General features: G+C 32.9%; 7 protein-coding genes and 2 long non-coding RNA genes across 9 annotated transcripts; 7 read left to right on the top strand and 2 right to left on the bottom strand.

Annotated features, from left to right (window-relative positions):
- The first annotated feature begins 39928 nt into the window (after nucleotides 1–39928).
- On the top strand, nucleotides 39929–42473 carry LOC134698994 (uncharacterized). Its single transcript, XR_010103516.1, has 2 exons — nucleotides 39929–40089; nucleotides 42171–42473. It is a non-coding gene; the product is annotated as an uncharacterized LOC134698994 (long non-coding RNA).
- Nucleotides 42474–43260: 787 nt separating this feature from the next.
- On the top strand, nucleotides 43261–45072 carry LOC134699079 (uncharacterized). Its single transcript, XM_063560766.1, has 2 exons — nucleotides 43261–43387; nucleotides 44420–45072. The coding sequence occupies exons 1-2, from the start codon at nucleotides 43261–43263 to the stop codon at nucleotides 45070–45072; spliced, it is 780 nt and encodes a 259-aa protein (XP_063416836.1).
- A 15108-nt stretch (nucleotides 45073–60180) lies between these two features.
- On the top strand, nucleotides 60181–88877 carry LOC134699078 (cell adhesion molecule DSCAM-like). Its single transcript, XM_063560765.1, has 11 exons — nucleotides 60181–60238; nucleotides 62426–62716; nucleotides 68096–68416; nucleotides 70957–71003; nucleotides 72891–73284; nucleotides 74044–74355; nucleotides 76387–76680; nucleotides 79553–79678; nucleotides 83840–83879; nucleotides 84794–84852; nucleotides 88825–88877. Exons 1-11 carry the CDS (start codon nucleotides 60181–60183, stop codon nucleotides 88875–88877), a joined length of 1995 nt encoding a protein of 664 aa, XP_063416835.1.
- Nucleotides 88878–108447: 19570 nt separating this feature from the next.
- Nucleotides 108448–110178, bottom strand: LOC134698959 (toll-like receptor 4). Its single transcript, XM_063560641.1, has one exon. It carries the CDS (start codon nucleotides 110120–110122, stop codon nucleotides 108452–108454), a length of 1671 nt encoding a protein of 556 aa, XP_063416711.1. The 5' UTR covers nucleotides 110123–110178; the 3' UTR covers nucleotides 108448–108451.
- An 11446-nt stretch (nucleotides 110179–121624) lies between these two features.
- LOC134698999 (uncharacterized) lies at nucleotides 121625–130115 on the top strand. Its single transcript, XR_010103518.1, has 3 exons — nucleotides 121625–121828; nucleotides 128797–128858; nucleotides 129994–130115. It is a non-coding gene; the product is annotated as an uncharacterized LOC134698999 (long non-coding RNA).
- Nucleotides 130116–139588: 9473 nt separating this feature from the next.
- Nucleotides 139589–157118, top strand: LOC134699077 (folylpolyglutamate synthase, mitochondrial-like). The gene is made up of 13 exons (XM_063560764.1): nucleotides 139589–139666; nucleotides 140616–140747; nucleotides 141642–141760; nucleotides 142544–142658; nucleotides 145521–145763; nucleotides 146263–146340; nucleotides 148331–148481; nucleotides 149102–149191; nucleotides 150216–150313; nucleotides 152276–152328; nucleotides 153717–153792; nucleotides 155147–155210; nucleotides 156604–157118. The coding sequence occupies exons 1-13, from the start codon at nucleotides 139589–139591 to the stop codon at nucleotides 157116–157118; spliced, it is 1812 nt and encodes a 603-aa protein (XP_063416834.1).
- Nucleotides 157119–162594: 5476 nt separating this feature from the next.
- LOC134699076 (uncharacterized) lies at nucleotides 162595–177322 on the top strand. The gene is made up of 5 exons (XM_063560763.1): nucleotides 162595–162654; nucleotides 163787–163877; nucleotides 166131–166328; nucleotides 170154–170229; nucleotides 177203–177322. The coding sequence occupies exons 1-5, from the start codon at nucleotides 162595–162597 to the stop codon at nucleotides 177228–177230; spliced, it is 453 nt and encodes a 150-aa protein (XP_063416833.1). The 3' UTR covers nucleotides 177231–177322.
- A 5139-nt stretch (nucleotides 177323–182461) lies between these two features.
- On the bottom strand, nucleotides 182462–242886 carry LOC134699075 (uncharacterized). The gene is made up of 15 exons (XM_063560762.1): nucleotides 242722–242886; nucleotides 241077–241135; nucleotides 240197–240307; nucleotides 237349–237468; nucleotides 233772–233894; nucleotides 232901–233023; nucleotides 231337–231450; nucleotides 226872–226973; nucleotides 225651–225782; nucleotides 224593–224697; nucleotides 188511–188582; nucleotides 186610–186738; nucleotides 185360–185491; nucleotides 184018–184194; nucleotides 182462–182508 (listed from the first exon to the last, which is right to left on the bottom strand). Exons 2-15 carry the CDS (start codon nucleotides 241123–241125, stop codon nucleotides 182462–182464), a joined length of 1536 nt encoding a protein of 511 aa, XP_063416832.1. The 5' UTR covers nucleotides 241126–241135; nucleotides 242722–242886.
- Nucleotides 242887–245789: 2903 nt separating this feature from the next.
- On the top strand, nucleotides 245790–251781 carry LOC134698928 (GTP-binding protein Rit2-like). The gene is made up of 4 exons (XM_063560609.1): nucleotides 245790–246362; nucleotides 247524–247606; nucleotides 249578–249755; nucleotides 250099–251781. The coding sequence occupies exons 1-4, from the start codon at nucleotides 245849–245851 to the stop codon at nucleotides 250347–250349; spliced, it is 1026 nt and encodes a 341-aa protein (XP_063416679.1). The 5' UTR covers nucleotides 245790–245848; the 3' UTR covers nucleotides 250350–251781.
- Nucleotides 251782–288358: the final 36577 nt, after the last annotated feature.

Below are 288358 nucleotides of genomic sequence, written 5' to 3'. Positions count from 1 at the left end.
ATGTTACCTCATTGCAAATCTTCTACGAAAATAGGTCTTTAGTGTTTAAGGTTAAAACTATTTAATGTCAATGAAGATCATGTGCTGCAATTGTTAATATTGCCATGGATATGTCTAATAAAAATAAAATTAAAAGAGAAAACTAATGCAGTTACAAATTGCAAAATAACGACCAACTTGATTACGCAGAGATGACTGATATAAAACTGAACTATAAATGTACGAGGAGACAAAAAAAGCACCGTACCAACCCGTCGTAGTCATGATCCTAAGATTGAAGCAAACAAAAATGAATAAAAATATGGTGAAAACCTATAAGCAATACAATTCTACGAAATTTATCAGAGTATTGCTCTCTTTCTATATATATACTTATATCTTATCGAAGATACGTGTTACTCCGTCCTCAACAACAAATAAAAACTGGCCACTAACTGTTATCCGATAGTCATCGATCGATAAAGCGAAATAAAATCTCGGTTACATCTAAAAACCGAGGAAAAGACATCAACCATAAATAAAGGCAACAGAAAAAAAACCAAATCCGGGTTTAAATTAAATCTGAGGAAAACACATCAAATATAAGGGGAGAACTACGACAAAACAGAAACACAACATTAAAATGTAACACACACAGAATTGAATTATAATATAACAATGACCATTTTTCCTGATTTGGTACAGGATATTGTAAGAAAAAGATGGTGGGTTAAACCTGTTTTTGTGGCATGTCGAACCACCTGCTTTTATGATAATGTTAAATATTACATTAAAGTGGCAACATTACATGACTACTATAAATATAAATGGGAGGACATATATGACAGATAAACACACGAATGATAGCTAACAAAAGGTACCAGGTTTAAAATTTATTACGCAAGACGCACGTTTCAATCACACAATACTAACCAGTGACGCTCTGGTGAAAAAAATTCGAAAGTACAAAGTTGTAGAGCATTGAGGACCAAAAAAGTTGTGCCTAATACGGCTAGGTTTTTTTTGCCATGGATAAGAACATCCGTATTATTTAGAACAATTCATACTTTTTCAAATAGTAATTTTTGATGAAATGACTATATACTAGTGAAAAATGACAAAAACGAAATGGTGACTAACAGGTGCCCCATTTCTATTTTATGGGTAGCCAAACCTCAAACTTTTATGCTTATACATAAATCTTAAAAAATATCGATGAAATGACAAAACGATAAGACTACGATACAAATAAAACAAGGAGATATAGAACAGAGAAATATATAAAAAAAAAATAATAGAAAATTATAACATGTAAACCACAGAATATCAACGGACACCTCCAATGTATTTGCCACAGTACAAAAAAACACTGCAAACGAATTGCAAACTGCCCTTTAAACGCTTTTAGTTATGTTAAACACCAACTAACAATTAATTATGCAATAAATATACAATTGTCAATATAATGTCAATTGGATATGCTTTGATACTATATATGCCCTTGAATTTTTACTAGATAACATTTTTGTTCGCTTTGGGGATTCCGTATATCGTCAGATTATCGGAATTCCAATGGGGACTTACTGTGCACCACTTATTGTGGACCTCTTTTTGTATTGTTATAAGTTACAATTTATGACAAAGATAAGCAAAGACCCATCAAAACAACATCTGATAATCAAATTTAATAATATTTTTAGATATTTGGATGATATTTAGGCTCTCAATAATGACGACTTCAGTATGTATATTAATTAAATTTATCCTGCTGAACTTACTTTAAATAAGCTAAAATTAACAACGACCACTGCCCTTTCCTCGATCTTGATATCTATATCACTAACGGAAAGCTGAATACTAAAATTTATGATAAAAGGGATGATTTTTCATTTCCAATCGTTAATTATCCGTTTTTAGATGGTGACGTTCCCGTGTCACCATCTTACGGTGTTTATATATCTCAACTTGTACGATTCGCTCGTGTAAGTAACAATGTTTTAGATTTTAACAAGAGAAATTTATGTATTACTGAAAAATTATTACACCAGGGTTTTCGATATCACAAACTAGTTAAAACATTTTCTAAATTTTATCATCGGTATAAAGACATCATTCGTAAATATAGCTCAACATGCAGACTTCTTATACGTTCAGGTATTGCACATCCAATTTTTTATGGAAATATTCTTTATAAAGCACAAAGGTGTCAGTATTCACCTCAGAAACTTACAAAACCTTTGAATAGAATTATTAAGAAGGGATATAATTACGATACTGTTGTCAAGTCATTAAAGATTGCATATTTGGGTGTTAATATTGAGTCACTGATAAGGTCTTTGCGTCGGAACTAAACACATTTATTCTTAAAACAGTTGTTGGCATGATACGGGTTATGTTCTTCTCATATATGGTATGATGGTATGATACTAAACCCCTAACGGAAAGGATTGTGCCTGATGTTCATATGATGAAATCATAATCTTTCAGTCAGTTTAATTGAAGTCTGGAGCTGGCATGTCAGTTAACTGCTTTTAGTCTGTGGTTATTTATGTATTATTGTCATTTTGTTTATTTTCTTTGGTTACATCTTCTGACATCAGACTCGGACTTCTCTTGAACTGAATTTTAATGAGCGTATTGTTATGCGTTTACTTTTTTACATTGGTTAGAGGTATAGGAGGAGGGTTGATATCTCACAAACATGTTTAACCCCGCCGCATTTTTGCGCCTATCCCAAGTCAGGAGCATCTGGCCTTTGTTAGTCTTGTGTTATTTTAATTTTAGTTTCTTGTGTACAATTTGGAATTAGTATGGCGTTCATTATCACTGAACTAGTATATATTTGTTTAGGGGCCAGCTGAAGGACGCCTCCGGGTGCGGGAATTTCTCGCTACATTGAAGACCTGTTGGTGACCTTCTGCTGTTGTTTTTTTATTTGGTCGGGTTGTTGTCTCTTTGACACATTTCCCATTTCCATTCTCAATTTTAATAATATGAAATATTAATTGGTTGAGCTTATTATTGACTCTGTTAAAGTCTGAGTGATCTAGAAGCGAAAGTTCAGACGGCGGAAACATTTTAAATCGTACTAAGAAATAAAAAATATTACCGCTTTATTTATGCCTTTCTTAGACTGAGTCTGATACCGATTTACAATTACTCAACTGTAGAATACACGATTCAAATAATAAAAAAAAACAAGACATCAATTGCCATTTTCTAAATTTTGAATTGCTAGTATATATATCACAAATGTACAAATTACCAAAGTAAGTATCAACAAGTAAAAAAATAGAACAAATGTACCATGTCGCAATTACAGCAAATGAAAATTAGAATTTTGAGTTACATAGTTTGCAAATCTCAATCGTTTAATTGTCGAATGTCTCTGTTACAAATGAGGTTTTTGCAAAGTAAAAAATTTAATATTACAGTAGTACATATACACAAGTAATGAATTACAAAGTTTGAACGGTGACATTGTTGTTTTTCTCAGAAGAAATACTATTGGGATCAGTTATAATATCTTTTTGAAACCCGTGAAAAAGATGATCGTACATAGTTCTACCTTTAAACAGTTATTTTCAACTTTTTTGGCCGAATTCAAGAAAAATGTTGGTCACAACTTTTCTACACTCTTCCAACCTAACTTCCACGCTGGTGCAATTGCACGGAACTTATTAATTGAAAGTGTTATCTATATTTTCATGACAATGAAACTGTCAGTTAATTTCCTAAAATAAAATTAACAAAGGAGTTTACCTCAAGATGTCGATTAGATTAGCACATAAAAAAATCTAAGTTTACATTAACTTTGATTTACTGCAAATTAGTAAAATTTAGGTTTTACTAATAATGTCATTTAATTTGGTTAATGCTGGTAATTGGCTGACACTTTAATGCCGTACAATCATCTGAAAAAAAATAATGCAATTTATACTTTTTCTTTTCAGCAGTGGTAGACAAAAGAGTAAAGCAAACGATACCAAAGGGATATCATAACTTATCACTCAATACAAACAGACAATGACATAGTAACAATACAACTTATTCGAGCGTCACTCATGCGTCTTTTGTTGTTTAATCTTTAGTTTTCTATGTTGTGTCATGTGTACTATTGTTTGTCTGTTTGTCTTTTTCATTTTAGCCATTGCGTTGTCAGTTTGTTATCGATTTATGAGTTTGACTGTCCCTCTGGTATCTTTCTTCCCTCTTTTGTAGACATCATTTACCAGTAAAAGACTGAAATTGCCTATATCTGTACTCGACTGTACTACTTTTTACTCAACCAGTCGGAATGGTCTGAATTTTACTCTACATTACTCGACCTCAGTCCGTACCATACTCGACTGAACTGATTTGTACTTGATCCGCATCTTTGTCATTGAAAATCGTCTGCACTATTACTCATTCAGTCTGAAACAGAACGTACAAAGTTAGGGATATTACAGTTTTTATATTTGTCTTCTGGCTGATTTAAGTGGAGCGTTTTATTTTTACAATGTTAATGGATTCATTAACGTTAATATCAATTTTCGTGGATTAAGGAAATTTTGCATTTTCATGGCTATGTGATGTCGAAGATTTGCCAAATTCTGCATACAATCTGAAACAAACGAAAACCACAACAATTGGTATCTAAACGAACTATAACGATTCCACAGTAAACAAAGAATTATACAATCTTCGAACAATATTTGTTATAATATTCAAAAATCTTCATTCGGAATATTTCATTAAAGAACTTGTTATGCGCAGCAATACTTAGATTTTGTAACTGCTATACACATAATTTGTTAAAATGGCATGCAACAACTGGTTACTGGCTAATGAATATGGCACCGGCACTTTCAGTTGAATATTACGGACGTCGTTTTTTAATTTTATATGTAATCAATATTCTAAATCTCCAGTACATACAGGTCATACAAAACAGATTGGGCATTGTGTCTATCAATTCCCTCTATCACATTATCCTACTTAATGAAACAGTTAAGATAAACAAAACTGCTACCAGCGGAGTAGCTATAAACTACTGTTTTCTATATAATAAGAGAATCGGTACTTGAAAATGATTAAATGACAGTGAAATACAAATCTTTGCTACTTTAAGAGCTTTATTCTATTTCTTGTTTTATTGACAAACATATCCTTCGCGAATCCAAAGAACTGTTTAATTAGTACAATAAAATTCCTTCAATTAACAGATTTCATACAATATCAGATATCAAGTATATATTTACGCCTACGCTGATGTATTACTTAACTAGCATTATAATGAATTAATGAAAAGTGACTTTGCTTTGTAGGTCATGTTTATTAGAAGAAGACTTACAGTTGAGTCAAGGTAATAAAAACACGTGCAAGTTGACATTATTAGATTCATAATGCAATCTAAACATGTTCAATAAAATATAACACACTGAAATACATAAACAGAGAGACAGAATTTTCCCTAGTCAGTTGAGGCTGTTAAAATACAGGGACCCCTAAGTATGCGACCTTGTGCTACTTTTGTTATTTATATCAGGAAATGATATTTGTTATCGTTAAAAAAAAAGTAAAAACTATATCACTGTTAATTTATTTTATAAAAAAAAAATTCTTTCAGTTTTTAAGTTGAGTTTACTTTTCACGTATTTTATGTGTTTTGAGATAAAATAAATGAATCATTAAAAACAATATTGTAATCAGTTACACGATGCAAATGGAAACGTTTTTTTAATTCATTATTCAAATCGGATTACTTTACATTATTTGTGAAATGACGCCTTTAATGAAATTGAAGAGTAATTGCAAATTTTATGGAGAGAGAATAAATCACTTTCAGTCCATCCTTGTCTTTTGTTTAAGTTTACGTAATGAAATATAATTAGGGTTGATAGTCGTTGTAATATATGTCATTAATTCCACATTTAGATAATCGATGATACGGTAATCAAATATATTAACCTCCAATCAAATGTAATCTAATAAAGTTCAATGATCTAACCTCCAATCAAATCTAATCTTATAAAGTTCAATGATCTAACAATCACTTCCATCCTCATTCAGTGATTACATGACAACTTAGCTTTTGCCAAATAATTTACTCATTTAGATGCTGATATCTTTAATTTCATTTAAGCCATTGTAGGCTATCATACATGAAGCTATTACCATACTGTGTAAGAATTCCTTCCTATATTGGAACAGTTTATTGAATCATTCTAAAAATCAGTTTATAAATTGAATTATTCAATTATTAAAGAGGGGATATGTATGTCAATATAACTGGACAACAGTATCCAAGATAAATACATCATTATATCGTAATTTTTATTTTTCCAACTGTTGGAGATGATATTCTCTAAGCTATAACTATTTGCTAACCATATCGGAGTTACTGTAATAGCATCTCAGTTGATGTATTCTTAATACTTACAACGTGTTTGGGTTACTTTTCCTTATGTTTATATCTAGATTTATTTCTTAAGAATTGAACAATAACGCTACTTGAGCTCTTGTTTTCCAGTGCCAAGAAGGTTCATTGCAGACAGGTATAATTTATTATAGGTAACACCTAAAAAGAAAAAGATTTATTCATTACTTATTTTTATCGGATGTGTTTTAACAAACAATTGGTGTTCCCTTGAGAACAAATATGCACCTCATATTACTAATTATATAAAAGTCTTACTTTATTCATATGGAGCTGACTTCATAAAGGAGCTAGATTATCCTTTGTTCTTGAGAAAAAAGGAAAATCACAAAAATACTGCACTCCGAGGAAAATTCAAAACGGAAGGTCCCTAATCAAATGGGAAAATTAAATGTCAAAGCACATCAAACGAATGAACAGAGAATTTAACTATAAAGCAATTATAATTCAATATCCATCAAAACGAACATTATGCGTTTATTTAGTTATAAAATTGTGTGGGATCTTCTATTACTCTTTAGAGAGAACTGCTAATACGTGGATTTTTTTATATTTGTAATAACAAAACAGGCATGCAACCATGCATCCGATATAGGCTGATAGGATCTGGCATTATTTTCAAAAAGTTGTAGAAACAAGTTTTAATTTTTTCTATTGATAATCAACCTGGACGTTAGAGGTTTCATGGCAACTTACTTGAATGACTAGATATTCAACAATATATTGTACAAATCGTATACCACCTAAGTTTTATTTCGTCTTGTTATTCATTAAGAATATGTGATCGGATTGCATTCATAGAAACAAAAACAATCTTACGCTAAATTAGTTGTAAACCTATTAGAAGCTTTGATAGAGACTAGCATTAGAACTACCTAAATATGAAATAGATGTGTGATGGAATTCAATAGAGCTTATATATGAGGAAATGTAGAGCATGTCGCTTATAGTTCCTTCTGGGAACTTTTGAGAATCAGGTGTACAATGTAGCTCGTTGTCAGGTTGGCAATCATACCACAATTCCCTTTTCTCACTTTCTATATTTTCTATGTGAAAACTATTCATGTTTACAATGTATACGTTTTAAATCTAATTCAATTAACGCTCGATGTAAATAAAGCAGAGTTCACTTTGTAATTTGGTTATAGTGCAGCTTGTTTATATTTACAAGTTCAGCAATGATTTAGTTGGTTAGGCTTTTTGTGAAGCATTTGTAGGTTTTTTAATGTTACGTTTATATGTTGTTTTCTTTTTATTGTTATGTACACGTTATTGTATATTCTTATTTGATGGACGGTTTCGATTGCCTTTGGTTTTTTATTGAACTTTTAGTAATACTGATAAGACGATAACTGTTTTAAAGGAGGTGTGGAGGTTTAAAGCAGATTACTTAATACGTATTATAGAAAAAGCTTTTAGCTATAAACATGTTTTTCTCACAAATTTCAAGGAATTACAAGATGAAATATTTATAGCCATATGTCAAATTATATTACAAACTACGATAAAATATCTCAAATACGGTTAATCTATTTCGTCAGTACATTTTGACATGAATTCATTGGGGACTTTCGAAAATATTTTCTATTAACCTTGAAATATATTTTTTTATAAAACAATAAAGTAATTCGTATTTCACCCTCTCTTTGTTTAATGACTTGTCAAAACGTTTACTTACAAGTAGAATTCAGAACTAGGTGTTTTTATTTGTTTTATATAAAGATATATACTTAAGTTATTATGTTTAAATAAATGTGTGTAGGTTGCTTTTCGAATATACTGCTCATTGGTCGAATTGGTGTCTCATTGGCACATTCACCATTTCCACTTCGAATTTTAATTTTACGAGTCCAAAATGAGTGCAGAAAGCTTGTATGAATAACTGCATTTTGCGTCTGACGACAAATGCTAGTGTGAACAACTACATAGTCTATATGGTCAATCTTGGCATTTTGCTAAATATTTTGTTTACAATGGAGAAACGTTCCAGGGAAAATTTCTCACTAAAGCTGAGTCAGACATTTGACTTTACAGAACGAGTAATGGATTGCCAGACTTATTATAGAACTGAAATAGCATCAATGCTTGTTAAAATATTTGGTATTGGATTTAAAAAGTTACATTAGCAACACATTGCACTAAGAACAAAGAACCTTATATCTCCTTATAGCATATTCGTTTAGAAGAAGTGCTATTTAATCTCGGTTTATCATAGGACAATGTATCCAAAGTTTAAGGTTGACAATTACAAAACAAGTCTGGTATAATAAAGTGCTAAGTAGGGTTACCAGTATTATAACGCAACTCATTAACTGAAATTAACAAAAACAGAATTCAAAAAGATGGACACCAGTAGTTGTCAAAAGTTCATTAGCGTACATTTGCATTTTGAAAGTGTATCTTTATACATACTTACTTTCACAATTTTTCGGTTGAACCCTTGGTGTTAATGTGGTCAACACAAGTTTATTTCATTGACTAATGCTATTAGGTTATCATTAGTTTTAGTATGGTAAAAGAACAAATCAACTCCGACAGCTGATCTTCACTTCCGTTAACTAAGGCAAGACTATAAGACATTCTTAATGAAACAGGGAAATTGATAATCAAATATCTCCGTTTTATAATGATTCGTCTTTTATGGTTGTGACCTGTTATCTATTTCCTGCATGAAGAGATAAATTTCGTATTTCACTGAACATTGTTAAATATTGAATACGTGATGCGAAAAATCTGTGTAGCCTATCCTGTAATATGTCTAAAAATTGCAACAGTTCATTCGGTACTTCTTTGTGTCAAGACAGAGTTTGGATAACTTGCGATATGTAATTCTCATTCTATATGAAGCTTATAATACTATGTATGCATTTAAACTGTTCTTAAGCAGTTTAATATTTATACAACGCGCGTTGCTTACATCTTATATTTATATAATATATACACCAGTTACGAACTCTTGAACCTGATGGAGTCAATGAGAGAGACGAAAAAAGATTTAAATGAAAATCAAACTTTTATTCCAACTTAATGTAGTTGAAGCCACAAACATATTATATGCAACATTAATAAATATGTCACACTTTTCCTCAAATCTTGTATAGATTAAGCTACAAAAATTTTTTTTTGTCATGCATCCGATTTCATCTATATATATAATTAAGTGTTTGAATTTCTCTGTCAAAGACAATTCCGATGATGTCTTTGTTCTGAAAAAGAAAAAGAAATTGAACGTTGAGTACAAGACATTAAATCTCGAATGATCAAAAGAGTGGGAAAATATAAAAACATATAAACTGAGAACATCGTGAATTCTTTGTTGATTACTTTTTTTTTACTACTTCGTTGATGCTCTGAGACTCTTTCAATCAACAGAAGGTCTGCATTCAATTTAGATTTAAAATGACTTGCATACTTACATGTAGATCCTTATTGGAAAAGTTTGCAAGAAGGTTTTTCAACCGTTCCAAAAATTTTGTTAATTTATCAATTCACTCAAGCTATGTTAAAACACGTAAAAAATGTACAGATATCAAATAACTTAAGTCCCATTAAAACAGAATTTAAAAAACAACAAAAAAACTAAACAGAGTTTCTGTAAATTTTGTCAGTACAATCGTGTTTTTTTAAAAATCAATCTAAGAAACTGGAGTAACTACGTATTGATCCATGTTTCACTTTTCCTCTAGTATCTTTCGTCTTTTATGAATGTCAAGCAAACAATCATCATCATTTATAACACAATGTTAAAGTACATCTTAAATTCTACATTTTGTACTCAATTGTGATGTCTGTATTATTTGAAATGTAACATATTCAGTGTGAATCTTGAAGGAATGCTGGTGTTTGAATTTATTTGCACTGCTATTATACGTGTTATACCCCAACTTTTTGTTATGATAGTTCTCGAAGTACCAGGAGTATAATTTAGAACGCCAGACACGCGTTTCGTCTACATGAGACTCATCAGTGACGCTCGTAGCAAAATATTTTTAAAGTATGAGTCAGTGTATACACATCTAAGTAACCAGTATAAATTTTAACATCAAACATAGCCTTTTAACTACAAATTATTGCTGAACGTTCGATATTAACTTCTGGTCTACATAATTGACTTTTAACGAAAGACGAAACGACATTTCCTTATCGCTACAAGCTTTGGCTTAACATTTAATATGCCATATGATCCTCAAGCCCTTATGACATGTTTTTTTTTATGCAGAAATTGCTTTCTGTAAATATCTTAATGAATACTGAAGTTTAATAAGTTCATACGAAAGGCGGACAGGAAAGTTAAAAGTCAGGAAAATTAATATATTCTTAGATATATTGACAATATGGTGAAATAACTAGCTATTTAAGTGCCAGTCTGCCTACGAATCAGGCAGTGGTAAAAACATGATAAAAAACCCCACCCAATTTGACATTGATTTCAGTTCATAATATGAAGTTATGCACAAAAATAACATTCATTTCTGTTTTCTGTTCTGGTAATAGAAGAGAGAATTTGGTTGAAATGCACTAGAAATTAACGAATAAGGGGAGATAACTCTGTGATTTGCTATCATTCTAACCAATTTTCTAACCGAGTTATTTGATATTACCAGACACACACAAACGAAAGACTAATAATTTTTAACTCAGGATGATGGTTAGTATCAAATAGAATGATTAGCTCGTTGGGTGTTTTTCTGATCATGTTTTGATTTTTACCTAAATTGCCAAATTCTTACAAAGACCATAATTAAAGAAACAATGTGTATACGTAACTATAACCAATCATGACATTTATTCAAATATAAACCACTTCATTGATCAACTTATTATTAGTTGGAAAACCTTCCATTATTCATACAAAAAAAAATATCACCTAAAATACTATACAGAACAAAATATCGCACCAATCATCAACTGATGAACAAATCAAAATACAGTCAAGATAGCCTGAAATGGTAATGACACACAGTATTGTTAGTTTCAACGGATTGAATTGGCGAATAATTACCTCCTTATAAAACCGAGTATATCGTGATAGTATCCTTTGATGTTAAAACAGATAAGAAGTATTCAAAGGTTACATACATATTTAAAGTTGCAATAGTTCATCCACAACACCCCCAACACGCTATTGCAAACGAAATTTAACGTTAAAAGAGAATGGCACGCATCCTACAGGAGGTATCTGGAACGTTTCAAATTTATTTTTGACAATGAAGACTACATTTCTTTTGAAATATTACTGCATATTGTTTTCATGAACGTTTTCGTCTTTTGAGCTTTCGCTACGATTTGCTTCAGTTTATTGTATTTGATCAAAACATCTTTTGATGCAAACTTTTGTCAACAAAGACAGAGTGTGAAGACCGATGTGATGGTTTCTATAAGTGTAGATACAATGTAAACGATCATCGAATTAAAAAGATGATTATTGATACAGAACAGTTCATCGACAAAAACATCTATACAAACAAGGGTACTACATAATTGTTAAATATCGATTTATTTTACAAATTATATGTCGACAATAACCTAGTAATCGAATACGATTGTTATAGGAGGTTGAATACCATAGAAAGGCCAATCAGGTCAATCATTAAAAGATATATACCAACTACCTCTGGGAGATATGTCTTATGGTCGCCGATGAGGTGGAAGGAAATCTATAAGATTAAAAGAACATCATCTGATGATGTCTGGCCGTTTTCTTAATAAACATCAATAAAAAGCCCCAAAACTAAAAGTAAGGAACCAAATTTTCTGCAAGAAATGTTGAAAATTATCATGAAATTAACAGACATGTAAATATTATGAATAAAAATGTTTCAGTCTTCATTTTTTCAAAATCTTTCAAATGACATTTATTTACTTGTGGATGACACATGTTTCCGTTTGAACATTTGTCAATAAAAAAATACTTAAATCGGAAAGTTTGAAACATTTTGAATGCCAAATATATACGACGTTGGAGAGAAAATTAAAATCTCACAAAAAAGATAAAACGTTACATCCTGAGCCATTGACGTTCTGACATTCACTGGGGGAAAAGCGGCTGTTCGTAACTGATATCTCGAGAGTAGTGTACATAAGTTTTGACATTTGTGTTGTTCCACATATTACACAGACAATTACCAATTTTCTCTACCAACAATGCTTTTGATAAAAAAGTATTTAGAAGACATAAAATCTTATCGGTACTGTCATTTGCCATATTGGACCGGAAGTAACGGAAGTAATGCACATGCGCTTCCCCCCAGTGACATTCTACTGATCCGGATGAAGGTTATGTAACTAGAAGTAAATATACTGAACTAATACAGCAGCAATAAAAACACTGTTCCTTTCACGTAAAATTATTTTCCAATTTTAAATGACACATTGGACTCATTAACATCTACATCGTATTCCGTCCTATCTAATTTATAAAGTCATTTTAACACATGAGAAGTCTGTGACATTTATAATGACAACTAGTGATAAATCATGTTGTGCAATAAACACTTCAATTCTATCACACTAAACTGGATAGTCTTGTTATCTCTGACAGTCAGGATGTCTAGTACGTAAATATATACTTTCTGGTACGTAAATATGTACTTACGTTTCCACAAATATGACAGATGCTAGAATGGAATACAATATTTTTATCAATTAAGTCTAATGAATTATCTGAAGTGAACAATTTAAGACTGGACACTAAAATAATCGACACAATGATTTGTTAATTAAGCTGTCATTGCAAAGACGTATTTATACATTTTAGATATATCAATTAAAAAGATTTGTAATCTTTAACATACATCTGGATTGTGCTAGCATTATTTCAGTTTATTATTAAAATAAAAAAATGATCTACTCTTTTTTGAATTATGTATTTCAATTTATTTCCACTCTATCGAACCATATATCTATCTTTGTTATGTGTGTGGAGAGTTTTAAACATTGCATCAAAAGTGCAATAGTATAGAGAATAAAACGCAGAGATATCATATACATAATAAACCATACATATTGTCGGTAATAAGGATTATAAGGTATAGGGAAAAAGGTTGTATTCATTCTTCCATTGGCAACTAAACTGAAATTATCTCAACGGAAAACGTTTTACAATATAAACTCGGAAGAACTCCAATTTTTGATATCAGTATACTTTATTATACTGATTAAGTAAATGTAGTCAAATGGTAGCATGGCTATCTTCGGGTTTCTTAATATAAGCATTGGGTATACCAAAGTAGAGATGCATTATTGAATAGAGATATTGGTAACCTATACCAAATCATCCTATATCTACTTTGTTTATTCTAATTTGTTTCAATATTTTTTAATAAAATATCGCATTTATAATCATCTGTCGATGAAAACATGGACATGTAAGCATAGCTATGCATATTTGATTTGAAAGAAACGTTAGTGGTCCTTTTAAAACAATGGCAATTAAACATTTGTATATCTGTCAAATGGTAAGAAACAAATGACAACGTTATTTGTTTCTCCTTTTTTTCAGCATAATTCACTATGGTCGGGTTCCTTCCTATTTGAATACAGAGAGAATCATATGGGTTTTTTAAATAAATGTATTTCAGGTCAATTTGATTTTCTTGTCGTACATCTAGACAAGTTAAGTATACGGTAAGTGTCACATTATTAAAAGCTTATACAGTTTTGATAGCAATACCAGTTGTCTACACAGGACGTTTGTGCTCATCCTAATTTTACGCCATTGATTACATTGAGTGATGTTTTTAATCTTTGCAATGAAATGTGTACTTCAGTGAGCAAACATCAGTCTATATCAAATGGAATAATCTGTCAAAAGTCTGAAGTTTTCTCAGACAGTAATTGAAACGAATGTTCTAATAGATGTATAAAGATGCAAGATGGCTGTGTCTATAATAGCACTTTTAGTTTTAAATGTGTAGTGATAACTTGAAAATTAGCAATGTATTGTACTTTAAAACATTAAAATATTATGTGATAACTTATCTATGTCCAACTTTTTGTGGTCTACGTCGTTGGTGAGAAAGAAAAAACCAGATAACACCCCACACAATAAATCTTAAAAATACAATGATGTTCAGCAGATTTATTCCAAACCAAACAAAAGGTAGATTGAAAAGGGAAGGGGATTCTTTGTAAACATCTGTAGAATTAATAAATTATCTGTAAAAATGCAGTTTTTATTATGCTTTTTTCCAAAATATGATAAAACAAAAAGTATGGGTTAATACAGCCAACAATGATTTATAGGTAAACACGAGATATATTACATATACTGTGAAAGTACTTTTATTCGTGGGGTATCAATTTTCGTGGTTTTCGTGGATGACTTTATCCACGAATTTAAGTGTCCAACGAAATAAAACAACAATTATCAAATTCCAGACATGGAAAGATCCCATCGATAGGTTTGACTACTGATATAATCTAGAGAAAATATTGAATAACGCAAAATCTGAGAATACTTTAATAGCAGTCACAGAGCTACAACCGGATGCAGGATAATATACATTTAATCCTTCATGCTTTAAACTAAACTGTACAACTTTTGATCTTTTAATTCTCATAAAAAATATTTTTGATCGATGAAAGTCAGATTTCTGGTACTGATATACTTGTATGATAAAGTGTTCATTTTATATCCTCATAGTTCTCGTACATATGGGAAATAATAATTTCATGCTGGGGTTAATTTTTACAAAAAATATTTGACAATTCAAGATATGTTTATAGCATTTGTTTATGTTACTGTTTTCTTCAGGTGACATGTTTATGGCCTAATTAACACCTTTGATGGTCTTTAATCTGTTGATCACTTTATCATGGGTAAATTAGTGTTATCACTACGATTTACACGGGTCAATGTTTATTTTGCAATTTCCTTCAATTCAGGCTATTTGTAACCTTCGTTTCTAAAGGGTTTACCATTTTTTTATTTATTTTTATAGAAAACTAAAATCCACGAATTTAAAAATCCACGAACATGTAAATATTGCTCAAACCACGAAAATTAATACCCACGAATTAAAGTACTTTCACAGTAACTAAATACTAATCTCAAAATTTCACAAAAAGTCATTTAAATAAAATACACAATTGTAATCTGCTACTTCACAATTCAAGATGGAGAAAGACTTCTCAGCCACCTTTAAACAAAAAGGAGTCATTTAGGCTGAATGTTTTATTAAAATGATGTTTTTTTTTAAAAGGGTCCAAAAGAAACCAGAGGAACAAAATTCTCATATCTAAAATATGACACCTATATATATATACATATCTTGATTCTCTTTCAGCCAATGCATACCATCGGCACAGTGATAAAGCGAACTGTAGGTTCATTGATAAAATACTTACTATTGAAGATCCTGAAGACCTTGAAGACCTGTTGGTGACCTTCTGTTGTTGTGTTTTTTTCTATGGTCGGGTTGTTGTCTCTTTGACACATTCACCATTGCCATTCTGAATTTTATTACTACAGAAATGAAACAAAAACTATTGACAGGATACACCTACAACTACTAAGGTACTGCTGTCACCATGCTGCACATCAACTATGTATAAAGTAGTTTGACTGACTAACTACCAAGTCCACATTACAATGCTGCAAAACATTAGTCAATTTTCATATGTTGAAAATGGTAAATTAAACCTGGTTTTATAGCTAACAAAACATCTCAGTTGTAAACCGAAGCAACAATAATTAGACTAAATCAATGAATTTGAAATTAAAGATAAAGTTAATAAATATACATATGCTTCTGGTTAAAGACATATAACGTAACATTATTCAATGACAGTAGTTCATTTGTAGAGTAATAATAATCTCGAGAAATTTGCAACTAATATTTCTTTATGTTAGTGCAATAAAATATAACTAATATGTACTGTAGATTCAAAAATGTCTGCATTGCTAATTGCTGAGATGACAGAAACAATTATTTCCGGATTTGTAACAGGACTGAAATTAAAGCTCACTGAAGAAAAGTGCAGTTTGGCGATATCAGTATACCTGACATCAGTTTTTTGCATATTTGAAATATTTTTAAATCTTGGTTTTTATTATAATTAAGTGACGTTGTTTTCTTTGAAGACAATCATGCATTGCCATTTCTAAGCTTTTATTCACATTAACCTTTTATACGTTGTAAATCATTAGTTGCTATATGATAAATCAGTATTTGGTTATTATAAACTAGAAAACATATGCATTTCCATTTCCACTTCATTAATTGAGGTTAATTTTTTCCCGGTTTTTTTTTGTGTTTTTTTTCTAGAACAGACATTTTTTGCACAAGCAAACTTGTTTTTTTATTACTGTTCGTGTAAAATGTTTATTGACTACAAAATAAACAATTTTATCAAATTATTGGAAAGCTGAGGGAGAGAATATCAAGTTGCTTGAGAGGACAAAGTTTCATGGACTGTACTAACTCCTAAAATGTGTTTTTGTTCTAAAGAAGATTGATAATTAAAAAAACCGATGGACCAATAATCTGTGGTAAAACTGGTACAATTTAGCTGATGCCAATTGATCCATGTACTCTTTAAGTGTTTATAAATTGAAATGTAAAGGTTTCTTTTACATCAATCTTTATTTATAACTTGGAACAATCCTTTTAACTCGTATCCCAATTGACGTGAAGCAACCAACACTCTGTCAATCAATATTCTCCCATATTCGTGCAGACTATTGTTGTACATGTACTTGTAACCAAACGCTCAATCAATTCAACTGGAAAACAACTGTCTTATTGCAGAGATCAAATATCTCATTATGACAAAGTGTTAATCACCTCTTTAATATGGTTGATAGCTCTCTAATTAAAATTCTTATTTCCATACTTCGTCCGAGTAAATTAGTTTTGGAAACGTTAGTGTATACAAATATAATTATAGGACATAGCCTATGCAGAAGTCAATTACAAGACTACAACATGAAGTTCAAATGATTAAAGATTAACCAGCGATATTAACGGATTACGTCTGACCGAAACCCCCTTTGACTTGTCAAAGTATTGACAATGCATAAAACAACAGTTTCGAACTTTTAGGGTTTGGGTTACCATACTTCAAAACACTAGTGAATCCGCAAATGAAAATGAAGCTTAATATAAATGAACGTTTCAAACCAAACGTATTTGTTCTACATGTATCTTACTAATAAAAATATTGTATTTAGAAGAAATTATAACTAAAAAACGGCTGAAATTTAAAAACAAAGTTAGAGCTACATAAATATGCATATTCTACTTGTTAAAGATAAAGAACGTAAAAGCATGCACCTAAATTTCTAGATCAAGTGTAAGTTTATAACCTTCGATAACCTGTGTTTAATTAGTTATCAAAAGTACCAGGATTATAATTTAATACGCCAGACGCGCATTTGGCCTACATAAGACTCATCAGTGACGCTCAGATCAAAACAGTTAAATAGACAAACAAATACAAAATTGAAAAGCATTGATGACCCTTAATTCCAAAAAAGTTGTGCTAAATTCGGCTTAAGTTATTTCTCCTGGGGTAAGAAAATCCTTTGTTTTTCAAAAAAAACAAAGTTTTGGAAACATGAAATTTATAAAAATGACCATATAATAGATATTCATGTCAACACATTCATTTGCTGACTACTGGGCTGGTGATACCTTCGGGGACGAAAGGTCCACTAGCAGTGGCATCGACCCAGTGGTTTAATTAGTTATCAAAGGTACCAGGATTATAATCTAATACGCCTGACGCGAGTTTCGTCTACTTAAGACACAGCAGTGACGCTCAGATCAAAACAGTTTAAAAGCCAAACAAAGACAAAAATAACAAATCAAAAATTAATGTCTCGTGCTGTCAGTGTAAAATGAATATGATGTATATACAATGCAAATTTCAAATTGTCAGCATTGCAAATTAATGAGATGTCAGAAACAATTATTTCCGAATAAACAGCAGGACTGAAAAATAAGACTGACTTGGGATTTTCGTTTATAAGTGCAGTTCGATGAAAGCAGTATAATATACATGTACTTATATACAACCACTCATCAATACAGATGCTGACAGCTTAATAGTCAGTTAGTCTAAATTTTCGTGTTTTTGTTTTGCACCGTTGGCAACAAATGCTAGGTATTAAGTTATGAAGATTAAACAAAGCGGTAGCAATCTATTATAAAGTAGCCTTATTTTGTTTTGCATATTTTGAATGCTTCTGATTAAAGAAAATTAACATAAAGTTCTAAATTCAATATTTTTAAAAAAGCTTTGAGGTTTTTGGGGACAAAATATATTGTCATCCCTAAATTTTTACAGATCAAAAGATGATTTTATTATACGACAGGTTTATTTTCGTTATTTGATATTTGTCAAACAATATGGATCATATCAAAATGAAATACTAATGTGCGTTTAACACCATTAAAATTAATTTAGGTTCTCTTTCTTGTATTAAAATAAATACTGGTTTATTCCCTGAAGATAGAACATGTTATGACCTGTAATTTGAAAGATGATAGGCTATTACCCTCATGTATAGTTTCGTAATCATCATTATTCTATAGCTTTTAGAGTTATATTATAAAAGAGAAGACAAAACTAGAATAGAAGGATGCAAATATAAGCATTTTGCTTCTATCGGTTACCAACCATTTTAGGTCTGCGGGGAGGCGTAAATTAAACTATCTTAGAATACATGATTTTAAAATTCCGCATGCACATAAAATCATAGGAACTCAATTGATAGTGAAAATTCGTATATCATTTAAACTAAACTAGACAATAGAAATTCAAAAATCCAATACCACTTAAACATGTAATATTTGTTGGCTTAAAGTAAAGGCAGTGATAAAACTACTGGTGTGATAAATTAAACCCTGACCACATATGTCCAAATCATCAAGAGAAACTTCTATGAATGAATGTTCTAAATTAAATTAAAAAAAAAGAGGTTTTATTAGTTGAACTGGCAGTTTATTAGGGTATATTCCAAAATTGACCCAATCGTATTCATCAATATTCTTGCAGCCTATTTTTGTAATTCTTCTACATTTGTTTACATCTGAATAGTGTTAGGTGTTCTTAATTAAATAAAAATTCAAATCCTCTCTTTTGAGGGATTTCTCTTATTCAATGCATATTGTGCTACAGTTATGGCAAATACGGGTTAAATTTTGTAACATATATAAATAGTGTTTGTAATAATTAACCAGAATCTGGATGAATAAACTCATCATAGATACCAGGATTCAATTTTGTATTTACGCCAGACGCGCGTTTCTTCTACAAAAGACTTATCAGTGACGATCAAATGAAACATAGTTACATAAGTATCTGTCGTTTATACAAACATAAGTATTGAAAACAACTGCAGAATGATAGTAGAAAGTTTAAACAAACAAAACAAAAAGGTCAAATATTTTTAATGTGTATCGCATTGCTCAGTCTTAAAAGAAATGCAAAAGATATCAAAGGAAAAAAGTCTTACCCCATCAAAATCGGAGTGACTGCAGGTCATATGTTATATGTGAAGTATTTTTAATGCATGTCGTTTCTAGTTTTCTTTTACCAGGGAGTTGTCAATTTCTCTTTGATTTATGGTATCTGCATTTATATTTAAAACTATTTCTGCAATATATGGGGCTATACAATATCTGATACATTTTACAAATATAAAAACATATCAAACAGAAATAATCATGCATTGTGTAACTGCTTACATGTGTCTTCGTTTTCTAAAATTACTTTAGAGACACTTTTCATATCTATAGTATGCATTCGATAAATGTTATAAAAATCAAGAAATGTGCAAAATTATGAAAAAACAATCTGTTTACAAATTGTTAGAATATTAGAGACACTTATGCTTTTCTTCCCAAAAAATTAGACCGCATCAGCATTTATTATCACAATTTTTTTTATATGTAATGCTTTTCAACTATAATTTTCTGTTTAGCCTTCAAACTGTTTGAATTCGAGCACTTATAATGTATAAAATTGAGAATGGAAATGGGGAATGTATCAAAGAGACAACAACCCGACCATAGAAAAAACAACAGCGGAAGGTCACCAACAGGTCTTCAAAGTAACGAGAAATTCCCGCACCCGGAGGTGCCCTTCAGCTGGCCCCTAAACAAATATATACTACTTCAGTGATAATGAACGCTTTACTTATTTTAAAATTAAAATAATACAAGACTAACACAGACCAGAGGCTCCTAACTTGGGACAAGCGCAAAAAGGCGGCGGGGTTTAACATGTTAATGAGATCTCAACCCTCCCCCTATACCTCTAGACAATGACGAAAAGTAAACCCATAACAATACGTACATTCAAAAATCAATTCAAGAGAAGTCCGAGTCTGATGTCAGATGATGTAACCAAAGAAAATAAACAAAATGACAATTATACATAAATAACAACAGACTACTAGCAGTTAACTGACATGCCAGCTCCAGACTTCAATTAAACTGATTGAAAGATTATGATTTCATCATATGAATATCAGGCACAATCCTTCCAGTTAGGCGTTTAGTATCATACCATCATAACATATATGAGAAGAACATAACCCGTGTCATGCCAACAACTGTTTTTTGAATACATGTGTTAAGTTCCGACGCAAAGACCCTATAAGTGAATCAATATTAACGCCAAAATATGCAATCGTTAATGACCTGACAACAGTATCGTAACTATTTCCCTTCTTAATAAGTCTATTTAAAGGTTTTGTTAGTTTCTGTGGTAAATACTGACATTTTTGTGCTTTATAAAGAATATTTCCATAAAACATTGGATGTGAAATACCTAAACGTGTAAGACGTCTGCATGTTGCGCTGTATTTACGAATGATGTCCTTATACCGATGAACAAATTTAGTAAATGTTTTGACTAGTTTGTGATATCGAAAACCCTGGTGTAATAATTTTTCAGTAATACATAAATTCCTCTCGTTAAAAGCTAATACATTGTTACACACACGAGCGAATCGTACAAGTTGAGATATATAAACACCGTAAGATGGTGACAAGTGAACGTCACCATCTAAAAATGGATAATTGACGATAAATTTTAGTATTAAGCTTTTCGTTAGAGATATAGATATCAAGATCGAGGAAAGGGCGGTGGTCATTGTTAATATTAGCTTTATTTAAAGTAAGTTCAACAGGATAAATTTCTTTAGTATACATACTGAAGTCGTCATTATGGAGAGCCAAAATGTCATCCAAATATCTAAAAGTATTGTTAAATTGTTTATCAGATTTTGTTTCGATGCATGGGTCTTTTCTGATTTTTGTCATAAATTGTAACTCATAGCAATACAAAAACAGGTCCGCAATAAGTGGTACACAGTTAGTCCCCATTGGAATTCCGATAACCTGACGATATACGGAATCTCCAAAGCGAACAAAAATGTTATCTAGTAAAAATTCAAGCGCATATATAGTATCAAAGCATGTCAAATTGACATAGTTTTTTTGTTTATTGCTAAATTTAAAAAATGACCTAAAAGAGTTTGAACATATATATTCCCATTCTGACTTTTTAAATGCCCATTTCATTAGGTGGGTGATTTTTTTCTTACTTATGATACGTAGACAAATAAATAAATAGCTTGGTGTCTTTGATAGTTTTTGTACAAACACTGGAACAATGCCATTTCGAGTGGACTTGTTGTGCCCGATTGTTCCACGAGCTAACTGATTAACCTGTGGATTATTGTACAAACCACATATGATATGGTAATATTCTGGGTTTTTTTTTGGTTTTTTGTAAGTGTTGAATACTGATTTTACCATCCAGAGAATTCACTCCCCGAATCGTATTAGGCACGACTTTTATCAGTTTCCTGTATTCAAAACGCTTAAGCTTCGTATTCAATTTGTCTTTCTGACTGTTTTCGTTTAGATGGGACTGATAAGTTGAATGATGACGAAATGTGTGTCTGGTGGTGACCCATATAAGAAATCGAGTATTTTAAATGAGTTTTTATATAATAACATAATATAGTAATTGAAGTGCTCCAGTATACGTATATGTATTTATTACATATTTTAAAATCTAGTGATCCCTACTCAATAAAATGTTGGGATAAAACCTTTTGAATTAATAAAACATCTACCTTTCAGACTAAATTGATCAAATTACAAAATGTATAACGAAGTGACATAATAATAGATTATAGGAGGAAAAATAAGTATGGGTAATAAGACAGACAGAAATAATGAAGAGTCATTCATGCTTAATTAATTGTATATGGAGTGCTATAAATATAGATGCTATTTTCTAAGTTTTATGTTTTTGGTATTATTAATCGGTAATTTAGTCATAGGATGCATGTTGTGGATTGAAATGTCATTCAACATTGCAGAAAAATCTTAATAACTTGTCTGTCTTCTAATGAGACATCGATCCCTAACGACGATACTTTGATTTTTTTCTTGACTATCCAATGTCATCTGAATTTTAAGTAATTGTTACATAATTTATACCTGAATATACAAAATAGTTTCATCATTGTGAACATTTAATTTAAACAGAAACTAGAGTGTTCCTTTGGAATTTATACCTTTAATAGATATAAGAAGATGTGGTATGAGAACAAATGAGACAAATATCTTTTCACGTATAAAAGTAAATAAAGGCAACAGTAGTATACCGCTGTTCAAAACTCATAAATCCATGGACAAAAAACAAAATCGGGGTAACAAACTAAAACCGAGAGAAACGCATTAAATATAAGAGGAGAACAACGACATAATACCGAAACGTAACACACACAGAAACGGACCAAGCATCAGACAAAACACCAAGAGAATAACAAATATAACATGAAAACCAAATACATGAATTTGGGATAGACAAGTACCGTGCCACGTCTTATCTCAATATCTCAAAAATAAGAGAAAACACAAACGACTCAACGTTAAAATATAACACACACATAAACGAACAATAATATAACAATGGCCATCTTCCTGACTTGGTAAAGGACACTTTTAAGGTAGCACAATACAAAGATTTTTTGACTTCCAATCACTAACCTTTGAAATGCTGTAACTTTTTTATGAATGCAAAGAAAATAATAAAAGAGGTATATATAGATAGATAAAAGATTAATCTTTTAAATGAATGCAATATTTTTATTAAGCAACCATTATGTAATCAATTATTATGTAATAAGTGGCAAAATTTTAATCAACACATCATGGGCTTCAAAAGGGTGTCTCAGATTGTCTCTATGGTATTCCATTCTCTCATAAATCTCTAATTAGTGTAAACATCCTAACCACATAATGAAGATAATGTTTAATTAGGTGTAACATTTGTTCTATACATTCTATCTGAAATCTGAGACACCCTTTTGTAGATAATGGCCATAGGAACAACAAGTAATAAAATCAACCCTCTAGGTATACCTATGTAGAAGCTAATTTCATTTTAAATTCGAAATTTGGTGAAAAATATTTAAAACACAGTTAACATTATAATTGGTTACATAATTGTTGCATAATACTAACATTGCATTAATTTGAAAGATTAATCTGTTAGCTATCCAAAACTACCACTTTTATAAATTTTCAAGCATTATTAAGAAAGTTACAGCGTTTTAAAACTTAGGAGTTGGAGTCATAAAATCTTTGTATTGTGCTACCTTAAAAAGGAATAAAAGTGGTGGGTTGAACCTGGTTTTGAGGCATGCCAAACCTCGCACTTTAATGGCAAAGTTAAATATAACATTGAGAAGACAACATAATATTACAGGACTACAATACAAATAAATTGGAGAACATATTAGACAAAGAAAAATATGATTAATAGATAACAAAAAGCATCAGGTTTAAAATTCAATACGCCAAAAACGCGCCTTGTCCACACAAAAATCAACAGTGACGCCCAGATATAAAAGATCGAAAGTGAAAAAAGTACAAAGCTGTACGGCACTGAAGATCAAAAATTGAAAAGGTTTCGCCAAATACGGCATTGTTTTCATGCCCGGGATAAGACAATTCTTATTATATAGAACAATTCATGCTATTGCAAACAGTAAATTTTAACAAATGAATATGAAAGAGATATACATAATGAAACTGAAGTATTAACTAATTACAGAAAACTGAACCCGAATACATAATGCTATTCAAGTTTAACACAGAATAGACACATTCGAATCAGTCCAGGCGTCAACGTAATGAAACAAATGTGACGTCACATACGATGGCGAAACGGCACAAACGTTATGCCACATTTGAATTTATGAAATTTAGAAACATCATGACGTCACATTTGAAAAACTATCAAAGTGAGATAGAATTAGGATTGATTTAAGATTATATTAGAACTATGCTTAACCATTATAGGCCAAAATATGGTCTTCAACACAGAACCTTGGCTCACACCAAACAGCAGGCTTTAAAGGGCCCCATAGATAACTATTCAAACAGGGAAAACAACGGTCTAATCTATATAACTATACAAAACGACAAACGAGAAAAACTTATGTACCAAATAAAAAACGACAACTGTTGAACATCAAATTCCTGACTTCGAACAAGTGAAGTTGCTGCTGGTTTAAATATTAAAAGTTTAAATGGTACCAACCTTCACCCTTATCTGAAACAAAATTATGTCTGTTTAATTTGATGACATTTTTTTTCCATATAATGGAATTTTATGCGACTGTCATACAAGTGGAAGGTATGGCTAGCTTTAAAACCAGGTTTATTTAACCATTTTATACATAGGAAAATGTCTGTATCAATTCAGGAGCATGGCAGCTGGTATCCATTCGTAAGGTGTGTTTGAGCTTTTGAGTTTGCCATTTGATTAGGGACTTTCCTTTTTGGATTTTCAACATTTTTGTAATTTTACCTTTTGAAAGATTATAAACAATTAATTTCCATTGAATTTATTTTGACAGTTGTCTCATTTGCAGTCATCTACTTATTTTTCGTGAATTTGTTATCGCCATTTCATTTATATTAAAGTAAAGATGAGGCAATGACACAGTCACATGTTCATATCAATGTTCGTAGAAACAGATATTAGATTATTTTTTATTAAATTTGACATGTTTTGAAGATGAAACAATTCCTCTGAGCTTTTAAAAAATATGTTTACAAGATACACCATGTTCGTATAAACAAAAACTAAATTAGGAACTTTGTCTCGAGAGGAACAGATTTCTGTGATTATCATAGACCATAGCTCAATTGTAAATGAAATGTCGGTAGTAAATAAATCATTTTCTCATTCTCATTTTTGTTTTCATCATATGAAAAGGTAGTATTAATATTGTTTCCAATTCTTTGTATTCTGACATTTGATGTAGAAAAAACATACACAATTATACTGAATGTGAATTTGCATTGATATGCGGTGTCTCTCGGTGTTTTGTATATCCCACATTCATGAATTTTTTGATATTTCTGTGATGGTTTCGATTGGATGGATAATTTGTTATATCTTATCATATGTAGTCCAAATAATTATCAAATTGCATTTCCATACCATTAAAGTCATGCACATTGCTTGGATACAAATTGTAAACTAGTTGTAATAAGTTCGGGATTGCATGTTAGTTACGTAAGCGCGTCACTATTTTTAATACCTGGTGACGTTTATCATTGAAGGAATATGTTCGTTGTTGTTCTGTTATTTGCTTGTTGTGTCGCCTATTATATATTTACGATATAATTGTTCTTGCAGTTTCGCCGATATTATTGTGTATGTGTGTGTTTGTGTTGCGTTTTCGGTCACGTAGTGTTTTAACAACTTTTGTTAACATTGTCATAATGCGGGAGGTTTCGCCTTCCTGTAAACTAGGTTCAACCGACCATGTTTTCTTAACATGTCCTGTACCAATCCGGGAATATAACAGTTGTTCTCAAATACATGTAGTTCGTTTATGTGTGCCTTGATGATTGTTTTGTTGCACTTTGGTATTAATTGTGTTCCTTTGTTTTCCTCTTATACATGTTATAGTTGATGTGTTTCGATTTTGTTTTGTGACCCATATTTGTTTTTTCTCAAGCGATTAATGTTTTTGAACATCGGTATACTACTGTTTCTTTTATTTGTTTACCAACTAACATGTATTCATATCAAAATGAAACACTTATTTTCAGTCAACACCATTAAACTAATTGAGTTTCACTTTCTTTAACTGGTATTTAGATTATCAATGGGTTATTTCTTGGAGACAACCTATGTTGTGACCTGCATCTTGTATGATGAGAAGCTATAACTCGCACGTATAGTTTCGTTCTAGTGATTTTTTATAACGTTTAAAGTTTGAGAATAAAAGACAAGACATAATTAGAAGAGATGGCTGAAAATATAAGCTCACGGCTTCTATCAGTTACCAACCCATGAAGGGCTAAGGGTAGGCGAAAATTGAATTTAATTTGAAATCTATCTTGGAATATATGATTTTAATGTAAAACGCAGATCAAATCGTTAGAATGTATCATATAATATAAAATTCATAATTCAAATGAATCCAAAACAGGCAATGAAAATTTAAAATTCAAATACACCTGAATAGATCATAATTTATTGTTTAAAGGAAATGAAGTTATAAAATTGTTGATGTAGTTCATTGAACCCTGAAAACATATGTTCAAATCAAGAGACAGTTTTATGACGTCATGTTCTACATTAAATTAAAAAAAAACAAAAGCTTAATTAGATAAAACAAAACTGATTGTTTCATAAAGTTTATTCAGAAACTAAAACAATCGTATTCACCGACGTGCATGCAGCCTATTTTTGTACATTTTCTTACATCTGAATAGTGTTTAGAGTTTAAAACTATGGTAAATCTTCCAATTCTCTCGTGTATAGTATCCCTTATACAATGAATGATGTTCTTTATTCATTGTATACTAAAGTCAAAAATGCAGATATCACAGTAGAAAATCTTTTAAAAACAATTGAAGTTTTTTATGTGTTTTGCGTTGCCCAGTCTTACAAGAGATGCAAAAGACACTGAAACTCATAAGTCGTTACACTTCCAAATCCTGGGTTACTTCAGATGATAGAGGGGCAAAAGAAACCAGAGGGACAGTCAAATTCATAAACTGAAAATAAACTGACAAAGCCATGGTTAAAAAATATAAAGGCAAACAGACAAATTGATAAATATGATAAGTTTTGTCTGGTTTTTTTTTCACTAATCGTCGGTTCTCGTTTTAATCACTTGGAGTTGTCAGTTTTTCTTTGACTTATGAAATCTTAATGTCCCATTAATATCTGACACCTCATATTTTTACTGTTTTTGAACAATATGCGACCATAAAATGTCTTAGGTTATACATTTTACACCATAGCACGGTTCTTTAAATATTAAAAAGATCCAAAAACCAATAATGAATATGGTCAGAAAAAATTATAGCTGCTTACATGTTTTATTTTTTTTCTGAAACCACTTTAGATACACTCGTCATATCTAAAATATACAGTCTTGAAATGTTATAAAAATCAGGATATGGCAAATATATGAAGAAAATCTGTTTATAAATTGTTAAAATATTCGAGACACTAAATCTATGCTATCTAAAAAAAATTAGACCGCCTTAGCATTTATTATCTCAAATTTTCGGAACTTTGTTTATTTTTATAGTTTTTGAACATCATATTTTTTTTAATTTTTAAACTGTTTTGTTTGATCACCACTAATGGATCTTACGTAGACTTAACACACTATTTGCGTGGTTTATTTGAAATTGGTAAGTTGGTACGGGACCGATTTCATTGCTGGTGGGCTTGTTGTTCCCAACTGTTTCACGAGCCAAGTGATTATCCTGTCGTATTCGATTTGGGTTTCCGACTGTTCTCATCCAAATTGGACTGATATGAAACTTTCGTCTTGCGAACCAAATTGGGAATCTAATATATTTGATGAGTTTTTAAATAATAACATTATAATTATAACTATTTAGATCTGAGCGTAATTGATGAGTCTTTTGTAGACGAAACGCGCGTCTGTCGTATCAAATTATAATGCTGGTACCTTAGGTAACTATATGCAGTCATATACAACGGTGATACAACCCGAAAGTGATACTTGATGTGCTCTAGTATACGCATGTGTGTATGAAAATTTCTAAGATTTGTTTCTTAATTTTGTTTTAAAGTTTTGAACAAACGAATTTAACATAATTAAACATCTACCTTTAATACTTAATTCAATAAATTACAAAATATATTATGAAATGACATAAGTATTGATAATAGGAGAAAAAACAAGGAAGGGAAATAAAACAGACAGAATTAATGAAGAGTCATTCATACTTAATTAATTACGTATGAACTAAAAACGCCTTTTAAAAATGTAAAATATTTTGTATTCTAAATTAGTAACCCAGACATAGTAGGCATATGGTGTGGTTTGAAATGTCATTAGCCTTTGCAGAACACTCTTGGTAGTTGATTTGTCTCCTAATGATGCATTGCTCCTTAACGTTGACATATTGCTTGTGTTTCCTAACAATCCAATGTCATCCGAGTTATAACTAAATGATTCCTGAAAGTAATATTTTTGTCATTCTGAACATTGTTTAACAGAAACTATAGTGTCCATTTGGCTTTACATTTATACCTATAATGTCTGTTTGTTTTGTTCTTATATATCTTATACATGTTATAAATCCTGGTATCTGTGATACCTTTTTGTCAATGTAATGAAATATTTAGCGAATGTCATACAAGTGAGATGTTAAACCAGTGATAAAACCAGGTTTCATCCACCATTGTCTATACAAAGAAATGCCTTTACCAAGTCGGGAATATGAGAGTTTTCATCCATTCGTTTGGTATGTTTGAGAATTTGATGGTCAATGGGCAACATTTTTAAAGGCATTCAAATGGATAAAACCAAAGGATTCCGAAAATCTGACGAAAATTCCATACACGACAAGCAAACATCCTTAAACCAAAGCTGTGAAATATTCAACATGTATCTATAAACAGAAGTTTGATGTTTAATATAACAGCTGTTTACATATACATTATGTTAAATCATACTTTTTCACTTTTTTGGTCCTTTGGAAAATGTTGTTTGTGCTTTATTTAGATCCCTCTACAATGAAATTTGTTCTACATGCAAACGTATAAATATTACGGTTTTTATCCCACGCAATCATAAGTTTTAACGATGTTTTTAATTTAGATTGTATAAATAAATAAATATATATCATATTCTGAAAGGTCAGGTGCAGCTCATGATGTAACTTAAATTTGGCTTCATCGCATAAAGATCTGATATCGGTTTCATCGAGCTTGTGGGTTTAATCTACCGTTTTTACGTAAGAAAATTCCGGTACAAAGTTACGAATATTACAGTTATTATTCATTTGATTATTATGCTTGAGTTTTTTATTTTCCCATTTGCTTAGGGACTTTCCGTTTAGAAGTTCAGTAGGTTTAATAGTTTACTTTGTAATAGGGTTATGCCTTTCTCAATTTTATTATCAACATTAAGATAACTATAATGGAACGAATTATTATACATTTCAAATTGTCCCAATTCTGTATTTTTTCCTACATGATCACATAATAGCAGACAATATTCTTAACTACATTTCGTTGTATAGGATATGACCATCATGTAAAGTGCCTGCTATAAAAAGAAAGGGGTATGTAAATCATGCGCATGTGTTTGCAACTGTAAAATGCGTTATTGATGTGTAAATAGTCATACGAAATGATTATAAAGCTGTATATGTATGGTAATGAAAATGGGTTAATTTAAAGGAAATCAAATCCTACTTTGAAGGTTTCAATTTAAGTATACATGTTCGAATATTGTCTGAGATCTACGAACCTTAAAAAATGATAATGATTATATGCCCTCTAGCAGAATTGTACAGAGTAAAAATCGTACTATTAGTTCCAACAAACCTAGCACGTCATTAATATATTATTAGTTATAGATACTCTACGTCGTTTGAGTTAGCCGTAGGAATTGTTGTTCTAGGTGACCTTTTTCATCAATGATTTAAGGTTTGTACAGTGCATTTTTCAAGTCAATTTTTACAAAAAACATTCCTACGGTACCACTGGGCACAAAAAGTTTTGGACATCTTCTTCATTAATGATTAATTATTGTCCTATGCGACTTTTCTTACGTACATTTAATACCATAAGTTATTCTTGAGTATAGTTGTAGAAAATTGAAGAGTTCACAGTAGACTTATCGGTGAATGTTTATTACGTACTGTAGACTTGACGAAAATGATTTTTGATAATTTCAGTATTTGGCATATGACATAAAATTATTGAAAAGTTTCCATATTTTAAGACAAGCAACGAAATTCAAAAACGAAAACATGTTTTAATTTTTTTATTCATACATTTAATAGTGAACATCACATTAAAATATTATACAAATACAGTCTTTTTTTAGGTAAATATGTCGTTTTATTGACCTTTGAAAAACTGATATTCGTTGAGGCCAACAGCCAAAGTGAATATCAGTTTTCCAAAAGTCAATTTAAAAGTAAAATCACAAAAATACTGAACTAAGAGGAAAGTCATAATCACATGGCAAAATCAAATATCAAAACACATAAAAAAACGAATGGACAAGAACTGTCATATTCCTGACTTGGAGCAGGCATTTTCAAATGTAGAAAATGGTGAATTAAATATTTACCGAAACAAAAGACAGTAATTGTTTTATTCCATATTTCGAGAGAAATGTGTGTAATGGCAAATATTCACCAAAACCAATTGTACATCTGACGTTTTTACCAAAATTATGCACGTAAAAGCAAGCGACGTTTTGCACGGTGAATATTGTTTTTCCGCAGGTCAATATGCTTATTTATTCAAAATCCCGTTCATATAGAAAACCCTACTGATATTTTATCAACATTGAATAACTCTATTTATAACAGCATGTAACAACAAAGTGTTATAAGTATCTTCATTTCTGTATCGCTGCTACAGCTGGTGGAGTTTTGTGTTGACATAAATTATCATTACTATTTACAAAACGTTGAATGTTTGAAATACTGTGGCTTTTCTACCTAAGGAATAGATCACCTTAGCTGCATTTGGCAAAACATATTTGTGGGCCTCGATGCTCTTCAAATTTTTTTAGACTTTAACCTTGTACTTTATTTTGCATCTTTTTTTTCGATCGTCCCTGATGAATATTTTGGAGACGAGACGCCTGCCTGAAGCAAATACTACATTTCAACCCTGCTATTTATGATAAGTTTATATAATACTTTTATCCAGAACATATAACATTTAAATTGGAAGCTCCAGTAATAACATCCTTGTTCTGAAATGATTCAGGTTGAAAACTATCTTCGATTGTCTGAGACTGTAATAACCCATGCTGACTTAAGTCTTCTGTCTGCTTTGATATCATTATATAAAATAATGTACTTCAGTATTTCATGACATTGCTACGGTATATCATCAGAACTCTACATGCTACTTAAACCCACAAGAAATTATTCAAATGCCCGTGAACTATTTTTCCATAAACTGCGCATTATAAAAATGATTCTTTAAATAGCCATGTTAGACTTGTAGCGGAATTCTAAATTGACAAGGTTTTGTGAATTGAATTTCGATTATTACTTCCTGTTAAACTTCTATCTAAAAAAAATATTATACAAACAACATAATTTAAATTTTTTTTAACTTTAAACACAAATCACCGGTCGCAAGAAACAATTTGAAATAAAAAAAAAACAAAAAAACAAAATTTTATACGTTCAGGCAAAATGAAGTTATTTGAGTAAGCCGTTTAAATCAAATAGATCAAAATTACATTAATATTTAACGGTTAAGCATCAAAAAAACTAATTTATTCCTGCAAAAGTTAAGGTCTGTCCCATGTCCGGAATCCTATCAGTAATTGTCTGCTATTATCTTGTAATTATTTGTATAGCTGAAGAATTTTTGTGTTAATGATAATTATTGATAGTTTTCGTTAAATCTATTTGCGACTGTTTACACTCATAGTTATTTAAATCATGTTATGCATTATAGACAATCCTTTTTTGAAGACTGTATTTTGCCCTTTATAATCTATAATTATGTCTAATTGGTATATCTTAAGTTAATTGTCAACGGATTTGAAGAAGAAAAAATCTCTTGCAAAATAGTATCTTATTTATTTGATTTAGCTTATTCGGTTAAAGGAAGTACATTAATATTATGGTAAAGTAAATGTAAAATCCGTTTTTGTAAAAAGGGTTCGTAAGCAACATTGTTATATGAAAATATGACTGAACAGAGTGAAGTTTGGCTATAAATAAATAGATGTATAAACGTGTTTCAAAATTTCAAAACACCGTCTCATTCCGTATAGGTCTATTCCAAGTCAGAAACCTGTTTATCAGTAGTGGGCGTTTGTTGCTGCCTGTTGGATTTATTTAACGTTTACTGCTTTTTTAAATTAATCGGGTCGTTGGCTCCAATGTTGTTTGTTTTATCTTATAGCTTTATACACATTATAACGTATGCCGTATGCTGTCCTATAGTTGCTAACAACTAAATTTTCCGAAGGTACCAAGACCTTGTTGATATATATCAACTTCACAAAAAAATACATAATGGTCTAGTATTTTAAATATCGGTCTATTTCTGAACCAAGTCATGAATATGACAGTTGTTATCAATTCGTTTGATGTGTTTGAACTTTAGATTTTGCCATTTGATTGAGGACTTTTCTTTTTGAATTTTCCTCGGAGTTCAGTATTTTTGTGATTTTTCTTTTTGATGTATAGATTATGCGTACTGATGTTGTTTATCATCTAAATAGCGTGTTCTATTGTTCTTTCATTTTTCTTTGTTCTATTATTAATATTACTTTTACTGTTGGATTGTTTTATTTAATATTCGTTTGGTGTGGCTCAGTATTTTTTTAATTTATCTTTCATTTTTAGCTGGTGTGTGTTGTATTTGCGACTTTTTGTATTTCTTTTATTCTTATAACGTGACTCTATACTTTGAAAGATCCCGTCAGTATGAAATTGGTCTATTATACGTCATTATGATATATTTCTTTTATGAATTAGACAAAAACGTTGAACTACAAACGTCAAAATTATTCAATCGCGTAGTGGGATGAACAATTTATTATTTTTTATAAATTCTATATAATTTTTTTGACTATTTTAAATCTTGGTCTATTTCTGAAATTAATTCTTACATACTTATTTGTAACGATATAAGTTATTGCATAGCGTGTATCTGTCTAGCACTGATATAAACGCACTAAAATATAGCTTCTTAGTCTTATCCGCAATAACTTTCAAATGTCAAGACAAACAGTAATTCTAAATCATCCACATAGGCGACAAAACTAGGCGACAAAACTAAAGTTCAAACAGGCAAGTTACAATTTCTCCTGATAAGGAATTCCGAGATACAATATGTTACCTAGTAACCTATTCTAGCATTATCGCCATATAACAGGGTATATGTGAAGAAAATGTGTGACAACTTTTAAAGATCCAAGTATCAGTAAAAAAAATGTTTTCGATTTGTTTCAGCTTTTGATTTTGCCCTTCTACAATATTTTTGAGATTTAACTTTTTATCGAGACCACACATCTTGTACGTGTTTAGTGGCATGTTTTTATATATTGTCTGATCTACATATAACCCAGTCTTGTGAGCATAATGTGACTCATAAAATGATAGAAACAATCATTATATAAAGTAAATGTCTTATATAATATTTTAATGTTGAATGTCTGGTTATCCTCGTCGTCGGTACTTTACATAAATGTAGAATTACATAAAATCATAACTATTGGTTAATATCATAAGGTGAAACTTCATGCATCAGTACAAAACGCTAACGTTTTTATATCATTTCTTTTCCGATATTCCTTAATTTTTCTTAATTTTTACCCTCGGGGAAAAATAAGTTACATAATAAAGTGCTTGAGAGTTCATTGTCTTCTGGTCATTGTTTGTGATCGATGATTTAATTCTGTTCAAGCCTCTGCATTTAAGGAAATCAAACATGCACTTGTGTAAGGTTCAATAATTGAAATTATCGTGTTGTTTTGTTTTTCCTGTACAATAATATGAATACATTTTTGAAGGCTTCGTCTATATAATCATAAATGAAAACACATATCCCCTGGATAATATTTCTATCAATGCAATCGTAGGAGTTCATGTCTTTAAATCGTGAAGAATTTATGTAAAATATATTCTTATTAAGATAGTATCCTTTTGTTTACATTCAAGAATATGACAGTTCTATTCATCCGTTTGGTGTGTTTGAGTGTCTGATTTTGCCATTTGATAAGGCACTTTCCTTTTTTAATTTTCCTTAGAGTTCAGGTTTATTTTGTGATTTTACTTTTTACATGTATTTATAAACAACGAATATCTATGCATTATATAACTCAAGTCGATACCGCTTCTGTGAGACTGTTAGTTCTGGCGGGTATTATCAAATCATTACCAATGTTTTTCGCACTAACATGATTCATAATGTAAAGTACAGCTCTTTACATACTGACTTAACAGCTACTACCTCTATGTATCAAACGGCCTTATCTCGGACTTCTCTGGAACTGAATTTTAATGTGCGTATTGTTATGCGTTTACTTTTCTACATGGTCTAGAGGTTTAGGGGGAGGGTTGAGATCTCATAAACATGTTTAACCCCGCCGAAATTTTGCGCCTGTCCAAAGTCAGGAGCCTCTGGCCTTTGTTAGTCTTTTATGATTTTTAATTTTAGTTTCTTGTTACAAATCGGAGTTTAGTATGACGTTCATTATCACTACTAGTATACATATTTTTTAGGGGCCAGTTGAAGGACACCTACGGGTGCGAGAATTCTCGCTACATTGAAGACCCATTGGTGGCCTCCAGCTGTTGTCTGTTCTATGGTCGGGTTGTTGTCGCTTTGACAGATTCAGCATTCCCTTTCTCAATTTTATTCAGTAATGAATAAAACACACATCGGATGACAAAAAATGGAAAACAACACGTTAATTAATTCATTGCGTCCGAAGCGCTTTCCTGGATTTACCTTCATCAGGAACGCTCAAAGCCAAACATTTGAAATCCGAAAATGGATAAGTACCGAAATCTTTAAAGAGCTATATGTCAAAAATACCTAAAATAAATAGCCAAATTCATCTAAAGCCAACTTTGTCTGTGGGAGTTGAAACCTTAGTTTTATGATAATTTTAAAATTTATAAACGGACAATTTAGTAGAGCTAGTTAAAGCATGTCAGGACTGAAGCACTTACTACTGAGCTGATGATACCATCGGGGAATGATAGTTCACCAGCAGAGGTGTCGACCCAGTGATGTAAAAAAGGGAAAACAACACGTTAAATAGTTTATTGCGTCCTAAACGCTTTTTCTGGATTTACCTTCACCAGGAACACTCTAAGCCAAACATTTAAAATCCAAAGATGGATAAATACCGAAAATCGTTGAAGAGCAATATGTCAAACATACCTTAAATAAATAGCCAAAACAGCCAAATGTTATACTTAATACTTGTGTGAACGCCGCAGAGTCTAAGGATTTTCTTACCCCAGGAGTAGATTACCTTAGCCGTATTCGGCACAACTTTTTGGAATTTTGGGTCCTCAATGCTCTTCAACTTTGTATTTGTTTGGCTTTTTAACTATTTTGATCTGAGCGTCACTGATGAGTCTTATGTAGACGAAACGCGCGTCTGGCGTATAAAATTATAATCCTGGTACTTTTGATAACTATTTACACCACTGGGTCGATGCCACTGCTGGTGGACGTTTCGTCCCCGAGGGTATCACCAGCCCAGTAGTCAGCACTTCGGTGTTGACATGAATATCAATTATATGGTCATTTTTATAAATTTTCTGTTTACAAAACTTTGAATTATTCGAAAAACTAAGGATTTTCTTACCCCAGGAGTAGATTACCTTAGCCGTATTCGGCACAACTTTTTGGAATTTTGAGTCCTCAATGCTCTTCAACTTTGTATTTGTTTGGCTTTTTAACTATTTTGATCTGAGCGTCACTGATGAGTCTTATGTAGACGAAACGCGCGTCTGGCGTATAAAATTATAATCCTGGTACTTTTGATAACTATTTACACCACTGGGTCGATGCCACTGCTGGTGGACGTTTCGTCCCCGAGGGTATCACCAGCCCAGTAGTCAGCACTTCGGTGTTGACATGAATATCAATTATATGGTCATTTTTATAAATTTTCTGTTTACAAAACTTTGAATTATTCGAAAAACTAAGGATTTTCTTACCCCAGGAGTAGATTACCTTAGCCGTATTCGGCACAACTTTTTGGAATTTTGGGTCCTCAATGCTCTTCAACTTTGTATTTGTTTGGCTTTTTAACTATTTTGATCTGAGCGTCACTGATGAGTCTTATGTAGACGAAACGCGCGTCTGGCGTATAAAATTATAATCCTGGTACTTTTGATAACTAACTAAACCTCGATGTGACTTTCAATTTTTTTTGTGAGATATAGAAATGTAAGATGTTTAGCAGAATCTATCAAGTTCGCCTCCCTTAAACAATATAAAGACATATGAAGACAATTTTCATTGCTTTGGACAGTAAGTTACATGATCACTTGTTGGGCTTTAAGATAACGAGGTATATGTTGTTAAGCAACCAATAGATATAAGAAATTGTGATATGGTTTAAGGCTTCATTTAATTCGTATTGTTATAATTTTATCTATAATAAAATAAAACGAACAATTTAAATTGTCTAGAAAGAAAACCAATATACCTATCTTAGAAGGACTTAGAAAAATGAAGAATTCTATATTCGAAATCTATATCATAGTAACAGTTTTAATAACGATTTCGTGATCGACAAAAACAGGTTTGTAAGGGAGTGTTGAGCTGTGATAAATATAGTTTATTACCGCAGAGTTTAGCAACCGTTACAAGTTGGGTCTCGTAACAGTGTTAATCCATTTACATGCCGTCATATCTTAATGATTTCTTACATATGTAGAATTATGTTTTTTATCATTGTTTGTGATTGTTTCTGTAAAATGTATTCGCGCCTTTTTTACTCTCGCGGGAATATTCTTCAGACACCTGTCAAAATATGAAGAGTGTCTGCTGCCTTTTGTAGGATTTTTTTGTTTTTGATTTGCTATCAAATTAGTATACACCACACATTATACATTTATTTACCATGACTGAGGGGGGTATGAAGATTTTTTCATCCAACAAAGTTTATTACGAGAGCATCGCCCGAGGAAAATATGTCTTTTCGAAGGTGGGAAAATCTTTTTATCTCCCTAACCTAAGGAAAATGAATGTTTTATTCCATGTGTGTACTTCCGGAACATAGAATGTTTAGAAACATAGTTTTTATTTCTTATTTAGATGTTTGTATAACTAATCAAGAAATTAACAACGATAGTCTTAAACATTATCCGTTCAATACGTTAAAAACATTATACACATTAACCGCGTATAATGTCATACATTGAAGTTCCGATGTTCAGAGAGAAATAGAATACTCAGAAGGGAATATGATACTCAGAGGGGAATATGATACTCAGAGGGAAATATGAACCTTTGTTCGACATCACGAGGGATAGTCCCAGACAGTCATATGTCGATTTCGCTATCAACATAAACATGTGCAGTGGAATAAAGAAAAAAATATCCAACTCGTTGTGCGACAACACAATAATTTACAAACGCACGAGTTGAATATTTTTCGGTATTTGATTTTTTTTGTTTAGTTATCATCCTTTTTATTACATTGGCAAATGGCTTTTTTTCTAAAATCAAGGTAGAAAATGTAAGAAACTCTTTCTTTTTCCTAAGCTTTCACAAATTTTTTTAGTTTAAACAAACAATATTTATTCAAAAAAGGTGCATGAAATATAATAATGCAATATAAATACAGGGATTCGGAAATAAGAAAAACTTATATAAATCCGTCTCCCTTTAAAAAGAAATGACAAAATTACATGTACATGTAAGTACCAGGATTATAATTTAATCCTAAATTCCGTTTTAAATCAGCGTAAATCATGAAATTACGTTGATGTGGTCATGGTCAAATGACAAAATAATGTCTATGATATGACATCCAAAATTATTTAACTATAACTCTATTTAGTTATTGTGGAGTTTAGTCCACTTTTAAACTAGTAATTTACAAAATTCATGAAATTAATTTGAAATTATCAAACGCAATTTAAGAACCTTGTGTTTCTTATTTATAACTGTATGAATAGTGTAAATCAGTAGCGGATTCAGAGTTTTTTTTCTGACAATCATTACAAATCTATGAATGGGAGATACAGTTTAAACCGACCTTTTTTACGAACAACCCGTTAGCCTGGGTGAGGAACCCCTTTTACAAAATTACCGAATCCGCCATTGAGTAAAAAATATTAAGATCAGATTAAGTATTGTCTGATAATCAATTTTGATTGTAGCGTGTAGCGAGCGAAGTAAATATCAGTTTTCAAAAATCAATAAAACCACATATTTACCGAAACAAAAGACAGTTATTGTTTATTCAATATTCCGAGAGAATTGAATGTAATGCAATTTATTTACTTAAACCAATTTTTCAAAAAAACGTGTTTTACCAAAGTTAAACACGCAAGAGATCGCTATGTTTTGCGCGGTGAATATACTTTTTTCCGCAGGTGAATATGCTTATTTATTAGAGAAAAAACATTTTTATAGAAAATCCTACTAAAGTTTTACCAATATGGAATAATAATTTTTATTCATTTTCTGAAAATTCCTCAGAGCTCAGTGAAGATCAACTGAGTTTAATGAATACTAGTATACAATTTTTTACAAACAAACAAATCTGAGCCACAAATAATAATAAGTTCAATGAAATCAATTGCGAATGTATGGTTTTACTACCAATTTCATCGTCAAACAGTGAACTAGACCGTTTGACATGAATTGCGTTAAAATGTTCAACTATTGCTCTATTTTCGATTATTCTAAGCTGGTTATCTCAGTACCAGGATATATGATAAACGAGACGACGTTTATGATTAATGACACTCATCTAAGTTACAATATACAAAACTCACCAGCCTGTGGGATCTTCATTTCCCAAATCATTCAGAGGTTCATTCAAATATACCAAGACCATGTTGATGAATATTCTATATCAACTTCCAAAACAGTGCATGAAGGTCTTCAAGTAAAGATTCTTGTTACTGATAATCATCTTTATTTGGGACTTTCCGTTTTGAATTTCCATTGGCGTTTAGTTTTTTTGTGATTTTACTTTGAACACGAGAAAATACCATGAAATATGATTTTATTTTATTTCGTTTGATATGTTTGGTTTTGATTTTGTCATTCAAAAGGGACTTTCTGTTTTAAATTTTCATTGAAGTTTTGTATGTTGTTTATTATACTTTTTTAACATAACCAAATGTATGACCACCAATATGTGTACAAGTACATTCATTTACCTTAATACAGGACTAGATATAAAATGTTTAAATGATATACAAGAATGTTACCAAGTTGATGATTATTATTTATTTGTCGAATTATGACATTTGGTACATGAGTCACCTTTGAATTCTGTGGTCAAGTCAATAACTGGTGTACTAAACCGGTTCTTATCATTTCATTTAAACTTAAATTCCGTGTTCCTATTCCATATCTATTCCATACCACCTGCTTCAACCTTGTACAATCACACGTAAACCTTACATTTGGAGTCTTAATTTATCTAACAAATTGAGAAGGTAAGTGATTGAATAGATTATTCGTTTAAAATGACTAATATGCATCCCAGGCTCTTAAATACTTCGGGCCTTCTGATCTTGATTCATCCGTGTTCCAATTCAAACTTTAACCATATTCCAACTGTAGAACAAAACTCAATAAACCAAAGTGCATGTGTTTCCTTCTTAAGCCTTTTCCTCGTGATGCTTCAATAGCATACAAGCTGTAAATTTGCAACAAAATCTATTTAGATGAATTTCGGGTTGGAAGGGCACAACAAACTGAAGGACAAAGCCTCCCCAACGGTTATATCATTTGCACGAACCTTCTTCCTTATAATGCTGACCGCAATACTGGTTTACGTATGGTACCTTCATTTGGCGTGAAATTGGCATTAATTGTTGTGTTCTTTGTTTCGTTAACAGCTCTAACAGTCGATGTTGAATTGCGCAATAGGGTTAGGCATAACATGTAATTGGTGTACATTGATAAATAAAGGTAACAGTAGTATAATTGGTAAATTATGTTACTAGCTAAAACTGTCTAGTGATTCTTTTGTTTTTGGACGGAAAATCTAATAAATGTGTATTCTATCTTTTTATCGATATTATGATGTAATTATTTAACTCTACGTGAATTTTGTATTACTCTGCATAAGCAAATGTATTCATTCAATTATTCATGAACACTCAATTATAAAAAAAAATAAAAAAAATTACAGAACACATTCCACATTTTCACTTCCATTTTCAAATTTATCTAATGCATTATAGTGTGAAATGCACTACAATGAGTATATCTGCTTTTGTGTCGTTGAGTAGCCGTCTGATTAGTATATACTCATCATTTCTGTCGCATCATACTACATTTTTGTAACAGTTACTAAAGTGTTCTTGTGTAATTCGTATATACGAGTTTAGCAAAATAATACCTATAATATGACAATAGTCATCAAAGGTACCAGGCTTATAATTTAATACGCAAATCGCGCGTTTCGTGTACATAAGACTCATCAGTTACGCTCAGGTCATAAAAGTTAGAAAGCCAAACAAGTACAAAGTTGGAGACCATTTATGAACCAAAGTTCAAAAAAATTGTTCTAAATACGGCTAATGTTATCTATGCCTGCTTTTGTAAACAACAAATTTATGAAAATGACCTTATAATTGAAATTCATGTATATGTTTGCGGCAATAAGTGAAATTAGGCATTAAGCTTAAATCCTAGGCAAAAAGCTAACGCCTAGGCATTAAGTTATTGCCTGAAATTTTCAGGCCATTAAGCTTAATAACTGAAATCTGATCATGATTATTCAGCCTATTGCCGAACTTAATTTTAGGCAATAAGTTAACTCTAGAAAATATTTTTATCTAGTGATTTATTTTTCATATAAAGTAATTTCTTAATAATACTCCTAATGTTATATGTATTACTATACATTCATTTGACAGATCTTTTAATTTTATTAAGAAATTTTAGTAGTTAACAAAAACAAATTAAGGATGTATTTTTCTGACGTTTCACTCTCGATGAATTTTCGATGAATGTGTATTTATTATAAAATATTTGAATACATGTAATAATTTTTCAAATATTTTATCAATCAAGTCAGTATTTTTAGCCAAATTGTTAGGAAACGGTTGTGTGGTACAAATGTATGAAACTATATTTTACCAGAAACATGAACAAATGTACATCACCTTTCGCTTTTCCTTTTCAAAATTCTTAGATATGAAATTTTTCAATAATTTAAAACAAAAATGCTGAAACTATATGCAATTTGTACTAAAACAGAGAACAATCACTAATTTACAAAATTTATTGACAGCATGGGAAATTTGACACGACAAAGCATCAAATTATGATAACACTTTTTTATATTAACACCTCCCTATAGTTTTTTTAAGTTAAATTTATTCAGATTGGTCCACTTCATGTCCTTTGAAAATATGAAAAAAAAAAACATGTTGGATAGTGATGTTGTACGATAATAGCCAAAAAATATGTAAAAATTGATGAAAATTTGAAAATATCCAGAATAGTTGATGCATAATAGTTTGTGATGATACTTAATTTTACTTCTATATTTTTTTTTTTTCAGATGACAAATTTAAAAGTTTTTCTACTTGTTCTATCAGCTGTTTGTGTTTCGTATGTATGGACATGCCGTGACAACTACGCACAAAGTCACCATAGTAAATGTTACTGCCCATGTGACGATACCTTTAATGCCTGTGAGACCAACTGTACAACAATGTACCATGACAAGCAACATCTGAGCCACTGCCAAATAAGGTGTACTGATGGTCTGGCCTGGTGCATTAATGCATGTAATCATGGATAAATATGTTGAATGTTTTATATAACGAGTTTTTAATGACTGAATAAAAAACTTACTATTGTGTGTTCCCCTTTTTATACGAATGTTTGATGTCAGATTATTTGATATGAAAGTGTTGTATGAAAACACACATGTAGTTTTGTGTAGTGTGTTTACAATCACACTTATCCGGCTTTAGAATGCAATGCTAAATGAGCTAATTTCAACATTCAAATAAACAGGATCTTTTATTATGATCCTATTTAAAACAAAACCCCAAAAAAACTTGACTTACATATAGAAATTGACAATAATGATCAATTAACAATTGCCATTACGACAAATGAGATAATTTTAACTTACTCATGGTAAACGCACAATTTCTCTGTAACATATTTTGTAATAAAGCAAAGGTGAGGTTACAATCAAGCTATTGAAAATAGCAATCCACTATAAATAAATATGTTCAAACAAATAGTTCTATATGGTTTATACAAAAGTTTAACGGAGGCTATCATGTTATGTTTGATCGCAATGGAAAAAATCTTTAAAGATATTTTTTTGTTTGTTATGTATTGTTTATTGGTTTGCACAATAAATCATGCCGTTGGCTCGTTTTAATTGATTTACATTTTTCATGTCGGGAATCCTATTTAAAAGTTATTGTAAAAACTGCCTTTTCTAGAGGTGGCGTAAATCAGATGCGGATACTTAAAAATTCCAAAGATCTTTTAGAATACATAAAATCTAACTCTCTTTCATCTTGTAATAGTATTAAAACATTTGACTTTTCTACACGTTACACAAGTATTCCACACCAAACTAAAAGACAAGTTGAACGAGTTGGTATTGCTTTGTTTCATAAAAAAGAATGAACAACGTAGATACAATAAAATTCAGAAAGGAAAGGGGGAATGTGACAAAGAGACAACAACCCGACCATAGTGCAGACAATAGCCGAAGGCCATCAATGGGTCTTCAATGTAGCGAGAAACTCCGTAGGGTTTTTTAGCTAGCATCTTAAAAATAAGTCTAGTAATACAGTGATAATGGATGTCATACTAAACTCCGAATTGTATAAAACAAGAAACTAAAATTAAAGAAGAGGGACGAAAGATACCAAAGGGACAATCAAACTTATAAATCTAAAACAAACTGACAACGCCATGGCTAAAAATGAAAAAGGCAAACTGACAAACAATAGTACACATAAAACAACATAGAAATCTAAAGAACAACACGAGCCTACCAATCTCAGGTGCTCCGGAAGGGTAAGCAGATCCTGCTCCACATGTGGCACCTGTCGTGTTGCTTACGTAATAAAAAAATCTGGTAAATAGTCTAGTTCGGTAGGTCACATTCATGAAAGGGAAGGGGATTGTTGAAATCATCAATTCGTAAATTTTACGGACGCAATCTTGAGTTGGTTGACTATTATGGAATAACCGTTTCACAAATGATATCGGATATGTTCTTTACGTCGTTACTACACACCCTTTCCCTTTCATGAATTTAACCACGAAATAAGACTATATACCGGATTTGTAATCACATAAGAAACGACGGGTGTCACATGTGGAGCAGGATCCGCTTACCCTTCTGGAGCACATGAGATCGTCCCTAGTTTTTGCTGGGGTTCGTGTTGTTTATTCTTAAGTTTTCAATGTTGTGTCATGTGTACTATGGTTTGTCTGTTTGCCTTTTTCATTTTTTTGCCATGGCGTTGTCAGTTTATTTTCGATTTATGAGTATGACTGTCCTTCTGGTATCTTTCGTCCCTCTTTTATACAGTTTTCTGTTCGGAATTGGTTTTTAGCCACTGTTGAATGCATCATTTATTGTAAATTACTTTATCATATGATCTCTGATGGAAAGTTGTCCTTTTGGATTACACATCTTATTATTTATTTTACATTTTAAAACATGGTAGTACGACGATTAAATGAACATGTTAGATATAATACTCATGCTCAAAAGTTCCTTTTGCAAATCAAAAACTAGCATATATAGTGTATAGTGTGTCTTTATAGGTACAAAGAACAGTAAAGCAATAACAGTGAATGGAAAAGAACTAGAACAAGTAAACTCATTTAATTATCTTGGTAGTAGAGTAAATGCAGAAGGAAATATTGAAGAAGAAGTTAACATCCGTATTGGCAAAGCAGCTTCTGCATTCAAAAACCTGAATAACATATGGAAAAACAACAAAATATCCAGAAAGACAAAGATCAGATTGTATGTGAGCAATGTAAGATCAGTTCTGTTGTACGGTTCAGAAACATGGAAAACAACCAAAAAAGTAGAAAGTCGAATTAGAGGATTCGAAGGACGCTGTTTGAGACGAATAATTAACATCAGATGGCCAAGTGTAATTTCAAACAGTGAACTATCAGAAAGAACAGGTGTGAAGAATATAGTGAATGAGATCATGAGAAGGCGGTGGAAATATATTGGACATATACTGCGAATGGATAACAACCGGCATGTGAAAAAGGTATTGACATGGACACCGCAAGGGAAAAGAAAGCCTGGAAGACCGAAAGGCACATGGAGGAGAGATATAGCAGCAGAGATAAAAAGACATGGATACACCTGGAAACAAATAGAAAGAATCGCGAAAGATAGAACAAGTTTGAGGTCCCTTGTTGATGCCTTATGTGTTCAAGAACATGAAGAGGATTAAGTAAGTAAGTAAGTGTGTCTTTGTTATAAAGAAAACTTTACGAAAGCATGTCCAACTTAACTAAAAAATGACAAAATCACTGTACATTAACGATCCTCGATATGAGGATGTTACTACCCCTGTTAGTATAGGACCGAACTGTTCGTCTTTAAAACGAAAGATTATTTAGTATGCCTTTGTATATATACCATATGTATATATTTAGACTTTTATTATCTACCTGAAATACATTCTCCTATAAATGTAAATTTAAGTATAGTTGACACCAATAGCAACTACATGTACGCCATAAATAACTAATCTATTCACCTTTTAAAGGAGTTAAATACACCTAAATCTTTATATCATAATAAATATACCCGGAAGATTTTAAAAAACAAACAAGTCAAGAGAAATGATGAGATTATTTGTTTACAATTCTTTTTTCACAGGTCAGTAATAAATAATAATAATTACAATGAAATGATACAATTATTTTTCTTTAATTGTTAATTATATAAAACTATAACTTTTGGGACTAAAGATGTACCGCTATTAAATAATTATGTTATTGTATATCTTGTTCTGATTTGCACACAAAAGTACATAAAATCACAAAGGCAAAAGAAAAGTGGATAAAAAGATTTATAATAACGGCATCTAGAATCAATAATAACTCAAAAACATATTGTATTTGATGTAAAGTTGACGTTGCATATTTATCGCTGATGTCTTTGTACTTTCCAATGGTTTTTTATGAGAAAAATATTTGTACTCCGACGCATAATAAATGCATTATTCTTTATTAAACTCATTTGAAATATCGATTAACATACACAAAAACAAAAAAAAGTAGTCTTCCCCTGAGAAATAAGCCAATATTATATTTTATGTCACTTTAATCAATTAGTTACTGTGTTCCGCGTGCACACGATATTAAATTATATGTCCGAAGTCTGCTCCGCGCATTTTAAAGCAGTTTCACTGTGTATCATCGCCACCGGAAATTGGGTACTAACGAAGCGGAGAGAAATAGAAAAAAAAGTAAACAAGTTAAGAATTCATTCAATTTAAAGCATTTCCACTCATTTGATGAGGGTGCCGCTTAAGAAATGATTTTCTGATATATAATTCTTTAAATTATTAGGCCGATAAGTACAAAATTTATACAAGATTTTGTGTAATACTCCAAAACTTGCCACTTAGTATCGGAAAATTTCGAGGTCGATCGTCCTCTGTCGCCCCATTCTCAAGATATTGAACTGTTTTTCATTATTTTTCCAGACACGTTTTGAGATTATTATAGTGTGGCATCATATTTACTGAAATTTGTTGTCAAAAACATGTATTTTAAAGAATATAGACCATAAAAAATAAAGTATAGGGTACGGCAACTTGCTCGTGTTGACAAATTTACTGTATGGCATTTTGTTTTCAACTGTATGGCAACTTGCTAATTTTAGAATAGTTATTTACCGTACTTTCAAAGAAAATAAAGTATTAAGTTCAAATATTTAAGGTGGGGGGAAGGGGGGGGGGGTACCCTTTTATGTTAAACTGTTTTTGTCCTTTTCAAGGTTTTAATTTGTTTAAAACTTTTATTTGACTGATAAATTTTAAAAACTGTTAACTGTTTTCGACCCATTGTCTGTAATCTGTTTCGTTAAAATTTGCAATGTTGTTAACTGTTTATTTGAAATTGAGATTCCTGTTATCTGTTACTTAATACTTAAAGTGTTCACTGTTTTTGACATTTGTTTCTCTGTTAACTGATCTTAACTGTTATTTACAAGAATCACATTAAAATTTTCTGTCCATCTCTTTCTTTACGTTGCTTCCGCAAAGAAGTGACATATTCAGCATATATGTAACTGTACATGTCTTTAAAAAATCTTTGAGTATAGAAAATCCTTGATAAAATTGAGAATGGAAATGAGGAAAATGTCAAAGAAACAGAAGCCCGACCAAATAGAAGAAACAACCCAACGCAACGAGAAAATTAAGCACTAGGGTGGGTGTCAATTCACAGATAGGAAAAAAACTTAGAATTGACACTCATAATTTTTTAACACCCTCTTCCTTCCTTCCTAACAAATAAGGCATACTATTTGAGTTATGCATGTGTATATTTATGGAAAGAGAATCGTCCATAGATTTGATTTCCAATAGTAATAATGGTGAAATAATCCTTTTTTTTGTGTAACCATGGCAACAATCAGCATTTATTTGATACCAAATATTGCAAAATAGGGGGTTGAACACGTCACAAAGATCTAAAAAATTTGGTCCAAAGGAAAATTTCAATTTTCCATCTATAAGAGTGATACCTTTCCTGAAACCATAGACATATATCTATCAAAAGGTAAAAAAAATCATATGCATTTCTGCTGTTTTTTCCATAAAATTGAATTGAAAAGATCGAGCGTCAAATCTTTGTTGAAAAACAATACAAAATTTCTAAATCTATGGCGGTACGGATAGGAATGTATGGACGTTCAAACTGAACAATGGCTTATAAAACATGCTAAAACAATCTAAATGTTCATATAAACCCACTAGGAAGGCTATATTATTATTCAACTATCTAAAAATCAATTCAATTGTACAAAAACTTTCATATTTAGAAAATTCACCACGGCTATAATGCGAAACTAAACTTGTAACTGTGTATTGATATACCTGAAGCTGTCTCCTAAGTGAGCAATCATTTAACTACAAAAAGGGGGTAGAAGTTCAATGTTTGTTTCTTGAAACATATAAATGAACCAAAATTTAAAAAATGAAATAAATATATACAAATGTAGCAAAGGTTACGGACTCAAGTTGGGTCATGCAGGTGCAACAAATGCGGCAGTGTTAAACATGTTTAGGGATGTCTCATGCCCCTCTATACGTCAAACCAATGTAGTTATATATGCCTTCTATTTGTAATGTATCCAAAACGTTAAAAGGAAAGGCCACTTCTTATCCAGCTAAAACCCTGGTCAGTCCTATGATGAAAATAATTCAGATGTATATGGAAGTAATATTGACCCAGAGTACCAGGACGGAATTGTGAAAAATACTTTTCAATTTGCAATTCGTAAAATAACTGAACAGTGTGGCCTGGTAGAAGAGGCCAAAAATGAGGACTTGGTTCTCAAATTGATGTCAAATTTGCTAGTCTACAGAAATGTAAAAATGGACCAAGGCTTTTTTTATATCAGCTCAGAGTTCTTAATTGTGACTTGAAGATGAAAGAGCGCTTCAATTTGTGACGCCTTACATGTTGCTTTCTGATTTATACACTGGTTTTGATGATTTAAAATAAAAATCAGTAAACCTTGTAATTCCTTTTAATAAAATCATGTAAGCAATGAGTCGTATGAATACCCTGACTGAGATATAACCATAATTTATAGGAGCCCCCGCCATAAAAAAAAAAATAATGTTCGTGCCCTATAGTAGTCACTCATTCTGGTTGTTACACTTTCCTACGTCATGACGATAACCCAAGTTTGCTACGACTGATTGACATAAAACATTTACTCAACAATATACATAACCAGAAGAACCCTCCCTTTTGCTGTTTGAAGCATTTTCGATTATTCATGACATAGTCCTTTTTCTTGGTGTCAATCACTCCGTCTGCTTTTCCATCTGTTCAATTGTCTGTCCATGTGTCAATAAAAAAATATGGTACTTGCGTGTGTCTTCTGAAAATTAGTCAGCTTTATAAAAGATTCCTTATGGAGCTTGGCATTTCTGCGACTTTGTACAGTGGTTTTCAAACTTTTGAATACATTGAAGATATGCACTTCCCCTTTTCATTGCTTTTGGGTTCGTTTGGAAAAAAGGGTAAATTAAAGTTGCTGTTAACTCTTATCAGCATTTAAAATTTGTTGTTAACTATTTTTGCCAAAATCGAGGTGTTGTTAACATGTTGTGGTAACCGTTGTCGTTTCTTCATCTCTATCTTATTTGTTGTTTTCATAAATTGTTTTGTTACACTGTATATATGAGTTAGGCCGTTAGTTTTCTTGTTGAGTCCTTCCACATTTTTCTGTCGGTGCTTTTTATAGCCGACTATAAGGTACGAGTTTTCGTTGTTGAAGGCCGTACGATACCATATAATTGCTTGCATACACTTTATTTTATCCTGATGGATAGTTATCTTATTTGCTATCATACCACATCTCCACTGTTTCTACCTAAAAAACAAAAAGCTAGCACCAAGAAAAGATGAATGGACGGTTTATTTTATTGAACTTACACAATTTCAATCTAACAACAAATAAGACCACAGTCGTTAGTAGTATAACGATATATAAATGTATTTAGGATAATATGGTTGAAAAAAAACTTTTTGTACAAAATCGAATAGCGGTACGCAACGAGGCCTTCTGAACTGAATTAACGGCATATATTTAATAATATTTGATAAGTAAGACATTTTGTATATTTGTAAGCCTGTAATGCTTTGATATCAACAAAATATCGTCACTTGATATTATCTAAACAGTGATTAATTTCCTCTTAAAATTATAATATATTGCAAGACGCCGTACAGACAAAAGTTGTTATTTTGCAATTCGCCGTACAACAAATAAACAATGTTTTTGTCCATATTCTTTAAAAAAACATGTTTTTGACAACAAATTTCAGTAAATATGATGCCACACTATAATAATCTCAAAACGTGTCTGGAAAAATAATGAAAAACAGTTCAATATCTTGAGAATGGGGCGACAGAGGACGATCGACATCGAAATTTTCCGGTACTAAGTGGCAAGTTTTGGAGTATTACACAAAATCGTGTATTAATTTTGTACTTATCGGCCTAACAATTTAAAGAATTATATATCAGAAAATCATTTCTTAAGCGGCACCCTCATCAAATGAGTGGAAATGCTTTAAATTGGATGAATTCTTAACTTGTTTACTTTTTTTTCTATTTCTCTCCGCTTCGTTAGTACCCAATTTCCGGTGGCGATGATACACAGTGAGTTTGAGTGTGCGTGACCTTCATAGGTTGAATGACTGGACATCGCTGTATTACAACCGTTAGTCTTAGGGAGCTATCATTTGATTTTTATGTGGGGGGAGGGGGGACTAGGATGAAATTTGAAAAAAAGACAGGACAGGAGTTGTGTGTCTAACAACTCCAAGAAGCTATAGCCTGTGTCACTCGCCTGATATTAGTATTTACAATTAATTCATGAAATAATGTAACCGTTATACTTTTGCTTTAGTTTCAGAGATATAAGTGAAAAACTGTATTTTCCCCTTATGTTCTATTTTTAGCCATGTCTGCAATGTTGGTTGGCAGACACATGTTTTGAACTACATACCCGTTTGCTTGAATTTGTCTCAGTTGTTTCAGTAGAAGACTATTGTAAAAGATTCCAAAACAAATGAAAAATTGTTAGATTTGACTTGTAAGGGCAACAACTCCTTATGGGGTCTATTGACCATTTTGGTCATGCTGACATATATGTAGATCTTACTTTGCTGAACATTATTGTTTACAGTTTAAATTACCTCTAACTGTAATAATATTCAAGATAAAAACAAAAAACTGCAAATTTCCCTTATATTATAATTACTAATTCAGGGGTAGCAACCATCAAAGCTTGTCAGATTCATTCAGGATAGCTTCAAAGGAGAAGATTTTGTAAGATTACAAAAATTACAAAATTTGTTAATTATTTACTTTGAAGGACAATTACTCCTCAAAAGGTCAATTGACCATTTTGGTCACGTTGACTTATGTGTAGATCTTACTTTGCTAAACATAATATTCACGATAATAACCAAGAACTGCTAAATCTCTTTAAAATTACCTCTTCAGGTGCAGCAACCCAATAACGGATTGTGCGAATTGTCTAAAAATTTCAGGACGAATAGATCTTGACCTGGTTTACAATGTATGCCCTTTTTGTCTCTAAATGCTTTGGGATATAAGCAAATATCTAAGTGTTACCCTATGTTCTATTTTTAGACATGGCGGCCATCTTGGTTGGTTGGTCGGGTCATCGGGCACATTTTTTAAACTAGATACCTCAATGATGATTGGTGTTCATGTTTGATAAAATTTTGCCCAGTGGGTTTAGAGGAGATGATTTTTGTAAAATTTCACGACAGACGACAGACGCCAAATGATGAGAAAAACACACTTGACCTTTCAGTTCAGTTGAGCTAAACATGCAGGATGAGCAACTTTGCAAAAAAAAAATGCTGGATGTTACTTTATGTAAATAAAAGTCCGGATAAACTACAATGTAATAAAAAAAAAGGCATGACCAAATAGAGTGAAAAATAGAACGGCTGAAAAAAACATTTCAGCTTGAATAAATAAAAGACCAATCTTCTATTCTAGACTTCTCCCTACCCCCCCCCCCTTTTCCCCCCTAACCAAACAACCCCTAAATTCAAATGATAGCTCCCTTATTCTGCCAATGGTTGTCAGCGATGCCCAAAGATTTGTTTTTTTAAAGAATAGAGTTTACAATCTTTCTGACCATGCCATATTCATGCATTTTTACAGGAGTTTTCGGTGTAATATTACAACCAAGTCCTGCATCTAATATCCAAAGATTCAATATACTGGTTTTGAACTGTTCTGTTGAAAAATCCTCGACAACCGTGGCATTTCATTAAGAAACTCTTAATATTGCTTTTTTCTTTAATAAGAGAAGCGAAGCGTGCAGGAATTATGCAGAACCTACACCTGGATTATATGAGACGAGTTGTGACTACAACTCCAGCACATTTTATTTGACTATCAACAATGTAACAGATACTTATGATGGAAAGCGTATTGAATGCATGAATAAAGAAGGACGTGCTAGAACGACAATCAATGTACAATGTAAGTATTTATTATAAAGTAGTTGTTTGAGTCAATCCCGATTCCTTCATATATTTAACTTTATGGGTTATATCAATACACGATATCGCGCTTAGAAAAAAATGCTTTACGAGGAGACGTGCTAAAAGATCCCATACACATTTGACGAATTGCTTGCCTCCGATGAACTTAATGTATTAGTATCATCCAACTTTGATTTTTCATTACCTTTCTACGCTCTAAACTTCATGTAAACCTGCACACAATCGTATTAACACTCTTTTTTGATAGAATGTTTTTTTTACATTTTCTGCAATCTTTTCTGGAGCCTTCTGTGGAAATTCCAATACTTAATATGCAAGATGTGTATTAACATGGATAACTTGAAATAAATTAAATTGATAGGTAAAGGACAATAGCAGATTTGTATTAGTATTGTTCTTAAAATAAACGAATGTTAATAGATCTTAACTAATGTAGATAGGAGTGACTTGTTCAAACGCACATAAAAATCCTGCCTTACCTACAATGAAGCGACTTTTTAGTGTTAGTTAGGTGTCACATATCACACCTCATACATTTTTAAAACAGAGACTAAAAATTACAATTCCCAATTTCTTGTCTGATAATTCATAAACATCTAACATGCAAGTCTTCTCTATTCTAATTCGTATATTTACTACATTTGAATTTAAAAGTTATGTATTGTTTATTCAAATGTACATTGACTTTTAAATGATAGTCTACTAATCAAAACAAATACTCAATATATAGACTGTATTCTCTGGATTTCGACATTACATAACATTCATACTTCTGGAGACTTCTTTAATTATAGCATATTCACTTTACATTGGTTTGGCTGTTTGACAGCATTTGTAGAAAACATATTGCAAACGGGATAGCACGTCGAATGCTTTATTTTACAGTGATGCTGTGTATAGAGCTGGTAAATTAAGATACAATCGTGGAAACTTATTGATTCTTCAAATAACTTATTCTAAACAACTATCCATTAATTAATAGAAAATTAGTCTTTCAAAATTGGTATAGATACTAATAGACACTAATTTACTTATTTAGTTATTTTATTTCTGCTTTTCCGTTAACATCTACAATTCGATTATACAGTTGAAAGCAGGTCACGGTTTGACCCCAAGTTTATCAGCAACAATAGAGTCACGTGACCGTGAAAATTCAGTAAAAAAACGGACGAGACAAACCTGATTTTAACTCGTTAAATATTATTGTCGTAATAAAAACTTATTGACCTAACTAATCTTGAGTATCCATACTTTATTCTCGTCAAAGCTCACACATCAAATCAAAGTCCTTTATTCTTTATTGTATCTGCAAACTTGGAGTTTGGGTGAAAATTGTCAAGTCTCCTGATCGAAAAATCTAAATATTTAGCAGGAAACTAAAAATGATGAGCTGAATTAAAATTTAATAAATCATCTAAATAAGACAAACACTCGATATGAATATCTCGGCAATAGAATGTTGGATACGCAAACGTCAAATTAATTTCAAAACGAAGCGGTGGTTTTATGCCGATTTGTGCAAGTGGTTATCTCTCCTTAATATCACCAGTCAAAAAAAAAACTCAGCAAAATGCATAAAAATTAAAAAAAGGAGTTTACTTTACAAAATTTAGAAAGAAATAAAAGTAACTCGATTTATAACTATGTTATGATAATATAAAGAAGAGATACTTCCCTATTTTTCAGAAAAGGACTAAATGTAAAAAAATTAAAAGACAAAATATTACTGTAGTCTAAAAAACAACAATTTAGAAATGTGGATAATGACACCTATATGTTAAATTCAAAACCTAGCTATTTTGAAAAAAATAAGATCTGACGGATGAAATATACTACATGTAATTTTTATATGTGGGATCATGCCTAGCAGATTTTCTGATTATATTTAATGCAATAAAACATAGTTTATACAATATTAATAATCATTCTGAAAATTGATATAATTATTAAATAAATAGTACTGATCATATATATTTTATTTCTATAAAGTGTGACCAAGAGTCACAACAAATTTCTTCAAATTAAGAGATCCTTTAAACTCAAGCCTGTTTCTTAGTTGAACAGTAAAATACAAAAAAGGGATTTGTAAGTTTTATACCAAAAATATTTACAGGAATTCTGTAAAAAAAATATGCTTTAAATTATTAGTGAAACAGAAAGTGACACAATTTTGAATTTCAGAATCATTATTATTGTAAAATTAAACTATTAGATAAGCTTGCACAGTAGCCCTTTGTCTTATTTCTCAGGGTATTTTAATAGATTATGAAAGTAAACTTTTTGGAAAAAATGGGGCTTCTTCTCTTGAACAGGTTGTTGTATCAGCTGCTTTAGTTAAATATTTCTGAACAAAGTATTGTATATATACTTTACCTGAATACTAGTAATAGGAAATTAAATGAAACTGGTGGGACAAATGTTGTGCATTTTACTTCAATAATGATCAATGATGCTTAAATTTGACAAGAATTTGCCATTTGAATAAATTCAATTTTGTAAGAACACATCTCTATGAATTAACTTCGTGTTTGTCTGACTTGGCTCTTATTACTATAAAATTGAGAATGGAAATATAGCTTACTAAGTAAAGAGATAATAATATAAGCAAGGTTTTATTAACTGACCTTCATTTCCCTTTTTCAAATGTTTTTTACCTACAGAATTTTCTTTGCAATGCATTTTCTATTGCTATTTTTGTGCTTTTGTCCATCCATACAGTGGGCTATCAATAATTTGTCAGATCTGTCAGAAGTTACCAAGACGTTTAGCTTTAAACGCAATTAAGAAGATCTTTGTTTGTTGTTTCACTTTTCCATGTGTAAATTCTTACTATGCACATGACCCTGACACATATTTTGTTATAAACGTTACATGACGTATGTTGGAAAAAGAAAACAATGTCACCGTCAATTTGTGTAGGGGATCAAAAGGTGTAGCTACTTTAAAATACAAGTATCGAATGGAATTGTGAAAATCCACAACTTTTAATCAAAATTTCTTTTATGTCTTTAATAAAATCAGTATTTTATAGCACTTTGAAACAGGTACAATGAAAAGAAGCTTAACTTCACTGTTTTGAAGTAGAAACGGAGCTAAACCAGATACAAATTGACATGGCTGGTGGTCACTAAAATTGATGTATAAAAGTAAAAAATGATGGCTTCAAAACAGTGTATAAATTAAAAATAGGGTTCCCGGTTTCATTTAAGATTATAACCGTTCTTTTCTGTATTTGGATACGCAAACGTCAAATTAGGAAAAATCGATTTTTTTTATAGAACGGACAGGACAAAGGAATAGATTAACAAGCTATTTTTGTGATGTTTGTATGTCGTAAAGAAATTATATTGGTCACAAAACCTACAAATTTTTAAATTTAATTATAATAAAGGCATGACAAGTTGCAAAAAATACTTTAAACGTCAATCTTTTAGCCGATTGATTTGGCGGACTTTTTGACGTTACGGACGACTGTAGCGCCACCTAACTAATCCCCCCTGCTATTGTTGCTGATAGAGCTTGACGACAACGGCCGTATCGAAGGACTTGCTTTCCAACTGTATTATATTCTGTTAATGCCTATTCACTGTGCTTAAACGGCCGTGGGTAACTTAAGTTACCCACAGCCCAAGATGGCGGACTCTAAACTCGTTGAGATGACAGTTGATACGAAATATACTTTTTGCAACGTTTTTCATGATCTATGTAAATATTGATAGGCTTTTTGAATAAAGAAATCACCTACCATCACTTCAAATTCGTAAATTTTGACTTCACTTTAGCGCAAGGCCAACTTTTAAAAAATGCATAAGATGTCCGTAACTTACAAGTTAAAAATAATCAGACTGTCCGTAACTTTATTTTCGGATGTGGGTAACTTTTTTTCAAAATTGTAAGATTAACATTTTCAACAGTTAAAGGACAATAAACACTATCAAACCCCTTAATCATTACATAGATTTATACAATAGCGATATGCTTCAAACTAAACAAGAGAAAAAGTAAACCAGAGTGTCACGGATATTCCGTTAAAGAAAAAAATATTCCCGGAATTAAACGGGATCTGACGGTACGGCGAAATTTATCTAACAGTCTTCTAGCTTTATAGATTGTTCACTGATGAGTCCTTGGATGAAAAAAAATGACATTCTTTCCTTTAAATTATTCTGAATTGTTAGCCAAAAAGGTATGGTCTTTACTATATCTAGTGTGATTTGTTGTTGATTGTGAGAAAAAAATGCCAATATCTTGGAGTACATTGAAGGCTATATTATTGAACATATGTCAGTTTATTATAGTAATAAAGGTAGATTTAAAATCTTCTTACAGTTTCATTGACCTCAGGGGTTCAATAAGATCGGGTATCAAATCATACATATCTTCTTTAGAGGTTTGGACTGATTCATCTGTATTTCTGCTAAGGATTGACCTCTTTGAAAGTTACTGACATCATGCTAAAGTTACGGACATCCCTATTGGTATAAGGAAAAAAGTTACGGACAAGTTGTTTTGAAGTTACGGACATCATAAGTGTTTTGGCAAATCGTGCTGTAATCGTTTATTTTGTAGTAACTAACCACGTTTTACATTGTAGAGTTTCCCTAAAAGATTTATATAACTTTTTAATTACTGAACATTTATTTTGTATTCATGGTATTGTAATTATATAGGAGCAAACTTCCTAACCGAAGCCAGGCGGCTCCATCTTGGGCTGTGGGTAACTTAAGTTACCCACGGCCGTTTAAGCACAGTGCTATTGTCGTTGGACAAGGTCATGTTTTTTCTTACTGTTTATGACGTCTATATTTATTGGTTGTCTACTGATTGATATTTTAGTCATAGAAAATTGAATTGTTCAGTATTTTTAATAGGCTTTCTACTAGCGTTCAGTAACTGCAAGAACTCTAACATATTAACTCGGTTTTAGTCCTTTTTGAGATTTGTGGTTCATTTGTTTTGAGTCGATCTGATGAGTGAAGTGTTTTTAAGTGATTGTTCATGTCATGTTTTGCCGTGCAACTTTTTGTCAGATCAGGTAAAGGCAAGTCATATTTAGCTCTGGTACTTCTTTTTGTGTCTGTCCTTAACTAGGAGCCTGTTATTTAGTTGTTTTCTAATTTGTTTACCTATTATTATTTTTTTTCGCTTAGTTCATGATTTTTTTTTGCATTTGTTATGTATAAAACTCTAACGTTACAAAATGTGTGTGTTTTAAATCAGTTAAACGAAGAGTGCGATCTATGGCGGAATAGGTTGTAATCAATAGACTGATCGATGTATGCAATGTCATTAAATAATAAAAACCATTGCACTCCCATTTTAATTTAGATTATATGAATTATTTAAGGAATGACTGTAATATTATTTTTCTGTCTATGAAGAAATAACATACAAAATTTGGTGCACACTGAATAACGCGGGTAGCGGGTTATTTAACAGTGTGCACCACATTTGTTATGTTATTTCTTATTTTGGAAAATTTAATTATTCTGCAATACATTTTTTCTAAATTTTGAAAAATAGATAATAAAAAAAAAAAAAAAAGCATCATGTCTTTAATTATAAAATTGTAACCATTATATATAAATCAAATTACATTCCTATATAATATAAACAGTAAGTGTAGTCAGCTGGGATCACCTTGGTGTGTTGGTACTTTTTTTTTTTTTTTATCTTAAAGATAACATATCTAATTTCAATAGTATTAATCGGAGGTTACATGTTCAATGTATATAATTTTCACTAATTATAAGAAAATAGTACCCGCTATCTTCACGTTATTGATCGCTAACACGAAGCGTCAATATATTTGTACAAATAACTGAATGATAATTTTTGTTTGTTTTAGATCCTCCAACATCATTTCCGTCACTCACACTGATACCTTCTGGTCCTGTTATACAAGGCAACAAGATAACTTTCATGTGTAACATTACCAGAGGAAATCTTCTTGCTACTATTGTCTGGCAGTGTATAGGATTTACATATGTCACACAAATTAGCAACAACTATACAGAAGTATCTGTAGTAGAACGAATCGTAACTAAAGAAGATAATGGAAAAGAATGCATATGTATAATACAACATCCCCTCTTGGAAACCGATAAGGAAGTTAGATCTACACTGAATGTTTACTGTAAGTTATAAGTAGAATACATATTTTAATATGGTAAACTTTATATCCTGTGTTAAATTGAATCTTTGAAAGACCTGGAAATAATTATCATTTAAATAATTGATGGAATTTCTTTCGCGTTGCCTGACTTTGATCTTTATACTCATAAAAAATGCAGATATACTTAAAAGGAGTAAGTTCAGTAAGACCCCTTTTTGGGCCCAAAATATAGTAGATTTACAAAATTGGTACAATGTGAATTGTTAGTTATTCATTTGAAAGTCGAATTCTTCTGCTACATGAAATGGGCAATACAATGCACATACATGTATATCGAGTACTAGCATCATTAACTCATGCTAAATTACTGAAATCTTCGCAATTTTAGCATTTTAGTTAAGTTTTTGACGATTTCCGTCCAAATTGAAATTGGTCGCATTTGTGTTCGTTCTTAATATTGAAATGTTAGTTGTATTTGATGATAATACGTATACATAACATGAATAAAGGTTGAGGATGAACACGGATGCGACCACTTTCATTTTTGACAAAAAAAAACATTTGAAAAGTGACATATTTAAGAACCTTGAATCGAAGCGTTTTTAATGACTAAATCAGTAAAAATCTTTCACATACACTAATTGAATCAACTGAATAAGACATTAGTGTTTAAAAAGTGTCCAACATCTGTAGTCAGATGAACTTTAAATTTGATGCCAAAATCAGTTCTTACCGGAATTACTCCTTTCTTTACATTACTGAAGAACTCACAGCCTCTAAAACAACGCCACACAATATTTCATAATTATATTTGAGTACTATCAACATGAAACATGAAACATGAAACCTTAATTAAACGCCTATTTCTACATATACAATATGTATTCAATGACGTTGTACATAAATGACATATAAAATACAAAAATACTTTACAAAAAACAATATGTATGTACTATACCAAAAATTGAAAATATATACTGTGATATACAAGAAAAAAGTCAAAAAAGTTCAAAATAATTTTCGAAATACAATGTTTTCAACCGACATTTAAAAGTATCCAAAGATTCAGAGTTTCTTACATTTGTACCTAGTTCATTCCACAATTTTGGCCCAATAGTACTAAAGCTTCTATCTGAAAAAGTTTTCTTTTTGTTATATGGGACTACATAACAACCAATAGATGACTATGACGACCTTAATGAACGTTTCGACACTTGAGGATTTAACACATTGATCAAATATGACGGTGCATTACCTACATGACAGTTGTACATATATGTTAAGATTTTGAATGTAATTCTGGCTTTGATCAGAGCCAGTGTAAGTCAATTAATGCCTGCTTGGCACTATCATAATTAGAACGGGTTAACACAAGTTTGGCACACATATTCTGTATACGTTGCAATTTATATAAATCAGTTTGTGAAATTCCAAAAAGTATAACATTGCAATAATCTAAATGTGATATAACCAAAGATAAGACCAAAGTTTCAGTTGCTTCTTTCGATAGATAGGATCTTATGCACTTTATTTTTAGGTAGTTCATCATTGCTTTCTTACATTTTTTAGTAATATGGTCTTTGAAGTTTAGAGTCTCATTCAGAAAAGCTCCTAAGTACCGTATACATGTTTTTGATTTTATAACATCTCCACAAATGATTATTTCTTTTGTCTGCCAAAGATAATAAACTCTGTTTTCGCATTGTTCATTTTTAGTTTGTTACTGTTCATCCAGGTGTTTATATGAACAGCGTAGTCCTGTAAGTCACGAATTGCATCCATCTCATTCGTTAATGTTGGCACGTAACGTTTATTAGAAGTCGGCAAATCCGTACACAGTAATAGATGGTGGAATAATGTCGAATAGAGTTCCGGCGTAAATTAAATCGATCAAGGGACCTAAGCAACTTCCCTGTGGTAAGCTACACTCAAGTTGTCGCTCTGATGATGTTGTAGAGCTGACATTTACACGACAGGTTCGAGGTCTCAAATAGGAATCGATCCATTTAAGTGCGGTTCCATTTACACCGTACTGATATTCGAGTACTTTTATCAAAATACTATGATCTATAGTATCGAATGCTGCACTTAAATTAACGTCGATCATAGCGGTGACTTTTTGATGCTCCATCCCATCGAGTATGTCATTAACGAGTCGTAGAAGGGCCGATTCGCATGGAATTGACTATACGCAGATTGGTTTGTAGGAAGGAGATCATGATCTTTCACGTGTTCATTCAGTCTATATAGCGCACATTTTTCAATTAATTTAGACAGGAAAGACAAGTTGCTTACTTGGTCTATAATTTAAGTAAATTAGTTAAGACCAGCCTTTTTCAGCAGAGGCCTGATTACCGCTTGCTTCCATCTTAATGGGAAGACGCCTTGACTAAGAGACAAGTTAACTAACTTTGTGATAACAGGCAACATTTCACTAAGGAACGATTTAAGTACTTTCGTAGGCAAAATGTCAAGTTCGCATGATTTACATTGCAATTTATTTATGATGGTCTTAACTTCGTCTTCTGAAAAAATTTTAAATGATGTAAATAACGGAACGTCTTTGAACAATGGTTTGTAATCGTCAAAGTCTCTCAGAGAATCACGAATTGTTTTTATTTTGTTCATGAAGAAGTCCACAAATTTATCGGGAAGTTCATTTTCGTTTTCAACGGCTGGCATCGGATTTTCCGCCTTACTGCCTGTTAAGTCTTTTACGAATTTATATAGCTTTTTAGAATCACCTTTAAAAGAAAGTACTTTTTGACTAAGAATAGACTGTTTCTCATTTCTAAGTTCATGGTGGTATTTGTTCATGGATGATTTATAAATTTCGTAATCACACGGTTTTCGGTGTTTACGCCAGAGTCTTTCCGATTTCCGCATGATCTTTTCGTTGAACCAGGGCTTGGGTGCTCTACATATTTGTGTCTTTTCCGGCATTGGTGCATGAGTATTAAGTAAAGATTCGATAGTGTTCTCAAATTCGCCAACAAAGATTTCAACGTTATCGGAATCTAATGACAATTTTTGGAGATCTTCTGTGAACTTTTGTTTGTTTATATTTTTGAAGTTTCGAAATGAAATGGATTTACTGACAATGTTCTCTTTTTGTACCTTCGTTGTCACTTTTACGACGCAGTGGTCAGACAAAAACGGACCTGCTTCACATGAAACGAGATCGACTCCATTCGTGAATTCCGTGATAACAAAGTCTAGACTACGGCCGTGAATATGCGGTGGAAAGTCTGCATGTTGTATTGATCCGAGTGCATCGAGAGAGTTATTGAATTCCGAAATCGCATTACTGTTTTCCTCGATGTGCAAGTTAAAATCACCCATGATTATGAGATTTGAAAACGTAATGACTATATCTTATAGAAACTGACAGAATTCGTTCACAAATTGAGTTGGTGTCGCTAAGGATGGTGGTTTGTAAATACCAATGCAGTTTATTGTTATAGATTTAAATACTAGTTGCCATATTCCATACTCAAAACACGATTTTGTGCCGGAAAACAGTGTACGCATTTAAATACTGCTTCGACATGATAGGGCAACGATTCTATTTTGCCTGTTTGAAACGCTTATTTGGCACCCATTTTGATTAAGATCTGATGTTTCGAATTGATATTGCTTTTCATCGGAATACCAGGTTTCTCAGAATCGTGAATGATCTGTTGGAAAAATAGTAAAACATCATATAGCTTCCAACACTGAGTGGTATACTGACGGTCTATGCCTGTAAAAGATACCATTGGATATGAAAGCGTAATATGAAAGATGGAATCGAAATTTTATTTCCAAATTTTTCCAAAAATGTTTGCCAACAAACGAGCATCTACTTTAAAGTAGGACGAACTAATTTTCAACTAAAATGTACAAAATAGAACGTTATTTAAGTAGCTGCATCGTTTGACAATCGACTGAATGGCGAGACGTCACATGAAAGTTTCCTTTACACAATGATGAAAAAGTTAATTTTGTTTTTGTTAAAACAAATGAGTGTCCTATGTAAAAATCTAACGTGTAGGAATAAATCATCCAGTTAAAACGATGATATAATGAGAGCTGATACAAAAATTCGACGGTAAACCACTCAGAGCGTTATCATAGATGATTATTCTTTGGCAGATCGTGTTTGTCCATCGTTGGGTGCACCTAGCATTTACAACGCTGTTCGTTTAAAATACTAATAAATGCGATACAAAAAAAAACCAATTGACGATTTGGTGCCACGATATGTCAGTAGCTTCAGTTCGAATCCCATTCAGGAAAGAAACAAATGCATGACACCACATTATCTGCTAGAAAATGATTTTTGTACCAATAATTTACCATTATGATACAAGGACCAGATAAAAAAAAATATAATATCACTTTCAGATTCACCATCGAAACCTTCAATTATACAGACACCATCAGGTCCTGTAAATCCAGGTAACTTTATAACCATCACATGTGAAATACAAGGAGGTAATCCTCTAGCAGTTATATCATGGCAGTGTAAAGATTCCACACCAATTGCTCCTACAGAAAACCCGATTACCAATATTTCTGTTTCCAGTGTACGTCTAAAAGTCAAGATAGATGATAGTGGCGACGTGTGCATGTGCGTTGGGTCCCATCCCGCTTGGACTAAACAAAAGATTTATAATATAACTTTGTCAGTCAGGAGTAAGTAGATTAGAAAAGTAACATAACTGGAATGTAAAACTAAACCAGATCAAGTTAGATATTACAAGTTGGTAAAAGAATGGCTGTTAATTTTTTGTTACAATACTTCTTAATAAGAATATTTTTAAAATATGGATATTTGTGGCAGATTATATATTTTTTTTACCATGAACTTTCTTTGCTATTGTTACTGCTCACTTATAACAAATGAACAATAGCGATACATATTTCAAACAGAATTGTTCCATCGCTGATGTCACGTGACTTCATCGGAAATTATTTCACATTTACGAAGTTTTTGTCATATCTACTAGTATTTTTTCAAGTTTAATAAAATGTCATTTTTATGAAACTTTATACATTTTGTCATTTTGAATCCCGTTAGTATAGAAAGTCTATGCTTTGACTTTTTGCATACTTTCATATCATCTCAACAAATTGGATCTACCTGCAGTGTCGATCGATTTCATTTAAAACATATAAACTATGACGAAGGAAATCTAATCCACCGAAATATTTGTCTTGCTCCTTGAATATTGTTATCCTTTTTATATACTCATTGCACCAACATTTTTTTTCAAATCATCTAGCAGAATAATACCAGCTAAATTCCGATTTAAATAGGAAAACATATTCTAGATTAAAACGATGGTCAAATGTTTCCAGATTTGTTTATTTTTTTTATCAATTTAATGTAGTGAGTTGACTCACTCACAAAATGACTTGTTCAGAAATGATCCAGTGATACAATAGTTTTGACCGAACTGAAAACTACGATGGCCGAAGTAAGCCGACAAAAATACTATCCAAACTTTATACTGTACAGAAAGTTTGTACATAGTACTTTCTTGTTGTTTTACTTCCTGGTTAAAAGATAGTACTCTGTACAGAAAGTTGGTACATAGTACTATCTTGTAGTTTTACTTCCTTATTAAAAGATAGTACTCTGTACAGAAAGTTGGTACATCGTACTATCTTGTTGTTTTACTTCCTGGTAAAAAGATAGTACTCTGTACAGAAAGTTGGTACATAGTACTATCTCGTGTTTTACTTCCGGGTAAAAAGATAGTACTCTGTACAGAAAGTTGGTACATAGTACTATCTCGTGTTTTACTTCCGGGTAAAAAGATAGTACTCTGTACAGACAAGTTTGTACAGTGTACTATCAAATAATACATAACCACCATTTTTACATTAGTTGAACTTCCTTTTAAAAATGTCTTGAACTGTACAGAAAGTTTGTGTTCCTAGATATTATTGCTTTTTTATGAATGAAACACAAATCATTTGATTTATTTAAAAAAAAAAAAAGAATTGATATGTGTAATTGGACAAAATATGTATAAATTGAAAAAAGTCAATGTTTTTTCTTCGAAAAGTGACAAATAACATTTATACATATGCTATTTGTTTCTGGATAAGCTGCATAAAACAGAAGAACCTCTGATAAAAAGTGTTATACATTTTGTAAACACCAAAAATACATAAAATCAATCTAGAAATAATTAATGAGGCATTTCGAGATGGTCAAATAGTTGGAAACATAAACATTCCTTACCGACCAATCATCAATATTAAAGTGTAATTCTCCCACGAGAGACATTGAAAGGTTACTGGATCTAATTTTAAAACCATTATTGAAGAGGCATAACTTTTACATACAAGATACAAAAGACTTCATTAATAGAATAGAGTCACATGAGGTCAAGAAAGATTGCGTTCTTATTGCCTATGATGTAACGTCCATGTCACACAAATATGAACATTGATAACTTAGAAGAAACGGTTATCAATGCATAAGAATCAATTGACACACAAGAATATACTTTAAAAATTCCCAACAAAAAAGATTTAACGGCATTTGTTAAATTAATACTAAGAAACAATGATTTTGAATTCAATGGACAATTATACAAACAAATTATAGGGGCGCCTATGGGTGGTATATTTTCTCCGACATGCACAGATTTACATCTGTCTGTGCTATTAATAAATATTTTAGATAAGTTCAAATGGAGAGAAAACATCAAATTACACTGTCAAATCAGAGATGACGGTTTTATGGTCTTCACAGGCACATTAAAACAGGTTATAGATTTCTTTAATATAGCGAACAAAATTGACCCTCTACTTTAATTCACATTTGAGATGTCTAGTTCTAGTATGACCTATTTAGATACCAAAGTGTACAAAGGTGAAAGATTCCATCATAATGACATCTTTGATGTTAAATCACATATTAAAACAAGAGGCTGTCACAACGACAGCAAACCGGTTTTATTAACATTTATTTGTGTCCTTGCAATATCACAAGAACCATTACTGATGAATGGTGAAAGTGAAAATCGTCAATATCAAATTTGACCTCCATTTTGCATCAGTATCAACATATTAAAATCTTAAAAGCTTTGGTTGAACGGTTCATGAGTTAATGCACGGACAACATTTGATTGACGCCCGCCCGCCCGACCGCCCGCAAGGACCACCCGCCGTACATCCTTTAATTATAGGCAACAAACTTTCATTAAATGAAATTTAAAAAAAAAAACGTTGTAAAGTCTTGAGATTTATTACGTATGTTTGATTGATTGATTGATTGATTATCTTTATTTCCTTATAAATAAAACAGAGACATTAAATCAAATTAACGGTACTAATTTTCTTGCACCAGATGCGCATTTCGACAATACATGTCTCTTCAGTGATGCTCGTGACCAAAATATTTGAAATCCAAAGCTTATATAAAAGATGAAGAGCTATAATCCAAAAGGTCAAAAAAGTATAGCCAAATCCGTGAAAGAAATCAGAGCTTTGCACGAGGGAAATACCACAAGCAGAAAAAAACAACCTTATTGAAGGCCGATAGGACAAAGAATGTCCCACTCACTCGCATTACTAAATATAATCCAATGGTAAAAAACCTTGGTAAGGTTAAAGAAAAACATTGGAGCAATCTGCAAAAAGACAAACAATGTAGTGAAATCTTCACCCAAGTGCCTATCATAGCGTATAAACGTAACAAAAATATCAAAGAATACCTAGCTAAATCAAGTAAATAGTTGGAAGACTTTTGAAAAGGGACCCATAATATAAGAAAAAAATCCCGAAACACTGTTAGTTATAATTTTAATTATAGGCAACAAACTTTCATTAAATGAAATTTAAAAAAAAACCGTTGTAAAGTCTTGAGATTTATTACGTATGTTTGATTGATTGATTGATTGATTATCTTTATTTCCTCCATAATATGAAGATTTTACAATTTATATTATAAGAACAGAATCAAGAACATAGCACTAACATATTTACATATTCTAAACAACATCAAAGTATACAAACAGCAATAAAAAAGTCTATAGGTAGTTACATAATTACATATGAAATATAGTCAAAAACAAAACGTCTATAATTCACCAACGTCATACAAGAACAACATTAGTTAAGATCAAATATGTGACTATAAAGATCATTATTGAAGACCTGATATAGTTTATACATATAATCTGCTATGTGGCACATCAAGAGGCTCCATACATCAGCATTTATAGTTTGCATGGTATGATTCATACTTCCAAGTAACGACTCGATAATTTCGTCATCATCTTGATGATTAAAGAAACGAACGGAACCCTCTACGTCAAGAATATCAACAATTTTGTAGAACATGTCTGTCCGAATTTGTAAAAGAGATGAACAGCAGGGTATATAATGCATAAGTATATCCGTATTATATAAGTTACACAAGGAGCATTTGCCTGTTTGAATAGCTATGGCTCATAATTTCACAAGCGTCATAAATTTTGAATTTAGTGATGGATAAGTTACCGCTAGTCGTAACAAACGATGCTCCGTCAAACAAGTATGTATTTTATGGTACCGCTTAAGTTCTGGTCGCCGTTCAACTGAGTGTTTCCATTTGTTTTCTTCGTATATGTCTAAAGTCTGTTTTACAATTTTGCTCCACAGTAGCTTGTCTAGAAAAAAAAATTCAGCCACAAAGTTTTCAACAAAAACATCAAATTCATATTTCATCAAAATTTTGATATAATCGTAAGTCAATGAAATTTGACTGGCCTCACCGGTTAATATTTGTCCCATACGAAAATTAAACATCCGTTTATGTATTGTTGTCGATTTTGCACGACACAGTCTCCCAAAAAACAAAAGCTTCATTTTATCAGTATATCCTTCGACAGACCACAAACCAACATTACTAATACAAGATTCAGTCGGACTGTCATAGCGTATACACGTAACAAAAATATCAAAGAATACCTAGCTAAATCAAGTAAATAGTTGGAAGACTTTTGATAAGAAAAAAATCCCGAAACACTGCTAGTTATAATTTTAATTATAGCCAACAAACTTTCATTAAAGGAAATTTAAAAAAAAAAACGTTGTAAAGTCTTGAGATTTATTACGTATGTTTGATTGATTGATTGATTGATTATCTTTATTTCCTTCATTTTTGTCCTAAAAATCCGGTTAAAAACTGAAACGTATCAATATTTACCAATCACTAGTGCACATCCGAAACACACATTCACAAGTATTGCAGTGTGTGAATCTATACGTCATATTAGAAATAATAGTGACATCAATGAGTTAGATAACAAGATAAGTTAATTGAAAGACGATACTGTAAAAATAAAACAGAGACGTTAAATAAAATTAACGGTACTAATTTTCTTGCACCAGATGCGCATTTCGACAATACATGTCTCTTCAGTGATGCTCGTGGCCAAAATATTTGAAATCCAAAGCTTATATAAAAGATGAAGAGCTATAATCCAAAAGGTAAAAAAAGTATAGACAAATCCGTGAAAGAAATCAGAGTTTTGCACGAGGGAAATACCACAAGCAGAAACAACAACCTTATTGAAGGCCGATAGGACAAAGAATGTCCCACTCACTCGCATTACTAAATATAATCCAATGGTAAAAAACCTTGGTAAGGTTAAAGAAAAACATTGGAGCAATCTGCAAAAAGACAAACAATGTAGTGAAATCTTCACCCAAGTGCCTATCATAGCGTATAAACGTAACAAAAATATCAAAGAATACCTAGCTAAATCAAGTAAATAGTTTGAAGACTTTTGAAAAGGGACCCATAATATAAGAAAAAAATCCCGAAACACTGTTAGTTATAATTTTAATTATAGGCAACAAACTTTCATTAAATGAAATTTAAAAAAAAAACCACTTCAATCTTTTCGATTTTGAATGGAATATCGTTTTTACTTGAGATTATTAACGGGACTATGAAACGGTGAGAGAAGCACATTAACGGTTGTCGCTTTCATTGTCATCCTGTCGTCTTGATAGAGTTATTTAAACAATATGTAATATACCTCTATTTACATTAATTTTATATCACAGAACCAGTAACAAAGGTCATACTTACGCCAGCTAGTTTTAATAACGTCATCAGTGTTGAAGACGGAGAGAACAAAACATTCACATGTACTACAGATCTGAGTGATCTCACTGCCTTTATACAGTGGTACTTTGATGGACAGAATATAACTAATCAAGCTATACCACAACCGCCACTTATGAGAAGTGGTAAGTTTATATCATCTAGTAAACTTATTTATACGGGAAAAGAGGAAGATATCAACAAAACGATTTACTGTGAAGCTGTTAGTATTGAAGGAGAATATTCAGTCACATCCATAGTGCAGTCTATCTGTATACTCTGTAAGTATTTAATCTGTGATTATTGTAACATTCGTGTATATGCCTCTATGTGACAAGTCAGGAGCCTGTAATTCAGTGATTTGTTTATGTGGTACATATTTTATATAAATATGGCCGTTAGTTTTCTCGTTTGAATTGTTTTACATTATCATTTAGGGCCATTTATAGCTGACTATGCAGTATGGACTTTGTTTATTGTTGAAGGCCGTACAATTACCTATAATTATTATTTTCTGTGTCTGTTTGATCTCTTGTGGAAAGTTGTCTCATTGGCAATAATACAACATCTTCTTTTTTTATATTGTAATCTTTGACTAAACTAACTTAACCAGATGAAATAAATGATAATGTATGCAATACAATGCTAAAAAGTTTTAAAACGCTTTACATAAAAGAGGGACGAAAGTTACCAAATGGACAGGCAAACTAATAAATCTAAAATAAACGGACAACGCCATGGCTAAAAATGAAAAAGACAAACAGACAACAGTTCACATGACACAACATAGAAAACTTAAGAATAAACAACACGAACTTCACCAAAAACTAGGGATGATCCCAGGTGCTCCGGAAGGGTAAGCAGATTCTGCTCCACATTTAGCACCCGCATAACAATATGTATGAAGAACTTCACCAACGGTGTGTATATGATGTATGGCAGCTTCCAAATCCTATGGTTAATATGACCCTATTTCTTTCCTGACTTCTGGAGTGAGATGATTTGCCCAAGAGAAGTGCATAGAAAACAATCCCTAGCAATGTTATAACTATAATTGATAAAGGCAACAGTAGTATACTGCTGTTTGAAATTCATAAATCGATTGAGAAAAAAACTAATCCGGGTTACAAACTAAAACTGTTGGAAATACATCAAATGTAAGAGAACAACTACAACACAACCGAAACACAACATTAAAATGTGACGCACACACAAACGAACTATTATGTAAGAATGTCCATTTCCTGACTTGGCACACGACATTTTACGAAAAAAAAATGTTGGTTGAACCTGGTTTTGTGGCCAGACAAACCTCCCTATTGTATGTTAAATATAACATTTAAATGGCAACATTACATGCCAGGACTACAATACAAATAAACGAGAGAACATATAGGACAGTGAAACACACGAATAATAGCTAACAAAAGGCAATGTGCAAACCAGCTTTATTGGATTTGGAGCATGTTAGAATATGGTTTCGTGTCTTCATATTCAGAAGTGTTTCTTTTTGGCATTATATCACCTTATGAAAAACATGCTAATATGTGATATTTATATGCTCCTTCTGTTTTCGCTACAATTTACTTGTTTGCTTGTATTTTAATTCACCAATATATTTTTCATATATTCATATAGTCAGCAACCTTTCAATGTAATCTTGTACCTCCTTGTGTACAAAGTACAACCAACTACCCGTTGAGAAATGGTCATGATATTATTGTTCCATTTTGTAGACTTTCCCTTACAACTGAATCGTTTATTCCCTCTACTATACGTGAATGGAATAAACTTGATCCAAAAATTCGCAACCAACTACCCGTTGAGAAATGGTCATGATATTATTGTTCCATTTTGTAGACTTTCCCTTACAACTGAATCGTTTATTCCCTCTACTATACGTGAATGGAATAAACTTGATCCAAAAATTCGCAGTGTCGACTCTATTTCCAAATTTTAGAAAGAATTAAAAAACGATAGTATATTATGTTAATTGAAACGCTTTATTTGTACGGTCCAAGGAAATTAAATATTATCTTAACGCAATTGCGATGTTCCGCTTCATTCTTAAACAATGACCTATTTAGAGCTAACATTATAAATGATCCTTCTTGCCATTGTGGTCCGATATTGAGGATGTCTACCATTACTTCTTCGTTTGACCAAATTACACACTATGTAGAAAAACCTTATTCAATAACCTTAACTGGCTAACTCTGAAAACTTTGTCTTAGATACAAAACTATTAATTTGCGGACACTTGGAACTTTTGAACGAACAAAATATTCAAATTTTCAAACATGTTCAAAATTTCATTAAAAGGTCAAACAGATTTCTTATGCCTTGATAGAGCGTTATTATTACTGACACAAAACGTCATTGTTGTCATCAACTCACAAATCATCGTCACAGAATTATACGATTTTTCAAACATTCTTTTTCTCTTTTTACTTTCTCTCCTCCTTGTTTACCTATGAAAGCTAGTATTATATTGGATAAACTGTTTGTTTTATATGCATGTCCATATATATTATACTATTATTGTTACTTTATATTGTATTATGGAGAAGATTTCATAAGTATGATCTACTTGTGTCTAATCCATTTTGCTTTAATTCAGCAAATAAAATATGTTTAAACTAAACCTTTCAATCACTTATTATAATGCATATTTGAGTTAACGGTTCAAGACTTTACAAACAATAAGCAATTTTTTTTTAACACTATTTGCAAGATAAAATATGAGTAGCCAAATTCAACTAAAGACAACTTCAAATACAAATTGATTGTAGTCAAACATTATTTTTCTTTTTTTTTTCAGTTGGACCAAAAAGTATCAGTTTAAATCCGGCTGGCTATTTATATGTTGTAAGTGAAGACCATGGTATAAAGATGTCAATCATTTGTGCAGCAATATGCAGCCCAGACTGTAATTACACATGGATTGGGCCAAACGGTTTTAGAGAACATCATTTCAGTCTTGAATTAAACTCAGTCTATAGAAATCAAACGGGACAGTATATGTGTCAGGCTGAAAACGACTATGGTAGCCAAACATCGAATTATATCACTATTATTGTTAACTGTGAGTAGTATTATATGGAGTTATTTAAACATGCTGTCACACTTCTGTGACATATCTTAATGGTCCATTTACCATCGTTATATATTATCGTGATATAATATGAAATTAGGATAGGAAAATGTAATATTAATGCAATGCTACTTCTTACCAGAGAGCACATATTATATAAGGTAAAAATATAGATAGATTTCATTTTGGTGCTGTGTTCATTGTTCGTCGTGATATGACCTTCAATTAATGGTAATCTACTGTTTTTATTTTGCTTTAAATTTTGTGCAAGATAAAAAGTAATTACATAAATTAATTTGTATAGATACTGGTTGATAAGGCATATAAGACGAATATTTCACCGGGTATTGCCAAGTAGGAATACACATGGTGGTGCCCCTACCAGTTGTTTTGTTCTATCAATTTGTTTGTCTGTTGATTAGTAGCACGAGCTAAAACTAGAATATGCATTGTTTTTAAAATATGAGATGGGTTTTAATAAATGTGTGAACGTCTGAAAGGAAGTGTTATTATATTGCAATGCGATTGTCAGTTCTTAATTCGGTTTGGCAAAAAAAACCAATAGTATCAGTCAGAAAAATATATTTCGTTTCGAATAACGGGAAATAAACTATACTGAACGTTTTCCTTTAATAAATTGTTATTTGGATGGAGAGTTGTCTCATTTGTACTAATACCACATCTTTCTTTATCTATATACTGTTTATAAATGCAGCAAAAAGAGTTCACTGTTCTTATTGTCCCTATGTTACCCGAAATAAAGATTAGCATTGGGTTTACGATTAAATCTATTTACATAAATTTGATTATAAATATGATACTCTATTTAACATTTTCTCTTACCATACATCGAACTTCGCAATTGATTTATGGTTATCTTTAGTTGAGAAGAATGTACAAAAGAAGCGGAAGATATCAGGGAAACCTACCAAAATAAAAGAAAAGTAACAAAGCTACCCTAAAGGAAAGATTAGGAAATAAGTAACATGTACACAAAGGCAAACGGGATTCGGGAATTGTAATTTGAATATATCAGTGGTCATCCGTGGCACAGAATTTACATAAGTGACAGCAACTGTACTACTTGAAATCCTAGGTGTTATAGATTCTTTGTATTACATACCAACTTCAAGCTCTGCATTATTGTATCAACTGGGAGATATATACTGCATATGATTTTACTTCTACTATGTTGCACAGAAAGTGGAGGTTTATAATTGATAAGCTGAATTAATCCTTCTTGTCGAAAAGTTGTGTTCTCAACCGAACCTCATTGTCAATTTCGGAAGTAATACTTGTACCATCTTAGTAACTGACTTTAGATTGACCAACCCACTACTAACACTTACCCATCCCTTTTTTTCAAGAATATGACCTACTGGATTAGACTTATAGCTGGATTTGTACTAATTTAAACAACACAAAGGGTGCCACATTAGAGCAGGATATGCATACCTTTTCAGGAGCACCCGAGGTGACACCTGTTTTATGGGATTCGTATTGCTTAGTCTTCAGTTTTCTGTGCTGCGTTATGTGTACTTTTTTGTCGTTTAGTATTTTTTCTGGTTTAGCCATGACATTGACAGTGTTTTTCGACTTATGAGTTTGAATGTCATTTTAGTATCTTTAGGTATTTTTTGCTTCTTTTCTACATTTTTTAGGAATTGGGAATTCGTCACCTGGTGCTGTATCTAGTGATCGCTATATCAGTGTTTTCTACATTTATCTGGGAACATGTTTATAGATTTGATATTTCTTTCTTATTTTCAGATGCACCAACGATTCTTAGATTGCAGGCTTTGAACAGCAACACTGTTGATGAACACCAATCCGTTACCTTTCAATGTGAAGTTGACAGTTACCCGGCACCTGATATCACATGGGTACATTCTATAACTGGCACTCTATTGAAAAAAGTCAAAAAGGTATTCAAAAGCAACTTTACAATTCTGAAAACTGAGTGTCTACAAACTGGAACTTACCGTTGTCAGACTAGTAACGTTATTGGTGATATGTTAAAAACTGTATATGCTGAGATTGATTTGTTTGTTCTGTGTAAGTATAATGCATAAGTGTATATTTTCAGCATCGAATTTACAATTCGTTTGTCTGCTCGAAACTACATCCACTAGTATATATTTGTTTTTAAATACACAACTCTGATAATCAAACTTATTCTGTAGATTCTAAAGCCGATCAGCGGTTTATGTGTTACATATATATGATTAATTCAAATAAGATAAGTCAAACCAACAGAAGTACTACAACTGGTTATTGTCTAAGCGGGTATAAAACTGTTTTTAAATATATAACATTTGTATCCTCTACATTGCTTCAAAGAAAATTAAGCAGCATGTATTAAAAAAAAATACCAATTTTATTGAAAACTGACAATTTTATAGTGTAAAACTTGTAATTTTATGATTATATATGAAGTTTACATATAGCACCCTTCGAAGTTGATAGTGAATATACATAAGGAGAATACCGAATTTTTATCATGGACAAAGGACAAAAATCGCGTCAAAAGTGCATTGATTAAATAACACTGAGCAACATCAACCCGAACTCTTATCCTTGATAAGGCGAATAAAGATAGTTTTTTTGTAGATTTTACATTTAGGAAAAGAGGATGGGTAACCAGCTTGGTTTAATTGATATTCCATTATGGTCGAAACAATCAAAAAAGCGTTTTTGAATATTAAATCATCATCATTCTATTAAATAATACGTTAGATGCAGAGTATTTAAAAAAGGGGAGTATCCAAATATGATACAAAGCTTTGTTTCTATATTGAAAATAGAAAATTTCAGGCAGTGCACGCATGGACGAAAGACGTATTGAAGAACCGGGTTTTTTTGCAATTATGGAAAACGATGACTGGAATATTACAGTTTATCTCATAGCCTACCCTGAACCAATGATAAATTGGACAAGGAGAAATTCTGAAACAGGAATAATTTCAATAATGAACCTTTACAATTCGTTTACTAGTAATATTTCTGAACATAGTTCAACTCTAAGAATAAGAAAAATTTCAAAATCAGATTACGGCGTCTATACAATGAACGCCTCTAATAACATAGGTCTTCAGTATATAAAGTCATTCGAAGTGATACCACTAGGTAAGTACGTTTACGGATGTTCGCCTGTCATCTTTTGATTTTTTTGTCAGATTTTCGAAATCCTCTGGTTTCATCCATTTGAATGCCTTAAACAAATTCTTTACATGTATGATTATAAGTCATTTGTAAAAGTCTTATGCAATCTTATGTATTCTTTAATAGTTTTTGATAACTTTAACTTGTTAATGATAAAGCTATGAAAAATCAACAGAAAACATTTTCCCGCCAAATTTACAAAGCTATTATCTCGAAAACAAGTACATTGACCTATACATTTTTTGTTTGTTTGCTTATTTGATACCTTAATTAAACCCCTATCAATATTTACTAGTTTTATGTAAAAAAAAGTATTTTGAAACTGAGTAGCAGATTTTCTTAATGAGCATGTGTATTTAAGCTGAAGGTGTATCACTACTTAACATATGAATATAAGAATATGTAGGGTATACGCCAAATTGTATTTAGAACCAAGATCACACTCGCACAGATATTAATACACAACGTCAAAATCTTCAACAGTTACTGTAGTCAAGGGTCAATTAAATATGCAAGGCTCTTAAACCCTCGATCGAGCATAGAAACTTAATTAAAATGAAAGAGCTTCTAAACAATTATTCATATAAAAGCTATACAACAAATTGAAACTGGATGATACTCCTCAGTTGTAGATAGCCCTTACTTTTTCTGAAAAAAGGCATAGTCAAATTTACATTTTGGCGGAGTAAAAGAAAAGTCTGTCTGAGGAAATACATAGAAAATAAAACATTTCATAAATAAATGAAAAATACAGTTTAGGCATTCACTCAATAATTCCTGTACGGTTATTTATTCTAGTAAAACAATAGACCAAATCTATTTGTGACGCCCAGGAAAACTATAAAGACGTATAATGAAATATTGTGATAGCACAATACGATTGAACGAAGATACGAGATATGTATCAATGAACAAAAAATTACTGAGTAAAAAGGTTCTCGAATTTCAGATGTTCTTTAACGATAGCTTTAAATCTTACTGTGTTCAAGATCTACGTTTAGTAAATGAAAATCATATACATATACATGAGAATGGAAATGGGGAATGTGTCAAAGAGACAAAAACCTGACCATAGAGCAGACAACATCTAAAGGCCACCAATAGGTCTCCAATGTAGCGAAAAACACCTGCACCCGAGGTGTCCTTCAGCTGGTCCCTAAACACACTAACAAGTATATATTTGTATATTCATTATTATATAGATATAGGAAGATGTGGTGTGAGTTCCAATGAGACAACTCTCCATCCAAATAACAATTTCAAAAGTAAACCAGTATAGGTTAAAGTACGGCCTTCAACACGGAGCCTTGACCGTACAACAAGCTATAAAGAACCCAAAAATTACTAGTGTAAAACCATTCAAACGGGAAAACCAACGGTCTAATATATATAAACAAAACGAGAAACGAGAAACGAGAAACACGTATATATTACATAAACAAACGACAACTACTGAACATCAGATTCCTGACTTAGGACAGGTGCAAAGATTTGCAGCGGGATTAAACGTTTTAATGGATCCAAACCTTCTCCCTTTTTCTGAAACAATAGCATAACATCACAACATAGAAAAACACACGATAAAATATCAATTGGCAGACTTAACTCAATCAAAAAACGTATGATTACACAATGAAGGAACAAATTTGATCTGTGATATCTGAATACAAATGCACAGTTAATTAAATATTAGAGACAAACATTAATGACCAAAAAGCTAACAAACAAATTCAAAGAAAGCCATAGCAGGACATCACTGAGAAATATTTAACCAATCAATATTCACTTTAGAAAAAACCCGGTTTTAAAACAATAATTATAATCTTGAAGTTTATACAAATGTAGTAATAATAAGTGAAAATTTGAAGATATTACAAATAATCAAAGCTAGTGTACAGACAATATCCATATAAATAAAAAATAACAAAAAAGCATTATAAACAGTATCAACAGGTCGAATTAACAAGATATGAATGTTATCGATTTATATTTAAGATCCTCCAGATCAACCAACAGATATTTTCGTGGTCTGTGAGGTAACATCAATGATTGTGTCATGGAGGTCAGGATTCAATGGAGGCTCTCAACAAAAATTCAGAGTGGCTTGGCTGAATATAAGGACTCAAAATACAAAACATTCACCTAAGCTTATGGATTACGGCCAGGGACAGACTATACAATATATAAATAAGTCTTTGGAACCAAGCACATCGTACAACATATATGTAGAAGCTACAAATAAACAGGGAGTTGTCAAATCAGGAAACACGTATTGTACTACAGGATCAAGTACGTCAATAACTCTTTTTTTATAAATTTGTTGATATATGGCCATATAAGCTTCTAATTTTAAGCTTTTCTCATCACTTGGCGTCCGTCGTCCGTCGTCGTCCGTCGTCGTCGTCTGTCGTCGTTTACTTTTACTTTTTTAAATTTTGATTAATATCTTGAATGTTATTATAGATAGAGATAAACTGTAAACAGCAATAATGTTCAGCAAAGTAAGATTTACAAATCAGTCAACATGACCGAAATGGTCAGTTGACCCCTTTAGGAGTTATTGCCCTTGATAGTCATTTTTTAATCATTTTTCGTAGATCTTAGTAATCTTTTAGAAAAATCTTCTCCTCTGAAACTACTGGGCCAAATTTAACCAGACTTGGCCACAATCATCATTGGGGTATCTAATTTGAAAACTGTGTCCTATGACCGGGCCAACCATTCAATATGGCCGCCATGGCTAAAAATAGAACATAGAGGAAAAATGCAGTTTTGGCTTATAACTCAAAAACCAAAGCATTTAGAGCAAATCTGACATGGGGGTAAAATTGTTATTCAGGTCAAGATCTATCTGCTCTAAATTTTTCAGACGATTCGGACAACCTGTTGTTATGTTGCTGCCCTTGAATTGGTAATTTTAAGGAAATGTTGCTGTTTTTGGTTAATATCTTGAATATTATTATAGATAGAGATAAACTGTAAACAGCAATAATGTTCAGCTGAGTTAGATTTACAAATAAGTCAATATGACCAAAATGGTCAATTGTCCTAAGGAGTTATTGCCCTTTATAGTCAATTTGTAACAATTTTCATAAAATTTGTAAATTTACACTATCATTTTCCACTGAAACTAACTGGACCACGTTCATTATAGATACAGATAATTGTAAGCAGCAAGAATGTTTAGTAAAGTAAGATCTACATCACTATCACCAAAACACAATTGTGTCATGAATCCATCTGTGTCCTTTGTATAATATTCACATAGACCAAGGTGAGCGACACAGGCTCTTTAGAGCATCTAATTTAAATATTCACTTATGACAAATATATGTGTAACACTCACAAACGTGTCCTTCCCCCCAATCGTGTCCGATTCCCCAAAACGTGTCTTTTCTCCCTAAACGTGTCCGAAATGTACAATATTCCCCAAACGTGTCCAATTTCATAACCCCCAAACGTGTCCGGTAATTGTTATTCGCCAAAACGTGTCCAATATTTAACGCCAAAACGTCACACGTCTTTTAGCGCTAATACTTTACATGTATCTCCTAAATAAAATCGCTGATAACAATAATCAGATTTAGTAAGTACATTGAAGGTTTTAAATTATTATAATAATTGCAAAATTAATCTGTTATTATCAATTAATTTTGACTGAAATTGCTTATTGTCCAGTTGCAAGTATTTCGTATTCATTTAGAGGGCAAATGCACACAATTCTGGAGTTGAATTAATCGTTAACTTTGTTAATTATTTGTACTTTTTAACTCCAATGATACCTTTTATATTTATCCGAATATTGCATGGCGGGTTTTTAACAGCATTCCCCCTACTTTTGACAATAGTTTGTGCGTATTTCAAAAGCTCATCAAATCATAAACTGTTAATCCGATTTTTTTTAATAAATTTTAGGTTTCCAGCATCACAAAAGACACACGATGAAGAGAGATAACGTCCAGTGCCAAATATTTCATGCATTTAAGTTTTAATGTTTTTGCAGTTCTATTTACCTGTTTTTATTTTTTTTTAACATTTGAACATACATGTTTTAATGTTTTTACTGTTCTATTGTTAAGATAAACTTTAGACTATTGGATGCGTATTGTCCAGTTGCAAGTATTTCATGCATATTTAGAGAAAACATACAAGTTTTAATGTTTTTTTCAGTTCTACTGAATAAATTAACTTTAGACTGTTGATTTCGAATTGTCCAGTTGCCAGTATTTCATGCATATTTAGAGAAAACATACAAGTTTTAATGATTTTTCAGTTCTACTGAATAAATTAACTTTAGACTGTTGGTTGCGAATTGTCCAGTTGCATAATTAGATAGAACATTAACGTTTTAATGCACAGAGAAAGGGACACTTTAAACCGTTAATTGTACAGTTTAACTAAACATTCATGTATTTGCCTACAATTTACATGCAATGTAGCCGAAATGACGCCCCCACTTAAACCCAGTTTAATTCTGCCGATTTGAAAAAGTACTAACGTGTCTTATTTATATTTTTAATGAAATAGTAAAATTAGTATACGTTAATGAAATAGCAATAATCAAATAACGCTTGATATGCATGGACACGTTTTAGGGATTAGACACGTTTGGGGGTTAGTTGAGAAAAGGACACGTTTGGGCATTTATACAAATGACACGCTTTGGCGCCGTTTTCAACTAGACATGTTTATGGGAATCGGACACGTTTGGGGGGAAGGACACATTTCTGAGTGTTACATATGCACTATCAAATTAAAACCTGAGATAAAGAACTTATGACTCTTAAATAAATAGATGCGTCCAAAATATCAAAAAAATGTCTCGATTTACTTTTAAAACAATACTGAAATACAATGTTTAAGTGTTATTCTGAAAATGAACGTATTATTATAAAAATCTTGGCCCAACCTAAGACCTTCATCTGTAATAAATAAAAAGGATTTATAAGTACTGCTAAATTTTCCTGAGTTTGAACCATGATTATTTTTAAATACGAAAAAAATACTTCAGTTTTGAATACTTTGTTATTTTCATCTCCTCTGTTGTTAACTGTCAGTTTTGCTTTTCAGAACTAAACTCATCGAAGAATGCTAAAACGCTGCTTGCATTTGTTTGAAGTATACGACGTTAAAAGCAATAACAATAGACTCATTTTTGTAGGTTTAAGTCAATCGAACAATACTATTGCCATAAGTGTTGGCGCGAGTATTGGATCATCGATGCTGATTTTAATTATTGCAGTTCTTGTGGTTTTATTTCTAAGAAGGAGGCCATGCAAAAAAGAGGGTACGTAATACTGATCTCGATTGCATTAATCTTAATCAATGTCTGAATATGCATTAGAATATCTCCTTTTTCAAAGGTGTGTTGCACGATTTATCATTCCTGTAGTATCATTTTGTGATATTTACTTTAGAGACACATTCATAGTAAAAGAAAGCACTCTCATATTACTTCAGAAAAATTAAACGCTGCCTCTTTTATATAAAGTAAAAAGTTATCAAAAGTACCAGGATTATAATTTAATACGCCAAATGCGCGTTTCGTCTACACAAGACTCATCAGTGACCCTATGTTCAAAAAAGTTATGAAGCCAAATTAATACAAAGATGAAGAGCAATGAGGACCCAAAAAGTTGTGCCAAATAATGTTTGGGATAAGAAAAATCTTAGTATTTCGAAAAATTCAAAGTTTTGTAAACAGGAAATTTATACAATTGGTAAAAGTGAAGATAATGACAGATTATCTATATGTTTATTCTGACATGTTCTCAGGCACAAAATCTCAAAAAGTGTAAAATACATAATGCCCAGTCGCCTCAAATAAGATGATATGTTTACTAAAAAAAAGGTTAATATGTTTTGCATTATTTAAAGCGAAACAGTTTATAGCAGGTTCGTTGTCAATGATTGTGTTTAATTTTCTTATTTATATTTTAAAGAGAGTTCCGAGGTTACATGAGCTTGTAACGTTAACCTTGTTAGTTGCTGGTTCCTTATAGTCCGGCCGATTGGTGCAGTTATAGAGCAGAATTGCTCACTTGATGAGGAAAGCATGAAACTTTGCGCAGAAGTTCTTGATAGTATACCCTTTGATTTAAGCTATGAATCCACTCAGAAAAATCCAATATGGCTGCAATTTTTAAGATGGCGGAAAACGATATAAATATCAAGACTGTCCGCAAAGTATTTTAGATAATTTAGGAAATTTAAGTAATGATCCTTAAAAAATGGTCTTCGTGTTCTTGAATTTGTTTTTAAATAATTTTTAAATATGAATAAAATAGTCTGGTTATTTTTAGAACTATTACATTCGCAAATATGGCTGCATATACAAAAACAAATAGTAAAAATGAAAATGTTAATCAATATGTAAATTGCTTTTGTAGTTGTTCTTAAACCGCTTTCAGTTTTAATGGTTGGAATAAAATAGGTTGAAATGGGTCGATTGAACATTGATATTGAGGCGAATGTGACGATTGTCATATTACAAAATGGTGAACAGACAACTATTGCCATTCCCAACTAGTTAGCGGGTATGGTTCTTCAAATTTACATTGTTTGTTTTATGCAAATTTGCTGAGTTAAAATCTCACCCTACTGTTAACATATTCCGCATTTATGACATTGTTGTTGATGGTAAGTGTGGTAGCACTCAGATTTATCACTGCGCCGAATGTGTCCAAAATGTCTAGTCCACGTATAACATGGTCTGTACAGTTTACTCTATCAATGTCGATTCTTCATAATCTTCCAAGAAACCAGCTGTTCATCAAAACCACGTATCGTTACGGTCTCCGAATCTTCAATATCTACTGGAAATAATTACTCATTCATTAATATTACCATTGCTACAGTGTCCACTTAATGCTCGCTTTCTAGTCATATATAATATTTCGTACTGCAAGCATTTTTCTAATGGTAAGTCTTGTTTACAATATCGGACGAAGACGTGGGCATCTGTTCGGTTGTGTCATGAGGTGCTGTTTAATTGATCTTGTGATCTTCGACGATCATATTGATCAGAAGGCCCAAGGTTATATCGATTGGCCAATCCACGGTTACGCTGATCAGCATGACACCAGCTAGGTTTGACAATATGAGGGAGGTTACGCACCTCATTTTCAAAAGGACTGCTCAAATTCCCTTTATCGGTTGTTGATACTGCGCCATCACCAAAGAAAACTTGCCAATGGGCATAATTTGACTTTGTTGGACAAAATGACGCAATCTGGTTGGATATTGAGGTTTTCAATTGGTTAAACGCCTTGTTGATCGTTTCCGGGTTCCTTTATTTTACATAACTTTTACATAACTTACAGAATGTTTATCGTAACATCATCGGAGGAATGCTTCGGTTCCGATCTTGTATGAATGTCTTTCTTCCTGAGGCGCTCCCGTAATGGTTTTGTTATGGCCTTGAAATCATCATCTGTGTTTACCTTGTGAGAGTATTTAAAGGGAACATCAGCCATGCAATCTAAGAGACTGCACACTTCTTTTCTCTTTTCCCATTGTCTACTACCGGCAATCCGTTCAAATTGGTCAATTAGAGCCTCCCAAGTCATGGATCTTCTCCCATTGAATATTTGCATTTTTGGAAGCTATGGGCTTCGACTCTGGTCCCTTGCTCCAGAATTTTCCGGCCAGGGTGTATATTCTCTCTCCACAGAGGAGAAGAGCTGATGCAACTATCTTTTGGTTTCCATTGCCCTTTCCTGGATCGGTAAGTGGAGTAAGCTTACTGGTTTGACAAGTTTGTTAAAGCCCCAGGAGCTGATGATTTTGTCATAATTTGAGTAATAAGTGTGGGAGGAGAAGGATTTGCCATTGACTCGACAGGGATGATACTGTAAGTAGGCACTGCAGTCAGCATTGGAAAAAATTGATAGATCCAGCCAATTATTTCTGTAATTGTGTGCTGCTCTGAACCAAACATGATTGATTTGTAGTAGGTTGTAAGTGTAGGTAAGAAGATATATAAGCCATTTGCTTGTATCCTTGATCAGTACTACAGGTTTCTGTTCTTAAATGGAGATTGTTGTTGAATAATTTTAACTGTCTCATCAGGGCAAAGTTCCCTGACAAAGGACTTCTGACTTAGGGGAAGACACCAAATTTGCATTCAACAGAGTTGGTGCGGTTGATGATTCATGTGGACTAATTGGGGAAAGACATCAGGCAGGGAGTTTGTTATGTAATTTTGTTGTACTTGCGTTGTACTGGCTCAAATTCTGGCTTAGATGATGTGTCCATTGCAGGAATTTTTACTTATTTATTTACCTTCTCCACTTATTTACTAACAACAGCTGCAATTTTGGAAAGTATACGTACCATGCTGTTCAAATGCACTTTTAAATTGAACTGTGTCCCCTTCCTCAATTTCTGTCAGCTCGTCCATCCGTCTCACCACAGCATTGAATTTTTCATGGGTCTAACCGTCAATTCCGCCAAGCAGTAACCACTATCATTGTGGTCTATCCTCTGATCAGACTGATGACGATGCTGATAGATTGCTGTCATCTATTCATTATTAATATCCATTGCCTCTCTCTGTTCAGCTTGCATCGTGAAGAGACCAAAACATATTTTATCAATTCGCTCTTCGTTCTGTGTTATATAGCGGTCAATCTCAGTTGTTCTTTGGGCATTATAATTCATATCTGCTAAAAATTCTTGGTACAATTGTTGAATAGGCACTTCTGAGTTTTCCTCTGTTATAGTGTCTTCAACTTTGGGTTTTCTCCATATTCCCAAGTGATTCAGTTTCTGCCCTTTCTATGTTCTTGTCCTTCTTGTAATCAATTCCTGCCTTTTCACTGGTTTGTGGTTATACAATTCTCAAATCACAGAAATAAGATAGGCAATGAATAATATCTTACGGTAGATAAATCTCAAATCACAGCTTTTATGTGTAACCTACATGTGTATGACAAAACAAATATTTCAGCTTTCTATGAAAGTTACTAATTTGTATATGAAATAACGAGCCAGGGGATATCAAAAGGACAGAATTGGAACAGATCTTAAATGACAATACACTTTAATGAAATGATTAAATTCAGGTCATTTCTCAATAATGAATATTTGCATTTTTTTAAAGCGGTCATTTTGAATATAGCAGCCATTTTAAATTTCAAAAATAGATCAAAACTAAATCTTGCTAAGCACACCAAGTAATTAGCCGCCATATTGAATTTTGAGGGTGGATCCATAGCTAATTTTGCTCAGTACACCAAAATGTACCATCATGCAAAATTTGGTGCTTTCTTCATTCTTTGAGCAATTTTTTCACCGTTCGGCCGGACTATTCAGATTATCAAATCGTTTAGCAATTAATTATCAAATCTTTAAACAAGTAAGTATGACTCTTTTTGAAATGAGGTTGGTTTATCAAAGCTATGAGGCTGATGAATACATTAAATTCCTCTTTATATTATGTTTCCAGAAAACCCTCAATTGTATCAGTCGACATATCCGGATAAGAGGTAAGCCTATAATGTATGACACTAAAAAAAAAGTTAATTAAAACAAAAAAAAATAAATAAAATCGCAAGTAAAGGTGCAATTGAGATTTGGCATATCTTTATGAAAATTAGACCAGGCTATTAAAAGAGAGATAGTGTGTTACTTGATGCATAGTAATAATACAAAGGTATACTCTTTTTATTTGTTAGGAAAACGTTCACATTTACTTAGTCCTTTTTTTCAGCAGAAAGTATATGTTAGTTAATAACTCATATAATGAATGCCCAATACATTCATTTCTTTATATGAACATTTATCGTGCTGTCTGAAAACAATGTTGTTTTTGAGCGTTTGTTTATATGTTTGTTTAATATGATGTTTGTCACAACGATTTACTGTGTGATACGTTTTATAGTAATTCTTCTTTTTCTTGACAAATTGTTTCCAGTTTAAGTTCAGGACTACTGAATTACAATTCATATTATTTTCAATAACATGACGACATTTCATATAACAATAAAATAAGTAATGTAACACTTGTATTGCCCATATTTGATGTGAAGCAATCCATCCTGAGGTTCCGAGAATTGCAAATTGTTAAATTGAATACCAGTATATGCAATAAAAGAATGCATACATGCTTACATTCTAGATTGCAATAAAAATGTAGTACTACAAAAAATGCTTACATTTCATGTAAAACTCTCCATTCTGAAGTTACAAGACTAAATGGAACCAGATGTATTGATTCTAATAACTTTATTTTTTTTCAAATATGTTCACTTACAGGATTTGAACCATGATTACACATGCTTTCATTGATCTTAATACAATTTTTACTCATAAGACAAATTAGAGATTTAATGAAGATTGCTTCACGTTTTTCAATATATTTTTTGGTTCGGCTAACAGTTTCGTAAACATTTTATTTTAGTCGACAAAAGACAAACATCGATCAACACACTTATGATGAACTCCAAACAATAAAAAAAGGTACGTGAAAACTTACTTTCGTGTTCGTATTCGTATGAAACCAAGGAACTAAACAAAAGGTGTTGTTGAAATACACCTTATCGCTAGTTTGAAATTTGAGAACTTGTCCCGCTTAAACCGTTGACGTCATGGTTACACGCCATTATTCCGACAGCCCATTAGTCCAACAGCCCATTGGTCCGACAACCCATTATTCCGACAACCCAATAGTCCGACAACCCATTGCTCCGTCAACCCAATACTCCGACAACCCACAAGTCCGGCACTTCTCAAGTCAAGTATCAGGGTATCAGGGTCAAATAATTTTCTGTCTGTCTGTATTATGATATATTATTACGTTTTTTTAAGAAATAACTCCGTTTATATTACATAAGACTAAGGTAGTTCAAATACTTTCTATATTCTCAGTTCGAATTCTGTATATAGAATAGAACAGAAAAAAATATTTCATTTTTCAAATAACAGGGTCTATAAAGAGCATTTAAATCAAGACCAACCAGTGATGGTGCGAGCTACTGATGATACCCTGCCCAAATATTTCGGTGAAAAGAAAATTGTTGAGATGTTTATCTAAAAAAGCATCACACAGTTTAACTGAATTATATAAACCTTGAAACCAAATTTCAGAAATCATTGTATTGTAGTTTCTGAGAAAAATATGACGAAAATGTTCAACTTAGATCTCATGTAAAACGTGTTCGGTAAAAAGAAAGTTTTTGAGTTAAGAATCTGAAAATGCATCACACTATAAACCCGACTTCAATAAACCCTGAAACCAAATTTAAGAAATAGTTGTTATGTTGTTGATGAAAAAGATGCAACGAAAATTTTCACGGGGCGGACGGACGAATTTATAGACAGAGACAGAGGTAAAACAGTATACTCCCCACTTTTTCGAAGCGACGGTATCATGATTGGGTCAACATTAAGACATTACAATTCTAATATATACTAGTAAGTTATCTTTATTTCACCATAAGCCTCAGTCACAATCGGAGCCAAAACGAAATAGGCAAAAAAAGAACTAACACATTGATATCAAACAACAGTCAGTATCAAGACCTGTACTACATAATTCAAATGAACTAACAATACAATCATCATTTTCCAATAGTAGTTAAGTTTTCTTGTGTTAACATCGAAGATCAATCATGCTCATCTAACTTTTAAAAGTTCTGACAAGTGCTGAAAGAGTTCATCCCCCAAATAATTATGAAGGGAGTGTTCGATTGAAAAATGACGCTCATCCTCAACTTTATCAGCTGTACAATACGATTTTTTGAGTATCTGGCATTTTCAATTCCTAATGTAATGGGTGAGCACCGATTCTTAATTAACATATGCACTACCTTTCTTAAAATCAATGATATCTAAATATGTTTTTCCTTGAAACAATCTTTAAGGTGGTACCCAACACCTTCACAAAAACACAAAAATTAATTTGGCTCGTTTAATTTTCATCAAATTTTGACAAAATATATTTACTTTGACCCTTTGAGAAAAATTTAAAAAAATTTAAAAAAATTTAACCAACCGTTTTTTCAGAAAAAATACACTGGTTATATAGCAGTTTGACAAACACTATTTTTTATCATTGAGAAGCTCAATATTCGCATAACAACACAACGAAATTAAAACGTTTAGCTGATTGTAAAAAGTTATCCCCCTGTAGTGTTAGATACCACCTTAAATGAAAAATAAGTGTCAAGTATGCCACAAAACACATATTGTACTAAGTTTTTACAATTAGATAATTTGACAAAGACACAAGCGTGACAAGAATTTCACACATTGTCCAAGATTTTTTACTTGTTGTTATTGGCTTTTATACTGCACTCGTTATATGTAAGCAGTCAAATTGCGTTGACTGTTTGTTTCTTTGTCATACACAGTCACTGACCCGATATCACTTTTCCTATTGAATAGACAAATAGAAGTTGCCGAAATGTTCATGTCCGTCATATTTGTTTTTCGTAATAAGTTAACTGTTTTGTTGTAAATCATAAGTCCTGCACCTCCCCCAACCATTATAAAAGCGGCATATTTTTTTTTGATTTTAAAATAAGCTCGGGATATAAAATTAGTATCTCTAGTCTACAAATATATTGAGTGTCATCTCTGAGACTATGTCTGATCTATCGCTATTGGAAGTGCCTTGTAGTTGTCTCCGTATTTCGTGAATTCATATTCCCGAACATGATACTGTAACATATTCATAAAAAAAACCAAGCGCACTTTAACAGCACAGATTGACAGTTGACACACAAACGACGAAATATAAACAAATAAAATACCCAGACACGTAAAACGAAAGAGGATCGAAGCTTCAAAGTAAGGACTGAGCAGTTGCAATTAGTATGTGTACCAAGTCCAATATAACGGAAGACAATATCCCGCATGGAAAAAAAATAGGAATCAAAACGGACAACCCCAAATAACAACATGATCAAAGAGAACAGAGTTGGTATGTTTAAAGAAAATTTACCCATACACTACGCACAATACAGATGCATTGTCGGAGTATTGGGCTGTCGGAGTAATGGGTTGTCGGAATAGTGGGCTGTCGGAAAAGCGGGCTGTCGGAGTAATGGGCTGTCGGAATAATGGGCTGTCTGAGTAATGGACTGTCGGAATAATGGTTGTCGGACTAATAGGATGTCATCGGCTTCTCAATGCACATGATCGTTATTATCACACCACACACCCTTTTGACATTCTGTTCATTACAAGCATATACTTCATAACTACAACAATTGTTAAACCGATTTTTTTTTAAATAGCAACATGTCAAATATCCTTGTTCAGAATTTTTGTGTGTTTATGTCCTCGTATTAAGGCGCATTGGAAGTGATTACCATTACACCTTATTGCTATTTATCCGCCAGACATTACAAAAGTTCCGTCAAATTTTGACGTCCAAAATATTTGACACCACAATAGAAAAGTGATTGTTGTATGACGTCGGTTACACGCCATTATTCCGACAGCCCATTAGTCCGACAGCCCAAGACAACGGATTTTTTTTTAATTTCATTGCCGAAACTAATTGTCCGTATATATGTGGAAACAACTATACGTTAAAATATGATGGATATATCATTTTATTCTGGTATCACCTAAGTTGGAAAAAGATACACAAAGGTATACAGAAAAACACATTAGTTTACATTACATTGCATAAAATAAAAATGAATCAACATTCCAACTGGCCCTTAAACGTATGAAAGTAAAATGTATAAATTATCTGTCTGCTTTGATAGTTTTGAAGTTGCTATTCAAACGAATAATTATTGCCCAAGCAGTTAGTGTTTTTTATTAACCAGTTGACACTAGTATTATAAAACAAACAATAATTTAAAGCTTAATTTATCAATGAAGGCATTAACGAGTACATTTTCGTAGGACAAAATGTTGAATATATAATATTAAGATTATCGCATTAACGGTAACGTCCTGTTTTTAAACAGTTTATATTAGTTAGTTAAGGTTGTACCCAACACTTTAACTAAAATTAATTTGGCTCGCTTAATTTTCATAAAATTTTGACAAGGTATATCCTGAGACCCTTTGACAAAAATGTAAAAATCTCAAAAAATTTGAACAAACCAAATTTTCAGATAAATTACACTGGTTATATAGCAGTTTGACAAACACCAATTTTGATCACTGAGAAGCTTAATATTCCACAACGTAATAAAAACATTTAGCTGATTTTACAGAGTTATCTCCCTTTAGTTTTAGGTACCACCTTAAAGACATGTGTTAATATAAAAAGCATTGCATAATAAATAACTGTTCAGAAAAAGATCAGTATCATTTTTTTAAAAATTAAAATGATATCAATCCATATATTGGTATTGGTAGCCTTCGGCTGTTATCTGCTCTTTGGTCTGGTGGTTGTCTCTTTGACATATTCCATACTTCCATTCTCAATTGTATTTATAAAGGTTAATATATGTATATCTTTTACAGGCTCCAATCCAGAATATGAGCAAGTAAACAGGTATATGTATACGTTCTGGTAACTATGTGTTAATTCAAAGCCAGACGCCGTTGAACTTAACATTAGGTTCACTAACTCGTGCGATTATCGTTGAAATACTTTGTTACTTTCAATTTATCGTGCAGATTTCTAACGAAATATTATAGATAATTATCGGAATTGGTGGTTGGATGGCGTCTAGATCTGTCGTCAATTCCATTACAAATGCAAAAATGCAGTCGATGTTTTTTGTTTATTTCAAATGGGTTTTATCACGGCTGGTAATCTACACACGCAGAACATTTGGTCCTTTTCAAACCATTCAACAATGTCCAAAAACAGGTCGAATGCAATGTTGTTTTAATAAAGGAAAACGTCCACTAATGAAAAAAAAACAAAAAAAAACTTTCCCTTTTCCCTACGTCTGAGAGTTTATCTAAAGCACTTTGAAAAACTTTTTATTCTTCCTCAATGTCTTCCATGTGGTCTACTACGTGGTCGTCTTCTATGACTTCTTCTATGTCTAATACATGCTCTTCCTTATGGTCTTCCTCGAGATTATCTTGGCTTACATCGATGTTCGTGAATAATAAATTCTGTATATCTGCCTTTTTTGTTTCGAAAATTTCGTGATTTTGGGTGAACAGATTACGTCTAATATATATAGGTGTTGAAGTTTTGCTCGGCGATATACTTTTCTTAAATATATGTGGTGATCTCTGTGGCGTATATTTGACGACAGGACTACTCCAAGAGGATTTAGTTCGCTTCGAGGGCGGGGATAACTTCTATCTCCAAGGCTTTTTGTAGAGAGTCAACTTCAGTCTTCTTTCCTTTTTCCTTTGAATAATGGCATTTTCTGAATTTGAACAAACAATTTTAAATAGTTTGATTTCATTGAATCAGTGATCAGTTTACATCTATGAAAGCATGAGGACAAATCTGTGATTTTAAATCAGCATTGATCACATTTATTGAGTCAACAAAAGTCACAAAACCAAAGATTAAAAAAAATGTGTGTACTTCCCCTCACGCATTCACGATGTCCTCAATAAGAACCGATCCCCTCACGCATGACTTAATGACAAAATGTAGTTTTTGGAATTATTAAGACGTCTATCAACACCGGACAGCGTACACGCCGCCAAAAATAACATTTATACCCATCGCCCTAAAAAAAATGAATTTGAACTTGTAGGTCTGTAAATAGAACCATTTCAAAATTGAATTGTCACTTTTTAGGCGATATCTCGTGGGGCAACTGATTTTGTAAGAGTTCAACTCTACGTACAACAGTATATGATACATGTATCTCTTCGTTAAAGTATTCACCACAGCATAGATTTCTCTGATTTTCAATATTTTGATCAGTTGCCCAAGAAAATTGAGATTTAGAAATGTACATACCTTTTGAATCGGTGACTATCACTCCACTCAAGCACAACCGGAAAATCCTCCCACGGTTTTCATTGCAGAACCAAATGTTGTGCGTGTTTAGATAACCGGCCGTGTTATTTATTTATTTTACAAAAGGCTTTTCTTAATAATGTACCTTACCAGTTTATTGAAGTATGAGCAAAAGTTGCGACATGTGAAATGTGCCATAAAATAAAATCAACTAAGAAGCTATTAGATGTTGTTTCTAATTCTCTATTGAAAACAAGTGGCTTCATTAAAAACTACAAAAATCAAAATAAAGCTAGACAGACATTATTACATAATAATTCACAAATGGATATTTAAACCAATGTAAACCATGCAAAAATGCTTTATTGTATTTAAACAATGTCCTTATAGATCTTTATACGTTTGTTTTAATTTTTAAGCATATCTACTTATGAAGAAATTGGAATAGCAAACCCGGGATCACATTATCAAAATGCGAACAAAGACAACGAAGGTATTGCCTCATTCACATGTTATTTAGATTTGGGCTGCCTAACGATGAAACGTTGGACTTTTTCAAAATTTTGTCTGTTTAAGGTTTTAACTAGCCACCCCTTTTTTGCAATTACATAGCGTGTTGTATATTATGTTAAAACAAAAATTGAACGTGATGTAAAATTTAACTTCTACTACGATTACAATCATCATCATTCGACACTATATTTTCTTCAAACTTAGTCCCTTTGTTAGAATCCATGATGAACGCAACGCAAAAAAAAATGCTTTTCTTGTGACTGGAATAATTGTGTTAAGACACTGAGGTTCCAATTTGACCTAATCTTTGTCTTTATATTATATCCTCTAACAAAATAGAGGCGGGTTATACCAAAGGGACATTCAAATTCATAACTCGAAATGAACTGACAAAAAATAATATTACCGTACACGGAACACAACATAGAAAACTAAAGAGTTAGCAATACGAGGTTTCATTCACAAATCTCATACTGTTTTGTTTTAAATTTTGTATTTGTTAAAACATTTTTCTTTTTAATACTAGTAAGTATTACATTGTCAAATTGTTATTAAAACAGACAGAATTCTAAAATCAAAAGAAAGAGCGACAACATCCATAGACGGATCCAGGGTTTGGAGCCCTTTTTATGATCATTGCTTTTCAAAAGGGACATCAATTTTTACCCCCCTTTCTCCAGGGTTGGACCTCCTCTCCCTGTTTGTGAAAAATTGTTGGATCGGCCCCGGACACCACGAAAAAGACAAACAGCATACATTGTAAAATACACATAAAACAGCTTTATTTTGAAAATTGTATATTTCCTGGAAGCTTTAAAAAATGTATATCAGTATCAGTGATAAAAAAAGTTAACGTTTTTTAGAACAATTGATTATGTTATGTTAGATGTGTGATGTTTTAAGGATAGCTTCATGTCAATAGCAATATGTTTTTCTTCATCTTTGCAGAGTCAAAACAGCGACACGAAACAGCAACTGTATATGTAAATACACAAACATCAACTGTATATGTAAATACACAAACATAGATTGGACAGTGTGTGCAAATACACAAACATAGATTGGACAGTGTGTGCAAATACACAAACATAGATTGGACAGTGTGTGCAAATACACAAACATAGATTGGACAATGTGTATCTGTTGAATATTTACTACTTATCTGAATTTATTAAAGATTAATTCTTTGTTTTTAAAAGAAGCCTTTTGATATTACTATATACGTAGTAGGGGTAGGGTTATCTTTGATAAGTTTGGCTAAAAATTTGAGTCCCCAATGCTTCTTAACTTCTTTATTTTGTTTTAATTTTAACACTACTAGATAGTCTTTTGTGGAAGACACGTACGTCTAGTGAACAAAATATACGTCTGGTATATTCGATGATTTTATTTGTTACATTCATGATTGAAAACTTAAAGGTGTGAGAGCATAATATTGCTGCTTTCACAAACGATTTAAAACTTTCGAATTATAGGTTTTGATATTAAATCAATTTTTTGAAATTTTAAACTTTGAGTTCCTAATTGTGATGTTAACATCACCCTATCGAACATTTTATGGCCGTCATCACGAGATATCTGTTTCACAACTGACTATGGATAAGTTCTAACTGATGAAGCAACAATCCAATATTTTCGTGGTTTTATTTCCCCTGCTTTCTTTTCTTCAAGTCATCATGGTAGTATTGCAGCTTCGGATTATGGTAGTATTGTGGACAAAAATCATCACCAGAAAACAGGTATCTCAAAAATGATACATACTAACTTGTAATGTTGTTTTAAAAAAAACAAGGAAGTCTTAAGTACTAAGACATAAGTCCGAGTTCATTTTTTTGTAGTTTCTAAATAATTTTCTGATCAAAGGAAGACAACTCATTTTGTTTTCTTTTACTAATATAATGCTGTAAAGAGTTATGTGACCCTTTATAAGAATATTCATTAAACTGACAAAAGTAAGTTTATTTCGATCTTAGTGCACATCTGAAAGATAAATTACACGAACATTTACAATCTTTTAATGCTGCACTGAACGACCTGAAAGTTTATAAATGTGCTTTAAAAAGAAAACATAAATATTTGTTGGAGTCATTCTGTATACCAGATTTAAAGTGATAGTATTTCCTTAAAAAAATGATTATTTGGCTCATACACATATTTTCTAAACTAATTTTATTAATTCTAAATTTGGATTTGCATTTCAAAGAGTGGGTGTAAACTTGAGTTTCAATTGATAAACGTTCAAATAATGCATCTAAAGACGGTTTTGCAAATATAGTATGCACTTGGGTGGGAGGGGGGTGGGGGGACTTCTTTTCGTTTTGTTGTCTTTTATCTGTGTAACTACAGACTATGTTACAGTGTAGTAATTATTAAATTCTAACACTGTATTGGTTACATTTAACTTGATTTCGGCAAAACATGTATGATCTTTTTACAAACAGTAATGCATATCACAATTTAAAAAATTGGATATAAAATTACATTGATATTATTAAAAAAAATATCAAAATACGATACGCACCCATTAGTAAATTTAAATGTTGCATATTTGTATATCCATTAAGGAGGCATTGACCTGAGACTATTTCAAATTTAAAATTCAAACTAAAACATTTTTTTTTACAAACAACTGTAAAACAGAAACATTATTCTAAATTAAAAGTCACTTGTCATTGTTTTGTTTTTTTAATATGATGTTCAGTCGACGTGGTTCATAGTGTTTCTCGTTTTTTATATTGATTATACCGTTGGTTTCCCCGTTTGATTTGTTTTACACTAATAATTTTGACGGACCTTTACAGCTTACTCTACTGTTCAGCACAGGCTCCCCGTTGAAGACCGTACTTTGACCTATAATAGTTTAATTTTATAAATTGTGACTGCGATTGAGATTCGTCTCATTGGCACTCATCCGACATATTCTTATATCTACATACATACTAGTAGTTCTGGAGCCATGTCAACGAAACTGTCTCATGACTAGGACATGTGTTATGATGGCATTAGGACATGTCTTACAAATTTAGTCCGAATTCAAGTTAACGAAAGTCTTGAAAGATATGTCCTAACGTTGCATGGTTCTTACATTCGGATATATGCATATCAGACATTAGGTTGGTCCCTTCCGTAAAACATTCAGTATGTCTTCGGAATATACAAATATTAACGGTCGGTATGAGCTAATGATGGCCTTTAACTTTTCGGTTCCCGGTTTAAAGACGTCCACATACGGTACCAGTTAAAATGGCGTTAAACGTCAGACTGAAGTAATTTCTTGATCAGTTCTTGGAAACATCCCAAACTCATTCATTCTTGATTTTATAACAGGGGGGGGGGGGGTCATAATTATATTAAAGCAAAGGCTTTTTATCGGGCATCGGCAATGGAACTGCCCTTTTATGAGATTTGTCTCATTGGCTGTCATACCACATGTTGTTTTTACAAAGATAAATTACATTGAATTAAAAAGGTCAAAAATTTAACTGACAGTAAAATGTTAACAATTACAAAAAATGTGCATGTTCGATAGGGATACATGTTTTGCCTTGCAAAAGTCTGCCTTGAGTCACTAGCCCAATGTCTGAGTCTTGTACATGTAAATTAAAAATAGATACAAATTTTGTAAAATAATTTTTGAGGGTCTTATGAAGGAAAAATGGGGAAATTTCTGGTTGCCGTGCTGAAGGCATTAATATGTGCCCAACTGTTTTAGGGTCTGTATGACCGAATGATTTATTGTCGGACATTATTAGGGTCACAAAACGTTTGTGATACATTGCTGAAAGGCTTAAAAGCAAAATACAAATATAAAATCCTTTCAATACCTCATACTCATTTGGACTAGCAGCAAGCATCATCGGATACAGACAGCCTGAGAACCTTTACTAAATTTATTAATGTTTTTTATCTTAGGCTTTTACGTTTGTACTTCTTTCAAAAATTTCACTTGATGTAAATGTAGCTGTGTATGCCTCTATATTAATATGACATCCCCCTTTTTTTGGAGGGGGGATTAAAATATCATCACGAATCCGGGTCCACTATAAACCCAGGTCTTTAAGTTGTAGACATGTTTTGAGGATCACTGCTTCTCAAATTGCTTCTGTGTACGCCTTTTTGAGCCCCATTAGAAGCCGATTAATAATTGTTCAAAAAAATTATACCACACGAATCAGTGAGTTTGGCTATCTTACTTTCAATTTGGGCAACTTGAAATTACTCCACTCACCTGTATCGTGGCTTTCTGTAACCGACAACCATCTTGGAAGCGGCGAAGAGGAACAACAATGCGTAACTGCGCATGCTCGAGGTCGTTCATTTCAAATAGTAAAATTAGCCCATATAATACTGGACGGTAATGTCAAGAATTTCAATAACGGCCGGGAAACAGACTAATCAGACATCAGACTAGGACTTATTTTGAACTGAATTTTAATGTGCGTATTGTTATGCGTTTACTTTTCTTCATTGGCTAGAGGTATAGGGGGTGAGGGTGGGGGGATCTCATAAACATAAGCTCGCCGTATTTTTGTGCCTGTCCCAAGTCAGGAGCATCTGGTCTTTGTAAGTCTTGTATTATTTTTAATTTTAGTTTCTTGTGTACAATTTTGAGTTTAGTATGGCGTTCATTACCACTGAACTAGTAGATATATTTGTATAGGGGCAAACTGAAGGACGCCTCCGAGTGCGCGAATTTATCGCTGCATTGAAGACTGCGAGTGACCTTCGGCTGTTGTCTGTTCTCTGGTCGGGTTGTTTTTTCTTCTAGACACATTCCCCATTTCTATTCTCGATTTTATAGGTGTCCTAAGTTGAAATAAAAACAAAAATATTGCCTAGAGACGCAATAAAAACAACAAATATTGCCGGAGATATTCTGATTCTTTTAGCAGAAAACAAATTCCGATTACTGTACCTAAATATTAGGGATGTCATTTTTTTATGCAAGTACAATGACAAAGGCATCTTAGTAATACTCACTCGGAAATGTAAGACGTATTTAATTCTGTTATAATAGTTTTTTGAATTGATATGATTATGTTGCATCTAAAAACGCGGCAGGTGCGATCAAAATCGAGAAGAAAAAGTTTAAACTAAAATATTTTATTTCGTTTCAAAGATCAAAGAACAGGCCTTTTTTCATCACAACAGTTGATTCTGTCAAAATTCTTTCAAAGCTATTAACATTAAAAAAAAAATATATATATCAAATTAATATTTTTTTTATGCTTGAAATTATCAGATGATCTAGGATGATTATCGGTCATGTTTACTATCACTGCGCATGCTCAATCAATCTTGCTAATGAATGTTTCAAAATATCATGAGTTTGCAATTATGGTACTATATTTAAATTAACACCTTTTTTTTTCTGTCGACTAACTGTTGTAAATGAACTAGGCTTTGTTGTTTGTTAACGATGAAAAAAATCCTTGACCTTATTTGCTTTACACAATATATATATATGCATGACTTTACGTACTTTTCATACGTTTTTAATAACAATAAATGTTTCATATTAAGATTTAACGTAAATTTATATACAAATTATTCATCAGATTTTAACGGAAAATACACATTTAATAAGTCATATCGAGAAAGAAAAAGGTTACAAAATGTAGAAGAATACCTACAAAAAAAAAGATTGAGCGAAAGAAGAAATCATATGCAAGAAATACCGAGTTGTCAAAAAAAGATTAACGTAGAATCAACAGAAAACATTTGAAGCTCTATCGACAAAGAAAAAAAGCAAGAAAAGCAAGCTAAAAAAAAAAAAAGGTTTAAAATAAGCGAATGTCGTCTAAAAAAAGAATTAGTAGGGCTATTTCTAGAGCTTATAAAAATCACACTATCATTGGCGGATCCAAGGGGAGGGTTCTGGGGGTTGGAACCCCCCCTTTTTGGACGATCAATGCATTTGAAAAATCAATAAAACAAGGAAAACATAACACCTTTGACTTCCGCGGATGCCGAAATGAAATATGTCGGTCTTGAGCCGTCCAAATATAATACAATAGAACGTAAATTATAATTTCACAATGAGACTTTGCAAAAAAAAAAAACACTTGAAGGCTGTTGATCCCTGATTTAGTATGAATATTCAATTTGTTTCAAAATCAAATGATAGAGCCAGTTTCATTTAACTTTTTATATAAAATCTATTTTTAGTTTAAATAACATGTCAATATAGTCAGAAACCAGTAAAAGTTGTTGGCTGTAATTATTCAGCTTTCAGCGTTCCCTAAGAAGGTCGATCAAGAAAAGCGCTTTGATTGTAACTTTTAACGTTATGTTCTCATTTTCTTATTGATTATATGACGATCATAATTATATTGCCTTGTATCAATGATTTAAGTTAATATTTTTTTTGGTACGGTAGGAATACTGAATGCATGGTGTCCCAATTAAGGTTGTGCTAGTCTACCATGTGGGGTGTTATTGATATATAATGTATCTTATTTACGCCGAAATTAAGAGTACAAAGATCAAATATAAGTAGATTGGAGCCAAAATATACTGTTACAAGGTATACATAAACTCATCATAGATGAATTCCAGGATATAAATTTTGCCGGTTTTTGTGCCAGACGCGCGTTTCATCTACAAAAGACTTATCGGTGACGCTCGAATCAAATAAGTTTTAAAGGTAGATAAAGCCAAATAAAATTAAAAGGCCAAATAAAGTAAACGTTTATATCCAACTTATAGCTCTGGTTTTGTAAAAGTTGAAATCATTTATATCATATATATAAACGAATACCATAAACATTATTTTCAGCAGTTATTGTTATGTAATAGTGGCCGCTGTACTACATAAAACGCTTATCTACCATTTGTAGGTGTCGGCATTTTAAAAATTGAAAATTCTTTTCAAAAGTTTATATCAGCGATAATGTTAATCTTTTGGGGAATCCAATATATAGATAGTCACCTTTTCTTTACTTTGATACTTCCACGAGGGGCTCTGATAATGGTAATGAAAACAAAATATTCTGTGCAAGCAGAGGACAAGAGAAAAAAAATCTGAATCCAAATTTTCTCCATGCCTTATAGTGTTAAATTTTGATTCAGATAAATTGATTAATAGCGATGAAAAAACTTGTTAGCGCTTCGACAAAACTACCACACCCCACTTTTAAAGTTAAATGGTTGCTCCGTTATAGACAACGTTTTAACTGGTTATCAAATATACGTAGCTCAATTGGTCCGAGACCACCATTGTCGTCCCTTAATTTTTCGTTGATCAAAAATATAGCCCCTAGTGATGAGAGTGGATTACTAACCATTAATTTGTATACCCCTTCCAAATTTATTCTTCCATGTTTAATGCCTCTATCGTTATGCAATCGATAAAAAAAGAAAACAAAACGTTTAAAGTTACATGAGACCGAAGCGCTTTTTCTGGATCTACCTTAATCAGGAACGTCAAAAAGGCGAATACTACTATTTGGTTTACTGCGAGTTGGTGAGTGTTCACTGATTCTTCGAAATGTTGAGCACTGGGAACACCAAATAGCTCTGAATTATTTATCTCAAATGCTAACCTTATATAAGAGATTTAAATCAACTTATTTGGTTCCCGTTTAGATAGGTTTAATTATTTTTTTTTTGATAAATGCACAACCTTAAAATTTCAGGATACTGTTATCCCATGTGATGTCTTATATGTTTCATAAAAAAAACACGGCTTCTTCTTTTCATTATTTATTTTGTATAATTGAAATTATTTGATATATTTCGTGCTATTTATTTATAATTAAGACTGATTATTATCAAAGCCGTGTTTATTTTAATGTTTACAGCGGTACTCTCTTGCCGCTCCTTTTCTATTTTTGATATTTTAATCAAAAATTTAAAAAATCAAACTTTCAAAAAGTGAAAAAATCAAAATTGCACGTTAGGTTTAGTATTTTAAAAGTTTGATCAAATTCCTAAACTATCAAATTTATAAACGATATTTAGAATTTTAATATTTTAATAATTTGGTTAAAATTTCAAAATTTCAAAACTTTTACACAATTTGAAATTTTGATATTTTAAGATTTTGATCAAAATTTCAAAAATCTAAAATTTCAAAACTTTTTATAACTTTTAATTGATAAGTGTTACACGGACCTACAAGCGTGCATTCATCTCTGTAGACAAAAAGATAATTGATAACCTTGTCATTTAAAATGCTCTTTATAATTTTGATAAAAGAATAACAGCTGTCTGTATTTTTAATCGGTTATCTCGAGTTACTTCCCTTCTGCACCGTGACATTATTGATGAAGCGATACGTATAATTAGAATTTGTCTTAAATTACCTTAGTATCGTATTATGAAATTGATCAATTTATAGCAAAATGAAAAAGGATACTCATACATTGTGAGTTATTAGTATTTGCTGTTTAAATTTAAAACGAAAAAGGTATATACATTTTAGTTAATATGTAATTTGATCATAAATATGCGTGTTGGTGGTTATGTTCCGGACCATATGAGTATTTGGACCATACGCGTATGGTCATGACCATATGCGTATACTCATATGGTCCGACCATACGCGTATGGTCCGACCGTACGCGTATGGTCGGACCATATGAGTATTACATGTATACTCGTTTGGTTATTAACGGACTGGACCATATGAGTATTTGGACCATATAGGTATTTTTTCAAATATACAATAGAAATAATACAAATAACTTTATCTTAAAAATAAATGTGTTTACAAAAAAATGTATTAATTTTACATGTCAAAAGCTACATAAACATTAAATATTGATGCCACAGTCAGTTGATCTTAGTTTTCATCGCTAATTGTTTTCGTGTATGCTTTTGTATACTTCAAATGAAATTCACACGGTACCATACATGTAGTTTTTTCTGAGATTGCTTGTTTTGGCTGCGTGCAGTGATATCGACTCGGACAATTCCGATGTGTCTACGGTGTTTTTGAGAAACTCTAGATCTCCAATATCGTAAAATGAATTTCACAGATCAAATTACATAAAGACAGTGGCTTTATCATGGCTCTTAAATGCTATTTTACCGTCTTATAATTAAGATTAAATAGAAGTATAGAAACAAAGAATAGAAAAAATAAAGAAACATACACTTTTAATATTTTACTTTTAAAATGTCTTAAAAAATATCATGATCTTTAAAAAATATCATGATCCTTGCCGGTGATGTCACCTACTTAAAACAATAAAATTCCTTGTACAGTATGTTCATTTAATTTTGGCATCTTTTATAATTGTACTTACAAATAGTAAGAAATATTAACTGTGCGAAACTGTTTGTTTTAAATAAATTTTTTTTAATATACATAAAATGACATTTTAGTGACGTAACAATCAGAGGGGTCACACCTAATGAAGAGTTTAAAAGTATACGTGTTGATTACCCCGACCATACGCGTACGGTCCGACCATACGCGTATGGTCGGACCATATGAGTATATACCCATATGGTCATGACCATACGCGTATGGTCCAGATACTCATATGGTCCGGAACAGTTATATAATACTCTTTATAAAAACACTATATGAAAAACAGTCCTTGGTGCGTAGAAGAGGTCAAGAAGACTATTTTTAATGGGTTGACATGAAACGTAATATTAATTATTTCCAACTTTAAGGCTTTTGTATTAATCTTATCGTTAGAGTGTTTTTTTGTGAATTTAATTGTATTGGAAGCGAAAACATTGAATCTATCATAAAACTATTGCAATAATTCATTAGCTGTGTAATAGACCATCAACACAGGTCATGTCAATACGTCATCAAGACTGCGTAGACCAGCTGTTGTGTTTGATTCTGTCTGCCGTGTTTGGTTTTCTCTTAATTTTATTGTTCAAAGTATCGTAAAAGAAGAATGCGTCTGAGGTCACGAATGCCCCTGCTCAAGCTTTTTCGATTTTCCAAGTTTTAAAGGACCACAACTCCAAAACATAAATTGACTTACTGTCATAACTCGAGCTCTGCATTTGGTTATTAGCATTGTCTTCAAGTTTAATATAAATTGTAATAGTCAAAATGAAAAACAACAACTCCATATTATAAAGGGGGATGATTAAGTGACTCACAGCCAACATTCTGTCTGTGAGTTTAGTTATTTGTATTGTGTATGAGTTTCGTGAAATATTGATGATGTAAACTTAAGATAGTCTAGAGTGCAGAAACGAAAAAGGGATAGACGGAAGGACAGTCATGCAAGGTTAACATCAAATCCCCCATTGTCTACAGCGGGATATAAAAAAAGTCAAAGTTAACACTGAATCCGCCAACCCATTTGTCTACGGCGGGATAAAAAACTAGAGGCTCTAAAGAGCCTGTGTCGCTCACCTTGGTCTATGTGAATATTAAACAAAGGAAGCAGATTGAAAATTGACTACAAAGGTCAATAACTCCTAGAGGGTCAATTGACCATTTCGTTCATGTTGACTTATTTGTAGATCTTACTTTGCTGAACATTATTGCTGTTTACAGTTTACCTATATCTATAATAATATTCAATATAATAACCAAAAACAGCAAAATTTCCTTAAAATTACCAATTCAGGGGCCGCAACCCAAAAACAGGTTGTCCAATTCATCTGAAAATTTCAGGGCAGATAGATCTTGAGCTGATTAACAATTTTACTTCATGTCAGATTTTCTCTAAATTATTTGGTTTTTGAGTTATAAGCCAAAAACTGCATTTTACCCCTATGTTCTATTTTTAGCCGTGGCGGCCATCTTGGTTTGATGGCCAGGTCACCGGACACATTTTTTAAACAAGAAACCCCAAAGATGATTGTGGCCAAGTTTGGATCAATTTGGCACAGCAGTTTCAGAGAAGAAGATTTTAGTAAAAGATAAATAAAATTTACGAAAAATGGTTAAAAATTGACTTTAAAGGCCAATAACTCCTAAAGAGGTCAACTGACCATTTTGGTCATGTTGACTTATTTGTAAATCTGACCTTGCTGAACATTATTGCTGTTTACAGTTTACCTATATCTATAATAATATTCAATATAATAACCAAAAACAGCAAAATTTCCTTAAAATTACCAATTCAGGGGCCTCAACCCAAAAACAAGTTGTCCAATTCATCTGAAAATTTCAGGGCAGATAGATCTTTACCTAATTAACAATTTTACCCAATGTCAGATTTGCTCTAAATGCTTTGGTTTTTGAGTTATAAGCCAAAAACTGCATTTTACCCCTATGTTCTATTTATAGCCATGGCGGTCATCTTGGTTATTTGGCGGGGTCATCGGACACAATTTTTAAACTAGATATCCCAATGATGATTGTGGCCAAGTTTCAAATAATTTGGCCCAGCAGTTTCAGAAGAGAAGATTTTTCTAAAAGATTACTAAGATTTACGAAAAATGGTTAAAAATTGACTATAAAGGGCAATAACTCCTAAAGTGGTCAACTGATCATTTTGGTCATGTTGACTTATTTGTAGATCTTACTTTGCTGAACATTATTGCTGTTTACAGTTTATCTCTATCTAAAATAATATTCAAGATAATAACCAAAAACAACAAAATTTCCTTAAAACTACCAATTCAGGGGCAGCAACCTAACAACGGAATGTCAGATTCATCTGAAAATTTCAGGGCAGATAGATCTTAACCTGATTAACAATATTACCCATGTCAGATTTGCCCTAAATGCTTTGGTTTTTGAGTTATAAGCCAAAAACTGCATTTTACCCCTATGTTCTATTTTTAGCCGTGGCGGCCATCTTGGTTAGTTGGCGGGGTCACCGGACACAATTTTTAAACTAGATTCCCCAATGATGATTGTGGCCAAGTTTGGTTAAATTTGGCCCAGTAGTTTCAGAGGAGAAGATTTTTGTAAAAGTTAACGCAGGACGACGACGACGGACGACGACGACGGACGACGGACGACGACGACGGACGACGGACGCCGGACGCCAAGTGATGAGAAAAGCTCACTTTGCCCTTTGGGCCAGGTGAGCTAAAAAGGAAGATGGGTATGATTGCGAATGACACAACCTTACACCAGTAACCAAATGGCATAGAGGTTAACAACTTTATGTCATCGTACGACCTTCAACAATGAGGAAACCCCATATCGCGTAGTAAGCTATAATAATATCCGAAATGACACAGGTAAAATCTTAAAACGGACTGGTTATTTACAGAACAATAAACAAAACAAAAACTATCAATGATAAGCAGCAACAAACGTTAACCATCACTGAATTATAGACTCCTGACTTTGGACAGACATATAACATGTGGTGGGGTTAAACATTGTTCCTGGTTTCGGACAGTGGGATATTAGTACAACATACGAAATAATTATAAAATTCAGTTGACAAAGACTCATCTCATCAGAACGATACAAAGCAGAAGCATATTTAACAAAAACACAGATCGGACGTTGCTGGGAATGTATGGTAACAGATCTAGCTTTAGTTTCGATCCAGTGAAATGATTTTTGTCGCGGTTACGACCCTGGTGAATAGACAAACTATTCTAATGCACAGTTTAAACACTTTTTTATGTTATGCCGAATTCATTTCTTCAGGGATGTTCTCCTCTGTGATTCTTTTTTAGAAGTGTATTAGTTCATACCACCATTTTACTATTATTCGGAAGAAGTATACATGTAACTGTAAAGACTAGACTTTGTCAATCTTGTATGTTTTTTTTATATATAATATGATACGGCAGTTTAGAGTGACGCCAATTTCCAATCACTAGTACACGGCCAGCTGAAGGTGAAGACCCATTGGTGGCCTTGTGCTAAAATGTAGTTTCTGCTCTTTTGTCGGGTTGTTGTTTCTTTCTCACGTTCCCAATTTCCGTTCTCAATTTCATTTGTTGTAAAAAATAAAACTATGTCATTGTGGAAAATTCAACATCATGATAGCGTTATTCGGTGTCAAAATGTACTACTGTAACGATTGCTCTAGTTAAAGGACGACATCAAAAGATCGATGAAGGATAAAAAAAAAAACTTAAAACAAATAGTTAGGGGGTGGTAGGTTAACATTGCTGCAAGTTTTGTTAATTTAAAATCGATTTTACATATATGTAGTATCCATATAGATAAATCAATTTTTCCAAAATTAAGTTATGAAGGGGAGGGGGGGGGGGGGGGGGGATCAGTGAAAAAACTACTAGTATGTGAATTAAGTTTTTTTATCCTTCATTGAAGTTTTGATGTCGTACCTAAATAAGAATACATGTTTGTTCTTTGGTCGTAGGTGTATTACATGTATATCCACTGTGTATCATCGCCACCGGAAATTGGGTACTAACGAAGCGGAGAGAAATAGAAAAAAAAAGTAAACAAGTTAAGAATTCATTCAATTTAAAGCATTTCCTCTCATTTGATGAGGGTGCCGCTTAAGAAATGATTTGCTGATATATAATTCTTCAAATTATTAGGCAGATAAGTACAAAATTAATACAAGATTTTGTGTAATACTCCAAAACTTGCCACTTAGTACCGGAAAATTTCGAGGTCGATCGTCCTCTGTGGCCCTATTCTCAAGATATTGAACTGTTTTTCATTATTTTTCCAGACACGTTTTTAGATTATTATAGTCTGGCATCATATTTGCTGAAATTTGATGTCAAAAACATGTTTTTTAAAGAATATGGACAAAAACATTGTTTGTTTGTTGTACGGCGAATTGCAGGATGTTGTACGGCGAATTGCAAAATAACAATTTTTGTCAGTACGGCGTCTTGCAATATATTATAATTTTAAGAGGAAATTAATCACTGTTTAGATAATATCAAGTGACCATATATTGTTGATATCAAAGCTTTACAGGCTTACACATATACAAAATGACACATTTATACAAATATAAGTCGTTAATTTAGTTCAGAAGTCCTCGTTGCGTACCGCTTTTCGATTTTGTACAAGAAGTTTTTTTTCAACCATATTATCCTAAATACATTTATATATCGTTATACTACTAACGACTGTTGTCTTATTTGTTGTTAGGTTGAAATTGTGTAAGTTCATTAAAATAAATCGTCCATTCATCTTTTCTTGGTGCTAGGTTTTTTTTTTAGATAAAAACAGTGGAGATGTGGTATGATAGCAAATAAGATAACTATCCATCAGGATAAAATAAAGTGTATGCAAGCAATTATATGCTATCGTAAGGCCTTCAACAACGAAAACTCGTACCTTATAGTCGGCTATAAAAAGCACCGACAGAAAAATGTGGAATGACTCAACAAGAAAACTATCGGCCTAAATCATATACAGTGTAACAAAACAATTTATGAAATCAACCAATAAGATAGAGATGAAGAAACAACAACCACAGAACCACAGGATCGAGAATTCGGACAGAAAAAAATAAGAAAATACTTTGTTTTCATCGAAATTAAGGAGAAACAAATCGTGAATTGCCTTTCGAATTAATTTTCTTGTCAGTTTCTTTTTGAAAATATATAATTTGCATACATCTTAAATGCTGTCAAGCAAATGGTATTTCTATCTAATGCATTTTATCTAATGCATAATTAGATGGGGGAGGGGAGGGGGTCAGTTAACATGTTAACAACACCTCGACTTTGGCAAAAACAGTTAACAACAAATTTAAAATGCTGATAAGAGTTAACAGCAACTTTAATTTACCCTTTTTTCCAAACGAACCCAAAAGCAATGAAAAGGGGAAGTGCATATCTTCAATGTATTCAAAAACTTGAGAACCACTGTACAAAGTCGCAGAAATGCCAAGCTCCATAAGGAATCTTTTATAAAGCTGACTTATTTTCAGAAGACACACGCAAGTACCATATTTTTTTATTGACACATGGACAGACAATTGAACGGATGGAAAAGCAGACGGAGTAATTGACTCCAAGAAAAAGGACTATGTCATGAATAATCGAAAATGCTTCTAACAGCAAAAAGGAGGCTTCTTCTGGTTATGTATATTGTTGAGTAAACGTTTTATGTCAGTCAGTCGTAGCAAACTTGAGTTGTCGTCATGACGTAGGAAAGTGTAACAAACAGATAGAATGAGTGAATACTATAGGGCGCGAACATTATTTTTTTTATGGCGGGGGCTCTTATAAATTATGGTTACATCTCAGTCAGGGTATTCATACGACTCATTGCTTTCATGATTTTATTAGGAATTACGAAGGTTTATCTCCAAGTCCCAATTAAGAACTTTGAGCTGATATAAAAAAAGCATTGGTCCATCTTTACATTTCCGAAGTCTTAGACTAGCAAATTTGACATCAATTTGCGAACCAAGTCCTCATTTTCGGCCTCTTCTACCAGGCCACACTGTTCAGTTATTTTACGAATTGCAAATTGAAAAGGTACTTTATTTTTCACAATTCCGTCCAGGTACTCTGGGTCAATATAACTTATCAAACATTCCATATACATCTGAATTATTTTCATCATAGGTTAGCTGGATAAGAAGTGGTCTTTCCTTTTAACGTTTTGGATACATTACAAATAGAAGGCATATATAACTACATTGGTTAGACTTATAAAGAGGGGCATGAGATATCCCTAAACATGTTTAACACTGCTGCATTTGTTGCACCTGCATGACCCAACTTGAGTCCGTAACCTTTGCTACATTTGTATATAGTCTTGTATTTATTTCATTTTTTTAATTTTGGTTCATTTATATGTTTCAAGAAACAAACATTGAACTTTTACCCCCTTTTTGTAGTTAAATGAGTGCTCACGTAGGAGACAGCTTCAGGTATATCAATACACAGTTACAAGTTTAGTTTCGCATTATAGCCATGGTGAATTTTTTAAATATGAAAGTTTTTGTACAATTGAATTGATATTTAGGTAGTTGAATAATAATATAGCCTTCCTAGTTGGTTTATATTAACATTTAGATTTAGAAATTTTGTATTGTTTTTTCAACAAAGATTTGACGCTCGATCTTTTCAATTCAATTTATGGAAAAAAACAGCAGAAATGCATATGATTTTTTTTAACCTTTTGATAGATATTTGTCTATGGTTTCAGGAAAGGTATCACTCTTATTGATTGAAAATTGAAATTTTCCTTTGGACCAAATTTTTTAGATCTTTGTGACATGTTCAACCCCCTATTTTGCAATATTTGGTATCAAATAAATGCTGATTGTTGCCATGGTAACACAAAAAAAAAAGATTATATTTCACCATTATTACTATTGGAAATCGAATCTATGGACGATTCTCTTTCCATAAATATACACATGCATAACTCAAATAGTAAGCCTTATTTATTAGGAAGGAAGGGAAAGAGGGTGTTTAAAAATTATGAGTGTCAGTTCTAAGTTTTTTTCCTATCTGTGAATTCACATCCACCCTAGTGCATAATTTTCTCGTTGCGTTGGGATGTTTCTTCTATTTGGTTCGGCTTCTGTTTCTTTGACATTTTCCTCATTTCCATTCTCAATTTTATCAAGGATTTACTATACTCAATTTTTTTTTAAAAGACATGAACAGTTACATATATGCTGAATATGTCACTCCTTTGCAATATATTTTGAAAAAGAAACTGACAAGAAGCAACGTAAAGAAGGAGAGGGACAGCAAATTTTAAAATGATTCTTGTAAAAAAACAGTTAAGAGCAGTTAACGGAGAAAATAATGTCAAAAACAGTGAACATTTTAAGTATTTTAAAAGTAACAGATAATAGGAATCTCAATTTCAAATAAACAGTTAACAACATTGCAAAGTTTAACAAAACAGAAAATCTGATTACAGACAGTGGGTCGAAAACAGTTAACAGTTTTTAAAATTTATCAGTCAAATAAAAATTTTAAACAAAGTTAAATCTTGAAAATGACAAAAGCAGTTTAACTTAAAAGGGTACCTTTTAAATACTTTATTTTCTTTGAAAGGACGGTAAATAATTATTCTAAAATTAGCAAGTTGCCTTACAGTTGAAAACAAGTTGCCATACAGTAAATTTGTCAACACGAGCAAGTTGCCGTACCCTAGACTTTGTTTTTCATGGTCTATATTCTTTAAAATACATCTTTTTGACAACAAATTTCAGTAAATATGATGCCACACTATAATAATCTAAAAACGTGTCTGGAAAAATAATGAAAAACAGTTCAATATCTTGAGAATGGGGCCACAGAGGACGATCGACCTCGAAATTTTCCGGTACTAAGTGGCAAGTTTTGGAGTATTACACAAAATCTTGTATTAATTTTGTACTTATCTGCCTAATAATTTAAAGAATTATATATCAGAAAATCATTTTTTAAGCGGCACCCTCATCAAATGAGTGGAAATGCTTTAAATTGAATGAATTCTTAACTTGTTTACTTTTTTTTTCTATTTCTCTCCGCTTCGTTAGTACCCAATTTCCGGTGGCGATGATACACAGTGATATCGTGATGGGGAAAAGTAACTAATCATGCAATTTGTTTTTGTTCTCATATTTCTGTTATAACATTTTAATCACATCAGATAATAAACATAATATGCACTGTATATATAATGAAATGACGTAACTAACTAAAAATGTCTTGAATAACGATTAATGAAAAAAATCTGTCTTTATGTGTTGAGAGATGAGAAAAAAGGGGGATAATACAGTCACGAAATACGACTAAATTAATTTCTAAAATTTAAAAATGGTTACAAAATGTTACTTTTAAAGTTGAAATGTGAACAACGAACAACGAACATCAATAAGCACATAACATGTGATAGCACGCTGAAATCAATCACTCTGATAACACATTATACAATTTTGGCCAAAACAATATTTCTGAAACTTTTAAGAAGGTGTAAGTTTTTATACAAAATGTGATGTCTCGGTTTAATGTTGAAGTATCTAAATCTCCAAGAACTATGACGATGAGATGTTTTCTATGTTTTAAAGTTTGATGAAATGCTTTCTGGAACTCCATTTGACACCATTCACTTTTTGTAAAGTTTTCAGTCAAAACTACCAGCGTGTGTGTGCTCTCGTCAATACTTCTAATGATATTCTCAGCAATAGTAGCTCCCGGTACAAAATCTCGTTGATGAAGACACAACCTAATGCCGGGTATGTGTGATTCTAGGTTGTGAACTAAGGTATTGTAGATCCAGTGCTCATCCATGGAACTATAAGATATAAAAGCGTCATATATTGATTCAGCAGAATGAAACGTCGACTGAACCTCAAACGAATCTGTTTTCTTATTCTTACGGAAAATCCTACGTAAACATAATAATGACGAAGTAACTAAAGTTACAAAAGAGAAAAAGAAAATGAGACCTGAATATGCAATAAATTGCTGATTAGTATTTTCCGTATCCAAATCTATGTTACAGTTCTCAACACATGCGCTCTTGAGGTAGGAATAATTCTGTCCCCATGTTGTACGAAAAACTTGTTCGACGCTTAACGTTTTACATAAACATTTCATTTCTCTGTTACAACGTAAATTCACAATTACGTTTTTGTAATACAAATATTTCAACGAATGCAAATCAGCCTTTGTCAATAATCTAATGTTGTTGTTAGATAAATTCAACTCAAAATTGAGATTTTGTAGATACCTCTCTGTTGAGAGAAAATCAAGTTGAGTAATATTATTATTTGAAAAATCAAGCTGTCTCAAGTTTCCGAATTTTGTTGACCATGTCTCTAGACTTAGCACAGTTGGAAACGCTTTCAAACCATTCATGCTTAAATTAAGTGTTTTCAGTTGAGAAAATACAGATTTTGAAAATATATCATGAATGTGAGTATACGTAAAAGAATTTGGACAGGCTGATATTTCAAAATATTTCAGTTGTTTATAAGCGCATTCCCTCTTCTGCAAACTTACATTTTTCATTCTTTCTTTCATTTCATCCATTTGTTGAGAAGATATATCTTGCATGTCCATAATATACTTTGTTGAAATATTACGCAGGATAAATTCATTTAAGAAAACTGAGAACTCACATGTATGAATTAAACTATCACTATTTATCATTACACTTTTCCACATATCTGAGTCTTTGAACTCGAAAACGCTATTTCCTATTTTCAGACTTCTCAAGTAATTTATGTTATTCCTTATCTTTCTCGAACTCACTTCATAAAAGTTTTTAATATAACAGCTTTCAATATTAATAGAATGCATTCCTAGAACTTCGAGTGGACGATGAAGAGCAATGGATACTCCTGCAGAACAACTCACAGTCAAATAAAATTGTGAAATCGCGGGATAACACGACCTCCATTTTCCAAAATCGTTAAATGACCATTCCATATCCCGTTTGATATTGCAAAGCACGTCAGCCTGTTTCCCGCGTATTTTCCATTCACAAAGTCTGGTATACGTTAAGTTGATACTATGCTCACAATTTAACACGACATTTAAATGTAAGATAAGAATAAGATATATAGAAATCGTCATCTTTCAGTCGTGACTTCATAAATGAATCTAAGGTGTTAGATTGGCAGCATGTTGATAGCTCAACATAATATTGAATTGTAGTTTAATTGACAGGTAAAAATAAAAATGGATGGAAATCTGTATAACAAGCATATACCTTTCGATCATTTTTCGTGAATGGCAAGAGGGTACCGGTGTCACACAGGAATATAAATTTCTATATTTATTTAAATTGACTATCCAATCATAAAAAAGAAAAGAAAAACAGGTGGTCCATGTTTGGTAAAATTACATTGTTGTGTGATAACATTTAAATTACAAACTTTAATAATCGTAGAAATTATATTTCTTATTTCTTTTGCAGTGAATTAAAAACCTTATGTCAATACAAAAACATTTCAACAATTACAATCCTTTTCATAACTAAAAAGAGCAGCTGGTTTTCATAAAGTGATCTTAGCTGCGCGTATGGTCTGCAGCTGATGGTCGGTTTAATTTGCATCAATAGCAAACCTGTCCATAATTAATGTCCACATTATCAATGTTTTACAATTAGTTTAATGAAGCAACCAACTAATCAACAAAGAAACTGTATGCATTTTGTTTAGTTTATGTTATTGATATAGTATACTTAAAACACTCCTACATTAAAAGATTAAAAAATAAACATTAATTGAAGCCTTCACGCCTTAAACAGATGTCGCCAAATTTTGTTATGTCTTTTTAATAATATTTTTATCATTATCAAAATGCCCTAAATTTGCGGTCAAAAGTCTGACAAAACTACTGAAAATTGAGCACACGCATTTGTCTTGCAAATATGCATATATAGTGTTAAAATCGGTGTATGTATAAAGATAATATAGAGACCAAAGGTTATGAAATTAAGATTACTAGGTTAAATATATATGGGTTATTTTCAAACAATTTTGAAAGATTAAAATTGAATCAAAGTAACTTATTCAAACAACCCTCGTCCTATTCAAATTAGGGCAAATAGTACTTTATATCGAACAACATATTAAAATATCCTATCTTGACAATGTCATACAAGAATATGTTCAAACAATTTTTGAAAGTTGGTGTTATATTAGTTACATCGTGTGCTAGTGACCTAATACGGTATATATGGAGTCAGTAAATTCCATATGGGGTGAGAGCGAATATCCATATTGAATTTACTGACCCCATATATACCGTATTAGGTCACTAGCACACTATGTAACGAATTTATCTTACAGACTATCTTAACGTGTGAAATTTAGACAAGTGACCAATCAAAATGAGCAAGTCTTCAATACTAGCTGTTAGCATTAATTCAAGGAACAACTTCCATTGATCCTACAAAAACAGATACCAACAATAAGAACTTGTTAGGTTTAATTGTGTTTTATAAATTCATTTCAATCTTAATCATCAATTTATTAGTCTGTTGAAACCTTTACGATTTTTTCTCAGTACCGTTTTGTTTTTATAAAGGGACGTAACACGTACCGTGTACACGATAAGCCCCGCCCCTACTAACCTAATATAAAATATACACTGTCTCCACGAGGGCACTTTTAACAAATCACATTCCTAGAAATGTGTAGGAGGTAAGATAAGATTTTGACTCTCCTATTATCATGTTCATAAGAATTTTCGGGTTATTAAAAAAATGTTTCGATAAAATTTTAAGATTTTTTCGTAGTCAATAAGGTGGTTTTCAAGAGTAAAATCTTTTATATAATTATTCTGTTAAATGATAGATTAATTGCATCAATGTTGTACTGCAAAATGCCTCTAAAAATTGGTTTACAAGGTTCATAAACATACTAGCCACCAGTAATGCAAGTGTAAGATAGCAATTCATAATGTTCAGCATTTCTTTCTCTTTTTCAAATAAGGAATTATTATTCACCCTTTTAACTTTTGAAAATCAAGTCTATGGAAAATACTGATTACATACATATGCACATGTACAACACAAACAGTCAGGTTAATGTATTATAAATCCGGGAATAGGAGATGATAATTGTGGCTCATTTTTAATTTTTGTTTCTAACTGTGGAGTGCTACCTTATGTGATAACAAATCCGGTAAATAGTCTTTAATTCGGTAGGTCACATTCATGAAAGGGAAGGGGAGTGTAGTAACGACGTAATGAACATATCCGATATCATTTGTGAAACGGTTATTCCATAACGGTCAATCAACTCGTGATGGCTTCCGTTGAAAATGATATCGACATAAAACAATTACACTATGACGAGATGCACAAGAACAGAGCCACGCCACATGTGTGAAGGAAACACGAAAAGGCACACATACAAATTAAAGAACACCAGCAAAATTTAAAGACAAGAATACAAAATATCATAAAACAACAACACAATGACGGGATGTTGAAGCACAAAGCCACACTGACCAAACACACGAATATCAACAAAAAACAGACCAAACAGTAAAAGTAATTTTTATAAAGACAGACAAAGGACACCATACGATTCCAATGAAAAAAGATGAGACGTTCTTCGATATACCCAGACACTGGTGATGTTTTGCAGAGTCTGAGCAGAAGCTGCAAGGTGAAGTAGGTAGATTGCTACTAAGGTGGGGGACATTGATAATTTCAAGATAAAGATCGTTTCGTTTGTCATAGATTCTGGTACCGGTATGATTGTGTATGTCAAATTCGAGGTATATGTCAAAATTAGGCGAAGGATTCCGTGTCTGTTTTTTTTTCTTTAATTTCTATATTTGTGGGATATATTATGGAACCCAATCAGAAAAAAATGGATTGTTAATGGAAAGAACATCATCAATACATGTGTATAAATAAAGGCAACAGTAGTATACCGCTGTTCAAAACTCATAAATCCATGGACAAAAAATCAAAATCGGGGTAACAAACTAAAACCGAGGGAAACGCATTAAATATAAGAGGAGAACAACGACACAACACCGAAACGCAACACACACAGAAACGGACCAAGCAACAGACAAAACACCACGCGAATAAGAAATATAACATCAAAACCAAATATGTGAATTTAGGATAGACAAGTACCGTGCCACGTCTTATCTCAATATCTCAAAATAAAGAGAAAACACAAACGACTCAACGTTTTATAACAATGGCCATCTTCTGTATATCTGTGTATATAATTGAATAACCAGCTGGCTTTTTTTATCTTCTTGTTTTTAACAATTTTCTGAAGAAACTCCAATTTACATGAAAATAAGAAGATGTCGACACGGAGAGGCACACAGTTTGTTCACATAGGAATGCCGATTATTTGTTAAAAAAAAGTCTACCGAGCGCTTCAACCATCCCATGACCTTGGACAGTTGGACATTGGTGTAACAGAACTATATAAAAACAAACCACGAAAATCAGTTAAAAACTTCACCCATCAGATCGTCACAAATGAAATTGAGAATGGAAATGGGGAATGTGTCAAAGAGACAGCAACCCGACCATAGAAAAAAAACAACAGCAGAAGGTCATCAACAGGTCTTCAATGTAACGAGCAATTCCCGCACCCGGAGGCGTCCTTCAGCTGGTCCCTAAACAAATATGTACTAGTTCAGCGATAATGAATGCTAAGCACACATGTAAATTAACAAAACAACGTAAGACACAAACTGTAGTGACTATGACATGTATGAGAATACTGGCTCGGAAAGGTCTGAAAAATGTCTCGGTGGATGCTCAATAAGAAAATGATAAAGGAGAAAAACAAAATCACGTTTTACAAATTTAACTTGGTTCACATTATCATATTCATATTTGTGATTTTGTCAGTTTAAATCATTTTCTTTTGTTACATCTCTATAGTTCACTGTATTCTAACATTACATCACTGATATAAGATCTCAGGATACCCTTCTACAATGTATGTAAAAACGTTTATTTTTTAACACTTGCGTAATTTGTTTCCAATTATTTTTCACGTTAGAATTTTAACGAAATTTCATGATAAATGCACACGTTTTCTATAGCTAGCTTCGGAGAAGATCTTATGTTCAAAGTGTGGATATATACCGTACTGAGAACATTACATAAAATGATCAACAATTCATGAGAAAAAAACTTAAGAGACCGAAACGTTTGTAACTTTAATACTGACAATAAAATCAAATGAAAAAAAAACGTAAATGCAAATGACATAATATTTTCGTACAATACTGGAAAGAAGTCTAGACTTCAATCTTCAAAATTGTTAGGAGGCCTTAAAAGAGTAAAATAAAATCATGTTTTACAAAATTATTTAAACTTGGTTCAAATTGTTATATTCAAATTCGTGGTTTCTTCAGTTTAATTCATTCCAACTATATATTTTTATATAAGTTTGTTTCCATCCATGAACAGAACTTGTTGTACACATAAAATATTTATCAGCTCTTCTCGTATTTCATTCCGTAAAATAAGAGATAATAAATGACCAGATATTTTTCAATTGTTAATAAAATAAAGTAAGTTCAATCATAATAAGGGGACATTTTGGTATATATGTCAACTGTGTAAAACAAATGCTTTCTAATCCAGAGTACGCCAATAAAGTTAAGTGACACATCAGCAATTTATAATAGGTTTTAGCTATCCTGTTACAGAATTGGGGCAATCCAGCTAAAGTTGCGACGGCATGTAAGCCTCAAATCTATGTCCGGCCTCAAATCTATGTCCTTTCTGCAAATCTATGTCCTTTTTGATATTGCATCATAGACGTTCCAAATCTATGTCCTTTATGGTCTCAAATCTATGTCCTTTCCGCAAATCTATGTTCTTTTATACATGTATATTGCGTCATAGACGTTCCAAATCTATGTCCTTTATGGTCTCAAATCTATGTCCTTTCCGCAAATCTTTGTTCTTTTATATATTGCGTCATAGACGTTCCAAATCTATGTCCTTTATGGTCTCAAATCTATGTCCTTTCCACAAATCTATGTCCTTTTTGATATTGCATCATAGACGTTCCAAATGTATGTCATGTATTGTCTCAAATCTAGGTCCTGTAAACAAGAAGATGTGGTTCGTTGATGTTGCAAACACATATTCTATACTTGAGCCCTTGCACACACATGGAGAACACATACCAACTTAATATCAAATTATGGGAACTGATTTATTTAAGCTTTCTCGCGAACGAACGAAAATTGCCCCAACTTAACGTTACTTGCCGGAAAGAGAAAAGAGGGAGCATTAATTTGTTTATTAATATTGGACTATCAGCTGTGTTATTCTTCACTTTGAAATGTCTTTTATTTTGAAAAAAATAATATATAAATATAACATGCTGTATTTTTAAGACCATGTTGAGTCGTATACATATCATATTGACTTGATATATATCATATAATATAGAATTTACGGTTCAATCATTGACAGTTCAAATGAACTGAAATATGTTTATAATGCAAACAAAAAAGACAATCCTTTCAACATCAGCCTTTCTCTACACCACCTTGAAGGTCACTCGATAGAGAAACAAACACGTTTGCAGACTGCGAGTCAGCTAAATGAATACGATATCATAGGAATACATCATAACTCGAAAAATAAAATTAATATTATCCATTTATTGTGATTTACAGGAATATAAAATTGTCTTGTTGTTACACATTAAATGAGCACACAACACTTATATAAAAAAACCTTACTAATGTATATTTCTTGTTTAGAACTACGGGTTAGAACTTGATTGGTACAGACATTTCCTTAGGCGGCAGAAAATGATGACTCGGTACAAAGGAAAATAAATACCGGAAATAAACTTCTCATAGATACCAGGATTGAAATTTGATATTTGCGCCTAATATTTACGCCAGACAGGCGTTTCGTCTACGAATAACTCATCAGTGACGCTCGAACAAAATGTTTAAAAGGCCAAAAACAAGTTGAAAAGCATTGATGAAATACAACTAATACCGGCGTCACACATCAGCGTATAGCTCCGGTGTGTTAAAAATCATTTATTATATACTTAGTAGTAAATACAGATAAATTGTATGTGTAATACAGTCAATGGCAAGCGTGCTGTATCAGCCACCCGTGATGATATCGATATCAGCACGGTTGCAAAAGCTTTATCACACCTTTAATCTGTATGACGTAACGTCATCGATTGCAGTCATCAAAATCCCTAATCTGTATGGCGTCATGTCCAACCTATAATCTGTATGACGTCATTTCAGACCTCCTTATCTGTACCTTTAAAAACCATCTACTTGAGGTATATGTATATAATAAAGTGTATATGATATGGCTTTTTCAATATCACACACCATGTCAACCCTCAACCAATATAATCCCTCGAGCAGAGCTTTTGGGATTATATTGGTGTCTCGGGTTGATACGGATGCGATATTAAAAAAGCCATATGATATTCTCTATTTACGCTGCCAATATGCTTTAAGCGTGTATTGGGCGTAGTAGAAGCGTACCTAAGGCTGAGCGTTTATCCGGCGTTCAAGAAACGTATGTTGGCGTATGTTGCGTGCTTTTTATGTTGCATTAAAAAAAATCCTCGGGTTGTAGCGTTCTTCAAGCATATTTACTTTCCTTCAGTGGCTAGAAGTATAGGGGTATGGTTGATATCTCATAAACAGTTTATCCTCTCCGCAATTTTGCGCTTGTCCTAAGTCAGGAGCCTGTGGCCTTTGTCAGTCTTATATGATTTTTAATTTTAGTTTTTTGTGTATATAATTCGGAGTTTATTATGACGTCCATTATCACTGTACTAGTATACATATTTTTTAAGGGGTCAGCTGAAGGACGCCTACGGTTGCGGGAGTTTCTCTCAACATTGAAGACCCACTGGTGGCCTTTGTCTGTTGCCTGTTCTATGGTCGGGTTGTTGTCGCTTTGACACATTCCCATTTCCTTTCTCAATTTTACATTTGTATTTCGACATACTTCAAACTTATGAAACGCGCTTTGAACGATTGCTAAGCGTTCTAATGGCGTGCAACTAACGTATACAGACTTTGTCAGTTTTCTCTGTACGTTTGGTGAACGCCGGTCTATCCGCCAATGTGTGACGCCGGCATAAAGTAATATATTCCTGATGTAGAAAAGCCTTAGTATTCCAAAGAAAACGCATGCATGGAGTTCAACCAGATGCATTGCAACACATGACAGATTCATAGATGTTACAGATTTTGAACAGACAAAAAAATGAGGCTGATTGGTAACTTGGCGTTAATAATAAATTCATGCGAATTCGAGCGGCCAATCAGTCCATACAACGCTTATTTGAAGTGACACACCTGTTTAATGAAATGCAGAGAAAAAAAAGTGCTCACCTGTATTGTAATTTTTTCGTCACAAGTACATCTCTTTTTTTCAATGTGAAAATATAAACTCAAGGTAATAAGACTATTGCCGTGGCTAAATAACTCTTAACTGACACGATTTAAATTGACCAACCCATTAGCAGACTGTATTCCCCTAATTCTATCATGGCTGATTTCCAAATTTTATAGTAGTTTGAAAGAAGGTAATTTTCTTGGGGTATATTGATTGAACCTTTTTATTGTTTAGAATATTCACAAGATGATCATATTGATAAATGTTTAGGAGACTTGATTTCCTTATTTTTTTCATAAAATGACACCCTTTAACATTTAAGGAATATTTAGTCACATGTTAGGATTTTTATGTTGTCACTTGTTCACTTATTATGTGCTATTGTAGACTAGTTATGTTTTATAACATTTTTTTTTGCGCTCAACCCTTCCACCGAAACCTAACTCTATAAAAAAAAAGTTGCGATGCTAAGGTATTATTTGTGATTTCAATTGCAACCAATTTTAACAAGAGTAAAACACCCTCTATGCAAAAACAGTATTTGATTTTATCCATAGCTTAGATAGTAAAAATGTTATCATAAAATGATATATGCCTCAGGGAACAGTTAGTATCTCAGGTACTGCTAATGTGCTTTCATCCTTGCAACCATTCAATAATAGTACAAACGTATGACATTCATGGAACCTATTTTTTTCAAGAAATTTAATGTATTAAATTGAACTAATTTAAAAGATTTACAAATTTAATGTTTTCATCAGATTTTATTAAGTTTTATTTGTTACATCAATAGATATAAACAATTCACCAAAGTTTCATGGACATTGGTGAAAGCCATTTTGAGTTATTGTCCAAAGTGTTAAAAATCCCCCTTTTTTTATGAATAAAGCCCCATAAATCCAAAACTTAAAATCTGAAATTACCAAAAACGAAAGAGAGCTTACATGTACATCAATTATAGATATAAACAATTCACCAAAGTTTCATGGACATTGGTGAAAGCCTTTTTGAGTTATTGTCCGAAGTGTTGAAAATCCCCCCTTTTTTTTATGAATAAATCCCAATAAATCCAAAACCTAAAATATGAAATTAGAAAAAAACGAATAGGAGCTTTCGTCAATAGATATAAACAATTCACCAAAGTTTCATGGACATTGGTGAAAGCCTTTTTGAGTTATTGTCCGAAGTATGGAAAATCCCCCCTTTTTTATGAATAAAGCCCCATAAATCCAAAAATTCAAATCTGAAATTAAAAAAAAACGAAAGGGAGCTTACGTCAATAGAAATAAACAATTCACTTAAGTTTCATGGACATTGGTGAAAGTGTTTTTGAGTTATTGTCCGAAGTGTGGACGACGGACGGACGGACAACGGTATACCATAATACGTCCCGTCCCGGGCGTTTAAAAACCACATACTTGCGCGACGCCTTTTCGTTTTACTTGAAATTGCGCAGGCTATGCATTTTTTTTTATGGTGGAAAATGTTCTATGATAGATATCATTTTGTCAGACACTTTTCTTTTTTTGATGTGATTCTCCTAATACGCCAAAAAATCTGTATATGAGACAATATCTGAAAAAGTCTACTTTCTATGTTCCCCACTTCGCCAGCTATTATTTTTTTATTCAACTATCTTTTTTTTGAAAATTTTAAGTTTCAGTATAAACTAAATTATATAATGCACCAACCCCTGCCAATTAAACACTCATTCTTGTATTTCTTCCAATAAAATATTGTAATTTAAATGTTCACCCCACCTAAAATCATGTTGTCCCCTGTGTTTTTTTGAAAACTAAATCATTCAAATAATATCCAAATTAATTCAACAGGCGTCCGAATCTCACATACAGGATATATTATATAATAAACTTGCCCCTAATTTGTCTTTTTATATTATAACTAGAGCATGTATTAAAATTTGCAAATTTTAAGAGAGAAAAAAATTGTCCCCAGGGGTGATTTCCCTTCTGTTACCACTTGGTTTTTTTACCTGTGGAAACGTTTACAAGACCAAGAGTTATTTTCCCATTATGTATTTTGAAGAGCATCATTTTCTAAATGCCTTATGTAGTACAAAGAAATAGATAGAAAGGCGGCCAGGTTTGAAAATTCAAGCCCATCCAAGGTACGAATTTATAGAAAAATACTTTATGGTTTTCCATCCTGTTATAGCCTTTTCTTACACTTTCTGAGAATAATTTTAAGTGTGCACCACAAAATTAAGTGTGTTTTGATATCATCTTTTTATATGTTATATGTCACAGGAAAATACTTACATTTAATGTGATAAAAAGGACAAAAACTATCGCGTAATTCCTTTCTGTTACGTTCTGTCATGTTACCTGATAAAAAGTAACAGCATAAACATCATTAGTAACAGGAAGGATGCTAAAGACAATTTCACTAAAGAATCGAAAAGTTTATCTACTATATGCCAACCATTTCATTTAATTTAAGTTATCACCACCTTATCAAATAAATTTCAAAATAATATACAGTATATTGAAAAAAAAATTAGGGTTTTCGACTTTGATAACAGCAGAGAACATTGTGCAATTCTAGTATAGTAGATAGTAACAGCAAGGAATTTATTTTAGAATTTTGCATTACCTAGGCAGACTTTTCATCTTGCAAATACAGTTTCAAATGATAAATGACATTGTTTGCTGTTATCTTCCAATTGTGACCAATCTAAAATGATGTATTTTTCTTAAACTTTAAAATAAAGTAGAAAAATCCTTTCTGTTACCAACTCTGTCCTGTTACCGTTGTCCTGTTACTCAAGATTTTTTCATGTTACCGAAATATCTGACTATATTTAAGTATATTTCTAAACCTTTTGTATTGCAAATGCTAAAATCAATAATTGGCATTTGATAAACTATTGCAGGATATACTAGTAAACCACAAATAGTGTCTTAAACTTATTTCTCATTCCCATTAGAAACTTTTTAAAATTGGTTCACTTTGGTAACAGGAAAGAACTGGATTTTTTTGTACCATTTTTAAAATAGCCTTTGCTTCCTTATTAAACAATTATTGTTTGAATTACAGACAACAGTTCCTAGATCCACAATGTATGTTCTTTGATTCGTGCTATTAAAATACCGGGTCTAAAGATTATTTTTTTTGTTTTTTCTTATTGCCAAAAAATCGACTTTTCAGATATTGTCTCATATTTAACAGAGTTTAACATTAAATTGTGAGTTTTACTCTTAACAGACGTATAACCAACCCGATTAACAGACCCACCGCCGATATAGCCGCATACTCAATATAGATTAACCGACCTATCTCTCGGTAAGCCGAGTATCGGCCGTGTAACTGTTGTCATATTTTCAAAGAAAATGTTTTAGCTATAATCCATTTTAAAAATATCTAAAACATGCTTTTTCATTCTGGTTGAATTATTTAACCGCATGATGATTCGTCGAAAAACTTTTAAAAAAAACCTATAAAATTACATCCCTGATCCTTTGTTCTAAGGCAGCAAACATTTAATTTTCGGGGGGGGGGGGGGGGATATGTTTTTTTTCTTCTGTGCAAACCTTTTTTTTCGCCTTCGGCGAAGAACAATCTATTTTTTAAGCGACAAACCGAAAACGTTTTTTCTTTCAATTTTAGCATTACATATAGTGGCAGCTGAGAGTAAAACAAACATATTTTTTTTCTCAGAATCCAAAACAAATTATTTTTTCACCAAAACCTGGAAGCAAACTTTTTTTTCCCCAAAAAAATACCATAGCCCCCTCCCCCCCAGAAAATCAAATGATTGCTGCCTAACAGGGGTGATCTGAGCCGGACCCCCTCTACCAGATCACCCCAATTTGAGTTTCTTTGTTATGCATGCTTTTATTCGGTAGGGTTTAAACCTGTTTTGTTAATAAGTTAGTTGTCATACTGATTGTTCAATTTGATTTTACACTTTTGTCGGTAAACAAGAGTGGGACGATTTTGTTTTAAAGTGTCGATATAGTGTTGGCCGATTGGCAAGTGGGGCGAGTGGACATTGTTTGATATCTACTCATTGTGTTCGGGGGTCACAAAGGGTATACATCATATAGTAATGTATAATAGTTGTGTGGTGTTCTAAACTCGATTTTATGAACTGTAAATGGTTTTTCGTCTAATCTAAAACAGCTGGGATGTAAAATAGTTATCCCACTCGGACTTGGTGTCACTGTAAGATCACCCTCTGGCCTCCGGCCATCGGGGTGATCTTACAATGACACACCGCGTCCTTGTGGGATAACTAGTTAAAGGTTCAGAATTTAAAAAAAATCAGGCCAAATTAGGCTAATACAGACCGTATTTAAATTGCATGAGTTATGCATGAACTCAAAAGCGCGGGAATACTAGGCCGACTATAAATAGATTTGTCATTATTTGAAACAATCCGTACGTGAGGATCGTGTAAATCGCCTGTACAGGTAAATGTGAAATAATTATTTATGAGAACAAAAAATTAAAAACCTTGAACCAATAACCAACCTCAACAAGATTAATGTTTAAGGTTTATGTACCCTTCTGTAGCCATTTATGTACGAATTTTTCAAACCTCAATTGTATCAAAACTACAGATATAATGAATAATAAAGATAGGCCATTTAGTACATATTCCAAGGGGAAACTTGATGCAAAGCATTATTTTTTACTGTTTCATTGCATTTGATAGAAAAGAGGACTTTGTGGCAAATAAATCATGATTTTTGTAGAAAATCCACAGCCTTTAATACAGAGATTTATGTTTTAAAATTTGAAACATAAATTACTCACTTGATTGTCTATGATGTGCTAGTGTTTATTCTTTACAAAAAGTTCTAAGCAACCTGTAAATTCCAAAACACCTCGTGCTGAGTCACTAAAGTCGAGCGCACCATAAAAGGTGTACTTAATTCTGGCCATACTTTTATTTGTTTTAATCAATAACTACATTTATAAACTTGTTTTAAGGAAATCAATGCTAGCACTGCATGAAATAATCCTATATCTATCAGTCATCAAATTGCCAAATAAGAGAGTACAAGGATAAAGGCTGTGGATTTTCTATAAAAATCTTGATTTATTTGCCACAAAGTCCTCTTTTTCTATTAAATGCAATGAAACAGTCAAAAATAATTCTTTGCATCAAGTTTCCCCTTGGAATATGTACAAAATGCTCTATCTCTATCATTCATTATAAAAAATTATCTGTAGTTTTGATACAATTGAAGTTTGAAAAGTTCGTACAAAAATGGCTACAGAAGGGTACATAAACCTTAAAGATAATAAAACACGCCTATTGTTCAATTGCTTCGATTAAAGTGAAAAGATTTTTCCCGTTCAAAATAAAGTTGTTTTTTTCCCTCCATTTTAAACATCTCAATAATTAGTAATTGCAATTGACATGTTGCACGTTGTATATGCCATTTCACTTTTACGGGGAAAAGTTGGTTAATGTTCATGTGGACCCTGTGGCTAATATGGCCGTATTTTCACCTCAAAATTTACTCTTCAGTACAGACAAACCTGCACATCTGTAAAAAAAATAAGGCATAGCATGCCCTAAATATATAAATTTCAAATATGTTTTATGTTTTAGAAAAATAAAAACTTACCATAATTTTGCCGTGCACTTTTTTTCATTCCTTTAGAAGGTGCCAAAATAAATCAAGTTGGGAAACGGGTTTGAGAACTTCCCCGCAGGTAATAATTAGTGAGCATTTTTAATTGACACGGACAATTGATGGACAATGACAAAGACAAGACCAGACAAAATATTTTATTTCCTCAGACACGAACGTGTACAATAGATACCTGACAATAATTGGTTAGTGAAACTGTGTATCTGAGTGGACCATAGCAAGGTAAACTCAACTGTTTGTTAATTTTATCATCTTCTGCAGGGACGAAAAAAGTGTACGGCAAAATCCAGTTAAGTTATGAATTTTCTAAATCATACAATGTATTTGTATTTTATTTATGTAGGGCATGCTATGCTTTTAAACTTTTCCAGATGCACAGGTTTGCCTGTACTCAGAGTAAATTTTGAGGTGAAAAAAACCGGCCATTTTAGCCACAGGGTCCACATGAACCTTAACGTTTCCTTCCGTATTTTACTTTATGTATGATGCCGTTTTAAAAGCAATATTTATATCATGTTGAAAGAGTTTTTAGTCCTTAATGTGCTTTGCGTTGTTTATAAGCTTTAATTTTTTTTCTTAAAAATTGTAAGCTAACGGTTTATGTTTGTATATTGATCGTTTGATTTTAAATAGTGGCAGGGCGCTTTACATTTCTTGTAGACAAAACAATATTTAAATATGGTGAACATTGATCTACACTGCTGTTGGGTTATCTTTTTTTGTCTAAATATAGTTTTTGTTCAAACCGTCTAGACTCTTGTAATTGTGATGTGGTGACTGAACGAGACAGAAAGACTGCAATACGTTTTTCTCAAAACTCACTCAGAAGGAAAACTTTGCACATATGTTACGTTTAAAGCAAATTTTGGTTGTGAAAAATATCTTGATATTGTTAAAAAATTTGAAGATAGACGAAGTCTAACAAGATTTCGCATATCTGCTCACCATTTACTTATAGAGAGAGGTAGATATAGTAATACTCCCCGACACAATAGAATATGTAAGAGATGTTGTAGTAATGAGGTCGAAGATGAAACACATTTTCTTTTTAACTGTGATAGTTTATCAGATCAAAGGAAAGACATGATAACAATGATAAATAATTGCTGCAAGAATTTTCAATATCTTGACCCTAAACAAAAACTGATATGGTTAATGAATAATGAAGATGAGAATTTATTATCAGAATTATGCATGTTCATTAAGAAATATGAAAAGTTTTAATGGGATTTATTTCCCTCTACTACTTGTAATTTGAACTTTATATTTTCTCCATAGTGAGTTCTAGAGCACCGTCCCTTGATGAATATTGTCCAGTAGCAATGTTAACCCTTGCTATTGTGCATTAGTCATGAGGAGAATCACTATTGGAGTAATCTCATGTATCTGTAGCTAGTTCTGAAGGATCCCCCCTTGATGACCTTTGCATTGTTGTGATGAAGTCCCTCACTACTGTGCACTGGTCATGAGGAGAACTACTGCAGATTGAGATACTATATTCCCGGTTCTATTTTTGCTATTTTTTAGTTTTTACGTATTTTAAAATAAACTTAATATCATATCCTTTTAATATTAAATCGGTCTCATTGCACTCAATGTCTCTTACTATAATTATATCCTACATTGCTCATATTATCAATTTATTATTTGTGTATTACTTATTGTGTATTTCACTAATGTTTATATAATCATTGTATTATGTTTTTGTATCTTGCCTGACAAGGGCCCATGATTGGAAAAATAAAATAATGTCTAATGTCTAATGTCTAACGTAGTCGAAGTGCGAGGGCTTAGGCAAAAGTACTTTGAGATAGGATTTGTTTTACGGCTCTGCCATTTTTTTAACTATTTTAGCGTTTTTGTTATGTTATTTGATATAGCTTAAATATACTAGAAATAACACGTTTTTAATATTTCAAGTTATCCGCACCGGTCACGCGTTATATACAAGAGATTTTTGAAAGAAGAAAAAAAGGGGGATCCTTAGAAATATTTCCTATACCTGGTTGTTAATCTTTGCGACACTCTCCCTGTATGATGTATCGTTTTATTGTGTCAAACTACAGCCTAGCAACACATGAATTCGCAATCTTATTACATTATTTGGCCTTTGTATGGTGATATTTCCTTTTTGGGGGATTTGCACGGAAACGTTTTTTTCCTATGGTCTATCTTCATAGGTTTTAAAGCAAATGAAATTGAAGTTGCAAGCAGGTTTAAACTGCAATTAAACTTTCTAATGTTGAATATTTTGGTAAAGTGCAATATAACTTCATGCCGTACATAACTAACAAAAACTGCAAATTACAATGAAGACAGAAATAGATATCAAAATATTTTAAGTAAAAAATCTCGAAACAAACGCAGCAAGAAAATAATGCCTCGATATCATATATATATATATATATGTGATACGAGTACGTATCAAACCGAACACCCCTCTTTATCATTTACATGTAGTTTCCGCAGGTTACCATAGTTCAAAACCTTCATCAACTCTGGGGTTTCATAAAATTGACGAAAGAATAAAAAAAAAGTCATGTTAAACTCTCTTTCATATTAATTTCTTACTATTCTAGTTCTTATGGACGACCATTTGATATATTGGAGAGGCCGGGAGGATGTTAATTTACTTCATTCTCATCGGTTGAGCATGAATTTTTTCCGCTACTTTGTCTTTCTTTTCGATTTATACAAATTGTGCACAATTATTTCTTGTATTAAGTGATGTATATAGTTATTGTTTTTTTTTATTATATGTGGGATAAACTATTAATGTTCATTATATCTGGGCTAAATTATTGATTTTCCTATCTTACCACGCCAACATAGTTTCTAAAATAAATCTCTTCTTCAACCTGGTTGCTGCCTAGGTGTTTGCAATCAAGGAATATTGTACAATGTAATTGATAGATTTGCCTCATTTGAATCTTGATTGACCTGAACCATGCTATTTCTATTCAAGTAAGGGAGCTACCATTTGATTTTAATCGGGGGGGGGGGGGGGGGGGGGGGGGCTAGGATGAAAAGTTTTGTCCTGCATTTTTTTTAGTTGTAATCTCTGTCCTGCCTTTTTATTTTTCACTCTATCCGGTCCTGTTTTTTTTTTTTCTTAGTTTATCCTGACTTTTTTTACATAAATTGACTTTTTTTTTTTGCAAGTGTCTCATCCTGCCTTTTTTCTTACTCAAAACTCCTGTCCTGCCTATTTTTTAAAAATTTCATCCTAGACCCCCCCCCCTAAAAATCAAATGGTAGCTCCCTAATGTCTAGTGGTGATGAAAAAAAACCAGTCACAACTGAAGAAGTTTTTACTCAATCTCTCAATCCAAGCTGGCAACGTGTTTATTTCGTCATTCAGTTGTTAATATATTATACTTTACCTTTATGTTACACATTCCTGTGTCTAAGTGTTATCATTAGGGCCATAAAAAAGAATAGGTGTGTTTATCCAAACGCTATAGCCACCTACCCAGAAAAAAGCTGCCTACTGAAATTCTTTTATTGTCCTGATTTGAAGAAGTTTTTTTTTTAATCAGATAGGCATGAAGACTAATTAACACCTGATATCAATTTCTGTTTTTGAAAAAAAAGAAAATGCCTACCTACCTTCCCACTGTCTAAACCTTTGTGTAGGGTTTGGACAAACCAAAATTGTTTTAATTATGGCCTAAATCTTGCAATTTTGTATGACATTTGTAAATAGTTTAATTTGATAACATATACTACGATTATATTATATGTCTATGGTACAGAAAGTCTTACAACAACACAACAGGATAAACTATTTTCATTCCTCTACATAACGTAATGGTTACTGTACATAAACCACCATTCTGCATCAAATGAACGTTATTCATCTTCCCACTTCAAGTATGGACTAAGTCCTACAATTGACCAACATGTATTTGTAACTTTTTTAATATCTAGTTCAGAATAAAGGTAAAATTGGTCTCTCTATTCTCAGTGCTGGTTCTGTAGGTTTTACAGTCGGATGTAGAACATACTTGGTTTTGCCAATTGCCGATCCAATCGCTCGCGGTGTTGATATATATTTCTTCAAATTACTAGAATGTTCCGTGTGTGTATCCGTCTCTGCGTGAATCTTGCATCCTTTTTTCAGATATGACAGGACAAAATCAAATCTTTGAAATGTATTCTTAAGGATTGATTTAATATGTCTTTCATACGGGAGTCGTTTGGATTCTCTGTTTATTCCATTTTCTAATGGTAAACAATTTATCTGCACAACTGAAATGCAAAAAAAACACAATATTTTACTCGCACTTAATATGTGGCACGTGATAAGATTGAGAATGGAAATTGGGAATATGCTAAATAAAAAACAACCCGACCAAAAAGCAGGGTTGGGTTCAATATCGTCGGCTACGTAGCTGCTATCAATATCTGTGTAACAACTAGTCTATAGCTACACGTTCAATAGTCAAAATCTAGGTAGCACTACGTAGCGGCTACGATATTGAACGCAGCCCAGATAACATCACAGGGTCACCAATGGGTCTTCAACGCAGCGAGCAATGGGTTTTAAACGCAAAAAATAGTGCAAACGGCGCAATATGGAATATGACGCCATACAAACACGGGCACTTGCCTATGAAAAAATCTACATACTTGAATGTAACGCACCACTTTTCTTTAAAAAAAAATATATGAATATATTTTTTTCCAGACTAGTGCATGTTCATATAAAGTGTTAAAAAACGGTCGCTTTATGCTCTTCAACTTTGTATTTATTTGGCTTTTTAACTATTTTGATCTGAGCGTCACTGATGAGTCTTATGTAGACGAAACGCGCGTCTGGCGTATAAAATTATAATCCTGGTACTTTTGATAACTATTTATCGTAATAAATACAAATTGTTACGAGTACTGGTCTCGCAAAATTTGTACTTAAAAAGCTTTCACAATCTGATATTATTTAAAATCAAAAGGATATTCTTGCTCTCAAGTATACACTTGTAAATATGTTTAGCAACCTACCACTTAAAACAAAAATAACAGATCCCGTCAACATGAAGTTCATTGTACAATTGAAATGATAATTGTGTTTATACAACTAATGTTTTTGTTATGTACAAGCCATGAAACAAAAGAAGATACAATTAACTTGTCATAATAAATTAAGCAAAAGATGTATATTTTAAATATATATTACTACATCAGTTTAACTTTGATCAATACAAGAAATGTTTATATAAACTTGTTATAAAGTATGGAAAATTGTCCGGTAGTTTATATAAAAATTGAAGATGTAGTATTTTGATTGCCTATTAGAAAACTCTTCGGAAGGTACCAAATGACATAGAAATTAACAACTATTGGTAAAAGTAAGGTCTTCAATAATGAGCAAAACCCATACTGCATTGTCGGATTTAAGGCCCAGAGCCCCGAAAATTAACGCGTATGCTATATCATAATTTGCCTATTTTGCTGAGATCTGAGACCAAACCGTGCCAACAATTTGATCATACTACTACAAAATGTACAAAGACAATTTTTAAAACAAATAAACTACTGCAAAATATCTTGCCCCCACACGATACCCTTCTCGTTGTATTTAGTATATATTTAGCTTTAGTGATCGATTACGCACTATTTTGTATAAGTAAATTAGGCATAATAGTTTTTGTTTTTGTTTGTTTTTTATATGCCCTCTCTATAAAGGATGGAGCATTTAGTCTTACCAATTTCTTTTCGTCCGTCCCGTCCCGTATTTTTGTTTATATTTGTTAGCTTATGTTGTATTTGTTTAGATTTCAGATTTACAATATGACAACTGGTGTTGCAGCTCTCCTTTTGCTTGTTTGTCTTTCTGGTAAGATATTTTATGTTTTTATGCCCCACCTACATTGTACGTAACCTACGAAAGTTAGGGCAATATGTTTTCTGGTCTGTGCGTCAGTTCGTTTGTTCGTCTGTCTGCTCGTTCTATTGTCCCGCTTCAGGTTTGAGCTTTTGGGTCAAGGTAAATTTTAATCCATCAACTTGAAACTTAGTACACATGCTCCCTATGACATGATATTTCTAATTTAAATGCCAATTATATTTTGACCCGAATTTCAAGGTCTACTGAACATTCAAAATGGTGGTTCCAGTTTCAGGGTAAAGTTTTTGGTCAAGGTAGTTTTTGATGAAGTTGTCTAATCAAAATAAACCTTAGTACACATGCGCTCTATGATATTATGGTCTTTTTAATTTACATGACAAATAAGATTTTGACCCCAATTACTGTCCACTGAACATACACAATGATATTTCCAGTTTCAGTGTAAAGTTTTTTGGTCAAGGTAGTTTTTGATGAAGTTGAAGTCCAATTAACTTGAAGGGTAGTAAACCTGCTCCCTATGATATGGTCTTTCTAATGTTAATGCAAAATTTTATTTTTTACCCCAATTTCACGGTCCACTGAACATAGTGCGCGAGTGGAGCATCCGTGTACTATGGACACATTCTTGTTTGAAAATAAATATTTGGCAGTTTATTCAATTGATTGACGACATGTCTAGACAATGAGCAATTTAGAAATTCATCACACTAACTTTTGGAAAAAGTCTATTTAATACCTCGCATAAAAGGCTAAAACTGCCATTCCGTAGCAGGTAAGAGTTCATCAGAAGTCATAGCCTATCGCGTTTTCATGAAACTTGGCCTTCATCGGACAATCCCACTGCACACAGCATCCAAAAAAGGATTCGTTTATCATACCAGATTATTAGTGATTTTATGTTTATTAGCTCTTAAAGTATAAATATGAGGATATGTGGGATGTTTGCCTATTGGACAACTATCCACCAAAGTTCAAATAAAGTGGATGTAAGCTATCATTGGGAACCGTATACATGTCAGGCAAAAAGTACAATGTTTTGTTGTTTTGTTGTTTTATTTTGTCGTTCTTTTCACTTTCCATGTGTAGAAAATATTGGATTAAACCTGGTTTTACATTATTTCAGGTTTGATGATTGATCAGACAGAAGGAGACTTTATGACCTACGCATGTGGTTGGGGAGGTTGTCCGTCGTCATTTCTCTGTCATCTTTGTTGTAACAAATTGCGAGGTGACTGTGATCGTGGAAAATGTAAAACATACGGGCCATGGTGGCGTGTCTCGTTCATATGCGAATGTAATGATTGCCAATAAGGTATAATGTATAGATTGTTAAACGAAATGGAAATGGTGAATGTGTCAAAGAGACAACAACCCGACCATAGAAAAGACAACATCAGAAGGTCACCAACAGGTTTTTAATGTAGCGAGAAATTCCTGCACCCGGAGGCGTCCTTCAGCTGACCCCTAAACAAATATATACTAGTTCAGTAGTAATGAACGCCTTACTAAACTCCAAATTGTACACAAGAAACTGTTAAACGAAGCATTACAAGCTAAACAATTTTATTTTTTATCTATTTCAAATCTCTTAATTTTTACATACATGGGATAGTGCGATCACTGTTTGTTTTATTTCTGTGCCAAAAATTTGTAGTACAAATAAAAGTAATCTAAAAGACATGGACCTAAATATTAATACAATAATTTTAAGGTAAAGAAATAATACTAATTTAAATATAAAAAGTAAATTTCAAGTACTACAGATTTTTAGAACAGAAATAGTACCTATTCAAAAGTAGCAGTGTAGATACAAGGACATGTATTATATTTAATAAAATATGTAAAGAGCAAATAATTTCTAGAATACTTTGATTCAAACCAAGCTTATGGAGCCAACATAAAAATTCATATAAATCGGTGTTCAAATTTAGTACACTAGATGCACATTTTGTCAAGATAAAGACTCATCAAGAGCATCCGAAAATCAAAACACGAAACCGTTTAAAGGCAACGTATAATACAAAGCTTTTACAAGTAAAAGGCAGGTCAGTTATACCATGTACGACTAAGGCAACATCCCCTTTGGAAAAGGAAAAAAAACTTGTTTTTAGAATTATTAAAATTTGCTCAGCATTAAATTTTATACTGATAATGATTTTTCAGTTGTATTTCCTCTTCAGAAGTCTCGTCATTGGCGCACGAACCAAAACTGTAAGAAGGCATGCGAAGTCGTGCTAGCCAGTTTTTGACACAATACGTGTTTATATAAGTCGGTTTCCTTTTTTGGACCATCTCGCCGACTTGTTTCTTCCACCGTAGGATGCAGAACTCAACCAAGGACTTCTTTGACTTGTGCGTTTTCAGTGCCCAAGTGAATGTCATGTAAGGTAGATGGGGTGTCTAAATTATAATCCATAGAATTTTCCAGTAATTTGCCAAAATGTAGTTTATACCCTGCTTGTTTAAAAACATTAATAAAAAGAATGGGTCACGGGACTTATTTTCACACTACAATATTGTCAGATTTTTCATGGATATGCATGGAAAACCCAATTTCCTCCATAAAAACGAAAACTGCACCATAGAATTTTGAGGCAAAATATGAGGAGATACTTAGCTCCAATAGTAAGCATTCAGATAAGAAAAAAAACGTACTTGTTTTTCTTGCTTCATAATAAAATGGGTAAATTCCTAACACATTTTATTGTAAAAGTAACACTATCTGAATTATCTGCTTAATATTTGAGTTGCCTCCCCTTATTTGGCAAAGTTGGAAAAAGTTGAATCAAACAAAATGCAACCATAAAAATGAATTAACATGGTATTTTCCATATTATAATGAACATTTTTACACATGAATTACCTACATATCTCAAAATTTGCACATTTTATCAAAGATCTAGACCTTGTTTTCTGGTATTTCAAAATCCATGATGAGAAAAACCCCATATCTACCTTAGTTCACATTTAGATAATCCATTCAATTTTAATGATACAAGATCCATAATGTTAAAGTGAGGAATCCGAGCATTTGATTTTTGTACAAACTATGTACCACAAGACATGAACTATTATCTTATTCTAACCGATATTGCAAATTGCTGATGAAAGTTTTCTTTTGTAGATGAGAGATGCATAAAGATGGTAACTAGATAACATGTCTAGCAAGAACGTCTACTTCTGCTCGGACCTCCTCCGTCACCAGTTGTTAACATCTGATCCTCTTTGGTTTCGTACAAATAAAAATGTAACTAAGACCAGTTAGTCCTTCATTTAGTCCTTGAAATGGCAAGTGTTCGTTATGTAACTAAGACCAGTTAGTCCTTCATTTAGTCATTGAAATGGCAAGTGTTCGTTATGTAACTAAGACCAGTTAGTCCTTCATTTAGTCATTGAAATGGCAAGTGTTCGTTATGTAACTAAGACCAGTTAGTCCTTCATTTAGTCATTGAAATGGCAAGTGTTCGTTATGTAACTAAGACCAGTTAGTCCTTCATTTAGTCATTGAAATGGCAAGTGTTCGTTATGTAACTAAGACCAGTTAGTCCTTCATTTAGTCCTTGAAATGGCAAGTGTTCGTTTTTTTATCTACATAAATTTGAAAGCTGTCAAGTGGCAAGTGTAAAACACCAAAGGAGAACAGAAATAGCAAAATCAACTCCCGACAAATAACCATCGACAATATTGATGGAGCCACCATTTGATTTTTTTTTTTTTTGGGGGGGGGGGGGAGTGGTTATGATGAAAAATTGACCTGAATTTGTATTTGTAATTTGTCATATAAAAAGGAAGATGTGATATGATAGCAAATGAGACAACTGTCCACAAGAGACCAAAATGACACAGACATTAACAACTATATGTCACCGTATGGCCTTCAACAATGAGCAAAGCCCATACCGCATAGTCGGCTAAAAAAGGTCTTGTCTTTTTTTCCTCTCTATTCGGCCCTGCATTTTTTATTAGTTTATCCTGACATAATTTTTCATTCCACTTGTATTTGTAGTATTTTTATTAATTTATCCTGATATAATTTGTCATTCCACTTGTATTTGTAGTATTTTTATCAGTTTTTCCTGACATAATTTGTCATCCCACTTGTATTGTAGTATTTTATCCATCTCATCAATTAAACCCTTTTCAACTGATTTTTATAGTTCGTTCTTATGTTTAATGTTTCGCCGAACACTGTCCGAGGTAAGTGTAGGGTTGGAATCCCACTAACATGTTCAACCCCGCTAAATTCTGTATGTATGTGTCTGTCCCCAGTCAGGAGCCTGTAATTCAGTGGTTTTCGGTTGTTTAAGTGTTAAATATTTGTGTTTTCGTTCTTTTTTTGTACATAAATCAGACCGCAAGTTTTCTCATTTGAATTGTTTTACATTGCCATTTCTGAGTCTTTTATAGCTGACTATGTGATATTGGCTTCGCGCTCATTGTTGAAGGCCGTACGCTCACCTATAGTTGTTAATTTCTGTGTTATTTGGTCTCTTATGGCGAGTTCTCGTTGGCAATCACATCACATCTTCTTTTTATATATCCTTAAAAGTTTCCCATCCTGCCTTAATTTACAAAACTCCTGTCCTGACTTTTTTTCAAATTTCATCATACCCCATCCCACACCCCTTTCATAAATCAAATGGTAGCTTCCCTAATCAACAGTATCCGACCTTTCCAAAAACCTATACACACAAAGATCTCGAATAGATACCGTCAAAACTATGTTGATGATAATGGCTAATAATTAATGCATATTCAGGACGAGAATAAATTCACAATACATACAAATGAAGGTTCTCCCCTGAAATATAGGCAGTCTTCACAATGCATACAAATGAAGGTCCTCCCCTAAAATATGGGCCGTCTTCACAAAAAATATAATGAAGGTTCTCCCCTGTAATATAGGCCGTCTTCACAATACATACAATGAAGGTTCTCCCCGATAATATAGGCCGTCTTCACAATACATACAATGAAGGTTCTCCCCCTCTAATATAGGCCGTCTTCACAATACATACAATGAAGGTTCTCCCATGTAATACGTCTTCTAAATCCATACAATGAAGGTTCTCCCCTTTAATATAGGCCGTCTTCACAATACATACAATGACGGTTCTCCCCTGTAATATAGGTCGTCTTCACAATACATACAAATGAAGATTCTCCCCTAAAATATAGGCCGTCTTCACAATAAATACAATGAAGGTTCTCCCCTGTAATATAGGTCGTCTTCACAATACATACAAATAAAGATTCTCCCCTGTAATATAGGTCGTCTTCACAATACATACAAATGAAGGTTCTCCCCTGTAATATAGGTCGTCTTCACAATACATACAAATGAAGGTTCTCCCCTGTAATATAGGTCGTCTTCACAATACATACAAATAAAGATTCTCCCCTGTAATATAGGTCGTCTTCACAATACATACAAATGAAGGTTCTCCCATGTAATATAGGCCGTCTTCACAATACATGTACATACAAATGAATGTTCTCCCCCTGTAATCTAGGCAGTCTTCACAATACATACAATGAAAGTTCTCCCCTGTAATATAGGCCGTCTTCACAATACATATAATGAAGGTTCTCTCCTGTAATATAGGCCGTCTTCACAATACATACAATGAAGGTTCTCCCATGTAATACGTCTTCTAAATCCATACAATGAAGGTTCTCCCCTGTAATATAGGCAGTCTTCACAATACATACAATGAAAGTTCTCCCCTGTAATATAGGCCGTCTTCACAATACATATAATGAAGGTTCTCTCCTGTAATATAGGCAGTCTTCACAATACATACAATGAAAGTTCTCCCCTGTAATATAGGCCGTCTTCACAATACATATAATGAAGGTTCTCTCCTGTAATATAGGCCGTCTTCACAATACATACAATAAAGGTTCTCCCCTGTGATATAGGCCGTCTTCACAATACATACAAATGAAGATTCTCCCCTGTAATATAGGCCGTCTTCACAAAACATACAATGAAGGTTCTCCCCTGTGATATAGGCCGTCTTCACAATACATACAAATGAAGATTCTCCCCTGTAATATAGGCCGTCATCACAATACATACAATGAAGGTTCTCCCCTGTAATATAGGCCGTCTTCACAATACATACAAATGAAGATTCTCCCCTGTAATATAGGCCGTCTTCACAATACATACAAATTAAGGGTTCTCCCCTGTAATATAGGCCGTCTTCACAATACATACAAATGAAGGTTCTCCCCTGTAATATAGGCCGTCTTCACAATACATACAAATGAAGGTTCTCCCCTGTAATATAGGCCGTCTTCACAATGCATACAAATAAAGATTCTTCCCTGTAATATAGGTCGTCTTCACAAAACATACAAATAAAGATTCTCCCCTGTAATATAGGTCGTCTTCACAATACATACAAATGAAGGTTCTCCCCTGTAATATAGGTCGTCTTCACAATACATACAAATGAAGGTTCTCCCCTGTAATATAGGCCGTCTTCACAATAAATACAATGAAGGTTCTCCCCTGTAATATAGGCCGTCTTCACAATACATACTAATGAAGGTTCTCCCCTGTTATATAGGCCGTCTTCACAAAAAATATAATGAAGGTTCTCCCCTGTAATATAGGCCGTCGTCACAATACATACTAATGAAGGTTCTCCCCTGTAATATAGGCCGTCTTCACAATAATACAATGAAAGTTCTCCCTTGTGATATAGGCCGTGTTCACAATACATACAAATGAAGGTTCTCCCCTGTAATATAGGCCGTCTTCACAATACATACAATGAAGGTTCTCCCCTGTAATATAGGCCGTCTTCACAATACATACAAATGAAGGTTCTCCCCTGTAATATAGGCCGTCTTCACAATACATACAATGAAGGTTCTCCCTTGTGATATAGGCCGTCTTCACAATACATACTAATGAAGGTTCTCCCCTGTAATATAGGCCGTCTTCACAATACATACAATGAAGGTTCTCCCCTGTAATATAGGCCGTCTTCACAATACATACAAATGAAGGTTCTCCCCTGCAATATAGGCCGTCTTCACAATACATACAAATGAAGATTCTCCCCTGTAATATAGGCCGTCTTCACAATACATACAATGAAGGTTCTCCCCTGTAATATAGGTCGTCTTCACAATACATACAAATGAAGGTTCTCCCCTGTTATATAGGCCGTCTTCACAATACATACAAATTAAGATTCTCCCCTGTAATATAGGCCGTCTTCATAATACATACAAATGAAGGTTCTCCCCTGTAATATAGGCCGTCTTCACAATACATACAATGAAGGTTCTCCCCTGTAATATAGGCCGTCTTCACAATACATACAAATGAAGGTTCTCCCCTGTAATATAGGCCGTCTTCACAATACATACAAATGAAGATTCTCCCCTGTAATATAGGCCGTCTTCACAATACATACAATGAAGTTTCTCCCCTGTAATATAGGTCGTCTTCACAATACATACACATGAAGGTTCTCCCCTGTTATATAGGCCGTCTTCACAATACATACAAATGAAGATTCTCCCCTGTAATATAGGCCGTCTTCACAAAACATACTAATGAAGGTTCTCCCCTGTAATATAGGCCGTCTTCACAATACATACAAATGAAGGTTCTCCCCTGTAATATAGGCCGTCTTCACAATACATACAAATGAAGGTTCTCCCCTGTAATATAGGCCGTCTTCACAATACATACAAATGAAGGTTCTCCCCCTGTAATATAGGCCGTCTTCACAATACATACAATGAACATTCTCCCCTGTAATATAGGCCGTCTTCACAATGCATACAAATGAAGGTTCTTCCCTATAATATAGGCCGTCCGGTGTGCAGGTTGGATTTTAAATGCTACTAGAAAATAAGGGTAAAGCAGATGGCTTGTAACATGTCACTTAAAGGAAACTCCTCGGAACAAAACTTATTGACAAGAGTTATGAATTCAGCTTCCTAAAATTTTCCATCGCTATGTAGCCTGCATACGGAGTACATGTATATATCTCCCAATTGACACGATATTCTCGGGCTTTTATTCTTATCATGATTTCGTTGATAGAGCGTTGCTGTTCACAAGAAAGTTATTACAATTAATTTGCACAGCCGACTTCACGAGTTGGTTGACCGTTATGGAATATCCATTTCACAGATGATATCTGATATGTTCCTTAAGTTGCAACTACAATCCTGTTCTCTTTTCACGAATGTGACCTGTCGAATTACTATTTACTGGGTGTGTAATAACATTAGCAACACGACGAGTGCCACATGTGGAGCAGGATCTACTTTCCCTTCCGGTGCACCTGATATCAACCAGCAGTTTATGGTGGGTTCGTGTTGCTAAGTCTTCAGAATTCTATATTGTGCTTTCTGTACTATTGGTTGTCTTTTTTTTTGCCATGGCGTTGTCAGTAAAATATTCTATCTATGAGTTCGACTGTCTCTCTGGTATCTTTTGCCCCTCTTTTAGAATAGAGACGAGGTCCGTTAACAAGACACAACCTTTTTAAAGCCAAATTCTTGATTAAAGAAACCTGTCTAACAATTACCATAAAACATTATTTGATACAGGGGCGGATCCAGAAGGGGGGGGGGGGGGGTCCAGGGGTAAAGTGATTTGAGCAATTTTCAACACACCTCGATAATCGGTTTTCCATAATCAGTACAAATGGCCAATATGCCAGACTTTATCGAAAGCTTTTCAATTATGGATCAAGAAAAGCATGAAATGTTTTATATTTTTTAACCTCGAATAGAACAAATACTTTGTAAAGTAAAAAAATATCATCTGAAATGCCGCCTCAACCTCGCCTGAAATATTATTTACTTCTTAGTAAGTCATAGTAGATTTTTAATTTTTCTATGCCCCACCACCGATAGTAAAGAGGCATTATGTTTTCTGGTCTGTGAGTCCATTCGTCCTTCTGTCCGTCTATTTTTTCGTTCGTTCGTCCCGCTTCATGTTAAAGTTTTTGGTCAAGGTAGTTTTTCATGAAGTTGAAGTACAATCAACGTTAAACTTGGTATACATGTTCCCTAAGATATTATCTTTCTAATTTAATGTCTAATTCAAAGTTTTTACACCAATTTCACGGTCCACTAAACACAGAAAATAATAATGCGAGTGGGGTATCCGTGTACTATGGACACATTCTTGTTTTAAATATATCTTGTATATACACATTAGATGACACAGTTATCGCCCTATAATTAACAATATCATAGACCCACCACGCTTTGAGTATGTGGTTGAGGATGCCATTTTACCAATAAGTACGCGCTTTGAGTATGGGGTTGATGATGCCATTTTGCCAATAAGTACGCGCTTTGAGTATGGGATTGATGATGCCATTTTGCCAATAAGTACGCGCTTTTGAGTATGGGGTTGATGATGACATTTTGCCAATAAGTACGCGCTTTGAGTATGGGGTTGATGATGACATTTTGCCAATAAGTACGCGCTTTGAGTATGGGGTTGACGATTTTGCCAATAAGAACGTTCAGCTTTGAGTATGGGGTTGATGATTTTGCCAATAAGAACGTTCAGCTTTGAGTATGGGGTTGATGATTTTGCCAATAAGAACGTTCCGCTTTGAGTATGGGGTTGATGATTTTGCCAATAAGAACGTTCAGCTTTGAGTATGGGGTTGATGATTTTGACAATAAGAACGTTCAGCTTTGATATGGGGTTGATGGTTTTGCCAATAAGAACGTTCAGCTTTGAGTATGGGGTTGATGATTTTGCCAATAAGAACGTTCAGCTTTGAGTATGGGGTTGATGATTTTGCCAATAAGAACGTTCAGTCGTTTGAGTATGGGGTTGATGATTTTGCCAATAAGAACGTTCCGCTTTGAGTTCGGTAATAATAGTGAAGAGACCAACAATTGAATCCATAAGTACATCGCCACCAAACGATAAAAAAAATCATTGGGAATCTCATCGATATACTACTTGATTTGCTCGACTGAAGGTTTCTTATAATTATATCTATCTGCTCTCCTTTTTTTACTGAGATATGCAAGTCAGGAAAATCTTCATTTTTTCTATACTAGTCGAGAGAAATTCCGTAGCTTTATTTTGCATATTACGTTTTTAAAAAAAATCCGCCGAAAGACCGGAAATGGTGTCTCACAGCAGCATTTATGTCTTTTTCGTCCGTCAACAGTTCGGACGTACTCTTATGCTTGCATTCTAAAAGGTATCGGAAGCCTTCAACTCTATTGGAATCAATGACAGAACGCAACTTTTTAATAGCTTTTCAGAGCTTATCAGAATTAGTCAAAAGTTCCGTCTCGCTATTACAGTCACCTGGTTTGTCATGAACTCTGTGAAGACGGTTACTATCTTTTCTGTTGGTAATTAAATAGTAAAGCTTTTTGTCCCCCAGTCTACGATGGTTCTTAGATTTGTATGCTTTTTCGAGAGTGACATGGATACAAGGAAAATTCATTTCTTAAAACACTGCACAAAAACATTTATTCTATTGGTATAGCAATTAACATCAAATTCCATCACAAAATGTTACCACTCACTATCATTGGTAACGAAGTTACTATACCGGATGCAGATTTTTCCAGGTGTGAATTTACCTGAGACCGAGGTATAATTGCCGAATTGACTACAACCGCTATAAAATTTCAGATATTTTTATAAATTATGTATATAATAATTATAATTTTATCATTTTAAGAAGCAAATAGAGATGTCGCCCTTAGTTAAGACATGGATTCCCATTTCTAGAGAATTGACAAAGAAAATAGATGTAAACAAAAAATATGAGGTAAAATATATGTTTATTTATAGATTGATCTGTGTATTTAGTTATCGCGCTAGAAAAGTAATTTTACAGGAGATTCATCCATGACCTTGAGTCATGGGCACATAAAGCAAAATGTAAATATAATAAACACAACAAAACTAAAATTGATATAACCGAAATCCACACGCATCATTGATTTTTTGCTCAAAAGGGGGAAAACATTTTTACGAAATTTTATCAAGCTCCACAGAAAATTAATAAATGATTATTTTCTATCAAAAATTGAAAATATCCCGTTTGTGTTATTATAATAAATCATTTTAAAAGCATAAGAAAATGTACAACAGTGGGTCTTATAAATACGAGAGTTGTGTTCTTCTTGTACTTTGCAATTGTCCAAATTAGAAATTGTGTGTTACACGTCAAATAGTATTTATGTAATTTAAAGCGTTTTTTTTTTTAAATGCATGATTTTTTTTCGATATTTCCATTGACAATTATATATCTTTTAATGTATTTATCAAAATACAAATTAATGAATGGCGATAATTGCAATTTTGTTTTCTACTTTGCTGATTATTTTAAAAACTGTAATAAATAAAGAATAATTACAAACAATATACGAGTGAATCGCTGTATATGTTATGCACCTATACTGGGAGCTCTTGATGAGGAAAAAACATTGAAGAACTTCGTACTGTACCCGTGAATAAAATAGGATATATCTCCTGGCATAAATATGCGGTGGATAGACTCAATGCAATTTTCTGTTTTTTTCTATCAACTATTTGAAACACTGATTTTCTCGAGAGTCACGTCAGGTCAAATTCATTTTACATTCATTATATTTTACGTTTTGTTCACAAGTGAAATTTTGTGAAAGCGATTCTGGTAATAAAAATGATAACTAATTTTATTTCCCTGCAAGTGTACTTTTTATCTTTTGATTACTTTTGCTTTCTTTTGGCAGGAATGCGTTCAGACTTTAAATTCATTACAGAGCAATGAACAGACTCTAGAAAAGATCCAACAAGCGCGTGATAAAGATGCACCACTGTACGTTTCTAATATTATAAAATGGGCATCCAGAGTAGGAATGACCGTACGTAGATTTAGAATTTAGTGTTTGCGAACTTATCTATACATTTACATAACAAAAAAATATATTATACTATAGGAAATATGGCATTCGAAAAATCCGAGATATTTTTAAAAAATGTCAAAATAATTTGAAAAGAGCATGATATTATTCTCGAAAAATCTTTTTTTTTTCTTCAAAACTTACACTATTACACAGATGACATCAACCAAGGTTTAAGACATGTTTTGTTTATACTGCTTGTGTACCGATTATCAAGTCGAAAGGTCTATTTGAAAAAATAGAAAAGTTATCCTTCAGTAATATATTTTGCAAAATAAATATGCCCCATTCATTCATATCAACTGCGGATCAATAGATATGGTTAGCTTATTTATTTGACAAAGGACAATATAACATTGAGAATGGAATAGAGAATATAAAAGAGACATCAACCCGACCAAAGAGTAGACAACAGCCGAAGGCCACCAAAGGTCTTCAAAGTAACGGGACAATCACACACCCTGATGTGGTCCTCAGCCGGCCCATGTGGCCCTTAAATAAGAATATATGTACTAGTATATTGAAATTGGACGTCACACTTAACTCCAAAACTTATAGATGAACATATATATAATAAACTAAAAAACATACATGATTAACGAAGACCAGCTGTGGCTCCTGACTTGGGACAGGAAAAAATGTTGTGAGATCTTGTCAAAGGATCACGTGATCATAAGTATCAATTTTTTGGTTTAGTGGAATAAATCCCCAACTGGTCCATTTAGTTTGATTTAGAAGTAAACATGATTTTCTATTAATGGCTATATTAAAGGGGGAATTTGAAATTAGATGCAAGTTTAAAAGAGACAACAACCCAACACATAAAAAACAAGGACATTAGATTTTCAATTTCAGTTGGATGACGTTGATAGATTAAAGGTTATACATGTCAGTGGAACCAAAGGTAAAGGTTCAACATGTGCATACTGCGAGAGCATCCTACGACATCAGGGGTTCAAAACAGGATTTTACAGGTACATTATTTTATTTACCTTCAAATTTGATAACAGCACATGTTATTGAGTAAGAACTATACTTTTGTCACTTTTTATTCTTTTATGATTAATCTGATTTTATACTTGACACCTACCACGCGCACAATCTCTTTCCTAAGTTCTTTTCGTAACCTAACAATATACATTTGTCTGAAAAAAATGTAAAGCAAAACAATCTCTGCTTGGATGTATTTTTAATATAATCATATCATTATAATTAGGCTATTTCATACAATGATTACGATATAAAATAGATTCCAAAAATATGTATACAATTATGAAGCTTGAAATATTGATCTAATCCATAGGCTCTTCGCATTACATAAAAGGAAAAGGAACGGTTTTAAAATCAAATAACTTGAACACATCCGCGACCGCGCCAATGACTGAATTAAAGTACAAAGTACAATGTACCTACGCCTAATTTTTTTTATTAAAAATGAGAATGGAATGGGTAAATCAAAGCGACAATAACCCGACTATAGAGCAGATAACAGCCGAAGTCCACCAATGGGTCTTCAATGTAGCAAGAAACTCCCGCACCTGGAGGCATTCTTCAGCTGGCCCCTAATCAAATATGTATACTAGTTCAGTGATAATGAACGTCATATTTAACTCTGAATTATACACAAGAAACTAAATTTCAAAATCATACAAGACTAACAAAGACCAAAGGCTTCTGGCTTGGGATAAGCTAGAATGTTAACCACTGGAAGTATCTGCACTCTGTTTAACTTTAATCTTGAAATAAACATTTTTCAGTTCTCCTCATCTTGTCGAAGTGAGAGAGCGAATTCGAGTTAATGGACAGCCCCTTTCACATGAAAAATTTGTCTCTTATTTCTGGGATGTGTTCAACAAGCTAAAAGATACAAAGGTTTGTGTGTACATGATACTATGTATATCAGAGTCAAAGCTATATCGAAGTACTGGTTCAAATTATGTGTCTTTTCCTAAAATATGTGACCACTTGTCTATTCTAACCAGTGTCCGTGATACCAAACGATCACACGTTGTTCAAATAAAAACAATCAATAGGTCAGGAAAAGGATCAAGTGTGTTAGAATAAGAAAAATATTGATTCTACTTCTTATCGAGTATGCTACGATATTTATTCAGTTGAGACCGGGAAATTGTCTGATTTAAAAATGTTGAACATGTACAATTAATCGATTAGGCCAGAAAGGCCTTATAATTTTTGTTTAAACATATTAATTAAAGGACCTTTACACTCATGACCGAGTCATCAATAGACAGTACAGATGTTTTAAAACAACCTAGCATCATATTGCTAGTTGCGGGAGTAGCATTGTCGGGTAAATTTTGTGAATGGACGTATAATGCTTGGTTCAAATCGAAATATAATGCTTTTATCTCCCTATTACTAACATTGTACATAGAGGTGATACTTCTTTGAAAATTCCTTGTACATGAGAGTTGTCCGTCAAATCTTTATTCTACAAAGAATGAATTGCATAACAATGAACAGAGCTCAAAGCAAAGTACTTTAATAATACACTTAGAGACAGAGCTAAATCCAGTGATATTCTTTGTACTACAGGTCCTTCATGAACATCCAACGACCAAAACCATATCTCAATAACATGCCATACTACATGGTTTGATCAGAAGTCCTGAAAAAGACACTATTTTTTTTCGGATTTGAAGTATATATGAACAGGTTAAAACCTTATTGTAGTATAATCATTCAGTATCTAGCAACTATCAATTTGCTTCATGCACAATTTAATTTAAGTCAACTGATGAACAAACATCCAAAACTATAAAAAAAAGACTTGTTAGTGTCTTTTAACCATTGTCACTGAATCAGTGATATATATGTACACATACTTATATACATGTGAGACTAAAATTCAAAGTACATATATAAGACTAAAACTGACATCCGGTCTTTACTGACACCTTCATCCCCCAAGTCATTTTCAAATCTGACTTCATGATAAAATAAGGTACAACCAATGAAAATCAAATATTCCTCTTCTAATAGACTAGCATTGAAATCCCAGTTTTGTAAAATGGTAGCTAGGTGAAACCTCAAACTAAAAAATATTGAAACAATGTATCTTAAATATTTCAAATGCATGTACATATAATAATATAAATTCTCCAAAATTCGCAATATTTTTTTTTCTTCCGTTCGAGACTGTATATTGACCTCTAGATGTCTTTCAGTTTTGTGTGGGTTGCTGTTTGATTGTTGTACATATAACAACCAAAAGCTCTGCAGGGTGCAGCTTTATACGACCGCAGAGGTCGAACACGGAACAGTTGGGGAACCCGAAGAATTCAATTTTTAAAGAAATCTAAGTTCAGTTTTGAAACATTTTTACCTTAATGACGTAGACCAATTAAATAACATTATCAAGATTCTAAATACACGGTTAGATTCAGTATTTCAAGGAACTACAATAATTCAATTTTTGATGCAATCAAACAAAGTCTAATTCTAAACCCTTTTGGCCTCTATTTCCTAAACTTTTGGGACCAAAACTCCCAAAATCAATCACAACCTTCCTTTTTTAGTTATTAAACATGTATTTTTAAATGTCATTGATTTCTATTCACTTGCAGTAAAGTTATTGTGCAACAACCAAGAAAAATGCTCATTTGGGCCCTTTTAGTTTTAGGGCCCTTAATTCCTTAACTGTTCAGACCAAAACTCAAAAAATCAATCCTAACCTTCCTATTGTGGTCATAAACCTTGTGTTTAATTTTCATTGATTTCTATTCACTTATATCACTGAGATCACCCATAGTTTTTTGGTGGAGTTCGTGTTGTTTATTCTTTGGTTTTCTATGTTGTGTCATGTGTACTATTGTTTTTCTGTTTGTCTTTTTCCTTTATAGCCATGTTGTCAGTTTGTTTTAGATTTACGAGTTTGACTGTCCCTTTGGTATCTTTCGTCCCTCTTTTATACTTAAGTAATTGTGCGAAAACCAAGAAAAATGCTTATGTGGACTTTTTTTTGGCACGTAATTTCTAAACTATTGGGACCCAGCTTCCAAAATCAATCCCAACCTTCCTTTAGTTGTATTGAGCATTCTGTTTATAATTCATAAAATCCATTCACTAAAACTAAAACTAGTTATTGTCTGGAAACTAAACGTGTCTTCGGACGAAGAGACGACGACAACATCATACCATTCAATCATACCAAAAAGACATATGACGTCATTTGATCTCTGTTGGAGAGAGCTCTGTCATTGGCATTCATACCACATTGTCTTATACTATAGTCATATAATCATATAGTTATATATAACTAAGTAATAGACCACTTTCGAGTTCATCCGTCACCGGCAAAAACTCGTCAATTATACACGCCTTTATGACGTCATTTACCAGATAGAGGTGCTCGCCTGTATCTCTGCACTATTTACGTTCATCAAGCGTCTTAGTGATAGTCTTTGTGCAGGATAAACTAGAAATAATGGTTGCTCTGTAGGTACTTACTGACATTTCCCTAATGTCAGCAGTGTTGATTGTCAATTTTGAGAATTCAATTTGCCGAATAATTCGTACAATATAGAATTATACACTCGCTCAACATTGGAAGGAAGTGACGACGCCCCTAAACGCACAAATGACGATGATAAAGGCGCGTATAATTGACGAGTTTTTTCCGGTGACGGATGAACTCGAAAGTGGTCTATTATTATAATAATACATCAACATACCACTACGAATATATACATTATTTTTATATTTTGTTATTAGGAACAAAATAATGGTTCTATGCCGGCATACTTTGCGTTCCTTACCCTAATGGCATACTATACTTTTCTGCAAGAAGAAACAGATGTAGCTATCATAGAAGTTGGTATTGGAGGCCAGTATGATTATACTAATATGGTGAGGACACCAGTAGTTTGTGGAGTTACTTCCCTTGGAATTGATCATGTTTCTAATTTGGGAAACACTATTGAGAAGATTGCATGGCATAAAGCTGGTATTTTCAAAGTAAGTTCTTTTTCATTTTTTTTTTAATTTTCAAAAATTGATTTTGAACCATCTTTTTTTATTACATTGTATTCGAAATAAAATTCTCTCTATCATAATAGTTATCAAAAGTACCAGGATTATAATTTAGTACACCAGACGCGCGTTTCGTCTAAAACTCATCAGTGACGCTCATTTCAAAATAGTTATTAACCAATCAAATACAAAGTTGAAGATATTATCTCCTCAATTAACAGCAAAATGGGAAGTTTTTATTATTTTAGATATTTCCAAAGAGATTTAACGTCATGCTTCCATTTACAGTTTACAGTTTTGAAATTGTGTTTACAGAATGAAATAAAGAATTACATTTGTATTGGTTATGCAGTTTCTTGTACACTGAATAAACAAATTATCTTCCTTATGACTATTGTATTAATATACACTTCGATATCAAAAAACACATATAATTAATAAGATATATACCTCTTTTGTTTTCTTAATGTATACTTCACTTTAGTATGGTGTCCCAGCATACACATCTCCTCAGTGTCCTGAAGCACTAAAAGTTCTTTATGAAAGAGCAAAGGAAAGGGAGGTTAGTACATAAATAAGGCCGTTAGTTTTCTCGTTTGAATTGTTTTACATTGTCATATCGGGGCTTATTATAGCTGACTATGCATTATGGGATTTATTCATTGTTGAAGGTCATACGGTGTCCTATAATTGTTAATTTATGTGTACTTTGGGTCTGGTGTGGAGAGTTGTCTCGTTGGCAATCATACCACATCTTTTTTTTTAATATTTAGTACGTCTTGATTTCAATGCAGTTTCTTGTTTTTGATGTTAAATGGCCTTTAGAAACATTTCCTTTGTTAAAAGTTGTCAATACATTTTCTTTTAGCTACAGAAGTAACAAAAAAATAATATCCTTAACATTTTGATCCTATGATAAAGTTGTGTTGAAAGTATCTTTATCTGAAGGTTACCCCTGAATGTACATTTCAGACATACAGCTGACGATTGAGCACCAAAGGAGTGAACTTTATAGTTATTGAAATGCAGCTTTTTATTCCAGAAGGAAGAAGAGCTTTATACTTTGCTTTGTTTATGCATTTGCTTGAGTCTATTGTTTTTTTTAATTCTTTTAAGGGCCCAGTTTGACTTAACAGTATGTTTATAGGGTTTTGAGACTACCCTTATTTTGGGCACTTATCATAAAGTTTTTTTTTTTAGAATTTCGTCTACTAGAACCATCGACCAACATTTATTTATAATAAACACATAGCATAAACTGAACAAAATTAATTTAAAAGTTGATAAAAACTAACTTGAAACATAACGATTTCTGAAACTCATTCGATGATGCATTATCCGCTTATATTCATATATAGGGTCGTATGGTTTTATTGCTACTACACGTTCAGTTTCTGTAATGTTAGGGATGTATATCATCAGGATGATAGAGAAGATGGTAAAGTTTGTCATGTCGGTTCTATCACTAGCATGTTGCTTTTAAAATGCTTATAATTGAACTGCAGACATATTGTTTCAGTAAAGTAGTATGATTAAATCAAAGACATAAATATAATGTTTGCAGTTGAATTTACACACAGTACATAAATGTAGTATGTGTTTTCACTATAAAGTTTTAATTTAGTATAATATGAAGAAAATGGAAAAAAACAAAATAGAAACTGGAAAAATTTCTTGCGCCCGAATAGCACATCTTAACCTGTTTGACTATGAACGCTCAATGTCAATGTCGTTCGACCAAAAGAAACAGCATAGCACAAAGACATTTAATAAAAAAAAAACATTGTAGTTAATACAAATATACTCAACTTTAGCTCCTCGAATTTATAAATTATAACCATTTTGTATTATTTGTGAGGTATACAGTAAATATTTTATAAATTATGTCAGAGGATTTTACTTTAGAAGAAGGACTAGCTTTTTCTTTGACAAAACACTTAGTCTAGTTCATTTATTGTCTTGGCCAAACACCGCTGATGTTTTACAAAATCCGAGTAGTAGATGCAAGCACTTGAATGTTGTTAGATTGTAAGAGTTTAGAATTGTGTGCTCCGTACGCGGGTGAAGTTGGAATATTTATGTTAATTGGTTAATAGAAAGAACACCATCAATATACCATTATTGTAAAATTTCTTATGCATGAATTGTTTTATTTTTTTTTAATTTCTCCAAAACATTATATTCTATAAAAAGTAAAATCACAAACATACTGAACTCCGAGGAAAATAAAACCAGAAGGTATGCAACATTGTACATGTATGTACATGTAGGAAACTGTGAACAAATAAAGAGGTACGGAATTGGGTTCAGTTGAAGATCAATAACAATAAAACACTTGGCAGAGATATGAAGAATTTTAAGGCTCATCTAACGCTAACAGTATCTTACAGAGGGCGTTTTTACTTGTTCAAAAAAGGTTATTTCTACCCTGATAATGATTTCTAGATATTTTCATCCATATATAGAGTATATAAGTACAGTCATAGTTAATCCTCAGCAAAAAAAAAATCACCGGGCAAATAATTTGAAAAGCATCAACTTTGATTTTGCAGTGCCATCTGCAAGTTGTTCCCGACTTCACCTTCTACCAATTACCAGGTGAGAAGTTTAAGCTGGGTATAGCTGGAAAGATGCAGAAAGTCAACGCTTCGCTGGCTTTACAATTGACAAGGAAATGGATGGACACTCAGGGAGCTATACAAGGTGATGATAAATATTTAGTGAAATTACTTTTAGTGATCAGGTAATTGGATTAATGAAGACAGTAGTATACCGCTGTTCAAATGTAATACACAAATTGAAAAAAAAGACACTTTGATGTCAAGAACCCCCTTTTGTATGAAAAGTTTAAAAAAAAAAGTTCCATATATATATATGTACCTGTTTTGAAATGAGAATTGTCAGCCTAAAGTGTTATCTGTCAGAGATTATCAGACGACTTTGACTATACCTTTATTCTATCTACCTTTATCATCTATTTGATTTGTCACACCACCCTTTAGGATGTCATATTTACCTTGAGGCAAGATGTAAATGGTATAATTGCAAGACCTTATAAACACAGGTATATATATTATAGGTATGGTTTACCCGTTATATACGAAAGCTTTATCTGGTTGGTTGTTTTAGGAAAGTATATTAATGTGCAAGTTTGTCAAAATACGAAAGAACTACAGACACTTTGTTTAATATTGGTTTTGGACAGGAAAAAAATAAATGATTTATTGTTTTTCAAGCAAACGTATGTGACATTAATAGTAAAAAACAGAAAATACTTGAATATTAAATGTTATTTTAGTCTTGTACTTTCAAAATAATTACAGAGGAAGAATTAAATGGTACAGAAGCTGTCAAAGGACATGTTGATATAGAAGTAGCAAAGTCTTTCCGTTTGAAACAATCCTTGATAGACGGTCAGTAACTATAATTGACTTCACAATTTGATACAAAAATAAAAGCAGTAGTGGTATACTGCTAATTAATAGCCATAAATTAAACTGTTAAAAATCAGGTCGCAAACAAAAAACTGAGGAAAACATATCAACTATAAAATGGAAAAAAAACAAAAGAAAGAACATACACACAGATATGCGACATAAACAAACGCCAACATACATTTAAACGGATTATTTGATAACAACTGCCATATTACGTATAATATATTCTATATTTGAGAGCCTATTTAGGTGTTTGCTCTTGGTACTTTTCATTCACTTACCATGAGTTTATCAATACTGAGGTTCTGAATTTGAACCTTAGCGGTTTCAAAGTGCATTCGCCACTTATCTAAATTTCTTAGGATTGACAGTTCCCTTGAGAAAAATTATTGTTTTCTCCGGATATTTTAACACCTTTCATCAATTGCATGTCATATGCATTTAACAATATATATTTGTTTTATCAGTTAATGTGTATACAAGATAAAATTGAAAATTGAAATGGGGAATTTGTCAAAGAGACAAAAACCCGATCATAGAAAAAACAACAGCAGAAGGTCACCAATGTAGCGAGAAATTCCCGCGCCCGAAGGCGTCCTTCAGCTGGATGTATTTTTTACTTTATAACATTCTACTTACATTTATAAATAATCACAATAATCAAATATTTTTCTCCCTTATTTTCTGAAACAGGGGTTTAAATAATATCTTGTACAATTGTAATGTTCATTTTCTTTGCAATACCACAGACTACTTATACATATATACTGTAAATCAACTATTTTTTTTTATACACAAACACATGTTTAGAATAACTGCTAAAAAGCTGTATATTTTTAGAGGCGAAATTATATAATGTTTGCATCATGTAATTTCTAAATGAACTAAGCTTTGAATTCATTAAAGATAAAAGTAAAAGAAATATGAATGGAAATCTTTCTGAATAAGTACTTGGTATAATAATATGGTACTTGTAATTTTTTCTTCTATGTAATTTAAGGTTTAGTCGAATGCAAATGGCTATGTAGAAATCAGACCATTAAGAAAAACAAGTTAACATACTATTTAGATGGTGCACATACCGTTGAAAGTATTCAGGTAAGAAATCATCTGAATTCTTATGATTGCCTTATCAAAACAAAAACAATACCTAAATTTCAAATACAAATAGGGGAACTACAAATTCACAAATTAAACTCTATCAATCAACAGAATAGTTGAAAAATATCTCCATATTCATGACTTGGTGGAGGCATTTTACGAAGAAAATGGTGGATTAATCCATCCAAACTTTCTTAATCTCCAACTTTTGTGACAGTTTTTTTCTAGTTTCGTTATATTGACAACACAAAAGCTTAATATGACAGACAATAATTTGGATCCAGCAGCCAAAACTGTGTAAACATTTACGTTTGTATTATAAACATACAACACAACTGACTTGGAAAAACTAGAAGGTTATGTATTTTAAATCAATAACCTTTTTATAATTTGAAATCCGTCTACTATGAAGCGTTTGCATAAATTATATTTTTCTTTGACTGCAATAGTAACAGGAATTTTAACAAAGTGTAAATATAGAAGTTCAAACGGCTGGTGATAAATTAAATTGTATATTCCTCAATTTTCTCTATGCTAATTGTTCATTGTTAAAATACTGACAATATGATCAACATTGATCAATTGGCTCTTTTAACAATTTCAAAATGTTGGATGATATAATAAATAAAGGCAACAGTATTAAACCGCTGTTTGAAACTCATAAACCGATAGAGAAAAAGAAAAATTCGAGCCACCAACCAAAACCGAGGGAAACGCATCAAACACAAGAGAAACACGACACAACAGAAACACAACATCAAAACGCAACACACACAGAAACGAACTATAATATAACAATGGCCATTTCCCTGGCTTGGTACAGGGCATTTTAAGATTAAAAATGGTGGGATGAACCTGGTTTTATTAACAGTTACTTTTTTGACACAGTTATAAAATTGATTCAATATAACAAATTAGCTCCTCATAGATACCAAGTTTAAATTTTGTATTTACGCCAGACGCGTGTTTCAGCTTGATTCTCATTTTTTTCTAATTTATTCTGTCATAAACGCTGGGCTATTCCTACATTATTTATTTTTATTGTCACGGTTTAAACTAAAAAATCATACTCAAAATAAGCACATATTGCATACAACATGATGTACAATAAATAAAATTGAGAAAGGAAATGGTGAATATGTCAAAGCGACAACCACCCGACCGTAGAGCAAACAACAGCCGAAGGCAACCAATGGGTCTTCAATGTAGCGAGAATTCCTGCACCCGTAGGTGTCCTTCAGCTGGCCCCTAAAATATTCATAATAGTACAGTGATAATGGGGTCCAAATGAAAAAAAGTGTCTAAATCATCCATGAGTTTTATCTTCGGTCATTTTCTCTTATTAACTAATTCATCATAGATACCAGGATTAAAATTTATATAAGCGTATTGTAATAAAAGAGGGACGAAAGATAAATGAAAAATTAACTGACAACGTCATGGCTAAAAATGAAAAAAGACAAACAGACAAACAATAGTACACATGACCCAAAACAGAAAACTAAAGAAAAAGCAACACGAACCCCACCAAAAACTTGGGATGATCTCAGGTGCTTCGGAAGGGTTAGCAGATCCTGCTCAACATGTGGCACCCGTCGTGTTGTTTATATGATTACCAATCCGGTAAATAGTTGAATTTGGTAGGTTACATTCATGAAAGGGAAGGGGATTGTAGATACGACGTAAGGGCTTTGAATTTTTAAATTTGCCTATAGTAAAACTGAGGAGACATGTGTTATTAAAATGTGTATTTCGTGCAGTTAGATTGGTGCATATAAAAGATTTACAGATAAACTGGCTGGAATATATCAAGTTAAAGATCATTATCTATTGTATGAGTAATGAAGACTTTAAGTTTTATTTTATGTAGTTATAAAACTGTATCGAAAGATTTTTGTATGATTTATTCCTGTATTGTATAAAATGTTATTAGAAATATTGGCATTTTTAACATTGCAGCAGTGTGTTGATTGGTTCCAAAAACATTCCAAACGAGAAGCAAAAAGGATCGGGTAATATGATGCCTTAATTTAACTGACACTCAGGGTTATAACTTGTATGAGAGTAGGCAGAACAGAGAAAGAAAATACTAGAAATAAGTGATATTTCAAAATTCAATCTACGGCATGGGTGGTTGGAAGGTATTTCGCCCCCTAAGACAATATCCATATAATGTTCATTAGAAATTTTAAGGCACCGCGTTTTATTAAACCCCGCTGTATTAGTGATATAGGTGCCTTTCCATGTGTTTGTATTGGCTTTCATTTTTTGGTGGTTTGTTTTGTATAAGCAACTTTTTGTATTTCTTTTGTTCCTATAACGTGACTCTGTATTTCAAAAGATCCCGTCAATATGATATTGTTCTATTCTATGTCATTATGATGTATTTCTATTATGAATTACTATGTACGTTGAACCACAAACTTCAAAATCATTCAATCGTAAAGTGGAATTAACTATTTTTGGATTCTTATAAATTCTATATATAACTGTTGGACTAGTTTATATCTCGGTCTATTTCTGAAACTTATTCTTACATACTTTTGATTTTTTAACCCTGTATGCTAACATTGCCTATGTAAATGTTGAAATTGTTTGTATGTACATTGAACGACTAATTTATGTGACCTATAAAAAAATTCTGACGTCAGACACTCAAATCAATCAATGTGTAGATAGTAGATGTTTATGTGTTCTGTTAAATTGTTCCTTTTAAAATCATTATACGATTATGACTGATGTACCCATATTTTGACTTTTTTATTTATTGTGTCTGTATATTTAACGCATCAATGTAAATATAACGGAATTTAATGAGACTGTCATTAAAATGGGAGGGTTAGCGCTACAGAACCAGGTTTAATCCACCATTTTCTACATTTGAAAATGCCTGTACCAAGTCAGGAATATGACAGTTTTTCTCCATTCGTTTTTGATGCGTTTTGTTATTTGATTTTGCCATGTGATTATGGACTTTCCGAATTGATTTTCCTCTAAGTTCAGTATTTTTGTGATTTTACTTTTTTTCCAACCACCAATACAAATGTTTCAAATAAACAAATATGTATTCTGAACTTCTGCATTAGTGACTGGTTACACACGGCAAGCTTTTGCTAATTTTGACAAAGTTAGAACTCGTTTGGATAAATTAGTATCAAGTTAAAATCAACAACATAACAGACAGTAAAAAACCCCAACTTAAACAACAAAACAGACAGTAAAAACCCAAACTTAAACAACAGGTACAAGTACAAATATACACAAACAAAACAACAAAATGTTCTTAAATTCGTTAAACTTTGTTAAACGTATTGTGCATAGCTCAAGATAATGATAAATTTTCAAAGATATTATACATAACATTGATTTAAATCTCATGAAACCTCTGCTATGTTTGTAGTGGTAAAGTGGTTAAAATTTTGCTGTACAATACAAAAGGAGATAGAGATGTAACACGTCTCTTAAGACCACTCATGGTAAAGTATGATACTTCTTACTATACATAATCACTATACTCAGCAATATTGAACAATTGAAGGGGTCAAGTTGTGTTCGTTGAATTTCAAAATCGTTGAATTATGTGACATAGTGCCTATCAAAGTTATATTATCAGACAAAATCTAACAGAACCTTTGTATAATATCGAAACAGTTTTGAATCCTGACAAATTTAACAACCACTTTCTCGATGTTGTTATTCTATGTATGGAGTCTGGATAGTCAATTGGCTTAGTTGGTAGCCATTTTCCGTAATTGTTTTAATTTTAATGTTATGAGCTTAATCGGGCTGCTACTGTTTAATAATTGAATTTTATCACATTTGTTTTCATTTTCATATTAATTCAGAAACACTAAAATATATAATCAAATACACGAAAACTTTGACTAGAAACATATAACAGTCATATTTTGAAATCGTATATTGCAGAAGTAGTTATTTTAAGCTTTGTGTGTTAACACCGATTCAACTCGGTAAAAACGTGACCTGTTCCTGGCAGTGATTAGGAAAATACGATAAATGTCTCAACATACTGACTTTTAAGAAAGTTCAAATAAATGTTTACTGTTGAATTGTGCAATTGTTTAATAATTTTCAATAAAATAGTCTGATCAATAGTTTCGATCAAGGCATATCTCTGTATTGATGAACATGCGATATAACATCTAATAATTTTCATCAAAATCTGATTAAACTTTTTAGAATATATGAGCCAATATATGCGCATCCTACTTTTCGTTTACAATTGAAGTGTATATTTAACATGGTAGAAAATAAGTTTTAATGTTTTAGCAACATTTTAAATTGGTGTTGATATACCGTAGATAAGTCAAAATCTTTATTTGTTTTTCCATAGGCGGTTATGGTATTTTCCTGTAGCTCAGTCCATATCGTAAACTTGGACATGTATGATAGTTCTATTCAAAGCTGTGACATTTTTTCATATGTGGTTAAATTTTCGAAGGAGGAAGTGAGATGACTTTTACCTTTAATTAGCATACCCCATAAATCCTTTAGTGATGCGGCTCTTCACTGTAAAAAATACACTTTTTAACACAATAAGTTTTTTTGACAATTTAATACTTTGAACACATTTAATAGCTCATAGTTTTTACACAATTATTCTATGTTCCTCTTCTTTCCAAGTCAATAAAAATAGTTAAGCTCAGTCACATGTAAAACTTGTATCATTTCCAATATCACTACACAGGTATATTTTGTTTACACACACACTTTGGGTTCATCTTTTCAGGCGCATTAGGAAAATTAACCCATATTTACATAATATAATTTTAATAGTTTCACAATTATATATAATTCTGGTAATTTTAGTCATGTGAGTTTGATGCAGCAGTTTTCTGTCCAAACATATCATACACAACATCATCAGTGTCAGGTACATTTTGCACCATTGCCTAGCACTGAGTATATGTATACCAGCATTCACAAAAATATATAGGTCAATGTATATTTTTCATTGTCAAGGTCAAATGGTCGTTTTTCAGAATATATCTTTCTCGCTACTGAAATTGACTAAAAATACGGTGGAAATAAATTATTATTCAATAATAACTAATGGAAAATTAAAAAAAAATAAAGACTCACCAGTTTAGATGTGACTTACAAAAAATAGCTTGGACATTCCTTTAATGTTTATTATGCATTGAAAAAGGATTATACTGAGAAGTAAGTTACTTTTATGTCATTTGCAGTTATCTAGCACACCTTGCAAATCACGTTACATGTATCAAGTGTCTGCTTTTGTAAAAGGCTTGGTAAATGTTATATCTGCTTATTCTGTAACTGTTCCTGTAATAAGGGATCTTTTTCTATTTTATTAGTTGCTTTCCTTAGGAAGAGTATGAGTTTCATTGATAATGAGGAACATTTGATACCTAATATTGTATGTCAGCGTAAACGACAATTTTTCCAATTTTCCTTCCATTTTATCTTTTTCTTATGATAAATATTTGTTGGTGAGACAATAGTTATCCTTTTAAAATAAAAGATGGCTGAACGCTTAGATATAGAGCAATATATTGATAGAAGTATAGTCGTAGAAGATATATATAAAATTGTAAAGAAATAATATTTACACATCAGATTTTTAATTGCATTGCTAATTTTGTCGTTTACATTTATTCATTTAGTATACAAGTTATGTTTATTATGCATGAAGAAAGAATAATGACTTACATATAGAAATTGACAATGAGGGTTCGTGGAAAACAAAACTTTACGACAAAACAGATGATTTCAGATACTTGTGAACTTTCTATTTTTAAGTAGCAACATTCCAGCAGCACCTGCATACGGGGTATATATCTCCAGAATGATACGATATTCTTGTGCTTGCATTTCCTATCATGATTTTGTCTTGAGTGTTGCTGCTCACAATGAAGCTAAAACATGTAAACGAAGAGTTCCAAATGATGACGTTGAACAAATGTTGAAATATTCCCTTCTCAAATTTTACGGACGCCATCACGAGTTGGTTGACCGTTGTGAAATAACCGTTTCAAAAATGATATCGAGTATGTTCATTACGTCGTAACTACAATGTTATGAATACGGATGACATAGTAAAGTTGTTGTTTTTTATTTGTAGTTGAGTAAATAGTTCCGCTACTGAAAATTGAATGACTGTTTTACTTCCTTTTTTTTTCAAAAAAAAAATACAGTTTCAAAAGAAGATTGTCTTGAGGAAAAAAGTATTTCCTCTTTCAGACATTTCCCACATTACATTGTACATGCATGTCTGCTCAATAATTGAATGTCATCTTTTTTAGACACTACTAATATGAACTTCTCTAAGGAAACCCAACTACAAAAATGTCAGCATATTATGGAAACATGGAAGGAACTTTCTCGTTCAAAGACAAAGAATATTGAGATTGATCAATTTACAGAAGTTCAAAAAAGTACTACTTCAATGACAAATCCGGGATTGACAGCAGATTGTAACCTCAATAACTTTTCATCTTGCCATACTCAGTCCCATGAAAATGTGGACCAATCAAAACAGAATGATTACACTGCTTCATCTTCATCTTCAAGTGGTACAGATTTAACTGATGAATGCACACAGAAACATCTTGCTACTGACTGTGATGGCTTTGTCGTAAACTTTCCATGTATTTATGATGCCCTTCTATGGGCATCTCATGGCAGAGACGATAACTTGAAGGATGCTTGTATGTTTCCATCTCAGGTCCGTGGGGCCAATCATGTACAGATATTAGTAACAGGCGGTATGCATCTAGTAGGTGGAGTACTTGGAATTGTCAGTGACGATTACAAATAAATGTTATTGATTTATTGAATTGAATCTTTTATAATGCCATAACATTTATCAGGGGAATTTACACCATAACACAAAAAAAAATCCCTTTCAACTTTTTTCAAGTTTCTGCCTGTTTTTGTAATGTCTTGAATTGTAGTCCAAATAATTAGTTATTAAAATTCCTAAATGAAAATTGTATGTGCTCATCATTGATGGAAACATATATGCATTCAAACTAAAATTTTATTTGTTTACATTTTACGCATACATGATTATGGTTCAGTTGGAGTCTAAAAACTCCCGAATTGAAATATTCATTATGTTTGCAAAAGTACTGGCGAGGTGATAAGGTTATCTCAACGATTTTTACAATGTTCTTTCACTAAATAATTCAAGATTTGGTGACTATGTGGAACGCATTTAACCTATCGAACTAGAGATACAGGATACTACAGATACAGTTAAGTCGGCTTCATATCTTGACTTACATCTAAAAATTGACAATGAGGGTTGGTTGAAAACAAAACTTTACGAGAAAAGAGATGATTTCAACTTTTCAATAGTGAACTTTCCATTTCTAAGTAGCAACATTCCACCAGCACCTGCATACGGGGTATATATCTCCCAATTGATACGATATTCCCGTGCTTGCATTTCCTATCATGATTTTCTGCATAGAGGGTTGCTACTCACAAGGAAGCTATCAAACCAAGAGTTCCAAATGGGGAAGTTGAAATCATCCCTTCGTAAATTTCACGGACGCCATCACGAGTTGATTGACCGTAATGGAATAACCGTTTCACAAATGGTATCGGATATGTTCCTTACGTCGTAACTACAAACCCCCTCCCTCTCACGAATGTGACCTACCGAATTAGACTATTTCCTGGATTTGTTATCACATAAGCAACACGACGGGTGCCACATGTGAAGCAGGACCTGCTTATCCTTCCGGAGCACCTGATATCACCCCTGGTTTTTGGTGGGGTTCGTGTTGTTTATTCTGCAGTTTTCTTTGTTGTGTCATGTGTACTATTGTTTGTCTATTTGTCTTTTTCATTTTTAGCCATGGCGTTGTCAGTTTGTTTTATATTTATGAGTTTTTACTGTCCCTTTGGTATCTTTTGTCCCTCCTTTAGTTGTCTATTTTCTGTTTTGTGTACTTTTTTTTGTCTTTTTGTCTTTTTATTTTTTTAGTTATGGCGTTGTTGGTTTTTTTCTTCAGATTATGAGTTTGAATGTTCATCTGGTATCTTTTGCCTTTCTTCTAAGAAGAGGCTTTAAGCTACAATATGGTTATATGCTTGTCTATTATTTTACTCTGTTTAGTGTGAAACACAATACACTGACCCTTTTATTCATAAGATCTTCTGTTATACATACCTACATAAAAGTACGTTGGCTGGTACTAACACAAACTGGTTTACAAGACATATTTTATGTTTGGTTGTATTTCTTCAAGATAGACGAATTAGTAACCCTTTGCTGATTTCTTAATTTTAGGTAAATGTGCAAATATCCACAAAATTCATAAATCAAAACTATAAGAAAAACGTAAACAAAATTACGTAAAAAAATATTACTCCTAGGCCCTTCAAGCTACATAAAGAATTTTGAACACCAGTTTACTACCGTAACCTTTTATTATTAGACAGATTTAAATTAAATAAATAAATAAAATAGGACTATACGATCGAGCTGATCAAATCACACATGTAATGTCTTTAGTGTAAACACGTCATCAACAGCGCACAGAAGAGTACAGAAGAACAGGATGTAAACACATATAAGGTTCTGTATAGCCTTCAACAATGAACAAACCCATATAAAACTTAAAGAGGGCGAAATAGACCAATATAATTCAAATAAGTCAGTCGAAAATAAACTGACAACGATTTTCAAAAATAAATCAAAAGAGAAACAGTAGTATACAAAACACAACAAAGAAAAACATTAGATTGAGAAACACAAACCTTACTATATATTTATGATGTCAGAAAAAACAAGAAAGACAAAACAAACCCAATCATTTCCCTAATGCATGCGTCCGACGTGCTTTTCGGGATTTACCTTCAAAAGGAACACTCGAAGTCGAATACTAGAAAGTTTAAGATGTAGAGTGACCATTACAGTTAAAGAACAATATAACTAAAAAAGGACATACAAGTTATAGCCAAAATCTGCTGATGGTCAATCTTGCCGTAGAAGGTCAACGTTGCCTGAGGGAGCTCAAAACGCTAGTTTGTTTATGATTCATAAATATCTAAACGTGAAATTTAAGATAGGTTTGTAATAAACCATGTCAGCATCGAAGTATTGTCTACTGATCGAACTTTAATAGTCCATCACGAACCACGTACTGTGAAATTGAAAATAACACTTTATGAATTGCATGCGTACAAAGTGCTTATCTTGATAAACCGTTCATACAAATTAGAAAATACCAATAGTATAATTTATGATAAAACTTGAACTATGATAAGCTTAAATCTGTGTGAAGCTGATTAACCAACAATAATATTTTATTTTATAAAGACAAAGTGTAAGATTAGAAATATTCAAATTTTGAATATAAGTTTAATTTTTATTAATTGTTTAACTAACGTATTCATGTATTCTTGAAAGAATACGAAACACAGTTGTCACTATTTATTTATGAAAGCGCTAATGTAACGTTGAGCTCTTTTGAATAACACATTTTCCCGTTTCTGATATGACGTGCGTTTCATCGTATAGACTTTATTTGATTACACACGGATGCACATTTTATTAGACAGATTATAGTTAGTAAGAAACTTTTTATGTATACTATCTTTTTATAACATCAACACTTATTTAAAGAGAGAAAACATTGTATACTATTTATTAGAAATATGCGTTACTTTTTTTACTTATCATTTTAAACGTAATTTGACTTACGAGAGAACTTATGATACATACATGAAATGGTTTTTATTTATTTGTTTGTTTAGTTTAATGTGAAATCTTAAACATGTATCTTATTATAATTTTTGTATTTTTACTTATGTGAAATTATTCTTTATTTGTAGAGAATCGAATGTTAGCGACCATATGATTTAAGAATAAAAGATAGATACATGGTGCAAATAAACTCGCATACTCATCTCTTCGCCCTAAGTTAAACTTTATGTGATTCGTACACAAAGTATAGACTGTTACTGGTATATACATAATACAAATTGAAGAAATAAAAGAACTAAGAAGAACACTTAAAATGAGCAATACGAATACTTTAAACATAACTAGGGTAGCGTTGATCTTTGGTGTTTTGAAGACAATAACATCAACAGTTACAAATAATAAATAAAAACATCACGAACTCCACTAAAAACCGGGATTTAAAGTAGACTATGGTACATAGAATCTACATTGTTTAGAAACATTCATAGAACACTCAGTAATATGTAACTGTATGTCATTTAGGGCTTGTTATCTGCTTTAATCAGTAATTCGAGACGTTGAGATAAAGACTATTTCTTTTGTAAAAATCTCCAGTCATAAATCTAAAAATGAAAAGCTTGTTTGCATTATTTTGCATATTTCTGTTTGTATACGGTAAGTATCTTTTACTACATTATTTTTGTATTGTCATTGATATGCATGCTATGCACTTATTTTGATAGGCATTGTTAACGTTGAATGTCAAATATTATATAATATTAGGTCAGTGTTCCAGTTTGAAAATTATAATTATCTTTAAGTGTAAATATCACCTGAATGGATTTGGTTAAATTCTTCATGTGTTGACCTTACGGCATTATCAATTATCAAATTGACTTAGATATCGATTGTTATGCATCAAAGAACGTCTCGTTATTTTTCTAAAAGGTTCTGCAGAAGATACCAAGACCATATTGATAAATATTCCGTATCAACGTCAAAATCAATACACGATGGTTATGCAATATAGATTATGTGTACTGGCCATGTTTAGCACTTTAATAACATTCTATAGTATTATTTTTACTGCTTAGTTATTTGTTTTGGATGATACCCATTTGACGTGGCACAGTATTTATACATCTTGTCATTGTGTTTTGTACTATGGTTAATTTTTGTAATCTTGTCGTTAAATTTTTTAATGTGCTTTGTTTATATGCTTTTTATTGTATTTCTTTGTAATGCATGACGTGGCTCTGTTCTTATACCAACCGTCATTGTGTTATGGTCAGTTTTTGTTTTCTTGTCTTTTATTTTAAATACTTTATCTATATGCCTTTTTGTTTAACTTAATAACATATTTGTTTGTTTTTCTACTGATTAAGATTATAACACAATATTGGCTGATGTTCCCTAATTTTGACTTTCTACCTTATGGTTTCTGTTTGTTTTGTACCTACATCGTTGTCTAAATAATGGATTTGTTTGCGGCCGTCATACAAGTGAGAGGTTTCGTCATAATCAGTACTATGTAGAACTGACCAAATCAGTTCTAGGTTGATCTGTTATGATTAGGTCTAGGGTAGAACTGTATAACACTGTTTTAGGTAAAACTACCCAAATATGTTCTAGGCGTAGAACTGTCAGCAGAACTGAACACATCAGTTCTAACCGTGCGTAAAACTGTCAGCAGAACTGACTAAATACGTTCTAGCCGTTTGATGAAAAGTTGGAAGTGATCTCCACTGTACAAAATCAGATTGAATCCACTACGTTTTATATAAGAAACGGGGGTATAACAGTTGTTATCCATTCGTTTGATGTGTTTGAACTTTTGAATTTGCCTTTTGGTTAAGGACTTTCCGTTTTGAATTTCACCCTGAGTACGGTATTTTGGTGATATTCCTTTTTTCATTCTGTTTGACTCAAGTTAAAAAATCCATATCTTGGAAATGTGCATTTTTTAAGATTTGTATTATACCTTCCCCAGCAACGAAAAGGATTATTTATAGAATTGAGAATGGAAATAAGGAATGTGTCAAAGAGACAACAACCCGACCAAATAAAAAAACAACAGCAGAAGGTCACCAACAGGTCTTCAATGTAGCGAGAAATTCCCGCACCCGGAGTCGTTTGTTTGTTTTTAGTCATGAATAATTTGCTTACCTACTGTAGTTAGATAAGTTTTTTTTATTAGATGATTCCTTTCAAAAGTCGAACGATAATATATATGATGAAAGATTACCAATTACTAGTTTTATAATCTAAATACAAACAGCATAACAGTCACATTTGATGATTTGCATGTATTAAAGCCTTTATATTCTAGTACTTGATAGTCACAATATGTGTATGTATTAATGTATCTGTATTTTACATTAAAAACCAAAGGTTATAGTTGTTGTCATAGTGGATGGCATTATCACGCTGGGTCATGTTTTAAAATCTTTGGAGAACGAACAACATGGCGCACTGCTAGGGTAAGCAAATTAAATGGAAGATTTGATGAAAAGCAGAATCGAAATTTGCTTATTATTTGTAATACTATATCTTGTGAGAATTGATTTATTGCCTATACCATTACATGAATATGAGTATGACAGTTGAAGTCCACGTGGTTCATTTTGTTGATATAGATAGTGTTCGCTTTTATCAGGTTTGATTGATTTTTTCTGTTATAATTCACCTTAGAGGTTTTTGTTTATTATTTCTTCACATAATCTCTGTTTATAAGTTTATTTGTGTGTAACAAGAAAATATTTTGCTAAAAAAAAATGTAATTGCATCTGTCCAAATAAACCTGAAATACATGATAACAATGCTATAGTTAAATTTGCTTGATATCTTTTTTTACTTCTAGAACAGGACAATTTCAATCACTGAGCGTCTTTTGTAGACGAAACGCGCGTTTGGCGTATTAAATCATAATCCTGATGCCTTTGATAACTATTGATTACCTGAGAACAAAGTTTTGCGTCAATAAATTTTACGATGTGAAAATTTTCATTGCTAAACACACAAAATGTCAGTCACAGCTATATATTATGTGTACATGTATTCCCCAGGGTGATACGCTATGCAAGAGACATTGCGTTTGCTGTCTATTCCCTTGGTAGAGCGTCCCTTCTTATCCTGCTTAGAAATAGAGTTTTTGTATCAAGAATTTCAGATTGTAATGGAGGGGCGAAACACATATCAGAGAAACGGTAAAACTTATTGATCGAAAATAAACTGACAACGCCATAGCTAAAAAAGAAAAAAAGACGAAAGACAAATAATAGAACACATGACACGACATAGTTATATCAAGACTAAGCAACATGAATCAACCCAAGAACTGGGGTTGATTTCGGGAGCTGCAAAAGGGTAAGCAGATCTTGCTTCATACTGTACGGTATTGTTTTTCATCAGTATTGAAGGCCAAATAGGTGTCTTTGGTTGCCTACATCCACTTCATTTGAAGGTAAATATAGATAACAAAAAAAATATGGTTCAATCAAAACTAAAAACACAATACCATACTCCATCAAAGAAAGTTTGAACTGTTGATGAAAGCAAGCTTAAAGTACTTAGTATGAAATCATGCTTCCTGACATTCTGGTATATATAGTAATTGTTCATAGATTTTATATATAAACGTGATAAATATAGTAGGAAGATGTGCTACTCAACAAAGCCATTAAAAAAAGTAGCAGAGAGTATCAACCCAAGAAAAAGTGTATACTCGTGTTAGTTTTATGTAGATGTAGTTCACAGCAAATTTTAAGTACTTTACTTTTACCTTCTAGGACCGTTGTCTTCGTCTTGGGGCCGAATTAGCAGAGGACCACAGTCTTGATACTCACAGGTTTCTAGTCTGGTTCATTAAGAAAGATCACAGTAAGATCCTTATCAAAAAGAGAGACAAAACATACAAAAGTTATATTCGAACGAAATTTTATAAATTTCCTGTTTACAAAACTTTGAATTTTTCGAAAAAACAAGGATATTCCTATCCCAAGCATATAGTACCTTAGCCGTGTTTGTCACAACTTTTTGGATTTTGAGTCCTTAATGCTTTTCAACTTGTACTTTTTTGGCTTTATAACTTTTTCGATCTGGGCGTCACTGGCGGAGTCTTATGTAGACAAAACGCGCGTCAGGCGTATCAAATTATAATCCTGGTACCTTTGATTACTATTATGAGTAAAAAGGAAAACAAACCGACAAAGCCATGGCAAAAGAAAAAAGGATAATTGAATAACAACAGTATACAATATACATTATTGAATAATTTCAACTTAACAACAAGAACCCCACCAAATGCTGGTGTCATCTCATGTGATTTTATCAGGAAGGGAAAGCAGACACTGTTCTTCTAATGGCACTCGTCGTGATGATCATGTTAAACATGTAGCGCAGGACCATTTCACCATTCCGGAGCACCTTAGATCACCTTAAGGTTTTGTTGGTCTCGTGTTACTAAGTCTTTAGTTTTCTATGTTGTGTGATGTGTATTATTTGTATGTTTTTATGTTTATTTGTTAGCCATGGCGTTGTCAGTTTATTTTCTATCTATGAGTTGGACTGTCCCTCTGGTATCTAGTTAAATGTGTTCAAGTCAGCATTGATAACATATCGTATATAAAACGAATCAAGTAAATGCAAATTGTGAACTACAACCATTTATATTACCTCGAGTGTATTTACATGAGCAACACGAAGGATGTAATATGTAGAACAGGAATTCATAACTCTTCAAGAGAACATGAGATCCTTCCGCTTTTTATATGGTATCGATGTTACTCATCAGACATCAGTTTCTTTCCTGATGTTTGTCTTGTAGTAAGCTTTTTATACGGTGTAGAAGAGGGACGAAAGATACCAAAGGGACAGTCAAACTCATAAATCTAAAACAAACTGACAACGCCATGGCTAAAACTGAAAAAGACAAACAGAAAAACAATAGTACACATGACACAACATAGAAAACTAAAGAATAAACAACACGAACCCCACCAAAAACTAGGGGTGATCTCAGGTGCTCCGTAAGGGTAAGCAGATCCTGCTCCACATGCGGTGTCACATGTAGTTGTCAGTTTGTCATCACACGTGAATTTGAATGTCACTTAGGTTTCATATATATTTATCCATAGTGGATAGGGAAACAAGTTACTGAAATTATTCCTTCCACTTTTTAGTTGTAAGTGCTACTTTGAAGCGGCATTAGTCTATTCATTTTTCGAAATCTACAAGGCAATCTATACTGCTCTCTCTTTACACGGGCCTGCTTATTTTCGTCCCTTACCGCCGGACTTTCATCGTTTCATAACACCATACTTCGTAATGCTGTATAGGGAAAGCTGACAAATCAGTCCAATATTTTTATTCTAAGAACGCGTATCGAATCAGAAACCATTGTGTGTGTAGCCCGATGCGCTAACCACTACACCACGGTTCTCTTAGGTACCTGTGATAAGTATGCAGTACACATCATAAGAAGTTGATATAAACTATTGTAGGTCAACATAAATGTGTTCACCTTGTCAGTAATTGTAAAGACCAACATTAAATTTCTACTCTTTCGCTGGGGCAAAAATAATCACGAATATAATGACTACAGATGTTAGCTTGCATCAATATTTCACAAATGACTTTTTGATTAAAAAACAAATCAAAGAATTTGGAGGTAATTGTGAATGAGACCATAAAATCTATTCTAATGCAATTTAAAAACTAGGTCAAATATAAATGATCTAAAAAAAAAATTAGCCTTTTAAAATTTAAAAAAGAAAAAACGCACGACGTGCGCAGATACAAAAAATTAAACCTTGTACCTATGATGAGTTTATTTGCTCCGAGACAATTTATTTGTTAATATATTGATCATAGGTTTCCAAAATATCTTCTACAAACACCACAATAATTCTACAAAGCGTATACAATAACACAAAAGCTTTGTTTGTAAAAGTTCCTTTCTAGACAGACATATTAACATGAAGGAGGATTTAAGTATATTTTAAAAGCCGGCCTATACAATAAATTGTTAAGTCTGTATAATCAAATGTAATAAAAAAATAGAATGCTAAGTCTATATGAAAAACTGTAAAGAAATGAATCCTTTGATTGTAATATCAAAGAGTATATTGACAGGTTATGCAACTTCACATCCTATTGGGGACAACAAACCAATTTACTATCTTGGAGCAACTGACCACGATCTTGATTACGACTGGGTCTGGGAGAGTACGGGGAAAGTTGTTTACCCAGAGATGTTCGGCAAAGGTCAACCTGACCGACATGATAATCACCGTCAGGAGTGTTTATCAATCAATGTGAGAGACGACTGGGGTAAGTACACATAAAACATAGTTAGTATTGTCACTGGAGTAAATGTGATCTACGTAACTGCAGTTACGTATATCCAAAGATGGCGGACCATGTTACTGGTCAATATTGCTTTCGATAGTTCGTGTCTTATCTTAAGTATTACTAAGTTCGAAACTTAAATTCAAAGCTTCTTTTCATAGTTCAACCGCTTAATGGAGAAATTATCATTTAAAAAAATCCATCCCAAGAATATTGGTAACTGTATAGACTGATATCCATACATGTTCAGATAAGGTTATTCGAAACTGTTGAATTGTTTTGTTTCTGCTTCATTTATTTTCCTCGATTTAATATTTCAGACCATCTTTTATTTCGAAAAAAAAACTGTCATAAATTCGTCTAAATATATAAAATCATCGAGATCAAAAATAATCTGACCACCTTGTTATAACAACATAAGAAAAAATACGCTGTTTACAATAGACTTCTAAACACTTAATCCTTTGTATATTGGATGTGTAATTACTGATAAATTAGTCTTAGATGCATGATGTTTTTATTTATTTTGTTTGTTTGAATTTGATCTAACTTTTATTGCTTGCGACTACTCCCAGATTTTTATTTAGTGTCTGTTTGTTTTTAAGATGTACAAGTTCCCTCCCACCTTCACCTTTTTGGTGTACAATTTATTTTTATTTGTATCCACTTGAGCCTTTTCAACTAATTTTTTAATCTTTTCTTATGTTGTACTGTTGCACCACTGTCCCATGTAAGGGGAGAATTGGACGCCAGCTAACATGTTTAACATCGCTACATCCTGTAATTGCCTAAGCCTAAGACTAATCAGGAGCATGCATTTCAGTGGTTGTCTTTTGTTGCTGTGTTATTTTCGTTATTTATTGTTTTTGTCCTCTAAAAAGGCCATTGGTTGACTTGTTGAAATTAATTACAATTGTCCTTTCTGACCTTTAATAGCAGACTATGCGGTATTGGCATTGATCACTGTAAAATACCGTTTGATGATCAATAATATTAATATTCTGTGTCAGTTACACTCTTGTGGAAAGTGTCTCATTTACATTCGTTCCTCATTATTAATTTATTATTTATATTTGTATGACCAGTAAACATATAGATACAGTAGGTAAGTCTTGCATCAGATGCCGTCTTGGATGAAGGTCGAAGAAATTTAGACTACCACGGGAATGGCAGATTGCATAGGGCTGAAAGTTAGTCTTTGACATATGCTATTTATGGACCCATCAATGGGTTGTTACAAGGGTTATTAACGTAAAAAGATCACGGAATTCTCTCTTCACAAGGCATCTGATTTAACGTCCTCATCATGAAAGGGAAGGGGATTGCAGTTACGACGTAAGGAACATATCCGATATCATTTGTGAAACGGTTATTCCATAACGGTGAATCAACTCGTGATGGCGTCCGTAAAATTTACAAAGGGATGATTTCAACTTCCCCATTTGGAACTCTTGGTTTAATAGCTTCCTTGTGAGTAGCAACCCTCTATCCAGAAAATCATGATAGGAAATGCAAGCACGGGAATATCGTATCAATTGGGAGATATATACCCCGTATGCAGGTGCTGCTGGAATGTTGCTACTTAGATATGGAAAGTTCACTATTGAAAAGTTTAAATCATCTCTTTTCTCGTAAAGTTTTGTTTTCAACCAACCCTCATTGTCAATTTTTAGATGTAAGTCAAGATATGAAGCCGACTTAACTGTATCTGTAGTATCCTGTATCTCTAGTTCGATAGGATAAATGCGTTCAACATAGTCACCAAATCTTGAATTATTTAGTGAAAGAACATACCCAATATAGCGGAAAGTAGAATAAGATTTATTTGAGACCTCGGACGAATCACGAAAAGGATATTTTGACGAATAACGATAAGGATATTTTGACAAATCCCGATAAGGATATTTTCACAAATCACGATAAGGATATTTTGACGAATCTCGGTAAAATGTTACCAGTTTGACGATAGCTGAAAATAACCGCTTGATGTTAGACGGTGAATGGCATTCCTAGCCTCATGCATGTATATTAGGTGGTAGATATATAATAGTAAACATCAAATATAGTAAAATGAAAAGTTACAAAATGATAAAACGGCTGTTTATAGATCAAAATAACCAAATCCAGGTTCAACCCATCATTATTTCTTAAAATGTCCTGTACCACGTCAGGAAAATATCAGCTAATATCTTGAAGTTCGTTTCTCTGTGTGTTTCATTGTCATTTGGTGTTCTGTTGTACTTTAGTGTTTCTGTTCTGGGTTCTTCTCCTCATAAGATTGATCTGTATCCCTCGGTTTTAGTTTGTAACCCGGATCGTTTTCTCTCTCACTTGATATATGACTTTGAAACAACGGTTCACTACTGTTGCCTTTATTTACTGTACTTTCAACGATAGACAGATTCTATAGTCATAAGACAATCTGGAATGATTTTATTTTAGACAAATGGTGAATATATCTCAGCCTCTATCGATGTTTCTGATGTTAATATAAATACATTAGACAAGACATAAGTCGATAAACACCAAACAAGTTTATAAAATACAATAAGTCCGACGAATGTAATTGGTTACACATTCCTTAAAACCTTAAAATAATGTACACTATCAGAAATCATTTTTTTTTTATTATTAAGCATCGGTTTTAAATTTTTTAAATTTAACTTTGATCTTACTGACTGATAATTTCCTTTTTCAGCCAGTAGAGTGATATAATTACCAACAATGATCTATAATTATTAGTGAAAAATGTCAAAATATTCCATCTTAATCAATACTCCTGTGGCTATTTTTGAGAACCATTGGTTTTATGGTGCTGTGGAACATGTGGTGACCACTTAAATGTTTATGTCCTTTATAAAATAACTTATTTGTGGACGTATCAGGCAAACTTCAACCCGATCTGACCTATTATAGCACCAACAGATGGCTTCGAAACCACTGTTAATCTTTCGGTATTTTTGGATCTCAGTCAATGTTTCTCTAAAACATATCCTTATTTGAACTGCTCCTGAAAGACTGGATTATAAATTATTAACGCGCATTTTTTGTACAAAAAATCCACCATTTTCTACATTTGAGAATGCCTGTACCAAGTCAGGAATATGACAGTTCTTGTCCATTCGTTTTTAATTTGTTTTGTTATTTGATTTTTGTGATTATGGACTTTACGAATTAATGATCCTCTTAGTTCAGTATTTTTTATCTTACTTTTTATAATCGTTGTATTTTTTATTAACTTTTTCAACTAACAAAAAGCTTGTCTGACGATTTCATATTGAAAGTTGAATGAACACTTTAGTAAAGAAAACTTACATTTGTCTGCCTATCGTCTGAAAATCGTTAAAGAAACAGTTTCCACACTAACATTTGTGCAATACGATATTCCTCTTGAGATTCAAGATCTCAGCTTCGAAATTGTTTATTATTTATATAGAGACAATTAAGAAAGAATTTTAACAAATCATACTAGAACCAATATTTTCACTACCGGGCTATACTTTCGGGGACTTTTAGTCCGAACAGCAGTAGTGTTGACATAATGCCAACTAATTAAAAATAACAGTATATGCATTGTATGCATCTGAATAGCATTCTTAATTTGTCTACATCAAGAACGCTTATTATCAAATATTTTAAAGGAAATGATTTAAATAAATGAAATTGCAAGATTTAACGCTATAAACATACAGAATACAAACTGATCTGTACTCGCGAAAAACCTGGATTTTTTTTATTGAGCCTGCTAGATTCTTACAGGTTCAGATAAGACAACAAATGTATTTTTACGGTTTTATTTTTTTTAAGACTCTGACAGTAATTGGGACGACGTGAAATGTGACTCTCCTAAAAACATGTATATCTGTGAGATGAAAGACTCCGGGTAAGTAGATATTATGTTATTCTTACGTACAGTTGGGTGCAGACCAAGCATTACATGTAGACGGGCCGAAAAAGTTAACGCGGCGTTTACTCGCGTGCACTTCATGTAAACGCCGCGTTAACTGTGCGTTAACTCCAAAATTGCAGTAGACATTAAAAGTAAACGGGCGTTTACTTTCGCGTTTACCTCCGCGTTAACGCAAAAACGGCGCGTCTTCTAATTTTTTAAAGAGTAAACGGGCGTTTACTTTCCCGTTTACCTCCGCGTTAACGTGGAAAACTGCGCGTCCTCTATTATAACTAAATAAGTAAACGCGCGTTTACTGTTTGTAGTAAACGCCCGTTAACGCAGATTGTCATCGTAACCTGGATACACTGACCTATAATATGAAATGATAAGGAACATCAAAATTAATTGACCAACTAGTCATTTCGGCTTGACATATTGACGATTACGGTTATTTAAAAATGTCACACATTTTTATTTAATTGAACAATAACTATATTAAATTTCTTGTTCTTCGCTAATAATAGTTTAAGTATGTTTCTTCAAATACATGTAATTTAATCCTCACCAAAATCAAACAGTTTTCTCATCTTAGACAGACTGACTCGAAAAACAAAATTATTTGATATCATTAACAAAAACTGACAATATTTACCCTTTAACAAGTTATCTTATTCTATATAGAAGTAATTCAGTTATATTTTTATGCCATAGTTGACCATAAAATACAATTGAAAGCAATTTTTGTACCAGTCTGAAGGCCATAACCTCTTTTTATTTAAAATATTGAATAGTAAACAAAATTCAGTAGTTTTCAAACATCATACTAACTCGTAATATATAATTATTTGTTCGCAACAACAAAAACTGACCATATAAGTAATTTATTATGTAAATCTATATAGCCGGCATAGTAAATGAGTTATATTTTGATATAACAATTGATCGTATAATAAAAAAGGTAGCAATATTTAAATGTTATGACTAAAAATTGTGTTCGCATCAACTAAGAGTGCCCGCATGTCCTTTTTTTATTCAAAATATTGAATCGTTAACAAAATTCAATAGTTTTCATATCTCAGACTGACTCATATAATAAAATTATTTGTCCCAACAACCAAAATGGACCATATAAGCATTTTATTATGTGAATCTATATAGCCGCATAGTAAATGAGTTATATTTTCATGTAAGGATTGATTGTATAATAAAATAGGTAGCAATATTTGAATATTATGACTAAAAAATTTTGTTCGCATCAATTTAGAGTGCCAGCATGTTCCTTTTTATTCAAAATATTGCATCGTAAACAAAATTCAGTAGTTTTCATACCTCAGACTGACTCATATAATAAAATTATTTGTCGCAACAACCAAAATGGACCATATAAGCATTTTATTATGTAAATCTATATAGCCGCATAGTAAATGAGTTATATTTTCATGTAAGGATTGATTGTATAATAAAATAGGTAGCAATATTTGAATATTATGACTTAAAAATTTTGTTTGCATCAATTTAGAGTGCCAGCATGTCCTTTTTTTATTCAAAATATTGAATCGTGAACAAAATTCAGTAGTTTTCACACTTCAGACTGACTCATATAATAAAATTATTTGTCACAACAACCAAAATGGACCATATAAGCATTTTATTATGTAAATCTATATAGCCGCATAGAAATGAGTTATATTTTCATGTAAGGATTGATTGTATAATAAAATAGGTAGCAATATTTGAATATTATGACTAAAAATTGTGTTCGCATCAACTAAGAGTGCCCGCATGTCCTTTTTTTATTCAAAATATTGAATCGTTAACAAAATTCAATAGTTTTCATATCTCAGGCTGACTCATATAATAAAATTATTTGTCGCAACAACCAAAATGGACCATATAAGCATTTTATTATGTAAATCTATATAGCCGCATAGTAAATGAGTTATATTTTCATGTAAGGATTGATTGTATAATAAAATAGGTAGCAATATTTGAATATTATGACTAAAAAATTTTGTTCGCATCAATTTAGAGTGCCAGCATGTCCCTTTTTATTCAAAATATTGCATCGTAAACAAAATTCAGTAGTTTTCATACCTCAGACTGACTCATATAATAAAATTATTTGTCGCAACAACCAAAATGGACCATATAAGCATTTTATTATGTAAATCTATATAGCCGCATAGTAAATGAGTTATATTTTCATGTAAGGATTGATTGTATAATAAAAAAGGTAGCAATATTTGAATATTATGACTAAAAAATTTTGTTTGCATCAATTTAGAGTGCCAGCATGTCCTTTTTTTATTCAAAATATTGAATCGTGAACAAAATTCAGTAGTTTTCACACTTCAGACTGACTCATATAATAAAATTATTTGTCGCAACAACCAAAATGGACCATATAAGCATTTTATTATGTAAATCTATATAGCTGCATTGAAATGATAAATATTTATGTAAGGATTGATTGTATAATAAAATAGGTAGCAATATTTGAATATTATGACTAAAAATTGTGTTCGCATCAACTAAGAGTGCCCGCATGTCCTTTTTTTATTCAAAATATTGAATCGTTAACAAAATTCAATAGTTTTCATATCTCAGGCTGACTCATATAATAAAATTATTTGTCGCAACAACCAAAATGGACCATATAAGCATTTTATTATGTAAATCTATATAGCCGCATAGTAAATGAGTTATATTTTCATGTAAGGATTGATTGTATAATAAAATAGGTAGCAATATTTGAATATTATGACTAAAAAATTTTGTTCGCATCAATTTAGAGTGCCAGCATGTCCCTTTTTATTCAAAATATTGCATCCAAAACAAAATTCAGTAGTTTTCATACCTCAGACTGACTCATATATATAAAATTATTTGTCGCAACAACCAAAATGGACCATATAAGCATTTTATTATGTAAATCTATATAGCCGCATAGTAAATGAGTTATATTTTCATGTAAGGATTGATTGTATAATAAAATAGGTAGCAATATTTGAATATTATGACTAAAAAATTTTGTTTGCATCAATTTAGAGTGCCAGCATGTCCTTTTTTTATTCAAAATATTGAATCGTGAACAAAATTCAGTAGTTTTCACACTTCAGACTGACTCATATAATAAAATCATTTGTCGCAACAACCAAAATGGACCATATAAGAATTTTATTATGTAAATCTATATAGCCGCATAGAAATGAGTTATATTTTCATGTAAGGATTGATTGTATAATAAAATAGGTAGCAATATTTGAATATTATGACTAAAAAAATTTGTTCGCATCAATTTAGAGTGCCAGCATGTCCCTTTTTTATTCAAAATATTGCATCGTAAACAAAATTCAGTAGTTTTCATACCTCAGACTGACTCATATATATAAAATTATTTGTCAGCAACAACCAAAACTGACCATATAAACATTCTATCATGTAAATCTTTATAGCCATATGGTAAATGAGTTATATTTTTATGTAAGGATTGATTGTATTATATAAAAGGTAGCAAAATTTGAATATTATGACTACAAAAAATTGGTTCCCATCAATTAAGAGTGCCAGCATGTACTTTTTTATACAAATTATTGAATTGTAAACCAATTTGTGTAGTTTTCATACCTCAGACTGACTCATATAATAAAATTATTTGTCCGCAACAACCAAAACTTTCCATATACGCACTTTATTATATAAGTCTATATAGCCATATGGTAAATTAGTTATATTTTCATGTAATAATTGATTGTATTATATAAAAGGTAGCAATATGTGATTATTATGACTAAAAAAAATTGGTTTGAATCAATTTAGAGTGACAGCATGTACTTTTTTATACAAATTATTGAATCATAAACCAATTTAAGTAGTTTTCATACCTCAGACTGACTCATATAATAAAATTATTTGTCGCAACAACCAAAATGGACCATATAAGCATTTTATTATGTAAATCTATATAGTCACATAGTAAATGAGTTATATTTTCATGTTAGGATTGATTGTATTATATAAAAGGTAGCAAAATTTGAATATTATGACTAAAACAAATGTGTTTGCATCAATTTAGAGTGCCAGCATGTACTTTTTTATACAAATTATTGAATCGTTAACCAATTTAAGTAGTTTTCATACCTCAGACTGACTCTCATTATAAAATTATTTGTTTAGCAACAATCAAAGCTGACCATATTAGCATTTTATTATGTAAATCTATATAGTCACATAGTAATTGAGTTATAAGAATTGATTGTATAATACAAAAGATAGCAATATTTAAATATTATAACTAAAAAGTTTTGTTCTCATCAATTTAGAGTTCCAGCATGTCCTTTTTTTATTCAAAATATTGAATTGTAAACAAAATTCAGTAGTTTTCATACCTCAGACAGACTCATATAATAAATTATTTGTTCGCAACAACCAAAATTTACCATATAAGCACTTTATTATATAAGTCTATATAGCAATATGGTAAATGAGTTATATTTTCATGTAAGGATTGATTGTATTATATGAAAAGTAGCAATATTTGAATATTATGACTATAAAAAATTTGGTTCTCATCAATTTAGATGTACTTTTTTATACAAATTATTGAATCGTAAACCAATTTGAGTAGTTTTCATACCTAATACTGACTCATATTATAAATCCATTTGTTTCGCAACAACAAAAACTGACCGTATTAGCATTTTATTATGTAAATCTATAAAGCCACATAGTAAATGAGTTATATTTTCATGTAAGGATTGATTGTATTATATAAAAGGTAGCAATATTTGAATACAAATTAAAAAAATTTAATTCGCATCAATTTAGAGTGCCAGCATGTACTTTTTTATACAAATTATTGAATCGTAAACCAATTTAAGTAGTTTTCATACCTCAGACTGACTCGTATTATAAAATTAGTTGTCCGCATCAACCAAAACTGACCATATAAGCACTTTATAATGTAAATCTATATAGTGGCATAGTAAAGACGTTGTATTTTCATGTAAAGATTGATTGTATAAATTAAACGGTAGCAATATTGGAACAGTATGAATAAAAAAATGGGTTCGCATCAATTTAGAGTGCCACACTGTATTTTTTTTTATTCAAAATAATGAATTGTAAACAAAACTCAGTATTTTTCATACCTCAGACTGATTCATATAATAAAATTATTTGTCCCCAACAACCATAACTGACCATATTAGCACTTTTTTTATGTAAATCTATATAGCTGCCTGCATAGTAAATGAGTTATATTTTAATTTAATGATTGATTGTATTATATAAAACTGAAAGGTAGCAATTTTTGATTAGCTATGACTAAAAAAAATTGTTGGTATCAATCATGTCAATTTAGAGTTTCAGCATGTCCTTTTTGGATTCAAACTATTGAATTGAAACAAATTTCAGTAGTTTTCACACGACTGACTCGTATTATAAAATTATTTGTCGGGAACAACCAACACAGACCATATTAGCACTCTATATAGCTGAATAGTAAATCAGTTATAAATCCATGCAAAGGATCGCAATATTTGAACATTTAAATTGACGGATTGGTACGAATGACGTACATACTTATGTTACACTTTATTATTACCCCTGTACAATTTACGTTTGATTATTTGTCAAAACTGAAGCTTAAATCATGTTAATCCAAGACAAACGAGGGGAATTTCAATTAAAAATTATGTATTAAATGCACCGAGTTAAAGTTAGGAATTCGAAGAGACAATTAAAAATGGGGAAAGAAACAACGTAAACCATGATGTGTATATCCCATCATATAAAAATATGTTTCCGATGTCTCGGATAACCTTTCTTTCCGTATCGATATTTGTACATGTAATTTTTGAAAAGAAAATATAGAAAATCTGCTAATAAGTAAAAATAATGGACTTAATGGAACTGATTGTGTGTGATTGAAAAAAAAATAATATTCGAATTAAAAGAGTTTTTTTAATTGTTCTGGTTTAAAACACATATACGTAAAATACAAAGACTAAAGGTCGTTTTTATAAAATAAATAAGCAAATTAACTTGAAGTTTATTTCTAAATTTAGCTAATCAGTTAACGCGAAAAGTAAACGCGCGTTTACTTTCAAGTGCACGTAAAAATACACTTTTAAAATCTGTAGTAAACGCCCGTTTACTTTTAAGTGCACGTGAAAATGAAGTAAACGCCCGTTTACTACTGACTAAACGGACACAAAGTAAACGCCCGTTTACTCGGGTAGACATTAGAAATTTCCATTTTGACCGCGTTAACGTAATTATAGTAAACGGGCGTTTACTAGTAAACGGGAAATTTGAAGTTAACTAACGAAATATGTGCACGCGGCGTTAACTTGCGTTTACTTTATGTAATGCCTGCACCCAACTGTAACTATTGAAGTGATCAACAAAATCATTAAATTCATTAATATACGAAGTAGCAGCATTAGTGTTGATTACGTTGTCTATCCAACGCGTCAGCGCGGCAGTGAAGGAAAACAGTATTAAGGTTCCTTATACGTTTTGCATATGTCAATGAAACATGTGAATAAAAAAGGACTTCATTTTGTCTGTGAGACACTAACAAATATTTCCTAGGTCTTACCAAATTATACATAACCTCTGCTTTTAAGTAAAACATACTGACCAATTCGCCGTATTTTGTGTCGAACACCATCTCTGCTTCATGTTATGATCTTCTATGTCTTAATGACGAGCTGCAAAACCATGCATCAATGAAAGTATCTGAATGATGGCTTCTCTTTTTAATTTCACTATTAATAGACATTTCAAATAACTTTCTGCATCGATTAATGACAAAAAGATGAATTGGAGGATCTTATAATTTCAAACAATATGATATTCACGTCAAAAGTGTTTGTGTTAGTTTGCTACTGTATAGCACGTTGACAAAGTGTCATACTAATTCTTTTATGATCATTCAAGTGTTCTCCTATATTTTCAGACACAGTGGGTCTCATCTTATAGGATGACCAGATGCAGTCAATAGGTTTATAGAAATAAAATGATAAGATTAAGATTGACCTTCTGCGACATTGAATGAGACCTCATTAATAAAATTGCTAATGAGCAGGGTTTCCGCTGGCGGTCGCCATTTTCGCAATTTGCGAAAAAATAATAATTTTGGCGATTACAATTCGTCATTGGCGAAAGAATTTGGCGAAAGAAATATATATAACGATTTATTTTCACCCATCTTGTTTATTTACTTTTTTCGGGTTTCTCTGACTTTACCGATCAAACAATACTCGGAATTCACCTTGAACTCGTTAAGATTTTGACAGAAAATCAATAATCAGCTGATTGCATTCATAGCTATCGACATCAAAGGACTAATTAATAAAGGTGTTGTGATTGTATGATATGACAAAATGATAGGGTTAAATGGCTTCTGTCACATGTCACAATAGGGATTTTATTAACCACTTTGCGACGCACGTGTTTGAAGCAATATTTTTACGCTTCCTCTCCTTCTTTTAATGAAAGTCCAGAAAAGAAAATTGTTGTTATGACGAAAAATGTTCAAAAGCAAGAAAGGTCTCTGATTTAAAACTTTATTATTCAACTTTCATTAGATCTTTGATTTGAGTGGGTATTTCAACGTCGTTTCAGTGACACACGTGTTTCAATCGTATAGTTTTACTTATTTACGATGGTCTAGAAAAGAAAACTCGTTATGCAGAATTCTATTCAAAAGGTTGGCATGAGAGCAAGCCTTAAATGTAATGACTACACCTTACACGAGGGATCAATTCCAAGTGATAAGATGCTTTTGTTATAAAAAAAAAACACTTCTTATTAAGGAGGGGGGGGGGGGGGGCTGGAAAAAAAAGAAAATTTTAAAAAATATATATTTTTGTGTTACTTGGCGAAAAAAATTATAAAGTGGCGAAAAATATATTGTTTTGGCGAAAGAGGTGGCGAAAAAAATAATTGACCCAGAGGAAACCCTGCTAATGAGTATCTAGTTTTTGAACCAAAGTTTATGATATGTGGAATGTATATTATTCCTTATTGTGGCTTTTACTTGCAAAGGATGTTTTGTTGGGTCCTCTTTATCGGGTTTGCATTCCTTCTTTGACTCAATATGCTAGAGTTTTACATTATATTCTTAGATTTCAATGAACGTATTACAATGTTATATTCACAGCAAAATATCAAAACACGAACATAGATACATTTGCCATTCATGCTACTTTCAAAATGTGTATGACTTGACTTTTTGGGGATCGAAAAAAATTCAGACTTTTAACAGTTATTGTTTTAAGGTTTTTGCTGGATTTAAATTAAATCGTTGGTTAATGAAATCTTCTTTATAGTACCATTATAAGAACAGAAAAAATAAATAACACAAATAGCGAACTCAGAGGAATATTCTAAACGAAAAGTACCTACGCAAATGGCAAAATCAAAAGCTAAAACAATCAAACGAATGAATGACAACTGTCATATATATTTCTGACTTCAAATACGTATTTTCGAATGTAAAAAATTAAGGATTAAACCTGGTTTTTTTTTGCTAATAAAACTATCAGGCAAAGAGACAACAACCTGACCTTAGAGCATAAATAAAGGCAACAGTAGTATACCCCTGTTCGAAATTTATAAATATATTTAAAAAAAAAACCTAATCCGGGTTACACACTAAAATTTAGGGAAACGCATCAAATATAAAAGACAAACTACGACACAACAGAAACACTACATTAAAATGTAACACACACCAGAAACGAACTGTTTATAGCAATGGCCATTTTCCTGACTTGGTACAGGACATTTTAAGAAAAAAAATGATGGGTTGAACCTGGTTTTGTGGCATGCCAAACCTACCGCTTTAATGGCAATTTTAAATATAACTCTGAAATGACAGCATTACATGCCAAGATTACAATTATAAATTGGAGAAATATATAGGACAGAGAAACACACGAATAATAGCTAACAAAAGGTAGCAGGTTTAAAATTTAATACGTGATACGTGCGTTTCGTCCACATAAGACTTTCCAGTGACGATCAGATGAAGCAAGTACAAAGTTGAAGAGCATTGCTGACCAAATGTTCCAAAAAGTTTTCTGCCTGGGTAAGGAACCTCCTTATAATTTGGAATAATTCATACTTTTGCAAACAGTAAATTTTATAAAATGACTATATAATAGATACACATGACAAAACCGAAGTGATGACTAACTACAGAATAAAAACGGATACATAACATGAAACAACTTAAACCAGCACATCAGCCGACTTAGCCAAAGTCACATTTGAATTTCTAAAAACATTTCCCAAAAGTAACATAGAATAAAACAGCTCAAGGCCACCGATGAAATTCTCTTATCACATGGCAAAATCAAAAGCTAGCTGAAACACATCGAACGAATGATAGCAACCCTCATATTTGACACTTGCAGTTGGTACAGTCAATTCTTTACGTAGATAATGGTTGAATCTAATCTTGTTTCTGATGATGTTTGACCTGTCACTTGTATCATATTCGCATAAAATGTCATGATATTGAAAACATTGTGTGAACAAAACAAACAGACATTATATGTAAACTTGTCAAAATTTGAATACAGCAATCAACATTGTGTAATAATCTCTATAAAACAAACAAATATGTCACCAGGAAAAAGTAAATGCCACATAAACACAATGAAAGACACGAATACACAAATTTACTACAACACAATAATAAAATAACAGGAAGTACCGACTCACGCCAAAAAAGAAGCATTGAAGGAATGACTGTAATATTTTTTTCTGCCAATGACATGAATGAAGAACTAACAAAAAAAAAACGTGGTGCACAGTGAATAATATACCTATCGGGTTATTTAACAGTGTGCATCACATTTTTTATTTTTTATTTCGAATAGACTGACACAATATTACAGTTATTCCTTATATTTTAATTCTGAATTCCATATAAAACCAGAGTAAATCATTAAAAAACGTTGATGACGTCATAGTCAAATGCCAAAATTGTGTCTATGATATGATTAACAAAACGACGTTAGCCAATCAGAAGACTCGTTACATCTAAAATTAAATTATCAAACTGTAAAAAAGTAATAACTTTACAAAGAACAATAAAAGAACAGCATAACATGGTATTAAGATGAAAAACAACGTAAGTACCTAGTATTTATATTTCAAAACCATCGTGTATGAATTGTGAAGTTTATACGGAATAGTTATCAAACAAAGTCTTCTTATTTTCTGATGAAAAAAAAAAGAATAAAGCCGTTTTTCTTAACCCAGGTTTTTCAACTTATTGCGCAGACACTGGTATCGTCTTAAAAAGTCTTAATAGCAGCCGCTAACTCTTGAATACCGCATGTGTAGGAAACAATATCTCATATGCAGGTTATGATTGAATATTGCTACTAAGGTTGGAATCGTTTAGTTTGTCAAAGATTCTGGTTAGTATTTAATCTCTCAGGTCAAGTTTGAGGTTTAAATCTGAAAATGAGGAAAAAGCCGTGTCTGCTGCTTCTTTAGTGTCTAGTTCTGGATTATATATTAATGGTGCCAAGCAGAACAGGTAGTTTTTTTTAATAAAAAAGTAATATCAATATACCTTAATGTGAAATCAAATGATCCGGCTTTCTTTGATTTTCTCGTTTTCGACAAATGTCTGAAGAAACTCTGAAGCATATGAAAATAGACAAAAAGACAAGGTAAGGCGCAAAATTCGTTCCCATGGGAATGCCGACAAATTGTTCGAAAAGTCTACCTCAGACTTCAATAAATATGAAAATGTAGTCCATAAGAAACTCCAGAATACTGATAACTTGTTCCTCTGGATAGCATGTTTTGTTTCTTTGTTTACTTATAGCAAGAGCATTTTTCAATTTCTTATGGGGAATGGTGTTATACATGGTTGAAAATCAAAAGTTTTGAAATAAATAATTTAGAAAAAGAGGTTTGATGGACAGGAGTTTTAAAAGCATCTCAAACTGAAATGCTTGTCAGACTAGCGCTAACACCTTTCCTTTCATCAGGTCAGTTTTTGGGCGGTTAACCAACCTCCTAGATTGTGTAGCATTGTGCTTGCCAGTAGTGATTGAAATCCTAGTTTTGACCCTTTTCTGGTCAAATGAAATACATAAAAATTGTCATTTTCTGCAACTCTGCTAATCATGTTGCATCTAGAAATAAGAGATCATATCCAATCAGAATAAAATGTCACCGATTTTTGTTTTCAAGGTTTTCATAATTGTTTTTAATTGTTGTAAAACAAATGAGACAGTTGGGTTTTCTTTGTTTTCATTTCAGAGTGTTTCATGTTTTAGTTTACGGTACGAATTTCATTAATCATGTGTATCAGTGACCTGTAAATAGTATAAATACCACAAAAAGATGTGGAATGATTGCCAACTCTCCCACAAGAGACCACGTGACACATAAATCAACAAGTATATGTCACTAGTACGGTCTTAAACCATGAGTAAAACCCATATCGCAAAGTCAGCTATAAAAGGCCCCGAAATGACAAAAGTAAAACCATTCAAACGAGAAAACTAGCGGCTTATTTATATTAATAACAAAAAACAAATATTCAACACATCAACGAACGACAACCACTGATTAACAGGCTCCTGGCTTGAGACAAGCACATACACAGAGCATGTGGCGGGGTTAAACATTTAAGCGGGATCCCAACCCAGCCTTTTACCTGGGACAGTGGTGTAACAGTACAACCTAAGAACGAACTACAAAACTCTTATCTATTTTGTATTATCTTTAAACGATAAATGTGTTATTATAAACATCTTCTTATCTTTATAGTGCAATATTTAAAAACAAAAAGTGCATATAGAAATATATAATTACAACTACGAGAATCAGCACCATATAACAAAATCTTCTCATGTTCATGCTGACGTCATTTTTGTACACGTACAAGACTTATCCATGTGTTGAAATCGTTGATATAAAATTACTGACGTGGTTCGACAGGTGTCTCCGTCAAAACCATACAACATCTTCTTAAATATATATTGTCTTTGAAAAAATACGAGAGTCTCCAAGGTACAAATGTATAGTGAAGAAAATTCATAAACACAAACTAAAGAAAGACTAAGGATTTTAAAAAATCACCACTTGTATTGCCTCTCTCTCTCTCTGCTATGTGAATATTTCAACTAATCAATATTCTAGTTTATTTTTTATTAATAAAATGAACATATTGACCAAATCATTAGCAATTAATGTCCCCATTTATAAAAGACTGGAGATCAGAAATCTCTGAAAAAGAAAGGAGAAAACAACTTTGTAACAAACAATTTATAAACAACAATTTAACATCGCACTTTACATAATGTATCTCTATTTTGTAAACTTTGTAGCGAGTTCAGTGAACCTCGGTGATTTATAATTTTAGTTTTTTTTTTTATAAATTCTGAAGTTTAGTATGACGTCCATTATCACTGAACTAGTGCATATTTTTGTTCATTAGCCAAGCCTCCGAGTGCGAAATTTTCTCTCAGTTTTGAAGACAATGGCTGTTTTCTGCTCTTTGGTCGGGTTGTTGTCTCTTTGACACATTTCCTATTTCCAATCTTAATTTTACATGCACGTCGATGAACAGCAAGACTAACAAATAATGCATGTTAAACTGGAAAACGATAAAAAAAAATGTGCAGTTTCCATTGCCTGAATTTACTTTCACAAGGAATGCAATGCTCAAGCTGAAGATTGATTGATTGATTGTTAGTGTTTAAACGCCCCTTTTAAGGTAGATACATGGTATACCGCCATTTTGGATTGTATAATCACAGTAAAAAATCGGTCTAGTTATTTGACTAAATCTGCAAATTTGGAGACAAACTTGCAATTTAAAGGTTAGACTGTTTGATAATATAAAGAAAAGTTGGTAATGTATTGTATTATATAGTCCAAAATATTTAAACAAATATATATGTTTTTGCTTTTAGAATCATTTTTTTCAAATGAGCCATTTAAGGGAAGATAACTCTTTTAGTAAAAAAAATATACTTATAGCAAGAAAACGAGTTCGGTGACACCATTTTTTATTTTTATTTTGTTAACTTTAGTACAAAAACAAAAAAGTATCTTTTCACAATTAATTTCAAAATTCTATCTCATAGATTTTTTTTATGCACACACATGTGTTTTTCCATTAACAATCTAACCAAATTTAGGCAATTTTCAACGACAAATAGCTTGACCCATACTTTTTACATATCTGAAAAGAGCATAGTAACATCTTCATTTTGGCTAAATATAAGGAAATTCTGTCTCACAAAATATTTACTTATGATATACCTTAAGCGCCACTTTTGAGCTCCCAAGCTAAAGAGATTGGAAATATTGGAATATGAGTTAAGACTTACTCGAAGACAAACTGCCAACCCCATATCAAAACTCGAACAATAAACGACGAATAGTCAACAAAAGGCAACAACAATTCTAACAGTTGACAACAGCACCAAGACCAAGGGTGATATTGGGTGCTGTGGTAAAATACACTCTGCCCTTTAGTGGATCGTTTACACATTATCATTTGATAGATTAAGCACGTGTGTCTTCATTGCTCTCGTAGCTTCTGATACAAAATCCTTTTGTTTATATTTTGGTGAGTTGTTCGTTCGGTTGATGTAGCGTTGAAATACACACTGCTTTTATTCGAAAAATGGTCATTTCTTTTGTTATCCTATATCAACATGTATAAAGTTTGTTGCATTGGATCTCTTTTTGTTTTTGTTTTGTCGTAATTATAATCATATTACTTACCATAAGTTTTCAATTTCTCTGTCTGCCATTTATTTTTTCCCTTCAAATTGCACTTAAAAACTGCGCATTTCTTCCTTTTGTGTATCTTAAAGTAGCTTCCCTCTCCAACGCAGTCGTTTAGATTTTTGTTCTCCGAATTATCTATCTTTAACAGTTCACCGCCTTTTATACTGCAGCCTAAAATTTAAAACTTACTATTATGTATTTGAACCATATCAAACACAATATATCCTAAACTGAGTTCTACATTTATTTATATAAATCTATAAGATATGGTCGACAATAAAAATTGTTCGTTGATTATTGGTCGAAAATTTTTACTATACAGGAACTTTTGTGTTTTTGTTGCCGCCTTTTACCGATCGTGAACTTTATAAAAAACATTCGAAAAAATAAAACGCAGTCTCACTGGGAACACACAAACGTGAGATGATAGATCAAAGTGTATTTGGATTTTTGTGTATTATAAACATTGTCATTTCCGTGTTTTGTTTGGTTTTTCATCCTTTTTACTGTCAGAATTGGTAAATACTATCATATTACTTCCTTTTCTTTTTGTGCTTTTTAAAATCGTAGGTTTTCCGTTTGTCTATGTTCTTTGGTGTAGGTAAATTTCTATAGAAATAGTCGTGGCTATTGGTCTTGTAGTTTTTATAAAAAGAAACTAGCTGCAAATTCGGGTACGGGAAGTCAGTAATCAAAGCAGTCGCAGTATCAACAACTATGATAAAATAAAGATTTTTCATTTACCAACTTTCGGTACTTAGCCCTGTGGGTATATCAAACATTTGAAACTTTTGTTTGCATTAACGTATAGAATCAAATGATTATATAACTATTTTTCTAAAGAACTCAAAAAGAGAAAAAAAGAAAAAAAGAATATCAAAAAGATAATGTTCAAGTCATGTCTTAAACTCTTATTAGTAATACACAGCGGAAATATATTTCACTTTTGATATTAAAACAAGAATGTGTCCATAGAACTTGGATGTCACTATCGCACTATCATTTCCTATGCTGAGTGGACCATGAAATATAAATAAAACTCTAATTTAGTACTACAATTTAAAAGATCATATAATGAACATGAGTACTAAGTTTCAAGTTGACTGAACTTCAACTTCATCAAAAACTACCTAGACAATAAACTTTAACCAGAAGCGAGACAGGCGGAGCAACAGACAGACGGACGAACGAATGGACGCACAGACAAGAAAATACAAAGCCGATAAATGGGGCATAAAAATATAAAACAAAATCATATATCTGACTGTATTCTATTGTAGACTGCTCAAGTAAACAAAATGAATAAAACTAATGCAAGCTAACATAAATTTATAACCTATTTTTCCTTTTTTCTTCATCTGTGAAGTGTCCTTCCCATTCTTCTTAAAGATTTCACATTGATATTGCATACACGATTTAACCACCCTTATTTCTCCTTCTGGTACACAATCATCTTTCCATCGACATTCTATTATATAAAATAAACAAAAATCAACTAATCTGATAACACTTTTAACTGATTTGTTTCTGTTTTCTGTTTTCTGTTCTCAAATTTAGAAAGAAGATTGCTGCAAGTCTGTATGATATGTGACGCATGTTAATCACATGGAACCCATTAGTATAATTAATTCCATGACCACGCATCACAGGTATATTTTGGAATATGTAAATCAGGCATGCTTGTATGTATTTTAAAATGTAAATGACCCACAACGTAATCATAGAAGGAGATTTTAAATTCAATACCATTCTTGTAGTTATAATCATAATGACAGATATAACGGTAAGTGGAGCATGATCTCGCTACTCTTCCAAATCACACGAGATCATTCTAGTTTTTGATGGTTTCATGATGCTCAGTCTGTAGTTATCAAAGGTACTAGGATTAAAATTTAGTACGCCAGACGCGCGTTTCGTCTACAGAAGACTCATCAATGACGCTCAAATCAAAATATTTATAAAACCAAACAAGTACAAAGTTGAAGAGCATTGAGGATCCAACATTCCACAACTTGTGCCAAATACGGCTAAGGTAATCTATGTCTGGGATAAGAAAATCCTTAGTTTTTCGAAAAATTCAAAGTTTTGTAAACAGGAAATTTATAAAAATGACCACGTTATTGATATTCATGTCAACACCGAAGTGTTGATTACTAGGCTGGTGATACCCTCGGGGACGAAACGTCCACCAGCAGTGGCATCGACCCAGTGGTGTTAATAGTTATCAAAGCTACCAGGATTATAATTTAGTACGCCAGACGCGCGTATGGATTATAATTTAGTACGCTATGACTGCTATGAGTGTATTGTGGATTGGCAGTTTTCTTGTCGTCGTCGTTTTATTTAGCAATAGATTTTAATTTTCTCTTCGACTGAAGAGTTATGAACTTTAAACCCCTTCGTACCTGACAAGTCTTCTAAAAAAAAACTTTAATAGAAAAAAATATTTTCTGGACAAACCTTGGTTCATTTCTTAATCAAGCATTGATAAATATCCAGAAAAACGAAACATAATAAACACTTCACTTAAAAATCGGACAGATCGACAGACTAAACCGAAGACAGTTAAATATGAAAGTATATTACGTAAACTCGACTCAAATTTCCAACTGTTGCTGTCTTTATCCACTGTACAAGTTTTAATGGCACATCCTTCTTTTGTTTTCCAACCATCTTCAACACATTCGTCTGTTCCGCCATTTTGATAATTACACTCTAGAAACGGGTATTAACAGAAATTATGATATATTCTAATATGATGAAAGAAACACAAAACACATGAAAACGACAAAGGTAAAATCCATCCCGTATACTGAATAGCTATTAGGTTATAAAAAAAGTATAAATTCATGTAGAAAAAAACGTTTTGCATATTTTCTATGTATTGTAAACTGTTTTGAACTTGCTGTCAGAAACTGCGAGTACTCTCAGATCTGTACTTATTGTCTTATTGTTGTTGGGATAAACAAGTACCGGACCACGTCCACTATTTGTAGTATTACATTTTTTATTTCTATTTGTATCCTTCTGATGGGTTAAGCTTTTCAACTGATTTTCATAGTTCGTTCTTATGTTGTAATGTTGCACCACTGTACAAGTTTGGGGGAGGGTTGGGCTCCCACTTACATGTTTTCCCCCGCCATATTCTGTATGTAGGTGCCTGTTCCAAGTCAGGAGCCTGTTATTCAATGGTTTTCGTTTGTTGATGTGTTACATATTGTTTTGCATTCATTTTTTGTACATAAATAAGGCCGTTAGTTTTTCTCGTTTGAATTTATATACATTTGTCATTTCAAGTCCTTTTATAGCTGACTATGCAGTATTGGCTTTGTTTATTGTTGAAGGCCTAAATATGTTAATTTCTGTGTCTTTTGGTATCTTCTGGAGAGTTGTCTTATTGGCAAGTGAACCAAATCTTTTTTTTTTTGTGTCTACGGCGCGTATCAGGACTAGCCACTGGCGATTGAGAATAACCAGATTTATGTGTGCAGTGTACGAAATGTTGACATTTTTACAGTTATTGACAAACATAACTTGTGAATTTAAAAAATAAATAAGTACTTTCAGAAAATAAGAATTTATTTAAAAAAAAACAGAAACTTAAGCCCACATTTTTTGACAAAATTTCAAAGCACATGTATGAGATGGCCACAGTATAACACTTGATCTTTTAATTTGAACTGATCTTAACCTTTAAATTAATCTTAATCATTGATAAGTCAAATTATGTGATAGTCATCAATTATAAGATCAGAGGAACAGCATTGTGACTTATGCATACGGATCATTTCAATGAATTTGTCTGATGTTCGTAAATATTTCAAAGTTATAATTTGAATAATTAATTCGGTATTCTAATTGCCGATCGGAACCTTTGACAACTTTGTTTGCTTCCTCTGAAAGAAGGTATTGTATAAGAAATAGTTGTACAATTTATTCTGTGACTGACCATTTTGAAATTATTAGAACTTAATTTGAAAGATCATGAGTGGCGACATTCAAACTTCTTTGAAATTGAGTTTTACTGTGCGTATTGCTATGTGTTTCTGAATTCAATTTTGGTAAGAGGTATAGTATAGGAGAGTGTTGATATCTTACAAAACATGGTCAGCTCCGTCGCATTTCTGCGCCTGCCCCAATTCAGGAGCATCTGGGGCTTTGTTAGTCTTTAGTTATATTTTTGGAGTTAAGTATGACGTCTATTTTCATTGAACTACAATGTAGTACAAATTTATATTTAGGGGCCAGCTGGGGCATACCTCCAGGTCCTGGATTTTCTCGCTGTATTGAAGACACATTGTTTACCTTAGGCTGAATCTGTTCTGTGGTCGGATGGTTGTCTCTTTGAAATATTCCTCATTTCCATTCTCCATTTTATTTGTTTAACCTGAATACATCACAATTTAAATATTTGGAAGACTTCACCTGTTCGTTTTGTGGGGTTACGATTATTTAAAGATATACTAGATACGAATACAAAATCTTACTGATGTCTGTTATTGCAACTGAATATTTCGTTTTCCCGACAGGCATACAACTCTCACTCTGAACTTGGCACCCTGAAATGATTGTAAAAAAATGTTTTAACTTTGTTATCAATTTTTGAAAATAAAGTGTGTTTATCCTTTTTCCGCATGTATACTCATTTTGTTTAATATGTACAATTCCCAAATTATAGAATTATAATATCGTTTGTTTTGCACGAAGTACTCTTGGGTTGGTGTTCGGACTTTTGTTGTTAAAAATTGGCTGTCTTGTTTCAACTTTTACTGTAATATATCTATTCTTTTTTTTATTTGACACATTACGTTTCGGTAAAATAGTCCTATCAAATTCTGAATTTCAGTAGATACATGTAGATCAACAACTAAATCATGTATTATGAAAATCGTTATACACAAGGATATTTGCAGTGAAACACGCATGAGTATACGTTTTAAAACATTCTTGATATTTTTTCTTGAATTTTGTATACGATAAAGCCATGATCACTTGAAAGGTATCAACCACCGATCTTGAAATGGGGACTTACAGAATATGACTGGCTCAGAAAAGAACGACTATGTTCATTTCATTGTCCCAATAATAACCATTCCTCTTGTTTTCGACTTTTATTAGCAAATGCTAATTTTCAACATCTTTTTGTTTGCAAAGAGTTACACGAAGGATGACACTTTTTGGGCAAATAAGAAATGCCTACTCTTTTAGAGTACTAAAGCGAATTTTGTAAGAAGGGTCTACATTGACCTTTTTTTGTTTAATTTTGTTGGTTGTTTATTCAGTGTTCTAGTACACTGTTCGTCCTTCGGTTGGCCATGATGTTTCTTTTTTACCTGGAGGCTCGAGGGTATACAAATTTGAAAAAAAATTAAACATTTGTTTTTCATTACAAATTTTATTTGTTACCTTTTGAAGTTGTTACTTTATCATATGGTACACAAATCATTCAAAACAATCACTTCGTATTGGTCCCAGATGACTTTTAAAATGTATACATCATTGAAAAAGTTCCAAATTATCTCCCTTTGATGGAAAAATGCCATTTTTTAGCTTTCAAATTGAAATATCTTTTTCAACTCATCGGTGACCTATATTTCTTAATAAAATTTCCATATAAACTGTACTTAAACTAAATTATTGTAAAATTTGAGCGATTTCTGTAATAAATTTCTTTTTTTATTTCGATATTAACTTCATTTTTCCTATTACTTCAACAGAAAAAAACATTTTTTACAAAAATGTATGCTTCTTTCGAAGGCAGATTGTGAGCGCAAATGAACGGGGACCCCACTTTTTAAATTTATTTTTCTATTAACTACAAGATACAGATCAGACAGAAGCTAGCGAACAATAGCTAGCGAACAATAAGCCAGCGAACAATAAGGCGATATATCGAGAAACCAAAAAACAGAATAAGACAACAACGGCCGTTAAATAAAAAAAATATTCAAAAAGGCAGAAAATCAGTTAAAATATAGCAATTTTAACTCAATTTTGAAATGGTTTTTATCCAATCTATTGATTTAACAAGTCGCATAACTTGTTATGCTAATATTTAGTACCACAATAACTCTGCATCTATCAACGGATTATTTGTAGGTGTAGGGCCACCTATGCACCCTCTTCAATTTAGACCGTATGTAAAAGTAGTCCTACCCTGTAAAATATAGCACCTTTTATGTCATTGTTTAATTTAAAGCTCAAAATTTGAAAAAAATGTCAAAAAATTAGGGGGGTCGGCCTATTCCAGGGCTTCTAGAGAAAAATAATGAGGGGTGTCACGGGAAATGACTTTAGAGGTCTTGTAGAGGAGAAACAGGCGCTTCTTTTGTGCTAGATATCGAAGGGCGCTATGTTCAAAAATCTGAAACTAGAGCTCAAAATTTGAAAAAAATGTCAAAAAATTAGGGGGGTCGGCCTATTCTAGGGCTTCTAGAGAAAAAAAATGAGGGGTGTCACTGGAAATGACTATATAGGTCTTGTAGAGGAGAAACAGGCGCTTTTTTTGCGCTAGGTATCAAAGGGCGCTATGTTCAAAAATCTGAAACTAGAGCTCAAAATTCGAAAAAAATGTCGAAAAAATGGGGGTAGGGTCGGCCTATTCCAGGAGTTCTAGAGAAAAATAATGAGGAGTGTCACGGGGTATGACTATATAGGTCTTGTAGAGAAAAAACAGGCGCTTCTTTTGCACTAGGTATCAAAGGGCGCTATGTTCAAAAATCTGAAACTAGAGCTCAAAATTCGAAAAAAATGTCAAAAAAGGGGGGTAGGGTCGGCCTATTCCAGGAGTTTTAGAGAAAAGTACTGAGGGGTGTCACGGGGTATGACTATATAGGTCTTGTAGAAGAGAATCAGGCGCTTTTTTTGCACTAGGTATCAAAGGGCGCTATGTTCAAAAATCTGAAACTAGAGCTCAAAATTCGAAAAAAATGTCAAAAAAATGGGGGTAGGATCGGCCTATTCCAGGAGTTCTAGAGAAAAATAATGGGGGATGTCACGGGGTATGACTATATAGGTCTTGTAGAGGAGAAACAGGCGCTTCTTTTGCACTAGGTATCAAAGGGCGCTATGTTCAAAAATCTGAAACTAGAGCTCAAAATTCGAAAAAAATGTAAAAAAAATGGGGGTAGGGTCGGCCTATTCCAGGAGTTTTAGAGAAAAGTACTGAGAGGTGTCACGGGGTATGACTATATAGGTCTTGTAGAGGAGAAACAGGCGCTTCTTTTGCACTAGGTATCAAAGAGCGCTATGTTCAAAAATCTGAAACTAGAGCTCAAAATTCGAAAAAAATGTAAAAAAAATGGGGGTAGGGTCGGCCTATTCAAGGAGTTCTAGAGAAAAATAATGGGGGGTGTCACGGGGTATGACTATATAGGTCTTGTAGAGGAGAAACAGGCGCTTCTTTTGCGCTAGGTATCAAAGGGCGCTATGTTCAAAAATCTGAAACTAGAGCTCAAAATTTGAAAAAAATGTCAAAAAGTTAGGGGGGTCGGCCTATTCGAGGGCTTCTAGAGAAAAATAATGAGGGGTGTCACGGGGAATGACTATATAGGTCTTGTTGAGGAGAAACAGGCGCGCTTCTTTTGTGCTAGGTATCGAAGGGCGCTATGTTAAAAAATCTGAATCTACAGCTCAAAATTTGAAAAAAATGTCAAAAAATTAGGGGGGTCGGCCTATTCTAGGGCTTCTACAGAAAAATAATGAGGGGTGTCACGGGGAATGACTATAAAGTTCTTGTAGAGGAGAAACAGGCGCTTCTTTTGCGCTAGGTATTGAAGGGCGCTATGTTCAAAAATCTGAAATTAGAGCTCAAAATTCGAAAAAAATGTCAAAAAAATAGGGGTAGGGTCGGCCTATTCCAGGAGTTACAGAGAAAAATAATGAGGGGTGTCACGTGGTATGACTATATAGGTCTTGTAGAGGAGAAACAGGCACTTCTTTTGCACTAGGTATCAAAGGGCGCTATGTTCAAAAATCTGAAACTAGAGCTCAAAATTCGAAAAAAATGTAAAAAAAATGGGGGTAGGGTTGGCCTATTCCAGGAGCTCTAGAGAAAAATAATGAGGGGTTTCACGGGGTATGACTATATAGGTCTTGTAGAAAAGAAACAGGCGCTTCTTTTGCGCTAGGTATCGAAGGGCGCTATGTTAAAAAATCTGAAACTAGAGCTCAAAATTTGAAAAAAATGTCAAAAAATTAGGGGGGTCAGCCTATGCTAGGGCTTCTAGAGAAAAATAATGAGGGGTGTCACGGGGTATGACTATATAGGTCTTGTAGAGGAGAAACAGGCGCTTCTTTTGCACTAGGTATCAAAGGGCGCTATGTTAAAAAATCTGAAACTAGAGCTCAAAATTCGAAAAAAATGTAAAAAAAATGGGGGTAGGGTCGGCCTATTCCAGGAGTTCTATAGACAAATAATGGGGGGTGTCACGGGATATGACTATATAGGTCTTGTAGAAGAGACACAGGCGCTTCCTTTGCGCTAGGTCTCAAAGGGCGCTATGTTCAAAAATCTGAAATTAGAGCTCAAAATTTGAAATAAATGTCAAAAAATTAGTGGGGTTGGCCTATTCCAGGGCTTCTAGAGAAAAATAATGAGGGGTGTCACGGGGAATGATTATATAGGTCTTGTAGAGGAGAAATAGGCGCTTCTTTTGCGCTAGGTATCAAAGGGGCACTATGTTCAAAAATCTAAAAAATTGAGCTCAAAATTTGAAAAAAATGTCAAAAAATTAGGGGGGTCGGCCTATTCTAGGGCTTCTAGAAAAAAATAATGAGGGCTGTCACGGGGAATGACTATATAGGTCTTGTAGAGGAGAAACAGGTGCTTCTTTCGCGCTAGGTATCAAAGGGCGCTATGTTCAAAAATCTGAAATGAGAGCTCAAAATTTGAAAAAAATGTAAAAAAAATGGGGGTAGGGTCGGCCTATTCCAGGAGTTCTAGAGAAAAATAATGAGGGGTGTCACGGGGTATGACTATATAGGTCTTGTAGAAAAGAAACAGGCGCTTCTTTTGCACTAGGTATCAAAGGGCGCTATGTTCAAAAATCTGAAACTAGAGCTCAAAATTCAAAAAAAATGTCAAAAAAATGGGGGTAGGGTCGGCCTATTCCAGGAGTTCTATAGACAAATAATGGGGGGTGTCACGGGATATGACTATATAGGTCTTGCAGAAGAGAAACAGGCGCTTCCTTTGCGCTAGGTCTCAAAGGGCGCTATGTTCAAAAATCTGAAATTAGAGCTCAAAATTTGAAATAAATGTCAAAAAAATAGTGGGGTTGGCCTATTCCAGGGCTTCTAGAGAAAAATAATGAGGGGTGTCACGGGGAATGATTATATAGGTCTTGTAGAGGAGAAACAGGCGCTTCTTTTGCACTAGGTATCAAAGAGCGCTATGTTCAAAAATCTGAAACTAGAGCTCAAAATTCGAAAAAAATGTAAAAAAAATGGGGGTAGGATCGGCCTATTCAAGGAGTTCTAGAGAAAAATATTGGGGGTGTCACGGGGTATGACTATATAGGTCTTGTAGAGGAGAAACAGGCGCTTCTTTTACGCTAGGTATCAAAGGGCGCTATGTTCAAAAATCTGAAACTAGAGCTCAAAATTTGAAAAAAATGTCAAAAAGTTAGGGGGGTCGGCCTATTCGAGGGCTTCTAGAGAAAAATAATGAGGGGTGTCACGGGGAATGACTATATAGGTCTTGTTGAGGAGAAACAGGCGCGCTTCTTTTGTGCTAGGTATCGAAGGGCGCTATGTTAAAAAATCTGAATCTACAGCTCAAAATTTGAAAAAAATGTCAAAAAATTAGGGGGGTCGGCCTATTCTAGGGCTTCTACAGAAAAATAATGAGGGGTGTCACGGGGAATGACTATAAAGTTCTTGTAGAGGAGAAACAGGCGCTTCTTTTGCGCTAGGTATTGAAGGGCGCTATGTTCAAAAATCTGAAATTAGAGCTCAAAATTCGAAAAAAATGTCAAAAAAATAGGGGTAGGGTCGGCCTATTCCAGGAGTTACAGAGAAAAATAATGAGGGGTGTCACGTGGTATGACTATATAGGTCTTGTAGAGGAGAAACAGGCACTTCTTTTGCACTAGGTATCAAAGGGCGCTATGTTCAAAAATCTGAAACTAGAGCTCAAAATTCGAAAAAAATGTAAAAAAAATGGGGGTAGGGTTGGCCTATTCCAGGAGCTCTAGAGAAAAATAATGAGGGGTTTCACGGGGTATGACTATATAGGTCTTGTAGAAAAGAAACAGGCGCTTCGTTTGCGCTAGGTATCGAAGGGCGCTATGTTAAAAAATCTGAAACTAGAGCTCAAAATTTGAAAAAAATGTCAAAAAATTAGGGGGGTCAGCCTATGCTAGGGCTTCTAGAGAAAAATAATGAGGGGTGTCACGGGGTATGACTATATAGGTCTTGTAGAGGAGAAACAGGCGCTTCTTTTGCACTAGGTATCAAAGGGCGCTATGTTAAAAAATCTGAAACTAGAGCTCAAAATTCGAAAAAAATGTAAAAAAAATGGGGGTAGGGTCGGCCTATTCCAGGAGTTCTATAGACAAATAATGGGGGGTGTCACGGGATATGACTATATAGGTCTTGTAGAAGAGACACAGGCGCTTCCTTTGCGCTAGGTCTCAAAGGGCGCTATGTTCAAAAATCTGAAATTAGAGCTCAAAATTTGAAATAAATGTCAAAAAATTAGTGGGGTTGGCCTATTCCAGGGCTTCTAGAGAAAAATAATGAGGGGTGTCACGGGGAATGATTATATAGGTCTTGTAGAGGAGAAATAGGCGCTTCTTTTGCGCTAGGTATCAAAGGGGCACTATGTTCAAAAATCTAAAAAATTGAGCTCAAAATTTGAAAAAAATGTCAAAAAATTAGGGGGGTCGGCCTATTCTAGGGCTTCTAGAAAAAAATAATGAGGGCTGTCACGGGGAATGACTATATAGGTCTTGTAGAGGAGAAACAGGTGCTTCTTTCGCGCTAGGTATCAAAGGGCGCTATGTTCAAAAATCTGAAATTAGAGCTCAAAATTCGAAAAAAATGTCAAAAAAATAGGGGTAGGGTCGGCCTATTCCAGGAGTTACAGAGAAAAATAATGAGGGGTGTCACGTGGTATGACTATATAGGTCTTGTAGAGGAGAAACAGGCACTTCTTTTGCACTAGGTATCAAAGGGCGCTATGTTCAAAAATCTGAAACTAGAGCTCAAAATTCGAAAAAAATGTAAAAAAAATGGGGGTAGGGTTGGCCTATTCCAGGAGCTCTAGAGAAAAATAATGAGGGGTTTCACGGGGTATGACTATATAGGTCTTGTAGAAAAGAAACAGGCGCTTCTTTTGCGCTAGGTATCGAAGGGCGCTATGTTAAAAAATCTGAAACTAGAGCTCAAAATTTGAAAAAAATGTCAAAAAATTAGGGGGGTCAGCCTATGCTAGGGCTTCTAAAGAAAAATAATGAGGGGTGTCACGGGGTATGACTATATAGGTCTTGTAGAGGAGAAACAGGCGCTTCTTTTGCACTAGGTATCAAAGGGCGCTATGTTAAAAAATCTGAAACTAGAGCTCAAAATTCGAAAAAAATGTAAAAAAAATGGGGGTAGGGTCGGCCTATTCCAGGAGTTCTATAGACAAATAATGGGGGGTGTCACGGGATATGACTATATAGGTCTTGTAGAAGAGACACAGGCGCTTCCTTTGCGCTAGGTCTCAAAGGGCGCTATGTTCAAAAATCTGAAATTAGAGCTCAAAATTTGAAATAAATGTCAAAAAATTAGTGGGGTTGGCCTATTCCAGGGCTTCTAGAGAAAAATAATGAGGGGTGTCACGGGGAATGATTATATAGGTCTTGTAGAGGAGAAATAGGCGCTTCTTTTGCGCTAGGTATCAAAGGGGCACTATGTTCAAAAATCTAAAAAATTGAGCTCAAAATTTGAAAAAAATGTCAAAAAATTAGGGGGGTCGGCCTATTCTAGGGCTTCTAGAAAAAAATAATGAGGGCTGTCACGGGGAATGACTATATAGGTCTTGTAGAGGAGAAACAGGTGCTTCTTTCGCGCTAGGTATCAAAGGGCGCTATGTTCAAAAATCTGAAATGAGAGCTCAAAATTTGAAAAAAATGTAAAAAAAATGGGGGTAGGGTCGGCCTATTCCAGGAGTTCTAGAGAAAAATAATGAGGGGTGTCACGGGGTATGACTATATAGGTCTTGTAGAAAAGAAACAGGCGCTTCTTTTGCACTAGGTATCAAAGGGCGCTATGTTCAAAAATCTGAAACTAGAGCTCAAAATTCAAAAAAAATGTCAAAAAAATGGGGGTAGGGTCGGCCTATTCCAGGAGTTCTATAGACAAATAATGGGGGGTGTCACGGGATATGACTATATAGGTCTTGCAGAAGAGAAACAGGCGCTTCCTTTGCGCTAGGTCTCAAAGGGCGCTATGTTCAAAAATCTGAAATTAGAGCTCAAAATTTGAAATAAATGTCAAAAAAATAGTGGGGTTGGCCTATTCCAGGGCTTCTAGAGAAAAATAATGAGGGGTGTCACGGGGAATGATTATATAGGTCTTGTAGAGGAGAAACAGGCGCTTATTTTGCGCTAGGTATCAAAGGGGCACTATGTTCATAAATCTAAAAAATTGAGCTCAAAATTTGAAAAAAATGTCAAAAAATTAGGGGGGTCGGCCTATTCTAGGGCTTCTAGAAAAAAATAATGAGGGCTGTCACGGGGAATGACTATATAGGTCTTTTTTGAGGAGAAACAGGTGCTTCTTTCGCGCTAGGTATCAAAGGGCGCTATGTTCAAAAATCTGAAATGAGAGCTCAAAATTTGAAAAAAATGTAAAAAAAATGGGGGTAGGGTCGGCCTATTCCAGGAGTTCTAGAGAAAAATAATGAGGGGTGTCACGGGGTATGACTATATAGGTCTTGTAGAGGAGAAACAGGCACTTCTTTTGCACTAGGTATCAATGGCGCTATGTTCAAAAATCTGAAACTTGAGCTCAAAATTCGAAAAAAATGTAAAAAAAATGGGGGTAGGGTCAGCCTATTCCAGGAGTTTTAGAGAAAAATAATGGGGGGTGTCACGGGATATGACTATATAGGTCTTGTAGAGGAGAAACAGGCGCTTCTTTTGCGGTAGGTGTCAAAGGGCGCTATGTTCAAAAATCTGAAATTAGAGCTCAAAATTCGAAAAAAATGTCAAAAAAATGGGGGTAGGGTCGGCCTATTCCACGACTTCTAGAGAAAAATAATGAGGGGTGTCACGGGAAATGACTATATAGGTCTTGTAGAGGAGAAACAAGCGCTCTTTTTGCGCTAGGTATCAGAGGGAGCTATGTTCAAAAATCTGAAATTAGAGCTCAAAATTCGAAAAAAATGTCGAAAAAATGGGGGTAGGGTCGGCCTATTCCAGGAGTTCTAGAGAAAAATAATGAGGAGTGTCACGGGGTATGACTATATAGGTCTTGTAGAGGACAAACAGGCACTTCTTTTGCACTAGGTATCAAAGGGCGCTATGTTCAAAAATCTGAAACTAGAGCTCAAAATTCGAAAAAAATGTCAAAAAAATGGGGGTAGGGTCGGCCTATTCCAGGAGTTTTAGAGAAAAGTACTGAGGGGTGTCAAGGGGTATGACTATATAGGTCTTGTAGAGGAGAAACAGGCGCCTCTTTTGCACTAGGTATCAAAGGGCGCTATGTTCAAAAATCTGAAACTAGAGCTCAAAATTCGAAAAAAATGTCAAAAAAATGGGGGTAGGGTCGGCATATTCCAGGAGTTCTAGAGAAAAATAATGGATGTGTCACGGGATATGACTATAAAGGTCTTGTAGAGGAGAAACAGGCGCCTCTTTTGCGCTAGGTATCAAAGGGCGCTATGTTCAAAAATCTGAAACTAGAGCTCAAAATTTGAAAAAAATGTCAAAAAGATAGGGGGGTCGGCCTATTCGAGGGCTTCTAGAGAAAAATAATGAGGGGTGTCACGGGGTATGACTATATAGGTTTTGTAGAGGAGAAACAGGCACTTCTTTTGCACTAGGTATCAATGGCGCTATGTTCAAAAATCTGAAACTAGAGCTCAAAATTCGAAAAAAATGTTAAAAAAAATGGGGGTAGGGTCGGCCTATTCCAGGAGTTTTAGAGAAAAATAATGGGGGTATCACGGGATATGACTATATAGGTCTTGTAGAGGAGAAACAGGCGCTTCTTTTGCGCTAGGTGTCAAAGGGTGCTATGTTCAAAAATCTAAATTTAGAGCTCAAAATTCGAAAAAAAATGTCAAAAAAATTGAGGTGGGGTCGGCCTATTCCACGACTTCTAGAGAAAAATAATGAGGGGTGTCACGGAGAATGACTATATAGGTCTTGTAGAAGAGAAACAGGCGTTTCTTTTGCGCTAGGTATCGAAGGGCGCTTTGTTCAAAAATCTGAAACTAGAGCTCAAAATTTGAAAAAAATGTCAAAAAATTAGGGGGGTCGGCCTATTCTAGGGCTTCTAGAGAAAAATAATGAGGGGTGTCACGGGAAATGACTATATAGATCTTGTAGAGGAGAAACAGGCGCTTCTTTTGCGCTAGGTATCAAAGGGCGCTATGTTCAAAAATCTGAAATTAGAGCTCAAACTTCGAAAAAAATGTCGAAAAAATGGGGGTAGGGTCGGCCTATTCCAGGATTTCTAGAGAAAAATAATGAGGGGTGTCACAGGGTATGACTATATAGGTCTTGTAGAAGAGAAACAGGCACTTCTTTTGCATTAGGTATCAAAGGGCGCTATGTTCAAAAATCTGAAACTACAGCTCAAAATTCGAAAAAAAGGTAAAAAAAATGTGGGTAGGGTCGGCTTATTCCAGGAGTTCTAGAGAAAAATAATGAGGGGTGTCACGGGGTATGACTATATAGGTCTTGTAAAGAAGAAACAGGCGCTTCTTTTGCACTAGGTATCAAAGGGCGCTATGTTCAAAAATCTGAAACTAGAGCTCAAAATTCGAAAAAAATGTCAAAAAAATGGGGGTAGGGTCGGCCTATTCCAGGAGTTTTAGAGAAAAATAATGAGGAGTGTCACGGGGTATGACTATATAGGTCTTGTAGAAGAGAAACAGGCGCTTCTTTTGCACTAGGTATCAAAGGGCGCTATGTTCAAAAATCTGAAACTAGAGCTCAAAATTCGAAAAAAATGTCAAAAAAATGGGGGTAGGGTCGGACTATTCCAGGACTTCTAGAGAAAAATAATGAGGGGTGTCACGGGATATGACTATATAGGTCTTGTAGAGGAGAAACAGGCGCTTCTTTTGCGGTAGGTGTCAAAGGGCGCTATGTTCACAAATCTGAAACTACAGCTCAAAATTCGAAAAAAAGGTAAAAAAAATGTGGGTAGGGTCGGCTTATTCCAGGAGTTCTAGAGAAAAATAATGAGGGGTGTCACGGGGTATGACTATATAGGTCTTGTAAAGAAGAAACAGGTCCTTCTTTTGCACTAGGTATCAAAGGGCGCTATGTTCAAAAATCTGAAACTAGAGCTCAAAATTCGAAAAAAATGTCAAAAAAATGGGGGTAGGGTCGGCCTATTCCAGGACTTCTAGAGAAAAATAATGAGGGGTGTCACGGGATATGACTATATAGGTCTTGTAGAGAGAAACAGGCGCTTCTTTTGCGGTAGGTGTCAAAGGGCGCTATGTTCACAAATCTGAAACTACAGCTCAAAATTCGAAAAAAAGGTAAAAAAAATTGGGGTAGGGTCGGCCTATTCCAGGAGTTCTAGAGAAAAATAATGAGGAGTGTCACGGGGTATGACTATATAGGTCTTGTAGAAAAGAAACAGGCGCTTCTTTTTCACTAGGTGTCAAAGGGCGCTATGTTCAAAAATCTGAAATTAGAGCTCAAAATTCGAAAAAAATGTCAAAAAAATGGGGGTAGGGTCGGCCTATTCCAGGACTTCTAGAGAAAAATAATGAGGGGTGTCACGGGATATGACTTTATAGGTCTTGTAGAGGAGAAACAGGCGCTTCTTTTGCGGTAGGTGTCAAAGGGCACTATGTTTACAAATCTGAAACTACAGCTCAAAATTCGAAAAAAAGGTAAAAAAAATTAGGGTAGGGTCGGCCTATTCCAGGAGTTCTAGAGAAAAATAATGAGGAGTGTCACGGGGTATGACTATATAGGTCTTGTAGAGGAGAAACAGGCGCTTCTTTTGCACTAGGTATCAAAGGGCGCTATGTTCAAAAATCTTAAACTAAAGCTCAAAATTCGAAAAAAATGTCAAAAAAATGGGGGTAGGGTCGGCCTATTCCAGGAGTTCTAGAGAAAAATAATGGGGGGTGTCACGGAATATGACTATATAGGTCTTGTAGAAGAGAAACAGGCGCTTCTTTTGCACTAGGTATCAAAGGGTGCTAAGTTCAAAAATCTGAAACTAGAGCTCAAAATTTGAAAAAAATGTCAAAAAATTAGGGGGGTCGGCCTATTCCAGGGCTTCTAGAGAAAAATAATGAGGTGTGTCACGGGGAATGACTATATAAGTCTTGTTGAAGAGCAACAGGCGCTCCTTTTGCGCTAGGTATCGAAGGGTGCTATGTTCAAAAATCTGAAACTAGAGCTCAAAATTCGAAAAAAATGTCAAAAATTAGGGGGGTCGGCCTATTCCAGGGCTTCTAGAGAAAAATAATGAGGGGTGTCACGGGGAATGACTATATAGGTCATATAGAGGATAAACAGGCGCTTCTTTTGCGCTAGGTATCGGAGGGCGCTATGTTCAAAAATCTGAAACTAGACCTCAAAATTTAAAAAAAAAATGTCAAAAAATTAGGGGGATCAGACGGCAGCTGCATAACACAAGAAAACTCATCATAAATACCAGACGCGCGTTTCATATACAAGACTCATTAGTGACGTTATAATCAAAATAATGCTTGAAAGGCCAAAATAAAGGATGAAGTTGAAGAACATTGAGAACATAACATTCCTAGCAGTTTTGCCAAATACAGGTAAGGCAGTCTATTCCTGGTGTAGAAAAACCTTAGTTTTTTCAAAAATTCAAAGTGATGTTAATTTATACGATTATATCAATGATAAGCAAAGTCAACACAAGTGCTGACTACTGGGCTGGTGATACCTTCGGGGAAATTAATCTCTACCAGCAGTGGCGTCGACTCAGTGGTTGCATTTTAAGTTTTAACTCATCATAGAGACCAGTATTTAAATTTTAAATTTTATATTTACGCCAGACGCGAATTTCGTCTACAATATATCAGTGAATGTCCTGTGAAGGGAAAACAGGCGCATCGTTTGCGTAAGACTTCAAAGGGTGCTATGTTCAATTTTATCGAAAGGAACTAAAAAAAATTAATAAAAAACTCAACTGTCAGACAAGAACGCGAAAACCAAAAAAAAACACCATATAGTCAGCAAAGACTAATTTTCAATTTCTTGTCATATAAAGTCATAATTTTCCCATCCGAATAACATGATAAAAGAGTTTGTAAAATCTGTTATGTAAATACTGATAAAAAGAATGCTGATTACTGGCTGATTTTCTTTTTCAAGGGTATGTCGAAAAGAAAACGACGAAGATAAAAGTACTTTAGTGCGAATGCCAGCCAATTGGAATTGAAATTAAAAAAACACTCTTTATTTTTTTCTGAAATAATTTGTCAAAATAGAACTAGTTAAACACTATTTAAATATCACCTGAGTTTGATCAATAACTATCGACTCGATAAGTTCTTATCTGCACATGCAGCTCCTGTACCCGTACACAGCAAAACATGTGTTTCATCCTCATTGTTTTCAACACTTTAAATAACCAAGTTTATAAAGTTATGTGATTGACACCTTGAAATAGGTCCTCCACAACTCATAACAGCAGCAAGATGGCAGATTATCAGCATGAGAGTGGCAGGAATGTCGCTGTGACAATTGCACGTATTGTTGGTCATCACTTTTCCACTTTAAGTCGTTTAGAGAATAAAAATTAGGCAATACACGATATAAAAGACTATCCGAGATAAAAAAAAAAAAAAAAAAGACCCCCTATGCCACCCGCTAAGGAAAATCAAGCATGATGAGGCTCATACGTGAGCTTTTTAACAATAATTGTTCGAGATTGAATCATCTCTACTGGCCATTTCAGGGACGTTTGCTTACGAACAGACACACATTGTATCCGTATCCAATGTAGTGCAGAGCTCGCCAAAATTGGAAATTAGCATCGTGGAGGAAGATCCAATGTTCAAATGGAATTCGGTTCATCTTCCTTGGCCTGATCGTAGCCCGGATTTGAACCATATCGAGCATATTTGGGACACTAATGGGCGGAAAGTGCACAAAAGGACAGACCAGTCCAAACACGTGATGAAATAAACAATGCCCTTCATCAGAAAGAATCAAAAGACGTTTAGATGCGGTAAGGTAATTCGTTTGATTGGAGGCTGCACACAAAGTACTAATTCTTTGGCGTATAAAGATTAACCATGATGCGAGCAATCATCTTAAGATTATTTGAAATACCTGACATTGTAAAGTCGACTACAGTAAAAGTTGAAAAATGCAGTTTTTGAACAAAAAACACTACATTTTGTTATTAAAATTGTGGTTGCCAATGTTATCATAAACTATGTTTCAATAATATCATACACATATTTTATTATATTTCATCTAAAAAAAAAAGGCTGATTTTTTCAAGTTTTATAAAATCAAGGTGTTGCAATACTTTTTTCCATGTGTATATATAATCCAGCCGTGCGTAAGATGGGTTCATTAGGATTGTTAACTAAGCGTATTTTTGAAATAAGTCACTCGCCTATTGCAAATAAGCAGTCGATGCTCAACATAAGAATACAACGACTCGCAACTATGTGAGTTAAAGAACATGGGTTGTTAACTATGCACTATATAACCGACTTCATCTAGTCAGCCGTTAAACAAACCTCATCTTCACAAAAGTACAAATCGGTATAGGTATCGCTATAGAAAAGTTTGTTAAACGGATAAAATATTTCGACGTAAATTCGAGAAACGATGCTTGATCGTTGTTCGTTTGAGTGAAACTTGGATTACAGTTCTGTTTCAACAGAATAAAGCATTCACGTGTATTCTTGGCATCATTTATGTTTTACTTGCCAATATGACTAAGTGCCGCCCAAGACCAAGAAGTTGTGATGATCCAGGTTGCTTTTCATACCATATTCAAGTCAAGCATTTTCATAAAACTATGGACGGAAAAGATTACCGAATTCAACAACAAAGAGATCAAAGTACTATGTATAAAACACTGCTTTGATGTCTACTCTATCGACAAAGGATCGATCCCGTAAGATTTGAGGAAACTCGAGTTTTTCTCGACCACTGAGATCATACCATGATGGGGAAGGTGAACAAATACTTTAAAGCCAAATATATTCGCACTTGTGTGATTGGTACTTTAGATGATCTCATTAACCAACAAAAACACCACCAAACAGAGATCGACTTAGGACATGTGGCCGCAACTTATAAGAAATATGAAAGATAATAAGGTAAAGTGTAACTTGTATGCAGACATACTAACTATAAAGCAGGGTCAGTTCCGCGTGATTACTAATTCCAGAATTTTAACAATGAGGAAAAACAGGGTTCCCGAACTTCTGAATACCGCGTATCGCATCTATAATCGTATACTTGGGGTGATGTAAATGATCTCTTGGAGGAATGGAAAGGTATTCTCAGTCATTTATTTCTTGGTTCAAACAATAAGACATTGAGTCACAACCTCTATTTTGAAACACAAAGGTTCGTGGTTCCATTTCCGTGTCTGGGAGACAATTTTATGGACCACATTTTCGGCTCTTCCTTCACACCATTTGCGAGTATTATCTTCTGGAACAACGATAGTCTGTCGGAAGGATACGCGACTGATCACGTGTTAAAAGAGAGTCATACCACTTGCACGTAAAAGACAACTTGTTAGCTTCCAAAAAAGAGCAGGCTAATGGCGCTACAAGGCAGCACTCGCACAATAAAAGTAGAAAGGGGTATGATTAATTTAACTCATAATAACTTGTTTCCAAATATTTATGCTTAAACTGACATCTCACAAGGTCTATATTCTTGATGATTCTCCAAGACTGTAAAGGTTATGAGAATGTAAAGGTTACTTCTTGTAACCAATGATTCAGCGGTTTTCTCTGATAAATCAGAGTAACTACTATGAATATATGCTGCATTCTATAAAAAAAGAGATGTCGACGTGCATCAATTTAATTGGCGTGCCGGTGCTATTGAGAGGAGTGACTTGCGGGTACACATTGTCTGTAGGTGAAATTATGATATGTATTGGTGTATTAGAGGCAGTAACATGGCTACCTTAAAAAACGATAGTATTGACGGGTAAGTTATAAATAGATGATTGTGAGGATTGAATACAAAAAATCTAATTTGACGGATTTCTTAATCTTAACGAACATTTACTGATTTGTTTGCTAAATCTCTTCCACCACCTTTTTATACGAGCAATCTTCTGCAATTTTATCATGATGACCTATATAAATATCATTTGTTTGTGAGTATGAATCTAAAATTTCTCAATTTTTATATCGAAACTATCCAGTGATGTATCCAAAATTATTCTTAAGTCTTGTAAGTGCTCGTTCATTTCCGGAACAAATGGCTTTAAGCTTTGTATTACTTTTCCTTTCTTAAAATAGAAATAAAGGACTTCTTAACTATGTGAGAGATGTATCAATCAAAGAAAGATGTCAAAGTGACGTGACATTACATTGAGTGCGGCACATAGTAAACGCTATGTTTGTGGTATTTACGAGAGGTATGAGTATGATGCAACATATTACCCTCATTTTTTAAGGTTTCGATATCTACTCTAGTTTGTCTCAAAACATCTCACTCCGTGAATCTATTCAATTTTTCTTTCTTGTTCTTCTTATTTTGCTTACCAAACATTCATCACCTGGATCTCAGCTGCCTTTTTATTTTCGTGAAGTTAACAAATCAATGGTTCTGCATGTTTGAATTTGTGGTCATACTTGTCCAGCTTGTTCATTATTATTTCTCACGTTCTTTTATTGCTGCATCATATTCTATTTGCATCCATTTTATATCCGTTTCATACGTGCTTTTGAATGAACCAACATTTCATTACAGCATCCGAAATGGCCCTCAGAGCTTTCAGGATGGTGATATTGTGGTCATTCATGTTCCAGTATCTGAAGAAACTACACTTGATCGTCCCTTTTTATCAATGACCCTTTCTGTTGTTATTTTCCCCGAAAAGTGTTATTCAAGTTGGATGACCGTTTCCGATAGATTTGGGCTCTTTTTGGTGAGTCGTCCAAGTTCGTCCCAAAGATGTCCCATTGGCGATAATCTGAAGACAATACTGGCCACGGCAACAATCGAATGCGATTATTCTCCAAAACTCATTAAAATGTGTTTACAACGGGCGTTTTCTGTTAAAAATGTAGTTTAACGATGCTTTCGGAGAAACGGGAGAACTAGTGGAGCCAGAATTTCGTTCCTATACCTTTTTGCATTTAGGTTTCCTTCACTAATTGTCAGATCGGGGCGTTCCTGGTAGGGTATCCATCCCATACCATTAATTCGCCACCCTAAAGCCAATTTGTTTCCTGTACGCACGCATCAAAAAGCATGCCTTGCACCTGCGGCAGACCATGTCTCTGCCATCGATAAATGTCAAGTTGAATTTGGATTCAGCAGTAAAAAGGATTAGTCTCCATGTTAGTGTATGTCATCGAATCCGTACCCTCTCCATTTAACTCGCGACATCCTTTGATTCTGCGTAAGGATAGCTCACTTCAACGAACGACGAACTCATAGGCTGCCTAGATGAAGTCGGTTACAAACTGTTTTCGCATATAGCCTATTTTTGTTTCTTCCATGAGTTTCTCCAAATTGATTACGGAGATGAATAATGCGGATTTGCCAATCTTCACATAACTTCGTTTCACGTGAGTTGCAACCTCGGGGACGTTAAAATGTTGTACCAGTATCTCTAAGACGATTCTTTAGCGCCTTTCAAAGTCATTCGAGAGACATTGAATAGTGCTCGATACATTTAATGATCGAAAGGACAACTCAGTTCCATCTCTATAAAGGTAAATGGTTGAAAAAAAGGCGTATTTGTTTGATATCGGAAAATAGCGTAAAGTTATGTTCGAATTTAAAAAAAAAAACTAAATGATCATGAATAGATTATTCAGGTCATTAGTTTTAATCGTGAAAATATTACAAACTAATATATTAAATATATTTTACTTAAAAAGCAAAGTAATCTTTCTTTTTTATATATACACATGGAAAAAAGTATTGCAAAATATTGATTATTTAAAACTTGAATAATCAACCTTTTATTTTGGATGGAATATGAAAAAATATTTGTAAAATAATATTGAAACATAGTTTATGAAAACATTGGCATTTTAACGAACAAAAAATGTTTGAAAAAAAAATTATTTATCTAACCACAATTCTAAAACCAAAAGGAGGTGTTTTTTTGTACAAAAAACTGCATTTTACAACTTTTACTGTAGTCGAACTTTACAATGTCAGACATTTCGAAATTATTCTTAAGATGATTGTTCACATCATGGTTAATCTGTATACGCCAAAGAAATAGTACTATGTGCGCAGTCTCCATTTAAACGGTCAACCGCCACTTAACGTCTTATGATTTCTGCCATAAATCGACTAATTTGTTGCTTAGGTAGCAGCAACCATTTCTGATGAAGGGCATTGTTTATTTCATCACGTGTTTGGACTGGGGTGTCCTTTTGTGCAAATTACGCCCAATGGTGTCTCATACATCCTTGATATGGTTCAAATCCAGGCTATGATTAGACCAAGGAAGATAAACAGAATTCTATTTGAACAATGGATCTTCCTCCACGATGCTTATTTCCAATTTTGGCGAGCTCTGCACTACATTGGATACGGATAACTGTGTGTCTGTTCGTAAGCAAACGTCCCTGAAATGGTCTTATCGCACAATAACCAGAAAGGATGATTCAATCTCGAACAATTTTGTTAAAATGCTGCTGTATGTCCACCTCTGTCTTTTAAGGATTATATTGTATGCAATGGGTTTCTTTCTGACTAAGCTTCATCATGCTTGATTTTCCTTAGCAGGTGGCATAGGGGGTCTTTTTGATCTCGGATAGTCTTTTATATCGTGTATTGCCTGATTTTTATTCTCTAAACGACTCATAGTGGAAAAGTGATGACCGACAATACGTACAGTTGTCACAGCGACATTCCTGCCTCTCTCATGCTGATAATCTGCCATCTTGCTGCGGTTAAGAGTTGTGGAGGACCTATTGCAAGGTGTCAATCACATAACTTTATAAACTTGATTATTTAAAGTGTTGAAAACAATGAGGATAAAAGCACATGTTTTGCTGTGTACGGGTACAGGAGCTGCAAGTGCAGATAAGAACTTATCGAGGCGATAATTATTGATCAAACTCAGGTGATATTTTTAAAAATAGTGTTTAACTTGTTCTATTTTAACAAATTATATCAGAAAAAAAAATAAAGAGTGTTTAATTTCAATTCCAATTTGGTTATATACCAGCTGGCATTCGCACTAAAGTTCTTTCATCTTCGTCGTTTTCTTTTCGACATACCCTTGAAAAAGAAAATCAGCCAGTAATCAGCATTTTTTTATCAGTATTTACATAACACATTTTACAAAATACTTTTGTCCATGTGTATACATCTATTTTTATCAGACAACACCCGCACGTGGACGAGGGTACTTATACCGTCTTTAAGGTTGTTGCGCTTGTATTGTCATTGATAAAGTTAACCTGTCTGTATGTAGTTTTACTATCATACTTTTCAACAATGCGGTACTCTTTGCTGATTTTGGTTATCTGGTACAAAACCTCTGTCTATTAAGTCTGTTAGTGTATATAGAACTTTAGGTTAAATACCAGCTGGCATTCGCACTGACGTTCTTTTATCTTCGTCGGTTTCTTTTCGACCTTCCCTTGAAAAAGAAAATCAGCCAGTATCTTTTATCATGTTATTCGGGTGGGGAAATTATGACTTTACAAGACAAGATTTGAAAATTAGTTTTTACTGACTCTGATATGTTGTTGTTTTTTGGTTTTCGCGTTCTTGTCTGACAATTGAGTTTTTCCTTAAATTGTTTTAGTTACTTTCGACAAAATTGAACATAGCACCTTTTGAAGTCTGACGCAAACGATGCGCCTATTTTCCCTTCACAGGACATTCACTGATATATTGTAGACGAAACGCGTGTCTGGCGTAAATACAAAATTAAAATACTGGTATCTATGATGAGTTAAAACTTAAAATGCAACCACTGAGTCGATGCCACTGCTGGTAGAGATTTATTTCCCCAAGGGTATCACCATCCCAGTAGGCAGCACTTGTGTTGACTTTGCTTATCATTAATACAATGCCGTATTTGGCAAAACCTTTTCAACTTTTGATCTTCAGTGCTGTACAACTTTGTACCTTTTTCACTTTCGATCTTTTATATCTTGGCGTTATGTATTCGGGTTTAGTTTTCTGTAATTAGTTAATACCTCAGTTTCTTTATGTTAACTCTTTCATATACATTTGATAAAATTTACTGTTTGCAATAGCATGAATTGTTCTATATAATCATGATAATAAGAATGTTCTTATCCCGGGCATAAAAACAATGCCGTATTTGGCGAAACCTTTTCAACTTTTGATCTTCAGTGCTGTACAACTTTGTACTTTTTTCACTTTCGATCTTTTATATCTGGGCGTCACTGTTGATTTTTGTGTGGACAAGGCGCGTTTTTGGCGTATTGAATTTTAAACCTGATGCTTTTTGTTATCTATTAATCATGTTTTTCTTTGTCTAATATGTTCTCCTATTTATCTGTATTGTAGTCCTGTAATTTTATGTTGTCATCTCAATGTTATATTCAACTTTGCCATTAAAGTGCGAGGTTTGGCATGCCACAAAACCAGGTTCAACCCACCACTTTTATTCCCCTTTAAAAGTGTCCTGTACCAAGTCAGGAAGATGGCCATTGTTATATTATTGTTCGTTTATGTGTGTGTTGCATTTTAACGTTGAGTTGTTTGTGTTTTCTCTTATTTTTGAGATATTGAGATAAGACGTGGCACGGTACTTGTCTATCCCGAATTCATGTATTTGGTTTTCATGTTATATTTGTTATTCTCGTGGTGTTTTGTCTGATGCTTGGTCCGTTTCTGTGTGTGTTACGTTTCGGTGTTATGTCGTTGTTCTCCTCTTATATTTAATGCGTTTCCCTCGGTTTTAGTTTGATACCCCGATTTTGTTTTTTGTCCATGGATTTATGAGTTTTGAACAGCGGTATACTACTGTTGCCTTTATTTATTAAGTAACACCGCTTTGAATTTTTGAAAAAGCTAAGGTTTTTCTACACCAGGAATAAACTGTCTGTATTTGGCAAAACTGCTAGGAATGTTTGGTTCTCAATGATCTTCAACTTCGTCCTTTATTTTGGCCTTTCAACCATCATTTTGATTCGAGCGTCACTAATGAGTCTTTTGTAGACGAAACGCGCGTCTGGTATTTATGATGAGTTTTTTTTTTGTTATGGCGCTGCTGGCTGACCCACCTAATTTTTTGACATTTTTTTCAAATTTTGAGGTCTTGTTTCAGATTTTTGAACATAGAGCCCTTCGATACCTAGTGCAAAAGAAGCGCCTGTTTCTTCTCTACAAGACCTATATAGTCATACCCCGTGACACCCCTCATTATTTTTCTCTAGAACTCCTGGAATATGCTGACCCTACCCCCATTTATTTTTTAGACATATTTGTCGAATTTTGAGCTCTAATTTCAGATTTTTGAACATAGCGCCCTTCGATACCTAGCGCAAAAGAAGCGCCTTTTTCTCCCTACAAGACCTATATAGTCATTCCCCGTGACACCCCCCATTATTTTTCTCTAGAAGCCCTAGAATAGGCCGACCCCCCTAATTTTTTGACATTTTTTTCAAATTTTGAGCTTTAGTTTCATATTTTTGAACATAGCGCCCTTTGATACCTAGCGCAAAAGAAACGCCTGCTTCTCCTCTACACGACCTATATAGTCATTCCCCGTGACACCCCTCATTATTTTTCTCTAGAAGCCCTGGAATAGGCCGACCCCCCTAATTTTTTGACATTTTTTTCAAATTTTGAGCTCTAGTTTCATATTTTTGAACATAGCGCCCTTTGATACCTAGCGCAAAAGAGGTGCCTGCTTCTCCTCTACAAGACCTATATAGTCATTCTCCGTGACAACCCTCATTATTTTTCTCTAGAACTCCTGGAATAGGCCGACCCTACCCCCATTTTTTTGACATTTTTTTCGAATTTTGAGCTCTAGTTTAAGATTTTTGAACATAGCGCCCTTCGATACCTAGCGCAAAAGAAGCGCCTGTTTTTCTTCTACAAGACCTATATAGTCATATCCCGTGACACACCACCCCCCATTATTTTTCTCTAGAACTCCTGGAATAGGCCGACTCTACCCCCATTTTTTTGACATTTGTTTCAAATTTTGAGCTCTAGTTTCAGATTTTTGAACATAGCGCCCTTTGAAACCTAGTGCAAAAGAAGGGCCTGTTTCTCCTCTACAAGACCTATATAGTCATACCCCGTGACACCCCTCATTATTTTTCTCTAGAAGCCCTTGAATAGGCCGACCCCCCTAATTTTTGGACATTTTTTTCGAATTTTGAGCTCTAGTTTCAGATTTTTGAACATAGCGCCCTTTGATACCTAGCGCAAAAAGAAGCGCCTGTTTCTCCTCTACAAGATCTATATAGTCATTCCCCGTGACACCCCCCATTATTTTTCTCTAGAAGCCCTGGAATAGGTCGACCCCCCTAATTTTTTGACATTTTTTTCAAATTTTGAGCTCTAGTTTAAGATTTTTGAACATAGCGCCCTTTGATACCTAGCGCAAAAGAAGTGCCTGTTTCTCCTCTACAAGACCTATATAGTCATATCCCGTGACACCCCCCATTATTTTTTCTCTAGAAGCCCTGGAATAGGCCGACCCCCCTAATTTTTTGACATTTTTTTCAAATTTTGAGCTCTAGTTTAAGATTTTTGAACATAGCGCCCTTTGGTACCTAGCGCAAAAGAAGCGCCGGTTTCTCTTCTACAAGACCTATATAGTCATATCCCGTGACACCCCCCATTATTTTTCTCTAGAACTCCTGGAATAGGCCGACCCTACCCCCATTTTTTTGACAATTTTTTCGAATTTTGAGCTCTAGTTTAAGATTTTTGAACATAGCGCCCTTTGATACCTAGCGCAAAAGAAGCGCCTGTTTCTCCTCTACAAGACCTATATAGTCATATCCCGTGACACCCCCTATTATTTTTCTCTAGAACTCCTGGAATAGGCCGACCCTACCCCCATTTTTTTGACATTTTTTTCGAATTTTGAGCTCTAGTTTAAGATTTTTGAACATAGCGCCCTTTGATACCTAGTGCAAAAGAAGAGCCTGTTTCTCTTCTACAAGATCTATATAGTCATATCCCGTGACACCCCTCATTTTTTTTCTCTAGAAGTCCTGGAATAGGCCGACCCTACCCCCATTTTTTTGACATGTTTTTCGAATTTTGAGCTCTAGTTTAAGATTTTTAAACATAGCGCCCTTTGGTACCTAGTGCAAAAGAAGGGCCTGTTTCTCCTCTACAAGACCTATATAGTCATACCCCGTGACACCCCTCATTATTTTTCTCTAGAACTCCTGGAATAGGCTGACCCTACCCCCATTTTTTTGACATATTTTTCGAGTTTTGAGCTCTCATTTCAGATTTTTGAACATAGCGCCCTTCGATACCTAGCGCAAAAGAAGCGCCTGTTTCTCCTCTACAAGACCTATATAGTCATTCCCCGTGAAACCCCTCATTATTTTTTTCTAGAAGCCCTTGAATAGGCCGACCCCCCTAATTTTTTTACATTTTTTTCAAATTTTGAGCTCTAGTTTCAGATTTTTGAACATAGCGCCCTTTGATACCTAGCGCAAAAGAAGCGCCTGTTTCTCCTCTACAAGACCTATATAGTCATTCCCCGTGACACCCCCCATTATTTTTCTCTAGAAGCCCTGGAATAGGCCGACCCCCCTAATTTTTTTACATTTTTTTCAAATTTTGAGCTCTAGTTTCAGATTTTTGAACATAGCGCCCTTAGATACCTAGCTCAAAAGAAGCGCCTGTTTCTTTTCTACAAGACCTATATAGTCATACCCCGTGACACCCCTCATTATTTTTCTCTAGAAGCCCTGGAATAGGTCGACCCCCCTAATTTTTTGACATTTTTTTCAAATTTTGAGCTCTAGTTTCAGATTATTGAACATAGCGCCCTTTGATACCTAGCGCAAAAGAAGCGCCTGTTTCTCTTCTACAAGACCTATATAGTCATATCCCGTGACACACCACCCCCCATTATTTTTCTCTAGAACCCCTGGAATAGGCCGACTCTACCCCCATTTTTTTGACATTTGTTTCAAATTTTGAGCTCTAGTTTCAAATTTTTGAACATAGCGCCCTTTGAAACCTAGTGCAAAAGAAGGGCCTGTTTCTCCTCTACAAGACCTATATAGTCATACCCCGTGACACCCCTCATTATTTTTCTCTAGAACTCCTGGAATAGGCCGACCCTACCCCCATTTTTTTGACATATTTTTCGAGTTTTGAGCTCTAATTTCAGATTTTTTAACATAGCGCCCTTCGATACCTAGCGCAAAAGAAGCGCCTGTTTCTCCTCTACAAGACCTTTATAGTCATTTCCCGTGACACCCCTCATTATTTTTCTCTAGAAGCCCTTGAATAGGCCGACCCCCCTAATTTTTTGACATTTTTTTCAAATTTTGAGCTCTAGTTTCAGATTTTTGAACATAGCGCCCTTTGATACCTAGCGCAAAAAGAAGCGCCTGTTTCTCCTCTACAAGACCTATATAGTCATTCCCCGTGACACCCCCCATTATTTTTCTCTAGAAGCCCTGGAATAGGTCGACCCCCCTAATTTTTTGACAATTTTTTCAAATTTTGAGCTCTAGTTTAAGATTTGTGAACATAGCGCCCTTTGATACCTAGCGCAAAAGAAGCGAATGTTTCTCCTCTACAAGACCTATATAGTCAAATCCCGTGACACCCCCCATTATTTTTCTCTAGAAGCCCTGGAATAGGCCGACCCCCCTAATTTTTTGACATTTTTTTTCAAATTTTGAGCTCTAGTTTAAGATTTTTGAACATAGCGCCCTTTGGTACCTAGCGCAAAAGAAGCGCCGGTTTCTCTTCTACAAGACCTATATAGTCATATCCCGTGACACCCCCCATTATTTTTCTCTAGAACTCCTGGAATAGGCCGACCCTACCCCCATTTTTTTGACATTTTTTTCGAATTTTGAGCTCTAGTTTAAGATTTTTGAACATAGCGCCCTTTGATACCTAGCGCAAAAGAAGCGCCTGTTTCTCCTCTACAAGACCTATATAGTCATATCCCGTGACACCCCCTATTATTTTTCTCTAGAACTCCTGGAATAGGCCGACCCTACCCCCATTTTTTTGACATTTTTTTCGAATTTTGAGCTCTAGTTTAAGATTTTTGAACATAGCGCCCTTTGATACCTAGTGCAAAAGAAGGGCCTGTTTCTCTTCTACAAGACCTATATAGTCATATCCCGTGACACTCCTCATTTTTTTTCTCTAGAAGTCCTGGAATAGGCCGACCCTACCCCCATTTTTTTGACATGTTTTTCGAATTTTGAGCTCTAGTTTAAGATTTTTGAACATAGCGCCCTTTGATACCTAGTGCAAAAGAAGGGCCTGTTTCTCCTCTACAAGACCTATATAGTCATACCCCGTGACACCCCTCATTATTTTTCTCTAGAACTCCTGGAATAGGCTGACCCTACCCCCATTTTTTTTACATATTTTTCGAGTTTTGAGCTCTAATTTCAGATTTTTGAACATAGCGCCCTTTGATACCTTGTGCAAAAGTAGCGCCTGTTTATCCTCTACAAGACCTATATAGTCATTCCCCGTGAAAACCCTCATTATTTTTCTCTAGAAGCCCTTGAATAGGCCGACCCCCCTAATTTTTTGACATTTTTTTCAAATTTTGAGCTCTAGTTTCAGATTTTTGAACATAGCGCCCTTTGATACCTAGCGCAAAAGAAGCGCCTGTTTCTCCTCTACAAGACCTATATAGTCATTCCCCGTGACATCCCCCATTATTTTTCTCTAGAAGCCCTGGAATAGGCCGACCCCCCTAATTTTTTGACATTTTTTTCAAATTTTGAGCTCTAGTTTAAGATTTTTGAACATAGCGCCCTTTGATACCTAGCGCAAAAGAAGCGCCTGTTTCTCCTTTACAAGACCTATATAGTCATATCCCGTGACACCCCCCATTATTTTTCTCTAGAAGCCCTGGAATAGGCCAACCCCCCTAATTTTTTGACATTTTTTTCAAATTTTGAGCTCTAGTTTAAGATTTTTGAACATAGCGCCCTTTGATACCTAGCGCAAAAGAAGCGCCTGTTTCTCCTCTACAAGACCTATATAGTCATATCCCGTGACACTCCCTATTATTTTTCTCTAGAACTCCTGGAATAGGCCGACCCTACCCCCATTTTTTTGACATTTTTTTCGAATTTTGAGCTCTAGTTTCAGATTTTTGAACATAGCGCCCTTTGATACCTAGCGCAAAAGAAGCGCCTGTTTCTCCTCTACAAGACCTATATAGTCATATCCCGTGACACCCCCTATTATTTTTCTCTAGAACTCCTGGAATAGGCCGACCCTACCCCAATTTTTTTGACATTTTTTTTCGAATTTTGAGCTCTAGTTTAAGATTTTTGAACATAGCGCCCTTTGATACCTAGTGCAAAAGAAGGGCCTGTTTCTCTTCTACAAGACCTATATAGTCATATCCCGTGACACTCCTCATTTTTTTTCTCTAGAAGTCCTGGAATAGGCCGACCCTACCCCCATTTTTTTTACATGTTTTTCGAATTTTGAGCTCTAGTTTAAGATTTTTGAACATAGCGCCCTTTGATACCTAGTGCAAAAGAAGGGCCTGTTTCTCCTCTACAAGACCTATATAGTCATACCCCGTGACACCCCTCATTATTTTTCTCTAGAACTCCTGGAATAGGCTGACCCTACCCCCATTTTTTTGACATATTTTTCGAGTTTTGAGCTCTAATTTCAGATTTTTGAACATAGCGCCCTTTGATACCTAGTGCAAAAGTAGCGCCTGTTTCTCCTCTACAAGACCTATATAGTCATTCTCCGTGAAAACCCTCATTATTTTTCTCTAGAAGCCCTTGAATAGGCCGACCCCCCTAATTTTTTGACATTTTTTTCAAATTTTGAGCTCTAGTTTCAGATTTTTGAACATAGCGCCCTTTGATACCTAGCGCAAAAGAAGCGCCTGTTTCTCCTCTACAAGACCTATATAGTCATTTCCCGTGACACCCCCCATTATTTTTCTCTAGAAGCCCTGGAATAGGCCGACCCCCCTAATTTTTTGACATTTTTTTCAAATTTTGAGCTCTAGTTTAAGATTTTTGAACATAGCGCCCTTTGATACCTAGCGCAAAAGAAGCGCCTGTTTCTCCTTTACAAGACCTATATAGTCATATCCCGTGACACCCCCCATTATTTTTCTCTAGAAGCCCTGGAATAGGCCGACCCCCCTAATTTTTTGACATTTTTTTCAAATTTTGAGCTCTAGTTTAAGATTTTTGAACATAGCGCCCTTTGATACCTAGTGCAAAAGAAGGGCCTGTGTCTCTTCTACAAGACCTATATAGTCATATCCCGTGACACCCCTCATTATTTTTCTCTAGAAGTCCTGGAATAGGCCGACCCTACCCCCATTTTTTTGACATTTTTTTCGAATTTTGAGCTCTAGTTTAAGATTTTTGAACATAGCGCCCTTTGATACCTAGTGCAAAAGAAGGGCATGTTTCTCCTCTACAAGACCTATATAGTCATACCCCGTGACACCCCTCATTATTTTTCTCTAGAACTCCTGGAATAGGCTGACCCTACCCCCATTTTTTTGACATATTTTTCGAGTTTTGAGCTCTAATTTCAGATTTTTGAACATAGCGCCTTTCGATACCTAGCGCAAAAGAAGCGCCTGTTTCTCCTCTACAACACCTTTATAGTCATTCCCCGTGACACCCCTCATTATTTTTCTCTAGAAGCCCTTGAATAGGCCGATCCCCCTAATTTTTTGACATTTTTCTCAAATTTTGAGCTCTAGTTTCAGATTTTTGAACATAGCGCCCTTTGATACCTAGCGCAAAAGAAGCGCCTGTTTCTCCTCTACAAGACCTATATAGTCATTCCCCGTGACACCCCCCATTATTTTTCTCTAGAAGCCCTGGAATAGGCCGACCCCCCTAATTTTTTGACATTTTTTTCAAATTTTGAGCTCTAGTTTCAGATTTTTGAACATAGCGCCCTTTGATACCTAGCGCAAAAGAAGCGCCTGTTTCTCCTCTACAAGACCTATATAGTCATATCCCGTGACACCCCCCATTATTTTTCTCTAGAACTCCTGGAATAGGCCGACCCTTCCCCCATTTTTTTGACATTTTTTTCAAATTTTGAGCTCTAGTTTCAGATTTTTGAACATAGCGCCCTTTGATACCTAGTGCAAAAGAAGGGCCTGTTTCACTTCTACAAGACCTATATAGTCATATCCCGTGACACCCCTCATTATTTTTCTCTAGAAGTCCTGGAATAGGCCGACCCTACCCCCATTTTTTTGACATTTTTTTCGAGTTTTGAGCTCTAATTTCAGATTTTTGAACATAGCGCCCTTCGATACCTAGCGCAAAAGAAGCGCCTGTTTCTCCTCTACAAGACCTATATAGTCATTCCCCGTGAAACCCCTCATTATTTTTCTCTAGAAGCCCTTGAATAGGCCGACCCCCCTAATTTTTTGACATTTTTTTCAAATTTTGAGCTCTAGTTTCAGATTTTTGAACATAGCGCCCTTTGATACCTAGCGCAAAAGAAGCGCCTGTTTCTCCTCTACAAGACCTATATAGTCATTCCCCGTGACACCCCCCATTATTTTTCTCTAGAAGCCCTGGAATAGGCCGACCCCCCAATTTTTTTGACATTTTTTCCAAATTTTGAGCTCTAGTTTAAGATTTTTGAACATAGCGCCCTTTGATACCTAGCGCAAAAGAAGCGCCTGTTTCTCCTCTACAAGACCTATATAGTCATATCCCGTGACACCCCCCATTATTTTTCTCTAGAAGCCCTGGAATAGGCCGACCCCCCTAATTTTTTGACATTTTTTTCAAATTTTGAGCTCTAGTTTAAGATTTTTGAACATAGCGCCCTTTGATACCTAGCGCAAAAAAAGCGCCTGTTTCTCCTCTACAAGACCTATATAGTCATATCCCGTGACACCCCCCATTATTTTTCTCTAGAACTCCTGGAATAGGCCGACCCTACCCCCATTTTTTTGACATTTTTTTCGAATTTTGAGCTCTAGTTTCAGATTTTTGAACATAGCGCCCTTTGATACCTAGCGCAAAAGAAGCGCCTGTTTCTCCTCTACAACACCTATGTAGTCATATCCCGTGACACCCCCTATTATTTTTCTCTAGAACTCCTGGAATAGGCCGACCCTACCCCCATTTATTTGACATTTTTTTTCGAATTTTGAGCTCTAGTTTAAGATTGTTGAACATAGCGCCCTTTGATACCTAGTGCAAAAGAAGCGCCTGTTTCTCTTATACAAGACCTATATAGTCATATCCCGTGACACCACTCATTATTTTTCTCTAGAAGTCCTGGAAAAGGCCGACCCTACCCCCATTTTTTTGACATTTTTTTCGAATTTTGAGCTCTAGTTTAAGATTTTTGAACATAGCGCCCTTTGATACCTAGTGCAAAAGAAGGGTCTGTTTCTCCTCTACAAGATCTATATAGTCATACCCCGTGACACCCCTCATTTTTTTTCTCTAGAACTCCTGGAATAGGCTGACCCTACCCCCATTTTTTTGACATATTTTTCGAGTTTTGAGCTCTAATTTCAGATTTTTGAACATAGCGCCTTTCGATACCTAGCGCAAAAGAAGCGCCTGTTTCTCCTCTACAAGACCTTTATAGTCATTCCCCGTGACACCCCTCATTATTTTTCTCTAGAAGCCCTTGAATAGGCCGATCCCCCTAATTTTTTGACATTTTTTTCAAATTTTGAGCTCTAGTTTCAGATTTTTGAACATAGCGCCCTTTGATACCTAGCGCAAAAGAAGCGCCTGTTTCTCCTCTACAAGACCTATGTAGTCATATCCCGTGACACCCCCTATTATTTTTCTCTAGAACTCCTGGAATAGGCCGACCCTACCCCCATTTTTTTGACATTTTTTTCGAATTTTGAGCTCTAGTTTAAGATTTTTGAACATAGCGCCCTTTGATACCTAGTGCAAAAGAAGGGTCTGTTTCTCCTCTACAAGACCTATATAGTCATACCCCGTGACACCCCTCATATTTTTTCTCTAGAACTCCTGGAATAGGCTGACCCTACCCCCATTTTTTTGACATATTTTTCGAGTTTTGAGCTCTAATTTCAGATTTTTGAACATAGCGCCTTTCGATACCTAGCGCAAAAGAAGCGCCTGTTTCTCCTCTACAAGACCTATATAGTCATTCCCCGTGACACCCCTCATTATTTTTCTCTAGAAGCCCTTGAATAGGCCGATCCCCCTAATTTTTTGACATTTTTTTCAAATTTTGAGCTCTAGTTTCAGATTTTTGAACATAGCGCCCTTTGATACCTAGCGCAAAAGAAGCGCCTGTTTCTCCTCTACAAGACCTATGTAGTCATATCCCGTGACACCCCCTATTATTTTTCTCTAGAACTCCTGGAATAGGCCGACCCTACCTCCATTTGTTTGACATTTTTTTCGAATTTTGAGCTCTAGTTTAAGATTTTTGAACATAGCGCCCTTTGATACCTAGTGCAAAAGAAGGGTCTGTTTCTCCTCTACAAGACCTATATAGTCATACCCCGTGACACCCCTCATATTTTTTCTCTAGAACTCCTGGAATAGGCTGACCCTACCCCCATTTTTTTGACATATTTTTCGAGTTTTGAGCTCTAATTTCAGATTTTTGAACATAGCGCCTTTCGATACCTAGCGCAAAAAGAAGCGCCTGTTTCTCCTCTACAAGACCTTTATAGTCATTCCCCGTGACACCCCTCATTATTTTTCTCTAGAAGCTCTTGAATAGGCCGATCCCCCTAATTTTTTGACATTTTTTTCAAATTTTGAGCTCTAGTTTCAGATTTTTGAACATAGCGCCCTTTGATACCTAGCGCAAAAGAAGCGCCTGTTTCTCCTCTACAAGACCTATATAGTCATTCCCCGTGACACCCCCCATTATTTTTCTCTAGAAGCCCTGGAATAGGCCGACCCCCCTAATTTTTTGACATTTTTTTCAAATTTTGAGCTCTTGTTTAAGATTTTTGAACATAGCGCCCTTTGATACCTAGCGCAAAAGAAGCGCCTGTTTCTCCTCTACAAGACCTATATAGTCATATCCCGTGACACCCCCCCCCCCCCCCCCCATTATTTTTCTCTAGAACTCCTGGAATAGGCCGACCCTACCCCCATTTTTTTGACATTTTTTTCAAATTTTGAGCTCTAGTTTCAGATTTTTGAACATAGCGCCCTTTGATACCTAGTGCAAAAGAAGGGCCTGTTTCACTTCTACAAGACCTATATAGTCATATCCCGTGACACCCCTCATTATTTTTCTCTAAAAGTCCTGGAATAGGCCGACCCTACCCCCATTTTTTTGACATTTTTTTCGAATTTTGAGCTCTAGTTTAAGATTTTTGAACATAGCGCCCTTTGATACCTAGTGCAAAAGAAGGGTCTGTTTCTCCTCTACAAGACCTATATAGTCATACCCCGTGACACCCCTCATTTTTTTTCTCTAGAACTCCTGGAATAGGCTGACCCTACCCCCATTTTTTTGACATATTTTTCGAGTTTTGAGCTCTAATTTCAGATTTTTGAACATAGCGCCTTTCGATACCTAGCGCAAAAGAAGCGCCTGTTTCTCCTCTACAAGACCTTTATAGTCATTCCCCGTGACACCCCTCATTATTTTTCTCTAGAAGCCCTTGAATAGGCCGATCCCCCTAATTTTTTGACATTTTTTTCAAATTTTGAGCTCTAGTTTCAGATTTTTGAACATAGCGCCCTTTGATACCTAGCGCAAAAGAAGCGCCTGTTTCTCCTCTACAAGACCTATGTAGTCATATCCCGTGACACCCCCTATTATTTTTCTCTAGAACTCCTGGAATAGGCCGACCCTACCCCCATTTTTTTGACATTTTTTTCGAATTTTGAGCTCTAGTTTAAGATTTTTGAACATAGCGCCCTTTGATACCTAGTGCAAAAGAAGGGTCTGTTTCTCCTCTACAAGACCTATATAGTCATACCCCGTGACACCCCTCATTTTTTTTCTCTAGAACTCCTGGAATAGGCTGACCCTACCCCCATTTTTTTGACATATTTTTCGAGTTTTGAGCTCTAATTTCAGATTTTTGAACATAGCGCCTTTCGATACCTAGCGCAAAAAGAAGCGCCTGTTTCTCCTCTACAAGACCTTTATAGTCATTCCCCGTGACACCCCTCATTATTTTTCTCTAGAAGCCCTTGAATAGGCCGATCCCCCTAATTTTTTGACATTTTTTTCAAATTTTGAGCTCTAGTTTCAGATTTTTGAACATAGCGCCCTTTGATACCTAGCGCAAAAGAAGCGCCTGTTTCTCCTCTACAAGACCTATATAGTCATTCCCCGTGACACCCCCCATTATTTTTCTCTAGAAGCCCTGGAATAGGCCGACCCCCCTAATTTTTTGACATTTTTTTCAAATTTTGAGCTCTTGTTTAAGATTTTTGAACATAGCGCCCTTTGATACCTAGCGCAAAAGAAGCGCCTGTTTCTCCTCTACAAGACCTATATAGTCATATCCCGTGACACCCCCCATTATTTTTCTCTAGAAGCCCTGGAATAGGCCGACCCCCCTAATTTTTTGACATTTTTTTCAAATTTTGAGCTCTAGTTTAAGATTTTTGAACATAGCGCCCTTTGATACCTAGCGCAAAAAAAGCGCCTGTTTCTCCTCTACAAGACCTATATAGTCATATCCCGTGACACCCCCATTATTTTTCTCTAGAACTCCTGGAATAGGCCGACCCTACCCCCATTTTTTTGACATTTTTTTCGAATTTTGAGCTCTAGTTTCAGATTTTTGAACATAGCGCCCTTTGATACCTAGCGCAAAAGAAGCGCCTGTTTCTCCTCTACAACACCTATGTAGTCATATACCGTGACACCCCCTATTATTTTTCTCTAGAACTCCTGGAATAGGCCGACCCTACCCCCATTTATTTGACATTTTTTTTCGAATTTTGAGCTCTAGTTTAAGATTGTTGAACATAGCGCCCTTTGATACCTAGTGCAAAAGAAGCGCCTGTTTCTCTTATACAAGACCTATATAGTCATATCCCGTGACACCACTCATTATTTTTCTCTAGAAGTCCTGGAAAAGGCCGACCCTACCCCCATTTTTTTGACATTTTTTTCGAATTTTGAGCTCTAGTTTAAGATTTTTGAACATAGCGCCCTTTGATACCTAGTGCAAAAGAAGGGTCTGTTTCTCCTCTACAAGATCTATATAGTCATACCCCGTGACACCCCTCATTTTTTTTCTCTAGAACTCCTGGAATAGGCTGACCCTACCCCCATTTTTTTGACATATTTTTCGAGTTTTGAGCTCTAATTTCAGATTTTTGAACATAGCGCCTTTCGATACCTAGCGCAAAAGAAGCGCCTGTTTCTCCTCTACAAGACCTTTATAGTCATTCCCCGTGACACCCCTCATTATTTTTCTCTAGAAGCCCTGGAATAGGCCGATCCCCCTAATTTTTTGACATTTTTTTCAAATTTTGAGCTCTAGTTTCAGATTTTTGAACATAGCGCCCTTTGATACCTAGCGCAAAAGAAGCGCCTGTTTCTCCTCTACAAGACCTATGTAGTCATATCCCGTGACACCCCCTATTATTTTTCTCTAGAACTCCTGGAATAGGCCGACCCTACCCCCATTTGTTTGACATTTTTTTCGAATTTTGAGCTCTAGTTTAAGATTTTTGAACATAGCGCCCTTTGATACCTAGTGCAAAAGAAGGGTCTGTTTCTCCTCTACAAGACCTATATAGTCATACCCCGTGACACCCCTCATTTTTTTTCTCTAGAACTCCTGGAATAGGCTGACCCTACCCCCATTTTTTTGACATATTTTTCGAGTTTTGAGCTCTAATTTCAGATTTTTGAACATAGCGCCTTTCGATACCTAGCGCAAAAAGAAGCGCCTGTTTCTCCTCTACAAGACCTTTATAGTCATTCCCCGTGACACCCCTCATTATTTTTCTCTAGAAGCCCTTGAATAGGCCGATCCCCCTAATTTTTTGACATTTTTTTCAAATTTTGAGCTCTAGTTTCAGATTTTTGAACATAGCGCCCTTTGATACCTAGCGTAAAAGAAGCGCCTGTTTCTCCTCTACAAGACCTATATAGTCATTCCCCGTGACACCCCCCATTATTTTTCTCTAGAAGCCCTGGAATAGGCCGACCCCCCTAATTTTTTGACATTTTTTTCAAATTTTGAGCTCTTGTTTAAGATTTTTGAACATAGCGCCCTTTGATACCTAGCGCAAAAGAAGCGCCTGTTTCTCCTCTACAAGACCTATATAGTCATATCCCGTGACACCCCCCCATCCCCCATTATTTTTCTCTAGAACTCCTGGAATAGGCCGACCCTACCCCCATTTTTTTGACATTTTTTTCAAATTTTGAGCTCTAGTTTCAGATTTTTGAACATAGCGCCCTTTGATACCTAGTGCAAAAGAAGGGCCTGTTTCACTTCTACAAGACCTATATAGTCATATCCCGTGACACCCCTCATTATTTTTCTCGAAAAGTCCTGGAATAGGCCGACCCTACCCCCATTTTTTTGACATTTTTTTCGAATTTTGAGCTCTAGTTTAAGATTTTTGAACATAGCGCCCTTTGATACCTAGTGCAAAAGAAGGGCCTGTTTCTCCTCTACAAGACCTATATAGTCATACCCCGTGACACCCCTCATTATTTTTCTCTAGAACTCCTAGAATAGGCTGACCCTACCCCCATTTTTTTGACATATTTTTCGAGTTTTGAGCTCTAATTTCAGATTTTTGAACAGAGCGCCCTTCGATACCTAGCGCAAAAGAAGCGCCTGTTTCTCCTCTACAAGACCTATATAGTCTTTTCCCGTGACACCCCTCATTATTTTTCTTTAGAAGCCCTAGAATAGGCCGACCCCCCTAATTTTTTGACATTTTTTTCAAATTTTGAGCTCTAGTTTCAGATTTTTAAACATAGCGCCCTTTGATACCTAGCGCAAAAGAAGCGCCTGTTTCTCCTCTACAAGATCTATATAGTCATTCCCCGTGACACCCCTCATTATTTTTCTCTAGAAGCCCTGGAATAGGCCGAGCCCCCTAATTTTTTGACATTTTTTTCAAATTTTGAGCTTTAAATTAAACAATGACATAAAAGGTGCTATATTTTACAGGGTAGGACTACTTTTACATACGTTCTAAATTGAAGAGGGTGCATAGGTGGCCCTACATCTACAAATAATTCGTTGATAGATGCAGAGTTATTGTGGTACTGAATATTAGCGTAACAAGTTAGGCGACTTGTTAAATCAATAGATTGGATAAAACCCTTTCAAAATTGAGTTAAAATTGCTATATTTTAACTGATTTTCTGCCTTTTTGAATATTTTTTTATTTAACGGCCGTTGTTGTCTTATTCTGTTTTTTGGTTTCTCGATATATCGCCTTATTGCTCGCTGGCTTATTGTTCGCTAGCTATTGTTCGCTAGCTTCAGCCTGGTGATAAAGTTCATTTGTGGAAAAATATAGAGAAATCCTATATAAACGATTTAGACCCGCGAACCCCCTGTTAATTCGAATTGTTCCTTTATATCTTCTTGCTCTTTTTAATGCCATCACATTTGGCCTACGAACTGACTGGCCAAATACTCTGTACAATATTTTTTTTATAGTAGCCTTAACCTAAAGTACAATTTTTACTACACTGAGTTTTGTATTTAAAAGTTGGGTTTTGAAATAGAATTCGTTTGTACCAAGTTTTAATATAGTGAAGGTCAAAAATCCAATCAACCAATTTTTATGCCATTCTGTTAACCAACATTTTTTTGCGGATGCTTTATTTTGTGTTTATCACTTTTATTATTTCAAACGTACTTTGCGATTCTCAAATCTGCTTGATAAGACAATACAAAAAATAGTAATATCCACTACGATTTATATTCGCGTTATTTTTTTACTCATGAAAAATCGCGAAATCAAATCACACGTAATCGTTAGATGTTTTATAATATGTCTCTTGTCTTACAAATTTCACATCACCTTCCAATAGATTGCAGTTATCTTTAAAGTACCGGAAGTGTTCTTACCATCGGGCAATGCCTTACTATTGTTTTGATAACATGTCATAGTAAAGCAGTTTTCCTCCCATATTTCACCGACCTTCCTGTCTATACCATTATGCTTACATACTCCTGAAACATAATAATGATCAATAAAAACAACATTTGATCAAACATCGAGAAGAAAAGAGTGTTACACTAAAACAAACTTTAAAATATGTTTACATTCTCCTAAAATTTATAAGTAAAACTATTAGACAATCTCTATATTGAATGATCGCATACTCCTTGTTTTTTAGTCTAATAGGATTCTTAAACTTTTGGTCTGTATTTTGCATGTGTACGTATGCACCATACATTTATTATAAGTACATGTATATAGTACTATTAGGAAATGTCCCTCAATGCTTTATCATTAGAAATAGTACCAAACGAATCCATATAATTTCGAACGTAGATCTGTCAATTTGAAATGTCGGGTTTTCATTTCTTTTTCTTTTCTTTTTTTTTAGGGGGGGTGCTATTTTCGGGGAAGCACTTAAACTTTATTTACAATTTAAAACCAATAATACTTGATAAATGAGAAAATGTGGTATGAGTACCAATGAGAAATCATGGTGTATAAAAAGTTAACAATTGTAATATAAATGACCCCAACATGACTACTGTTTAAGAATTCAAACAGGAAAACCAACGGCCTTATCTATATAAAAAACCAGAAACGGAAAACAGTTGTGAAGCACATTTACAAATGACAACTCTCGAACAACAGGCCCCAACAAAAATGTAACGATTCTAAATACCACAACAAGGTGTAAACCTGCACCGATCCCGGAACAGCAGTGCAACACCACAACATAAAAAGACACACCATAAGATATCAATTAAAATGGCCAAACTCGACTCAAAAGATGCTCAAACAAAGCACGCATAGAACAATTAAGTCCGATCCATAATGGTTACACAAACAAAAACGATTCAGAAACTACGGTTTGGAAAAAGGGCTAACACATTTTTTTTTATTGAAAATAAAGACAGCAGGGAAAAAAATTAAATATCAATTTCTCATAAATAGTTGCACTTACCTGTTGTCAATGGAGAAGACAATTTCACTCCAGCAATTTTAGAATGTGTTTCATTTATAGAACATGTGTACTTATAGTCACCCTCTGTCCAAGACTCTCCTTCAGTATAACATTTATCCAGGCTTTTGCATTCTGAAACATAACAACTAAATCAATTACCACTATGAATGAGAGATGTATATAACTATCGTTAGAAACTTGGCCTTAGTAGGGAGTGGGGAAATGGGGGAGATATGTTGAAATATTTAACAGCTTTTCCGGTATCAATACGGATCAAAAAAGAAGATGTGATATGATTGCCAATTAGACAACTCTATACAAGAGACCAAATGACACAGAAATTAATAGCTTTGGGTCACTGTACTGCCTTCAACAATAGACAATGCCCATACCGCATAATCAGCTATAAAAGGCCCACAAACATGACAAATGCCAGATGTAAAACAATTCAACGAACGAGAAAAGCGTGTTACTCAATGAAATACTCCAGCCCTAGTTAAGTTCTAAAACACGGTGATAAAGATATTTTTAAAAATATGTTTTAATCTACTGTGATTAAATTCTAACAACATTGCAAAAAACAAATGATATGTATTTTATCAGTTATCAACAAATTAGTATAACGTGTTGTTGTTTTTTTTCTTTTTTGTAGAAATTGCCTGTTGATACTTTTTGTTACTTTTAATAATAATCATAATTTTCATGAAAAAAAAAGCAAGCATTCTACATTTATGCAACTCACCCTCGTTTATTCTAACGACAGTGATTGTTTTCTACTTCATTCCTATCGACAAACTTTGCAGAATCTACTTAAATTGATTTCTTGTTTATTGATTCCCTTACCGAATATGTATGAAATAGTTGCCACTGGAGGTTTAACAAAAAACAATCGATCGATAAAATTCGTAAGTAAAAAAGGGAAAATATGGGGAGGGGGGAAGAAACTGTATTATCGAAACAAGATTTAAAAACGATATCCATTCCTTTTTTTATTATTATTATTTTTGTTGTTTAAACTAAGACTTTCACGTCGGGTAAAAATAAAACTTCGGAAAAAAAAACTGTTTTACAATATGTTGTTCAATGAATAATGTTAAATTTAGTCTAATGTCATAATTTGTTATTCTTTTTTTTTATCAAGTTGTTTTGATCTACATGTGTATTTTATCAATACGAAATAATCATGAAAATTGAAACTGTTAATTTTTAATATATATTTACGCTGTTCCAAAACGTCCGTGGTTCCTTTATCGCATGTATATTTTGTACATTCCTCGATCCATATTTGACCCGATGGCTTACATTGACCATCTACACTGCAACCTTTGAATATAAATATCAAGTTATTGCGTAACAAATGATTTTTCATTCAGGTATTATTCAACGTGTATCATCCTTTTCGATTAAATCAAGCTCATTTTTATATACCAGAACTCAGAATTAGAAATGGATACTTCAGGCAGTTGGTTAATTGACCATGTTAACAATCAATTTTCGAGCTATATTTTATTAGCACCATTATTTCAATTACATAGATACAGTGAAGATCACTTCTAACCTCTCATTAGAACTGTCAGAATAATCTGTCATAGAACTGTTCTAACCTGTCCTAGAACAGTTCAAGCTAGAACAGTTCTACCCTAGAACTGTTCTAGGTAGAACTGTCAGGATCAGTTCTAGGTAGAACTGACTAAATCAGTTCTAGGTAGAACTGTCAGGATCAGTTCTAGGGTAGAACTGTCAGGATCAGTTCTAGGTAGAACTGACCAAATCAGTTCTAACCGTAGAACTGTCAGCAGAACTGACCAACTCAGTCAGGACTGAAGAACAGTTCTAAATGACGTCACTGCAGAAAGGGCACTTTAGAATTTAGAAGAAAAAATCAGTTCCAATTACTTTACTATATTTAATAGCAGATTTTTCTATATTATTTACTGATCAAAAGTTACATGTACAAATATCGAAGTGAATAGGAGGTTATCCAAATCATCGGAGAAATATTTTTATAAGATTGCAAATGGAACATCATTGTTTACGTTTATTCGTTCCCCGTTTTTAACAGTCTCTTCGTAAATATATTACTGCATTTAATTCAAGGAAATTTAATCTTAATTTAAATTACCTTGTTTGCTTTGAATTTACATTCATGATTTAGGATTCTGTTTTGACAAATGTTCAAACGAAAATCTTACAGTGGATGAATTATGGGATTAATGAAAACAGTGTTGTTAAACGTAAAAAAACTATGTACATTTGCATTATATCGTTGCCAAACTTATCCATATGATAACGATTATCATGATTATGAATAATATCTTGTAGTCTGGAACGTCCGAAAAATATAACTCGATCTGAACATGAATGAAATATTTGCCACTGGACGTTAGGCTACAAACAAAACCAATCATAATTCATGGTCCTTTTTCAAATTATATTAACAGTATAGTCAGTATACTATTCCAAGAAGAGAACTTCTCATAATCATACGTTTTTTGATTGAGTTAAGTCTGCTAATTGATATTTTATCGTATGTATTTATATGTTGTGATGTTATGCTATTGTTTCAGAAAAAGGGAGAAGGTTTGGGCCCATTAAAACGTTTAATCCCGCTGCAAATGTTTGCACCTGTCCTAAGTCAGGAATCTGATGTACAGTAGTTGTCGTTTGTTTATGTAATATATACGTGTTTCTCGTTTCTCGTTTTGTTTATATAGATTAGACCGTTGGTTTTCCCGTTTGAATGGTTTTACACTAGTAATTTTGGGGCCCTTTATAGCTTGTTGTTCGGTGTGAGCAAAGGCTCCGTGTTGAAGGCCGTACTTTAACCTATAATGGTTTAATTTTTAAATTGTTATTTGGATGGAGAGTTGTCTCATTGGCACTCACACCACATCTTCCTATATCTACTTTTCATTTTAAAATAAAGTATATGAATCAGTCATGTGAGAGTTGGATGATGCCGTTAAATAGTTTTGTTAAAAAGTCACTATTGTGACGGTTCATTATTTAATAATTCAATTTTGGATGTAATGGGTCTTTTGACCATGTTTGACGTTATTTTGTTATCAGCGACCCATAAACATAAGTTAGTCATGTGACCGTAACGTCATCAACGTTTTTTCATGGTTTGCCAAGGTTTAACATGTTTAAACATTTTGCTAAAATGGAAATTAGAATTAAATTATAAGAAATGACTGTAATATTTTTTTCTGTCTATTCAAAATAACATAAAAAATGTGGTGCACACTGTTAAAAAACCGCTACACACTGTGAACTAATGAACATCACCACATTCATACATGTATTAAAAAGTCTGCATCTACGTCACGCGTTTTCACACGCTTTTTGACATGTCATGTCATGGCATGATTTTCTAGTGTCAGAGGTTGGCAAGTATGTACACACATTTTTCAGTGTGCACCAAATTTTTTATGTTATTTCTTCATAGACAGAAAAATATTACAGTCATTCCTTAAAAATGATAATATCGATACAGAGAGGAAATAGTGGCACTCTAAATTGATGTGGACAAAATTTGGTGTCCTCTTTTTGAGGTCATTGTTTTCCAATATTGCTGTAACTTGTATATTACAGTCCCTCTTGACCTAAAATTATAACTGAATGACTGTGCAGCTATATAGATTTGCAGAAAGAAAGAGCAAATAAGGTCAGTTTAGATTGATGCAATCAAAGGATTTTATTACACGACTCAGTCTGAAGTATGAAAACTACTGATATTTGTTTACGATTCAATACTTTGGATAAAAAGAGGACATACTGACACTATAAATTCATGCGAACAAAATTTTGAGGTCAGTGTTTTCCAATATTGCTGTAACTTGTATATTACAGTCCCTTTTGACCTAAAATTATAGCTGAATTACTGTACAGCTATATAGATTTGCAGAAAGAAAGAGCAAATAAGGTCAGTTTAAATTGATGCGGTCAAAATATTTTATTACACGACTCGGTCTGAAGTATGAAAACTACTGATTTTTGTTTACGATTCAATACTTCGAATAAAAAGAGGTCATTCTGGCACTTTAAATTCATGCGAACAAAATTTTGAAAATTAAATTAAATCATTAATGTTTTCCAATATAATTGGTATCCTTGTCTAAAAATAAACTGGATTCCTGCAGTGTGCAGCTAAATGTATAGAGCGGTGAGGGGGACCCCCTTTATTTTGACGGTCAATGCATTTGAATAAGGACATTTAGTTGGACCCCCCCCCCCCCTTTTCCTGGGTTGGGACCCCCTTCTTTTTTAAACTGCTGGATCCGTCCCTGGTGGTTTGGGCAGGAATAACATATTACATTAAGGTCAGAAAAACGAGCCATTCTGACTCCCCGAATGACAAATGTAAAACAATTGCATGATAATGCCCCCCCCCCCCCCCCCGCTATTAATGGCTTAATTTATGTTAAAAACATGAAAGAAAAACAAATAATTTATGTAACACATCAACAAAAGAAATCACTGAATAACAGGCTCCTGACTTGGAACAGTCAAATACATGCAGAATATGGCGAGTTAAACATGATCTCTTACCGACGAAACATTTGAAATAAAACCGGCAAAATAGCAAAACTCTTTATAATATCAATCGCTATTTTGCCGAAGCCTTTATATTTAGACAGAGTTCTTAAAACTTATAAATCAATTCTAGACGTAGAATTTATAAATCAATTTTAGCCGTAGGAATTATAAATCAATTTTAGCCGTAGAATTTATAAATCAATTCTAGCCGTAGAATTTATAAATCAATTCTAGCCGTAGAATTTGTAGTCAATTCTAACCGCAGAACTGTTCTAGAAGTAGAACTGACTAAAACTGTTCTAGGGTAGAACTGTCAGGATCAGTTCTAGGTAGAAATGTCCAAATCAGTTCTAGGGTAGAACTGTCAGGATCAGTTCTAGATAGAACTGTCCAAATCAGTTCTAGGTTAGAACTGTCAGGATCAGTTCTAGGTAGAACTGTCCAAATCAGTTCTAGGTAGAACTGACCAAATCAGTTCTAGCTAGAACAGTTCTAACCTAGAACTGACTAAAAGGTGTCAGGCTGACAGTTCTACGTACTGTTCTAGAACAGTTCTCCTGACAGATTCTGACAGATTTAATGAGAGGTTAGAAGTGATCTCCACTGTATAAGGAGATGTGATATAAGTGCCAATGAGAAAACCCTCCATCCAAGTAACAATTTATAAAAGACGTAATCCATTGTTAATAGATACCTATAATGTCTATATAAATACCCGTGTATGCTTGGCATAGTTGCCTGGAAATCTATTCTAGGTAGACATTATTGTTCTAAATCTTGACCGTGGCTTATTACTTTCATAAAATATGCCGTGGAACAACACTTTGTGATGCTATATTTAAAGATCTTAACAACCGAATAGAAATTTCAACTTTTCTGATGGTACCCTATCGACCTATGATGACATATTTAACAGAGTTCTTATTTCTTTGACCTTCGACGGAAAGAGGTTTCACTTCGTCTAGTCAACATATATAGTAATTACATAGGAAAGTTACTGTAAAAGTATACAAATATATACTATAAAATAAGTACGAATACCATGAACAACGGTGCTGTAAAAGAGAGGTGTCTTTCCTTGATATACATGTAGCTTTTAAGTACAATACAAGATAATTCTAAGTAAATATACTTTTTTCAAATGTACCTGAATCTACAAGTTCTGCTGTATGGTTTCCATCGACTTTTGAACACTTATACTTAAAACAATCAACTTCAAATTCTTGTCCAAGATCATAACAGGTTCCATTTATTTTACATTCTTTAAAAGACAAAGACATTGTCGAATTATATAATTAAAAAATAAACGAATTCAAAGTGACATAAACTAATGATTCAATGCATGACATTTTGGAAATGTTGAAAATGTAATACAGGTAGGTGACTTTTACAGCGTCCAAGTTATAAGAAGAATGTCACATGTTTGTTAATTATACTTGAACAAGAATGTGTCCATAGTACACGGATGCCTCACTTACACTATCATTTTCTATGTTTAATGGACCATGAAATGGGGGTAAAAAACCTCTAATTTGGCATTTAAATTAGAAAGATCATTATCATAAGGAACATGTGTATAAAGTTTCAAGTTGATTGGACTTCAACTTTATCAAAAACTTCCTTGACCAAATTTTTAACCTTAAGTGGGACAGAAGGACGGACGCACAGACCAGAAAACATAATGCCCCTCTACTATCGTAGGTGGGGCATACACATAAATGTCAACATGAACAGATACATTGTTTCTTGTTTCACATCTCAACACGTTAGTTATGTGTGCACTTTCAAATTTCTTTCAGCTACATGAATAAAATATATACAAAGAATCGTTCATAATGTTTGTGAAAATGTTTCCATAATTAACTTATGTATCTTATACTACGACAATGGGTTTGTTTCTCAATATCAAACGAATCTTAATCCTTCCATTTCTTTATTGTAACTATATATATTTTTACTGTTCAATTTGACTATTTATAAAATCATATAAGGCGTGTACTGTAACTTAATAGCTTTTTTTAGCAATAAAGATTTGACGCTACAATTTGTAAACATGAACTAAGACCAGATAATATTTTGAATAGACCCGGAAAAAAAACAAAATCACAACTGCATTAACTTGTATTATCTGGCCTGTTTCTTATTCCTAAAGTATCTCAGATAAACTGATTAAGGATTGTTGAATTCAAACTAATAAAATTTGGGTTTTGTTTTAATATCCTTTTTTTTAAGACTGTAAAAAATGCGTTATAGTAAAATTGTCAATAGGGCAACTATCGGACTGTGAATTTAAGCAACTATAAATAATCGGAAGCCCTTCAACAATTAGCAACACTCATGGTGGAATATGCGCTATAAAAAAAATCCAACAAAGCAAAAAACAAAAATAAAAATCAGAAAAAGGCCTGATCTATGTTTAAAATCAATAAGCAAAATACAAATTTTGCAGACGGCAACTAACGACAACTATACTGACGTACATGTACAGGCTTTTGACCTGGCAAATAGCTCATACAAAATGACATGGTTGAACATACAAATGTATGTACGACTGTTCCACCCTCCTCTAACCTAAAACAGTGGTGTTACAGCCCTATCCTGGTTCCCGGGACTACGTTCAAGGTACTAGCTATTAGCATACTCTCTCACAGTATATGTGCAACATACTTAATATTGCGATCGAGAACCAGTCTATTACAGCACTAACTTACTTTCGTCAACTAATTTTAATCCATATGTTTTGTTTGTCTCCGTGCATTCATACGTGAGACAGTCAGACTTGCTGCTCTTAAAAGGTTGACCGATATCCATACATTTTCCATTGTAGAGGCAACCTGGAATACATTTGTTAAATAGATAATCTTAAAACACAGACTTCCTGCTCATTATTTTATTTTTACTCGGTTCAGTTAACAACTGTGATACATTGTTGTTGAAATAGACGTCGTTAGACAGGATTTCAATAGTTTCGCGTTTTGCACGACGAAAACGTTTACTTATCGAAAATATCATCATAAATTAAGTGGATCTCTACTATGCGTCTAAATCATGGACAAGAACAATTAAAAAAACCACTAGCTAACAGGTTTTGGATCTTAAAATCGTAAAAACTTAATTTTCTTAAAAAAACACAAAAAAAAACACCCGTTTCAATCAGAGTATTTGAAGAAATGTAAATCCTTTCTGAGTTCTGTTCTGTTCATTTAGGCGTTGGTCTGTTATAGTGTATGATAATACGCCATTTTGATGATTGTTATTACATCCTCATTTCAACAGCATTATTTGTTACGTATGCGGTAAGAAATGTGGTACATCAATGATTGTCAAGAGTCAACAATCCACCAAAACCATATCACGTCATTATACAACGTATGTCATCGTTCGGTCATCAACAAGGAGCAACATGCATACCACATAAACAAGAACCGTGTAAGTTTATTGTATGCATAATATATTTACGTCGTGAACTGTACATTCATGAATAAGTACCGACACAATAAAACACACATGAAACAGACCTCTGTGTTAAATATAAGATATAGCCGGTTGTGCATGATATTGGAATACGACACAAATCAGTACCTGCTTTTAAAAGATATTCCTCTGCCGTGTGTTCACTTGTTACCCTGCAACCAATAGTAAAACAAGTATTCCATTCCCACGTTGTTCCACCAGGATGACAAACATTGTTGCTATCTGTACAACCTGTATTTGGAAGTAAAATGAATATAGATGATTATAAAAGTTTCAAAAACGTACAAATGTCACCTCGACATGCTTGCTACCAGGCCTCACGGTCATAAAATTTTTCGAGCATGATTTTTGTACTCTGACTCGAAAATCAACCAATCAAATTGCTGAATTTCATGTTTCGAGCATGATTTTTGTGCTCAGACCACAGAGCAAAGTGTTATGCCTTCAAGGCCTGATACTCTCTTGTACATAACAAAACTGTCCAAAGTTTAAAAAACAAGATTAAATACTTAACTTTACTTTATTCATTACTATTCCAAGTGATTAAATTGAACGGAAACAAGTGTCCATTGTTTTTTTCCATATTGCAATCTTCTGTAGCAGCAAACCAACATTTGTAATTCATACTCATGCATTTAGATAAATCTTCGGTATGTAGTACTCTTTTTAGTTATCAAAGGTATCAGGATCATAATTTAGTACTCCAGTCTACATAAGACTCATCAGTAAAGCTCATGTCAAAATATTTATAAAGCCAAACCAATAGAAAGTTAGAGGACATTGAGGATCCAAAATTCCAAATTGTTAGGCAAATACGGCTAAGGTAATATATGCCTGGGATAAGAAACTCCTTGGTTTTTTTTCGAAAATTCAAAGTATTGTTAACAGGAAATTTGTAAAAATGACAACATTATTGATATTCATGTAACCACCGAAATGGGCTGTTGATACCCTCGGGAACGAAACGTCCAACAGCAGTGGTATCGACCCAGTGGTGTAACTAGTTATCAAAGGTACCAGGGGCCGTATGCATAAAACATCTTTACTTAAGTATTTCTTAAACTTAGATTTCACTAAGTATTTCCTTAGTTAAGTAAAATTCTTAAGCGGTATGCATAAACTTACTTAAGTCTTCACTTAACTAAGGAATACTTAAATCGGAACCTTTCTCTAATTACCATCTGATATATACTAGCTCATCACATGTACGCATCCGTGTAAAAGTTTGTTATGATCATTTAAATTTATTGATCAATGCATGCTTTTATTTTAAAGAGCTTGGGTTAAATTGATATTGGTATGTAAAACAATGCAATAGACCGTATAAACATAGTATAATGATGAACAATAGGCGCATACAAGACAACGCTTTTTAAGGTTGATTTTTTTTACGGATGAGCATTGGAAGAAAAATATTTCGGTAATCCAAGACTTTCCTCTACTTAATCTTTAATCATCTTTTAATGGGTGTAATAATTTCTGGATACAACAATATGTTTTAAACTTTAACAAAACATTATCAATGTGTCAGTGGCGTAGCACAAGACTAAGGGTAGCATTGTAAGCAAATCATTTTACAAAACACATTTTTCAATAAAATAATTACTAATAGTTCAGCTTATTATGCACTGACATCTCCCTTTCCACCCTCTTACTTACATTTGCTTTTGGTTTGAAAAAATCTATTTTGATGTGAAATTAACATTTTTAGTTTCCCTTTCATAACAAAAAAAAAGGGGGGAGGTAGAAAGTTTTGTCCACAATCCAAATACAAACTAGGGCATTTTTCAAAAGTCCTACGTGAATCTTATTAATAGCTAAAATAAATTATAAAAGTAAGCATATTCTCAACATCTTAACGTAAATTTTCGAAACCGCAATATATCTCAATGAATATATATAAGGAAATATAAAAAACAATTTAAACATGTAAGGTATCATGAATCTTATATAAACATCTAATTTTTAGTTTCCCTTTTACAGAAAAAGGGAGAGGGTAGAAATTTTTGTCCACGAATCCAAATACAAACTAGGACATTTTGTCTGTCCCTGTAAGTGAAATATCCAACATCTTTCGAATAAAACTAAATTAAAAATTCAAATCCCCCCCGGCCCCCAAAAAAGTAAATAAAAAAAACAACAAACACACACATGATATAAAAAATTATACCCGCGCTGTGTATTTTTAAAATTTCAAAAATGTGCACGTACAGAGTAAACAAAAGAAAAATAGAACCACGAATTACACGAGTATAAAAACTGAGTACTTTTCGGTATACACACGAGATGTGAGAAATAGTATATAACTACCCACTGTTATCTCTTGATTTGTTGATTATACGTGATTTGAAGAAAATTACGATGATCGTTAACATTTGGCAACAAATAAACGAATAATTATTATTTTATTATTGATAAAGTTATTTCATTAACTTAACTGTAAGTAACCTATTAATGTTCTGCAAAAAACGCATACTTTCGATTGATTTTTAACCATTTTTGAAAACTTAAGGAAGCTCTGTAGATACCTTAGACTTAAGTGTTATCTCAGGCGTTTCCTTAGTATATGGAGTTTTATGCATACCACTTAAGTTTTGTGGGCGTGACTTAAAACAACTAAGATTTTACTTAGGAAATACTTAGTTTAAGATTTTTTATGCATGCCACTTAGATAAAAAGGGCAGAGTTTCCTGAACTTAGGTGTTTACTAAGGAAATTCTTAACTTAAGTAGCTTTATGCATACGGGCCCAGGATTATAATTTAGTACGCCAGACGCTCGTTTCGTCTACAAAAGACTCATCAGTGATTACCACTGACCTTCAAAATTTTCCGAATGGAAAGTAGGGTATTTTATATTTTTTACAAATTTTTTCATGTACATCTTTCCCCTTACTGCAAATCAAACAATTTCAGCCAAATGTGTTTCTTTCAAAGCTGCTATATGTGGTTTATTTAAGAATTGAATGCTTCTTTTTGTAAATTTATTGGGTGGTAAAAGCGTTGACCAAAGTACATTTTGTATGAAGCGCGGAAGCGCTTCATTCTAAAAATGTACGCACGGTCAACGCTTTTACAACCCTATAAAGTTTCAAAAAGAAGTATTCAATACTTATAATTACATTTTTTAGCTAAAATCATGAAAACACGATTTTTATCCAGTTTTATTTAATTCACCTGTGCACTTTTTCGTGTCATCATGCATGATAAATGTTATTGTCTGATGCAATTGTTTACGGAATAACATGTTAGCCAATCAGAATAACGTATTATTATGAAACTTACATCCAATGTAATTATATCGGAATACTGTTTTGATAGAAAGAAAGATAACCCTACTTAAAATATATATTTTCATACGTACAAATATGCTTTTGGTATTCATACTGCATTTGTATCCTAATTTACAGTGTTATACTGTTTATTTTTTCTATCTTATCAAACTTATCTTTTTATTGTTCTATCAAATTAGTTCTTTGTTGTAATGATTAATGGAGAGTTGAAATCTAGAGGTGATATTTTAATGCCAGAAAGATCTTAGAAGTAACAAACTGCAGAAAGATTTGTTAATATACTTACTTCTACTGAAACTGACTAACGGCTCTTACAAAGGTATACAAATAATAGCCAGTGTAAAACTAAGATGACTGCTTTATTTTGTTTTGAATTGATTTGCACAATTCTTACCATATAATGTTGTAGTAAATGTATATCCGTTTCCTTTCTGAATGCATGTTGTTTTCTTGCACGTCTCAATATCATTCTTATATTCGCCAAACGGTAAACATACACCTTCAATTAAACACCCTGAAAAACCAATCGATTATATTATGTCTGGTGTCAAAAGTCAGCATATTGCAATTTCAATTTTACAAGGCAAGAGCCATATACCATAAAGACAACTAACTATGCACCAAACTGTTTTAATTGAAAAGTATAAACAACTTCACTGTCATTACTTGAATTACTAAGATGTAGATGTGATAATATTTCTTAAAGTACAATAAAATTTCCCAAAAATGGTACATCTATAAAGACTAAAAATAGGTTTGAAGTAATGTCTTGGTTCGAAAACGTGACATGACTTTAAAACGAGTATCCAGATTTAAAGACCGAGATAACTCAGATGAGAGTTATCCCATTCGAAATCATACCACATCTTCTTTTTATAAGTTAATTAGCAAAGAAAATTATCTATTCGAAACGATTAGTTTTCTTTGGTGTATTTAAAAATCTAGAAACGGGTATTTATTGCAGTTTATGTTAAAAAAAATTAAAGTCAGTTGCCCGTAGATAAATTTCTGCACTATAATTACTGGTTATTCTGTTTGTACACAATAACGAAATATGTGATGATAAGTGTTTTTTATTAACAAGATGAATCTCTGAATGACATTAATTAAATACATATTGAGTGGAGAACTTATTACAAATAAATGTAAAGATGGAATGACTAGAATAAAAGACAAACGGTTAAAATGCCACAGAAAAGTCTGAGTTAGAAATTTGTATTGCAATATTCTATATTTTAACTCCTTGGATAGTCGCTGGAACATTTATATGACATACATAATGTGTCACACTCATTTTAAAAAAGATACTGGATACAATGTCTCAGATTTGACAGATGAGCTACGAATTTAATTATTCATCTAACACAACCCACCGATGCCAAACTGTTAGTTAGCGAGGATTTTACAGCCTAAACAGGAAAAGTCGAGAGCTCACCATACAGTTATACGTTAGCAATGAAAACCTTTGAGAAAAGTATGTAAAGTATATCTAAATGCAACCAAGAACTTTTTTGTATAAAACTGCAAGCTCCCTTCCGTATATCTTTTTCTATTTATTATTGATATGCTCATATTGCTTTCTCCTTGACATATACCAGCGTATCAATAATACATGTAAAAATACTACTTGTAATCAATTGCCGAGAAATATTCTCATAACACAGTACTAGTATATAACGTAAGGGTACCCAAATTGCACCGAGTACCCAAATTGCACCTATTTAGAAAAAATAGCAATGGTACTCTTACAAGATTTCCTAGAGACTAAACAATTTGTATTTTTATGATTTGATACTTTGCACGTCTTTCAACATAGGTAAACATATTTAGATATACACAAAACGTTCACAGTATTCATCAACAGATGGACTGTGTACTGAAAAAGCAAAATGTACGAAAACGTCACCATGCGACGTCATCAAAACGTCATCTTTTTAAAATTAGTAAATACAATATATTATGAGTATCCATTTCGTAAAATATGAAGAGTAAGCATTGACTTATATCCAATTGTTCAAAATATTTGAAGAAATTAAACAAAAGCTCGGTTATTAGACTTTTGACGATGTGAATATAAGCATGGATGTAATTTGGGTACTCCTCATTACAGAATCATGGATAATTTGGAGGTTGATTCAAACCCATGTTTTTATGACTCAATATGGATTAAAACTTAAATTGGTGTACCTATACAATAAAGAAGGATAGGGCTACAAAATAAACACAGTATGGCCATTTTTTTCTTGATCATAAAAAAACGTAGGTGAAAAAACTGTCAACATAGGTGCAATTTGGGTACCGTCACGTTACGTAGCGGATCCAAGGGAGGGGAGTTCCAGGGATTGGAACCCCTTGTTTAAATGTGACAGGATCTACACTGTAACTCAATACATAGTATTTGTTCTAAACTATTGTTGCGAACAGTATAAGGGAAATTTTGGAATGTAAATGATTTGCAAACAGAAATAACAGTTCCATATATGATGAAGATAATATAATCTATAAACATTCTTTTGACCCTAATCAGTAGCTTCAGCTATATATATATATATATTTGTCTGTGTATAAACATCATTTGCTATGCTATGAATAATCGAACGAATGCCATTCGTTGTCGACCAAACGATATTTCAAAGTTTGTGTAGGTGACAAGCAAATGTAAAAGACGTTTCTTTCGGAAGAAAACATTATTTGTTGAAATCACATCAGAAAACTATACAAAGTAAAGGTGTTTATTTCATACATCTCTGGAATCGTACTTAACTTAACATTACTCATAAAAGAAATCATTTCCTAATTAGAACCAACAGCGAATATTAGGTTATTAGCATATGTTCCTCAGGATTTTTCTTCAGTATTTTGGATACCAAACTTAAATAAGTGTCCTAAGCCATGTTACAAACTACGTAAAATTGATGATTTTTTTAAGTGCCCCTAGAAACATCTTACTTTTAAATAATTACTAAATTACAAATATCAATTTTATCAACATTCAACGCCGGGGTCAAAGTTATTGTGATACTACCTAACCGATAGGCGAACGGAATTGGATTTTGATAATTAAAAGCTCTAATCTTAGTAGATACAATCTTAGGCTCCTTCTTCATGTACTTTTAAACATATTGTTACATCTATTCTATTATTTATCAAGACATGATTCCAGTCGGAGTAACCTTTGTAAAACTGTTACTTAAATTAACTGGTTGAATGTGGCCAAAACATAAAAATGTATAAAAACAAACCTATGAATTTTTCCGACGTTTCCCCGCCAGAACATGTGATTTCTTTACATGCTGATCTGTCCGTATGTGTACCACCATCGTCCAATGTCAATTCATCGTACGTACATGACTCTGAGTTAAATGAATTAAATGTTACAATTGGCTGTCGAGTTTTATCAAATGATTTATATGTAAATACTTAATATTAAACAGTAAAGTTCTTATATAAAATAGCGGATAATTTTCAGTCGAAGAACATTCACCCACACATAATGTAGACAAAACCTTTGAATTGTTACAATATGTTTACTGTCAGCAGAAATGTGCTATGAGAAGGAAATACCTGAAATACATTATTTCATAAAAGAGAAAGAATGAACAAAAATTATATGCCTATTTCAAATTCGTCGTTAAAGTACATTTGTATTATATATGTAAACCTAAATTACAAATAATATAATAGAGAGCAGGTAATACACATTGATTATGCAACTACCATATTAAAGGAAAATGTTAAATCATCATATATTTAACTTTACTTGGATTATTCGAAATAATAGTTTACATTATTACATAGTAAATAATAAACAGTTCATTTACCATTCGATTAACCCGCTTTCAACCTACATGTGTAAGGTGCACGTCATAGGAGACAAACAAACTTAATTAAACTGGTCTTGACAATGAAATAAATCACAAGTTTTTTTCATTTCATTTTATTATTTAAGAACCAGGACATATCAATTAAAAAACAAACTGTTTATGTAGTTTTTTGCGAATGATTAATGCAAATTTTATTCAAAATCAGTTAAAGTTACATGATAATCAATTTAATGATTTTACTATTTTATACCTTTTAACAAAATACATTCTACATCATAAAATATATAAGACAACTTACGAGTGTTGACACTGCTCACGACAATAAGCAATATCAAACCTGCAATCATAACTTTTAGTCTGAAAAGTAAAGATTGCTAACTGCATAGCATATAACAATGTCATTATTTAATTGTATATCCATTGCCAAAACAATTAAACACGTTATATAAATTTCAAGCTTCCGATCTAAGGATACAAGCCAAGCAGTGAGTGTGGTCGTCTTTAAATGATGGAGCTGAAATTTCAGGTTCTTGATAATGTCTTCATTTATAAACAGACAACTCGTTATATCAAGTAACACTTAATAATAGCCATAATACAGTCAACTATCTTAACGGTTAAAACATCACTAATGTTACAATAGAAACAAATATGATATAAGCACATGCTTTGTTAACAATGCAATTACTTTAAATGAAATTGAATGACAACACAATATTTATCGTAACTTGTGTCAATATTTTAAAGAAAAGATACCCCTTTTATTTATAATTCAAATGTTTAAATTATTTTATAGATATTGATAAAATGCTTCCCATATTTTTAGTGTACTATATTCAGATTTCAACAACCAATGGCTTTCATAATTTTATCCAAGCTAAACTATTTTCAATCTAAAAATAATGTATTGTATACCAACATTGACGGGTAGCAAATTCATGATAATGAAAATCAGGGCTATACATCAGAGAGATACACTCATTAATAAACAAGAATGTGTCCTCAGTACACGAATGCCCCACTCGCACTATTATTTTCCATGTTAAGTGTACCGTGAAATTGGGGTAAAAACACTAATTTGGCATTAACATAAGAAAAATCATATCATAGGGGACATGTGTACTAAGTTTGAAGTCAATTGGACTTCAACTTCATCAAAAACTACCTTGACCAAAAACTTTAACCTGAAGCAGGACAGACTGACGGACGGACAGACGGACGGACAGACGGACAGAAGAACGGACGAACAGACCAGAAAACATAATGCGCCTCTACTATCGTAGGTGGGGCATAAAAAAATGTTCGTTTGTGTCAGATAGGGGAGGGGGTTGTAAAACCAAAGGCTGATGATAGCTTTGTAATGTGACGATTTTTACTCTGCGTTTTTGTTACCCACTTAATTTATAGGCACATACCATATAGCGATAGACCTTTGGAGTGAACAATATAGATCAACATGTTTTTTTATTGGGATTTAGTACGTGACTGTATATTTGATTGAAATGCTTTCACTTGTGCGTAGGATTAAAAAAAACTATCTGAAATTATCAGTTATATGTTTAAACCTGTGTCGTATGAATTGCAAATGGAATTGTTAAGCTTTAAATAATTGTATCATATCCGAAAGTGTAGAATTTGTCAACCATTTTTTTTGTAGCTAGGCCAATACCTGCCTTTTCTCTTCTTTTTTTTTTATGTTAGGAGTAAACTTCAATTTTAAGATTTAGCTATTTTTAATTGATAGCTATAAATAACTTATAGCTTTCATTAAACGATTTAGATGCATATGTATTACATTTAGTATGATTTATATATTTTTAGATCTAAATTTTAAAACTTTATAGGTTGAATGAGGACTTCAAAATGAGATTAAACCCGAAATAACAGGTATCTTTTATTAAAAAAATTAAAATGAACCAGAAAAAAATGTAAATTTCACTTACCTTTGTGGTGTTCGGAATAAAAGTGTACGACACAAAGATCTGTTTATCCCAGCTGGAAGTGATTATTGACATATGGTAGAATCAAAGTCAATATTCATATATATTTTAGATTTATTTTCTTCGTTTATCTTTAATTTATTTTCATTTTATAACGCCTGTCATAATATGTCGAAGACACTTTTATTAGTAAACATGCTTAATCGGTTTACAGTAATATTACCAATTGTTCCATTTTGGTCGAACCCTTATTTGTATATCTAGTAAACAACAGGAAGGAATTAATCTAAAGTTAGTATGTACCTAAATTAGACTTGCCTCCTCTGCATGTTAATGAAATTCCCTATAATATATATGGAGAGTTGTCCCATTGGCAGTCATAACTCAGCTTCTTATATCTATGTGATAGAAAAGTCATCTCTTCATGTTCATCAGATGCAATAGATTAGAACTGTTAAAGGAATAGTTTTTAAGATTCTGATTATACTATAATTATATTTTTTTTTCATTATTGAACGACCACCTTAAACATTAATTTGATATATCAAAATGAATTTGTTTTGCTTTTGTTATAGTTCAGTGTTTCTGTTGTTTATCACCAAACTTCATGTTGGGCAAAACAAAAAGAGAAACTATGAATAATAGTTCTGTTCTTTTTTCCTTTGGAATTTCAACTAAAGATGAAAAACTGGTTCTTCCAGCACTGTATTCGATACACAATCTACATAAGTGTTCTTACAAACAATTAGTCTTATCATGCACCATAAAACCAGACGTGGATACTAAAAAGTACCAAAGAACTTTTAGAGTTAACACAATCTCAAGCTGCCGCTCTCTCTTCTTGCAATTGTATTAACATAATTGACTGCTCTACATTGTACACAAGTATTTCCAATTCCAAACTTAAAGTCGAATTGAAAAAGTTTATCCTGTTTTGTTTCATATAAAAGAATGGTTAGCTTAAATACAAGTATATTATCTTATCGCGGGATAAATCAATTTTGCAAAACTTCAATCTGATTCAAACAAAACATATATATTCTGTAACTGAAAATTTAAAAATGCTGGAATTTGTTATTGACAATATAATTGTTGCGTTTAGAGGACTTTTTTTTAACAAACAATTGACATTCCAGTCTGAGCAAACTATGCCCCTTTTCTTGTCGACTTGTTCGTTCTTTTATTCATATGTGGCTGGCTTTATACAAGAACTTTGTAGGTAGAAAGAAAAGATTTTAACAGTATCCTTTAACTTCAATCTCGACTATAAAGATTATTTGAAATTTGGTGACTATGTTGAACGCATCTCTCGGACTACGGATAAAGGATACAACAGGTACATTTTTAGGATTTTAGTTTTGAGTTAAAGAAATACGAAATTAGCAGGATATATTTGTAATGAATCGTGAGGTGATCACTGCATATTCATTATCCGAACTCAGCGTTCATTTCTCAGTATAGTCGCATGAATTCTTAGTTGCCATTGAAGTATACATAATTGCACATGCTCAATCACAGAGACAAAAATAGTTTCACATGAATATTTTATGGTTGTCTAAACAAATGCGTTTACACTTAATTATATACCATAACAACAATGTGTTGTTTTTCAAATCGTTTATGTTTATGCAATATGTAGGTAATCGATCAAAGAAATGAATAGAAATACACATAGTTTTATTCGTCAATAATATTGCAAAAGCATTGAAAAGAAAACGAAAAATTATAAAGAATTTAAAAGTACATTTACAAGTCATGTAACCCCTTCTTCCTGAAATTCAGTCAATCGATAAAAGTAAAATCATTGAAGAGCAATGTAAGTAATCACTTCGCGTTGTCATGGTTATAAGTTAACAATTAAAAAAAGGGAACATCGATCCTCAGACACAAAAAATGACGACTAAAAGAAAAAAACAGGGGGAAAATTCAAGTTCTAAAAAAAAGACTACATAACCAATGAATAGTATGATCGCTGGAAATGTTTTTTTAAGATATTCAACAATGACATATTTTTGTACTCCTAATTTATTTTTTGTTAAGTTTTATACAAGTTTATTATATGGGTTGCATGCTCTTTTTTTTTAAAATCTACTCGCTTTTAACCAACATTTTGTAAAAGCACGAATATTCAATTGGAGCAATGAAACATCACTTTAAAAAAGACGACATATATACAAGCATACATGCATTCATAAACAGATACTCGTATACACGAATCCACTCAAAAATGGATAAAGTCAGCCCGCTAAGGTGGACGAGAGGATAATGTAGAATTTTAATGTTCTGACGATTTCCTTAAATATATGTAATAGTCATTTTTTTTTAAATATCAATTTAACTATATAAGATTTATTTCACAGATATTCACACAATTTTCATTGTATTAAAGTATGTCAACTTTAACAATACAAGTATACTTAAATACGAATTCAGTGACTTTTGGACTTGTGTCATTGGTTTAATATTGAGATGATTTAAACATTATAGTCTCATTTTGTTGTCATGAGAACACATGGGCACAAATGTGTTGGGCCTGAAACATGTGCTGGTATATTTAGGACACTATGATCCTGGTATAGTTAATATGTGATCACATCAATTTTTCCATCTGCTTTTTCCATTAATGATATCGAGACGAAAATACAAAAGTATCACTTTTTGAAATGTAAACTTAGAGTTGAAATCGACTGTTTAATGTCTATAAATCAAAATGTGTTAATATTCAAGTTAACGAAATTAAAGAGTGTGTAAAAAGAACGGAATATTATTGAAAAATGTAAGGACACTAGTTAAGAATCAAATTGCAAACTAGTTTCTTAGTTAGGCATTGTATTTCCTTTCATATATTTCTTTATATATTAGTGGCAATTTAATCTCATTTGTTTTATGATCTTGCCATTATTATAAAATATACGTATATAAATATAGGTATCGAATTAATCTGAGTCATGACAATGTTGATTAGTACCTGGTAACAAACAATATCACGTGTGTGGGTAAGGGTTTTCCAATACATTGGTATAAATAAAATGTTGCTGAAGGCTAAATCAATATTAGACTTGTAACGGTAGAACAAGTTATACATTAAACTGTTATATTAGATCGGAGGCAAAGTTAGATCGTTATCAGTATGAAAAATATGGTTTTTGATGACAAACTGGATCCCGAGTCGTTATTCGCTTCTGTCAACGGTTTCCTGAGTCCGATTCAAACAAAGTCGGCACCGAATTCACCTTTGACAATAAGAAAAAAATCAAAAGTAAACATTCTAAAAGAGGATGAAAGAAGACGAAACAGTTTGCCAGTTTCAACAGATAAGCTATTTCCAGACTGTGATAAAGATAGAAAAACGAAACAGTGCAAAAGAATACGTTCTTTTAAAACGACTTCAAGAGGAGTTCCAAAGGCTACAGAAGGGGACAGACGGGAAAGTAATGTTAGTGTGTCTTCACTACGAGGTTTCAACCGTCAAAGACAATCAAGTGACACATCAGAGGACAGTTCTCTGTGCTGTGGGGGTTCCTCCACCTCCTCATCTGGATACTACCGTGTGTGTGTAATGGGAGCTGATGCCGTTGGAAAGCGTACTTTGACAACTCAGTTTATGAGCTCTGATTTCATGTGCTCACATATTTTTGAAATAGGTAAGCAATTCTTATTGTATTTTTCTGATTTTTCCTTTTGTTAAGTGTTTTATGGACAGTGCAAAAAATACAAACGAATCCTCCTCTTTACAGTTTTCGATATTTGGGGTTTTTCAATTTTTTTGAGTCCAAGTGTCTGAGAGTGTCTGTATTTCATTTTTTATCTTATTTAGCCTTTCTCCCTATTTTGAGATTGAGTGCAACCTGCGAGTCTCGTTTAGACGAAATACAAAAGAATATAATCGAAATTATTATCCAAGTGTCTTTGCATGGAAAGTTCGCATGTCATCAGGTGTTAAAGCGTGCTTTACCTTTTTGAAGTCTGTGTTCGTTCTTCAGCGAGTTATATGATAAGTATATTTTTTTATATAAAAGGCCCAATTGGAACAATAATTTAAAGCCCAATAATTGTATACGTACCCTTTTAGTTCCACTATGGTAACTAGAGGTTCTAAAGAGTCTGTATATTTTACTTACGTCCTCAACAATGGTAGCTTTTTTGTAGAAAGTATCATTAGATGGGAATATGTTTTCTAAGAGTTCACTGACACATTCAGTCATGTTGAGCATATAAATGATATTGTAGACCTTATTCGGATGATTTTTTTTTCACTTATACTATCATATTCTTCCGAATAATAGTCAGCAATTCAAAACAAATGAATAAAATCGTCACCAAATGGTGATAACTCCAATAAGGTGTCAAATGACGATTTCGATTATGTCTCTCACCAGGTGAGGTAGTTGGACACATTTCTGAAACAAATGTTTTTATTGATGATTATGGCAAAGTTTGGTTAAATTTCGTCTTGTGGTTTGAAGAGAGATTATCATTGTAACATTGTAAGTTAACAGACGACGGACAAATGTTGGAAAATGCTCACACAGGTCATAAGTACCAGGTGGGCTAAACAGAGATATCATAGTGGAATTTGATTATCAATTCATTGCATTTTTCAGACAAGTCCAACGTTTTTCATCGAGAGCTAAATGAAAGTCAATTTTATTGTTTAACAAACTTAGGCATAGTTTTAGTTGTGTCTGTAAATGATGCATTACCTCTTGCTTTTATAATTGAATAAATGTACCACCCGATTGTAAACGATGTAGCTATTCAAGTAACAGTTTGATCTCTGTTTTATGTTAAAATGTATCTTTTAGGAGATGTTGAAGACAATCTGCTAACAGTCGTAATAGACAACGAAGAATCCACGTTAGAATTTGTAGATTTCTCAGAGGACAAGGTGAGATCTTTATTCAATTTATCGACTAATTGTATGAATGTGTAGAAAACAATAGGGAAAAATTAAAGAGAGAGAAAAAAAAAGAATTCAATCACATACTCATTACTTAATCCCTCCAAGCTTTAGCTATGATTAGTTTCAATTGATTTTTTCTTCTCCAAGGATTTCTGTTGGTAGTTAGAAATGTCAATTTTTATCTATATCGTCTGTTTATGGATATGATTCAAAGGTTTACTGGTTGGATAAGGATTCGGTCGACTGTTTACTAGTACCACGTGTAGAATAAAAACTGTTACTTACTCGGGCAAAAATAATAGGGTAAAAGATTCGTTTAACCTTTTCTGTCTGTATTTTATTTTTTAATTTTGTGATACTATCTCAATATTCAAGATCCTTTACACTCCCTCCGATAGTATGTTAATATTTGTTTTTATAAAATTACTTGTAATGGAAGTATATGGACGCCAATTTTGCAATATCTTTGAGAAACACCTGTTTGTTGCTTTTTTGTTTGATTATTTGATAGGCAGAATTTGCCAATAAATTATTCATGGTTTATTTTGTTGAATAATAGCTTAGTAATGATTTCAAAATAGTATCACTAAGAAAATCAATAATTGTGAATTCATTGAGAAAATTACAAATAAGGATGAGTCATCAGAGATGTTTCACCTGAATATTTTTAAATGTTTTCCATCATAATTCCTGCAGAATCAAAGTAGTGCAAATCAATGCTACAATATACAGAAATATTTGCTTTTATAGTTATGTTAAAGATAACAAATGAAGATAAATACTAATAGATTTGTACAAACACACATTACTATTTGAACTCGAGATATTTGAGAAGTTAGATTTATCTACGCAAACGATTTCTGAACCGACGGGTTTCAAATAATCTAAGAAAAACGATGGGTTTGAAATGATTTTATTTCATGCTGACTCTTTCGCCAATATAGCGTTTATCACAACGGTAGATCGAAGAGGACCTGTTTTCGATTGCGAATGCAATTTAAAACTACTTTCAATGCTATCGTATACTGCTTATTTTAGACTGACGCTCCGATTGTTAATGTGTTTTTTAGGACTTAGTTATAATGTATAGCTGATTTTCATTTGTGTTAATTAGTAAATGTGAACTGAGAGTAGCCGGTTGTTTGTCTTTCCGTCGTTTCTTTTTTTTTGTTAAGGGTTTTTGGCCATGGTAATGTCAGGTTTTATAAGACTATCCCATAGATATATTTTGCCCTTCGTTTAATGGGTATGATCATGATGGTGTAAAAACAAAGGAACACGAATATTAATCTTAAAATTTTAAGGCTAGTAAATATTAAGGTAAAATAATTCCTTTAAAAGTTTAATATGGCAGGCATATTTATTTTCAAATTATCATTAAAAGAGGGACGAAAGATACCAAAGGGACAGTCAAACTCATAAATCTAAAAAAAAAACTGACAACTAATAGTAAATATGACACAACATAGAAAAACAAAAGAATAAACCACACGAACCCCACCAAAAACTAGGGGTAATCTCAGGTGCTCCGGACGGGTAGAAAGATCCTGCTCCACGTTTGGCACCCGTCGTGTTGCTAATGTGATACCAAATCCGGTAAATAGTCTAATTCGGTAGGTCACATTCATGAAAGGAAAGGGGATTGTAGTTACGACGTAAGGAACATATCCGATATCATTTGTTAAACGGTTATTCCATAACGGTCAACCAACTCGTGATGGTGTCCGTAAAATTTACGAGGGGATGATTTCAACTTGACCATTTGAAACTCTTGGTTTAATAGCTTCTTTGTGAGCAGCAACCCTCTATCAAGAAAATCATGATATGCAATGCAAGCACGGGAATATCGTATCAATTGGGATATATATATCCCGTATGTAGGTACTGCTGGAATGTTGCTAATTTAGTTGTTTTTTTTTTAAATTAGAGTTTCATTGTTTTACTTTCTTATGACAGGCGGAGGAACAACAGATCGACGCTTATATTGTCGTGTTTTCTGTCCACGAGAAATCAACATTTGAAGTTGCTGTTCAATATATACAATACATCCGTAATGACATGGACAGTGATAGACCAATAATTATTGTAGCAAATAAAGTAGATCTCGTAAGAAAAAGACAAATTAGTCATGAAGGTTAGTTTCATTTATGATAATATGTTTTGTCGCAAATGATATCACACGAAGTTAACAGTGTTACTTAAGCAGCAAGAGGCACTGCAAATAGTTACGTTAAATTAAGTCATATGCGAAAAAGTTTTCAGTTCACTAACTATGACGAATAAACTAGATATTTTTAATACTCTTGCATTGATATAGGAATAACCGTATACCTACCTTACTTTATAAACAAGATATGTTTTAAGGAAATAGAAGACAACACTCGTACACTATTCAAAAATATAAATTTATCATCAAAATACAAATACATGAACTTATAAGTGTAGTTCCAACTTAGTGTGTCATATTTGTATTTCAGATGCCAGAAAAATATCAACAAAATATAATTGTAAATACATAGAAACGTCTGCAACATTGAATGTAAAAGTGGATGAACTACTTGTTGGAATACTTAAACAGATTAAATTACGACTAAATCCAGACATTGAAAAACCAAAGGTGACCTCCTCACGTAGAGACTCTTTACTGAAAGGATCCATTGATATGCTTGGCAAATTCTTTCATCTAAAACATAAACACAAAATAAGCTCAGATGATGTGATGACGTAAACTGAATTCTTATGTTGATGACAACGTTTATAAGTTACGGGTACCCTCAATATGTTATTATCAAATTATGTTCTACAAAACAATGTTAGATATTTTTCACGTTTAATACCGTTCTACCATTCAACGGTAACAAAATGCATTTTCCTAAAAATCGTGTGCTGGTCTTGTGTACAAGGTATTGGGAATTTGAAATATGGCCTGGTAAAACTGATTTAACAATCTTTATCTATGCACGAAAGTCAGTTAAAATGGTGGGACACGTCAGATTTCCTGTAGACCTGATCTTGTAATCTTCCGTAATAAGGATCTCGTCTAAAATTTAATATTTCAGTTTTAAAATATTGAAAAAAAACAAGATGAAATGTTAAATTAGATTTTCTCTAATTTTCCTGCTATTTTCACATTTCTTGACCGGTTTGAGAAAAATATTTCTAATCTCTAGTAAAAAATTTGTTTTCAGCAAATGATTGGTCGAAATTTTATTGTGACGTTAAGTTGTGGTCTTTGTTTCTTCTGAATTTTCCTATTTTGGCGTCATGAAACAAGACGACCATGTCTGATGACGTCACATAAAAAGTACACAACTTTCTTCAAATCTTGGAAAAAGAAGGATAAAAATCATTAGAGAAACAGATTCCACCACTATAACTCGAGTATTATGATATTTCATCACTCTCGACAGTTAAATTTCAACTATTAAAAAAGCTCGGCAAAACCTAAATTTAACTGTCTCGAGTGGAGAAATATCGTTACACACTTGTTGTAGTTGTGGAATCTATTTGTTAATGTTTTTAAATTGATATTATTCATCTGCTAGTCATATTTGATCAAAAGCTTGTCATAATCTTCAAAAGATATATCATGATTAGAATTATTTAGTTAAATGGTTTATTCCTTATTGTAATGGTAGAAAACAAATGATTTTCCTTCCTGAATAGTTAAGTGATATAGAACTATGGTAATTTATTAAGACTTTTATTGGATTTAAAGGGATTTATGTTGGACAAATGAGAATTGTCATGCCACTGATCGCGAAAATTCTAAAATAAAATATATAGAAAATCAACATCAATCTCATATTATATATATATTACATATAGAAATCATCGTGTTTATTGAGACAATCGAATGAGTATGGATTTTTATAACAGTCAATAAAACTGTAAATATAATAACAATGTTGGTTAATTTGACCAAACAAGTCTTTTATACTTCTTTTCGTGCTTTAGAATAAGACCATTAATCAAATTTGGTATGATTTACTGAATATACAATGTAATTATACTAGTATACACCAAGACTGCTTGTTATTACTCCTAGTGGGTTTAATTCTCGAACAAAATACATGTAACAAGATAAACTTGATCATTTTTCTAAATACAGCTGGTTCATTTAGAGAAATGTTAATATTTATTCTTAGAATTCTGGTTTCCGTATCTTTTGTTTAGTGGATGTTACTTTTGCTTTGAATAGTTGGCTTTTTGTACCAATCGTAAACAAAAATGCTTTCTGATTGCGAATTTAGGTTAACGTTACCAAATGTTCTGGACTAAATACGTCTGACCAAATATGATCGAGGAAGACAGATTTGATAATTCAAAATGTATTAAAATAATGAAGAGATAATACACCTAAAGTTTCTATTAGTAAAGCCGGGAAACAAATCAGAGTTTCGCATGAAGGAGATATATTCCTTAATGTAAGATAATTTCTCGATTTGTATAATAGCACATTTTGATTACACAATATCCGTATGGTGTACCAAATTGACGAGGATCAATCTTTTTGCTGTGTTAAATATGCTTCAGATTTAAGTTTTTTTTTTAATTAAGATACAAATATTTGTAGTATATCGTAGATAGCAATGACTGTCAAAAACTTATGTAGTTGGGACACCGATAAGTCAGACTCAAGCAACAACTTTCGTTTTTAAAGCACTCCTTTAGTTCTGCAATATGACAGTCAATTGCAAGTTAGTCCCAAAAAATTGTAAGTGATGTTTGTCCGCAATAAATGAAAACGTATATCGACATCATGGTTTTTATATCTGCCAAGAATTTCAATTCCCATATAATACAAAGATTTGAAACTAAATCTGAGACACCATGTGAAGTCGGATAATTTAAAGTTTAGCCAAACTGACCTAGATGTACATGTTATATGACAAGAAATAAAATGTTAATATAAGTGTCTATCTGGATTATACGTGGCATTGTACAAAATGTATAGCTTACTTAAGAGTTCTTGATAACTTTTGTATCTTTTTTTTCTATTTTGAAAGCCACATTATTGACTAAATAGTCTCTGTTATAGACCTTGGTGATAATCTTTAATACATCTGTTATTGGCGAATCCCTAATGATATATAATGGACCAAATATCTGTCAAACTTTTTATATGAATTAAAAGTTCAATATAGCTCTTTCAATCTAATTCGGTCTAAATAGTCTCTATAAAACAGTGTTAACCAACGTGCTTTTATGTGTATTTTTCTACTGAAATTAGAACTCTGGAACTAATCAAAACAAAAACAAGAATAGGTGGTAATCTGGAAAATTTGTTGTTACAAAGGTATTCGCACGGTAACCGCTTAGTGGAGATTTTATTTAATGAAGTTATACAACCGATCTATCACAAAAAATGATCATTTTATCTGGACATGCTAAAATCACAACTGTGATTTAAGTGATTTAAGTGTCTATAAGCCCCCTTCCCTTCACAAATAGATTATGGTATAGTCGGCTTGTAGTTTTCAAGTTTTAGCACGACCTTGAAAAGATCCTGTTACAAATCCGCTACATAAAACCATGTTCTAGTTGAGATCATATCACGCTTTTGTTATGTCTAAAAGGTCTTGCCGTCTTTTACTAGATCAACACCGCGAAGATCCCAATACAAATTATAAAAAAATAGCCTTGCGATTAGATTATGGTATAGTCGGCTTGTAGTTTTCAAGTTTTAGCACGACCTTGAAACGATCCTGCTACGAATCCGCTACAATAAAACCATGTTCTAGTTTAGATCGTATCACGTTTTTGTTATGTCTAAAAGGTCTTGCCGTATTTTACACAATCGAAACACGACTCAAATACGGTGTTACATTGTACTCTGCCTTCATTTGCCCATGTTTGTCAATGGTTAAAATACACGTCGAACTTAGTGCATCCGTTTTAAATTATAAACATAATAATGTTGTGCAATTAGCGTGGATAGGACGGAAGAAGAAGTCTTGGTGTAAGTTCAAAATTAGGACTTACTACGGACTTACAAAGTACAGCAATCGTGCACTAGAATTTGACTGTATTTTGTAGACAAAACGAGCGTGTGGAGCAAACACACAATTTCAATCCTGGTATCTATGATAAGTTTATTGAGATAGTTTCACACATATTTACATGTATAAGAAACAAGATCTGAGCACCAAAAAAAAACGACATAAAGGATCATGACAATTAGAATTCAAATACATAAGGAAAAAATTACAAAAATTTGCTTAATACTGCATCACATTGACTATCATAAGAAATCAAACATTTCTATAAAGTTCCCACGTCAATATCACATCACTTCATCGTTTCAATTTTTATACATGATAAATAGCTCACAGAATATCATTTGGGAATAAGTTAAACAAATTGTTTTTCAACTTGTGAAGCTGTACACGTTATTAAGTGCTGGCATGGGAACGATTACTATTAAGAAAGAGAATCAAAATATATCTAGACATATTTACGCATCTCAACTGTTGGTTTTCCGTCTGAAATCGCATTATGATATTACTCTTTCATTTTTCATTCCATTCACTCTCCAGAGACATACATGTTTTTAAATCTATTTCACATATATACAGGATTCCAGGAAGTCTAGATCCAAGTAAAATTATTAGCCGGAATTTGGGTGAGTGTTTCTTTGTACATGTATGCCCCGAACTATTTTTTTGTTATACAATTGGTACAAATGGGTAAATGTAAACTTTCAGTCCACATTTGTAGTCATTAAAGCTGTTTCTATGATTTGCATCTTCCTGCAACATTCACGTAAATATAAACAATTATTCAATTCTGTTTTACCTAATTTCATCATATCTATAAATGCCTTGAAGCTGGCTAATTCCAAGACATTTTACGACTTAAATGCAAACCTATATGGCTTATACTGGAAACATATGTTTCTGATCGAGAAACACCTTTTCTCACCTTTATGCTGCATTGTTCGATTCTTTTTATATTTAACGTATCCAACACTCTGCGCGTTCACTTTTTCTTACATATACTCTTTAGTTTCCCATATTGTTTTGTTATTGTCCTCCTGTGCAGGTTATTTTCCAATGAACTTCCAGTAAATGATTCTCATATATCCATATGCATGATATAGCTCAGAAGAAAATTTTTATTATTTTGTTTTTTGCATTGCTTGACACACAGTAAGACCGCCCGATGTTGTTATACTATATAAAGGAGACAGTTGTGAAATCTCAGTTATAAAGCTAACGGTTGCAAAAAACAACAATAAAAGACATCTTTTAAAGGAAACATACTGTCTTTAATTATGGACAGGTTCATACAATAGTTTAAGCTTAAGTACCGATTTCAAAGGAGTCCAACAAAAAATTTCAAAAGACATTCTTCAAAACTTTTCAAAATAAAGTCCACCAACTAACTATGCATTAAGACAACTTCCGATGAGGTTCATGAATTTGATAAACTCATAAAAAGTTAATGACTGATCCTAGCCCGATGTGAAAAAAAATGAAAATTAACGGTATAAAGATACTAGGTGGTACATGTTACTTTCTTATATCATAGCATCTGCTAATTACCTGGATACATCATATCCAAATCAGCAATTTTATTGGATGGAATCGTATTTAAAACAAGCTGTTTTCAACAGATCTGAATAATTCTTTTCTTTTTATGGAAGAGATTTGAATTTTGAAACGTTAACAAAGGAAATTGAAAAAAGAACTTAAGGGGGAAAATTATATTTTTATCGTTACATAAAATTTACATCTTGCAAATTTTATTGGTTACAAATTGAAAATTTTTGGTTGAATCTAAATTGTTCCATTTTTGATGTTAAATATCTAACATTTAACACGTTCCATCAATTACATTGACAACATATTACTGTGCATCTAAAAGACATTGTTGAATAGATATCAAAAGTTAATCAATACAGTCAACGTGTACAGGGACGAAATTACATTGTATGTCACGTAACAAGCTTATTAACGTGTCATTGTTCGCCTTGCACACAATACATACAATTTAAGCAAGAACTAATAAGATATGAAAGCCCCCAGACAAAGTATAAAACCATCCATATTTACTGTGACGACAATAAAACTAATCAGTATCAGACAAATCTGTTTGCTGTACTTGGTGATTCATATCGTGTAAATATCTAAAGAAAAAGGGAATTCTGAGAAAATCAAAGTCCTTGATGAAAAAAACAGTTCTGTTTGTTTAGTTAGATTTATATACAAAATAATATAGAAGCGATAAAGTGTTTCTCATCGAATGCAGCTACTTGAATTACTATTATTGCAGTATAGTCACCGTTTTTGACTTAAAGAACACATGTTGACTTTCAAAATAAAAGATAAAAGTGTCTCAAGTAGGAACATTACTCATTACTTCTTATCCATGTTTTGTACGTAATAACAATATACTTCAATATGGTTTGGTACATTCAATGTCAATGCATTTTGGTCACTCACTTCAAGAAGGACACACTGAAAACTGTACAAAATTTTACAAAACCAGTGTCTAAATGTGGTTGGTACTATCGACAGCTTTCATAGTTTGCTGCATCTGTCGTTTCGATAGTGCCGCACAAGAAAATAAATTAAATCAGATCTCGCTCGTATTTGTGTTTGAGTTTTATGTATAGTCAACGTAATTTGAACTTCAAAAATTTCTCCCCATTGCTTAAGAAGTTCAATATGTTAGCATTCAACTCGATTTGAATGATAGTCCTTAATAGGGGAAACAAATATTATGTTATCAGCAATCAAACTAATTTTTTCGATAAATGTTCATTTCCTCAATATTGGTTTTGACCAAAAGGTCCAAGAAAGAAGAATCATAAACATGACCCCACAGACAACTAAGTCAATTTACTTAACGGTTAGCCTCTAAAAAGGGCTGATTAATTCTTTCGAACTGGTAAATTCGATCGTTCCTGAACCTAAATGGCAGGTCGTTGTTATGTGGATTATGAGTTAAAGCATCGTTTGTTCAAGGTATATTGTAAATATAAAAAGGAATTTCACATATAAACTATAGAATATATTTATAATTCATAGTTCTAAAACATTACAACATGATTTTAAGGCCGTATTAGATCGGATTCAACGCTATGCAAGAATTACAGTAAAGGAAGTTGGAGTGAATCAATCCAACAGAGCTCAGTATGATATATTGACACTAATAAATTGGTTTCTATTTCGAAACTTTTCCAATCTATGATGAACAATGATGTTTTACATTACACAATAAAACCTGTAGTGTAATTAATATCGATGAGAGTATAGTAATTGTATTTTTAGACGTCGGAATGAATACAAATAGTTTATTTAGCTGTTGTTATATAACTCCAAGAAAGATAGATAGCTCATCAATCGAAAAAGTTGACAAAACCGGATAACATAGAAAAGATAAGTGACTTCATAATGAACTATTAAACAAGCGAGATCTGATGCATTAACATGACAAGCTATATAAATAAGAAAATGAGTGCTAATGGGACAACTCTCCATCCAAGTCACAATGTAAATAAAGTAAACAATTATAGGTCAAATATAAGAATAAGAAGATGTGTTATGATTGCCAATGAGACAACTCTTCAAACAGGTACCATAATGACACAGAAATTTACAGAATCCTGTATGCTAACATTGCCTATGTAAATTTAAAAATTGTTTGTATGCACATTGAACGATAAATGTATGTGACGTATAAACAAAATATATGACGCCAGACACTCAAATCAATCAATGTGTTTCAAGGGGTACAATCAAAATCACGTGATGGATATACACACACAGGAAGTAACAGTCGAGCAGACCGCTTGAAAGGTAAGTAGTCGTATTTACTTGTTTATATCAATAAAATTTAATAAATAAGGTAGTGCACCGAATGTTGGATACTATCTAGTTTTGAAATACACAATTATCCTTGCTGGAAAGCGTGCAGTTAATGTTATCACTTCGACACAGTTATCCGTCGAAAATTTTGAACTGTGTCGAAGTGTTTGCAATAACCGCACGCTTTCTAGCAAAAACAATTGTGTATTTTAAAACTTCATACTATCCGACATTCGGTGTGCCAACTTATTAATAAAAATTTAATTGATATAAACAAGTAAATGCAACTACTAACCTTTCAAGCGGCGAGTTCGACTGTAACTTCCGGTGTGTGTATATCCATCACGTGATTTTGATTGTACCCCTTGTGTTTGTAGATAGTAGATGTTTTTGTGTTCTGTTGAATTGTTTCTTTTAAAATTGTTATACGATGATGAATGATGTACCCATATTTTGACAATTTAATTTATTGTTTTTGTTTATTTAACGCATCAATGTAAATATAACAGAATTTGATGAGACTGTCATTAAAGTGAGAGGGTTAGCGCTATAGAACCAGGTTTAATCCACCCTTTTCTACATTTTAAAATGCCTGTACCAAGTCAGGAATATGACAGTTCTTGTCGAGTCGTTTTTGATGCGTTTTGTTATTTGATTTTGCATTTTATGATTATGGACTTTACGTATTGAAGTGCAAAAAGGCATTGGTTTTCAGCGCTATGCATCCATCACATCAAAATTTAACTAAGACTGTGTCAAAAAATGTGGTTAATCACTCGAATTACAGAAATATCGTATTGATGAACATCTTTGTGAAAGCGACCGTTAAACATATATAAAGTCAACTTCATTCTGTCAATAATTATGTTGGAGCAGTTCATGACTATGCAAGAGCATAACGTATCAAGTGTGGCTTGTAAATGCTATGTATTTTGCATGGGGTTTGCTACTGCTGCGATATGGACGATAAGAAAGTTATCAGACCAGAGAGACACCCAGATTGTATTTCGTTAGGATGACCGACTAACTTATCATAAACTACCTAAACAATGCATCAAGATTCACGTTAGTATTCTAATGTATAAGCGCGTTAAGCGCGTTATATGTTCTCTTGAAAGTCCGGTAAATAATTGTCATTAGAAAAGTCAAGTGAATCGATTTTTAGAAAGACATACGAGACCATTTTAATTTAGAAATTATCAACACCCCCACGCCCCACCACCACCACCACCACCAACCACCACAACTTATGAAGCAATATTCAAACTTCACCTGCAAATGGGATACATATTTCGCAACGTATTCGGTATTCGCGGGCATTCCGCAACTACTCAAACTTGTAAAACGACGCCAGTCTTTGAGCACAGTTAAGGTTGTTCTTAATTGTTAGGTTAAGTATTAAAAATTCAACATGCTTCCTACACTGCGCATTTAAAAGGCATAGAAAAAAATAATAAGCGCAAATCAATGCAACTAATCAGTACAGAGGCAAATACAATTAATGTCACGTAACAAGCTAATATTGGTGTCATTGTTCGACCTGTACACACTACTGAAACAATCTAAGCAAGTACTTATAAGATAAGAAAGCTTCCAGACAAAGTATAAACACATCCGTATTAACTATGAACCATAATAAAACTAATTGATTCCAGACAAATCTTTATGCTGTACTTGATGACTCGTATCGTGTAAATATGTTGCGTAAACTGTTCTCTTAATACTGTTGCATAGTCGTCAACTGTCAACATGAAAATTATTGACAATTGAGGACCAAAAGTTTGTTAGTCAGCACTTCGGTTTTATTATGTATATTTATTATATAGTCATTTTGAAAAAAAATATTGTTTTCAAAAGTATGAATTGTTCTAAATATTAAGGATGTTCTCATCCCAGGCAAAACACCTCTAGCCGTATAAGGCACATTTATCGGGGACTTTTGGTCCTCAATGCACTTCAACTTTGCATTTGTTTTGGTTTTCGAACTTTTTTCATGAGAGCGTCACTTGTTAATGTTGTGTGAACGAAACGCGCGTCTGGCGTATTGAACTATGTGCCTGGTACCTTTTGTTAGCTATTATTCGTGTGTGTCTCTGTCTTATATGTTCTCCAATTTATTTGTATTGTAGTCCTGTCATTACATGTTGTCATGTTAATGTTATATTTGGCATTGTCATAAAAGCGGGCGTGCCACAACACAAGGTTTAATCAACATTTTTGTCTTAAAATGTCCTGTACCAAATCAGAAAAATTGCCATTGTTATATTATAGTTCATTTCTGTGTGTTTTACATTTTAATGTTGTGTTTCTGTTGTGTCGTAGTTCTCCCCTTATATTTGATGTGTTTCCCGCAGGTTTGGTTTGTAACCCAGATTTGTTTTTTTTTCTCATTCGATTTATGAATTTTGAACAGCGATATACTCTTGTTGCCTTTCTTTGATTATAAGCTCTTGAGTTTTGAAGGCGAATTTATGAAATGTAGAAGACTATAGTGAGGATCAACATCGAACAGGGCATCCTTAAAAAGTTTCCACGATAAGTCTAAATTATGCATTGCATTTTCTCTTTTTACTTCCAGTGATTATCATTTTCTCTTCTTTTACATATATTTTGAACCTTGAAAGAGTGTTTTGGTACATTTGTACGTACACTTATATCCAATTTGACAAGTAAAGATTAATAGAACACTGCGAATGGTATAACAAACAAATTGGAAATAGCCAATCAATACAACAATATAAGAATATGAAAATAAGGAAGATCAAAGACTTGCAAACTATAAATTGAAAGGACATCTTAACGTGAAAACAACAAACACACTTGTTGCTGTAAATAAAATGTTCTCTGAAAAAACATGACTTTGATCATGTTGATAACTCAAAATAATAATAAACATTAACCATAAAATGTCACAAAAATAAAAAAGGAAAAGGACATGTGTAAGTATAATTCTTAATACACGTGTTTCTGGTATGATACGGTTAAGGTATCAAGACACGTGGTTTTAGTACGACTTATATGACCAGGTACATTTGCTACACGTGTTTCTGGTTGACTTTGGTCAGGTAACAGGATCGGTGTATTCTAATTGTTTTGATTAGAAAAGTTCTAAACGTGTATTTCTGGGATAATTTTGATCATGCAAATTTGAAACATGCGTTTCTAGTATAACCATTATCAAGTAAGCACAAAACATGTGTTTCCGGTTAAAACCTTATCCTGTAAACTTTTAAAACGTCTTCCTAGAAAAATAGATGAGTCTTTGGGTGCGGCTTTTGAAAATCATCGTGTGAAAAGCAATGGCTCAAATGTAGGCAAGGTCATCATCAGCTTAGGTTGTAATGACTTGAGTAGAAACAAGCACGACAGTGATCAGGTGAATGTGTACGCAACACAGGCTATTGTCAAAGTTAAACAAGCATTTCCGAATGCAGATATTGGTGTGTGTGGTATTATTCCAAGAAAAGGTAACAGTAACCACATTCACACAGTCAATGAAACAGCTACACATATTAATAAATTCTTGGAAAAATTGTGTCTCAAAGATGAAATGCTGACCTATATTGATGTAGAAAATATCTTCATAAAAAATGGAAACGTGGTTAAGGCGTATTACGATAAAACAGATGCTAGTGGAGTTCACATCACAATCGAAGGGGCCCAAACAATTCGTGTCAAACTACGTGAATTTCTTCACCCTAAGATGTCACCAAATCAGAACACTCCTCGTCCTTGTGACACCAAGCGCAAACTAAGTAACATATCGCTGACGCCAATGTCTGCAGAGAAAGACAGTAAGCAAAGTAAACCAGGTTCCCCAGATGATTATGAGTAACAATACACAAACCGAAATTTGCTATTTGATACTTTTTATGTTAACAAAATAAAAAAAAAATCAACCCGAAAATGTTATATGTACATATGTTTTATTCTACTGATTTGCAGCTTTTGAATTATTATTTTAGATTATTTTTCTATCTATTGTACTTCAAACTGTATCGATGTATCTATATTGTTATTATTGTAGGTGGACACTTTGAAATGTGTTCACCAAATGTGTATTGTTATAATTGGTCAATGACTCGTAAAATTGAAAGTAAACTTAAAACGGTGGCCTTGACCGTGACTTTCAATAAATCAATGAGGCATAGCGGTGTTAAAATGTAGATCAAATCGTGAACTTTAAAAAAAAAAAATAAACACTAAAGAATGTCGATCCAAATCATAACTTTGAATGTAAACGGCTTACGTGATAAAAAGAAACGTAATTTAGTTTTCAATTGGTTAGCCAACAAAAAATATGATTTAATTTGTCTACAAGAAACACATTGCACAGTAAATGATGTAACGAAATGGCAAAATGAATGGAAGTTAAATGGGGGCAATAAAAGTGTTTGGAATTGCGGAACTAGTGATTCTCGTGGTGTCTCTATTTTACAAACAAAACATTGTCCGGGCGAAGTCGTGTTTGATAATATTAACCCGCAAAACAGTCGAATAATAAAATGTAGTATCAAAACGGAAAGTGCGATTTATCATATTTCAAATATATATGCCAACAATAGTGGCGTCGAGAGGAAACGGCTTTTTGAATCGTTTCATAATTTTTTGGTAATTTTACAGACGATAGTGTAGACCATTATAATATTTTGGTAGGGGATTTTAACTGTACTCTTGACAAAACAAATGATAGAAATCCCTCCCATAATCGTGATGATATAGGTACAAAGGAATTACTTTTTTTATTGTCACAATATGATCTAACAGATATTTGGAGAGACAGATACCCAAAAGATAAACGGTATACGTTTCAGAGAGGAAATTCAAAGTCTAGAATAGACTATATCTTTTGTGATAAAAGTCTGTCAAATAAAGTTTACAATGCTGGTATCGCGCATTGTCCTTTTAGCGATCATGATCTTGTGTCATTCAAATTAAAACTTGATGAAATACAAAGAGGTCCGGGTATATGGATAATGAATATAAATACTATAAAAAGTGAAGAATTTAATAATGCATTTAAAATTTGGTGGCAAACCTGGAAAACTGAAAAAAGTAGGTTCGAAAAAATTCAAGATTGGTGGGATGTAACAAAATCACAAATAAAAAAGTTAACAATGGAAGTAAGTAAAATATTAAACAAAAATTCTCAAAAAAGTTATATTATTAACCTTGAAAAGAAATTAGAAAAGCTTAAATTAAATAGTACTACTTCTGGGGAAATTGAAAATAAGATATCAGAAATAGAATTACTAATTAAAAATTACTATGAGAACAAATCAGAGGCGTCTAAAATAAGGGCGCGTGTAAAATGGGCGGAAGAAGGGGAAAAATCGTCGAGCTACTTCTTCAACCTCGAAAAACAAAACGGAAAAAATAAATTATGGAGTCGAATTAAAACAGACAATGGACATTTTAAATATAATATAGACGAAATACTAAATGAACAAGTTAAATTCTACTCAAATGTATTTAGCTCCGAGGGATGGAATTTGGAAAGTGCTAAAGATTTAACCAGTCACATCGAAAATAAACTAAACGATGACGACAGAAAAATACTTGACCGTGATATTACCGCAGAGGAAATAATGAAAGTTCTAAAAATTATAAAATCAAATAAATCCCCAGGGGAGGACGGGATCATATCTGAATTTTATGTAATATTTTGGAATATCATACAAGAAGAATTTTGTACGTTATTGCAAGAAATATTTAATGACAAAACATTGTCGGATTCGCAACATAAAGGAGTTTTAACATTATTATTTAAGGGCGGGGAACGGGAAAATATACGAAACTGGCGCCCTCTTACACTACTGAATTGCGATTATAAAATTATAGCTAAAATACTAGCTGAAAGATTGAAAATAGTTCTTCCTAAGCTTATACATCCCGACCAAAAAGGGTTTGTAAAAGGTAGACACATAACGGAAGCGAATAGAATGATACAGGATATCATAAAATATATTGACGATGAAGATGAAGAGGGTATAATTGTCTTTTTGGACCAACAAAAGGCCTTTGATAGGATGGAATGGGGATGGCTAGACTTCGTTATGAAGGAATTTAATTTTGGGGACAATTTTCGTGGTTGGGTTCAAATGCTATTAAAAAGTGCAAAGACTTGTATTAAAACAAATGGCTACGTCTCAAAATATTTTTCAATTTCTAGATCAGCCAGGCAGGGGTGTCCTATAGCCCCCTTTTTATATATATTACAGGCAGAGCCCTTGGCCTGTGCAATAAGGGCAGAAAAAGACATTCAAGGCATTATATTGCCTGGGGAAGAAAATGGGGAGCTAATAGAAACCAAATTAAACATGTTTGCAGACGACACTCAATTATTTAATAAAAATGAAAGTTCTGTAAAAAAATCCTTTGAAATATTAGACAAATATGAAAAGGCATCGGGTTCTAAAATTAATTACGAAAAAACTAAGGGAATAAATATTGGCGCAAATAAACGCAGACGACCTACTTTTAAAAAGATAAGCTGGACAAAAGATAACATAAAAACATTAGGTATTCACCATGGTTATAACATTGACAATGACAAAATTTGGAAATCAATATTAGAAAAAGTACAAAATTGTGTACACGTCTGGAAAAGTCGAAAATTGACTTACTCTGGAAAAGTCCTTATTGTTAAAAATTTAATTATATCAGTATGTGGTTATGAGTTAGAAATAAGAGGTATACCCGAAAAATACAAAAAAGAATTGAATAAGATAATATGGAATTTTATTTGGGATGGGAAAGTGAATCAAGTAGACCGGAAGGTTTGTTGTTTAGATGTTAAAAAGGGGGGCATGGGAATGGTAAATTTTGGTTAAAAAAATGTGATAAGAAATTTGAGGATGAACTATTTCTGTGTAAATGTTCTGACCTTTCAGGTCTTGAAATAAAAAACATACCACATTATTACAGAAGCGCTTTACAATCGTGGTCAAAACTGACAAAGATCACACAGAGTATATTTAACGTAATGGAAGTAAAGAAACAGCGATTATTTGGAAACTCAAATATTTTATTTCAGGGCAAACCTTTATTTTATTCTTCCTTTTCAAGAAGTCAGATCAAAACTCTTGGTGATATATGGGACGATAATACCAAAGATTTTAAATCGTGCAATGAAATATATAGACAATTAAAAGATAAACGTAATTGTATTTCGGAATATTCACGAATTAAAAGTTCCATACCACAAACATTCATGCAGATTTTAAAAAATAACGATGATCAACCTGCTTTAAAAAGCAACAAAATAAAAATTTCTGAAAACCTTGAATTTTTAAATCCAAACAATAAAATCATTAATATCAAGGATTTGACATTAAAATATGTTCAATTAAACATTAACATAATTGAGACCCCTAAGTGTCAAACAAAATGGGAAAATTTGTATAGCGAGTATATAAATTGGGAAAAAATTTGGCTAAATCTAAGTAAAATGAATATTAATAGAAAAGTTAAAGAATTTCAATGGAAATGTATACACAGGATTATATATACAGAAAACAGACTGAAAATAATGCGCATGTCAAATGGAAAATGTCACTTATGTGATGAAATTAATAATATTGAAACTCTTGAGCATTTATTTTATCAATGTAACAATGTTAAACCATTGATAGAAACGGTTGTTAGAAATTTACAACTTTGTAACTTTATAAACGACGAGGTTCTCGTTGAAAAGGATATTTTATTAGGAATTTGTACAGAGAATTCGAGTAATTTCATTGTTAATGCAATAATACTTTATTTCAAATGGGCTATTTGGAAAATACGTAATAAATGCAAATTCGATAAAATTAAACTGAATGTGCAGTCTGTACAGGTTATGCTAAAAATGCACATGAAAAACGAATTAAAATTTCTTCTGCTACGCTCGGATATAAAGTATATATGCAAAACGAAAATTAAACTCTTTATCGAAAAATTTTAGGAAGATGTACTTAGTTCAACTGCTCTAAACGAAAGGTGTGTTCGATTCCATAAATACTTATCTTATTGTATATTGTGTATAAAGTAGTGAACACTATGTTATTATAACAGAAAGAAAAAAAACAATATCCTTTATTGTAATTATTATTTGAATCTATGTCTGTGCATATTAGTTACATAAGTAAATTACCACATATATTATCCTTCGTAATACATTTGTACTCACCACATGTGCTTTATCCTTTTTTATAATCCATATATATATATTAAAGAATAATTTCAAATTCTGTTCAATCACATCAAAATTCTTCAAGTCAAACAATAACTTACTTTCGCAATCAAATTTTAATGTATTTCCAGTTTAAATCAACACATGTTTTGTTCAGTGAACCGGATATACGATAGTGATGTTATACAGTGATCCTATCAGGTGGGAAAATCAATTGTAATTAAATATAATTATGTATGTAAAACTATTGTATAAACTCATTTGATATTTTCCCTGGTCAAGTGAGGATGTTACAAAACAGGGGCCCCTAAGTATGCAACCTGGGCTACTTAGGTATTTATATAACAGGAAATGATTGAATAAAATAATTGCTATCGTTAAAAAAAAAAAAAAAAAAAAAAAAAACGTCTTCCTGGTATATCTTTGATACGGTATGCTCCAGATACCTGTCTTTTAAACCTTTTTAGTTTTGTTATGTGGACACGTATTTCTGGTATTTTTTTGACCAGGTAAAGTTAATGCGAATAGTGTGAGACGTTCAAAACCAACATGTGTGTCACAACAAAATCAAAAGATACAAGATAGAACAATCAAAAGCAAAAATCCACAGGCATTAATCATTAAGTGAAACTATCTTGATAGAAAGTCTAGACCGTGGATTGGAAATAATGGCAATTTTTAATTGTGTATCTTAGCATTGCCTGTAAAAGGTGTATTGTTGATTTAAAAAGAAACTTCACATAGCAATAATATGCAATATGTCGTTCTTTAACATTACAATATACAATTATGGTCCGTTGAAGAGGTAAATATCCAAAATTGACAACACGAAAAGATTATTTCATTGAGGATGCAGCTCGAAGTGAAATAACATTTAAAGGTTGACAATTTTGGATATTCATCGATTCTAAGGTGCCACAATTGTTTTATTATACCGAACTAACAGTGGAAAGGCATTTAGAACACTTTCTAGTCGATATTTTTTTTAAATAACAAACACAAACCGACGTTTAAAATACATTTGTGATCTAGAATTTCTCGAATTCACAACAAAAGTAGAATCTTTTTGTAAAATATTGATGACCCTGAAAAGGACCGTTTATAAGAGATATCATCGGCTGCTAGCACTCTCAGCTCTGTTCATGTCTAATGCCTTATTTTCTCGTCTCTCGATGGTCTTCCAGTGTAACGTGAACGCTACTATTTTGTTTATTTATATCTGTGACGTCATTTTCATGGGAGGCAACTCAAGTACAACAAACTCAAAAGGTTATTCGCCGCCGATGAACAATAGGGTTATTCATCGCTGGTGTAAATTATTAGGGTTGTTCGTCCTTCTCTGCAATTAAATGAAAATTAACTGAATAATTCCATGTCACGTGATAACGTTTCACCCAATAGAAATGTTTAAAATATATGTAAGGTATAATAACATGATTTGTATGCAGCATTTGATTATATCTAAAACTATTGTATAATTACAATAAAAGGTTATTGGGGTAAAACAATCCAGCAGGGCACAGTGTGAAATATTGACACTAATAAATTGGTTTCTATTTGATAGCTTTTAATAATTAATGATGAAATATGTTATTTTACATTACACAATTACATCTGCAAAGTGTTTTGTACTGGAATCAAAATCGATAATAGCTTTATTTTCAGACGTTGGATTTAAAAATAAATTCAGACGTATATCAACGAGCATTTGTCATAAGGGGTTAATATATAACTGCAATCAAATTAATAAAAATAATGTTTGACTTGGTTAGTTTTATCCTATTCATGTAACCTGAAATACCGCTGAAATTATATAGAATTATATTCTAGTTAATATACATGAAGAATAAAGACGTTACCAGTTTACCGGTGTTCTCATAAATCAATTTAAAAACATATCAAAGTAACAAAACAATAGTTAAGCGTTTTTATCATGAATTCTTAACAGAGAGCGGTCGGGCACATCGAAATGTCGACCTATCATGCATGCTTCAAATATGTATTAAATATTAGACGATTATATTGGTACCTGACAATATAAGATTAAGAAGCATTTCGCAAATGTGTTGATACACATACACGTCGTATTGATAAACACATTTGTGCTGGTGATCGTAACACGTGTGTAGGGTCGATTGCATTCGTTCTTCTTCATTGTTGAAGCAGTTGTTGTGCAAGGAACAAACCTTAGCAAATGAAAGCTTAATCGTAGATGTAAACACGATCGTAACGAATTAATTGTCATCTATAGACGCAAAACAATAGACCAAAGTGTATTTTACTGCTGAAACATGGGTGATACAGAATAAGAAAATTGAAAACTTCAGGTCCGTCTGCCGCCTCGTAAATTGAATAAAAAGAAAAGTATAGTTTACATTATCGTCCTTAGTAATGCATAGGTTTAGTATGGTGAAGCCTGGCGAAGCATTTAAACCATCCTACTGTATATGCATACTACAATTTTCGGTGTTGTCTTTTTCTGTATATCGTCTTATCGTCTCTTTTTGTTTGACCTAAGTGTTCTTCGACATTGGATTTTTGTAAAAAAAGAAAAATTTAAATCGTGTTATCTTTTTTCTTTTAATAAATTTACGAAAATGACTAATATAACTACATTCTACTTTGAGTCGATTGATCAAAACTACCTTGAAATGATTTATGACTAGTACTTTTTTCCTATTTTGACCGCACGATTATACAATTGGCGCTTTATAACAAACTAGTTTAGTGGTGGTTGATTGTTCATGTACTACATATTTATTTTTGTTCATTTGTTGTACCTAAATTAGGCCGTTAGTTTTCTCGTTTGAATTGTTTTACATTGTCATTTCGGGAGCTTTTGTAGCTCACAGTGTGGTATGGGTTTTGCTTTTATTGAAGGCTGCATAGTGACCTATAGTTGTTAATAACTGTGTCATTTGGGTCACTTGTGGAGAGTTGTCTCATTGGCAATCATACCACATTTTTTTTATATTTATTTACTGTTCCTATACAATTCCTTGTGTCAAAGAGATTGTGTTTCAAATTGGAGCAGTTGCCTTGATTTAGTTACAACACTCCCGTACTTTTTTCCTCAAATGTGACAACACGATGGATTTCACATGTAGACCAAGATCTGCTAACACTTACGTTGCACTTGAGGACATCCTAAGTTTTTTTGTGGAGGTCGTTCTTGGTTTTCTATGTTTTTTGTACTGTGTTTGTTTTGTGTTTTTGTATCTCCTTTCTTTCACTTTTTGCCATGGCTTTGTCAGTTTATTTTCGAGTAATGGTATTGCATATCGCATAGTATCTTTTGCCTTTTGTTTTAATAACGTTAGCAGGGAAGTCTTCTATGACTTTGCCAATATCGAAATATTTGGCGATTTCGTAAAAAAAGTTACACAGTACTTCATTAAAAGTATATCTGGAAGAACTATATAGTACATAACAAAGATTATTCAGAAGTCCTAATTTTACACTCAACAATATCGTAGCAAGCTAACTAAATTAGATGATGCAATATTTTTATTCATTCGAATATAAGACTAAGAGGCAACTATATCCACCAATATAAACATAATTACTCTGAACTATCGCGTCTTATGTAAGAATGTAATTCAATATTGGTTCCAAGCTAATCATTAATTTCTGTCTCTTATCTATGTAATGAAAACACTGTTATTGATATTGGAGAATATTCGTAATAAAGCTTTGGTTGGAAAAGAATTTTCATAATTGTAGTCTTTGATAACATATACAAGCTTATATAGTAACCTGAGTAGAAATACATAAATAACAATGTTTGCCATCTGTTGCTTAATTCAAATTCTTCTAATTTGATACCTACTTCAAACACACAGTTTTATATTGGAAAGTATTTTTTCAGTAACATAGAGTGCTAGTAAACGAATACGATATGTATGGGATCAAAATGTCCATATGGGATCAAAGCGAAGCTGTTTTAGAGAAAATGGATACCACGGGGCAATACAAAATCGGAAGATTTACTATTTCATCAGAATTTCTACTGTTAACCAAGTTATTTTTCTGAATATCTGTCGTGATGGAATTTTGTTGTAGTATTTCCTTTAATGCATATTCAAGGCTTTACTATTTTTACATTGAACCATCTAAAGAGTCTCCGTTTTAAGGTTAAGCAACAATTCAAAACCAACATATTTTATTAAACCAATTGGAAACATTTGGGGATATATATGAATGAAAATAATGCAGACAGTTGACAATGGTAAATCCAATACAATCCAATCGATTTGATGGCAATATAAAAATTAAAATTAAAAAAGGTATGAAACAAAAGGAATATTTTTATTTAGTGTCTTGCTCAATAGTCATTATGAAGTTTTAAAGTTTGAAACATTATAGTTCTTATTTTTGACATGGCCTTGAAATGATAACCAAACCGAGATGTTTTAATTGTCTTTTTGAATAAAAGAAAATAAATTTGTTAACTAAACTTTAATCCAGTCTTATTACTTTTTATCCTGCAATAGGGTGTCCTACTATACAGATACAGCCCTACAGATATCGCTATGCTGTACCTGTATACTAAACAGATAACGCTTTAAAGCTCCTCCCACTGCCGGACTAAGTATTGTTTGAACCTGTGTGACCTCAGAATGTGTATTCCAGTTGCATTCCAATTACAATGACAATTGTCGATTTCCAATGATTATTGTGTTACAAAATCAACCATGTCAATTTCAGCATGCATGTTTAGTGAATGTCAAGTTTGAAGCGTAGGACAACTCGTACACTTCTGTTCCAAATTTGTCAATGTTTTGTCATTAGTCTTTATGTTTAAAAAAAAGATAATTATTTACCTTGAGCGATGTATAATTGTTGACCATTCGAGATTCTTTTCAGCGTAGTGTGTGATTTTGATATTACTACACGGGCCTCAAGAGATTACAAATCAAAAACATATGCTAAATATGTTAGTTTTTGTGTCTTTAAAAACACAAACAATATACAGAATTAAAGACAATAACTGTTTAGTGTCTTTAAATATCAGCTGTATTTGTACTCGGCTCGAAACAGGTGTAGTAGCTCGCTAAAAGCTCGCATACACCTTGTTTCCTAGCCTCGTACAAATACGGCTGATATTTAAAGACACTAAACAGTTATTGTCTATATATATAGAACATTTCAGCAAAACCAAATCCGATTACACACATTCAATTTGCTGTAACAGTTATAGTTTCATTTGTGTCGAAACCAAAATTTTAAACTTTTTTATTTTATATTTTATCACGATTTTCATGTCTCATAAAGACACAGACAACCCGAAACGGAAAGAAAATTATGATTTCGACAATACCATAACAATACAAAAACGACAAAAAGACTAACAACCGTCCACAAAACCCTACATGGAAAAATGAACAACTCGATGTAGTTCGTCGATGTAAATTGATGTTGATAAAACTTTATTAAAACTATTTTGTTGTCCATGCATTATAACTTTTGTGCTACTTACTAGGTAATTTAAATATTTAATTTCAAATCTGGAACTAAAATGTTTAATGTCGTAGAACTTTTGTGGCATAGTCGCTGAGCATTTTGTACATGAATGTGTTATTTTTAGCTATTATGGCCGTAAAATTCCATACAATTCTATTTTCGACCCCTAACTTTCTAAATGCCAAAAACAATATTTTACGAGGAGGATTAATTAAGTCAAATAGAACTGACTTAAACGCACAAAGACACTCATGGGTTAACATAAATAATATTTGAGTACTATTTATTAGCTCCAGGTTTAAATAAGATCGTATCTCTTATGATACTGCCACATGCAATACATAATTAGAATTGCCAAGATCATTAACGTTATATTATTTTTCTTTGAAATTGATATATGCAACGATGCTTTATTTTCCGAAACATTTAATACATTCAGTTTTTGATATATCTTTGAAAGTAAAGGATTCAAAATTAACCCATTTATATGCGAGTAGCTACAATTGGAAAGATCGGAAAATAAAACTATTATCTATCAACATAAATCAAGCTTTAAAGAAAATTAAGCCACGATAAGTTCGATAGTACTGCTGATAACAGAGGCTTTTAGACGAAAACTGTTATGTAATGAGACTGTCCATCATTTAATGTCCGAGAATAGAAAGGTTACTTATAACGTTATTAGCTTCTTATCCTGTTATATTTGATGCTTTTTCGTCAAATTTAGTTTGTAACCCGGATTTTTTTTCTCGATTGATTCATGAATTTCAAACAGCAGTATAGTACTGTTTCCTTTACGTAAAACTATGAAAAGTTCTTATTACATTAGTCTTATTGTTGTTGGACAATAGTTTTGAAGATCGGCTTTGCTTGCCAATAAAATTGATGTAAACATAATTCAGATAGAAATTTCGTAAATTACTCGGAAGACCCAGCATTTTACCGGTGTTTGTAGTTTAGGTATCCAATACAGTGATGAGAGATACATTTTTCATCTTAGATTATACCAAAGGAACACTGATCAGACCTATGACTTTCCTTGGTTATCGCTTAGTTAGTGTTGTGAAGTATTATAATTATGTAGAGTTTCCAAGTGAATGCTTAATACATTATTCTTTTATCAAGCAAATTATATGACTTGATTTACATTACGAAGTTGTTTTGGGCTTTATCTGAGTGACAATATCATGTTTCTCATAGAGCTAGGACACTTGTGTCGCAGCATTTAGGTCTATGAAGATTGGTGTAGCATGGAAGAAAATAGACCAAATCAGTTCCAGAAAATCTGACTTGCACTAACGTTTATATATGTTATCTTTTGATTTTGTTTGCTGTATTTAGAGGATAAAACTAAGATTTTTTTCATATCTTTTTTTATTAGTTAGCTAGTTGACGATTTTCTCTTGAGCTTTTAACCGATATTAAAGCTCCACTGTGCATAACATTTTTAGAGTTCAATTGGGAGATGATTTACCTTTGTCAAAAATATTTCCAAACGTTTATTGTGTTTTTTTTCATAAACCAATAGGGATGCAAATATTATAAAACAAACAGACAACTAATGATATGAGATTTGTTAAAACTAGAATAAGACACAATATAGTTGCATTGAGATTAATAAAGATTTGTTTAAACGATTCCTAATGCCATTGATTATTTTAAGAGTCATTTGTTGCAATTTAAAGCATCTATTACTCCAATTAAGTTTTGTTTAACAGAACAGTCGAAAACGTTTCAAAACAATATAAACAATGCAATTAGAATGTTTAGATTGGTACTTAAAATTCAACTAACCGAGATATTAACAGCAATAAATAAGAGATACATCTGTACATAGAATAAATATTCTTTGGATTTGGCTGTATGGCGTCTTGATGTTTTTTCCAGGGCATGTCAAAAATACTGTTTCTATTGTCAATAAAAAAATATATTGAATAAAGTTGAACAATAAAGTCAAAGCATTTTCAAAACAATATATAAATTAGATGAATACAGATGATTATCAATAGTATTCAACATGCAACTAACCGAAATGTTCATAACAATCAATGAAAAATAAAATACAAAGGTATTATTATACTTTATGGCTTCTCCTTTGTTATTAATGACATGTTTATTCCGATTAGAGCTTTCAGTTTCTGTCGACTAAAAATCCAAGATTTGTTTTAATTAGCTTTTGTGAATAAATTAATAAATTACTCTGCTATATTGAATTCAAACTGTTTGTACTTGTTTATATAGAATATAACATAGTGTTCCAATTTCTTAAATGACATTCAATTCGCTGTTACGCTTTTCTATTTTGGCCGATTTCTATTGCTATTTATTAAATTTTCTGATGTGCATGTATTTATTTGAGATTTCATTCAAATTTTGAGTTCCAAATTTCTCATATCATATTATTTTCATTACATTAATCATTCCTTATTTCGGAAATACGATCAATTAAAAGTTTATTCATTACATGTACAAATGCATGTACAACGATACACGTATCGGCTTACAAGTCGTGTATTTTATCTTTAAATTGTTTTGTTTTTTTCAAATATCAGTTCACAGATTTTGTTCTAAAATTGTTTATCGTTTCGGTGATCATTCTGATTAAAGTATATAATATAAAAACAACGACACAGGAGACAGTAATTTTCTGTATATTTGCAGAAATGACTGAAGTGTAGTGGCGTATATTATATTTGTTATTCTCGTGGGATTTTGTCTGATGCTTGGTCAGTTTCTGTGTGTGTTACATTTTAGTGTTGTGGCGTTGCTCTCCTCTTATATTTAATGCGTTTCCCTCGGTTTTAGTTTGTTACCCCGATTTTGTTTTTGTCCATGGCTTTATGAGTTTTGAACAGCGGTATACTACTGTTGCCTTCATTTATGCTTCTCAGCTTGTATATAATTTTATCATTTATAACAAGATTAAAATTGTTAAAGCCAGACGTACGTTTTTTCATCAAATGATTTACCAGAAACGCTCAAACTTAAATACTCAAATAAGAAGGTCAAATAAAGACGCAGTTGAAAACCATTGATGTTTTACAATTTGGAAAGGTTGTGCCAAATACATCTTCGGCAAACTATTTACAAGAACTAGTCATTAATAGCATATATATATCAGCAATTCAATCTTTAATCATTGTTTCGCCGCGCAGTTTAGAACAATGATGAGCATTATTTCAATCATTAAGTTAAAATGTTATTGAAGATGTTTGTTTTCCCACCTACGGAATATTATTAAAATTGTTGTGAAACAATGACTTCTCAGTGCCATACTATTGACACGGTATTAAAATTCAATCATTTCAATGTTAAATAAAGAACATGGGACGAATAAAAATGATTCAGACCTTGTAATGACAAAACTTATATTGTTTCGTAGCATAAAAAAAACAAGGAAAATGAATACACCTGCTGTCTGTTAATATATCCACCACGCTAGAACATGTACACCAGCATGCCCACGTACATACGGTCATTGCTTATAGGTTGGGACTACATTATAGTGTATGAATTAGTGGGAATAGAGTCTACATCAATAAGTCCTAATCAGAACAGATTGATCTCCGCCTTACAAAGAGTCTTTGAACTCTGTGTGAAACAATGTGAGTTAACGAGATATGATAAATAATCACACAATAGTCCGAACTAATAAAACTTCATAAAAATGGTAATAACAAAATGGACGACTTAAAACAAAAAGCAAAAAAAGTTCTACGATCTGTCTATATAAAATAAACTCTAGCAAGCCTTAGATAACACACTGATAAGTCTCCGTAGATGATTATCTAAGTTTGTGCATATCTACATTATATCATTTTTCACTTTCTCAAATTTGATTTCAATGGAACGGTACCATAATCGTCGATGTCTGAATAAGAATACCACAGCAATGTCTCTGGCATAGTTTGCAGATATATAAATTTAGAGTGAAAACAATGCATGTCTCTGTTAACGTTTATTCTTGTTGTGCAAGTCTTGGATTGTGTTATTTCTGGAGATATTTATTTATTTTTGAGATATAAAAATGCAGTTTTTCAGGCCCTTAATGAATGTAAGCTAAAAATAATAAATATACCCTATCTAATAGTCTTCGACTTAAGTTGATAGAAAATGAAGAAAAATTCATTAACGGTAAAAACTCGGTCGAAATGGAATAATGTCAGAAGTCAAACAGTACACCACGTAAACGTCTAAAATTTCAATCAATTCCATCATTTATAATTTGCAAACGAGAAATGTAATTATTTTCTACGGGTATTATGTAATATATCTTCCAATGAACCTGTATAGGAAATATACAATAATATTTAGGCATATCAATCACGCATTCGCCTTTCTGTAATATATCACGATGACAGCGAAGGCAAAATATGAATATATTTATCACCTTTTGCATATCGTATCAGCTGGAAAAAATAGGTTCCATGCACATAAAATTAAGATTTTACTTGTAGGTTGTTGCTAATGTGAAGCATTGCTAGTATGTATAATCTAAAGATTGAAACTATCTCACTTGTCGTAAATTTATTTATAACTACCATTAGTTTCGGAAAGGTTGGATATTTGATTCAGAGATGACAATCATTATATTAATATGCGGGATAAAATTAACTAGCTCAGTTTATCTTTTTTCTTAAAATTATCCATCTTTTAAAAATGATAAATAATTTATAGTAGATCACTGTACGGCTTTCAAAAATGAACAAACCAATGACGCATAGAAAGGCGTTAGATAACGGGACTTTTCGATTTTATTTTCTTCCGAGTTCAGTATATTTTGTGATTTTACTTTTTAGATACATGATTCATTGAAGAGGCACTAGCTACGAGATATATACAAATCTGAAGTAAGATTTTTTTGGTTCAATCAATAATGAGAGTGATATAGTGAAATAATATTTCGCTTTTAGCAGTCAAAATGGTTCAATTTTGTCATTTAAAGCTAAGAAACATTAATAATTAATTATTCACTTGAAAGTGAACAATTCGACCTCATTAAAATCGTATTCACATGCACTTCAATTTAACCCCCTTGCAAGAGATTGACAACGAGTGCTTTGTACGTGTACTGGTTAGTTAAAAATAAAGAATGTCAACAATGAAAGTGAAACAAAGGTTAATCATTTTATAACTAATTCGATCCACATAACATAATTCTTATACGGGTAAAAACGATGAGAAACGTATATCTTTAATTTATAAAATAAAGTTAAATAGGCCTGTAAAATCCAATTGCACGTGTTGGCGTAATCTATTCATATATTTATTCATGTTTACATCGCTTATATGGTCATATGAGGCCACCTCGATTGTTAATTAGATGGCGTCTAGACTAAAATACACACGAAACAAACCTACATATTATCGACCCAAATGCTCTGTAAACTAGTTATTTTACTCTTCTGTTAGTTTGGATAATGTTTTACATAGTTATAAATCAATTATGAGAATTCGCTAACCATAAATTTGACAGCTAGTGGCCCTTTAAAAGTCTCAGAAACTACAAGTGTAAAAGAAGTCAAACTATAAAATGGAGAATTTAAATTGTGATTGTGAAAAAGAGACAACAACCCGACCAAAGAGCAGATAACAAAAGCAGAACAAGAACACTTACTTCTTGATTTAAGTTCAAAATAATAAACGAAAACCAAATAGTATATCGGCAACAAATAACAACCATAAGCAAAAACATAATATGGCATGTTTTAATATGATTAGTTCCCTTATAAATGCTGCAAATTTGCTTTAGTTAGTTCAAAACTGTGATCGAGGTAAAATCCTATCATCCGAGTGCTTTCTCTAATTATAGTTTCCCACCTTGTATGCATACATTATATAGAATACTTCCGATACTTACTCAAACTCAGGCCCGTACTCGACCTTCATAATAGTAGTTTGAAAAGTAATTAATCCAAATCCAGAATCTAAACAATTGTGACGTTTTACACCACTTGTTTTATGCGTTTTGTTTTGATTGTCTGTTGTGGTTTTCTTTTTTTTTTTTTTCGTTTAGGTTAAGGTTCAGTTTGTTTGAAAAGTCAGTAAAGGAGATATGACAAAATCTCAACTTCATGGGTGTATAGGTGTAAGTTTTGACATCATTCTGTTATGTTACCGGGTTATATATATTAAACGATGACTTATAACTATCATTTTGACTGATTTAGTTCTAGATAAAAGCATCTGAACATCTAAAGTTTTTCAAATCATCAATATATCTCAGTGTCACTTATTCATAAGTGTAGGTGTAAATTTTGACATCATTCTGTCTCACTTCTAGTTGTGTTCCCGGGTTATATATACTACATGATAACTAAGAACTACAATTGTGACAGATTTAGCTCTAGATAAAATGGAGATTATAAACAAAGCCTCTAAAGTACTAGTCTTTCGAAATTCAATGTAATCCAGTCTGAGATATCAATTCTTAAACCAAATTTATATAACCTTTGGTCCGAATAATCTTAAGTATAACATGTTATATTTGTGATTGCATTTTTTCTCATTTTGTTTTATATATGGTATATTATTTCGTTGTCTTCAATTCAAATAACGAGATTTGACAAACTGCTGTACTGAATCATTTTCAAAACGTATTCTACTCTTCGCTCAAAATCACATTATCACATCTTCATGTTTGTATGTTTTTTAACATCATATTGTGTAACTTCTAGTCATGTTGGTTATCTTATTATACTTAAACGTAATATTATAAAAATACAGTCTTCGGGGAAAAATCAAACTCGAAAATTCATTATCAAATGGCAAAATCACATCAAACGAATGGATAATAACTGTCATATCCATGACTTTGTACAGTCATCTTCTCAAGTAGAAAACAATAACTTAGAACTGCAGTTTAGTCAGATTAAGGGGGCGCCTGGGTATAAATGATTTTTTTTTCTAATATAGGATTTCGCTATATTTTATCATAAATGAACTTTATCCTATACTTAAAAGAAAAATGAAATAAAAAAATTGGGTCACCGTTCATTTAAGCTAAAATCTGCCTCTGGAAGAAGCATACATTTTTGTTAATGTCCTTTTTTTCTGTTGAACTAATAGGAGAAAAAGAGGAAATATCGAAATAAAAAATAACCTAATATAAGAAATCGCTTAAATTTTACAATTATTTAGTTTATGTATAGCTTATTTGAAAACAATAATAAAAAATGTAGGTCACCGATGAGTTAAAAAAGATATTTCAAATCTAAGGCCAAAAAATGGCATTTTTGCACCAAAGGGAGATAATTTGGAGCGTTTTCAATTTTTAAAGTCATCTGGGGCCAAATCAAATCATTTTTTTTAGTTATTTTTTGTACCATATCATAAAGTAACAACTAATAGTGTAATAAATAAAATTTGTAATGAAAAAATAAAGGTTTAATTTTTTGCTAAAATTTTTGTGCCCACGAGCCACCTTAAGTTGACAAATCCGAAAAAGACGAGAGAACAAAAAAACTCCAACAATTACGTCGAAAGTAATATAGTTATTGCTTTTTTTCAAAAACAAAGGTATTCATGTGTGTCCGAATGTTAAGGGGTAAATTTTGACATCACAATGGTGTTTACTTCTCGTCATGTTACCAGGATACATAGCATATACTAAACAATGACTTCGAACTGAAATTTAGACAAGAGATTTAGTTAATACCAATATATACATTCAAAACAAACAATCTACGGAAATTGATCTAATACATATCAAAATCAACTTGGTGTGTTGTGAATATTCTACGATCTAAAATTGAAAAAAAAAATACATTTGAAATATTTATTTATTTTTGCCGTGTATCTTTTTTAGCTATTGTTATATCTACATTTGTTCTACTACTAACTGTTCTTGAGAATCAATTGACTGAAATTATGTGTTGCAGTTAAAATGTATAAAAAAAAATACTAAATTACTGAACATCACCTAGAAATGTCAAGTTCAAATGTTTCAAAATGAAGTCTTTCAGTACGAATATTTCGGTGTCAAATCTATCATAAAACATATAAGGAAGTTATACATACACCACTTTGTCATTTAAAGAGATTCTAATATTAATGAATTGTTAAGTGTGACATTTGTCTAGATTTGAATTTGACACTGTTAAAAAAGAGATTCCCGTTGCTGAGAATTTTGCTTTGATTTGTCAAACGAATGTCACTTTTAAACGAAAGCAACAATTTCAGAGTTTCAAAAAACAAAACTTGTTTAGCAAAACTAGATATCGTAACTTTGATTAAAAAATTAGTTTAAAACTTTAACAAGAAAGAAATTTCTACAACAGGTAAACCTAAGTTAGACATCACATGAATTTGGTGATGATGTAGCGAGCCGCCATCTTGTGTAATGTTTGCGAATATAAAATGTACAAGTGCTTTTATAAATTTGCCGAATAAGATTTGGTTTAGAAGCATGGAGTTTCACATTCATTTTTATTCTGGACACAAAAACGACTCTTCATCATATTATCAAAGCTTTGTGTTTATGTCCCTAATTAAGGTTCTTGTTAGTCTGTTATATTAACTGATCTCTGCAATCAAAAAACAACTAATCCTTGCATATATTTACATAATTTGAACCAGGTACTCTTCTTCATTCATAAAAGCTGTGCAAACATTGTCTTTATTTCCCTTCTTTACTTTTTCTAATTGGTGTATATTCATGAGTCTTCTTTTTTTTTTTTAGATTAATTGGTACATGAAAATGTACCGAAATCCCCATAAAAATGAACGACTTTTATTTCCAGTTCAAAATAATCACCAAAAAGAAGCTGTATGATACATAATCCTTCTGTCGTATATTTTCAAAATGTTTTTTTTTTTGTGTTTATCAGTTATAACATCATGTCAAGTTCTTCTTATCTTGTTTCACAGAAGCTCGTCATGATTCTTTGGATAAAACCAAATCGAAACCAATAAAGTAGGTTGTTGACTCTGGTTATCATACTGTTGGCTATAAAAAGAGATTTGTTTGTTATATTTATCTATTTTGTAACAAATTGATTATGGAAGTAGAATATCTAGATTAATGGACATCCAAGATGACCTAATAAAATAACCATAAATGTCAATAAATCAGCGGAAATCAGACATTTCCACACTTTATCTATACCAACAACAAAAATATCAATACATATATCATCGAACTTGATATATAAAGCAGAATGTATAGCTTATCTCGCTACATAACTATGTAACATTATTATTTTTCAATATTTTTTTTGTTTTGTCGTTTGTAACCTAAACATAAAGTGTGAGAGGAAATACTTTTTAAAAGTATATTTAGTACCATGAATCTTTAAGAATGCTTAATGCAAGCATTTTTGAGTTTGAATGGGTTATTTTATTTGCATGTGATTTGATGCTACTTAAGAAAAACGATACTTCTTAATTGACAAGAAAATATACCCTTTGTCGTACTAAGAATCACCCAATATTTAGCTAAATGTAACGCAAAAAAGATGATCATCAACGCAACTGCTGGTGAGCTCTGAAACTATATAATGGTCATTGTACGAACTAGCAAGTTGTTTTCCATATTTACTTATAAAAAAGAATCAACATACTTACGTGTATTTGTATTCGCCATCTGAATTCTTAATTGAATAGCATTGTCGAAATGTATTTTTGTTCTATTCACAATTAGAATAACCATATATATTCAAACCTTTTATGTGGTTTTATGGATTAAATAATAAGATTCTAACAACTATATTATGTCATCTTTTTATTTATTTTTTGTATTAAACGCACTTGTTTGCGTTGTGTAGAATTATTATGACAGTTACACTATTATCAAAATCGTGTTTTGCTATCAATTGTACTTATTTTAGTTAGAAGGATAGACGAACGGACAAGGTGGATGTGATTTGGCCCCAAGTCTATAAGTGGGCATATAAATTATGCATTATATATTGTTACGATAACCGAGCGGTCAGGCTTTGATGTTAACTGTGAATATTGGAACTCTTAGTGTGTTGCTATAAGAATGGAATATATGAACTTAAGTTATAACTGGCGATTCTTCTTTGGTAACGTGGCTCTCTAGTATCGTGGTATTCGGGTAGATCTACAGTTGGTTCTGTATAGGTTTTGTGGTACGTTGTGGTATTCGGGTAGATCTTAGTTTGGTTCCGTTTAGGTTTTTGTAAAAATAGCAGACTCGTCGAATAAAAATCAACTTGTATTTACGTGCAATAAATATCAGCAATTCGTACACATAATAAATAACTTAAGTAACAGTATTCTAGTTAACAAATAAATACCTTACTTTATTAGAATATCGTAAAGAAAATGGATAGCGGAACTATAATACATAAATACCTAGAAAGTTTACGAACAAGACAGTTTGGTAATCGGCAAATGGTAACGGAAATTCAATGTCAAAAGATAACGTTTCACTCGAGAAGTTATTCTTTAAATACAACTTGTTATGGAACTAACAAGCCAACATTCTACGGAAAAAGTCTGGTTATTACTTAATCGCTTGGAATTAGCATGTGTCACTTGCCCAGGGTAAAGTCGTACTGAAGCCTTTTTGGCTTACTCCACTGTATTTATACTATGGTAAAATATTACCTAAATGGTTTACCATTTACCAGTGGTGAAAAATACCTAAACTACCAAAACCGGAATTGGTAATTACCAAAATAATGTTCGGAACGATTGGTAAACGTTTATGTACTTCATTTGATATGAACAATCGAGGGGAGTTCCGAATATAAATTCAAAACATGGACGTTAAGAATAATAAAAAGTTAACAATGTTTACACAAAGTTGTACAAGAAATATAAAATAAAAACAGTCAATAAACGGTAAGGTTTTAACAACATCATCACACAATTTTAGGGAAAACAAGTTCCATTTCAAAGAACCCCCATTTTGTTACAATATCTTTTGAATGTCTCTCTATTGAAATTTTGAATCGGTTAAATGAATATACAATATAGCTGTATTGTATTCCATCAAGACTATTGCGAATATAACACTTTTATTCCAAGTGTTATTTTTCAAATGTTCCACAACATGCATTTGTATCTTCAACCTATGTAGGCGATACTCCTACATATTTCTATCCTGTTCTGAAATAATGTAATAGTGACATCTCCCGTTATAACCATACCTGGATCCGCTTGAGAAACATCTTCGCTAGCCAAGGGTAACGATCCACTCCCGCTCTCTTCACCCTTGGCGGATTGAGCCAACATTTGTGATAACAATTTTGCGCCATCTATCGGAAGATAAAAATCACCCTCATTCGGAATACATTATTCTTGACCAATGGTAGCACTTGAACTCTTCAATTTGGAGGTAATACCACCGTAGCGTCTAGATTCTAAACGCTTGGAAAAGCCGGAAATGAAAATATACGTCAACATTCATGCATTTGTGCATGAAACATACACATGAACTTCTATTGGTTGATTAAAAACATTCAAGTTGTCACTAAATATAGTCGTATGTTTAGGGATGTAAAGACTTGTTGCACAATAAACACGTGGTAATTGTTCACAAACACTTTATACATTTACACGTGATCATGTTATAGGCGCTTTTTGATTGGATGCAGCGTTTTTTGACTGCAACCAATAAAAATCCTTACCTTGTGTCTCCAAAATTTTATCTCAATCCGCCAAGAGTGAAGAGAGCGGGAGTGGCTAGAGAAGATGTTTGAGAAACAAATCTTTGACATTTTAAGAACTATAATAAAATTGAGAATGGAAATGGGGAATGTGTCAAAGAGACAACAACCTGACCAAAGAAAAAAACAACAGCAGCAGGTCATCAACAGGTCTTCAATGTAGCGTGAAATTCCCGCACCCGTAGGCGTCCTTCAGCTGGCCCCTAAACAAATATATACTAGTTCAGTGATAATGAATATAAAACAACATTATCGATTGTATTCCCTTTGAAATAGTTATTTAGTACCGTTGTTACTATGTGATTGTAGTGAAAAAGAATAAGTATAAAGTAAAGGCGTTTAATATAAAGACTGTTCTACAAAAGTGAGGGGTGTTGTAACGACGTTGTATAGTGCAGCTAATATGACATCAACCTGACAAAACAAAATAAAACCTAAATAGTGAGGCCGAAACACGTAGTACTATAACAATTTAATGGATATATCTGTTGTGCATATCGGTTCTTTATCTGACTTAAGATATATGCAACGTATATAAGAGATATATGTATTTTTTAAATATTGTAAAGATACATCTTCTTATAAGTCTTCTTTACACACTTAACATACACACTATATATCGAGAGTGTCTGACTATCAGACATATAATTGATCGAAATGAATGTGCATTAACTGTACTAGAATAAAGCCTCAAATATACACGGAAAAAAGTCCCATAAATTCTGACTTGATAAAAACTAAAATTTTGCATTTCAAATGTCATATGCAAAGTAATATTGAAAAGAGAGATAACTACGCAAAAAAGAGTCTTGTTTGTCAGTTTTTGGTTGACTTTCTTTAAATTCATATAAAATATGATACTTTAATTAGGTTATAAGTTCTTTTTTGACGATATTATATAAACCTCTGCCCATGCAATGTACAAAACTGGAGTTTCAAGGGAATTCTAATTTTTTTTCACATTTGTCATTAAAGAAATTGCAAATTAATGGCTTTGTAACCATTTTGAAACAATAATGTGAATATTTGGTATTGTTTATATCTGTAAATTATATTTGTTGAGCATCTACCTTGCTTAAAGAAAAAAATAAACCACAAAAAGAAGAATACATGCTAAATTATTTTTATTCAATTTGAGATTTTTTATCTTGAGATGCCGAAAAATCTAATAAATGGTCAACTAAAAAAATATGAAATTTAGATCGTATAGTGCATCTTGATAAAATATATCAAAACAACTTGAGATTAGTTTGTTATACTCTAAAGAAAGTTAAAATATCATGAAATCAATACATTCTGCGAAACAGAAGCGGTAAAGTTAAAATGTGTATCAATATTTTTTATTGATATTTCTACCTTTTTTTGCAGAGTTATCACTCATATCAATGCAAATCTCCATAAGAATTTTAAAATAAGGATTTTTTTGTATGCCTCATGTTAGATTTAATGGGACTTTTTCTGTGTATATTTGGGGTATAATGATAAAGATTAAAACTAAAAAAAAATGTGTTGTTGTTACTTCAAGGTTAGGGTAATTTATGCTAGATTGACTGGACTTATACCAAATTAATCCAACATTTCTCGGTGGTTGTAATTTTGCTAAATAATTTTATTTGTGGCGCAAGAAACAAAAATTCCTTAGCAACTATGTTATGCCAGCTATTTTTTGTCTGAAACAAAAATCTTAAAGTCGTTCATAATTATCAGAATCTGGGTTTGCTATCAATTTGCACCTTACTTTTAATTTGTGGGAAAGACAGACGAATGGATAAGGAAAATGTGATTTATCCCCCGTCTATAAGTAGGAATATAAAGAATGCATTATATATTTTTCTACATTAAAGTGTTTTGTAATGCAGAAGTTGTCCTAAAGGAACAGAAAATAAATGTCAATCTTTTGAAATTCTGAAACGGTTAAATGAATATCAAGGCTTTTATTATGTATTATTTTCAATATTTAAAGCCGAAGACTACATTTGTAACTGTATCTTTAACCTATGAAGGCGAGACTCCTACATATTTCCACGCTGTACTAAAATAACGTATTAGTGATATCTCCCATCATTCACCATAATGATTCCTTGATCCGTTTGAGAACAAAATATTTGACATTATTAGAACCATAAATCAAGTTGTTAGATTTTATTCCATTCGAAATAGTATTTAATACAATAGTAACTCAGTGATTGTAGTCATAAAGAACTAGCCTGTAATCTAACGACTACATGTATGCTATGCTAGTTTTTTACTGTTGCCTGAAACACATTTGTGTTGAACAGAACTATACAAATCTGGTTTTAATATCAATTTGCATCGTACGTTTATGTTGTTATAAGGACATACGTACGGACAAGGTGAATACTATTTAGTCCTAAGTCTATGAGTGGGAATATCAATAATGCATCGTCACAACTTTTGTCTTATTGAAAATGTTTCTTGTAATGCATTATTTGTCCTAATGGAACTGCAAATACATGAAATTCTTTTGAAAAAAAATGATACGTTTAAGTGATAATTAAGGCTTTTATCAATATACTGATTTTATTACAGGTATTATGTTTCAATGTCAAATGCTCAAAGCCTGTATTTGTAAATGTTTCTTCAACCTATGTAGGCGAGACTCCTACATATTTCTACCCTGTTCTAAAATAACGTAATAGTGATATCTCCCATTATTCACCATAATGATTCCTTGATCCGTTTAAGAACAACATATTTGACATCCTCAGAACCATAAAACAACATGTTAAATTTGTTTCCCTTTGAAATAATTATTTAGTACAGTTTTAACGCGGCAACTGTAGTCATAAAGTACTAGCCCCTTATATAATGACATGTCTAAAGAGAAGAGAGGTGATGAAGATGTTTTATAGTACAGCAAATCAGACAGCAAACTGGCTGCATTCAACAAAAGAGGCAAAAAAAAAATACTGAACCCCGAGGAAAATTCAAAACGGAAAGTCCCTATTCAAATGGCAAAATCAAACATTCGAGCACATCAAACAAACGTATGACAACTGTCATACTCCCGGTTTTTAGTGGAGTTCGTGTTGTCTCTTATTTTGTTATGTGTAACTGTTGATGTAAATGTCTTTTGGTTTTATGAGTCTTTGTATACTCCTTGGTTTTGATTGTTATTGTCCTGACTTGGTACTGGCATTTTGATATGTAGAAAATGGTGGATTGAACCTGGTTTAATAGTTGTGTAGCTAAATCTCGAATTTGTATGACAGTCACATCAAATACCATTATATTGACAAACATGTGTGAAACAAACGGAGATAATAGGTATTACTGTCAAAAATATGGGCACAGCAGACAACACTGTGTTATATTCTCAATCACTTTCAAAATGATAAAAAAAAAAAAAAAAAATAATAAATTATAATAAAAAAAAAAAAGGCACAAAAAGGCATTTAGCCAAAGCCAAAGTAAAAATAAAAACAAAAGTACAAAAAATTACGGTACAGCAAACCCACACAATGGAAGGATGTTTAATTACAATGTACAGCGCCACATCATCATAGATACCAGAATTAAATTCTTATTTACGCGCCTTTCGTCTACAAAAGAATTATCAGTAACGCTCGAATAAAAAAAAAGTTATAACGGCCATAAAAAGTTCAAAGTTGAAGATCATTAAGGACTAAAATTCCTTAAAGTTCAGCCAAGGAAATCCATTTCTGATGTAAGAAAATCCTTAGTATTTCAAAGAAACTTTGAACGGCACACAGACAAAGTACATTAGAAAAAAATAAAGATAAGAATTCAAAAAATATCTTATAACAATAACATAATGACGGGATGAATAAGTACAGTGTCACGTCAAATCGGATATCACCAAAACAGATATAAACAGTATATTAGTAAGCAATATTCATACAGGCAAATAAAAGAATACTATCACACATTATTAAAAGTAAAAGCAACGTCAGTACCCATAATCTATACTTTAAGGCCATAGTCTATTATTTGTGAAGATAATATGGAATTCTTATCAACAAGGTCTTTGTAACTTCCGATGGACGTTTTTTTTTTTAGAAAAAAAGAAGAGACATTGTTTGACGTTTTTCAAAATCTGAGTAGGAGCTGCAAGCTCTTGAATACCAAATAAGTTGGACTATGTATATACCAAATGCAGGTGAAGCTGTTATATTACTACTTAGATGGGGGACATTGGAAATTTCAATATTAAAATCTTATCGTTTGGCAAAGATCCTGGTACTGAAAGGTAAGTCTTTAATGTTTGAAACCTTTTCCTATTCAACAGGAGTCTGTGCGATTTGTTTTCACTATTAAAGTAAAAGAACAGGTAAAATAAGGTTACTATCCTATGAAAAACACACATCACAAATCATCTTTATTATGCAACTGTTTTAGTTTGAAACAGCCGACAATTATATAACTCTAAGGTCTAGGACCGAATAGGACATCAACCTTTCTAACAATTAGCAATTTAAGTGTAGTGAATTCACTATGCGAGGCTTTGCAGTTGTTCAATTGTATAAAAAACGAACTCAATAAAAGAAACGAAAGCATCTATGGTAATGACATGATTGCAAGAACGGAAAAGGAAAAAAGATTGCTAAAATATTCCTTATATCAAATGAATAATCGAATATAATATTTAAACTAAACATTCGATTCAATGATTTTCAATTGAAATGATGTAAACATGACATTATCTACAGAAGTTTTCCAGAACTATTTTTTTACAAATACAATGTAATATGTTTGTGGTTTTGACTGAATTACATAATTCTGTTGCAGTAACTTAGAACCGTAGGATCGTTTCAATCATATTCAGCACAGCTGTAAGCCTGTAACCTACAATTGTAAATAATAAACACGACTCCTTATGAAAAAGACTATAAATCATGTCTTTGACAGAACTGAATTTTCAGAAAGAAAAAAGTTATGTTTTAATTGTTGAATATTTTCATTTTATATAAAACCAAGTTTTACAATGTAACCAATTAAAAAACAATGACTTTTTTTAATGGTGTGTTATCTATATGTAATCAACTAGATATGATGATAACAATATTAAAGGTTATTGTAATTTTCTTCATGCATAAAAAATACGGATTACGGATAGTTGACAAAATGTCAAAGACACGAGAATCGAACGTCTTTAACGTGGATCATGTTCATTTTTTTACAAGAATCAGTACTCATTATTATAATGACAATACAATATTTGAAGTCTTTTTGGTTTTTTTTTAATTTTGAAATGTTTTCTAAGGTCACCTTCGTTGATTTTTAGTGTACTCTCAAAACGAAGGTGTATATGAAACAGGCGCATTGCATTTTCCAAAATGTTTTTGCATGTAAAATGCCAGCAGAAAAAACTGTTAACTGGGTCAAACAGTATAAATTAAAAACTTCTCCGGGTAGGGTATTTTTTCCTCGTGTTTTAGCTCCATTATTGGCCTTGGGCTGTTTTCGGCTCTTTTGTCTCTTGACATATTCACCTTTTCAATTCTTAATTTCACATTAGGTATTTGATGCTTCTCGGCAAATGCAAAAATGTGGTACATTGTACTTAAAACTAAATTCAACAAAACTTTTAGAAAAACGCAAGATTTGGTGCAGTACGTTTTGTATTGATAATATTAATATCTCATTCATGTACGTCCAATTCATTCAA

This window comes from Mytilus trossulus, unplaced genomic scaffold, assembly GCF_036588685.1.
Source record: "Mytilus trossulus isolate FHL-02 unplaced genomic scaffold, PNRI_Mtr1.1.1.hap1 h1tg000024l__unscaffolded, whole genome shotgun sequence".
Taxonomy (NCBI): domain Eukaryota; kingdom Metazoa; phylum Mollusca; class Bivalvia; order Mytilida; family Mytilidae; genus Mytilus; species Mytilus trossulus.
This window is presented reverse-complemented; position numbering and strand designations above follow the sequence as displayed.

Excerpts from the sequence above, each read along its gene's own strand:
- LOC134699079 (XM_063560766.1), top strand. The coding sequence starts at position 43,261 with ATGAACAACGTAGATACAATAAAATTCAGAAAGGAAAGGGGGAATGTG. Across the intron at positions 43,388-44,419 it reads TCAATGTAGCGAGAAACTCC|GTACAAAGAACAGTAAAGCA; the intron begins GTAGGGTTTTTT and ends GTGTCTTTATAG.
- LOC134699078 (XM_063560765.1), top strand. The coding sequence starts at position 60,181 with ATGTCATTAACGAGTCGTAGAAGGGCCGATTCGCATGGAATTGACTAT. Across the intron at positions 60,239-62,425 it reads AATTGACTATACGCAGATTG|ATTCACCATCGAAACCTTCA; the intron begins GTTTGTAGGAAG and ends TATCACTTTCAG. Across the intron at positions 73,285-74,043 it reads GATTGATTTGTTTGTTCTGT|GCAGTGCACGCATGGACGAA; the intron begins GTAAGTATAATG and ends AGAAAATTTCAG.
- LOC134698959 (XM_063560641.1), bottom strand. The coding sequence starts at position 110,122 with ATGACGATTTCTATATATCTTATTCTTATCTTACATTTAAATGTCGTG.
- LOC134699077 (XM_063560764.1), top strand. The coding sequence starts at position 139,589 with ATGTCGCCCTTAGTTAAGACATGGATTCCCATTTCTAGAGAATTGACA. Across the intron at positions 149,192-150,215 it reads GAAACAATCCTTGATAGACG|GTTTAGTCGAATGCAAATGG; the intron begins GTCAGTAACTAT and ends ATGTAATTTAAG. Across the intron at positions 155,211-156,603 it reads CACAACATCATCAGTGTCAG|ACACTACTAATATGAACTTC; the intron begins GTACATTTTGCA and ends CATCTTTTTTAG.
- LOC134699076 (XM_063560763.1), top strand. The coding sequence starts at position 162,595 with ATGACAGTTGAAGTCCACGTGGTTCATTTTGTTGATATAGATAGTGTT. Across the intron at positions 162,655-163,786 it reads ATAGTGTTCGCTTTTATCAG|GACCGTTGTCTTCGTCTTGG; the intron begins GTTTGATTGATT and ends TTTACCTTCTAG. Across the intron at positions 163,878-166,130 it reads GTTCATTAAGAAAGATCACA|GTTATGCAACTTCACATCCT; the intron begins GTAAGATCCTTA and ends GTATATTGACAG.
- LOC134699075 (XM_063560762.1), bottom strand. The coding sequence starts at position 241,125 with ATGATTGCAGGTTTGATATTGCTTATTGTCGTGAGCAGTGTCAACACT. Across the intron at positions 231,451-232,900 it reads ATTAAAATTAGTTGACGAAA|AATGTAAAATAAATGGAACC; the intron begins GTAAGTTAGTGC and ends TGTCTTTTAAAG. Across the intron at positions 184,195-185,359 it reads GAAGAAAAAAGGAAAAATAG|GCTGCAGTATAAAAGGCGGT; the intron begins GTTATAAATTTA and ends TTTAAATTTTAG.
- LOC134698928 (XM_063560609.1), top strand. The coding sequence starts at position 245,849 with ATGAAAAATATGGTTTTTGATGACAAACTGGATCCCGAGTCGTTATTC. Across the intron at positions 246,363-247,523 it reads CTCACATATTTTTGAAATAG|GAGATGTTGAAGACAATCTG; the intron begins GTAAGCAATTCT and ends TGTATCTTTTAG. Across the intron at positions 247,607-249,577 it reads TAGATTTCTCAGAGGACAAG|GCGGAGGAACAACAGATCGA; the intron begins GTGAGATCTTTA and ends TTCTTATGACAG.